The sequence below is a fragment of the Semicossyphus pulcher genome, unplaced genomic scaffold (assembly GCF_022749685.1).
Source record: "Semicossyphus pulcher isolate SPU_LCO1_2020_fin unplaced genomic scaffold, fSemPul1.0.p SCAF_10, whole genome shotgun sequence".
In the NCBI taxonomy this organism is placed as follows: Eukaryota; Metazoa; Chordata; class Actinopteri; order Labriformes; family Labridae; genus Semicossyphus; species Semicossyphus pulcher.
The window spans coordinates 14,353,380-14,630,233 of NW_027211604.1; the positions used below are offsets into that span (position 1 = coordinate 14,353,380).

The 276,854-nt window shown below is 42.3% G+C and overlaps 7 protein-coding genes across 7 annotated transcripts; 2 read left to right on the plus strand and 5 right to left on the minus strand.

Annotated features, from left to right (window-relative positions):
* Positions 1–41,165: 41,165 nt before the first annotated feature.
* On the minus strand, positions 41,166–94,758 carry LOC138596894 (stAR-related lipid transfer protein 13-like). Its single transcript, XM_069668354.1, has 17 exons — positions 94,051–94,758; positions 89,915–90,049; positions 86,594–86,737; positions 83,603–83,633; positions 55,889–55,960; positions 54,993–55,074; positions 51,742–51,805; positions 48,855–50,137; positions 47,785–47,955; positions 47,054–47,213; positions 46,781–46,979; positions 46,349–46,562; positions 45,323–45,437; positions 44,588–44,839; positions 44,261–44,478; positions 43,937–44,113; positions 41,166–43,853 (listed from the first exon to the last, which is right to left on the minus strand). The coding sequence occupies exons 1-17, from the start codon at positions 94,756–94,758 to the stop codon at positions 43,748–43,750; spliced, it is 4,131 nt and encodes a 1,376-aa protein (XP_069524455.1). The 3' UTR covers positions 41,166–43,747.
* Positions 94,759–98,242: 3,484 nt separating this feature from the next.
* rfc3 (replication factor C (activator 1) 3) lies at positions 98,243–101,665 on the plus strand. Its single transcript, XM_069674279.1, has 9 exons — positions 98,243–98,386; positions 98,795–98,932; positions 99,095–99,162; positions 99,355–99,452; positions 99,619–99,800; positions 99,910–100,046; positions 100,158–100,256; positions 100,353–100,422; positions 100,515–101,665. The coding sequence occupies exons 1-9, from the start codon at positions 98,300–98,302 to the stop codon at positions 100,704–100,706; spliced, it is 1,071 nt and encodes a 356-aa protein (XP_069530380.1). The 5' UTR covers positions 98,243–98,299; the 3' UTR covers positions 100,707–101,665.
* A 518-nt stretch (positions 101,666–102,183) lies between these two features.
* kl (klotho) lies at positions 102,184–111,836 on the minus strand. Its single transcript, XM_069674170.1, has 13 exons — positions 111,120–111,836; positions 108,989–109,416; positions 108,825–108,904; positions 108,570–108,732; positions 108,251–108,356; positions 107,534–107,683; positions 107,146–107,381; positions 106,698–106,893; positions 105,495–105,673; positions 104,029–104,136; positions 103,379–103,484; positions 103,098–103,224; positions 102,184–102,518 (listed from the first exon to the last, which is right to left on the minus strand). The coding sequence occupies exons 1-13, from the start codon at positions 111,834–111,836 to the stop codon at positions 102,184–102,186; spliced, it is 2,931 nt and encodes a 976-aa protein (XP_069530271.1).
* A 3,098-nt stretch (positions 111,837–114,934) lies between these two features.
* pds5b (PDS5 cohesin associated factor B) lies at positions 114,935–145,646 on the minus strand. The gene is made up of 35 exons (XM_069668825.1): positions 145,581–145,646; positions 138,903–139,030; positions 138,363–138,566; positions 138,053–138,139; positions 135,257–135,354; positions 134,257–134,383; positions 133,790–133,870; positions 132,614–132,754; positions 131,741–131,856; positions 130,645–130,739; positions 130,279–130,424; positions 128,375–128,526; positions 127,029–127,142; positions 126,822–126,903; positions 126,689–126,737; positions 126,361–126,500; positions 124,656–124,771; positions 124,462–124,567; positions 123,815–123,975; positions 123,577–123,700; positions 123,246–123,404; positions 122,424–122,492; positions 122,188–122,324; positions 121,871–121,994; positions 121,439–121,643; positions 121,021–121,135; positions 120,763–120,895; positions 120,563–120,682; positions 120,187–120,249; positions 119,947–120,092; positions 119,602–119,674; positions 117,668–118,080; positions 117,453–117,533; positions 115,874–115,970; positions 114,935–115,750 (listed from the first exon to the last, which is right to left on the minus strand). Exons 2-35 carry the CDS (start codon positions 139,008–139,010, stop codon positions 115,718–115,720), a joined length of 4,215 nt encoding a protein of 1,404 aa, XP_069524926.1. The 5' UTR covers positions 139,011–139,030; positions 145,581–145,646; the 3' UTR covers positions 114,935–115,717.
* Positions 145,647–146,833: 1,187 nt separating this feature from the next.
* Positions 146,834–148,462, plus strand: zar1l (zygote arrest 1-like). The gene is made up of 4 exons (XM_069677704.1): positions 146,834–147,489; positions 147,657–147,749; positions 147,866–147,940; positions 148,074–148,462. Exons 1-4 carry the CDS (start codon positions 146,917–146,919, stop codon positions 148,215–148,217), a joined length of 885 nt encoding a protein of 294 aa, XP_069533805.1. The 5' UTR covers positions 146,834–146,916; the 3' UTR covers positions 148,218–148,462.
* Positions 148,463–148,656: 194 nt separating this feature from the next.
* fryb (furry homolog b (Drosophila)) lies at positions 148,657–192,581 on the minus strand. Its single transcript, XM_069672152.1, has 66 exons — positions 192,515–192,581; positions 186,285–186,478; positions 185,665–185,718; positions 185,381–185,520; positions 185,162–185,252; positions 184,752–184,831; positions 184,542–184,622; positions 182,041–182,209; positions 181,620–181,712; positions 180,669–180,767; positions 178,226–178,327; positions 177,634–177,737; positions 177,288–177,396; positions 176,557–176,643; positions 175,160–175,331; positions 174,939–175,071; positions 174,497–174,604; positions 174,046–174,172; positions 173,542–173,655; positions 173,099–173,263; positions 172,771–172,857; positions 172,416–172,675; positions 172,111–172,300; positions 170,744–170,868; positions 169,929–169,986; positions 169,429–169,520; positions 169,019–169,191; positions 168,709–168,869; positions 168,484–168,594; positions 168,108–168,262; positions 167,730–167,829; positions 167,472–167,643; positions 166,666–166,922; positions 166,431–166,577; positions 166,140–166,308; positions 165,936–166,026; positions 165,749–165,822; positions 163,654–163,804; positions 163,235–163,338; positions 161,631–161,722; positions 161,405–161,498; positions 161,068–161,287; positions 160,746–160,867; positions 160,314–160,501; positions 160,101–160,195; positions 159,789–159,987; positions 159,477–159,698; positions 159,117–159,315; positions 158,937–159,034; positions 158,663–158,833; positions 158,370–158,510; positions 158,092–158,277; positions 157,804–157,968; positions 157,455–157,529; positions 157,034–157,204; positions 156,816–156,824; positions 156,221–156,415; positions 155,944–156,081; positions 155,655–155,869; positions 154,954–155,158; positions 154,713–154,862; positions 154,482–154,580; positions 154,306–154,389; positions 153,622–153,732; positions 151,647–151,882; positions 148,657–151,450 (listed from the first exon to the last, which is right to left on the minus strand). The coding sequence occupies exons 2-66, from the start codon at positions 186,402–186,404 to the stop codon at positions 151,192–151,194; spliced, it is 8,964 nt and encodes a 2,987-aa protein (XP_069528253.1). The 5' UTR covers positions 186,405–186,478; positions 192,515–192,581; the 3' UTR covers positions 148,657–151,191.
* A 20,119-nt stretch (positions 192,582–212,700) lies between these two features.
* Positions 212,701–251,196, minus strand: rxfp2a (relaxin family peptide receptor 2a). Its single transcript, XM_069667941.1, has 20 exons — positions 251,142–251,196; positions 244,975–245,118; positions 240,806–240,889; positions 240,420–240,525; positions 238,034–238,105; positions 237,518–237,589; positions 234,866–234,937; positions 231,453–231,524; positions 228,192–228,266; positions 227,671–227,742; positions 224,342–224,413; positions 223,369–223,443; positions 220,388–220,459; positions 220,242–220,313; positions 219,906–220,135; positions 217,078–217,223; positions 214,882–214,977; positions 214,125–214,293; positions 213,117–213,335; positions 212,701–212,966 (listed from the first exon to the last, which is right to left on the minus strand). Exons 1-20 carry the CDS (start codon positions 251,194–251,196, stop codon positions 212,701–212,703), a joined length of 2,241 nt encoding a protein of 746 aa, XP_069524042.1.
* Positions 251,197–276,854: the final 25,658 nt, after the last annotated feature.

Sequence of the window (276,854 nt, forward strand, 5' to 3'; positions counted from 1 at the left end):
TGGATGCTGATTGTGGTTAGGGAAGCATTTCTTTTGCCCGGGGGCCGCACATACTGCAACAAATAAATGTCCTTCATCTCTGCACACATATACACACACACATACACTCACACAGTGCCATTTCCTCTTCAGCTCTCTCTCTAATGTGAGAAGCGCAGCACTCTCCTCTGTGAACTACAATCGCTCTCAAAATACAGCAGGCACAAAAATGGCCCCTCTGCTGCCTCAGATACACACAAAAAACCCACACAAGCACACACAGACGCGCGCACACACAGACACTGATTAATGCACTTTTCGGTGCCTGTCCTCTCAGATAGCATTAGTCAGAGGACACCATACTTTTAAAATCGAGTGCAAATGTTCTGTGTCCTAATGGCTGCTGCACTATAATTACTTGTGATCGTACAGGCAGCAAATCACTGTGACTCACACACACGCTAACTCACTCATGCACCACACGAACACGAGCATACCCACGCAGTTCATCCTCAGCATACTACTCTATCCAGGAAATGGTAGCCATCGCAACCAAGTAAGCTAAGAGTGCACCATCGAGGTTACTGAATCAGATGGTACAGAAACATGCAAAGGGTTAAAAGAATGCAGCAGATGAAAAGATTACAGGCAGAAGTAAAGACCAAAAAAAGAAACGTAAGTCAAGTGCGGGCAGCGTGTTTCGCACTGAGATGAAGAGGAAAGAGTCGAGTTTGCTGTCTGCGTTGAATGAAGCGGTCGAGAGAATAAGAGGTGTCAGTGCGAGTGAATTAAAGGGCCAGGGCTGAAATCTACCCTGTGTTCAATAGACGATTAATTCTCAATAAGAAACTATTATGAGTACGGCAGGGAATTAATTCTGTATTATTGTCTGTGCATGCACGATCATATCTTGATAAGATGATCGTGCTGTGTTCTCTTATTACACAAACAGTGTGCTAATTGCAGCGGTAATTAAAAAACCAAGACAAGAAACAATAAGAGTTATTATTAGTTTTTTGTTTTGTATGGCAAGCTTTATTTTGAAGTTACTGCGTAATAGTGGAGCACTTTGCTAGCTTAAACCATCAACAAGTGGGCCATCGCCATGACAACTGAGCAAATTATGATGTGATTGAAAGCTCAGAGAAAAGTACTGCTTGTCTTTAGTTGAGATTACTTTTTTCAAATGAGAACATGTGATATTCAAAGTGAGACACATTATATACAAATTACAGGCTTAATTTATGAGCAATATAACACACCCTTAATACATTTAACTCACTCAGGGCTTTGGTGCTACGCCCTCTCTTGGGCTGGTATAACCACAAACATACTGGCTAATCCTACAAGTGTGACTTGAAGCATTATGAGCAGGAATTTGTATTTTTGCACCTTGGTATCCCAGCAATTTTGGAGGCCAAATCAGCCTCTGGCTTCCAACCAAGGGCCTGTAAGAACAGTGCTATTGTCCGGCCTCCTGCTCAGTCACTCTGTCTTTTAAGTTTTCTCCATCAAAGTCCCATTCAGTCTGAGCTGAGAGTCCAGAGCTGAGGCCGGTAGCAGGAAAAGGTTTGCCTTCGTTTCTCACTTGTTTTGGGGAATGTACAGACACAGCCAACAGGCATCCAGGGTGTGCTACACTGAGTTAGACTTTCAAAATAAAGCAGTTACATTAGTGATAAGGAATAAGCTACACTGAGTTGGACTTTCAAAATAAAGCAGTTACATTAGTGATAAGGAATAAGCTACACTGAGTTAGACTTTCAAAATAAAGCAGTTACATTAGTGATAAGGAATAAGCTACACTGAGTTAGACTTTCAAAATAAAGCAGTTACATTAGTGATAAGGAATAAGCTACACTGAGTTAGACTTTCAAAATAAAGCAGTTACATTAGTGATAAGGAATAAGCTACACTGAGTTAGACTTTCAAAATAAAGCAGTTATGTTAGTGATAAGGAATAAGCTACACTTAGTTGGACTTTCAAAATAAAGCAGTTACGTTAGTGATAAGGAATAAGCTACACTGAGTTAGACTTTCAAAATAAAGCAGTTACATTAGTAATAAGGAATAAGCTACACTATGTTAGACTTTCAAAATAAAGCAGTTAGGTTAGTGAAAAGGAATAAGCTACACTAAGTTAGACTTTCAAAATAAAGCAGTTACGTTAGTGATAAGGAATAAGCTACACTGAGTTAGACTTTCAAAATAAAGCAGTTAGGTTAGTGATAAGGAATAAGCTACACTGAGTTAGACTTTCAAAATAAAGCAGTTAGGTTAGTGATAAGGAATAAGCTACACTGAGTTAGACTTTCAAAATAAAGCAGTTAGGTTAGTGATAAGGAATAAGCTACACTGAGTTAGACTTTCAAAATAAAGCAGTTAGGTTAGTGATAAGGAATAAGCTACACCAAGTTAGACTTTCAAAATAAAGCAGTTAGGTTTGTGATAAGGAATAAGCTATCCTAAAATAGACTTTCAAAATAAAGCAGTTAGGTTAGTGATAAGGAATAAGCTACACCAAGTTAGACTTTCAAAATAAAGCAGTTAGGTTTGTGATAAGGAATAAGCTATCCTAAAATAGACTTTCAAAATAAAGCAGTTAGGTTTGTGATAAGGAATAAGCTATCCTAAAATAGACTTTCAAAATAAAGCAGTTACATTAGTAATAAGGAATAAGCTACACTATGTTAGACTTTCAAAATAAAGCAGTTAGGTTAGTGAAAAGGAATAAGCTACACTAAGTTAGACTTTCAAAATAAAGCAGTTACGTTAGTGATAAGGAATAAGCTACACTGAGTTAGACTTTCAAAATAAAGCAGTTAGGTTAGTGATAAGGAATAAGCTACACTAAGTTAGACTTTCAAAATAAAGCAGTTAGGTTAGTGATAAGGAATAAGCTACACCAAGTTAGACTTTCAAAATAAAGCAGTTAGGTTAGTGATAAGGAATAAGCTACCCTAAAATAGACTTTCAAAATAAAGCAGTTAGGTTAGTGATAAGGAATAAGCTACACTAAAATAGACTTTCAAAATAAAGCAGGTAGGTTAGTGATAAGTAATAAGCTACACTAAAATAGACTTTCAAAATAAAGCAGTTATGTTAGTGATAAGGAATAAGCTACACTAAAATAGACTTTCAAAATAAAGCAGTTACGTTAGTGATAAGGAATAAGCTACACTACGTTAGACTTTCAAAATAAAGCTGTTAGGTTAGTGATAAGGAATAAGCTACACTACGTTAGACTTTCAAAATAAAGCAGAGACATTAGTGATAAGGAATAAGCTACACTGAGTTAGACTTTCAAAATAAAGCAGTTACGTTAATGATAAGGAATAAGCTACACTACGTTAGACTTTCAAAATAAAGCAGTTACGTTAGCGATAAGGAATAAGCTACACTGAGTAAATCTGTGAAAGACCCATGTATCGCCCTCATCAGCCACCCCATGCATACTTTTGTGTTCTCCATAGCTCCCAGGTCACCGAAGCAGATGATAATGTCAGCCTGAACCCAACCCCCAACCCTGATGCATGCTGGAGCAGTGAAGCCTCTTGTGAGGAGACAAAGAAGATAAAGGGCAAAGGACGGTCTCCTTGATGGGGCCATGTTTAATATCGATATCAAATGGAACATTAGCTGCAGCAATCATTACTCACATGGGCATTCATTAGCTCATCGATAATTGGTCTCAGCTCCAGTGAGACCGTTGAGATAAAGGGGTTAGGCCTTGAAAGCCGTGGCTCCTTTTGCTGTAAGTTTCACTAATGTCACCTTGTGATTGATCCGGTTTTAGACTTTAGGCCCGTGTCATCAAAGCAACTCCAATACAAGTGTACAACCTCCATGTTGTTCCTCCTGCCTCTAATCCCTATCCCTCTCCTTGGACAGAAGTAACACCGCCTCATTTTTCACTTTCACTCAGTCCCCCTCTCTCTCTCTCAGTGAAGTGAATTGATCCAATGCACTCAGCGAACTTGCAAGCACAGATTAGAGAGGACCTCTGAACAAGGCATGGAATAAAAGGAGGAAGAATTAATTCATCCCACATCGAATTTTCCCCCTCTCCTCTGAGGTTCCCAATTATAGAGCTCGCTGGGGAGCGCTGCGTCCTACAACATCTATATAACCTGCCAGTGTGAAGATGCTCGATACGCCGAGCAGCTGAAGCTTAAGGGGAGACGGCGCAGAGAGTCTTTGTAGAAACTTACTCGCAGATACAACTTGAGCACGGATCCCCGGGGGCATTCACCTACACATGTACAGCACGAGCTTAATCTCTCTATGCTCATACTTCCTACTCGTGTAGAGAACATCACAGCGAGATGAGAGGGTGATGCAAACGATGGCAACAAATTGGGTCTTGTGACCAACAATAGAGAGAATAAGGAGGGTGAGCGCAGGAGAGGGAGGCCGGGGGAGGAAAACCAGGAAGTGGCCGAATAATTAATATCCATCCCCCACCAGAGGCAACATCTGGGAATGCAAATTTAAATCTGCCAGGACCAAAACCCCGAGTTGATATGAAGAAAGAAGATGTGAAAAAAAAGGGTGTGGAAGGAAATTTCTTCAATATTAAAATGTCACATAAGACGTACCTTCTCTATTTCACGTGGCTTCTATAAAAATGATAGATGCTTGAGCATTTCCCTGCCATTATTTGCTCGAGCACGGCTTTTAATTGATGTATAAATAAACATGCTGCCTTGATGGCAATATAAACGAGCAGCTAGAGCACACTTGAGTGCACTCGAGCAGCGTCGTCGTCGCCACCGCGCACACAGACAAAAGATGACTAATTAGTTTTACGAGGAAACATGCTTCCTTTGCATAAACACTCCGTTAACCTCCCGTTTTCCCCGGCGTGTCCAACAATGTCAGATCCCGCCCCTCGCCGAAAAACCTTAGTGAGTAAATTCCCACAAAAGGAGCGAGTTATCACATGAGTGAGCGCCCACAAGAGGCCTTTGCTACCCCGACACATACCCCGGGTGGTTAGAGGACGCCCACTCATAAACAGGGACTCATGTTATGCCACACGCCGCAGGGTAGAGTGGCTTGGCAGTGCCGATCTCCTCTCTGACCTCCAGGTCTTCTTGGCAACCGGTTGGGTATGTTTGGCAGCATTATGACAATGATTGCTCCCCAAGTGCACCACTCATGCTCCATTCACAAAAAAACAGGACCTTCTAGAAACCTCCAATGAAGATTTGACAGGCTCACATGTGAGGCTGCGTTTTATGTATTAACTGTATATAGAAGATGCCGTTGAGCTCAGAGTGGAAATAAACAAAACACACTCAAGACTGCACAATATTGAGATACAATATTCCTGCTGTATGACTAGTAATAAAAGTGTATTTATTTCTTGCCTCAAAGCGTCGAATGTGTTATGTTTAACCTTGAAACACTTTCAGCAACAGCCTGAAGTGTAAGAATATCTCCCACTGGACTCATCACTGATGACTAATCTCCTCGAATGGTGGAGTATTTATGTGTCTGAGAGTCCGTTAGTATGCCAGACACCATTGTATCTCACTTTTTCACACTCAGATTCTCATATTAACCTTTAAATATCATATATGAAGCATTATATCTGTGCTGTGTTACCTTTGGTCCCTGTTCCCACATTTCTAATCCTGCTCCGACCAGTTTAGCAGCGCTGCTCATTCAGCTTCAGAGGAAGCTTGGCATCACTCCGGCCGTGTCGGGGAGGTGGGTGTTAGAGGAGGGTGTGGGGGTCAGTGCCAGGACGGTCTTCACACCACAAAGAGCTTATATGAGCGGGCACCTCGACCAGCCAAAACCTGCTCTCATAAGAGGCTGGTAAAACAAACACTGCCTCTGTCCACCACGCTGACCCTTTCTCACCGGCTCCACTGCTCAGAAATAGTTCTGGGTCCTACGACAGAAATAGGTCGCCAGTCATTGCCTGCAAAAATGACCTATATACTGCAGCTGTTACTAAAATAAGTCATATGTGCGTTTTGTAACCTGCCTCCTCAATTGTGGTTTAAAATGAAACAACTGATGTTGGTGCCAAATTATGTGCAGCATCACTTAATTTGGAAAATTTGTTTGGAAACAGTTGCTGATTTGAAGACCCAGCCGATACAGAGTAATATTAGTCATTTGGAGTCATATTTCTTGCCTAATACAAGTCCAATATTCACTTCCTTTTTGCTCTGTTTTTGGTCTCCACCATCTCCTGAGGGTATTATCCGGCTTAAGTAGCAAAATGCTCCAACATATCCCTGAGCTAACTTCCTCTCAGCTGGCCAGGTAGTGTAAAAATCGGGAGCTGAAACTCTCTGTAAAGCAGAGGGAAGCTGCAGATTAGAGTCCTGGTCCTCTGTAGGCTCACTTAACAATAACTTTTGATACATGTTACTATGAAATATTATTAAAAACTCCTCATTTTTCTCACACTGGTGCTCTGTGCAGGCCCTCACACAGCCTCTGCCTGAAACGACTCAGTCGGCTCGGTCCTTTTAAGAAACCCCGCCCCTACAGGCCCGCTTTCATCTGGTTTGCCAGCTCGCCGAAGCCTGCTCAGGCTGCACTTTGTGACATCACAAAGTGCAGCGTGTAGAAAAACGTGTGTGAAACCTGGCGTTCACAGCAGCCCGCAGACTGAGCTGAGAAGCCTGGTGATTACTCCAACATACTTTTACCTACAGATTTGAAACTTCACTCACATTTAGTCTGGACATCCAACATTGTAACATTACATATACCTCTTAAATGTGAAACAGCTTAATACCCCCTCTTTAAAGTTTGGTTCCAGGCGATTAAAATTATTTGGGAACGACTGGTTGAGGCGAGTTGCAAACTGCTGACTTCATTGTCAGACACTTTGTATAGCTACATTCCCGTCTCGGAGGTTGTGCAGTGCTACAGCAACATCACACGTCCTCTGCATCTGCTGCTATGAGAGGGCAGTGATTATCTTTAGGACCACAGGAAGACACTTGTTCATAAAACGGAAACACCGGCCATGTTTGAGCACTTGAAGAAACATCTATTGCTGACATTTTTCCACCGACTGTGAGTGTCTCTGTTATCCCGTTTGGCTGAAAAAGTAGAGCAATTCACTTGGACTGTTATCAATGAGCGTTTGGTTCCCTCAGGTCTACGCATGCTAAAAATAAAGCCATGCACACTTTATAGTTTTTTCCCCCACATATAATAGTACTATTTTATTTTGTATGAGACACCAGGTAACTTGTCAAGTTGCATTTACACTTTAAACCTTCAAAGGAAAAGGAAAAGCACAGGTGAGTCCCGGTAATTCCTCCTGTTGAAAAGGCCTTTTTCTCACACTTAAACAGGGATTATCTCCTGCGTGAGAGACAATTTTCAATATGCTAAAATATGTACAATGTATGAGCTCTAATATGTCAAAATGACTCCCCTGTATCTGTTATTTAAACAGCTGAAAGTCCGGCCTTTAACACCACTTTCTCCACTGTATTCTGAAAGGTACTGCATAAACTACAGTTATTATTATTTAACTGAAAATGATCTCTCGCAGTCCCGAAGTCCATTATGTAGTGCTGCGATGGCACATCAAACAGGCCATTACGCCGGCTGATTACTACGACTGACTGTTAAATATTGCATGACTGTCAGGGCCAAAGCTGGCGAAAAGAGGCACCTGTTGCTCATTACGGCCGTCAGAGATGACAGGTCAGAGCGGCGAGTGGACGGTCAATAGCCACCTCCTCTGCTTCTGCACATTCAATTGAGCCTTTGGAGCTGGCATCATCAATATGCAACTTCAAAGCCCCTGGGAGTGCGCTGGAGAGGTGCGAGCATGTGTGTTTGCTGTGTGTATGTGTGTGGCTCATTACTCATTTGTGTCCCCTGAGTGAGCAGCGGCCATTCAGTCCCTTTGTGCGCCGAGCGAGAGGGGAGACGAGAGGCCCATCTAGACATGAGATCACAGATTATACACTTAACGCTTTGCCAAGAGGGCTCGACGCGGCGCAGGAAGAGCAAAATTGGAGGAGAGTGAGGGAGGGAGGAAAAAAAAGAGGGGAATCAGAGAGAGAGAGTCGAAAGGGAGAAAAACAAACAAGAGGATGAGCTGCGAAAAGGGGAGGAGAAAACAGCAAAGAGAAAGTGTGTGTGTGTGTTTGAGAGCAAAGAGGAGAGATGGAAAAAGAAAATGAGGGCGAGACAGCGGCTAAATGCTATTGTGCTTTCTTATCAGGACGGACGAGTGATTTTATTGCCCACGGCTGTACAATGTGCGGCGGAGGGTTTAGTGCTTCGATGATGACCATAGCAAATCTCTAAAAAGATATGGATTACACTGGGGCTAAACTGGCCACTAAACACTCAATAATCCACATTCTGTTTTCTGCGTGACCTCATTTTTTTTTTGTCAACAGCATCGATAAGAGCAGCGGTTAATTTTATCACTGGCTCCGATTCACATGCGGGATAAACTTCTCATAATCTTGGTTTTTCCGAGGCTTTCTGTTGAGGATCTGTGAGGGCTTTAAAAACACGGGGGACAGAGATATTAAGAGCAAAAATTTCATATATTCATCTGTGACTGCGAGAGTCATCGAGGCAGAGTAAGCATAAGATGTTTAATCGATCACCCACAGGAGGATTAATCACCAACAGCTTTAATATTCTAATAATGGTTTTAGGTCATTTGACGTGGAGAGCAGCCAAACATTCGGGTCCAGCTTCTTGGAAGTGAGGATTTTCTACTTTGCATTGCATCACATGATACTAATCTGAATATATTTGCGACTTTTGGGTCAGACAAACAAGCATTTTGAGAATGGCATCTCAGGCTTTACAGCTTCTCAAATGTGAGGATCTTTGCTTTTCTTTGTGTAATATAATTGTTAATTGAATGTGATCGCATTTTAGTCGAACAAAACATCATGATAAAGAGCTCCTCTTGGGCTCTGAGGCTTCGCGATGGCATTTTCTGATGATTCAATGATTCGTTGAATAACAATCCCCCTAAAAATAGATGAATGGATGATGACAAAAAAGGATTACTTGGAGCCCTTGTAAAATAACTTTGCATAAATGTTGTAGTTTCTTAAAATAAGTGGCAAAGCAGTAGAGAAAAAAGAAAACGGCTGTATTGTTAAAGTGCATTGTGCGTCTGTGCCTCTCCCTCTGTGATCGTGATCAACACTGACATGTTGACTGACTGTAGCCTCCAGACACACTGGAAGGAGGGAGGGGGCGTCCCCTGGACTGCATTTCCCATGGGCCTTTGTACCAGCATCTGCACAGATGGCAGATGATGGGAAGAGACACAATTACACAGTCAACACACACACACACACACACACACACACACACGAGTCAGCAAAATAAACATGATCAGCCACGGGTGTGTGCAACATCTAGGAGCTGCTTTGCTTCAAGTGTCAGGCTTTTACTTCACAGGTTACAGGAGAGAGAGAGAGAGAGAGAGAGAGAGAGAGAGAGAGAGAGAGAGAGAGAGAGAGAGAGAAGTCAAGTACTGCAGAAATCTCAGCAGAGCAGCTTCAGGAAGCTTCACACAGAGAAATACAAGATTTCAACACAGCGCAGAAATACACAGGTGATTACGTAAATCCACACTGGGGATATAAGGGTGGTTTGGTGGAGGTGAGGGCCGATGATGAAATACAATGTCGAACAATCTAAACTCCATGAGAAATGTTTGACGTACACCAGCAAAGGTTTTCCTACTGGCATGAATATTGTAAAAGTAGACACAGTAGAATTTCCATGATACATATTGTATGCTAAGCTACATTATGGATGAGTGTTGAAACAATTTTCTACAGAATGTTAAATGTTTATTAATGAATATATTGTAAATGTTATGTCCTAACATTTTATTTATTTATTCATTTACAACTTTAAAGTCTGCAACAAAAACTACATTTAGATACAGATTCCACTACAGCTGTAAATAAAGTCTCTTCAGTGACTTTAAAGCTTTTTGGTTGAGGAAAATTTTACAATATGCAAGGGGCTTTGTAGGAAGTCTACCTTTATTATGACTGGTATTGCAAATGTACAGTATAGCCTTTTTTCCACTGCGGGCCTCAATATCGTAACGAAGCTCCGTCCTTATGCTACCTAAAGCTTCCCCAGCGTATGTTTTTAAATAGTGTTCCGGGGTTGTGGAAGCAAAACGTGTGCGAGGTGTAGTCATACAGTGCATGCTTCAAATACACACACACACACTGCGCTGTTCCGCCCTGCCGGCTCTGCAGTTTACGCCTCTGTTACTACCTCCGATGCTGGCTCAGAGGCGGAACGTCTTCGCCCCACCATTCCGCCTTCGTGCGTTTTTCATAGAAGACGGAACCTAACAGAGACGTAATAATCCCGCCCTGAACTGGCAGTGTAAAAAGCATATCAGCATATCAGCCACGCTAATTGAAGGGCTGTGTGATGGCATTGGCAGTCTAACACCAGATTAAATCATTTAAACTGTTTGATGAATTGAGGTGAAATTTGGTACAGCCATTCATGATCCCAAGAGTAGCAATCCTGCAAAGTTTCGTGATGTTTTGAAAAGGGCTGGACAGACTGCCTTGAAATTTAGCAATTCATGTTCCCCTCAGGATGAACAGTTATATCCTGGCCGAGCCTGGTTCTGCTCAAGGTTTCTGCCTGTTAAAGGGTCTAGATGTAAGATTTTACATGTATTCATCAATCAAATATAATTTTTTATTGCCTTCCTCTATTGGCCCTAACAACCTGTCAGCTGATTTTCACGTAAAGCACTCGGGACGCAAGCTGTGAAATGGAGATGGATAATGCCAACAAACGACCGCCACCCACAACAACACCAACACAAACTACACACAAGAATAAAAACAAAAAAAAAATGTATCTAGTGAAGCCCGTCTGGCCAAACAGGAATGTGATCGACTTCAGGGGGAAAACTAGAGTCCATATCAGCAGGGCATGTGAAGCATGGCGACCTTCGATTGCTTTTGGGGATCAAAACAGACCCACAACTTATTGTTGTCATAGAAACAAAACCCGTGTGCAGCGTTCTCTCACCTAGTGCAGCGTTTTTTCTCCCACCTGCCCCGCCTGGCTAATGTTTGCTAATGCTTGTGACAAGATGCTGGTTCACATGGCGTAATTTGCCGTTTGGTTACGAAGCACAATGCCGGAGTCATGCAGTGTAGTTATGTTAGAGCTAGTTGGCTAACCTTAGCATGCTCGCTAACGTTATGACAACCAAAATACTATTCCAAGACTGAGCATGCTCAGTTTTGTGTGTCTTCAGCAAACACCCCGGATGCTCGTTCATGCGTGCGAGTGTAGAAGAAGAAGGTTGGCTGCATTTCCCTCAACGGCCGAACGTGTTGCTAGGAATGAGGATTTTCTGAAAGTTACATATAGCACCTTAAAAAGAAAGTTTTTCTTTGCAGCTGTTGCCAAATGTTGCCCAGTACTGCTCATGGTGGATTCATGTTGGGTCTTTCTCTTAATAATATAATAAAGAGTTCGGTCTAGACCTGCTCTTCTCTCAAGTGTCTTGACATAACTTCGATTATAACTTGGCGCTATACAAATAAAATTGGATTGATAGAGGCACTGCACCATTTATGTAGCTCAGTCACAAGGTCGCAATCTCAATAGTCTAACATGAAAGTTTATGACCAAATATATTGCAAAGTTATAACATTTCCATCAACCTCTTCTGTACTTAGTTTTAAGAGCTAATTAGCGTATTTTAGCATGCTAACATGCTAAACTAAGACGGTGGTGGACACGTCAAAAAAGACTTCTAAACATGAGAGTGTTAGAATCGTCATTGGGAGAATGTTAGCATGGTGACATTAGCATTTACCTCATAGCAATTCTTTGCATGAATATAGCCTGACAAAGCTGCTAGCTTGGCTAGCACTCTTAGATTCTCAGTCTTATTTTCTTCATACTTTATGTTCAAAATATATTTTGAGTTTATCTTTTTAAAAAAAAAAAAAAAAAAAGTATTACACCAATAATAAAACACCTTTCAGGTGACGTGTAGCTCCCCAGCTCTAGTGTGCAGCATGTGTAAGAAAAAGCAAATGGATCATGGAGATCTTTATCCAACCACTCTCAGTGATTGGACTGAGACTGACATGTCTGCAGCACCTCCTTTCATCTTCCCCTTACACGATGCTGTGGGTATACTAGACCTTTATTATCCACAGAAAGATGACAAAAACCCTCAAAAGGAGGTTCAAACAGCCAATACAAACTAGAGCCAGACACATTCATGTGGATGTGGACATTTTCTCCATCACGAATGTGCACATGGTAGTTTATTCATTACAAGCTGAAACAGCAGCTCTCTGCAGCAACCATACTTCCTTCTTTGCCATGAACACGGTTTTCTCATCGCTCTCTCTTCTCTCTGACATAAGCCATGCAATCACAGAGCCAATACAGAGGAAATAAGCTGGGCTCAAGGTTTGGTTTAGCGTGTTTATCGGCTCTACTCTTGAGTCGGGATTTGCATTTTTTTCCCCCCATTTGATTTTGTTTGTTTGTTCTCTTAATAAACATTTTATAAAAGCTCAAGGGGAAAGTTTAGAAAACAAACAGCATCGGTGGAAAAAAATCTGAACTGATGCAGAATTGTATGAGTCGATGTGCTTAAATATATTCTATGTATGAGCTGTAATGCACTGAATGAAAATTAGCTATTCAGGCCTGTACCATGTCATGGCTTAATTTGGTATATGGGGAAAGTCATGTATGCATAAACATTGACATCCAAGGCACAAAGAAGGCTTGTTTCCAATCAATTAGTGTGATCCTGGGGACAAATTCCAATCAAGCAACTGCTACCTTCAATTTAGCAAATAAAGTGTTGGCTTTATAGCTGCGTTAGATTACACATACAGACGTTTGTGATGTCGGTGCCAAGAGCTGTACCCTGGGCACGTTTTCCATAAAAATAACCGTGATTGTGCCTCTGTACATACATCAAAGAAAAGCAAAAGCTATTGAGCGTTCCCATGTATTGGCTTGTCAGTTTCTATTAAAGCTGCCAGAAAACCAAAGAGGGAGAGCAGCATAAAAGAGGAGCGAGCGAGGCCGAGATAACACAGTAATACCTGCTGAGATGTGTCTTCATAAAAGCCTCTAAAGTCTCTAGTTCACTGCAGACCAGTTCAGTGTGCCTTTTCCCGCCTCCAACATCTGACTCAAAGCTTGTCATGTGCAAGCTTAAAACATACTGTACGCACACACATGCACACACTCGACGAACTGGAGCCGAATCGCACACATACTCAGCGTTCAAAGGGCAACAGCCTCTTAAACAATTCATTGCTAAAAGTCTTGTAGGGCTTAGTCATTCGAACAAACACTCTCACTCTTTTCAGCACTAACACACTTGTGCGCGCTGATGACAGCTGCAGCAGCGATTCACAAGAATGACAGCATGAGTGCACAAAAAAGGAGAGAGGAAAGGGGGGATAGAGGAAGAGCATGCAACTGGAGGGATACAGAGAAACCTCCCAAAATAATCCAACAATAATGAGGTGCCATTTCATTAGCATACGTGCAGCCCGCATGAAAAAAAAATCTAATTTTCAAAAGTCTGTTTACTGGAGTGGGAGGCGAAGGAGCTTTAAAGAGAGCAGAGGAGAAGAAGAGAACAGAGGAGCGGCAAAGAGGAAGAGATTAAGAGAGGAGAAGAGAGAGAGATGAGAGCGAGAGAGTGAGGTCAGACGTCTAAAACGGGGCAGGGAGGAAATGCGCAGCAACAGAAATGGTGCGAACATGTGCTTGGGAAAGCACAGAGAGAAATGACAGATTAACAGGGCAGACAGACAATCTAGCAGCCTCCTTTCAGCACCGAGGACAGCTCCTGCTCCCTCTGCTGACAGATACACTACTGGAGAAATCCTCCACTAACACTGCTTAATTCACTGACACACAGCTGAAACTGCAACCGTGCTAATAGCTGTATTAATAGCACGATGTTTTCAATAACTTAAAGTGTGTGACAGTGTAATATGACTCTGACGTCAAATCCAAAGCTCAACCGCAGGAAAGCAGAACCAAACTGTTCACAGCTGATTTTCTCAGAGACAAATCCAGGTCAGAAACACACACACACACACACACACACACACACACACACACACACACTGGAGACGATCGTAGCCAAGTGATCATAACTCTGACTTCATCCAAATGCAGTTTAAAATGTCTGCCACCTGATTGGCCAAAGCGGCTTAGTAACGGATCTAGCAATAAGCCTTGTCACATGCTATAGGGCAAAAAATAATAATAATAAAATCCTTTCTGCTTTACAAAACAAAGTTGTACGCTCAAACACACACACACACACGTTCTTACACAGGATTCAAATTGCTTTTAGAATAGACGATGAGCATGACAATAGCTGGTTAACTTTGACGGACAGACAGACAGTGAGCCAATAAACAATATATTTGATTTTGTTGAGCTAGATTTGGATTTTCTACCATTAAAATCCATCGACGTCCATTATTTGAGCATGCTGGGGTTGGAGATTTGAGTATAAATTATTTCTATATTTCCTTTAAAATGAAAAAAAACAACAATTTAGCTTTTCGTTTTAATAACAGAGAGTATGTGCTTGAGACTAACAGTGCTGGAGAATAGCTCAGAATCATGCCTCCCGGCTAAAATAATAATCCAGTACACTTTCTCATGAATAAATTTACATCCTGCTTTCTACAACACAGGAAAGACTCACGCTGTAACCTTTTCAAATATTTTTTTGCAGTTCATGTGGTGTCATGCGGTGTTAGTTGTAGCTTCCAAGGAAATAAGACAGTAGTCGGGAATAAAGAGGACTTGAAAGAACATCAATAGTAAGCGTGGGGCACTTAGAATCAGCAGTGGTAGCCGATATGAAATCAGATAACATGGAAAACACTGGAATCTGCAGAAATACTACTTGCTGTGGACGACATCAACATGCAGATTAAGACATTGTTAGGTTAAATAATTCTCTCAATAATCTCCCTTTGTAGGAATAACTGGATCAGCAGAGACCGATCATCTTTATAGCTTCAACATAACAAAGCAGAGAAAAGCTAGCAAGCGCTGACCCTCTTCCATGGCCTTACCAGACCAGAAACTGCATTTCGAGGTTTCTTTTAAGACCTTGAGTCTTATGGCTTAATAGCAAAAGACCAAAGGCAAGTTCTCTCGCCAGGGGACAGGGAGGTCTAGAGGAGAGCAACAGAAAAAAAACATCTAAAGTGCTACGGCACTGAGAGAGAAGAAGAAAGAGCGGACAGAAAAACTAAGAGGGAGGAAAAAATAGCATCAGGGAGCGGCGGTGATTGAGAGGGCACCACTGAAAGGACAGCATGAAACAAATGAGACGTGCTACTGAATTCTGCCTGACACGGAGCGAGCAAAAAGAAGGCATAAGGTGAGCTGTAGGAGGCTGGTGATTTTTTTTGCCCACTTCTACTCGGAAAAAGCGGATTCTGTCGAGCACAAGAGGCAACTCAATTTCCCTCCTATTTCTTTATTTTTCCTCGAGACAGGCAGTAACGAGGGCATCCTTGTGTGTTATGTCACGGGAGGAAGGACTGAAGGCTGAGATGCTGTTCTTTAACAAGGCCTTCGTTCGCACCTTTGTCTCCTGACTCGACTCACATAATGCTCGTTTCAGAGGCGCTGACAGGAAGTGAAGTCCTACAGGGCATCCTGCATGCTGCTTACACCTCACTGAGTTTATCAGGGAGGAAAATACAGAGACAAGAGAGGGTAACTGAGAAGTGCCGTTTCACTGAATGCGTGCAAGCGTCTGCCTGTGAAACGAGGCAGGTGTAGACTAGCTGATGCTAAGTTCAAAGGTCAGCAGATAAGCCCTGCAGACCTGACTCAGGCCAGGCTGGTGGCAATTCAGGATCACTAATCTGTTTGTTTGGCCTGCTTTAGAGTGTGTGCAGGAGCAGATAGAACGCATGCATGTGTGTGAGTACATGCGCGCACACACACACACACACACACAGGATTGTGCACGCGTTAGACAGCCGCTGAAACAATGGAGAGCACTGTTCCTTTGAGCCACAGCTGATGGAGGATAAGAGAGGCAGCAAGCAGCTCCAATGAGTCCCAGTAATCCATCATCATAAGACAGCCTCGGGAATGACACATACACACACATGCACACACACGCACACACACACACAAAGTAGGGTTGGAAGGGTTAGTGGAGCATGATGTATGGCATTTTATAGTGCAACAAAAAAGAGCAAATCGATGCACACACACACACACACACACACACACACACACACACACACACACACACACAGATTTAAAAAGTCAAGTAAGACAACTAGACAAGGGCTATAAATAAAGATGATCTACTATTATCTATTTTCTTTATTAACCTGTTAGCTGTTTGGTCTATGATAATCTTATTGTTATTTTAGAGACCTGGATCATTTTATAGGAAGGTTTGGCCCAAAGACTCTGCACTAACTTCAGCTGCTTCTCCGTGGAGGTGTCTCTGTGCTACAGGCCTGTCAGTACATCAGCTCTACTTCAGACTTGTCCTCCACAGTGGACGCTGGTGCAGACGTGTGTTTGAAGCTCGTGTTGTTTGAAGTCAAGCAGACACAGCAGTACGAGAGCAGCATGTGTCAGAAGCTCGTGCTTTGGAGGAACGAGCTTTAAAGGGAAACGTTTTTAAGATCGCACTCGTGGTGATCGACTAAGAGTTAAATCTTAATGCTACATTTCCACGTGAACTGTGTTTTTTCTGTTTCTAAATAGGGAAGATTGGCTTATTTGCATGATGCCCTGAGGGGACCTGATAAATTAACACTTTATCTCACAGCTTCTATTGACATGGAATTATTTACAAACAGTGGCATCATCATGGAGGAGATTTCCATGGATATTAATAGACAACTAATAGATATGTGTAAGATGACTTAGGCTTCACATGTATTGTTCAAAAGATTCATTACAGACTTCTGATCACAGGATGGTTTGTTTTCATTGGTTAACAGGGCATGTGATGTCATCAAAAGTTATAGGTCCAATGGAGCTAGAATGCATTTTATTGGCCAGTATGGTCGGCCAACTCCAGCTCCAGTCTACATCTTGTAAAATACTAGATGTAGACTGGAGCTGTTAAAGATAATGTACTGTTATAACTAGGGGTGGGAATCGGAGGGTAACGATACGATACATTACGATGCGATATGATACGCGGTCCACGATATATCGCGATACAGCTGCAATAATTTATATATTGCAAGGGGTCATATAATCACAATATTTTATCTTCTTCTTTGGCCAATTAATTTCGTTCATGTTTCCCTCTTTCATGCCAGTAAGAGCCACCGTGAGGAGTCACAAAGAAGTGACGCTGTTAAGTCAAAATCACAGGGAAATCTTTTTAGAGCGCCACGTATTTGTAAGTTAAAACATTAATATTTGGTGTATCGATATTTTGTCCCACCCCTAATTATAACATACTTCTATAAACACAGTTTAGGTGAAAAATGCTTCTTTTTTAAGATTATTTTATTGGACCAATTTTGCCTTTATTGATAGGACAGCTGAAGAGAGACAGGAAACATAGTGAGAAGTGAGAGGGGGATGACATGCAGTAAAGGGCTGACGATGGGAGTCCAGCCTGCGGCTGCTGTGGCTGCAGCGTCGAGGACCTCCGCCTCAGTAAATGGGGCACCTGCTCTACACACTGACCTAAACTGGCGCCCAGGTGCTGAATTTTATCAAGACACTTCCTCAGACTGCCCACATGACCGTGTCAAATGTCAAATTCACTCACAAAAAAACAATTTCCTATCAAAAGGTCATATCAACACAAAATCCGTTCTCAAATATCACAGCCCATAGCCAGCATCCACTCGTGGCCTTGTGAGCTCACGCTCGCTCGAGAAGGCCAAACACTTGGAAACAAAAATAAACATTTGGTTTCAAGCAGGTTGCAAGATAAAGACTTAAAAATAAGAAACCTCAAGTGGAAAGGCAAATTCGAAAATAATATCAGGGGGAGGAAAAGCTCTGGGGATGAGGTAGGAGGGTGAGTGACTTCTGAAAATCACAAGCAGGCAGTTCATAAATCATAAATAGTAAGTTTGGAGGATAAAATCCCTGAGGCAAGCAGCTCAAAAATGTCTACAGACATCTGCAAAAAGCACAACAAACACATATAATAAATGTGCATGATTCATAACAGCAATGACAAATTAGCCATTGTGTAACTGCAAAACATTCCTTACGTGATCACTGTGGTGACACGAACAAACAGAGTCCAAGCAGCACCCGCTGGATCCATACATTAGCGTGATTATGAGAGTGTGCTTCCCTGCATTCAATTTCTGTATTCCCGGCTAATAGTTTTCCTGGAACCAGCGCCTGAACGCAGCTCAGCAGGGCAGGGCGAGGGTCGAGGAAGGGAGGGGGAGATGGATGGGAGGCAGGAGGGTATTACAGTGAGTCATCACTGCCAGGTATTGGCTGCAGAAAGCCTCGTCCTCCACCTCCACCTAACAGCATTCCTGAGTGTGAAAGTGATCGCAGGAGGGGTGAGGCTGAACCTGGGCTGGTGCTGAATGAGTAGTGCTAGTGGTGCTAGTATCAGTGCAGTGATACTAGCATCCAGGGATGGTGCAAATCTATGTTATATTTGTTTTTCTGCTTTTATATTAGTTTTTTCCATTATTCATTTATTCCTCTACTAATCATTCAAACAGAAACTACAAAAACATCAGTTCACCTCACAACTTCAATCACAGAACAATCTTTAGTGGTCTGTATACAAGAAAAACTCTTACGTAATACAATAGGACTGAACTGTAGACCTATTATTTCACTGGTTGATGATAAATTAAAACATACAGATAAATGTACATGATAAAAAACAGCTGATCTGTGGTAACCTGTAGACACCAGCTGTGTCCCAATCCAGGGGCTGCAGCCTTCGAAGGAGGCGATCCACGGAGGATGCTCCATTCATAAACTGTGTAGATTGTTAAAGCCGAACTGAAACGAGAGAGTCTGGTCTACCCTTGCGTCACCAAACGCCGCTCCTGTCGCCTAGCAACAAGTAGCTAGCGGGCTAACTAGCTAGCATAACTTACGTCGAGAAAGTTAACCTATTACTTTAAATATAATTTGTCTCGAGGTCGCTTTCGTTTTCTTAAAGATGTGTTACTCTAGCTATTCAATTGAGTTGAAACCAAAAACTTTTAAAGTGTATTCCTCGGCCGAGTAAAAGTGGACATTTCGTTTGAATTGGTGCGCAATGCATCTCTGGATACCGCATGCCACGAAGGATGCACCCAATGGATCCTTCGCTGCCCGGGAAACGGAGGACGCATTTGTCGGCTGCATCTGAAGGAGCCTTCGAAGCGCTTCTGTGACGCAATCAGCCTTCAAATACAGCCTTAGAAGGCTGCAGCCCCTGGACTGGGGCACAGCTACAGAGTGCAAGAGTATGTTTGTGTTGCTTGGCAACAAAAGTCCAGTTTCAAGTTATTGAACTAGCTGAGTTGGTGGAGTCTGCTGTTTTTACCACCATTTGCCGCTTGTGTAACTGTTGTATAAAAGCAATAACACACTCAAGGCCGTGATGTTGTACTGAATATCAGCACGGCTGTGATTATCTGCGACCAAATCACAGCCATGATGATATTCAGTACAACATCGCTCCCTCTCATGATGTGATATTGCTTAACTGGCATGAATCTGGCCATATGATATGAATCACGATACAGGGTTATCAATTCGATATATCGCGATATATTGTGATACTTTAAACAAGGCGATATACATGTAATGACTGTTTTTTTGTGCTAACGCTTACAGTATGTTCTTAATACTTACTGTCTCAGTGTATGTTTAAGATTGGTAGGAGGAGTAAAATAGATTTCTACACTGCTACCTTTTGGTCGGGGCTTTAAACAAAACACAAAATGACACCAATGTAAAGAATCTTTGCACGTGAACTAGTAAACAAAAACCACAAAACATGATGTCCTGTTACTTATTGACACCCCTATGTTACAATGGCAGTATGAATTTTTAAGTGTTGTTGTTTAATATTTTTTAACTTGAAAGCAGCATCAAAGTGGCCTTCTTCAATCAAAATGTTCTGAACTGCTTTTTTAATCTTTTTTCCCCCTTTGTAGCTGATTGGCTCTGGGCCGTTGACAGTCTGTCAGCGTGTTGATCGGTCCACAGCTTTGGTCCAGACTGAAATATCGTAAGTGTTTGATGATAGCCATGAAATTTAATTCAGATTGATGTTGACATTAGCATTTAGCTCAAAGCTAAGTAAAGCCTCACAAAGACACTAGCATGGATGTAGAATCTTGTTGATATTTAATCTGGGCAGCTTTTTTCCCTCCCATGAACAAATTAATCACGCTTGTCACGAGCGTCGCTCTGCATGCTGTCACGATCACTTTCGTTTGGTTTGACTTGTTTGTCCCTAAACTCGGCGAGACTCTTTCATGTGCGGCAGCTTGTGAACATGTACGTTTCAGTCGTCCAAAAAAGCCGAGCCCTCATATAGAATGTTATTACTGAATAAAGCCACAGCGCTGCAGATTAGGACACTGCTCCTCTTATTTCCCTCGCTGACACGGCCCAGAGCTCACACACCTGACTTTATTGTGTGTGCTGGCCCGGCAGTATCCCATCCACATAAAAAAGGAAAGGAACACAATAAAAGGAGCATATTTCGCTCTGTCTACTCTATTTAACTAGTTCTCTTTGGAGTGTACAAAATATTACCGAGGCCTTTCTCTCATCAAGATGTGCTGTCTTACGAAACCTCATCCTGAAACCCTCTTTAAGCCTCCTCTTCATCTGCGGCTGTGTCATAACTGAATTGGATTTATTAGATGACATTAGATGAATTGAAGCTGTCGTCTGTATTCACGAGTTAAAGTCTATTTCGCGGGGAGAACATGCAGTGCTGATACTCTTCCCTCCGCCAGAATACGAATTGAGGGATAAGAAACTAGAGTAGAATTTGTTTTAGACTAACCAGTCAAATTTTGTGTTAAATAACTTGCTGCTGGATGGTTTTCACGCTGGAGGGGATGTACGGGCGTAGCAGGGAGATGCTACATGTCCAAGGTATGAAGTAACATTAGGAGTTCTTGAATACACACACACACACACACACATACTACAAAGTTTGTTATAATCAACCTTCGGCCACTGCAGTATTCAGCATGATGAATAGCTACACAGTTAGCCATACTTCACAGTAAAGCAGATGTGTTTGTGTGTGTGTGCGTGGGTGGGTGTGTATGTGTGTGTGTGTGTGTGTGTGTGTGTGTGTGTGTGTGTGTGTGTGTGTGTGTGTGAGGAGCCAAGGGAGAAAGAGCGAAGTAGGCCAGCATGAATATAAAATCACCCCTGCCAGGCAGTGATGTGGGCTACAAGAAGGAAGGCAGCAGAGTGTGTGTGTGTGTGTGTGTGTGTGTGTGTGTAGATGAAGGTGTAGGAGACTAAAGCAAAGGTTTGCAGGAACACTCGTTTATCATCTCTCTGGGATGTAGAGGGTGCGCACACACTCAGCAGCACACAAACACACAGGTAATTCTAACAAAGCAGCTTGTTATAATGTGAAGATCAGTGCGGCGTCGGGGTGCCAGAGCGACACGCTAACGGAGACACACACACGCGCAGCAACGAGAAGCTTGTTTCAACTGTGTGTTTGATCCATATGTGCTGTATGACGACTCTGCAGAAATGACATCCCCCATCCCCAACCCCACCCTGCAGACGTTCCCCACATTTACAAAGGAAAAACATACAAAAGAGCCAGACACAATAGCATGAAGCAGGCAGACACAATAGTGTGGAAACAAGGGGAACAGAGGGACAAAACAAGAGTCCAAACACAAGCTTCCTGCAGCCTTAATAAGAATAACAGTGTAGAAATTAATCATTTATAAGAGCTGAGGAAAATAACAGAATTATATTTATTTATAGTTTTGTGTTGACTAAAACTAACAATGACCAGCTGTTTTCAAATTTAAAGAGAAAATTGGTTCATATAACTACTTTGAGTATTCACAGTGAGACTTCGTAAACACTTTCCACACAGACATTATTTAGGAGACATTTTATGTCTATATATATTTATATAAGTGAAATGTTTTAGGCTTAATATTTTAGGTTTATGTTTAAGGATCTGAGAGTTTATTCTCATAGATTTAGGAGATGTAAACACCGGCAAGTAAGAGCACCAATTGCACAATTACTTAATGGCTCTTATCAGCTTTTAAATAGTTGGAGGTTTTTATATGTAAGCATGTGCAAACTAACAATGAAGACAATAAATAAGAGTTCTTTATTCAAAAATGTGTCTTTTTATAGACTTTTCTGCTGATTTGGTTACTGCTGATAAAAAAGGATAAATAAAAAATCCAATATCAGGGCACTGGTTTAGCTCAGTTGCTAGAGCAGGCAACCAACGTGCACTGATTACAGGTATGACTCCTGGTTTGCTGATCTCTTGGTGCAACGCATCCCCCCACTCTCTACTCCCCACATTTCCTGTCTCTCTTCAGCTGTCCTATCTAACAAAGGCAAAAAGCCCAAAAATAATAATAATAATAAAAATCCAATATCAAGTTTTTGCCTGATACAAAAAATATATATAATCAAGTACACAAGTCCAACGCCTCCTTTTCTTCAAATGCTCGCACGTTACCGACGTGCTCCCATGATGAGCAAGGTCCGCTTTACAGATCTTGCAGGCGATACTTTTCTTTACAGCGTTGAGGGTGAAAAGCTCCCAGACTTTACAAGTTTTAGGACGCGATGGTGTTGCATCTGCAGCCGCCATGTTGCCATGTTTTTGTTTACCTGTCGCTTCCCAGACGCCGTTTTGCAGGCGCAACTCTCAGCAGAGATAGTAAAAGGACGCGAGATGGCTCACCCCTCAGCAAACTCAGCAACGGGAAACTATGTCATGTCTGCGCACAGCGTAACACACACGCAACCGACTAATTAGCGACAATTTAATTCGTTTGCAGCTAATTTTGTTGTCGATTTTTGTCGACAATGTTGAATAATGGTTACGCCCCTATCCAGGTTAAGATCACCTGCAGGTTAAATATCGTTTTTATTCACGACATGAAAGCCGTGTCATCATTTTAAACTTATCTTCACTCTTATAACAATAATAAAGATATTTTTAGTCAAAAAACAACAACAAAACTCAACCATTAAAAACGATTGTAACATTGTTAATTTAAATAATTAAGATAAAGCCGTAAAGAAAATGGCACACAGGAGTGTGAATGTTTGCTTTAGCAGTGATTCATTTGCAGTTCTGTAGTTAGCAGTGAGCACACGCTCTGCATGTGAAATTCATGTTTAATTCATAACAGCCACTCTGCAGAAGATCAATGCAATTTATTTATGATAGATTTCTGACGTCTGGTGACTTTTTCTGCGTCAATGCAAACTCAATTGTTGAAGCACTCGAGTTTCAAAAAGACATTTCAGCTCTACGATTCATTTCTATCACTATCTGAAGAAAATAACACAAATAAATCTTGGAAATAAAATAGTGAAATAGTAAAATCTCCCCTCCTCTTTTGTCATCTCCCTCCGTCCTTCTCTTCAGCTCTACTCCACGCTTACAAAAGTACAGCGTAGTAGGTAAGACATGTGGTTACCAGCACGTAGTCCCCCTCCAGGATTTCTTTCCCTGAATTGTGTCAAAGACGAGTGGAAGGAAACAACCGGAGAGGAATGGCAGCGCAGACAGCTCCATTACCTCCGCACAAAAGGGATCATCCACATTCATCCACCAGCCGCTTCATCCAACCGGGGAGTCAGGGAGCGAGGGGCGAGATTACACCGAGGGGTTAGGGAGATGGATGTTCTTAGAAGGAGATCAAGAATGTGGAGATAAAGGAAGCGATGGAGATGTAACAAAAGGTGTCGTTAAGCAAAGGATGGGACATTTTTTATTCGCTGTTCTTCACAATCCCAGAAGGTGCCCTCACCAAAAATCTGACACGGCTTATCCTCAGAGCGTTTTTGGAAATAGCAGCCGAGAGAGGATGAGGAGGAATTTAGAGAAGAGGTGCAGAACTGAGGCGCTGCAAGACATGGAGAGGTGAGCGGTTTGAGCCTGGAAGCTTTACACCTCCTACAGCATGAAACTGTGCGCTAATTTAAGCAGAGGAGACGGAAAAAAACTTTTAAAAAAAGAGACCAGGAAGAACCACGTTCCACCTTAAAAAAAGATTCATTTAGCTCTGAGGATAAATGTGGAGAGGCTTGCTAGAAAGAGGCATGCCTCAGAGAGCTGCGGCCCTCGCTTCCACAGAGGGACGCTAACCTCGCTAACAAGCTAGCAGAGACTATTCCCTCAATGTGACAAGTGATTGATGATGAAAAATGGCCAATTAAAACTCAAAATGTCAAGGTATCTCTAACAGGCTAAAGTGCTTCAGTCGCTCAGGTCCGTGGATCTCCTAACTCTATCCCCAGGAGCAGAGGAGAGGGGAGCAGAGCAAGGATACACACAGCGTGATGAGGCTCCGCAGGGGGGCCGGAACTCATCAGACCCCCACAGGACACCGCCCAGCCAGACCTGCGTTACTCCCGAGCAGAAAAAAAGCACCTGAAGGACAATCATAGACTTTTCAATTTCTCCCTCTGAAACTCTCTGAGCCCTTTCATCATTTCCCCTCCTTTAGTTTTTTCTCCTCTTTCACTCTTCCTCCTGTAAAGATGAGCATCCTCCCCTCATCATCCTCATCCTGTCTCTCTCCGGCTCACGCAGGGGTCGGGACAACCCAGCTGTGTGATAGATAGCAAAGTCATTCATGACCTTGCAGTGGAAGCCACACCCTCAGTCCTCAACCTGTGTGTGAGTGTGCGTGTGTGTGTGTGTTCACGTGGCAAAGAGGGAGAAACAGGCGTGGACTCTGTGTGTTCATGTTACCACATATAAAAACATCTGACTTGCTTTTTGTTCCTTGGGTTAGCACCAGCACAGTTGTCACCGTTAGCTAACTCTGCTAACTGGCTGTAGCCTCGAGGCACAAACTGACTCACTGCAGCATTATGGCGGCTAATCTTTCCCAAAAATAACCCCCAGCATCATCTCGCAGAGGCCACAAAAACACTTGCTAGGGACAAACAAAATGTACATCCTGTTTCTGAGACATTTGGGGTAGAAATTTAGGTTTTTTTTAAACTGTTATTTTTGCTGCAGCGTTAGCCTGAGGCTAATGTTCCTGCTAATGTTCCCTTCATGTAGACTTTTGCTTTTTTCTGTGTCTGATGTGACACTTTGGGTTTCAGCCTGTTCGTAGGACAGAACGGGACTGCTGTCACATTAGGATTCAGGACTTTAACAACTTTACAATTAAGCGAGACAGTAGTTTGAAGAGTAATCAATATGGAAATAATCGTTAGGCAGCCTTAATTACAGAGTTTTCTGACTTCTTTTAGGCTTCTTTTATTCACTGCTTTTCCAGTCCAATGGCTATATTGCGAGAACTGCTCAAAGGTTGTCTATGTGGTTACAGTAAAATAGCTTATATGAAGCGTTTAGCATAAAATTACTACAATATCTGTCAATACATATCATGTTAAATCGGTTAAGAAGGCATTATTGCTAGGACAAAAAAACAGGATGAAAGCCACTGCAGCTCTATCACAAAAAGAGACGAAGCAACAAAAAAAGAAAAGCCTCATAGTAACACAAATATTTAAAGGAGCAGTTTGCCCCTATAAAAAGCCACTGTCAGTCAAAGCTGGTGTTATCTATAATCGATAGAAGCAACAATATTTGAAATTAGCGCCATAGCTGTGGAGACAGTTGTACAAACAACTCGTGGTTTCGCCCATTCTACATTCCTACAACACCCAGCGTGCATTGCGCCTCTCCCTCTGAAAGGAACGGCCCAGCAAGAGACGCTAGACAGAGCGGGACAGAATCCGAAATAGGACGAGAATATACCGGTGGATTCTCTAAAAAATCTTCAGGTCTGCTGTCATTACAACTGCACTACATTTCAAACCTGACGATTTTGAACGAGACATGACATCAGAGGTGGGCGTCCTAGATTGAGGAAGTGTAGTTTAGCGAGCTCCCTGGCCTCTGCCAGATGATGCGTTTTACGTAGTCTGGCGGAGGTTTTCCAGGGCCCATTGGAGAAGTGGCTAGCGTCCTCCAAAGGCACAGAGCCATTTTTTTCCTACCATAATAGCATTAGCTCCCCATAATAGCATGATAGGACTGAGGTTGAAAATCGGCGAACTGGCCCTTTAAGTCCATAAAAGCACATGTATGATGACGGCACCATCCTCTTTGAGTAATAGCTGTTATTGTAGAAGTGGCTCTAGTTTCTGTTGTTGCCAGAGCTGGTATTACAGTACATACTGTAGAGCCTGTCATCTTGACCATTACTTATTAGTCAATGGCAATAATACAAAGCCAATAACAGAGTAGAACCTTTAAATTATGTGCTTACGCTACAGTACAAACCCAGTGCAAAAGGTGCTGATACATGAAACACTGCTCGATGTCTTACAACTGCAAACCTGAAGAGAATACGCTCATTTTCATATAAACATATACAGTAATCAAGGTTATCTTGTCCACAAAATATTCAAGTCTTAAAGTGTGATATTTGTTCTAAGAGTCATGGCTCTGTGAGGACACAGTGACGCATTGTTATTCCTCTGCGTGGCCGTGCGAGCAGATTACAGAGCTGCAGGCCAACAGTTAGCCTCTGCCCCGAGTCTGCAGCCACAGGGCAAACCTCGACAACAGTTCAATTATACTGAATTTTTTACTGGCATTTAAAAAACCACCACAGGGCAAAACAGCATGCCACATAATATGCTCTGAAATTGGGTGACCTCGTCCTTTAAAATCAGCGCACAATAAATTAGCTCACCAATGTCAATACACTCCAGACGGAGGGTCAAGCAGTGCTGAACACATGACAAAGCATAGAAACGTTTGTTTTGTGATGCTGCTCTCATTTTTCTTTCATTACTTTTTCATTATTTTTACTTTTTGTTTGGTTCTTTATCCGTCAGCAAAAAGAATCACCAGTGAGATGCTTCTGCCGCGTGTCTGTTTTTGTGCCTGGCTCATGTAACATGTGCTCATGTAAATCTTTGGTGCTTTTTCTGCTTACTCTGACTCTGCTGCCTGTGCGCTCGGTATCAGGTGACCTTGGTGATTGTGGAGAGTGTGGACGAGAATAATGAGGATTTTGCAAACAGAGACTCAGCAGGAGAACTAAAGGGGCTCAGGTAGGGGATTGACACTGCCAGAAGATATTGCTTCCCACCATGAAGGTAGGTAAAGGTGAGAATAAAAAGCAAAGAACCAGCGTGTCACCCAGACTCTTTCCATCAAGACAAACGCGCCGTTTTGATCCCAAAAAAAGCAGCATTACAACTGGATGAAGCGGTCTATAAATAAGCACAGCTGGTGCGAGAGTGACAGCACTGTCTGTATTTGAAATATACCTCTCCATTCTTCAAATAGAGAACAGATACGACAGTACAGTTCAGATGGATAGATCACATGTCACAGCTCTTCTTCCTGTCAACAAACATTCCTCCTCACCTGGCTTCCAGGTATATCCAACATCACAACATGTCAGAACAAATAACCACAGCCTCGGGTAAAGAGTGGCTGAACTGTTAACTAGATACAATATGACATTTCGGGGTGTCGGTTAAGCTAAGCAGTTAAAATCGCGCATCCCATATGCAGAGGATACAGTCCTCGATGCAGCAGCCCCGGGTTCGACTCCCACCCTCGGCCCTTTGCGGCGTGTTGTCCCCACTCTCTTGTCCCCTGTTTCCAAAACTATCCACTGTCCTCTCTCTCATTAAAAGACCAAAAAGTACATTTATATATAAAAAAATATGTAGGTTTTAATACACAGAAAAACCAATGCAGTGAGAGGGGGAAAAAGCACTGTCCTGTAGGGATGACACAGCACACTTTAAAGCAAACCTATCCAACTGTCAAACCATGGGCCCAATCAGGCTGGTTTTGGTCTGGTTTTTCAGACCAAGAAGACCCGCTAATAAATGCAGATCGTCTCTTTTCCCATTGCCCGTGGAGTATACGCCTGTCTGTCTCTTTTTTGCTGCGTCACCGTCTGACTTCACAAACGCACCCGACACAGGGTTAGTAAACAGTAGAGATGTTATGGTGGTTAGGTCTTTATTGTATCTATTACTCATTCAGTCTGTTTATCAAACACGGTTCAGACAAATTTGGATTGATGTTCGAGCGCTGCTTGGACGGAGATAGACGGAATTTGTAGCTGAGACGACGAGGAGTCGCAGAACTTACCGACGGAGGCGGCAAGCTTTCATTACCTCTGTGAAGGCTACTCTTGAGAGTGGGGCCCCGACCAGTCGTCGCATGTGGGTACATGAACTAATGACGATGACCAATGGAAAGCTCACTTTTGGATGTCACAGGGAACATTTGACTACTTGGTCGAACTCCTTACTCTGGCTCTAACACGGCAAACAACAAACTTTCTGAGTCCTATAGAACCATGCCGGAGACCCGCCGTTGTTTTGTGGTGGTTTGCAACCCCGGGAGAACACCGCACGAGTCATACGTTAGAACAGCATTTGTGAATTAAGAGGAGGAACTCCTGTTCCATGTATCATCTCATGACCCCTCAGACTGATCTCACAACCTCTACATCTTGATGTGCATCCATACTCGCTGTGGCCTGCACCGCCACCAAATTTCAATACAACTGAGAGATTTGGGAGCGATGCGTCCAATGCCGCTCTCCAACACCACCATCAAAACACTAAATGACGGAATATATTCTGTAAATATGGTGTTCATCCCATCTCCCAGCAGGGATCAAGAGATGTGTACAATCTCAAGCAGTAAGGATCATTGAAACAGGCCTGATGAGTCATGTTGGCTCATCATAAACAAGTCTTATTCACTGTACTACTGTGCATTTTTCTCAGTTACTTCAAAGCTTGTTGTACTGAACAAGCCTTCAAAATATCAGCAAATAACAGAGAGATGGACGGACGGACAAAGAAAGAGTATGAGAGAGATATAGAGCAGAGCCGTGGCTGAAGTCCGGAAGTGGAAAGCAACACCAGGTGGTCGAGCGTCTGGAGGCAGGCAGTCAAAGAGCAGTGTTGCCTTGACAACTGTGATGCCTTGTTGATGATAATAGCCGAGCACCTCGCCGCCAGCAGCACACATACACAATGTACGTGTGGATGTGTGTGTGTATTGTTCCTGCATGTGTTTAAAACAGTTTTATGACATTTTAGAAGCCGGAACAAAGCAGAAAAAAGTGATTCTGCTCTGTTTTTGTCTGCCTCTGTATCAGCATCAGTACAGCCGGCCTCCTGGCCTAACTTGATTTTTTATTGTCTACTCTCTCCCTTTCTTCTCTTTCTTTCTAGAGACACTACAGTTCATCACTCGCCAAAGGCCCGCGTCACGCCGTATACGACAGGGAGCATATCTGATCCAGCCGACAAGCCATCTGTTCACCCAAGCCGCAGTGGGATCCGATCAATACGGCCACGGTGGACGGAGAAATGTGGCCACTGTGGTCTCCCACATTGACTGGAATAATGGATCAGCTTTTGGGTCACAGTGGACTCATTGTACCAGCAGCATGACCGCTGAGGTTCCTGCCTCCACACCTCTTTGTTTCAACTCTTTTAATTAAGGAGCTGGGCAGCAGAATTCCCTAACAGGCTTAGCTATTGGCAGCCTCGCAACCAGAACTGATTGTTCAATTCAGGATTTAGCGAGTAAAGCTCTGTATGGCTAACACATACTGCTGTAATTTGTAAGGGTGGCAGGCCTTTGTGTGTTAATGCATCAGAGCAACATTAACAAACACAGAGCGGGGGTCTAAAAGCAGGTACTTATGTAAAAAAAAAATAGAGTCCATTTCAGTTGGACGCTCTGATGAGCTTTCACTGATCTGATGTGGAGTCCTTTCCTCTTCCGCTGCATCAGCTGGTGATTTCTGAGCACATAGCCACTGCAGCATCCTACCACCTCATCCTCCTCCACTCTCTCTCTCTCTCTTCTCCTCCCCCACCCTCCCTCAACCCCCCTCTCCTCCTCCTCCTCCTCCTCCTCTCCACCTGCTTTTAAATGCATGGCGTTGCCCTGCCAGGCCGGTCTATGCAGGCAGCATCGCTCCCCTCAGCCCCTCCAGAGTGAAGGAGGAGGCCTAGGAGCAGGATGGATGGTTATAAGCCTGTGCAGCCAAAGAGGGGGGTGTTAGAAAGGGAAGGAGACAAGGTCGGAGTAAGCCAACAAATGCCCCCCCCCTGTTCTTCCCTGTAGTACCAATAATCGATTGGGAGATGAGAGGAGACCTGAATCGGGACGGCTCACTAGTCTGACTGAGAGGAGAATGGTTTAGCCCGGCTGTAGGCTGTCCTGCAAGCATCCACAGAGTAAATAGGCCACTTGGGACATGAAACCCTGAAATAAATCAACATTCAGAGACCACTGCACTATAATCTGGTTATCTATATACAATATTCTAGTTGTTCCTCAAGATGATGATCAGAGCCCCCCTTTACATGGCAGATATCATGCAGCACACGCCATCGGCCTGATGCATGAAGGAGGGAAAATAGCCTGCATGGCAGCAACCAACACACACACACACACACACACACACACACACACACACGTCCTATATTTCTACTAACGCATTAGTCCTCCAGACCCACGTCTGCTGTACATTTTGCTCATCTGTTTCGTAACGGTAAACACCAGTCATGTCACCCCCCCTCCCCTCCCCAGCTGGATTAAATCCTCGGATGTGTTGGGTAGGCCAAGCATCGCCAGCACAAGCTCCGGTATGACGGGTAAAGATGGAAGGAAGGGGGGAGTCAACATATATGTGATTCATAATTAAAATAATCACAGCAATATAAACCAGCAGGCTAACCGGGCCACAGTTACCTATACATCACTGCTTTGCGCACAGGATGCAGGGCCCTGCCTCCAACAATAGGCCTATGCATAATTTTGAGCCATTCTCATACACACACATATGTCGATGGATAGCATAATGCTAGTCGGCCTTTGTCCGGGTTGGACTCATTTTGTTTCAGGGTTTGATAGGTGTGCATTCCTGCAGGATTTGGCTCTTTAGGAAAATGAAGAAATGCATTTTGGGTCTCGGTGTTTGTTGTGCGCAACATTGTGGCTTATCGCCGTTTGTACCAAGCTGCCTCTGCATCACTTCAGGGTACATATCGGGGTCAGGAGAATATCCTGCAAACACTTTTCCCCCTACCCACTAGCATACGGTTTGACTGCAAACGTCTTCTCCTTGTTGCACCGCAAACGGGTCATTTAGTCAACAATGGCTGGTGATTAAAGCCTCCATGCCTCGATGGGGTCACATGCTTCATTCAGCTCCTCTAGGCTTTACAATAATACAGCCTCAGCCTATTTATTCCTCAACATACAGTCTAATCTTTGGTCATTTTATCTGCAGAAAAGAAAAGCTCCACATCCATCCAGCGAACAAACAAATGACATCATCCTCTGAAAGCCACACAACCATGGGAGAGAAGCATCGTAAATAAAACATAGCGGGTTTAAGGCTCTGTGATTCTATGGCTGCCTTTCTGTTTTTCTTGATCCTTCTTCCACTCACCAGGTTCAGCACGGTCTCCACGATGTCCCGGTTGCTAACCTCCCCGACCTGGATCAGGCCCACCAACACGGCGAATTTCATCTGGATATTCCGTATCGGGACAGCGGGGTTGATCACCCCGGCCGGGAGGACCATAGAGCCGGCTGCAGACACCATCCTTTCCCCGGTGGCGCCGGAGCCAGCGCCCGCGGCGACCTGCTGCTGCTGCGGCGTCGGCGGCTGCTGCACGGAGGAGCCCTGCGGGGGATGGGAGTCTGTGTCCGTGAGCGAAGAAGCAGAGCCCGGTGGTGCTGAAACCGGCTTCTCGCTCGACATTTCCCTTGGAAACAGGGAGGAGAGGAGCGGTCGCCGCTGTCTCTCACACCTGCTCTACAAGCTGCGTCTTCTGCTGCACAAATACCATCCACTGCGCAGGAAAAACAAGCGAGAGCGACGTTTTAAAATCCTCTGAATTCGCCCTATCCTCCTGAAAATGTGTAGGGATTCATAAGGCTGGCGAAAAGGGATGGAGGCTTGACAGAATGGTAGCCTACGCTTCTCTCTCTCTCTCTCCTCTCTTTCTGTCCCTCTCTCTTTCTCATTGGCAGGTTGCAGTCAGTGCGGTCGTGGAGGAGAGAACGCCATGTTGACGCCCCCTGTCTGCGGCAGCGCGCTCTAGCCACGCATGCGCACTGGAGGGGCTTTCTGGTAGGGTGCTGAAGCAGAAAAACATGAAGCCATCCATGCATGGGTTCATACAGAGCACAGCACCACCTTAACAACTGGGTGTTTTTGTTTTGTTTTGGGTGTGTTTTTAATATCTGGAAATGCAAATGTGGATCACTGAAAAAGAGGAGTTGAGATTTGAGAAAAGAGAAAAAGCTGAATTAAATAATTGTTGTGGAACCACTTAAGGGGGAATTAGATAGAGTTGGTGCAGTTTAAAGAGTCTGGCTTCCAGACGGAGGCTGTTTATATATTCAGAAGCCATCCATCTGTCCCACTTATCGCTGTCCCTTGTTAAGTCAGGTACTGTTGTTCCCTCGTTAAGCATCACTCGATTGCTCTCTTGACACACGTCTCTTCCCGTCAGCTATGATTTTCTCACTTTTCCATCTCTCTCCAATGTCCCCACCTCCAATTTCCTTTCCTGCTGTCATTTTTACTTTTTCACACATCTTCTTACCTCATCACCTCTCTGATTCATCCTCCTTGTACCTCAGTTTCATGATAAACTATTCCTGTTTCTTACGGGCCCTGATGTAGAATGAATTACATTAAATTAGGCTGTAGCCTGTATACTTGTATGGCAGGGATAAGGGCGACGCTTGGCACACATTCACATACAGTGTGCATGCATAGTGTATATTAACATATAGTATACGTTTAAGAGTACCTTTCTTATATTTAGCCTGAACGGTGCTACAAATGACCATACATGGTGGCCATTTTCCTCTGATATCACACTTAGGGTGGGAAGCTCAAATGCTGTCATAATGTTGTAATGCTGTTTTGCTGTGTTTGCAGATTGTAAACTTTGCAGTTGATCAGCAGCTAAAAGACGATGACTGTGACAATCTGGAAGGACACCTGGAAGGAGCCCTTTTTCAAATTAAAACATGTGGTAACCCTTTAGCTACTGCTAGACTACAGCTAACGTTAGCATTTAACTACTTCTAAAGTAACTTTACCGTTTCATAGTGTTAACGGTACAGGTGTAGAGGACAGGTGTAAAATTCTTGCTCATGGTAACGTTAGTACGCTCACTGTAATGTTACCTAGGAATTTATTGAATGCTTTCCTAAGCTGTCAAGTATTTGCTGTCTGTATCGTGTGAGTTATTAATGATGTTTCAACTGGAAATATAGCCCAACTGCCCTCCAGATTTTCCCCTTAATAACAGGGAAGAGAGGAGTGGTCGCTGCTGTCTCAATTTCTCTTCAAGCTGCGTCTTCTGCCGCCCAAAACCCATCCACCGTTCAGCAAAAACAAGCGAGAATAAGAGCCATATTTTAAGTTCAAACTGGATTTTTTGACAAGCCTTTAGCTACCACTAGAATATAGCTAACATTAGCATTTAACAACTTCCAAGAAAACATTGTCATTGCTAAATGGGACAATTGGAAATCCTTGCTAACAGTAATGTTAGCTAGAAATTTGTTGAATGCTAACTTAGCTGTTTAGTATTTGCTGTAAATAGTTTTGAAAACTGTTGTTTTAAAATTGAAATATGGCCCTGTTTCCCACCAGATGTTCACTCTTCATTGTGTTTTAGTAGCTCACTGATTAAGAAGTGGTGAAAGGATAACATTTTGTCAGATTCCCTTAATTGGAAGCTTAAACCAAAAGGCAACTGGACTTGGTTGAAGTTCTGGAAGACGATTCAACTTAATCGAAAGGCTTCTTCAGTTTTGAACTCTCAGATTCCCCACATTTACATGATTTACAAACCTGAAAAACAGCAGTACAACAATGTAACAGCATTGAGCCTGCCATCCTGAGCGTGACGTCAGAGAAAAATGGCCGCTGTGTGAACATGGTGACTGCGTTCTGCATTCTTTACTGTATCTGGAAGTTTTTCTTTAATATTTTTTAATGTCATGCTCTGAATTAAGTCTAGTAGAGCGCTGCCTCACAGGTCCAGTCTGTGTTTCTCATACACATACAGTCTCCCCCGGTGACTACTGGTCCACTACCTGTGAGCATACATAAGCCTGTTTCACACTCCATGTGTTCTTCCAACAGGGCACATCTGCTGGGGAGGATTTCCATTAGCAAGGCTGCTATAGAAGCTGATTCGTCACTGTCGTGTGTGCGTGTGTGTCTGAGTGTATTCTCATATAGGCAGTGACGGCAGTCTCTTCGATGTCACGCATCTCATTTTTCTCTGGCTGCTGACCGTTGACAGGGGTGACAAGGTGTGGGTGACATGGGAGTGACATTTTCTGGCAGTGTGTGCGTGCGCGTGGGAGTGTGATGCACGTGCATGTGCGCACGTGATATCATTAGAGAATTTTACAGATGAGCAGAGGCCATCTCGTTTTTTCCCCCCTCAGCCTAATCTTCAACACAAGGGAAATGAAGGAGACAATCACACACACACACACACACACTGTCAAATGCACACAACAGTCGCATCTGGGACACACTTCCCTCACACTCAGAGAAGCAATTTCTCAAACGAACACATGCTATCTTGCTCTCAATTGTGCACACACACATACACAACAATAGCAGGCCCTCTCGCACAAACACACTCCTCTTTGTTTTCAGACAAAGGCTTGCTTCTGCAGCTTTGTCATGATTCTACAAAAGATTTCTTTAGCAGAGAGAGAGGTCTTAACAGGGATCTGGTTGGTGATTGGGTAAAAAGCACTCACATTGTTCTCTCTTTCTCTCCTCCACCTCATCATCTCTTTTTCCCTCTTCCTTCACCTCCAGTAGAGGAGCATTACTTGCGGGGAGGCAGTCATTTAGCTCTCTGTTCCGGTGCACCTTTGTAGCGATGTGTGGAGGTAGTGCCAGTGTCTTGTGTGGGCCGATGATCAGAGCGCTGGAGCTCCAGAGGGGGAGCGCGGCTCAGGGAGGATCAGGCAGCCAGAGAGCAGCAGAGGTGACGTCTGTCAGAAAGGGTTTGATCACTGCCTACCGGAGAAAATGCAGTTTGTTTCGTGGCAAATTTTTGTCTGGTTGTGGTTAGATTTGGTTTGACAAGTAGAAGCCGTTATCATTTAAATGAGCGATTATTGAGTGGAGGCCGGGGAAAGAAATGATGCAGGAATGGTGAGATGTTAAAACACCAAAATAGAGGTTTGAATTTAAGATGCTATTTTGTCTTCGTCCCAATCTCTCACCGCTCTTAGAAACAACTGAAAAACAGCTTGTTCATGTCTAAAAAGGCTGACCTCAGACAGTGATAGAAGCACAGGTAATAACATCCTGTTGTCAAAGACGGATGTGACGGTGAGTCATCATCAAGATGTGTGTGGGTGTTCGTCCACATGCACGTCCACGTTTGTGTGTGTGGGTGTGTGTAATAAAGATGGGAGATGGAAAGATTACAGAGCTGGCACAACACAGCAACTTCCTGTCTCTTCCCATCCAATTTGACAATAAATCAATTTCAAATTACTTCAGTGAACAGATCAACAGATCATTTCCGCCAACATTTACTGGGAATAAACTTTTGATTAAAACATCAAAGGGCTTAATTAGGTTGAATAAAATGCTTTTCTTTCTGCAGTTCACTTTCTAAATGTTTTATCTGTTTGCTTTCTTAAACTAAAACAGTAGTTCAGATATAATAACATAAGAAAGTAATACATTAGTTTCAGCCATATGTCCTGCGTTTGTGCATTGTTCTCCTTACTTTAATACCATGCTAAAAAATCCATCTCTAAAAAGTTCTTAGTGTCATTTTGCCAATGAAAACCTGTATTTTAAAAACATTATGCAAATGGGCTCCCAGTGTAGTTTTCTTTTTTTTGAGAATAACTAAACATTACAGTCTGTATTTGAAAGTATAGCAGAATTAAACAATCCATCAGGCAGATGTCAAGAAAAATTACTTAATAACACGATTACTTACTGCTTAGGAGGTCTGTTTTTACAACAGAACTATGGAATAACAAGTAGCCTTATTTATAACTTGGGGAAAGGTTATAGCCAGAGCCGAGGAAGAACCCTTTAAGTTTTGGAGCAGATCCTGATCCAACTTACTTACTTATCCAGACATCATATTGACCAAACTGAATTCTTATAGTTTTGTAAATACCCAGGCACATAGCCTATAGTGGACTTTCCACCTTGGGGGTGTCTGCACTCTCATACTGCCATTCTAGTTTCTATCAAAACAGGTGTAAACATCTCTCCCTAATGGCAGTTCTCTTCACTTGCTTGTTGAAAATGAGTCTTATTAATAGACTAAAAGTCTTCAAATCTATACTCCGAGGGCATTAGACAAGATTTTTTTATTGGCTCCTTTCTGCAATCTTGGGACTAAACACTTCCAGCAAGCAGGTCATATTCCCTCTCGTATTCACTCAGTTACTCTAAAGCTGGTGGAATTGCAAAGGACAATCGTCAAAGGACGCCACAAAGTAGCTTACTAAAGTTTTACAGATAAAAAGAGTGCCTATGCAATTTGAAGGTAAGAGTCATTGTGAAAAAAGATCATCCTACTAAAATCTCATAACCTAAAAACTAGTGATTGTCAGTTTTAAGGATTAAGGTTAAGAAGATTAGACCATCTCTGCTCTTATGAACGCCCTGTGGATGAACTGCAAAGTCTGGTTGATAAAGGTTTAAACAAGCTTGTCTTAATAAAAGGAGAACATTTTCAGATATTAAGTATTTTTAAATGTAATTTTCTGTGGAAGCTTTGTCTCATTTCTTCATTTTAATTATCCAAATAACAAATGGCCCTGGTTTGTGGTAACACTCCCTTTGGTCTGGAAACCTGTCATCAGGGATGAAGGATCCAGTTCTTTGACAGGGGTCACAACCCGGGATCAAGGTCTCGGGTCGTTGACTGGACTGGAACATGGAGCTCCTGAACTGCGATAGTGGCCATGAATAAGCCAGCGGAGATGAAACAGGCTCTAATAGAAAAGCCTACGTACACTCCGTGGCCCCTGAAGGCTATCGAGTGAGCAAGGCCAACTGAGTCCCCATACACCAGAGAACAGTGAACAATGCCCCAACACATGGGCTTGTTAGCAGCTATGCACTTCTGTTTCTCAGCATACGTGACAATGATCCAGTACGGCTCAATCTCTCCAACCCTAAGGACCCTCAAACCCCCGATGAGTCAATTATTATGCGGCCAAGCATCATTCAAACCCTCCGAACTTTATTAAAAATTCTACTTGAGATCTCCAGATTTCCAAAGATATCAAATCTGTCAAGTTGAATTACTGAGCATAAGAAGAAACACAACACAACCAGAATATACAATGTGAAGCTTCAGCCTTTAAATGAAAGCAGTGACTTTTTAATCAATACCATAGTGTGATATATCTTTAAAGATCGCGGAATAAAATCAGATTTAATAGTTAGCATTGTTAAGCAGTGTGAAAAAATGTGTTCTCTATATGAAGATATATAAGTGAGTGAATTTAAAGGAAACATTTTAAGTCTCTACACAAAATGGCACAACCACACAGGTGACCTTCTGCATTTTTGGACCAAAGCAACTTTTTCATAGTTAAAACAACAGGGGGATTTTTTTCTTAACACAACAAGCAAGTATCCTTTCCAAAACATTATTTTCATAAAACCCTGAGAACAAAACAAGCTCACAGCTCTGACCACAGTGACCAGCTGCTTGTGTTGTTGCATGTAGCTAGCAGGTAGCCGCCATCCGGCTGACCTCACTTTAGCATTCAGTGTGAAAATAAACAGAAGAAAAGCATCTCAAGGTATTTAGTTATGAGAGAGGTGGATAGTTTCTCTCAGGGAGAACTGTTTTACCTAAATACGCCTATTTTTCAAAGAACAATGTAAACAGGCTGGTAAAAGTAAATCACCTACTAGCTAGCTAGCTGGTAACATTTTTTCAGATTTTTTCAATATGTTTCATCCAAGTTGTTTAATGTGTCTTTCAGAATTCTAGAGAAAAAGGATAATTTTACAGAAATAATTGATTGAGTTCTGTGACTCCATTTTAAAAGAAATATGTGAGAGGCAAAAACTGGGGCTAACACTGTTAGCTACTAACGAGCTTGTTTGCAGGTCGGACCAACAAGCCTGAGAAATACTGTAAACCTGCGGAAGTGTATGTACATTTATTGTCACCCATTTTTCATTCTTGTATTTTCTGTGGAATTCATCTCCAACCAAAAGAACAAATAGAGCAGTAATTTACTAAACTAACTAAGTGTACTATTGGCAACTCTGCTCTGTTAAAGATTTCAATACTGATGCACTGATGGGTATTTGAACCTTTCATGGCACAAAATATTGTCTGTTTTTTTTATCTCAGCATCTCTGCACCAGTGTTGAACTCCAATTACTTGAAAACAGATTTAATTGCAAGAACAAGCTTCCACAAAAATTAAGTGACATTTTTTTTTATTATTGTCTCTTTTGAAGCGTTAAACACTTGCTTCGTTAATTCTTCTCATTAATTGTACATAGTTTTGTATGCCAATACTGGGGCACAAACTCAAGGATACTGTACACATCACTGCCAACATATTCTCATCAATAATTCATTCATAGGATAATTTATTCATTAATGACCTTATCATGGAAGTCTGGGAGAAGACAGTGGATTAGCTCGTCTCAGAGGAGATACATCTGTTTTCCCCTGACTTTCTCCCTCCCTGCGCCGCTTTCATTATGTGAACGTGGTGCAGATAAAGAGCAACAACATTAAACAGCATCCAGAGTCTATAGCTACAAACATCCACTGACATCTGCAGACAGTGTGAATTATGTTTGTCTCTTTTATGACTGGAGAGTCTTTTGAAATCTGGCTATTTTGGTCTGTTAATTTGAGAGTTACATAAGATCAGCCAGCACTCCTACAGTCGTTTTCTTATATCTGTGATGGAGGAGAGATCAGAGGGGAAATAAAAGCAAGACAAAAGCTGGTTACTTTTGTTTCATCTAATGTGATATCATCAACAATTTTAAGGCTTAATTTGATCTCATTAGGAGTTTTACAAAGTAAGTGTAAGTATTTTCTGAAAGAATACTTTAATAGGCTACCTTTAGGTAGGCTACCTAAACTATTAAATTGAAAACTGAAACATTAAAAGATGTTAAACTCAAATAACAATATCAGTAGGCCTAATGACCGATTAAGGTCACAATGAGGCCTCAACTGCAATTTGCGTTCGAGGACCCAAAGCTAGCCTTTTAAATCTTGGTCTCAGAAGCCATTTAAGTCTGAAAACACAGACATTACACACATATTTATAGATTTAGCGTGATTTACACTTACCGATGACGGATCTCCGATGTCTTTTTTTTTAAATTAACGTCCATAAATCCGCCTGGAAATCATCAAAGAAGACGCTTCTTGCACAGCAGGCTAACACCAGACCTAGCCCTACAATCGTCACATTTTACGTTTTCTTCAGTATGAAAGTACTCCAGCGATAGCTTTCCGTAAATCTATAGGTAAATTGCAAACAGGAACTACCAATAGCTTATTCGGCATGACTTTAATGGTGCCAATTTGATTTTAAAAAGTCGTACAAATATAGGTCAAAAATGGGGCTGAAGTTTTAGGCCACATGTGTGTTGATCCCCAACACCCTGAAATTAAGGGTATTGTCGTTCAAAAACTTTAATGACAATTCCCCAAATTGAAGGGTTACAAAAGCCAATAACACTATTTTTTGGACTTAGGCTATATAGCTATTTGTGTGGTGTAGGAGGTAAAGGTTTGTTGGACAGGGGAAGTAGATGGACATGTACTTTCGGTATTTGTCCAGAAGAGGTCAGCCTGAAAACCTGTGAAAAAAAACCATTTGGGGTCTTTTAAATCCTTCTGCAATTGTGCCTTTATGCTTAACAGTAAGCATTACTATACCACATTGCACTTTCTTCAGCTCAGTCCATAATTTCAGCAAGATGCAGCTATTAAACATCTAATTTACCCCTCTGGAATAAAGTGGATTCTAGTTGTGAAAATCAATACTTGAGTCCCCTTGTCAGAAATGGTTTTTTTTTTTCAAAGTGTAATTTCCAACATGATGTCTCTAATTTGTCAGAGCCCCTGGAGAAGTGGCGCTGAGGTACACCCACGGTGCAGGCAATCATTGACATTCAGGAGATGTAACCGTGTGCCCTACTTTCTAGATAAAATCACTGACATGTTAAATGAGCTACAAGTTAATGAAGCAATGTTTCACTCATTTCTCTGCCGGTACAAAACTAACACACAGGCAGTATCTCTGTGTTCAAACACCTTCATCGTCCTCTGAGAGAGTCCCTATCCAACACGGCTAAGTAGGTAAATGTGATTGAGTATTGATCTGTGCTGTGCAGGTTCAGGCTCCTACATCCACCCCCTCAGAGGACAGAGGGAGAGAACAGTGGGAATGTCCTCTGGGAGAAGAAACCCCCTGATGCTTTGATGACTCTTCATTCACTGTTATCTAAAAAGCATTTTGCATGGCATACTTTCTAAGATTCATTCATGACCTTCAGACTCCAGCGAGGCAACAGCACCACCCAGAGGACACAGGGACACATAACATGTGTGATATACACTCAGAAAGATTAAAGGAACTTTTTTTTTTAATGGCAAATCATGTCTACCATAAAAGTTAGATATTGTAAAGTAAGTTAATGTTTTCTGCAAGACTTTAACAGCTGAATGTCACCTGTTTTACATTAAAGCCATGCTCTGTTATTTTGGTCATTTTAGTTATAAAAACATTACAATTGAATCTGTTCCTTTAATTTTTTGAGAAAAGTAGACATTTACTTGATTTTAGTGACTGATATTTACAAAAGAGAATGTTTTTGTTGAGTTTTTATATTCTTTTATTCTCATGTTTAGAAACAAAGGTCTCTTTCTGTCACTTTGTCAGAAATAACCAAGCAGAAATCACCCTGGTCTCAGATTCTCAGCTAGGTTTGGAGCCGTCCCAACACCGCCGCCGCCGAGGGCTCACGTCACAGTCACACACTCACTCTTTGTCTATCTTTTTTACTCTCTCATACACACATACATACACACATTTGCCACACTGTTCACAGCCTCCACGCAGGATATTGGTGGCACTGTAGAGATATTGTATCATAGCAACACTATAGCAATGCTGCCTACAGCTGGAACATAAATAAAGCCAAGGCAGCGCCATGGCGGAGCAAGCTTTTTCTGCTATTGCTTTAGTCGGATGGTGTGTGGAAAAAAAGTTCACATTTCAGCTTATCAATATGATAGGAAGACCCTGAAAAAGCTATGATGTTTGATCTGCTGGCACAGAAAGCGTCGATACTGTATATATTTACAATACAGGCTGTACGTATATCTAAAATGCAGATACACGGGCACATCCATGCACACACACACAATTTCAAACATGCTTCCCAGAAGCAGTGAAATGGTCACATGTCTTAGACATTGTATAACATGACGGCAAAAAAAATGCATCAGTAATACCATACACATCAATATAATGGCAATAATAACTTTAAAATAACATTACGATAAGATTAACACTGAAAAGAGTGACAGAGAACTAAACAGTGATTTCCAACACGACAGGGTTTGAGCACATTAATGGACCCGATGAGTGTTTCCTCTTCCTGTGATCCAGATCCCTCATGTACTTGTTGTAACTGATCAAGTGCACTTTTCACAATGTAATGCTGACACGTTCCCATATTGTACTGGTCCTGGTCGTTCCTATTTACAGGTAGCACTGGGATTTCGACATCTTCACCTGCAGAAGGCTTGATCATTATTAAGTGCATTTTAAAAAGTTTGATAAGTCAACAGGTTTGTAGGAGGGGTGAAAACGCTGATTTAGTTCAGAAAACTCCATATTATGACAGTTAGATGGAAAAAAGGCACCCATTACTTTACAATGTATTAAAACCCTCAAACTTCAATATACTAAATAAAGCAACAAAACAGTGGAACTTTTGAATGAGCTTCTCAATTATTTTTGCTTGTGACTTTCCAACTGTATATTGATGTAGTTTGTTGTCCCAAGTTTGTCTTTGTCATATTTTAAAGAGGGGGTATTATGCTGTTTCACATTTTAAGATATATATATATAATGTTACAATGTTGGATGTCCAGACTAAACGTGGGTGAAGTTTCAAATCTGTAGGTAAAAGTATGTTGGAGTAATCCCCAGGCTTCTCAGCTCAGTCTGCAGGCTGCTGTGAACGCCAGGTTTCACACAGTTTTTTTACACGCTGCACTTTGTGACATCACAAAGCAGGCTTCGCAGAGCTGGCCAATCAGAAGAAAGCAGGGTTTCTTAAAGGGACAGTGTTGACATTTCAGGCAGAGGCTGTATGAGGGTCTGCACAGAGCACCAGTGTGAGAAAAATTAGTTTTTTAACCGTAGATTGTGCTAAGCTACTCCACAGGTATCACAGAGTGAAATATGAAGCTTTAAATTAGCATTATACCCCACCTTTAAACATTTTTTTCGGTAAAGTCATATCATCATTTCCGTTATTTATATTTATGTCGAGCTCAATGTTTGTGTATTGACATATTTTTTCAATATAGTTGGGAAAAAAAGTTTATAAATGGCCAAATTAATTGAAAATTGTGGCTATTAAAAGCATATGACGTCAATATCAGATATTTTTTGCATTGTCTATGTAATTTCCTCTCTGATTAACTGTAATAAAATCAGCTGAAGAATGAATGTGTACTGCTCTTTCAAGTATTCAATAACACGTGGGGGGGAAATTGTTTCAATCAAATGAGTCATGTATATTTCACCGGCAGGCCTGTGATATTTTAAGCCATGGAGTTAGGATAGATTTTTCAAAAACAATCAATAAAAATACGGGTATTTTACTTTACATATGAGTGACATTTCTGCCACTTCTAATCATGAAAACTGTACCACAAAATCAGTTAAAGTTAGGGCGAGCTTGAGGCAGATAACGATAACTATTCCAGTGAAATGAAATACCCAGTAACCCACGATTGCATGCGGGAGCTTGCCGTTGGATTACGTCATCTGTGTTCCAAGATATTGAATTAGTAGATGACGATTTGGAAGAATGAACCAAACCAATAAATACTGAAGACACTCTGTCAACATAACACAGAAAATAACAAGTTCATATCTTAAAGTTGAAACCAAAGTTTGTGTCATGGTTCAAAAATGGCTTTGAAAAACATAATTTATGAGATAAATAAGAAGTAATGTGTTGTTAAAAGATGCAAACAAAGAATGAATAGAATACATGATAAAAAACACTTTCCCATCTCTGTGTGAATGACATGACTCAGTACAGTACGGTACTCAGCAGCGTGAAAAAACACTCCTAGTCCACTTCCAGGATGATTCCCCTCCTGGGTCTCTGGCTCTCAGGGCCAGCCGATCAGGCAGTTTGACCCAACATAAAGCTTAGTTTCTGGGATTCAGATCCTGGCCTCAGTGCTCGTCTGATCCAGCGGGTTGAAACGAGGAGCGGATCCTCTGAGCTTCATTAACACACAGGTGACCAAACGCCTTGTTGTACCATTCTGGAGATCTTCCCCTGTAACAAGCAGAGCGTGCACGTTAGATACTGCAGTGCAGGTTAAAAGCTTGACTATGAGAGCGCTTGAAATCTGCCCACACCTGAGGTCCACTCTGGAGATGTGTGTGAGCCTGGTCCTCCCGGTTCCACAGGGTTCGAGGAGGTACTGTGACTCCAGCACCACCCCTCTCACTGCTCCCATGCGTGGGCTGTCTTCATGTTCGACAGACACGCAGACCAGTGCGCAGGAGCCTTTACACAGGTCTGTACGCCAGGATCTGAGGCGTCAGAAGGATGAAATGAAAGAAAAGGAGCGAGTTTAGTCAGGGTTTTAATTTGGGAATGAAAACATTTGGAGTAATTCCCTCAATCACTAATTCCAAATCACACAAGGCATGCAGATATATAAAGTCATTCATCCTGACCTCAGTACCACATAGTCACAGCTGGGGTGAGGTGCCATGTTGCAGCAGGAGTACTGATAAACGTCTGTCTGTTTATCCAGCGTCTCCAGAACCTTCTCCTGCTGTAGTTCACTCTGCCACAGGGGGCGCTCTCTCAGCAGCCGCTGCAGCACCTCACTGGGTGTTGCTGACACTTCAACACAAGCTCGCCACCGCCTTAGAGGATTACCGTCTCCCACCTGAAACACAAACACATCACGACTGTTAGATACAAAAGAGCTTTCCTTTAATTTCCTTTTGTTTTAGCTCATTAAAATGTATTTCCTGCATCTTGTAATGACCTCACACCTTTTTAAAAGCCAGCTCTGTGTGGTCACTAGTTGAGCGAGACACCCAGCCTTTGCTCTTATCTTTGGCCTCTTCCAGCAGGTTCTGGACCAGCCGTTCTAGATGTGTGTGATAGGACCCCTCCTCATCGTCCTCTTCCACGTCTTCCATCACTTCCTCCTCATTAGCCTTGCACAGCTCGTCCAGCGGGGGCACCATCAGCTCGGCCTCCATGTAGGAGTTGCGAGACTGGGTCACCATCTCCTCTGGGATCTGAGGGAAAAAAATAACACACCGAATCAACTATGTCCTGATTAATACCACGTTGAAAGCAGAAAATAGACCTTGATACAAAAACCTATAAACTCCGATACTGGTCTCTCTTTTTAAACCTAAAAAGATCTAACCATTATCCTCTAATGAAAACTCTTAAACCACATTAAACTCAAAAATGCATCAAAATCAAGCCTGATTTTGTTCTCTGTCTCTGTGTAAGGGTGTTTACACACAGCAGCAGTAAACACACTGCGCACTCTGAAAGCCCTGAGGTAATGATGATATACAGTTTTAGAAAGGAGCTCATTACACACAGTTAGACTGTGGCCTTGGATAATAACAACTCAGCGGGGAAAAGCACCACTCCACTTTACATATTCTGTTATTTTCGTCTGTTAATTTAGTAAATAGAAACTTGCATTATTTCTTCATCAATACAGTGAATTATACGACTTCCGTCGGCCCTCCATAAATCCTGACCTGAAAGAGGTGCTGGCACTCTGTGATCATGTGAGACAGGCCCTGGGTGGCGGCCAGGTTCTCACTCAGGTCTTTCTGATCGGGGCGGCCCGTGGTGTACTTCCTCTGGATTGATCTAGAGGAGTAGACACAGAATACAGAGAATATAAATCATGGCAGCATTTACACAAAGGGAGAGAAGAAGGCACTTCAACTCTGTATGTAAGCTGACTGATGTCTACAGCAGCAACGAACGTTACATCAAAATAACAGAAGAAACTTGGTTTTTCATCACATAGCTGCTCAACTATTAATATCAGTCTTCCCCATTATCATTATTCTGTGTCTTTTATCATTACTATGCTGTTCTTGCTACACATTTATACTTTTATTGACATTGTAACCCTGAGTCTGTGTGTGTCTGTTGTTGTAGCTGATGTAACAAGAACATATGTTGTTGTTGTTGCTCTCTTCGCCTGTCTCTATCCTCTATTTCCTTCTATCCCACATTCGGCCCATCCAGTCGAGGCAGATGGCTGTTCAACATGAGCCTGGCTCTGCTCGAGGTTCCTGCCTGTTAAAAGGAAGTTCTTTCTTGCCACTGTGCCGAATGTTGCGAAGTGCGGCTCATGATGGGTCTCTCTAAATAACATAACAAAGAGTACAGGCTGCTCTTTTTGTCAAGGGTCTTGAGATAACTTTGGTTATGATTTGCCGCCATACAAATTAAATTTGATTGATTTATTGACTGACATAGAGAGAAACAGGAGACCATGATAGTAATAACATAACATATCCTACTGCTACTGCAGATAGTGCAAACCTATAATAAAAATGCAATTAAAACAAGTACAAGACAATAAAATAAGACGTAAAAAGTTCTTGCAGGATGCTGTATTTCAATCTCTATATTTAATGATACTGAACACTGTGTATTTTAATTATACTGTACATGTAAGGCCTAACTAGGGTTGAGAGTTAGCAATAGCTACAACTCTCTCTGCAGCACAGCATCAGTTTCGTGCTTTGCATTAGATCTATACCCACCTCGGCGACAGCGTCTCATTCTTCAGGATGCTCAGGTGGAAGAGAGACGGTCCCAGACAAACAGCCAGGTTCATCGGAGTCATCTGGTTCTCTTCTACCAAGGAAGTGACATCACGCAGGAAGTAGAGCAACGTCTGCAGAACCTCCCTGTTTTCATCTGGCATCAGTAAAATGGCCGCTCTGACGGCCTGCAACCTCTGCTCCTTTGGGACATCTGAAGACAAACGAAAACAGGAAATGAGGATGAGTCGAAGAAGAGGTCTCTGTTCCTAGCATACAATCTTTGTCAATTTTTCTTGTGAGCATGCTTGGATGAAGCAATCCACATTTTAATTCTCAAATTTTCAAACCATTTACAGTCACTTCCTCGGAGGCAGATGACCTCTAATGCTAACACCTGTAACAGCGTTCATAGCTCCTGGGTCGACTTACATTGGTAAATGTGCAGGAAGGTTTCCCCCAGCTTGCTTGTTAGCAGCGGCTCTGGCAGATCTCTGAAGAACTGTTTGACCATGTCGGCCACGTCGTAAGCTGACTGGTCCTCGTAGCTCACATTGTCAGGCGACAGCTCGCACTGCTGCCTCAGAGCCTGGATTCGAGACTTCACGCCGGACTTACGGAACAATCCCACCTGAGACAGAAACACAAAGACCAGTTAGACGTTAAGCACTACAGTCAGAGGATATTCAGTCTTCTCTCTCTAACCTGGTCCAGACAGTGTGTTCGGAGGTGGCTGAGGGCCTGCTGTAAACACAGAGGGAGCGGAAAGCCACAGCGCTGGACGTGGATGATGAGGGGAACACCAAACACACTCTTCTCTTTGTAGTCTGGCACCTTCATGCGCTTCATAAACTTGGGCACAGACCTGGAAGCGACAGACAGAAAACAATTAGGGAAGTGTCGGGGAGCAACGCTTTCATTATCTCCCTCTTCATGTAGATGCCGGTCAACAGAATTCCCCTCTCGGGGATAATAAAAGTGAGCAGGACAGATCGTTAAGAACACAGGATGTGCTTGTGTTAGCGGGTCACTGGGTCTGGTGGCTTGTGGTGCGCTGCTGAGAATCTAAAGCTGGTTTTGACAACACTAGTGCCTTTGACAACCTAATACAGCCAGTACCAGGGTAGCAAGTGAAGTAGGTGTTGTGGTTTTTATCTGTGAAGGTGCTATGTGTATAGTCCTGTTGTTTCAGCTCTGATTGATGTTGATGGAAATCGCTTAAAATGTCTCAAATTTACAAGAATATGTTCGTCTCTGTTGGCATGGAGATATAAAGAAATCCAATACACAACTAAAAAAGTACTGGTATATACACATTTTTGTTTAAAAACATGAGATGGATCTAAAAAAGAAGGTTTATAGCCACACTGTGCAGAAGAGGGGAGAAACACGTGGACTCTAATTGCATTTACGTATGGGTCAGTGTGTGTACCCACCACGTCCAGCCGTGTTTGTTAGACATTGAGTATTTCTCCATGATGGCGGTGAGGCGGAGCAGAGAGAACTTCTGCAGCAGGCTGAGCTGGCCGGCTGATTGGCTGCCGACCTGCAGCGAAGAAGCCGGCTGGTTGAGATGATCAGAGGTTCTGAAACTGGGCCATCGTAGACTGGGAGGAGGAAAAAACAAAAAAAAGGAGGTTGTTATTTTTAGGAGCGACACAGAGTGATTCGGTCAATGTTAAGGCCTTACCACTAGAATTTCTAAAAAGCAAAAAACACAACAATCATACTGGTTTTAAACAAACATTCAGAAGAGAGAAAACAAAGGCAAACTATATATTATTAAAAAGGTTCACTGGTAAAATCCACGATAGTTTACAGACCAACTTGCTGGTTCACCTGTGACCTTTATAACCATATTTTCTCTATGCAATGTAGGACAATTTGGGTGCCTTCACTTTGGGTTTTTACCATACACTCTATAAAGGAAGTGAGCATAGCCACCACGACATTACCCATTGGTTTGCAGACAACCGCCTCAAATCTGAGATATTGTCCTGCATCATTTTTTTTTTTGGAGCCGGACCATGTTTGGACGAAAGGGTGGGTATGCTTTGCTACGTCTCTATCTTGGCTGACAGGTCACCTTGGTAGCTACTCGTCAATCACAGGTAGCCACACTCTAAAGCATCTATTTTAGGACAATGATTTACAAATTCAACCCTGTGCTGTATTTAAGGAGACGTGAAACTAGTAATTGAGAGTATAAACTCATTAGGATGACGTTTACTGAGGTGATAAATCAGCTGAGAAGCTTTCAGGTCGCCCCCTGCTGGCCATTAGAAAGAATGCAGGTGAAAAGCACTTGCACACTTTTGAAACCAAGAGAGTATTTCCACTTCTTGTAACCTAATTCATTGCTCCATTCTTGCCTTGTTGGACTTTATTGTATCATAGATCTTTGCAAATACTCCGGTCAAAATAAAGTTGAATTAGCAAATAAAATTAAGGGACAAAAAATCTACAAGTTTTACTAAATCTTTTAAATGCCTGAACAGATCCTCACCGTGGTCTTGTCAGCGAGGCTCCGACTCCGGAGTCCCGCCTCTCCCGACTGGTCCCTGTGGAGTCTGTGTCATTCAAGGAGACCCCATCTCTCTCGCCTTCGCTAGGGCTGGTCCTGCCCTCCCCTTCCTCCTCCCCCTCTGGAAGCACACTGCGGCTCCAGTGATCCACGATCTGCTGTAATCCGCTGACGTGCTGGATGATGTCGTCTAGGTGAGGGAACAGATTGTCTTCTTTCTCTAAGTCCAGCAGGTCTCCCGTGCTGGCGTAAAGGTGCGAGCCCGGCACGTTGTCGTAAACGCTCACCCTGCTGCCCCGCGGAGCTCTGGGACAGGGGGGCTTGGACAAAGGTTTACCGGACCAGGGCTCATGGAGGCCGTTACTGGGCGGAGAAGTTTTGGAGTGTTTCTGGGGATTCCCGTCACCTGGGGAAGGTGCCAGGCTCTCTATGGACAGGGCTTTTGGGAAGGTGCCGGGTTTATGGTCTTTGGGGATGGTAATGAGGAGGTTTTCATAAGAGCGAAACTGGTTTCTGCTAAACTGGCTCTGTCCTTCAGTCCTCTTACCCTGAGAAGGCAGCTCCATGTCCTCCAGATACATGCTGCTCCTCTTGTTGGCAGTGCGAGGTTTCGTACTCATGGTCGTCTTCACACTGGGTGTTTCTGTCTCACTGCTCGGGCTCACACTCACCGTGGATTGATCTTTACAGTCATTGGTGAGGGAGACAGAGGACATGTCACCATCAGTTTGGTTTTGTTCTAATTGGCTGATGGGCGTACATGTGAGCATCTGCAAAGCATGAGGCTCCTCCCCCTGTAACACCGGCCCACTGATGACCAGCGGCGGCCTCCGACTTGAGCTTTTCCGCCTTGACGACGGCCCCCACGTGCGCATCAGCTCCATACGACGCAGAAACTCTTTGGCTTTGCTCCGCCCGCCTTGCCCGTGGCGGCTGCTCTTGATCGGCAGGGAGTTGTAGTGCGGAAGATCTCGGGGCGGTTGGTAGGAGGCAGAGAGAGATGCCATGGATAAAGAGTCAGGCATGGCGGAGGCGGAGTCCTCGCTGTGCAGAGAGGAGATCTCTGTGATCTCCTGCTCGCTCAGGTCCGTCAGCATGCTCTCGCTGCTCACCGTGCTGTGCAGACCTTCTACATGACCCGTCGGGCTGCTGTCATTGGTGCTGTCCAACAGGAAGTCCTGTAGGCGAGACCAACGCCGGCTGCTCCACTCGAACGTCCACCGTTTACTGATGGCCAACGGGTCATCTTCATCTGAGTCCTCACCCTGAGGAAGGATAGAAGAGGAATTAGGTATTTCTTATTTCCTATTTTTTCCTATATTTCCTATACTTAATGTCACTATAGACACTGACAGCAAAGTTAAACATCTCATTATCTCTGGAGCCCAGAAAGAGCGAACGCAGAAACACCTGAACCCTCACCATGATGGGGAAAACATACGCCATGATCAGTAGACAGGCTTTTACATTCACACATGGCATGTATCCCTTTCACACCTTTTATCTGTGCTGGGTTCAGTGTGAGCAAATGGAGTCGTCAGCACACGCACACGAGTGTCTTAATGATGCAGAACAGCAGGAGGAAACAGAAGCGTTTCAGCTCTGGGCCTTCCTCAGCGTTTTGGAAACATTTGTGGATGTGACTCGTGTTCGAGGAGAGTTCCTCTGGAAGCACCAAGACTCATATTTACTATTAAAAATGTCTTGTATAATTAGACTTATTAATGTAGATATATTTTGGTTATTGCTTCTGTTTGACGGCTGTAGTCTTGATGATACAAACTGTACATTAATGTTTGTTAATAGAGGAAAGGGAAGGCAGTTTTATTCATACACGAAGGTAGATTCAAAGGGCTGTACAGAGTTTAACAAAGTTAGAAATACTCGTGCTACCTATTAAAATAAGATAAAATAATTAAACTGAAATATTAAAATAATGTTAAAAAAACACAATGGGTTTTAAAATATTTGCTTAAAATGCCTGGAGAGAATCAGGTATTCAGTCTGCTTGTAAAAGCTGCAGAGGGTGCAGACCGTGAACACCATCGGGCCGCTGGTTCCAGCGTTGTGTTGAATAATATTTTTTTAATTTTTTTTAATTTTTATATGTTTATTTTAACATTTGAAATTTGCTTATTTACTGTTTATAAAATGTGCTATATAAATAAAGTGGATTGGATTGGATTGAATAAATGAAAGCAGATCGGCCTTGTTTAGATTTCGCCCTGGACCCCTCTAGCTGTCCTCAGAGGACTAACTCTATGTAGAGATTTATAAATATGTAAAATCTGAATTAGATGCCTGATGGACTTTTAAGGACGTACTGTCAGGAGTCTGTCGGAGTAATCAATATGACTGGGCATTAAAGAATAAAATAAGGATTCCAAATGTTCGTTTGTCGTAAGGTCATGACATTAGTTGTGTTTTTAAGGCCATAAAATACTATTTTTATATAAATGTCATAGATAGATGTACTTTATTGATCCCAAACAGGGGAATTGTGGGATATTCATATGTACGAATGGAGATTTATTACTGTTATGTTTCATTTAATGTCAATCTGAGATATTTGTTAAGCGCTTGATAAATGGCACTGTATTATCGTCTCTCTACTCTCACTATTTTGCACTAAGTTAAGATTTTATTGTGTATTTCTGTAACAGCTAATTGTTTTGAGGGAGTCAATGGTTAACCACATGTAACCACGTGTGCCATCAGCCTATTAGTATAGACTCTTAATACTTTAGACCTGAGGAGATCAAAACGTCAATGTGTGGCGTAGAGGTGGTTTAAATGACAGATATACACCGACCACACAAATCAGCATAACAACAGTTTCTCTAGATGAAGTTGGAAAAGCGTGTCTTACTTTCTTCTTGGGGTGGCTGACGTCCAGTTTCATGGAGGAGCACTTGTTCAGAGTATTCAGGCGCCTGCGACACAAACACACAGTCAGTCAGACGAACATGCTGGAGCCGGTAGGTTAGATATGTACCACAGCTCTCACTTTCACTCTCTTATCTCTCCCTCCTCACTGCCACCGTCCCTCTCTCCTTCTCATCACCCCCTCTCTGTCATGCCTCTTCATTTCATTTCACCCTCTTTGATCTCCTCCTCTGACTCCATCCTTCTCATTACACTCAGTCCTTCCCTTTCTCCTCCCTCCCTCCCTTCCCTCTCTGGCATCTCTCTGTTGGGACTGATCCTCACCCTCACCCTTAAAGAGCGTATCTCCCCCTGAAACCCAGCCGGCTCCTCCCCTCCCCTCCACTTCCCTCCCTCTTTCATTCTCCTTCATCTCTCACACATCCCCAATTCACTTCTACTTCTTCACTCTGAACAGCGGCTGGTTAGGAGGGTGGTGCCCGTGTTGGTGTTTACAAAGAGATCATTAAAAGCATGTTTCAGGGCTTGTGACCTCTGTGATTTGAAAGACAGAGAAATCCTTCTTTCTTCCCTGTTTACTCTCTTTTTGTTCTCTCATACAAACAAGCAAACCAGGGGGGCTGCTCGTTGCTACGTTTGAACCAAAAATACCATTAAAAAGCAGCAAGCAATCAAGCCTCTCTTGGTCAAAGTAAACATTCAAGTAGAAAAATATACAGAGAGCTCATGTTGTATCCACACCCTGTATTTCTGCTGCTGCAGGACGGTTAAATGTGATTCTTCCTGCTTAAATTAGAATATATTTAGAGAAAGTTGAAATTGTGTGCTTCATATATTATGTATGGGAGGCCAGGGGGCTTGTTACAGCCCAGTTCACCAGACTGATATCAAATATTAGACATATTTTCATGCGGATCTCTATCTGGATATTTTGTGTGAGTAATGATTGGGCATTTCATAATCAAAATTAACAAAATCTAAATTAATAATCTCAAGGATTTTCATTTAAATAAATGTCTGTTAAGTCACTATCTATCGCCGCATGAGGTAACACAATGGTGACTGAGCCTATGGCCCACTGATGAAAGCCTTTGCATTTGCGGTATATAGTATTATTATGGACTGGGTGTCTGTGGCGACTTTCACAGGAAAAATCACAAGTTAGTGACCCAGTTAGTGACGCGTTTTCCATCGCCCAGCAGTGGTTGGTCCGCCAGAGAGGGTAGGCGGAGCTAAGCGGCTGCTTTTCTGGTCTCTGCAAACGTTGCGAGTAAACAGTAATCTACTATGGCTGAACAAACAAAGAAAAGATCGATGACTACAGATTCAAAAATAAGTGAAAATCCAAAGAAAAAGAAACAAATTTCGACGCTCAGATGAAGGCAAACAGTCTAAAAAGGAAAGCGACCGTCAGTGAGGAAAATCAAGAGTTACAACTGGAGCCAACCGTGGACGTCACACATGCAACACTGTCTGGATATCTGGGAAGTGTGCTCCCACAATTATCGTTTATCACCATAGGTGCTGCCTCATGATGGGGCAGTTTGTCACAATGTGTCAGAGTGTGTTTGATTGTTAGTAACTTGGTGCAAAAATGAGTTAAAAGAATAAAACTGTCACACATTTATCCAAAGAATTTAAGCTTCCCTTTAAGAATGACGATCGTCAGATGTGTCGACAATTCATGTGAGAGTTAAAAGTGTGACAACCGACCCCGGTCTCCCCTTCTCTTACCAACATCCCTGATGTAATCTAAAATTTAAACAGCTCTGAGAAAAAAAAATGTGAAGAGAGATGTGTGAACAAGATCGAGCTCATTACGAGTGTGTTTTACAGCTCCTGAAGCAGTTCTCAGGGGTTTGATGTGTAGTCTCTCGCAATATAGCTGTCAGGAATCACTAATGCTATAATTACCACGCCCTCCTCCACCATAGACTTCAGAGAGGTGGGGGTGAGCGGAGAGGAGAGAAAGAGATAAGAGAGGGAGAGAAAATATGGCAGAGAAACTTCAATGAGAAGAGGAGAAGAGGAGATGTGAAACAGAGAGATCATAGAGGTATGCAGAGGGACTTAAAACACACACACTCAAAGCCAGCTGGGAGAATATACTGGCATCCCCTCACTCCTTCCCTGTTACCCCCACCCTCCACCCTCCTTCCAATGTGCCCCCTGAGGGTCTCTGCCCTTTGAATGGGAGATCAGAGAGTGGCAGAGGGGAGGGGAGGTGACCAGATCAAAACCCGGGTGTCTGAGCAGGAGACAGGGATGGGGACTTCATTAAGGGTCGGGGTCAGACAGCTAATGATTAGCGGTTAGCACCAGGCCGCGGGGACACGCAGGGTACAGAGTGAGGAGGGGGCTTTTACTGGTGTTACATTTGATTTAAGTGTGGCCTTCTACGGGGAGCGTTCATACACTGCATGTGGGAATGTGACAAGATAAGAGCCTTTTGGTGTGAAGCGATAAGTATGATTGTCTATAAAGGTGCCCCTAGGCTTTTATTTTAGCATTAAATTTAATGTGGAACCAATAAACATAACGTTGAAAGAATGACGTCATGACGTCCAGGAACTTTTAGTTCAAGAAACTTCTTTTCAAGGAACTAAATGGTTCGTGTGCCCCACTGTTGTCTGCGTTTCCATAGCAGCCTAAAGTCACGGGAAGACTATGCAAATCAGGCCAATGACGTCTGGAGAAGCAATAAAAGTGACTGCACTACACCGCCTGTCCAGTAGGTGGCGGTAAGAAGAAGTTGAAGGCTATGCAACAGATATAACGCCATAAAGCGCGATGAACGGGCCGGTATCATCATTTGTGCAACACTACAGTTAGCCTGTTAGCATGGAGGAGATTCAGCTTGTGCTGTTTTTGATCGTGCTTTATCGCTTTCTTCTTTGACTCCATCTCAAAGCACGGTGATAGACAATCTCCAAGCAGGATGATAACAGTGAGCTTGCAGCTACAGGCTTTTAAACATGGCGGGTGAAATAAAACGCTGTGAGTACTCAGCCAATCAGAAACGATCAGCACTGCAGGCCCCGCCCTGAAAGTTCTTGGACCTTTGGAAAGTACTACCCACTGAGCAGGGAATTTCAAGAGGTGAAACAATCACCCTGTAACTAAATTTAGACCCTGGTTCCTCCTATCGAGTTCCTCAAAAGGTTCCTAGTTCCTGAGGAAAGTTCCTGCAGTCGAAAAGCACCTTAAGTGTGTATTATTTACATGTGTTCTTACCGACATAGTGGCTCCACAAGATCCCGGTCCAAAAAGTCGTGGTCCCTTTTCACTGAGGAAATATCGATCGGAAACTGAGAATCTGCGAGAGAAACAAGAAGAAAAGAGAGTTCATGATTGACAGGAGACAGCAGTTTAAGGAGTCTGTGTAATAGGAAACAACTGTCACCGCCTCTGGTAACGCCTGTCATCAGCATCTGAGGGTTTACAGAACACGTTGGCAGACACTAAAATAACTTGCATTCCGCACAACGGTGATGCCAGAATGACTCAAGACTTTTATTTTGGCGATTCGCTGTGTGCGGCGGCAGACTGCAGGCATCACGAGCGTCAGGAAGCAGCCACAGAGTCCCAGAGGCCGGCGGCTGTAACCCCACATTACTGGAGCTCACGGCAGTTCTCAGAGAGGCTCAGCGTGTGTGTGTGTGTGTTGCTGGAATTTAAGAGCTACGTCTCAGGCCATTTCCTGTTTGTGCCTTAACTGTATGTGACTCAATTATCATCGCATGAATGAACGGCTAGGTTTTCCAGAAAGATGGAAAGAAGGAAGGAAGGAGTAAAGCGGGAAAGAGATAGTATTAAAAGTGAAAGAAAAGGGGGCTGAGGATGGGGGAGAAGAAGAAAGGTGGGAGGAAGAAGAGAGAGAGAGAGAAGCTCACGAGGGTCCCAGCAGTGATAACAAGGCCTTTCCCATGACCCCTCCCTCTGGACAGGAACTGAGGCCTGGAAATAGAACAAGCGGCCCAGAAGACGGGGATACGAGGACGGAGGGATGGCAGGAAAAAAGAGAGATGGAAAAATAAGAGAGAGAGATTTGAAGGGGGATTCTGCGTAAAACAAGGCAGCTGGACTTTGGATACTCTGTGTGTGTGTGCACGTCTCTGTGTGTGTGTTACCTTCATAGAGCTGGGCGTACTGTGGAAATCCCGCCGCTCGGAGCCAATCACAGGCCTCCTTTGCCTCGATCTCTGTAAAGAAAAAAGAAGCACACACATCAACACACTGATCACATGCATGAATTTTATGTCCCGTTATGTTCTACGAGTTATAGAACACATCACGTTTAAATAGGACTTACAACTACAGCATATTTGATGTGCAATGTTTACAATTAACTCACTCACACAGCGCTGTGTTGTCTGTTTTCCCTATCCCGGCATTTCTGGCAAACACTGCACCAACATGTCAGAGAATTAAACTTTCCTCTGGGAGCTCACTGGAAGCGAGCCACATTATCTTCACTTTTTAAGCAGCAGTCAGGTTTTTAATGCATGATTTTAACAGGCCTTACACACGGCACCGCACCCCCATTAGGTGCTGCTGCCGCCAGCACCACGAGACGTTTTACAGGCGTTTGTTTTACAGCTTTTTTCCGCAAGCATATGTATCGCTCACACTGCTGAAATGTGCGTGTACATGTGTGTCTGTGTGTGTATATAGGCTTTCTTTATGAGCAGACATGCTTAGCAGAGCTTGGTGCTGACAAAGACGTTTGAATGAGCTTATAAATAGAGAAATATTAAAGCTGTGCAAGGGAGAGAAAGGGTTATTGTCATGTCAAAGAAAGAACGACAAACACCTTGAATTCTAAATAATAAATGATGGATAAAGGAGAAAATAAGAACACAGGAAGTGGCTAAATGATTCAAGCTTTTACACAGATTTTAAATCGACCAAAATAACGTCCCTCTTATCAAAAAGAACCCATAATAGAGCCATCATTCTGCAGCCGCTGCCCCTATCTCACACCTATTCCAAAAGCCTCCTCTCTTTGTCCCATTCAGACGCACAGGGTACAAAGTTCAGCAGGGCAATAAAAAGCCTCCGTCTCCACCATCAGAGATGAGAACGGTCAGAGGAAACGATCCTCTCGCCGCAATCCGGCAATTACATCCCTTCTCCCAGCATTCTCGGCATAACTCCTCTCTCTAAATCACATGTGAGGCAACACCGAGAGAAAAATAGTTTTGGGATCAAAAATAGACCAGAGAGAGAGAGAGAGAGAGACGGAGGAATTCTGGTGGGAAGCATTTCACCAGAAAGAGATACATGAACTTACTTGAAGCCCTCATGTTGCAGGTGATGACATGCTTCTCTATCTTTGCTCACACTGAAGTTTCTCCTCATCCCATGGCACATTCACTCACTGCTTTCCAGCTTCTCCATCAAGCGGCGATGATTCTGTACTTTCCTCCTCTCTGCCTCTCCAGCGCTTGTGTTTACAACTCTGCCTCCCTCTCGCAGCCTGCCCCATGCAGCTTTTCTCTGCCCTCTAATTTTCTCCTCAGCGTCCTCTCGCACTTTCTGCTTTGTTAGGATCCACATGCAAATATCTCTCTATATTTACCTCTCTTCCTGCCTTAGGCTGCACTAGCTTCCTACTGTTTTCCTTTTCAGTAATTCTTCTTTTATACACTTTTCTTTTTCTTTTGTTTCCTTTCCCAAACAAATGTCCCCTTTCTTTACACTTCCTGTATCTTCCCTGCTCCTTACTTTGTCACATTCCCTCACAAAAATACTCCGCTGCACGATCCACCCTCCATCCTTTCCCTCTCCTTTTTTCACTGATCCTTCCTCATCCTTCTTCGTCTTCGCCCCAACAAGAAGCTATCCGACACCGCCGACTTCACATCCTCTTTGTCATCACCAGAGCTGCTGTCATCCCATCATCTCCATGCTGGAAACGCCAAACCCCCCCGAGGTCACAGACGGACGACCGGTGGACGCTAACCTCACATGTCAGCTGAACCTACAGGCAGGCCGTCAAGGAGACTCTGACCTCGGCCTCTTTCTTTTTGGTTAACGGTGCAATACTGCACAGCGGAACAATGTGTGACAGAGTGCAGCGTGTACGCACACACATACATCACACACAGCAGCAGAGCGGACGTTTAGCGCGGTCCAGATGTTGCCCCCAGTGAGTCACAGAATGTAAGAAGGATGAGACAGGCAGACAGCTGGGTTGGGACAGACCGTGTGGGAAACCCACAGGAAGGAAGACGCACCAAGCGAGACACTTATTTACTGAACGTGAAATTTAAAGCATCATTGACACTTTAGATGTAATGAAAAGGAAAAACAGGGAACTTTATAGTTTCACACTGTCAACAAACCTTATGAAAAAGGAAAATCTAACTGATTCAACAAAGTTTTAGCTGCATATAAAGCCTAATAATTCCTCCTGTTGTCCATTAAAAACACATCAGATCAATGATGTTCGGTCTTTAAAAGGAAACATGGGTACTGTAGTTTATTTTAAATCCTTTAGTCTTATGAGGTTATGGTGTCATAAATCCTTGCTGGTGACCAAAATCTTGCAAACGTGCATTTTTCTCCTGTTTGAGAAACGTTTGGTCTCAATGAACTTAATTACAGTAATAATTATAGAATAAATTCTGTAAATACATAAAGAACTTAATCTTCCATTTACACGTTGCACTGACACTGACTTCTCTAGTGTTGTGTTAGAAAGTGATCAGTGGTTATGGGGTTATGAATGGGGGTCGGAATCGCATGGTAACTCGATGCGATAAGTGTCCGATGATAATGAAGATAATATCACGATACATCAATTCTACGATAATTATAATATATTTATTATAAATTGCACGACAATCATATAATGACACATCAAGATATCTGATTAACTTCTTTTTCGGCCAATTAATTCCCGTTCACGTTACCCTCATGTCATGTCTCATTCAGGAGTCATGAAGTAGTGACAGATTGCGTCAAAAAGATATGTAATGATAATTTAAAGATATAATCTATCGCCGAATGAGGTAACACAATGGTGATTGAGCCTACGGCCCACTGATTGAGCCTTGCATTGGCAGTATTACGGACTGGGTGTCTGGTGCGAAAAAATCACAATCATTGCTTGTGAGAAGGTAGGCGGAGCTAAGTGGCTGCTTTTCTGCTCTCTGCAAGTGTTGGCTGAACAAACAGAGAAAAGATGGATGACTACAGATACAACTTCTAACATAAGTCAAAATCCAAAGAGAAAGAAACAAATTCGACGCTCAGATGAAGGCAAACAGTTTAAAAAGGAAAGCGACCGTCAGCGAGGAAAATCAAGAGTTACAACTGTTACAAAGGGAGCCAACCGAGGACGTCACACATGCAACACTGCCTGGATATATGTGAAGTATGCTCCCGCAATTACAGTTTACCACCACAGGTGTCACCAAAGAGAACGAAACTGAGATCTTCGGGCTCCAACTTTAATCTTCAATTTACAAGTTGTATTGATTTTGACTTCTCTAGTCTTTAGTTCAAAAGTAATCAATGGTTATGAATAGGGATCTGATTAGCTTCTTCTTTAGCCAATGAATTTCCATTCACGTTACCCTCATTCACGTCATAAGCGCCACCGTGAGGAGTCATGAAGTAGCGACAGATTGAGTCAAAATTGCAGGAAAATCTGTTTAGAGAGTGAGATATATGTAAATATTTGACACCAGCATATCGGTTATTGTACTGCACAAGTCAGGACGACAATATATTTAAACTATGTCCCACCCCTAATAATGAAGTCGCTGTAGTCCCCATGTAGAGTTTTTTAAAGCACTGAACAGCACGCTTCCTTGTAGTGTTTGTGCATGTGGTATTGGCAACGTCTCTTTGTGTTTGCGCACAAAGGTGCCAAGTGGCACAGCTCCTGTCAGCGTGGACACAAAGCTCTGATATTCCTCTGTGCAGGATTTAATCAATGAATCTAATTAGAGCACAAACATGATATCAGCGGGCCACAAACGCACAATCAGACCGAGTTAATCCGAGCTTCAAACCGAGCTTTCCCCTTCCATGTCGCAGCGCTCCTGCTGTGGAGAATATGACGGCAGAACAGCAGCAGGGAGGGCACACAGATGGTGTGTGTGTGTGACTGTGTGTGGGTGTGTGTGAGTCTGGGTGACCATGTGTGGGACAAAGGGGTGTAAGATGATTTCTTACATAACAAGGGTGCCAGCTTTGTTACACAATAAAAGCACCCCAGCCTTTTCTCTTAAAGTGTGCCTCAGACTTTTTGTCCTCTACCTCTCATTTCCTGCCTTTTATCCAGCACCAGTAACCTTGACTTTCTGACAGCTTTTCTCAGCGTTGTGTCTGCCTTGCACCGGGTCTCAAGGACCCTGAAGTACCCTGCATGACATCATTTCCTGCTTTGAAATTCCCAGGCATCCAGAGCGGCATGTGAGCTAAGAACGGCAACAGGAAGTTCCCGGACTGGACATGTCAGCGGGATAATAGTTAAACGTGATAGACAGCAGAGAAGAGGGAGTATGTGTTTTTTATATATGTAGTCTTTTTAAATGAGGCCTTTTCGGGAAAATTAATAACTATTAGTAACTATTAAAGATAACAGTAGTGACAAGGCACAAAGAGAAACATAAGTTGTTAAAGAGGTATAAGCAGGAATTGAGTAGTCCTTCTACAAGACTACGCACACACACACACACACACACACACACATTCAGGAAGCCTGGAAAGCAGCCATATTCCCACATAAGCTAAAGCACTTAGTCCTTCGTGTTTAAAGGTCACAAATAAAAAATAAAAAAGTAGCAAAGAAGGAGGAGTGTTGGGAGAGAGGGAGGAAGAAAGGAAGAGAGGGAGGGACGTTAGAGAGGAGTATGTCCGTCCCGTCCCGGTTCATCTGCGATGATGTCGAGTCCTCAGGAATGCACTGCAAAACTGTAAAGCTGCATCAACAGTGGCATGAAATCAGCAGCAGGTTCAGGAGTCTCCTGGGCATCCCCAAGAGAGGACTACAGCCCCCATACACGACATGTTACTGGGGTTATTGTAGGAGAGAACAGACTGGGATGGGACAAGAAGATTGAGGGTGATGATGTCGGGTTTTTGGTTATGCCCCCTTTTCTCCAGCAGAGGGAGTTCAAACATTTACATTTTGCTCTGTTTTAAAGCATCTGTGATTTTGTACCTTATCCAGTTTGCTATTTAGTGATCATTTATAGTCAGCTGGTTGTAAGGAAACAGTTTAGGGCTCAGCTTGGATAGTTTGGCAGAGCAACAGTGATTAATTTGTCATATAAGAATATAAGATTATGAGACATGAAATAGTGCAGAAGTTAAAAATAGGAATACATACCATACGTACTGTAACTGTAATGTAGACAGGTTGTAAGTAATGTAGTAAATGTATATGAGAACTGGTGCCACAGATAGGATGTAAACAGGTAAATGAATGTACCTTTGTGAAGATTAAACAGCTTGTAACAGGTAAACAAGTATTTCTACCATCAGCTTTTATCTTAGTAGAACCCAGAGTAAATGAGAGGACAAACAGCAGCGCAGACGTTCATGCAGGGGACGCAGTGTCACTTAATGCTTTGATGAGGATTAAGATGTTGTAAAGTCACATGTTATGGCCTTGCAGGGAGTTTCGCAAATAATTCAACATACTTACACCTTCACTGGCGGGAAATGATATGAAACGATAAGCACACGCATGTCAGTCACACTGTCAATCTAACTTCACAAACATACCTTCAAATGTTTCCAGTTGTTTTCACAGCAGTGAGCAGACGTGTAATTTCCTTTGTGCGTCGCATTGTGCGCTCTGTTTGTTTTTCATTTTGAGCATCCTGTCACAAACCTGAACAGCCTGCAGGATGAAAACCTGCTTGGACCTGGGACACAGCTTCTATGTTATTCTGTGGTTTGTGGGAGCTTGAACAGTTGAAACAAGCAATGACTTATACTCACATACTAACTAAGTTAGATTTGAAGTTGTTACCAAATCGGACAGAGCAACATTTACATTCATGTGTTTCTGGCCACCTGATGGATGTGAGCCAGACATCCACTTTTCTTTTATCGCTCTGTTTTGGTCTCCTCCACCTCCAGAGGGAAATATTTGGCTCTTTAGCATTTGAGAAGGACGTGTACACAATGTGATATGTAACCTTGTTAAAAAAGGTAATCGTTATCATATTGATTACAGTGCTTTATAGTGTCACACATCTGGATATAGTACAAGTCCATGTATAGAGTAAATGTGAATCTAAGTGTTGGTTTTGAGAAGTCTCAGATGTAGCTTTAGCTGGGTCACTGAGTTCTTTTTAGAAGTTTGTCAGACAGTCGACCAGCTGCTGAGGACAGGAATGCAACTGGGGAGTGTGTGTGTGTGTGTGTGTGTCAGAGGGAGAGAGTTAAATTGCAAAAGAAGAGAAGAACGGTGTGTATTGGTGCAAAAGGCCGTGAGTGAAAGTTCAATTAGTCATACCATATCGCCCAAAAGCAGCGCAGGCATAAACTTGCTTCTTCATTCCTCACCTCCTGCCACAGCTGTCATCTCTCTCTCTGTCTCCGTCAAACACATTGGTTTTTTTTAAGGTGCTTCATACAAGATTTGACCCGCTGAAACTAAATTCATCAGCAGGGGATATGAACACCCAACACAAGAGCGGACACGTGTCTGTGAGCTGCAATCTAACCGTAAATCAGACAAGAAACAAACACACAGTCTGTGTTGCACCAACGTGGCACCCTCACAACCACAGCATCTCATCTTCCACAATAAACTCAACTCACTGAAGAGTATCCAACAGAGCAGCCCAAAGCTTCATACTGAGCACCAGGATGTTCTGTTTACTCCCCGGGAAACATGAGTCATGTGACAGGAAGTTGAGGAAGTAAGCATGGAATACAAAGCTGACGAGCTGTGCACCGGGGACACAGACACAAACAACAACACCGCAGTCCGTCAGGGGTTTGTTATGTCTTCTTTGGGATATTCTAAAGACGTGTTTGGAGGAGAAGTGGCTCCATATGTCCGACTGATTGCAAACCAGAACGTATTAAAAGCGTGATGAAACACAAGATAGATGAAGAAGTCGGGTCTATTCATTGCTGTTGTGTAAAAATCTGTGGAATAGGTCAAAGATTGAGAAATTCCTGAATGGTGAAGACGCAATCTCACATGAAAAGGCTGCTTTCAGACTCCCTTTATATGTCTTAATCGCTTTCTTTATCAAAGCTGACATTGTATGAAGCTGCACACGGCTCTCTTTCCTGCCTCTGAATGGAGCGAAAGACGAGCGGTTCATTCACAGGAGAAAAGAAAACCAAACACTAAAGAGGTTCACAAATACAGGCAGTGTCAAATCTATTCATATTCCATCTTTGCCATAACTCTCTACATCTCTATTTCTACCTCGTGCCAGCTTCCGGAGCAGCTGCTTGCGTGCGATGATGCGAGAGAGGCGCAGGGCCGAGCGTCGTCGGGGGGTGTCTCCCAGCCTCAGGTAGTGCTGCTGGCAGTAGGGTGTCATGGCCTCCAGGCAAGTCCCCTCGCTGCTGCTGTCCCCGTCGCTCTCGCAGCCATTACTGTCGTCCTTGGCGCTTTGATCCCCGCTGTCACCGATGTCCAAACTCCTGCTGTCTGCACTGTCCTCAGCAGTGTCTGAGTCAGCGCTCTGTGCACTGTTTTCTATCTCATCAGTCCCTGCAGCTTTTTCTCTGTATGCTGAAAAAGCCAGATTTGTCATATTTACTGCAGCGTCCACATCATCCATACTGTCGTCCACAGCCTCCAAAACGCAACAATCAAATCCTCACAAACACACAAGTCCTCCTCTCCCCCTGATGACTTGTTGTGTGAGCACTCCCTCTGAATTCCTGCCTCTAACAAGCCCTCACTGGAAGCCGAATCAGCTCCCCGCCCGCCTGCCTCCTCCCTCCAACAAACACACAAACCTCATCGTACCTGAGTCAGATGATAGGACCTTTTTCTCCCCCTACACACACTCCCAAACACACATGCTGACTTCTCAGCTGGGATGGGAAGAAGACTCTTAAACTCTTTGCTGCCACAAGGTTTTTCCTTTGGTCACATGAGGATAGAGCAGCCAATGGTGTGAGAGCTGGGGGAACACTGCCCGGCTTCCTGACGCAGCGCCAAAGACACAATTTGGTACAAGCCTGGGGCAAATGTGTGTGTGTGTGTGTGTGTGTGTGTGTGAGAGAGTGGATTTTGTGTGGGATGGGAGATGTGATACAAGTGGGGATAGGCCTGGAAAAAAAAAAACATGATCCTAGAGGCCGTATGCCAGTGTGAAAAGGGAAAGGCAGAACAATAGAGAGCATGTGGGCGTGTGAGACTGTGTAGAGGAATGTATGTAGGAGAACTTTTGTTGACTGTAACGCCATTAAGAAAAGTTCTCTGAATCCATCAAGTTCATACTCCATGATGTTATACACGACTTATCTCAGTGGTGTTGGAAGTACTCCGGTCCATTACTTTAGGGAAGAGACGATATCTTAATGTGGAAACACTGTGATACAAGTAAAAGTTTTGCATCCGAAATCCATGAAAAGTACCAAAAAAACAACTTAAAGTATCAAAAGTCAAAGTACTTTATCTGCAAAATTGTTCCCCCTGAAACTGATACATCTTTATGAGGTTGTTTATACTGATGTATCAAGTAGCATATTTAACGGGTTGTGGTTGAAGTACAAATGGTTTAGTCTCTTCCCTGCTAAGAGACGCTAGATTAATCTGACAAATTAAAAGAAAAATGGGAGATGAAGGAAGAAAAAAAAAGTAGTTTGTATCTGTTGTCTGGACTTTTTTCTAATGTTTGCATTTAAATGTGAAATACTGGATACTTTCACCTCAGTGAGCTTCAAAGTAACTCAATTTGTGCTGTTAGTCAACCAAGTCACTTAAGAGAATGCAAGAAATCATGAAGGGAAGGGCACTGCTAACAACTCAGTTATCTGAAACATGATTAAAGACCCCAATCAGACTCTTTTTTTGTTAGGGAACCAATGTTAAATATATATCTGCAACGTAAAGACGGATTTGTACTTCTGCATTGTCATACCCTAGGCGCGCTGAAGCCTACGATGTGGCCTGACGTGCACCTCCCCAGAAATGTAAGCTAGCATAATAATAGCATCAAGGACACTGTGCTTCACTAGTGTGAAGCTAGCTTCTACAGCCGGGTGACATCAACATGAAGCTAAAACCCTCATAGTACTTGCTGGTACCAATGTTTTTTAACTAGTGTTATGGTGGCATAACTGCTGAGCTGTACAGACACACTAGCACACAAATATTAATGCTCACAACAGCGTAGGCCCTCTATGAAGGCTGTAGTGTCGGCTCTGAATAGATCCAACACACAATCTATCAGGCTTAAATGTAACTGATAAATGTAGCACAGTAAAAGTGCAGTTGTTCTCTCTAAGATGAAGTAAAGAAGTATAAAGAAGCATAAAAAGAAATACTCAAGTAAAGGAATTCAAACTGTACCTCAGGATCTCGTGATCACAATACAACCACCAACAATCTGTTCATCAGTAGCAGGGAGTACGGTCTGAAACATGTGACTGATTGTTGCCAAACAGAAACCGCGTTGGCGAATAAATGTATGGAATGCAGTGAAGGAGGCGGGACGTTCATACTTTGACCTAGTTTGGCAGAATGGTGATCTGCCAGGACTACGGGATTACAGGAGGGGGTCCTTTTAATTCATTTTAAGGAGGTAATAAGCAGGGGGTAAGAGCAGGGATGGGGGGGGGGGGGGGCGCACATGAAAAGTAGGTCATAGCAAAGTCAATCTCGGGTCAGCTGTCTCACACACGCACCTGATCTCACAGCAGAGGAGAATTACAGCTGAGCTTTGTGTCTTCGGAGGCTGTCAGAGAGGAGCGGGGAAACAGTCTGGATTATGACATATTAAACTCTGATTCGATTTGATTACACTGCCCTCTTGAGGAACTCTGGGAGAAAATATAAGCAGATATCTTTAAGACTAAGTGACTCCGGTTAATTACTTCTCAACTGACGCCGAGCTCCAAGCAAACTCTCCACCGTGCTGCAGTGCACAGCAGGACGTCTCAGTAACGCGATAGCGAGCGACATACTGTAGATGTGTGTAAATGGACTGGCACAGGGCAGGGCTGTAGTGAGTATCAGTAACATAATATCCATCATGCTGACTCAGATACAGACAGCAATGGGAGCAAAGAAACCGAAGAGATTAACAGACTGAAGACCGGCAACATAAGATGGATCAAAAATGCACGTGTGTTAAAGTTGTGATCATCAATTAAATGACCTCACACTTATAATCATGACTCGAACCTTCCATTTGAAAACATCATTTCTAATACAACCTGTATTCTTGAATTTTAGAGAATGCATTCATTTCCTACTCTGCAATCTTAACATTTCCAAAGTCTTTTATTTTGAAATATCTGCAGAACACTTCCTCATTTTGTATTTCAGATGTCATCATGTGACTCAATTTAACTTGCACATCTTTTGGAGAATGAATTAAGTTCCAAATATAATTATACAGAAATTGCTCTTATCATGTAATGATTTTAAATGAGCGACTGTACTAAAAATTAAAGGTATAATAAGATTTTCCTAGAAAAATAAAACACAGACCTTTACAAATATAATATAATATAAATCATCACTTATGGGCCTCTATACATGTGTGTTGGTGAGTGTGTGTGCAGACCCTTTGTGAGACCCTTCCTTCTGCATCTCTTCTGTTGTTTTGCTTTGCATGGGACATTTTCATGAGGGGCACTGTTGTGGCTCCCTGAGCCAATCACAGCGTAGAGGTGAGTGTGGGAGTGGTTCAAACTAGCAACTGGGCCCCATTCAGACCAGCTAACATGGCGAAAGAGCGATGCAGAGTTAGCATGCTAACGCAACGGTAACCGCCAGTTAGCATGCTAGCGCAAAGGTAACCATGATGCTGTCGGTGTTAGCTCGGCGGGGTGGGCGTGTTCTCGAACGAGAGAGTGAGAGTGAGCTTCTGGTGACGAAGAGCCCAGCAGGAGGAGCCCAGTTGGAATGTGTTGTTGACAAAATATAAGGAAAAATCCTACTTATTATACCTTTAATGCGACACGGTAGATATCAATTAATGAAACCCATCCCAAAGTTATACTGCTGATATCAAGTGGGGAAAAGTTTAAAGTAGGAAAAGCTGCATGTCTCATTATAAAGCCCTTTAGGAGCATTTTAGTGATCTACAGGATGACACTAATGCAACCAGTTTGAGCTCCACAGTCAGAGTATTTCAAAGCTTCAAAGCCTGCTCACCTTTAATCTTTAACCTGCAGCCTTCGAGACAGCGAGGGAGCCCTTTCCTGAGCGTCTAAGGCAGCACAATTCCAAAACCGACTCTAAATCCTTTACAAAATACATGAGGGAGCAACTTGCATACCTTTCAAAGCAAAATGAGGCTGCTGAATCTGTCTACAAATACATTCAAAGGCCTCTAATAAGACACTATTCAATCACTTGATTTGACTCAAAGCTAGCTGAGTATATTTACTGTATTATAGCAGTGACAGCTCGAGGTAGGCGAGGTTTCAAACTAACTGATAATGAGAAAGGTGACAAGCGGGAAAGAGATGATTCAAGGTAAAGGTTTATACACACACACACTGAAGCAACTAAGACTCACAAATCCCGCACGCAAAGAGAGATCCGACCCCCACTGCTAACCTAAAAATCTGTGGGATTACAGCTAAATCCAGGTGCTATTATGTACTCTGTTTTCACACACGCACACAAACGCACGGATGATTGAATGGAAGTAAACACAATCAAATTCACCTCATTTGATCTTATTCAGTGTCACGTGTCTTTGCTAATTCAAAGGTACATTGTATTTGATTGCATGATGTTGCAGCGATTTCAAAATAAAAGCAGTAGTTTTTTCTATCGTTAAAATGGCCACTGTCCTGCACAAGTACACACAAACACACGCTTTCAGATTGAAAACATTTGACCAACTTCCAGCAGGAACTTCCCTATACAACTGCTCTACAGTGGAGAATGCACTGCTGAATGCCAGCATAACGGAGAGGCCAGATGTGCACATTTTAAGGATCTCCAAATCTGATCCAGACAGATGTGAACTTAGTGCCTTATGGGCTGATGGGTTAAGCAGTGGGGGGAGGGGGGGAGTGAAGGAGGAGGAGGGGCTGTGGGTTTTGGGGCTCTAGCTTAAGGATGAAGGGGTGAGAAATTAAGAGAAAGAGGATCACAGCAGGTGTCATCACCAAAGTAATATTCATCATAGTAGGCCGAAGTAATTATCCGCCATGCATAAGTAGCCTATTGGTTGCTGCACATGCGATTTATCACTGTTAGGCTCTTGAATGCGCCTGACAGGCACAGTAGCCTTGATTGATAACGAGGCTTGTGGAGGTTTGCGGGGTTTTGGATGTGGGAATGTTCGTCGTTTAATTTGCTTAAGAGGCAGACATCTCGGTAATTACATCAAACCGAGGAGACACATGCAGCCCTCTGCATCTCTCTCTCCCTCCCTTTCCTCCCTCTCTGACGCACAGTTCACAGAGAGAGAGACATCCAACTCTGCGCATCCAGGCTACTGTAAATATAGAGCAAACCGACTGACCCTCAAAACTTGCTGCATTGGCGCGCATATAGAATATTTTGCTCCAAGCAGTATGAAATTCGAAATATAATACATTTAATCCCTATTGTTAACAAAATAAACGATTGTTCTGATTAAAACAACAACAAATGCTGCAGGGAGTCTGGCATCCGAACCCCCGGCTGGACGCCTGTCCTCAGCACATGCCTGCGCTGTTTTGAGCTCTATATTTGACAATGACCTTCCCAAAATATCAGGGAGCGCGCTGCGTGCGCGTGACGCTACAGGCATAATACAGAAGCTTCATGTGATCAACTTTTATTCTTCTACTATAACTCAGCAAAGTTGTGTTAAATGTAATAGTCGTGGGGGATACACTGAGGGGAAATTGTTGACTCCAACGTTTAAAAGCGAATTAAAACTATTTCAGACCAAAATATACCTCTGTTTAATATTTAAAACGCTATGGGGTGCTTTAAGGTTGCAGCTCACGAATCATGCTGCTGCCTGTTATATTTATTTGACAGACTCATGTCAGTCAAAATAGAGATAGAGAACTGTATTCCGCATGTTAACATCAGTATAACTTCCTCTGGTTTTGGCTCTCTGACCTGCCAGTCGTCTCTCCCGGACATTCCTCCACAGCAGATCCCAAGCCTTGGACGTGGAGTCCCGCAGCTGCTCGCTGATGGACCGCCGCAGCTGTAGCTTGGCAGACCTTCGCTGGGTCGTCATTGCGGTGCAGCCCGGCGCATATTCCCTGACTTTTAAGAGCAGCACTCCCCGGTATTCCTCAGTCCCTTTTTATTCCACCGTGAACAGCCCCCCCAGCCGGCGGGGACAGTGCGTCCCGAGCTGCTGCGTCCGGCTGCCGCAATGGTCGTCACCGCTTCACCTGGTATAAAGCAAAGCTCCTCTCGCGCTGCGTCACCTTCCTGCACCAGCGGAGGCGGACGGGGACTTATTCACAGGATTTGGACCCACTGAAGATACACTAGTTTAATTCATCCAGCATTTCTGCCCTCCTCAGCCCCCCGCGCGACTCAGGGCGAAGGAGCAGCGTCTCAACACAACTTCTGCATGTGAGTCTGGACCGCTGACATGGAGAGCCAGATGTGAGAGGCGGGTTCCCCCCTCCCTATGTGTAAGACTCACTCTCTCTCTCTCTCGCTCGCTCGCTCGCTCTCAATCATACACACACACACACACACACACCAAATGTATGTTCTCCACGACCCAAACCCACCCACTCACCCAAACAAGGATCTCTTTCAATCCCCCTGATGCACACTAATAACACACAGTAATGCCACACACACAAGTAGCAACTGTCACAGATCTGACCTTACAAGGCATTTCTATGGTTTGTGACAGACTTAATGATTATCCCTATTTTCTCTATCACTTCCCATAATGCCCAAATTATTTCAAAGTAAAGACAGAATGATGAAGCTTAAAATGTAGATACAATGTCAAACTGTTGTATTTCAGGTTGTATGTCATACAGGATTGACAAATCATTATCATCTTACTGCTTATCGATTAATCAGCAACTATTAGTATTTAGCCCCTTTCTAGCTAAAAATATCGTTAGCTTAGAAGTTGGCCTAGCATAAACTAAGCTAATATTACATCAGTGCTACACGATACAGTAGGAAAGGCGTAAATTATAACGTAATATAGGAATTTACTTTGTAGCTAGCATAATCTAGGAATTTGGAATTAGAAAGGAATTTAAGCAATAGCCTACGTAGGAAATGGTTTAATTCTAGCATTAGCTAACCGTAGCTAATGGGCTTATATATTGTTTTATTTTGAAATATGCCTCTAATTTTTCACTCATTAGTCGGAGGAAAATGGCCGCCGCACGAAAATGGTTCTCTACAGATATAAGTGAAAGACATAAACATGGAAAAAGAAATCCAGGGCATTTTTTGAAAGTCCTTCACATTCTTTTTCCCTTTAACTTCTCAAGTGGTGTTTTACCTCAGAAAATCAGTACCAGAATAAAAAAGTGCTTTTAACCGAGACAAACAACAATCGTGCTTCAGCCAGCCCGACAATCTGAAGTGAAAGAGCACAAACATAAACTGTCCGAGCTGTCTTCTCTTTGTGAGTCGCGTTTACCCCTCTGACAGGTCAAGACTTTTGGGATTTTCATCCTGAGCTCTGCGTTACACTCATGTTATCCCAGGAATGCTAGACAGAGCGATCAGACTGGTCAGGACACTCCTCAGCTGCCGTCTGCTTGACACCATCGGATGTCCTGTTTGTGGTGTTGAGTTCCAGGTCAGCAGGGATCCACTAGAAGGGACTTGATGGGACGTTTGACCTGTCGAAACACGCTTGACATCTCGAGTAGTCAGCACAATCCTGCGTTTATTTGGACACCAAATAACTCTTTACCGGTAATGTTATTAATGGGGCTATGAAAAACCGCTTGAGGATTTAGTCTGTTCCCAAAATGTAGTTGGTTTGGTTTCCCATTAAAACAAACATGTTGAAAAGCAGGGGTACTAAGGCTGGAGTTCATGGCCTTACTTTCTCTGCCTCACCCTGCTATGAGCCTGGTGTCCAATGACAGTGAGGCAGTAGAGAGAAAGCCGGTGATTTATATTCCTGCGCTGCACTGCTGAGATTCCTGGCTGGCACTGGCAGTCAGCAGGGATGAGAGGGAAAGTGGTTAAAAGGGAAATCAACCACATTCACACCACAGTCATTTTCCTGTGATGTCATTTTCAGGATAGGAAGCTCAAATGCTGTTACAATTTTGTGCCACTGTAGTTCAGGTTTCAAAACATAAATGTAGGAAATCTGACACATTGTATAATTTCATCACAATTGTTCAGCAACAGAAAAGAGAAATAGCATAATAGGGAAAGTCCAGAGGGATATCGTTCCATATTGGGAATTAAAACATTTGAAAACTCACGACATCTCACGTTAGCATTTCAACCAATTGTTAGCAAACATAACCGCAAGCTAGCTATCATGACTGTTAGCTAGCTTACTCAAAAGGAACTAGGAGCTAAGTCACGGCGGCTAACTAATTAAACTAATTGCTGAATACAAAAAGTAAGCTAGCTATTATGCCCATTAGCTAGCTTACATGACTCTTAGCTAGTCATTGTTGCCTTTCCTTTCATATGGTTTGACACTACCAAACAGTAAAATTAGCTGTACGTATTAGTTACCGGGAGCTTAGGATTGAACTGATTGCTAGGTAACATGATGGTAAGGCTAGCAATTATGACTGTTTGCTAGCTTATATGGGTGTTAGCTAGTAAGTCTTTCTTATCATATGGTTTAACGGTATTAAACAGTTATATTAGCAAGTAAGAGGTTGAATGCTAATGTTAACTGTTGTCTAATGGAAGTAATTTAGTCATCAAATATGTTATGGTTAGATGCTCTCTGGATTTCCCCTATTCATCGTCTTTTCAGCTGCTATACAAGAGGAAAAATGGCTGCAGTGTGAAAATAGTGAATGGTGAACAATGAGAAGCTGAATGGACAACGGATAAAAGAAGGAAGGAACTGTGGGAGGTGAGGGGAGACTAAAGCAGAGTCGATTGACAAGACCACCAACGTGTAGAAGATCTGATGTGGAACAAGAGGAAGTGAGAACACAAGTGAATTAAAACACTTCATGGAATAAAGCTTCGGATGAAATGCCCTCTGCAAGCAACGGGGATTCCCAAGCATTGTATTTCCAAATAGAGGATATTTCACAAAGTCACACGGCATGTTTCTTTCACATATAATTATATTCAAATAGTAAAAATGAAAGGGCGTACACTGGGAATAATGGGACAGAATTTTCGTCTCCCTAATGAACGAGAGGGAAGCTGGAGTCAGGTAATCTTTACATTTAAAAGGGAATGAATTAATCGCTTTGTTAATCACATTTTCTGTCATGTGACTTATCAATTAAATGATTGTTGTGGTTTCATCTGTGGTCAAATATAAGACATTTCAAATCATTGTTCAAGGGAATTGGAGGATTATAATAAATGCAGGCCTCTGAAACCGTTGAATCAGCTCTATGTGAGGATCCCATGCTGGCAAGAGACCACAGAAAATGTAACGGTTTGTGAGCAATGATGCCAAAGGATCCCTTAAAAGAAGATGCTGTTCTTGGATGCTGTCATGCAGGCATTTTGAGTGGGAGAGGAATAATCTTGCTGAGCTGAACTGAACAAGCAGACAGAAGAGGTGGTGAAGCCGTGTGTTCTAACGATTTGAGGGGGAAAAATGATGATGGTGAGAGCACTTGAGGGGACCAAAGCATGTTCTCTATGTATTTTTAAAACAAATGTCTTGTAGAGACTCACGTAAGACACTAACAAGGTCCTTATTTCAGACAGCAGACACCAGACCTCTGTCTGTGAGCCTCCTGCAGATTGCTGCAAAACCAAAGGATGTAAGAAGACAGACATTACCCTCGTGTCTCAGAGATTAAGGGAGAAGACAACTCTAACCTCTTTATCAATCTTTCTGCCACACAGAGGCGGGTGACAAATTCAAAGAACAGTCTGCACAGAGAGGAGGAATGAACAGATGCTGATAAATCCATTCAAGACACAGTCAAGGACCACTGAATTTGAAGTATGAATACTGTATGAATGTGCTGGTGCTTTGACCTTTACGTTCACAGGATCTCAGATCTAACCTTTATTGCTTTCTCTCCACTGTTTTTGTCTCTTTTCTTTTTTTCCCTCAGTAAACAAACCAATGTCAAATTTACTTCTTTCAGCAGATTGATATGATTACAGTTAGTCCCCGGATTGTGCGGTTAGAGCCGCATCCCTAGCAATGGTCTGTTCTTCATAACAACGGAATGAACCAATCAGAATCAAGTATTTAACACAGCCGTGTAATAATAATCAATATCAGTCATAGAAATAGAAACCCAAACACGACTGCACGTACATCCTGTTGGTGGTGTAACATTAAACTTGAAGAATCATTCAGCTTTCTCAACACTAAGAGACATGAATATAAAACCTGATGTACAAACATAAAAAGTAAATGCATGTAAATAAAGCTAAACCCACACACATTAAAAAAGCATGCATAAACTAATGTATAAATTCATGCATACTGTATGTCCTTCCTTTCATATACACTCACACATACACGCACAAACGTGTGACTTGTGTCCCCTGTGCAAATGTGTGTGGGCTGTGGGATTAAGGGATTTTAGCACATTATCACAGACACATACAGTACAGGCACAACTGGTGGAGAACACTGACATAAGAAGATTAAGTCGCACTGACATTTTATGTGTTTTTTTAAACCCTTTTAAACCGTTTCTACTGATGTATGGTATACTTGTATGGTATTCACAAAACATTGGTGTGCAAAGCTACAGCAAAATCTTGTAATAAGTAGACGTAGAAAGTGAATCACTGATGACAGATGGTTTTCTTTGTCTCAGTTTCACAGAGACCTTCCTGTTGTTTAAAGGTAAACTCAGCTGATGTATGCTCAGCCTGTGAAAACAGTTGTGTAGTGTCTTTTGACGTTCTGCTGCTTCAAGGAAATACTGGTAATGTGGGATTACACAACCTCTACCAGAAGAAATCAAAGGACAACAGTGACCTGTAACACAAACATTTAGTCAAAAAGACAGCTAAGTAAAGTGCTAATCTCGAAGATCTCCGATTTGTTTAATTTAGTGGCACCTTATGGTATTAAACGACAATTGGGGGAGCACACTTCCCAGATAACCAGACAAATACTGTTGGCTCCCTTTGTTATGGTTGTAACTCTTGATTTTCCTCGCTGACGGTCACTTTCCTTTTTAGACTGTTAGACTTCATCTGAGCGTCAAATTAGTTTCTTTTTCTTCGGATTTTCACTTATTGTTGAAGTTGTATCTGTAGTCATCGATCTTTTCTTTGTTTGTTCAGCCATAGTAGATTACTGTTTACTCGCAACACTTGCAGAGAGCGGAAAAGCAGCCGCTTAGCTCCGCCTACCCTCTCTGGCAGACCAACCACTGCTGGGTGATGGAAAACGCGACACTAACTGGGTGTCGCTTGTGATTTTTTCCACGAATGTCGCAACGGAAACCCAGTCCGTAATAATACTGCAAATACAAAGGCTTTCATCAGTGGGCCATAGGCTCAATCACCATTGTGTTACCTCATTCGGCGATATATGGTGACTTAACAGACATTTATTAAAATTAAAATCTTAGGTAAAAAAAATTGAGATTATCCCTTTAAAGCAACTTTTTTTGATTGCCACACCTTTTCCATTTGCTTCAGGGAGATTAATATGCCTTATAGCAAAACTGTATCTTTTAATACGCAGTTGGAAATAATTTGACAGTGTGGCAGAGTATGAAATTTTAACCGAGTGCATTGTGGGTTGAAGTTGAGAGACAGAAAGAGGCCAAAGGTCAGAAATGAAACCTAGAAAACTTCCAGTGACTCTGATCCCGGGTCAGTTTGGTGTTTGTGCTCTGTGATGTCTCAGGCTGTGATATATGTACGGCTTACAGGTCCTTGTGTCAAACTCTGAGCAAACTCCACAGGAACACTGTCTCACAGCAGCTGCCAATCAAAACAGCAACCTCTCCCACATTCCAGGTCTCAAGCAGCCAATCACAGCAGCACAGTGGACATGCTCCGGACAGACGAGGGATCTGACTTTCAGAACAAATACACAGCCGAGCATGGGCGTCTCCACAGGGAGAGAAATCAGATCTGCGGTGGTCACAGAAGTGGACGGGGCCGGTTCGGAGGAGGCTGCTGAGGAAGGAAAAAGAAGGAGGAGAAGGTGGAGGAGGAGTTTCTCCTTCTTCATCCTTTCAGGTCATATGAGGTCGGATACAGTGTCAAACGCACGCAGCGTGATGAGTCAGTAATTCTGCACAGTAGTCGCCTCTGTTTAATGGCTGGAGATGATTTTATAAAACCTAGTGAGGCCGCAGCCACAAACGTATCTCTAGTCACAATTACAAATTAGACTAAATGCATGCAGAATAATGTCTAATTGTCTAATTTATCATGTTAACCCTTTCCAGGGTTTTCTGCCACTGAGACTCCCCTGCACTGTGATGATATTACAGCAAAAGTCAATAGCTGCATATGCACACAGATTCTGGGTTAGCGAGTTCAGTCCGATCAATATTTTAACAGATCATGTGATCAAAGACTGTGACAAAAGCATCTCATCCAACCATCTCCTCTCTCCAGCTTCCCTAATTTTACATGTCTGCTCCTCTTCCATCTTTCCCTCCTCCCCCTCCTCCTCTTCCTGCTCATTTCTTCATCCCTCTTCTCTCCGTCGTCTATTTTCTGCAACACTCAGTCATTCAGGTCGAGCTGTTCAGCACATTCAGACTGAAACAACCAGCCTCCCTGTACTTATATGCCTCAGTTTGTCACCTCAACAGCTGCTTGCTTGAAATCTTGAGGTGCACTGCGATCAAAACTAAACAAACGCTGTCGCAGAATTATCTTCACACAACAGAAGAAGAATCCAGAAGCTATTTTCATCCACTAAAACAAACTCTCTGCAGCTTGTTCAGCCACCAGTCTGCTTAAAGTGGGAAACCTCCAGATTAAAACAAAACCATTGAACAGATGGCACAGTGTGACCTTGACCTAAATTCCAAGACCATACTATCTGTTTTGAGTGATCCCTGAGAGCACGCACGCACACACACACACACACACACATCTAATCTTCCTATGAATCACATAGTAATTCCATATGTTGCTCACTTCCTCTGAACGCTCTCTGAAGAGCAGCGCTGCAGGATGCACATCACAACATCTGTTTATGTGTTCACTCCTGATTTTGTTTTTTACCTTCAGCAACCTTAAACTGTAAATTTAGCAAAACAATACACACATTTGCATTAAAGAGCAGCTCCAGTCATGTTTTAAGACATATAAAATGGTCTTCTTGAAATAATAAATTGTGTCTGATATGTTTTTTCTGCAAATTGCCTTGTCCCTCCTTCACCCTCATTCCCTGAATCTGCATTGGCCCTGCCCACTATGCCCATTTCCAACCGCCCCCTCCGTCGCGAAAACAAAACACATCTTTGCCATCATTTTGTGGCAACTTGTTGAAACTTAGCTAGCTTGAAATGTAGTAATTATTAGTAGTTACGTTAATGTTAGTAGTCAGTAGTGAGTTACAACGACTGTTACAGCTGGCTCGCCCAAGTGGTTGCACATAATGATATGCATAGCGTGACCCCATCCATTAACGGGATTGGCTCCTTAGGTTTGTGACCTCTCAAACCTGCCAACCTGAAAACGTGTTGTTCAGCCTGTCCTTGGTACACTGCAGTTTAAAAGCAGACAGGCCCAGCCGTGGAGATGACTGCTGATGTTGTCCCTGATGTGTCTTGTAGCACATGAAAGACACCACATGGAGATGTTTACAAGGTTAAAAACTTGATTTTCACTGGAGGGGGGCTTTGAATTTGACAGAGAGGTACAAACAATCTAAAAGAAGTCAATGATTTGATCTTTGTCTCTCATAGATAAATGCTTCAACATGAAACTTAAAAAAAAAAAAGGTTGTTTAGTATTCAGAGGTGATTTTGTTAACTCGACCTTTGACCCTGGTACATCAGAGAGACGCTGTGATGGACGGCTGCTCTCTGCAAAAGCAAAGGCATTGAAGACTCAGCAAGAGGAAAAAGAGCAGGGGAAGACAGACGATGGTGGCACCAGAGGGTAGAAGAGAGATGATTCAAATTAAGGGAAGAAGTAAATAATTTAAGATGGAATCTCTGATGTGTTTGTTTAAAGATTGAAGACAGAAGATTTTCCACTGAAAGGGGGAGATTTTCTGAGCTCCACTAAAATACAGCGCAGTAGAGGGAAGAAATAATTATCATGTGTCAGCGTAAAAGAGCCAACATGATACCCATCCACATGTGCTTGAATCAACAGTATCAGCGTGTCTCTGTCAATATTTCTGCACCAGCCGTCGAGGAATGCCGCTCTGGTCAGTTCCTCCAGAAAAATGGGCCAGGAGGAAAGTGGGTCAGGAGCTAATTCAGAGTTTCTATCCCCCACACTCTCCAGTAACAACAACAACAACAACTTCCCTTGTCCAGCCAGCTAAGATAAAGTCTGCCGACATCGTCCGCCTCTCATTCTGCAGACTGGATCGACCTAGAGGAGTAGATGGCTATCCCTCGGGCAGGGGGACACAAAGCAAAGGTCTCAGCCTGAGGATCGAGCAGGAGAGATGATACAGATGGGAAATAGGGGAGCTGATATATGGTAGGCAGACTCGGCCTGAGGAAGTATGGAGCTGGACGACGTCGTATTTTGAGACAGACTCTGGGGTTTGAAAGCTGAGCGCAGAGGGCTACGGGGTGCAGACTGAGGTATGGCGCGAGCAGGACCTGGGGCAGGACCGGGGAGGGGGAAACAATAGCTAATGGACATGGAGGAAACTCCACAGGTCACAGGAGTGCAGATCACATGCTGATAGGAGGCCGTGTCGCTGAGAGTCTCATTTTAAAGGCACTTAGGAGCGATACACATATTGTGAAGTTTTGAGCTGTTAAAATAAGCATTCAAGCAGGAAAATCCTCAAGGGCCAACTTCCTTCCTCCAGCATTTTTCTCTGTGCTCGTATAGGATATCAGGACCACACACAAACACACAAGTGTGTACATACGATACACGAATATGCACTCTTACATGTGCCACCAAACACACACACACATACACATGTAGTAAAGTTTCATGAGCACATAAGTGGCCCCACCATAATGCTCACATGCACTGATTAACTAAACATGGCAACAATTACCACAGCAATTATGATGTTTAATAATAGTACAACATTAAACCTAAAGAGAAAGAAAGGTTTTGTACATTTGTTGGAGTCTGAACAGACAAAATGAGTTCATGTGTTTTGTCATCCTCTGCAGGTGTGTGTTGTCAAAAACTAAACCACATTTGTAAGAAAAGACCAGTGAGATTTAGGGGGAACACATGGAATATAATCCTTATAAGTATGCTTTCATTAGTGTAAAATCATGTGAACACAGGAAGTATTGTGTTTTCTCTACCTGAAAACTTTATATCTACAGAGGGAGCTGGTCTCCGTTATGTTTTATTCCCAATCAAGGTTCCATAATCCCTCCCTCTTTCGTATCCTTTGATTGGCAAGTAAAACTGTGTGGTGTTTGGCTCGGAAATCTAATCGATCAAATACAGGACTGTAACCCAGAAGAATGCTTTTGAGTCTTGTTGACGTTGACTTCAAATTTTAACCCAATTTCCTCAACTTGTCACGGTTCAGGAAAAACACATCAATAGAGGACCCAGATGCAGATTAAAAATGTTTATTTGAACCAATGGCTGAATGGACGATGCGTCTCCATCTGCTCTCATTCTACAAAATTAAAGCCAAAATATGAGCCCCCGTGACGAGCGCTGTCATCTTGCGATGGTGACCTCATTTGGAGCCAGAGCTGCGCAGTAGAGATCAGCCGGTGGAGCCGCCGTAGCCACTTCCGCTAACCAAAACACACACTTAAATTACCACAAAAAAGGGCAAAGATATCGCATGTCGGTGTATTTAACAGCAGAACAGCTTCTTGTGTTGGTCTGAAGCAGACGTTCACAGATATGTAAACTCCAATGACTGTTGTGATTGTTTTAGTTACGTCTCCTCTCGCCGTTCCTCCTCTACTCTGCTAATCCGGAACAAATCGGCTGCAGGAGGCGTATTTGTCAACAGAGCTGTCAATCATCCTTTTGACAGCATCAAATAACTAATTAAAAATAAACTTGTCAGAAAAATGAACACTTGGACGTAAATCAGCATGATAAGAACTAACTATGATGACAGAAACCATGTTTAAGAAACATTTATCTGGCGTGTATTTTGATTTTATAGTTTGACTCATGTCCCATCTGTTAACATGGAGGAGGCGGGCTTTATGACCTATACTGCAGCCAGTCAGCAGGGGGCGATAGAGAGGGTTTGGCTTCACTTTTAGGGCGCTGTCATGTCTTTTTAAACACTCTATGGTCTGAAAAGGCAACCCTTCTCGAGCACTTTCACCATAACAGATGTGTAAGTTGATAATATGTCTGAGTTGTGTTTACTCTTCCATTTGCTCAAAATTCAAGAGTTAAAGCAGGTTTAAAAAATGAAAGGACCTTTGTGTACAGTTACAACTAATATGGGAAATAATCAAGTTTATACAGTATAAGGGTTTTAAGATAATAACAATACAGTTTGAATGGTCAGGAAAGACAGCAGAGGGCAGAGAGACAGCAGAAAAACGAAAGGAAGAAACAGAGGAAGGAACTGGGACTGCAGCCAAATCCACTTCCAGACTTGTTAAAGCAAACGTGCACACTGCTGCAATATTCAACACACACACTCACACACAGGCTTACTTAGTAAGCACTGAGTTAATAAGGGACCTCCTTGCATCACCTTTACTGCATGCATTCTGGTGGGTCTACATCACAGCTACCTAAACACACATGCACACACACACACATTAGCACCACAACAAGACGCTGTCATTAACTTATTAAGGTTTATTGCCAGTTAATTGCTGAGCCGACTGCTTTTCCGTGTGAGGTATATTATGCATAACACAAAGGGGCAGTAGACCTTCCACATCCACCCACAGCCTTCCTACACACATGGACACACTGAACCCTGTGACACTTCTCAGACTTTTGAAAGTAATAACTAAAATGAGACAAAACATTTGGGTTAAACGTCAGCACGCCATCCCCTCTGGAAATGTGTGTCAGAAGTCTGCAGGAGCCATAGATCAGCTGAATCCCTCCAGTCAGACTTACTAAAAACACTTACAGACATGCAAAGGACACTCTAAAAGGATTCACGGGCCATAGGTCGAGATTACCAACAGCTCCCCGAGCGCCGTCTAATAATATGAAAACTCTGAAGGATTATATGTTTTTTATAATCCTGGACGGCAGTGAAAGGGCAGAGAATGTGTGTCAGTGGTTCAGGCCAAGGTCATTCATAGCTTATCATCAACTACTCTAAAATATAGCAGCACTTTTTTTTAACCAGAGGAGCAGTGGTAGTGTTTCTCACGAAGGCTGAGAGCATGTGGAGCTGGATGAAAAGCTGCAATAAAACACCATGCAGAGACTCCCAATCTGGGAACCCATCTGCTATCATCTGACGACGATATCGCCTCTGGGAGCAACATTTTGGGAATTCCGGTGTAGCCAGCGTTCAGCGATGAAGACTTCCAGCCTTCCAGACTTCCTTTTCTGTGCGCTGCTTTGTTTACAGTCAAGTTAGCAACTTGAGAAGCGACTGTGCATTCAGATCAAAAGTGAAGCGAACTTCGTCCCTCCAGATATGTCTCCAAAATAAACGCCATCATTTTGCGGTTCATTAAATCCCCCGGAGGAGCGCCCGTTCATCGTTCGTGAATAGTAAGTTACACGGAGGCTGCACTCCGGCATCGTGATGCAGATATGTAAGAAGTTTTGTCAGGTCTGTCCTCAAGACGAGAATCGTGGTCAGATGGGAGCCGGCATAACGTTACAGTGGACTGGGTTCTGCAGGTCCTGCATACGCTGCAGCCTGCTGATACGTGATTGGTCAATACTACAAAAGGAAACCAGAACACTTCTTAAAATCCGGGCACGCACCTAGAGAATTTACGTTTTTATGTAAAATCTGTAAATAGAGATTATTAGACTAAAAATAATAATAATTTAATAATAATAATAATAATAATACGTTTCCACGAGAAAAGCACATTTGATGAAAATGTAGGGTATACTGTACATATACAGTTATTAATGGTACATGTTTTTGTATATTTTGTATTATGTATTATAGTATTCTGCCACAAAATCATTCATTTTTGATAAACTGTAATTCACAAGTTTTTGTAATCTAAAGTGCACCAAAGCCAATGAATGACTGAATGCATGACAATGAAGCCCCCTAGCCAGAGTCCTTAACTCTGAGTTTTAAGTCCTAAACAAGTCTTGTAGTTGTGCATCGGCTGGTCGGCGCTGCCAAATACATCTTTTCCTTTCGTGTTTTTGAGTCTGAGTCATCTGAGGCCGAACCACTGGTTGAAATGATCTCTTGTTATTTGATTGGACGTTTCACGCTCTTTGGTCACTCATCAAGTGTACTACTGTACAATCACAGTGCCCAGAAATAGCGTGTGCATGAGTTTGGAAACCTGTTTCATACACAGTATTACAATACTGCAGAGCCAGACTTCTGGAGGATGCTGCTACATTCATACAACTGGAGGTATGAAAGGAGAACTGAAGGTTGTATAATGAGATTAAGTCATCACTTGTTTGCTGCCTTACATGTTAATCCAGGATATTTCAGCTGCGTATATACACACTAGTGATTATCTTCTTAACAATAAAATGATGACAACTTCAGACCCGTAGCCACGACACAAGTCCAGATATTTTAAGCTTTTATTCTTCCTGGCAGAGAGGTAAATATAATGAGTGAAGCACACTCTCCGTACACTTTCTTTTCTTAAACGGTTATTTTCGTGGCATTTTGCTTTTCTTGACAGAACAGCTAAAGAGAGTCGGGAACATGGGGAAGAGAGAGTGGGGATGAAATGCAGCAAAGGGCCATGGGTTGGAGCCAAACCCGAGGCCGACGCAGCGAGGACTTTGCCTCTGTATTTGGGGTGCCTAAACTCAACCTGACTGAATGCTGAATTGGTCACTATTTGACCACTCAAATAACAAACAATGACATAAAGCAGTCAAACTTGAAGCTCAAAGCTTAAGAAAACATTGAAGTGCAAACTTACTTGAGATTAAATAAAGCACTTAAGCATCTATACAAAATGCTCCACTGTTATTGCATATTAATTCTTCTAAAAAGAACTACTGAGAATAAATCCTTTCATCCTTGCAGGATTAAAACATGTCCCTCTGTGGCTTGAGGGCAGATTTGATTTAAAGCACACACATCATGGCATGTATCCTCCCTCACACAGACGTAAAGGGAAAAATAAATCAAAGACACATGCTGGGGATGATTACAAAAATCTACAATTGATAAGGAGACCCCCGGCAGAGAACAAACCTACTTGTGGTAAAAAACTCCTGAGTGGATTTCCCTGTTTATCTGGCAGAGCGCGGAGTGAATGTCAGCTATGTGGGCAGAGATATGTGCGTATCATATCCTGTCCCTTCCCAGCTGAGCCGGAGCCCACACAGGCCGACAAACTCTGATTGATTAGACAGGATTTCTGTCAAAAAGCCAAAGTGTTTCCTCATATCAGAGGGGGAAATAAACACCCTCAAGTGAGAAAACAAACCTGAAGAACAAAACCCCAAACAATGAAACTAATCTGCACTCTTCTCTCAGCGCCGCCATGTTTGTATGAAATGTTTCTGCCTCTTTTACACACAAACACACACACCCACGACGTATGCCACTGACGCCATCACCTCTGACCTCCCTGCAGCCTCCGGGGCCTCATTACCCACAATGCACCACTCCTCCACGGACTATCACTGACAGTAATGCGACCCCTGCCGATGCTGGAGACACCCCAACTGTTACAGCACGCACACACAAGCGTCAGGAGGAGCGAGCATGCACACACATACAGACAAAACACACAAAAATAAACAAACCCGAATGCGAGACATCTCACCGGGTTTCACTTAACTACAGTCGCCATGACGCCTGTGCCTGTCAATCAAAGGGGACGCACTCTGAGGATAAGAGATATGGACAGGGGTCAGAGCTGGACTCATTAATCATCTCCTCTGACTCTTGTAACCGTGGAAACTCGAGTGCAAGAGGTGAAAGAGCGAAACATTTGAGACCAAAGAGAAAAAAATATTAATATTCTTTTTAAGAGATTTTTTCAATTAAAACATCTTTAGAAGTTTTTGTTACGCTAAAGGGAGTGACAATTCTCCACAGATCTAAACTTTCAAGCACAAAGTGTTTGAGTTTTTATCTGTTTGTGCACCTTTGCTTGTGTCGTGTGTGTAGGTGTGTGTGTAGGTGTGTTATAGTAGAAACAGTATATCATTACTTCTGGGTGGTTGAGGTTTGACATACTGGCTGGGAATCCTGTGGGAGACATTCCCAGAAGTCCAGTTTTATCCCAAAGCGGGAATGCAAACAAGCAGACTGAATGGATACTGAACGCGCACACACACACACACACACACACTCTCGCTCTTATCGTACCTGCTGATCCACTGGTCATCCTCGCAGCAGCCTGACATGGAAAAAAAGAGGAAAAATACACAATGAATACCAAAACAAAAGCAAGAAAATATACAAACACTTAGTGGATTCACATGAGCACTCTGAAGCTTTGGGGAATGTAAACGTAATCTCAGCCAGATGCAGTGACTCAGTTTCCCTGATGCACACTCTGCTTCAACAGAAGCAGCTGGGAAAAAGCTGTACGATCAGATGTTGACCCACCAATCAATAACAGATTATTTGTTTGAATACTAACCAGAGATTGATTGGAATTAAACAATTAAAGAACCTGTAAATGGGTGACATCCGAAGCCCATTCATAAAAACTACTTAAATCATAATAAATGATGCAATTAAATTAGAAGATATTGGACAGGATGTTGCTGCATGTGTGTGTGTGTGTGTGTGTGTGTGTGTGTGTGTGTGTGTGTGTGTGCGTGCGTGTGTGTGTGTGTGTCCTCTTGAGAGTCTGTGAGCTGATTTGGAGGGAAGAAAAGGAGGAAAATAGGACATGACAGAAGAGAGAATCAAAATAGATGACCTGATGTGGAAAAAGGACAGTAGCAGAAAACTCCACCATCATGACTCAAAAATGTACCAGTTCAAATACAAAGACAGGAAATCAAATCTTAGACGCTGATGAAGGGGACTTCATGAAGTCCCAGAAGTTACTGGAATTGACACACTATAAGGTCAGGAAAGTTATTGGTCAGTGTTTGAGACGTGATCCCAGCACAGACAGTTTGTCATGAATGTGGCAACTGTGATAGGAAAACCCCACATCCCTACGAAAGGTCTTCAGGAGCCGGGATTTACCAAATGATGCACCTGGAGTTTTGCAATTAAACAGGAAATGATGTATAACATCAGAGTGTTCTCCTGATATTAATTTTAATGTACTTATCAATCACGGCATCATCTCAGGTTTCAACTCAAAGTAAAAAACAGACAGGTTTACTTTATTTGGAATTTCATAGAAGAAGAAGAAGAAGAAGAAGAGGAAGAAGAGATTCAATGTTTTCACTCTGCTATTAAAAACATGCTACACACACACACACACACATACAAAAACAGGACACTATGGACATGCATTTAATGAGAGATCAAAGTGAGGGGGCTGCACATGGACATGTGCCCCAAGCAGAAGGGGGATTCAGTGCCTTGCTCAAGTGAACTGGCACCTCTCTGGCTACCAGTCCCAATTTCCATGTTTGGGCCATTCTGGGACTTAAACAGGCAACCCTCCGGATCCCAAGGCAAGCCCCTACAGACTGAGCTACTGTCTTGTACATAATACATAATGAATGATTATGTATTTTTTCACGTCTGTTACATAGACTCGATAGAAGAGGGGTCGTTTTACTGTAATGCAGCTAACAGATTTAGGCTAGCAGATTTATGCTTCCTAAAAAATGTGAAACAATGACAACAACTTATCCAAACGTGTCTAAATTACTGAAACTCTTCTACAAATGTGCACGATATGCTCTCAATTTGAGGCTGAGAAGCACAACATGCATCTGGACATTTGTGTGTGTGTGTGTGTGTGTGTGTCCATGTCAGTTTGGACAGCTGTACTTTATCAGTCACGGTTAGGGGAAAATAAACCCAGTCCTTAGCATCAGTCTGATCCCACGGCCCCTGCTGCTCCCTACACATCCAAACACACACACACACACACACACACACACACATGCACACAAACACACACACACACACAGGCAGACTTTTACAACTACTAATCCTGGTAGTTCTGGATAAACTGCACCCTGGTTATCACTGTATTCTGCAGAGGCATGCTGTCTCACATTCATCCCCCCAGCGTCAAAGAAGTGAAATTCTGTGTGAGCACTTAGATAATGATTTGCACGTCAAAACCCAGTTGATTTCTTTTTATAGATATACAGACATCTAGGTTAAAACTTGGATATTCTTTTGGTGGAAACGTGAAAAAAGTTTTCCTTGGAATATTTAACGGATGGCATTCTTTCAAAGTATAATGAGTTAAATGCTACTCATATAAAACAAATAAAATAATATTCAGCCCAATTTCTCCTCCTGTCCACCTCCCTCATCTGTCTAACAGTTGTACCCGTGGAGCAGTGCTGTATTTGTGTTAGTTCTTGTTTCTTGCTGCAGTGCTGACACAGAGAAAAAAAGATGACCTTGCATTCTGCTGGATGGAGCAGGGCTGTCTCATCCTTTTACTTTCACCTTATTTACACAACAGCAGGGGACATGTAGTCTGGACGGAGGCCCAGAGAGAGAGGGAGGAGGGAGAAGGGATGATAAAAGACAAGGAGGGAGTTAATTTAGGTTTTTTAAGGAAATACACAAAGAGAAAGTCAGAAAAACTGAGAGGTTTTGTGAGAAAATCCCAGTTTAAGACTTAATATATTACAATAGGGGGATCAATGTCTTTGCAAAGTGGGTAATGCCACTGCTCTCTCTCTCTAATAAACCCGTCACCAAAAAGGTCTGAGCCTGAAGATTTCACTAAAAAGATGATACAAATTAAGTTTAAAACTAGCTTAACTAATCAACTAATATCCATCAGACTTGTATCTGACGCTCCTGTCAGCACAGCCAGCTGCAAAGTGTTAGCTTTAGCCTCCTTTAGCATGGACTACAGCAGATTTGAACCTAGTTTGTCAACTGATCAAACTGAGGGTAAATCACAGACACGTCATCTGCTTGTTAGCGGTAACCTGATGTAATAATCAGTAGACAAACACTGGGCAAAAGTGAGTCCACCTTGTGATTAAATAAAGTAATTATGAGATGATTCAGGTGGATATAAAGCTGTACTTTTTCCTAATAGCTTTCTATCACATGATGTGTTGTGAGTAGTAAACAGGAAGTAGCATACACAAACACACTGTAGTTACTTCTTTTGACTGTTACATTTAACACAAAGTCACTTTAAGCACTTAATATGGCAGATAGACAAAGAAACTCAGTCTGGCTCACCCTGGCCCGTCGAGCATGGAGATGTGCAGGGGATGAGAGGGACGAGCGGGTCAGTGGTCTGCTGCGGGTCAAAGGTCGAGACGGGCGCCTTGTCAGTTGGTCTAGTTTGTCTTGGTTTGTTTGTCTGGCTGCAGACAGGGCACCCTGAGGAAACAAGACAGTAGGAAGTCAAATGGGTGCAGAAAAGGTTGTTCTGTAGCTCAACTCAAGCACAACTTGAAACTCTGCTATTGGTGGGGAGTGTTTGAAGATATAAGACACTGCTGATGATGTGTCTGCCCTTTTGACATTATGAAAAATTCCCGCTCCCTTATCCAGCCCACCCTCACCTCCTCTGTATCTCCGCTCAGTAACAAATCTGGAAAGTCCATCCTAGCTTGACCTCATGACTCAACTACTGTACCCACTTCAGTGGGAAGGCCCGTCGATGTGCTTCCCGCTCTCCCCTCCCGTCGCACTCTGAACTGATAACATGGATGTGTGTGTAGAGGCGAGTGTGTGTAACTGAAAGTGAAGAAGGAATGGCAAGAATTTTGGTAAACAGTATGTTTTTTTTCTCCGAGAATCCAAGTCTCAAATGCCGACACATAAAGACACATTTCCCTTCATGACAACACACAATGAGTGTCTGTGTAGAAAATTCCCCTTCTGACCCCGTAGATCATTTCCATCACAGAGATGGCATGATACTGTAGCTAATTTCCTAACTATGTGGTCACAGTTAGATAACAACATCAAGGACACTGTGTCCCCAAAACAAAGTACAGTTCTCACTCAAAGTCTGGAAATGTTCTTTTCTAAATTTCTTAATTTGGCTTTAATGCATTACCACATTTCTTGGCTACTCTCAAATAAAGTGGATTGTTTATTTGCAGTTTTTTTCTTTCCTATTTTTCTCATTGAACAACCAGGAATATAACAGTTCAAAGTCCATCAATCTGTAGAGTCTACAGCTGTGGTCATCTCTTTGTTCCCAGGGTCCATTGTTCACTAACATTGTAAAACAAAACAGGACTTTGTTCAAAGTTTAATTTAAAAAAGACAAAGGGAGTCGAATGTTTCAAATGCAGGTAAAAATACATTCAGGCACTGTGGAGCTATCAATGTCTAAATCAAGCCCGCAGATTTGAGGGTGTAGGTTTCAAGGAGTATAAATAAGCTAAACATGTGAAGTACAAAAATAAACATTACTTAGAACATACAACCATTTGTAAGGTCTCCATAGGACATTAGCACCCTGCCAACATGGATAAACTCCCCTCCTGCTAGCTTCTTTGTAAAGCTGTGAGCTAGTTTGTTGTTTCTTTGAGCTGAATGCTTATGTTCGCATGCTAACATGGATAAACTCCCCTCCTGCTAGCTTCTTTGTAAAGCTGTGGGCTAGTTTGTTGTTGCTTTGAGCTGAATGCTTATGTTCGCATGCCAACATGGATAAACTCCCCTCCTGCTAGCTTCTTTGTAAAGCTGTGAGCTAGTTTGTTGTTTCTTTGAGCTGAATGCTTATGTTCGCATGCTAACATGGATAAACTCCCCTTCTACTAGCTTCTTTGTAAAGCTGTGAGCTAGTTTGTTGTTTCTTTGAGCTGAATGCTTATGTTCGCATGCTAACATGGATAAATTCCCCTTCTACTAGCTTCTTTGTAAAGCTGTGAGCTAGTTTGTTGTTGCTTTGAGCTGAATGCTAATGTTTGCATGCTAACAGGCAAACAAAAACATTGCTAACATGCTGATGTTTCACAAGTGTAACTTCTGCTGTGTTCATATCTTAGTATTAGCGTGTCAGCATGCTAACATTAGCTAACCATTACCTAACTACCACTAAACAAACATTAAAGTTGAGGCTAGCAGGAATGCTAATACTTGTTGTAAACGGAAGTATCGGGCACAACAAAATTTTTACTTCATGATGGCATTAAATGACAGGAATGTCTGTAGGCTACAAAATTCCTTCTAATTGTTGTTGAGAATTGAGCTATGATGCCAGCATTGCTATAAAAGACATTAATCATTAATCAAGGGGCTTTTTTCATGTAGAATAAGAGAGGGAGGGGTCGGTTGATATTGTCTTATTAGAAGATAGTGAGAGAGGAATTTAGAAAATATTTTTTTCTGCATTTTCCATATTAAGGCCAACGACAAAAAGTTTATTGTTAAAGCAGCAGGATAGATAAAGAGGCTGTGTTGCTTAGAGGAATACCTTTAGGGTATTTAGGAGGAAGTTCTGATATCAAACCACTGAATTCAAAGTCAAACAATTCCTCCTCGGCCCTGCACCCAACCCTGAATGCCTTTTACCATCCCAAAAAAGAGAAACAGTCACGCTTTACTGTGCTAGGCTAAGGTCATTTCATCTTCATTACCCTATAAATATCTGACATTTTTGGAATAAATGGCGCCTTTTGCTCCTCCTTCACTATACAAAAGCAACTAGACTGAACATTAGTAGTGAATTACATGTCTTTTATTGATCACCATGGTGTTTCACTGCACAAAAATCTGTCCTCAGGGCAAATAAAATGGACTTTAGTTTAACATAAAAATACATGACACTGAATGTGATGCACAGAGCATGAAGTGTCTGTTCTGCTGCGGTTTTACAGGCTTGCCAGGCAGTTTGATTAAGATTATCTTTAACAGCCTTTTTATAAGAATTCCTAAAGTTCTGTGCTGTTGGTTTAAGAGCTATTTGAGGTTTCCAGATTTACACTTGCGAAGCATAATGAGGCAGCTGGAACGCCATCTGAGAGCAGGGCAGCACAGGAGCTATTTACACACCTCATTCTTCTTGCAGAAATTATGTTAAATAATCCTTTAAAATAACAGTATAGACTGGAGTGAGCTCAGCTCATACTATCTGTGGTTTCAGGAGGATAAATGCAGTTTCCAGATGGATGCCATATGAGTCTGAAACATACTGATTTATAAAAGGCTTTAATGGTGGAAAAACAACAGGCTTGGAGACCATCCAAACTATTATTTTTAATTAATCTGCCCCATATTGAACAGGAGGAGAGACTGCAAGCGTGGCAACCTATTCCCCTGAGTAGGCTCTCTGTCTAACGTGTGTGGTACGCTGCATGATGACTCAATGGTAAATTCTGCATGAGAGCGTCTGGCCATAAACTGTATGGGTGTAAAGTATTGTTTAAAAAGGATTTGTTAAGCTGCTGTGATGTCAGAGAAGACTTTTAAAACTGCACATTTCCCGGATTCTTTACGATTAAAAGAAGTCTGCTCTTGCTAAAGCACTTAGGGTCAAGCCTTCTTAAAGCACTACATGGATGAATGCGACCTGACTTGATGTAAATGTACTCGACTCACATTGGCGCTCTGCTGCTCCTCATCAGCAATGGCCTGGTCTGATTGCAAGGAATTAGCGCTTTGGACTTCCTGATTCCCCTCATTGAGGTGATCCAACTTCTTCATCAGCAGGGTCATGGAATCACACGCAGCAGCCTGAAAGACACACACAAACACACGTGTAAATATGGCTCAATAAGAGCAAACTCTTGGTCTAGCCTCACACTGAGGCCTGTCAGGTATGTTGGAGAAATCTGCTCTTCCTCATCCACCTACACCGTCCTTCACTGCCTCGAGGCTCCTTGCATATATTTATTGAGCTTTTCAGCCCGGCACACAGCGTCCCCCGCACTGTGGAGGAGGTGACACCTTCTTGGTGAGACTATCAAAGAGCGAGGATGACATAAGCTTTCAATAGAAGAGAAGTACTGAAGTTAAAGATAAAGACAGATGCTACTGATGAATAAACTGTAGACAAACAGCAAAGTGGCCAAGTTATGTAAGCGTGTTTTTATTATCAGTCCATTCCATACAGCGCACATGCACATAACTCTCTTTCCCTCTCTTTCCCTCTCCACCCATTGGTCACGGGCTCTGACTGAGACACTTGTTCACTCTCCTTCCAGGAAATGAACAAACTGCTTTGTTTCTGAGCTCCACTGCCAATCCCAGAGTCCCAGAGGCTGATAGCAGCACATAGGGCCCCTTTGAGGAGCTTGAAGTCCAAAAACAGCCCCCTCACTCACACACATATATGCATGGACACAAGTATGCCCACGCCTACCCACTCATCCACCCAGGCACACACACACAAACACACCCTTCTGTCCACTCCCATTCCCAAAGCCATCATGTTGACCAGTTCAAAAAATATCTGCAGTAACAGCTCTGGCATTAAAGCCGTTTCCTGTGTGTTGCAGCCCCCACATCTCCAGATTCCTACACACAGGAACACAGAGGGCTGTCTATGTGCAGCAGGGTGCTATTTTTACCCTCACTGTGGGGGACAGAGTCAGGGTGAGGGGAGAACACAGGGAGTGGAGGCTTTTCAGTGGCATGACTGACTGCAAACATGAACATACTCTTATGCACACGATCACGTACACACGCTGGCACTCACTTACTCTTGCCAGCAGAGCGTTCCCAAAGTTCATGAAATGTTAATGGGCTTCTGTCAGAGTATTTACGGAGGATGGAGCTCTTAATGCATCACTATATCTCTGCTACAAGACCATTTCATTAGCCTACTGCTCTGAACTGTCTCTGAGAGGCTAAAACCCCTATTATAGTGATATGTAAGTCTAAGCATTAATAACTTAAGAAGTGTGTAAGAGTGCTCTGATTCAATACCTTTCACTTCATGTCAGCACTTTCACTGTAGCTAATAATTATGCTGACAACTTCTATGGAGGGAAGTAGAGTACTGTGAAATTATGTGTTCATTTTCTTCACCTAAATCTTGATTAAATCATTAACAATGTATTTTAATCTTTCTTTACTCAAAGACAAGATACACTTGCAATAGCAGATTGTTTTTTGGTCACTCGATATGAACTCTGGCCTGGCATACCATAGATCACTTTGAGGGGACTTGCTAGCATACAACTGCTAATACACACATCTAGCAGAAACTGAGCAACATATAATTAATTTGAAGTTGTGTTTCAGATAACATGATAAATGTAAGCCCAATATTCACTCTCTTTTAGCTCTGTTTTGGTCTACACCAACTCGAGAAATATCTGTCTTTAGCTAGCTATTTAGCTACTATGTTCATTAGCTAGGTGCTAACTGTGTCTGTCTGCAGTTTGGTGCTGAGCAGGGAGCGCACAGTGGGGTTTATCTTCAAAGCTATAAGAGCAGCCTGGATCAAAACACTTAATTCTTGAGTATTTTCTGTGGGTGTATCACTATGTACACGTTTTTACATGTATTTGAATGTCTTGGTATTGTGAATTATTGGTTATAGATGCAAAGACTAAGTGCGTTCTGGAACTGAAACAAACCATCAACCAAGAACCATGACCAAAATAGCGTTTAAGGAGCTCAACATTTAATACTGAGGAGTGAGGAATGTTATCTGCCTCCATCATTATAAACACAACAATCAACTGGATCTGAATATAGCAGGAACAGGAAATCTCTGGTGCAGTTGTCCTGTATGAAGTAGTGGACATGTGCTGTGCTAGCAATTTGGTCGAAGCGAGCAGAAGTAGCTTCACTTTGGTTATCCTCAAGATAATAAAAAAAAAGCATGCAGCGTAAATATAAACTCTGGAAATTACAGTAATTAAATATCATATTTTACTTTATGTCTCCTGGACTGAAAAATGTATCTTTATTTTACTCGAGTTGGTAAGAAAGGCTTAATTGGTTGAGACAGTGTCCGCCCAAGGGCCAAATAACCCATGACTGAGTCAAAACACAGACAGAACTTTGACAAAAAAAAAAAGGTGTCGCGATACAGGCTTTGAGTGTTACAGCCAAGTTTGTAAGACCAAAACTTGGCTTTAAATGCAGCAATTTGTGTAAATTCCTCAAATAATTTAATTTGGCAGAGTTGTAACCCACATTGTGGAGTGTGACGAAACAGTCTGAACCAAGATATTCCAAGAATGCGGAGCCACAATGGGGCCTCTTTGACTTAACAGGTATTCAAATGAGCTCTGGCCTGAGCCTGTCAATAAGTGACTTTAAAAGCTCCTCGGTCAAAACTCTACGCCACAGAAAGAACGCGGGGCGAGTAAATCCTTTCATTTCAGTCCAGGAGGGCAGAACAGTGCGGTGTGCCAGAGCGCCGTTATGAGAACGTGCCAGAGACCGAGGGCTGCTCTGACAGGTGTGAGAACACAGTCAGGGGCACGCTCTCACTGAAGGATGCCCGCTGGTGCAATGCATGCTGGGAGACGGAGATGCCAGACCGGGGCAAGGGGAAAATGGAGGAATTTATGATTGAAGATATGGCTGCCATAATATTCCTTTTTCATATTCATTTGTTGACAGAAAAGACAAACATGAACGATTCAAAAGGAGGAGAGGACGCTGACATGTGACAGAGATGCCGGGCCTGACGCACAATGTGACTGATGCCCTCGGTTATATTTTTCATGGTCGGTAATGAAGCATTTGTAAATTCTAATGAATTCAAATTGCTACTATTTACACTGGACCGCCAACTTAACAAAATCTAATGGCAACAAAGTGTAGTCAAGCGCAAACAGGCTCACGCTGTACAGGTAAAAACCTTCTAACAACAACTTGCTGCCCTCTAGTGGTGGAGGTTCGCTGTTTCAAAACACTTACTGAGGGCAGTTTGCAATGGTGGGAGGAGTATTATCAGATCATTTACAAATACCTCAAGTCCTACATTTAAAATCCTTGAGTAAAATTACTGATGAATTCTCATTAAAGTTTACTAAATGTATCATAGTTAAATTACTTAATCTGTAGTAAAATATCCCCTGTGACTAATGTGTTATTACTATATATGACATTAAGAGTTAATGCAGTAATAATGATAATGCAGGGTTATTTTTAATCAACAATACACTACAAGAAATGTTCGTGTTCTAGCTGGTCAACGTTGTTTTTACTATGTCATACATTAGACTGGAGCTGAATGGCTGCCAACCTACACAGTCACAGGGTGCATTTGAGAGGTTTTAAGATGATAGAGGGGAGAGAAAAAGACGATAAAAACAAATGTCTTTAGACGTTTTGTAAGATCCAAAGCCAAAAAGGTTTTGAAGCACCAGCAGCATCGTGCCATCTTAAACTGCTAGGAACTAGATAGATAGACAGACAGACAGATAAATAGATAGATAGATAGGTAGATAGATAGATAGATAGATAGACAGATAGATAGATAGATAGATAGACAGATAGATAGATAGATAGATAGATAGATAGATAGATAGATCTAGATGAGCTAATGTACTTAGTTACCTTTCACTGCTGAGAGTTTGACATGTCAAAGCAGGTGAATATAATAAAAATAGAACAGAGCCATCGTTAGCGTTATTACTAACAGCTGTGCTTTTCCATTAAACAATAAAAGTGCCTGCAGTTCATTTTAACAGAAACATTTAGCAAGTGAAGGGTTTTCTGTCTCAGTTCTACACACTTCGTTGACGCTCATGCTGTTGTGCTTTTCCTACCTGCTGTCCATTGTTCTGCCCAGCTTCCTCTTCCTCCTGGCTACCTGTGAACTCAGGTTTTTCCTTCTTGGTTGGCTTTTGCCCCCTCGATGCAGCGCTGCTAGGCTGGGCATCCTGTCTCTTCCTCGAGCACTTCCTGTTCCTGCTCAAGTTTCTACGGCGACGACTGACCAGGAATTCCTTATATTGTGATGTCTCAGGAAAGTCATCGTCGTCGTCATCGTCACCCTCTCCCTCTTCGGCTGTGGATGAGGAGGACTCACAACTATCAGAGCTGTAGTTATCATTAGTCAAGAGTCTGCAATCATAGTCACGGAACACAATGGCACTTGGCTTGTGTTTCACTATTCTTAGCTGGTCCGATGAGGAGTCCTCTACTGCATTAACACATGCTGGAAGATGGTTGCAGCTACTTTCATCCAGGGCTTGGGAAATGGCAGAATGAGGCTCATCTTCTTCCTGCTGAGGTAATTTAGCTCCACAAGGCTTAAAACACTCTCCCTCATTCTGAGAGTCGCTCTGAATATCAGCTTGACAGCCCGTGTCTGTGTCTGAACTCTGGCTGCGCTCACAGTGTCCATTCTGCTGTAAATCCAGCGTAGCTGTATCACAGGGTGAACTGATGTCCATCTTCAGCTGCTTCCATCTCTGAGCATGACTGACCGCAGGATTCAGAGCACAGTGTAGCAGAGGTACAGGTTCAGACATGGCTCTCAGGTAAGGCCAGGAGGGGAACTTGACCATGCAGGTCATGCAAAGAAACACCCACAGCCTGGAGGTGAATGTGCCTGTTAGGCTGCTGCTGAACAGGCAAAGCAGCTACCGGACCTTCATGCATTACTAGGGATCCTGTCGTCTTCACTACAGTCTTTTATATTAAGTACAATAGTGGGTGATTTAGTCTGATGAACAATCAGTTAACGTAGAGCTGCTACAGTGAGAGGATGAATGTCCCAGGAAATTCCTTTGATACCTGCGCTAGAGAGAGACAAATAGATTCATGTTCACACATCTGCATAATAAAGAATACATGCACGTACAATCCAGTGTAATTTGCTTCTGTCAATGGATGAATATGTCTGGATTTAAGTTTGGATGTGCTTACAGGCTGCTGCTGCTGCTTAGACAGGTTTATCTTCAATATCAGTCAATCAGTCATTTTCCTCTTACACATTAGAAAACGTCATTTATTTTTTTTGCAAACTGCTTTCAGTGTAATTTCCTCCCCTGAAAACACTGACATTAGTGCTAGATGTTTTTTAAATGTGATTTATAGGGCCAAAACATCACAAATGGGTCACCAAAGTCTCTCTTCACAAAATCCTCACACCGTTCTCAAACTCTCAGACTTTTTTTCTGCATTTTTGCTCAAACACTGTTTTTTCCTGGTGGATATTTTTGGCTGCAGCCAACACACCCTTTCCTTGCCGGGCATGGCTTCTTTGTCTTTCAAACACAAAGTGCCCTTTAAAATTTGGTTTAAATCCCAAAACTGTATAAAACAGGCAGTATGTGCGTGTAAAACACACTATTTATTTCCATTAAGAGTTTAATTCTGCTCACTTGCAAACAAAGAGTCATATTTCCCATTGTGTAAAGGTCATGTGACAACTTGTAACACAGAACTTCATAACATCTATAGGTCAAAAAAATATTCAGTATTTCCACATAGAAGCTTTTGTAAGTCTGACGTCTTTTTAACAAGATATTTTAGGCAATAGCCGGTGCATTATAAAGATGATAAAGATATATTCATATTTCAACATACCGGACATTTTTGTGTCATCCAAGAAGTTGTGTCATCCACGAGTACATCAGAAGAAGCATTATGACAGACCGGGAGGTAACTCAGGTGTCCGGCTCCGTTCCTCCACGCTGCACATTGCTGACAGAACAGAACGAGTGGGTTTACTTCTGGAAAGATATGAAATGCTGTGAGGGGAGGAGAGAGAAGGAAAGGGGTGAGGAATTATTTTCCCTCCTACATTACCTCAGCAAGAAGACAGAGAGGTCCACAGGCAGGTGTTTGAGCTGTGTGTGTGTGTGTGTGTGTGTGTGTGTGTGTGTGTGTCAAAGGAGTGTGACTGTTGTTTTCCATGTGAATGTAAGCATGTGCAAGACAGTAAAAGGATTTGCAATCAAAGCTCATTTAATAAAAAGCTGTGTGATCTAACTGATTAATAGGCTATTAGTACTTTAGACTAGACTTTGATTTAGAGGCTTGGGGTCTGTAGTGCACCTTCCTCCCCCTCCCTGTTCCTCTCTTTGACTCATTGCTGTATAATATGTCTCCAGGCGAAGGATTTTTCACTTCAGAAGCACATTCCTCGACTACACATGAGGTAATGCTTTAAACGTGTTCTTATCCTCTCCAAATCTCCCTTAGTTCATTTATAACAACAGCAAAGCTGTAAGCCTCGATCAACAAGAATGGAGTTAAGGTCCTCAGAAAGCTGTCAGTGAGCTGAGGAATTCCTCAGGTTCGCCAGCAAACACTGAATTCTATGTTTTTGTCGGGAATGTCTTTGGTCAGGAGTGAAGACATGCAATTTGTATGTTAGCTTTGAGGCTGGCTCTGCTTGTTGAGGCCTGTTTGACCCTCAAGGTCCTGGGGAGAAGAGATCTGGTCAAGGTGGAGGGCGAACGAAGAGTTCAGAGTTAGTCGTAGTGTTTTTCAATAACATTTGAAAAACTGAGCAACTTTTAGTTTTCTCAAATCAAAAGATCCTCATGATAAACTCACCACTTATCTTGTTATGACTTGCATTCTTCGTCTGCTTGGGGACGAACAGCTGATGGTTTTCACAACAAGGTACTCGGTCTATAACTGTGAAAAGAGAGCCAAACTCCATTGAAAGTTTTTTGGGGGATAAATGATCCATTAAATACCTTTACTCCCTGTTATGTAAAATAGAACGCAGAGCATCAGCACAAGTTGATCTGTCAGGTGACTGATAAAAAACACACTTATTCATGAGTGCAATTTAATCTTATGAATGAACTTGATAAGTTCTCTCGCTTGAATGGATTTGAAAAATCACCCCCACCTGTCCCAGATGTTACACCGATGTTCCACATTGCTGCCATGATGGATGCATATCAATTTAGCTCAAACCCATATTTCAACACAAGCTACGCCAACCTGCAGAGACACGCTCCTCCATATATAACATTCCTGTCATGGAGAGGTATAGTTACCTGGGTCGGGCTGAAGAGAAGCAGGGTGAAGGAAAAGGAAGACACGGTGAGATTTGACAGGTTGATACAGTATACTCACAATAAAACAATTAGAGAAATGAAAAAGGAAGATAGCTTAGGTTTGTTAACATTGTCTTTTTAACTCATTAAAGAGGAAAGCACATACAAAGTTAAACAACTATAATAATGGAATATGTTAAATTCCTGTTTGTTGTTAGGGTGTGAAGGTGAATGCATTATGTGTGAAGTTAGTTTTCTGCATTGGCATAAATCAGAAAGTTGGATTGTCATATTAGAGAGGCCATTTAAAAAGACCCCCTGTACAAAAACTACACCTTTTTTTGTTATGCCATAGCGTGAGAGCAATAGTGACATGTTGAGCCTTTGTTTTGGGAGCATGGGATTAACTATGCAACATTCTTTGGTTGTACCAGACTGTTTCTATATAGCCTTGCTGTCTTCAGTGTAAACAACTGTAAAAGATGCAATCCACTCAACGTATTACATATATGATGCAGCCATATAACCCTGCAGAAAAAAATAGCTGTTATGTTCCTTTTAGTCCCTTGTGCTTTATGTCAACTGGACAAGTTATCTGGAACAGGTCTGTCCTTGTTTGTTGACGCACAAATCTCTACAATACTTTCACATTACAGCAGAAATCATGTAAGAGCGTCACTTCGGCAGATCAATTCCTGAGGCACATGTTCAAGCACAAAGATTTGGGACAAGCTAAACCCCACAAGGATAATATACAAGAAATTAAATATATTTAAAAAAAACATTTAAATACATACCTCAGCTACTTTAAAACGTCACTGTCCAGATGTTATCACATAAGAGACCATATTTAAATGAATATATTCACAGTGTTCTTGGTTTTCACGATGAAAAGTAGGATTTAACACTCGCCTTTTGCAGTTTTGACCGTTTCCACTTACCGTAGAAAAACCGGAAACAGAAGCGCGGAATGATATTTCGCGGGAGAATCGCTGGTGAAAGGCTGTGTGCTGTCAACATTGACGATAACAGTTTCTAAAATCATAAAACAATGAGTTTGTGGGTGGACAAATATCGACCGACTTCCCTCGGGAAACTGGACTATCATAAAGATCAAGCGACTCAGCTGAAAAACCTGGTATGAGAGTGAAATTCATGCACGCTAACTGTGTATTCAAACTATAGTTAGCATTAGCATAATACTTAATAGCTGTATATTATTAGCTATTAGTACTTAAAGATATTTTTAGTGTTAATATCATTTGAGAAGCAACCTGAGGTAAGGTAGCCTGTCTGTGGTAGCATTGTCCAACATATTCAACCTGCTTTGGGGTATTTTAATGTTACCCAATATGATGCCCAATACGTTGTCATTTAAGTGCCTTAATTTCAAGGTAAATCTAACATTGCACTTCCGTTTTCGTAGGGTTTACTTTCATATAATGTGGCTTATGGGCAAACAAAGGGAAATAATGACGTTTGGATCTTATACAGGTTATGAGGTTTAAGCAAATTAAGTCAACGCCACTATTAATTTTTGTTCCAGGTTCAATGTGGCGACTTCCCTCACCTGTTGGTGTACGGTCCGTCCGGTGCGGGGAAGAAGACCCGCATCATGTGTCTGCTGAGGGAGCTGTATGGAGCCGGGGTGGAGAAGCTTCGTATAGAGCATCAGACCATCGTGGTGAGAGGGGAATTATTGAAAGACCCCATAAACAAGCATATAACTGCCTTACATTATACAGTACATCACCAACGTGCCGTTTCTCTATTTCTTTATGAGTTCATAATTAAAATGTGATATTAAGGCTGAGTTGCATCTTTAATTTGTGTTTCTCTTCTCCAGGCTCCCTCAAAGAAGAAAATTGAAATCAACACAATAGCCAGCAACTACCACTTGGAAGTCAACCCAAGGTAACTACTACTGTACTGTTATACTGCACTTTCATACAGTTTGGAAGTACTTGTGCTGAGTATTCCACGTCGTATCAGAATAACTTGTACCTTTTATTTGACAGCTACAGCAGTAGCAGCAGTTTCTGTAGCAGAAAAAAATGCTATTTTAATTACAGTTGGACTTGAGTATTTCTGTTGTTTATCATACAGTGATGCTGGAAACCAGGACCGTGTGGTGATTCAAGAGCTGATTAAAACTGTGGCTCAGTCTCAGCAGATCCAGACGAGCACCCAGAGAGAGTTCAAAGGTAAGAAATACAAACATCCCTTTGTGACTGTTTGTCATATCAATGCTGGTCCATGTTAAGAGCTATGGTCTTTGTTATTTTCTTTCACTGATGCCACCCTTTTGCCCTGTGCATCCATTAAATCACACTGTCACGCTTGTATTAATTTGTACACTTTATCTCCCAGTCGTGTTGCTAACAGAGGTGGACAGACTCACAAAGGACGCTCAGCACGCTCTGCGTCGCACAATGGAAAAGTACATGGCAACGTGTCGTCTTATCCTCTGCTCTACCTCTACCTCCAAAGTCATCGGGCCAATCAGGAGCCGTTGTCTAGCTATCAGAGTTCCTCTGCCGAGCACAGAAGAGGCAAGAAGGATGACATTGTTCAGGGCATATTAGAATGCTTCAGATTTGCTGCGAACACTAAATCACATTCGCCTCTTTTTTCTTGTCTGTGTGTTTTCCTGTTTGCCAGGTCTGTACTGTTCTGACGTCGGTCTGTAAAAAGGAGGGTCTGCTCCTCCCACCTGAACTCGCCAAGCTAATCACTGAGAAGTCTGGTCGCAACCTTCGCAAAGCCCTGTTGATGTGCGAGGCCTGCAGAGTGCAGCAGTAAGTTGTCCCAAAACATGTTATCATTCCGCCACAGCATTATCTGTGGATTAGCATGGTATATAAACAAATGAGTATCTGCTTATTCAGCCTCTGCTAATCTCTTTCTAGGTATCCATTCTCATCGGACCAAGATGTCCCGGAGACGGACTGGGAGGTGTACGTCAGAGAAACGGCTAACGCTATTGTCAGCCAGCAGAGCCCTCAGAGGTAGGGGAGGCCGAAAGAGGAGGTTTAGCTGCTTCTGTTAGCAACTAAAGAAAACAAATCAGACAAAGGATAAATCAATGTCCGTCTTTGATCCAGGTTGTTGGAGGTTCGGGCCAGGCTGTACGAACTGCTGACTCACTGCATCCCTCCTGACATCATCATGAAGGTACCGTTTGCTTCACCTCATCTCAGAGACAGTTTGCAGTGATCCCTTTTAAAGTATGAAGTTGTAATTTTCCTCATCTATTCCTCCAACAGGGTCTGGTTACAGAGTTGTTGAGTAACTGCGATGGGCAGCTGAAGACAGAGGTGGCCCACATGGCAGCCTACTACGAACACAGACTGCAGCTGGGCAGCAAAGCTATCTACCACCTGGAGGCCTTTGTGGCCAAGTTCATGGCCATCTACAAGAAGTTCATGGAGGACGGTCTGGATGCCATGATGTTTTAAAGCTAGATGGACTTCATACAGATTTACTCCTGTTAGGCATGGTGGTCACACTGACCCAGCAAAGCCCACAATGACTATTGATCACCTTGCAGTTTGTGGCTTCATGGATTATTGCCCAAAACGTTAGCACTGCACCCATTTTCAATCCTTGAACTGTCACTCTAGTGGTGTTAAATACTGAATCCAAACAGAGGAATTGTGATGTTAGCAGGCAATGATTAGTATTCAAGCACGAGATATGCCTTCCTAAAAAAATCGACATAATAAATATCTTTGTTTGCAGCATTCGTCTGGTGTTGCTTTTCAGACATATGTATTTGGATTTTATCACCACGAACAGACAACAGTCCTTGCTTTATCCTTTCCTCCTGAAACCATGATGAGGAGCTTGACAAGAGCGGAAGGGTATTACATAACACAACGCTGCCTACAGCTCTATCTAATGTGTGTAAGAGCCTGAAAACAAGGGGGCAGGATTAATGCAACAAAGGTTTCAAGCCTGAATCTAACCAGGGGTGATAATTGGGTTTAATACACGTGAAAAAAAAAAGTGTAGGCGTTTGTTTTTGTCGGTCTCTTGTTTAAAAAATGTATTGTGCATTAAGGACAGAAACAAACAGGCACGAACAGTTGCTGAAAGAAAAGAACAAAAGGTCGGCGGTTTAGCTAGCCATGTGTCCTTCCCCCTTTCAAACGCTATCCACTGTCCTTTCACTTAATAAAGGCCAAAAAAAATATATAGAAGAATAAGCATTTGCCCTTTGATATGACGTGTCAAACCATCCAGGCAGATGCGAACATGATGTCAGCTGTAAAATGTACTTTCCTTAGGCGTCCTTCTCTGGATTACCTCCCTTGGTTCTATGGGGGAAATTGCCTTGGTGGCATGTTGTAGTGCAGGAGGACTCGAATACAAACTAATGACGAGTCTTAACTGATCATATGCAGCATTTGTGAAATAATTTCAAAAATAAAGTGTTTTTCTAAAGTGGATTGTCCAGTTTCTTCCTTCACTGTTTTATATTTTTATGTATTTGATGCATCCAACCTAAACTGGGACTATTTTATGAGTGGGCAATGTGCTTAACTGAGGTTAGCTGTGTGCATACAGCTAACTTAACATGTAAATAGTCTGGGGTGCTTCCTTTGTGATTCGGGTACTTCATAAACCCTTTACTTTTATTAACCTCATTCTTTCTGAAAGAGGTGTTACACCTGGACATGTTGTCATTTATAAAATAGCTATTACATACAAATCATTCCACAACATTCAAATGCAAATGAGTCGACAGTCTGTGCAACAGTTAGAGTCTTGTGACATGTACGGGTTTATCAACTATAAAATCTACACCAACTTAACATAACATTTATAACAGAAATAATTTTACAACTGTTATTATTCTATATATCGACTCATTTAATATAAAGGTCAGAGAAGTGTCATAATTTAAGGCTGTAAAGTCCTAAAGTCACATCCTCAGTAACACTCCTTGTGTCTCTTGGCTGTGTAGTAGATAATAAGGCCCAGGGTGATCAGCACCCCTGAGCCCACCAGAGTCAGGAAGCCCACCACGGGCCTTTTGACCAGCACGTGGCAGCCTGGGCTGGGCTGAGGCATGCTGGGACACTGCTGCGGCTCGGCTCCGATAATGGGGAAGCCGTTGTGCTGGATGATGTTGCGATAGTTCGACAGCGATGCCTTGACGATGACTTCTTCGTGCACCTGGCCGTACAAACCGAACCCCGGGTCCCTTTGGTCGCTCAGAGCGTAGGCAAAGTAACCCTTCAGGTTCACACCGTCCAGAGTGTACGCTGAGGAGGGAAGAGGACTCAGCCTTTTGTATGTCTAGCTGTCCTGAAAGCTTTGTTTTCATCTGTCTATAAATATACAATACTAATGTCCAACAATTCATGTGTATAAATAACCCCCATATATGTCATGCTTGTTGTATTTTAGCCTTCTGTTTGAGAGTAAACTTCCCTCTACACAAATATCTACAGGCTGTTTCCTGTGGATGGATGCCACCTAGTGGTGATAGAGAGCACTACAGCACACAACAACAACACGATACTATGTGCACATCAAAGCGTGACGCTAAAGTGTAACACAATAAACCTTACAAGGACAGGTTAGCGGAGAGTGTGTAGCCTTGGCTCATCTCAGTGCATCAGTGTGTATCTGTGTTGATATTTTTGTGTGTATTCAGCTGACTATTCAGAGGTCAGTGACCCAAATACCTGTCTAATAATTAAGCTCCACTGAGGCCAGTCAGGAGGAAAACTTCAATCACGTCTGAGGGAGTGATCACTCGGCACACACATGCAGCAATAACTATATTCAACTTATAAATAAACACATAAATCCTATAAAACTAATGTGTGCAGTCTCACCTTTCAGCGCCTCGTTGATGTAGTTGTACAGGTAGTAGACTCTGAGGCTGTCTTTGAAGCGGGCCGGGTCTTCCTGGACCCCGTTAGCCATCACGTAGACCGGTACATCAGAGTAGTGCTCCTTCACCTGACACAGCAGAAGAGAGATATCAGTAACATGTTCATCTAGCTATAATATTATCATCATTTGGCCAACATCCACCAGGCTGGAAAAACCAGACGGGATGACTCATATCTGCAGCCCCCTAAAGACACAGTGACTCAGACCTCTCCTGTCTTACCCAGTTGAGGGCTTTCCTCAGACCCCAGGGCACAACAGGCCTCGGGGACATGATCCACGTGGTGTCTACCATGTGTTGGACCTCTAACCTTGTTGAGTAGGTGTACCTGCAGACATGGAGATGATACAGAAGCTGTGTATTATTAAATAAAGACAGAAAACACAATCTCATTGTGGGTTTAAGTTTCATGCCTTTTAAAGTCGAGCTGAATCGGCATTTCGAGGGTATCTAGCTTCCCTATCGTGACGTATTTCCGAGTGAAACAGGACGTGCAGGCGGGACATATCATTAGAGGGATTTGATTTGATCGTTGAGAAGTGGGCGTAGACAGACGTTCTCCACAGCGCAGTAGCTAGCTAACTGACCGAGCGCTCTTGGTGCTCTGCGGCTAAATGTTGCAGATTGATTGGTTGAAATTGTTTGGTGCTAACTTACGTAAGCACGCGTGAAATTTAGTTTTAAGAAATGGATTTTCTGTATTTATTTTTTTTGGCCTATATTGTCAAATAGATGCACATTATTACCGGGGATGTGATCTAAAAGGAATAAAATGACATTTTTCATTTCACCTCGACTTTAAATTTGTCTTGGAACTGTTAAGAGATCCTAAAGGCGATTGGTTTTATCAAAGCAAAATGATTTTATCTTACGAGTTCTCCTTGGGGTGCGTCACCAGCTTGGTACTGAAGTGACTGATGGCAAAGAAGTCATATGTGCCTTTAACCAGCTGTCTGTCCTCCTCATTGAACACCGGCAGGCTGTGGAAACACACACAGAGAAGGAGATTATGTAACAGTTTTGTTTTAGAAGTAAGAAGTTTTGGCTTCACACTATTAACTATTGATTGAGCATACTTTATATCAGTGGTTCTCAACTGGTCTAGCCTCAGGACCCAACCACCTCCTTAATCACTAATCGTGACCCAATATTTTTCAACTTATTTAATGTAAAATGGTGCAGTTTGGACCTGAGACAGAACACAACATCACAGTATGTCACCATCACAAAACACAACCGTATAATAGTCGAGCAAAATCACCAGCAGTGCATAAGAGGAAAATATTCATATGTTTCAGCAGAATAAACTCAAAAAGTGCAACATAAAGGCAACTACTGTCGGGCTCATCAAGTTTCAAGAATGTATCTGTAGCTGGGATTAACCGATCAGTGGATACATGGAGTGTGAATAAGCTACACTACTACTGCACTCACGTCATAGGAAAGCCATGTCCTTCAAAATAAAAGCACAGCATAGACTTTTTTTTTTCGAGCACACATCCATGACCCACTGAAAACAGCTCCGCGACCCACTTTTGGGTCCCGACCCACCAGTTGAGAACCACGGCTTTATATTGATGACCAGACATTCAATTAAACAGCAATAAAACCGAAATCCTTCTTATCGGCACCAAATCCACCTTATCTAAAGTTGACAGTTTCTCACTCTCCATTGACGACACCCCTGTTTCCCCCTCCCCTCAGGTTAAGAGTCTGGGTGTCATCCTCGACAGTACTCTATCTTTCCAATCACACATCAATAACGTCACCCGGTCCGCTTACTTTCACTTACGTAATATCAACTGTCTCAAATCTCAAAACCCATCTGTTCCGCCTCACCTACTCTCCCCAAATCTAAGCACTGTCCCTCACCCACTCCTAATGTATTTTATCTGGTCTGTTTTACCCTTGTTGGTGTTTTTACTCTTGTTTGTGTTTTTTTGTACAGCGACCTTGAGTGTCCTGAAAGGCGCTTATAAATAAAATGTATTATTATTATTATTCTATAACATTTAAAACTGATTTCCAACCAAGCTGACCAAGAAGACCAAGAAACTGTGGTTATTAATGCCAACCAATAAAAATAGATTACAACATTTAATTATATAAATAACAAATTAACAGATATTCCCACAGTCCCATCCATCATCTGTACTGATATCACACCATCGTACACCTTAAAAAAATCCCAGTTTAAATCCTTTTAATCCTGTTACAACCCCAGAACTACAGCAATACATCAAATTACAAAGGCTATCAGTTAGCATTTCTTCATTGTGACTGTAAAAGCAATGCCTATTCTAGAGCTAACAAAGTGACTGTATTTAAGTATTTGTACTCAAGTGAGTTGAGCTGACGCAGCCAGCTCCTCATCCCCAGAGGATAGTCCCCGATGCCAAAGATCGGCTCTGCAAACCAGCCGACGCAGAAATCTAAAATCCTTTTGGCTGGTTCCACGTCTTCACGGCTGAATGAAAACGCCGGTTCCACCCAGTCCATGTGCAGAGCCAGAGACACCTGAGACACAACACAAGGTATACCTGTGATATTGTTTATTCTGTTATTGACTAAAGTGAATCAACCCTTACCTTATTCATGACAGCTTAAAAGTTTAAAACACATTGTCAAGTCCTCTGGTGCTCAAGGAAGCGTTGCATCAGAGGATGGTTCATTTGGAATAAACAGAAGTAGCACATGCAGCAAGAGAAATAACAGGTATACACATAACAACGTAAACCTTGGCACAAATTTCAGCAACAGAAAATCCAATAAAAGTGTCTATGTGATTGGAAATGATCTATGAAAACTAGGGATGCACGATATTGGATTTTTTGCCGATATCGGATATGCCGATATTTTACAACTCTTTTAGCCGATTACCGATACTGATATTTTTTTCCCACACACCTAATAGCAGAGATCATCAACTCTCTTCTGTATTGGAATTAGCGTACAGTATAATGGTGATACTCTTATCACATTTGTTACAACGGTCGGGGTGACGGGTCTTGAGATGGTTGATCAAGTTTGTAGTGTTGAAAGACTTTGCCTTGGCTCCTCCTCGCATCGCCGAAGCTGAGCCGTCATTGCAAATAGCAGTTTTGCTTTCTATTTCGGACACTTTGAAAAACTTCCACACCACGGACATTTTGGCTTCTAACTCCCTCATGCTGCAGGTAGACACACGTGATGTCATCACGCTGCGCCGCGCAGGTCTTCTTCGGGCCGGGGACATTGCGCCGAGGTCGGGCATTAAATCAAGTATGCAGCAGCCCATTATTTTATCGGTTAATTATATCGGCGGATATCGGCGTGTTGGCCGATATCTGATAGTTCATTTTTAAGCCGATATCGGCCGATACCGATAATGTGCCGATAATATCGTGCATCCCTAATGAAAACATTTGCTGATGACTTATATGGTTGTAACATTCAGACGGACATGTATGAACCCATAAACATGAAGAAATACGACTTGATTTAAATGACAAATGTCCTCTGAGACATTATCAATCAATCCCAGCACTGCAGTAGTACTCACCTGTCCTCTCTGAGCGTGTCTGAAGTCGTGGTCGTAAGCGTGCCAGGCCATAGCGTGCGCCCGCAGCATCTGATGCCCCTCCTGGTAGCTCACCACCTCATCGTTGGGCTCATTCAGGGTGATCCACATCTTCACATAGGCGCCGAGTTCTCTGTAACAAAGTCGGGCATATTCTGCGAACGCCTCCGGAGTATCCCTGAGAATAACAAGTCACATAAGCACATTTAAAATACACACAAAGATTGATCCTGTTTACTTCCTGTTTCACTTTACTTTTACATCAGACTAGTCTATAAATGATCGTCAATTGTGATTCCTACAAGTCCTGGAAACGGTTCAGCGTTCATGTAAATACTTCAAATTCAATTCAATTGGATTTTTAGGAGTAGAAGAAGAAAGAGCCACAAGTCGCTCACTAAAAAACCCCACAATCATCTCTGTATCCGACCTGTTCAGCCACTTGTTGGCGGCGTCCAGCGGGGCCGGCAGGCTGCTGCGCTGACGCGTGTGGTGCCACAGAGTGACCACAGGCGTGACGTTGTTCTGCAGCAGCTGACGGGTGAAGCAGCGGTAGTAGCCCAGCAGGGTGGTGTTGGGATGGGCGACGTCGCCTGAAGGCACCACGGCCGACCAGTTGAGGGAGAAGTGGAAGTGATTTACGCCAACCTGCCGGATTTCATCCACCTGAAGAGAGGGAGGAATGGGTTGTCATGGGTTACGAGGACACTTGAATAGAGCGGGGCCATCTTTAAAGTTTACTCTATTGAACTTATACTCATCTTCCAGTTTAAATGATCAGAGTGTAAAGCTATTAAAGAGATAAATGGATGATGGACCTGCTGTCGGATGGTGGCGTAGTCAGCACAGTGTGTGTTTCGGCGTAAAGGTGGAGCACTGAAGCCCTCCAGCCTCATCAGCTCTCCGTTATTAGAAATATTCCACAGGTAAACACTGGGGTCTGCAAACTGGCTGGGTGCAGTCTCCACCTTTGATGAGCCGAGAAACAGAAGACCATTGTCAACTCGCACTCACACACATTTGAGTTTACCTAAAACAGCACAAAGCAAACAGAGGCAAAGTGGGGCAAAGTGATAAGGAGAGTTGGTGCTGTGCTGCTGAGCTCAGCTGGCAGGCCGTGGGAGGTTTTGTGGTTTATGATTAAGAGAGGATTCATCATTGAGCTGGACTTTCACCATGAAAAGTGCAAGTTGGTAATAATATGATACACTTGATGTAACTCACACTTAGAGGAGAGGAGGAGCAGGTAATAAAATACAAATAATGTGACTATTAAAATGTCTAATAACAAGTGGAATTAATGTAAGATATAGAATATTTTCTTTTTGCAAAGTCGACAAAACCTCACGCTTCACTGGCTTATACTGAATCTCTGAACTAAAGTTAATACTCTGTTAATGTTTACTCTAGTCCTCTTTTTCCTCTACTTTTCTTGTTTCATTCAATATCAGACCACTCTGGCACATCCACCATCCACTCCCCCCCTTTACATACACTCCACACACACTCACACAGGCAAACACACACAGATATACCTGTATGGAGTTGGCAGAAACCCCCCAGGCAAAATCGCACGGGAAGGTTCCTTGTGCAGGTGTGTTCTCCGGCAGCTCTGGGAATCCGTTTTTCTGGATGACGTTTCTTTAGGAATAATGAAAAATCATCGCTTTAGTTGGAGCTGTGCTGAGAGTTAAAGCTACCTCTGCAGACAGGCTTGCAAAAAGCCATAAAAGCCATAATTTAATGTTTAAATTAAAATGAGAATTTGAGAGTCAGTATCTAAAAAAGCTTGTAAGTTGAAGTAGTTTGTACTCAGGATCATACATCTTTTTCCCCCTGCATAGTTACGTCTACCTGTAAAAGGTGGCAGATGTCTTCGGCTCCCTCTTCACGTCAGGAGTGTTGAAGTCAACATAGTAAAGTCCTCGTCGTATCCCATATTCTCTGTGCCACTCGAAGCCGTCGATCAGAGACCAGGCTGTGTATCCGATCACATTCACTTTGTCGATGACGATAGCTGTCAGGCGAACACAGACAGACCGACAGCCCAGATTTAAGCCACTACATTTCCTAACATGAGATGAAAAATTAGGCTGAGTCATTACTTACATTTTAGAGCTTCTGCGATGAACGTCTTGAGGTAGTACATGTGTTTTGGGTCTTTTGTCTTGGTGTTGCCAAGGACGTGCCTGTGTGGAGCAGCAGTGAAAACAAGATACAGCAAATACTACAACAACACATAAACATCTCAGACAAATCAACACTGAACCTACCATCCACTCTGCACTACAAATATGGGCGGCTTGTTGTACTCGGCGTTGACCCAGTAGAGCAGCATCCTCAGGTCCAGATCCTCCTGCTGCCCAAACTTGAAGCTCTCAATGAGCTGGAAGCTGAGGGTCGCTCCGTGAGAGAGGGCGAAGAAGTCAGCCGTCCCCCTCACATGCTCCCTCTCCTCCTCGGTGAAGGAGGGCAGCCGTGAGCCCAGCCTGGCCTTCATGCAGGGAGGGTAGTCTCCGTCTATGAAGAGGGGCCGGGCGAACCAGCCTAGGACGTGGTCCAGGGAGCACTGGCACTCTCGTAGGCTCTCCAGGCGGGTGCGGCTGGGTTTGATCCAGTGAGAGGCCAGCGCCATGGACAGCTTGCCCTGCTGACGGGGGCGGTAGTGGCGGTCGTAGTGATGCCATACAGCTGCATGAGCCTGGGGGAGATACAGTCAACTTTAACTTTGTGGCTTTAAACACATCATGTATTATGTGTATATTTTATTCTTTCGAGGGATTTTTACAGTGTGGTATTTCTACTTTCACTTAAATCATCTAGGAACACACTCCCACCGCAGAATAATACAAAACAACTGTAAAACCTAACAGTCTATCTTAATAAAAGAAGTAAGTAATTAAAGGTAATTTTTTTCGACAACTTTGAAAATGTTAAAGTCAGGGAAAAATGTGAATTAAGCTACGGGTGCTGTAGCTAGAGGTAGCTGCCAGCCTACGGTATTACGTTGATTGTTGTAAGGGTGGCGACAACAATGGCGATCATGGCGGTGCATGTCCGGTGAAAAAATTTTAGAAAAATCCAATAAATCATGAGGTGTTATTATTAAATCATAAATTAATAATGAGGTGTGTCTTGTCCAAGTCAGTGTTAACATCTGACATTGATTTGTGGACACTGAGTCACATAACATGGAAGCTATTGGAAAAAAACATATTTTTTTTACATACAAATATTAATCGACAATAGAAAAAGCAATGTAATCTAATGTCATGAGGTGTGTCTCATTTGTCCAAGAGAGTATTAACATCTGACATTGATTTGAGGACACTGGGTCACATGACATGGAAGCTATTGAAAAATAACATAAAAAATTTACATGAAAATATTAATAGAAAATTTTAGCAGCAATTAAATCCAATGTAATGAGGTGTGTCTTAGTTGTCCAAGTGACTGTTACCATCTGGCATTAATGTGAGGACACTGGGTCACATGACAAAGAAGCTATTTTTAAAAAACTATAAAAAACATTAAAAGTGTGTCTTACACACCAAATTTTACTTGTTTTATGTTAATGCAACTTTTAAGGTTTAAGGTAATTGATTTCCACGAATGACACAGATGGGTTGAGATAAACTACTTCATTAAGTTCATCTTACTTAAGTGATATGTTCAAAATACTCATTTTAAGTTCAAAACACTGAATGGAATGGGTACTTAGTTACCTTAAAGCTCCTGTGAGGAACTTTCAGTTTGTATTGATTTTGGCGCCCCCTGTGGACAAAGTCGTACCACTCATCTCTTTGCTGATTTTGTCCTGTACATGCTTTAGTGGTGTTTTTTAACAAAAAATCTCATCCTGCTTTCTTCAACTGTCATATGTATCACTCACTTTAAATTTTTGCCCTGGAAAATGTAAACAAAGACAGCTTGCAGTTAAGTGCTTCATCTGACACCTACCCACCTACTACACCTATATAGAAATAATCAATCTTGTCACTGATGGTCTGGTTTGCTTTTGTAGGTCATAAAAATGCAGCTGTATTAATTTCAGTCTGTTTCATAACCAGATAAAAACTCCTCACAGGAACTTTAAAAAGTTTCCTCAAATGGTTTGAGTTGAACTAACTTATCAGGTTTTACAGTGTTCGGTGATACGTCAAGTGCTCACATCTATAAAAAAACAAAAAAGCACAGCTTATTCAAATAACTATGTTCATTCTAAACACAACCATTTCACATGACTTGACACAGTTAACTTATTAAACTTATTTTCCCCAAGGTAATCGGTTTTTAAGTAAACTTAACTTGTTAGAGTTCATAGTGTAGGCTAACAGCTAACATTAGTACACATTTGGGTAATAAAAAAAACAACATCGTGTTCAACTTTACTCCTCCACTCACCTTGAGTAGATTATGTCCCACCCGGAACGGAAGATCCGGATCGTTCTTTATCCCGGGAGCGACCACTCCGGTGCCGTACCCGTGCCACGCCTCCACAAACGGGTTATCGATGGTGATCCAGTACTTCACATCATCCCCGAAAGTCCGGAAACAGAAATCCGCGTAATCCTTGAAAATTCCCACCAGCTCCGGGTTGCTCCAGCCGCCGAGGGTCTGCTGCAGGTGGTCGGGCAGGTCCCAGTGGTAGAGCGTGACCACCGGCTGCACGCGAAACTCCTTCAGCTTCTTGATGAGGCTCCGGTAGTAGTTGGTGCCAATTTCGTTGTAGCTCCCGCGGGTGCCGTTGGGAAATATCCGCGACCAGGACAGGGAGAACCTGTAGTGGCTGACCCCGAGCTGCTTGATGGCTCGAGTGTCGGCTTGGATGTTGTGATAGCTGTCGCTGCCTACGTCCCCGGTGGCCTTGCGGCTCCCCCCGCGCGTGAAAGTGTCCCAAATGGAGAGCCCCTTGCCGTCCTTCTCAAACGCGCCCTCCACCTGGTACGCCGCCGTGCCCACCGCCCATATGAAGTCTTTGGGGAAGGTGTCATAAAGGAAAGCCTTATCTCCTGGATAGGGCAGCTTGCTGAAACGCCCCCACGTTTTTAAACCAGCGTTGGGTTTAGAGGCCGCAGAAGTGAAGGCGAGAAATGTGACAAGGGCGAGCAAAGCACCCATGGTGCCTGTCAGTACACTGTGGCTCCAGTTATTGACTCTGATCCTCACTTTACCATGCTTAGAGGCGACTAAACAGCGGGCCAGTCATCTGTGAACCCACTACAAGCCGCCTCTCATAATCTATCAATTATTAGCCAAAGCACCTGACGCACGAAGGTCTCCAGGCACAACATGATGTTCAAAGCCCCAATGATCCATCTTATCCAAAGCAGGGGCGCATTAGTCTGGATTTCAAAGAGGCCTACTGATGATAAATTCAGAATGGGAGAGTGACCCAGGTGCAAAAGTGTTAATATAATCGCAATAACATCCTCCTCTGGAAGATAATCTAATAACCCAATTTAAATGTCACGTGTCAAGAGCACAAAACAACTCATCTGCATTTCTCACTGGATCAGTGAGTCAGGAGCGCGTGCAGGCAGAGGTGATGGGGGAGAGAGGTGCGAGGTGCAAACAGCAGAGCACCCTGATGCTACAGCATGGACACATACTTCCTGCTTTCATCTCGGTTGCTTGGAAACTCACTGCTGGTCATCATTTTGTGGACGCGTAGCTTTGACTTTGAGTAGTTAACATCCATATGTTTCATAAATAAAGTTTAGAATTGAATGGTCGAATAATCGATTAACAGACACCAAAACTAGTTTTTGATAATCGAGAGTCAAGCAAAATTGCCAAACACTTAGCACTTCGGGTTTCTCCAGTGTGTGAATTTTCTACTTCTTTGATTTATATCATTGTAAACCTTATGTAATGTGTACTGACTGTTAGTCGGACAAAAGGAGACATCTGAAGACGTCAGCTGGGGCTTTCTGATACTGGTTGCAGTCCTGAAATTGTGAATCCGGTCAAGAAAATCATTATCTGCTTAATTAAGAAAAAAAGTGAACACATTGTCCAACATCCAACATCCGTCATCCAAGTGCATTGGAACAAAAATGACAACAAATAAACATACATAAAAAAACGTTTTTCATGCAAGGGAGAGGTTGCCTTTAGGGTAGATGTTTTGGTTATGTTTACTTCTGGGGGAATTTAATTTTGATGTAATAAACTACATCCTGCCCATGTTTTGTATCCCTTCAATTGTTCAGTTACACAATAAATTCAATATTCAATCAGTATTTGTCTGTACAAATCAAAATGTAAAGCCCCTAAACGACGTGTAAAACCAGAAGGATTTAGTTTTTCAGGATTAAGCTGTTTGGAAAAGCTTTTTCTCTTGCTGAAAGCCAGATTAATGACCTACGGCAAAGTCTTTTCAAATAATAATAAAATCTTTATTGTTCTATTAAATGTGTAGCGCAGATGCTTTTACAGACTGTTGTTCTCGTTGTTCCTCAGTTCAGTAAATTTGAAGAGGAGCATTACACACACACACACAGACGCTGCTTGTCAGCTCAGCAGGTGATAGAGGAGAAAAATGTCTCTGAAGGCAGGTGGTTTATCAGTGTAGGAAGCAGACTCACCTGGCAGCCGGGCAGCTTGTGATTACGGCCCGTCATGGATCATAACCAGGAGCAGAGCGTGGTGTGTGTGTGTGTGGGTGTTTTTCCACCAAGCTGAGCTGCACTGGAAAGTTCCCATCTCAAGTGTACATGCATAAGCAATGCAGAGCGCTGCTGCTGTCTATATATAACACAGGAAGAACACCATGGAGGGATGCTCGGCAGCCCGAGAGCACAAACTGTTTGTGCTGGGACTGAGAGTGTGGGTAAACACAAGGCTGAACACACTGCAAATATAGGAATCAGAGCCAATTCAAATACAGGGATTGCAGTTTGAGGAGAAATTTACACAACAAAATCTGAAACCAAAGACGACTTATGTTCTAAGAGTTTTAGTTCAGTGGCAGTGATTGCTGCTTTATGGAAGCATCTGCACACTTCTGTAGAAATCCAGACCTATAAGTTGGAAAAAATAATTCTTAAAATTACAGGAGGAGCCAATCAATCCGTTTTCATCCACATCAGAGTGTGAGCTGGGTTACATGAAGCAAAACCTTCATTCAGTAACCAAAACCGTTAGATAGCTTACATTTTTGTTCCATTTTTGTCCTGTCACAACTACATACTTCATTTTTAAAGTTTAAAGTTTTAAATGTGTTTATGCTTAAGAATTAAAAATATGGATTAATAAGGATTTTTACCATTACATGTAGGACAGTCAACATTTTTAAACTTATTAAACAGCTCTGTTCAATACTTGAATGCTACTGATTGGTTATTTAGGCATTCCGAGGTCTGTTATTTCTCAATAACAGACCGTTGCTATGAAGAATAGACCGTTGCTAGGCTTTAATCACAGAATCTGGAGGACTAACTGTAATCGTATCAATCCGCCGAAAGAAGTCTGATAAATTTGACGTTGATTTGTTTACAGAGGGAAAAAACAGAAGAGACGAAAACAGCGGAGAGAAAGCAATAAAGGTTAAACGATGCAAAAACTGTAAGACGACAAATGAAGTAAACATTAAGGTGGCTGCACACTGCCCAGACAAACGGCAACCAACTGTCGGACAGTTGGTGCCAGTTGGAGTTGTTCGAGTTTGACATGACAAGTCGGGTTTAGGTGGAGTCGTGGAAAGTCTGACCAATGAGCGCCTTTTCCCAACAAACTGCAACATTCTGAGAGTGCGTCCCCTTGACAACTAGCCTAGAACATCAGTATGCACGACCTTCATCCATTCAAAATAAACCAAAAACATCATGGCATCAAAAGTCAGTCCTGTCAGCTGGTGTCTGGGTGGTGTGGAGCTGGCAGTTGGTTTTTGGAACCGTCTAAAGATGGCAACCAACAGCTGCCAACTTTAGAATGTTGGGGTGAGTTGGGCGTTGTCTGGGCCGTGTGCAGCCACCTTTAAACCAAAGAACCCCTTCAGGGTGAGACAAGTCCAGCTCACCCTGTCGGGGTTCCATTCTACGATAACCTGCTCACATTATCCCTTACTTTATGATACTTAATAAGGGCAGTTTCAACCAAGTCGTTCTGTTCCTCTGCATGATTTCCATTGCACCTGAAGGCATCACAGCTGATCATCTCATCAGTGCTGCGCAAACTGCATCATCCAAGTGTTCGAAGTGAAATAAAGAGAGAAGGAGCATGTCAGGTTTTATAGAGAATTATATTGATACAACGGAGGATCTGACTGGGTGGATGTGAGGCCAAGTTAATCAGCAGTGACAAACACTACAACCACAGCGGCTCAGGACTTCCATATACCAGTAAGTACAAACCTAAAAATGAGACGCACACTACAATCTTCTCCAGAGGCAACTCTACATTTGAACAGGGTTCGGACATTGTTTTAATATTTCAATACACGGTAAAAAAGGTATTAATATACAGAACTGTAAACAAAAACGCATGTTGTCTTTAGAAGTAAAATGAAACAATTAAGGTCACAAAAAAAAAGATAATGGTTAATCTCTTTCAGTTTTTAAAAGTGTGACACGGAGGGAATGATTCATAAGCAATATTGCTTTATGGGAGCACTTTAATAATAATAATAATTATAATAATTATATTGGTGGATCGTGGCTTCACAGCATCCCCCCAGTCAGCATCAAACACAACAACAGAACAAGAAACAGACATAAGAGACTATTTACACGAGTGATCTTTTTTTGTTTTTCTGTTAAAATTATTTCTACCTAATGTGGCGAACATCATCACAATGCAACAACCCACAGCTGATGATACGATGTACTGGATGTAGTGTGCATGTGGTATATGCAAGTGTGTGAATTTGTGTAACAGTAGGAGCGTCGGCATATGAAAAGTTTAAAAAGTTCAATGTCCATTTCTTCTTTCCTACGTCATCCCTCCACAACTTTAAGAGTAGACGCGCCGCTTTCATTCGTCCTCCATCGCTTTGCAGCTCATCTTCTCCGTCCCGCTGCCTTCTTGCGCCCCTTGAGGAGAGGAGAGGAAAACAAAGTGTGAAGAATACAGAAAAGAAACTGAGCTGATAAATTCTTACTAACTAAGTCTATACCCAGAACTCCCAGATAGGATTCATGTAACACTTTCAGTACCTTAGGTGTTGGCTCGTCCTCCTGCTCCTCCTCCTCTTCTTCATCTTCCTCCTCAGACTCGTCTTTCGCAGCGGCTGCCTTCGATCGCCCAGCGCGCCTGGAGACGACAGAGGGGATACACAGTGAATCAGACTGCTGCAAAACTTAGCAAGGAGACAACAGTAGATGTAGAAATGTGACGACAACACATCACCACCGACTGCAGCACAGAGCTGCTGCCTGGCTCAGCACAGAAGGTCTCTGAATTTTCTTGCTTTGATTATCTCAAAGTAGCAACCACCAAGTGCCAAATGTTGGTAGGAAGCATTTCTGGCAGATAAATTAGTAAGTCACGCACACACACAACACACCAGCCAGTGAGTTACAGTAATGCTCCATTGTAATCTAGACTCAGTTGCTCTTCTAATCAATTGCACAACTGTATCCTGTGCACAAAGGATGGGCGAGCACTGTCAGTCAAAGCTGGTGTTCTCTGTAATCGATAGAAGCAATAATATCTAAAATTGGCGCCATAGCTGTGGAGAAAGTTGTACAAACAGCTCGTGGTCTCGCCCATTCTACATTCCTACAACACCCAGCGTGCATTGCGCCCCTCCTTCTGAAAGGAACGGCCCAGCGAGAGACTCTGGAATGAAATACTACCGTTTTCGCTGCAGGCAACGGCTCAGAGCGGTACAGAATCCGAAATACGACAAGAATATACCGGTGGATCGTCTAAAAACTCTTCAGGTCTGCAGTCTACATTTCAAACCTGACGATTTTGAACGAGACATTGGAGGCGGGCGTCCTAGATTGAGAAAGTGTAGTTTAGCAAACTCCTTGGCCTCCGCCAGATGACGCATTTTACAGTCTGTCGGGGGTTTTCCAGGGTCCATTGGAGAAGCGGATAGCGTTCTCCAAAGGCACAGAGAAAAATTGCATTTTTTTCCTACCATAATGGCATTAGCTCCCCATAATAGCATGATAGGACTGAGGTTGAAAATTGGTGAACTGGCCCTTTAAGTGTGACTTCACAGCTTATTTCAAATCATTTGAACAAAAAGGAGAGTCCATGAAGTGAATAATATGAAAAGTGACCAGACCCATACCTCAGGCGGAACACTAAAATGACACCAAGTATTTGAACAATTAAACACCAAATCAAACGCATAAATAAATGTACAAGTCTGTAGATGTGTGACAAAAGAACTGTCTCTAAAACAGTTACTTGACAACAAGTTTGTGCTTTCTTTCATGACAATATGTTTTATAAGAAAAATGTACTTTGCTTAGTAAATTATGTTGCATTGGAAGATATGTTTGGTGTAATAAAGAAGTAGTTTGCACATAAGTCGGACTTAGTAGGAACTTCCTGGAGCCTTCAGGCACATTTGGGGGGCATTTTTGGGAAAATCCTGTTAACATAACTTGTGCAAAGAACTTTTCCTTACAATAACATCTGGTCGACTGGTCCATTGTAATAACTTAACAAAAAGTGGTGCATAAAGGACTCACTAACAATATTACAAAGCCTACTAAGATAAGAAAAAAAACAGGATGGAGTTGCTGTAAAATCTCACAGAGCTCGAGTGCGTCTTACGTTGGTTTCTTTGCAGCTGGCTGAGCTGATTTCGGGGGACGTCCTCTTCTCTTCTGCGGTGTCGTCTCTGTTGACTCCACGCTGTTGAGCAGACAAAGGACGCAATAATTACAGTCAAAAATGTATTTCTCAGTGAACATGATTTTTAGTGAAGCTGATCCAAAGTCTCTGTTGGTGTTATAGCTGCACACAGGGAGGTTTTTTCTGTGTCTCACCCTTGTGATCGCCGCGGCGTCCTGGCCTGCCTTCCTCCCTTGGGCTTCAACTCCACATTTTCACTGCTCTTGTCATCCTCTTCCTCCTCGTCCTCTGCTTCCTCCTCCACCCTCTCCTCTTCCTCCTCCTCCTCCTCGTCCTCTGGTGGAGGAGCCGCCTTCTTTCGCCCCCTCTTCCCCTTGGCAGGCGTGTCCTGGCTGGGAGTAGCGGACTTCGGAGGCCGGCCCCTGCGTCCTTTTTTCGGCGGGCTGTTCTGCTCGTCCTCGGGCCGGTTGTCCTCGTCCCACTGGTCCTCTGACTCGGCCGCTGCGGTCGTGTTGGCTGAGGCCTTCTTGCGTCCACGCTTTGGCTTGCTGTCCTGGTCGTCACTGGAGGGCACGACACGTTTGCGGCCACGGGGCTTTTCAATATCCTGTAAAAGAAAGAGCTGACGGTTGACAAGGGCTGACCGGTTTCTGGTGTGAGCGATGAGCAAGGTTTTTTTTTAACCCCCTGTGTTTCCTCACCTGAAGATAAACCGGAAATCTACTAAAATAAATGTGGGAAACTAGTAAAAACTGTTAAACCGGATTGATTCAGAACATAACAGAGATAAAACGCAGCAGGTCTGGAGGACCTTATAAATGATAGTTTATGACGTCTACTCACTAATCTTATCCTGACTGGTGTTTGCACAGTGGGATCAAAACACGGAGGCAAAAGGGTTTATGACCAGCAACACTTCACTGGATCGCAGCAACACACCTGTTTCCACGTGTCCTGAGATACTGAGTCATTTCATACATGTGAACAATTCTTGTTTATTTGTGCAGAACAGATGTTCAGTACAGAAGTTTGTCGAACTCATTGTTGTGATCATTTACCCATGTCTAGTGTGGATCTGATGACCAAACAGATGCTCACACTCTGGCTTTCATTGTTTTAAGCTGCTTGGTATTATGATTTAAAAAAGGGGTACTATGCTGTTTCACATTTTAAGACATTTTAAGTCACACTGTTGTTTCTACACACTTTGTGTCACAAAGTGCAGCCTCAGCTGGCCAATCAGAAGACAGTGGGCTTGTAGGGCCGGGTTTCCTTAACACTCGAACTACCAAGGCAGTCATTTTGACGGCTTTCAAAATTTGCAACATCATAACTTTGTTTAAATAAAACCTATGCACCAATAGGACCCTGACTTTTCCTAAATGTGTGTATATTTTATTCTAACATTGTTTTATCATTACAATTTCAAAACACAAAAGAGATCTGAGTATTACTACCTCGAATGACCATAGCAGTCAAATTAACTGCATGCTTTTTACAAGGGGTGTCATATTTCACTATTTGCTACATTGTCCCGCTCTTTCGTTTGTTTTGTTTTTTATGCTCTGTGAAGCTAAAATCTAGCTATAGCTTCACTCAAAACCCAAGAGAGGCAAAAATGACAACTACTGACAACATCCTGTTCAAGAAACGCACCAATGAGATGATGTCACGGAGGAGCTTCATAATGCGACTCGCAAATGAATTTCGATCCAGACACATGACAGCAAAAGCCAGACAAATAATGGTGATCATTTTCATTTTGTGTCCTGATGTGTTTTTTTACCTCTTCCATCAATTTATTCTTAGATCTTTTTATTGATTATCCAAATTATATGCAAATAATGTCTGAGCAGTCAAAATGACTGCTGTGGTCATTCTAGTAGTTACAGAATTCTGGTAGACCGAGTGTTAAAGGGACAGAGCTGACTGAGTCTGAGTCTTGATGATGCTAAGCTACTCCACAGGTATCAGAGTGAAATATGAAGCTTGAAATTAGCATAATAACCCCCTTTAAAGTCATGTGTGCGTTCTTATCAGTCAAATAGTGAAGCTTTGTTAAATCATTGTAATGACCCTCCTTGTTTCACAGTAGATGTTACACCAGTACATAAAGAGGCTTTCATACCTTGTCCGTGCTGTCTGCTCTCTTTAGGGTGAAGTCCTCGTTCTCACTGTGATCCATTTCTGTGCTGTCGTGCCTGAAACAAAGCAAATAATAAAATTAATTAAATAAAAACAGTTTCTTTTTTTATAAACAAACTAGGAAGAAAAAGTCCTCTCTTTCTGTGGTTCTTTGTCGTCTGCGAGCGTTTCTTTATTTTGTGTTAGAGTAATAAGATCCTGAGTATTTTCTACGTAGGCTCAGAGATCAGACCAGCTGAAAGTCCTGAACCAGATGGGTTTAGTTTTAAACTCTTCAGTGGATGCTGTAGCACCAAAGAGTGTGTAAAGTGCATGACATGTGTTGTACCTAGTCTTGCCGCGTTGCGGGGAGCCCGGGTTGGACGAGGAGTCGTCGTTGCTGGCGGTTTCCATTCGAGAAGCTTTACTCTGGAGCTGTTTCCCAGCTGTCGACAGCGGCTTGTTTACAGCCCCCAGAACATTAGCCGACTTGGGCTTGAGAGGTGAGAGAAGACGAGTTATATTTGGATGTGTGTTTAATCAAACACAGCGCAGAAATATTATGATTGGGAGGTTTGAACCGGCTTACCTTTCCTGGTGTGAAGAACGCCTTCATCTCTGGTGGGAGATAATTTTTTGTGTTGCTGAAATTCTGTAACAGAGTAATGTTATGTCAGAGGGCTTGTTCGTGCAGAGAGAACAACAATTGCCTAAAAGCTGGAGACTGTGTTTTGTTTTTGTTCCCGCGGGACAATCGGGATAATTGCTCTTGAAACAAACACAAAAACACAAGCTGTGGCGTTTTAAACGAGGTTACTACGAGCGACAGAAAACGACATTGTCCATATTAATTTAATCTTTAAGGTTCTTGAACCGTTGATTTACAAAGTCAAATAAAATAACAGCCTTGGCATATCTCATTAGCAGCTAAGCTCTTCTATTAACACACATATTTAAGCACCAACCTTGTCGGGTTTGGTGAAGAAGCTTGAGGGCAGTGTGGGGTCTTTAGGGGACTCCAGGCTGTAGGTGGTGCTCTTTGACATGATAATGTGCATGGCTACATCACACACCGTGTAGAGTTTCTGTAGAGCAGAGACAAAGTGAATAGATATGTGCTGATATCTTTAGTGTACATGAAGTTGCAGACGAGATGTGTATGTACCTCGTTGGTTTTGGAATCCGTGGGGGACTGGGCATCTTTTGTTTGTTTGATATTTTCCACCATTTTCCTGATGAAGGCGTGGCTGTTGTTCTCGTTCTTGGCCATGATGATCTCGAGGACAAACCACAGAGCCCTGATTAGGAGGGAGAGTGTGTTTTATAGCCGACCTACTGTAGCTACATGTCCCCTGAATCATGACACCGGGTTGTAATATCCCACACGTAACTATTATTTCATCATCAGTGTACAATTACTTACTCTTTAATTTCTTTGAGCTGCTCGATGTCCTGCACTTTGACGTAGTCTGGGTCGTGTGCCAGCAGGTGGATGGTGTAGGGCACCACGTACTCCGGCAGCAGAGAGAACAGCTTGTCTGTCGGCACACGAGGTACATATTCAATTATCACTGCCTCATGCTAACAGTGCTAATAGATGCTATATTATACGCTTTAAGGAGAGCAGAAAATCATATTAATTCTTTTTCCCCTGGCCACTTGTGTATTCATTTCCTCTTTACAGTTATTCATTATTTATTTCCCTACCTTTCAAATATTCTGGTTTAAATTATACATAATGTAGAAGCTATAATATAAAGGTCATGTTTTACAGACTTTCTGCAGCTGCTTTAAACAGAATCTACAAATAAAATTTGATTTGATATTGTTCAGATTCTCACCACTGATGGCGGCGTGCTGTTTGAGGTACTCTCTGCGTATGTTGACGTTCTTCACCAGGCACTGGCGAGCGTGAGCCCTCCTCTCTTTAACGGGGTCCTTGGCGCACAGAGCGAACACCGCCATGTATTCAAGAGGCAGACGGAGGCGGCACAGGCCTCGGTGGAGCTTCTGGGAGAAACACTGTCGCACCTGGTAGCACTCGTCCTGGAGAGCGGAGAGAAAGTGACGCAAAGTGACAATGATTAGGAGGAGGAGAAGACGGATGATGAAACGGCTCAGAAACATGGGGAGGCAGCGCCGAGGTGAAGTGGGGATGAGTGTTGGAGATAAATCGTCCTCATTGGGAATGCAAACAATATCAAATCAGAACCATAAAAACAAATAATGAGATGCAGAGCCCCGAAGTGAGCCGAGGTTGTTTATGGTCTTACATTGATGACGAGAGCACACAGCTGATACTGCTCCAGAGTGATGATTTCGTGATAGCAGGGCTCCTGTGCCAGTTTCAGCAGGGCGCACGCTGCCGCCAGCCGCAGCCTCGACATGTCTGGTTTACTGAGGGAAGAGACAACGAGGAATTCTTAAGATATCTTTGAAGTGTTGAAGCAGAAGGAGTCCCTCAGGTCTACAACACCATCTCACTGAGAATTACATGATTATAATCTTAAAACAAAGTGCTCCCTATTCTGTTTAACAGCACAGAGGTTAACCTTAGCTTTGTTTATAAAGGAGAAGAAGCCTTGTTTACCCCATCCGGCCCTGCTCGGTTAGGTCTCCATCACTGTGCAGAATCGCAGTCAGCATCCTCAGGGTGGAGTTGCCTGATTTGCTCTGGTTGTTCTTCACTCCTAGTAACCACCTCACCATCAGCTTTATCCCCTGGATCTGAAGAGAAGAAGGTGAAAGGTTAAAAAAACAAACATTTTTTTGGGCAGAAGCGAAATTGTGATGATAAGCAGAGGACTGAACAGACTGGCTGCTGACCTTAGCCATAGTCTCTGGGGACACTTCATCATCAGGAACCCAGAGTTTGGTCGTCTTCTTTCCTGGGATCTACAGAGAAAACAAACAATACTGTGAGACAGGCCTATTGGACTAGCGGCACACGGGCCAGATACGGCCCGTTTAAATGTTTCTCTGGCCCACAAGCAGCTGCCTACACATCCAGCCGCTGTCTGCAATATGATAAATATTACTGAGGTGATGAACATCCAGTGTTTCCCACGCAGTCTTTACCGAGATGGTCCACCCAGGTACATTAACAGCTGCCAAGTGTTTTTGACGACCCATTTTAGCTGTTTTGTTTTTCGAGAGAAGACGCCAACCGCGATTGAATTATAAGTGGACACTCCTGTTCATTGTGACAGACACACGCGCTCTGCTGCTCTTATTACGCACGCACAGGAGAGGATTGTTTTGGGACCTCATCTGCCGACTAATGCCGTTGTTTTCTGAGTGCAGCTGGTTGTACCCGATGTCATTCTGTAACACTACCACGTTGGTTCCGCTCGTTTCGATACGCCAGGTAATTATCAACAAACGTCCTCCACCACTAGCAAGTCACCTGCTGTTGCGAAACAGACTGCGGGTGGAAAAAAGACTTGAGTTGTGTTTGTAAGCGACTTCATGAAACGTGCAGCTGATGGAGAAAGTCATCAGAGCGGACACACACACGGGGAGAAACAGAGAGAGGCAAGAGAGAGTAAGAAACTGGGAAATATTTTGCATACATTTATGGTAATTTGCACACTACTAAAAAGGATCCCAGGATACAGTAGAACGTGTTTATATATCTGATGAGTTTACCCTGTCGTTCATGAGCAGGTCCTTCACAATGAAGTTGGCGACTAGAGATTTGAGCGGCGCAGCAAACTGTTCCGGGGCCAGCTGAGCCAGGTGACCCAGCGTGGTCAGAGGAGTGATGAGCTGCTCCAGGTTAGCGGGGTCCAGGCCTTTGTGCAGAGGCTGGAGACACGCAACATTTGACGTCACATGATGGTCAGGGTTTTAAAGAACAGGCATGTCAAGTTCAACTGAAATATTCAAACCAGGAAATACGCACAATGTATGTCTGGATTCACAAGCTTTTAATTCTACGTGTAAAAAGTACAGAACAAAAGAGACGGGACTGACTGACCTCAAAGATCTGGGCGAAGTGCGTGTCTCTGTTGGTGAACATGGCGTTGATGCAGTGGATGGCATACTTGGCCTGGCGAGGGGGGCCTCTCTTAGCTTTGGCCTGCAGTACCGGCAGCAAAACACTTGGGGGAGCAAGCAGGACAACACCATTACAAGCTATACAAAGTATTTCCACAGTCATAAAGATCCCAGGATGTTTTAATCGAGCTGGATGAATGCAGTTCAATCAAACGTACGATTTGATGTGGGGGAAACTCTCCTCCATCTTGCTGCCTGTGTTCTTGAAGATCTGCAGAGCGGCCTCGGCCACCTTCTCGTCGTCCATCTTCAGACAGCCCAGCAGGGACTCGAAGGTCTCTGCAGAGTGGAACGACACCGGGTGTGTGAACGACAGCACCTGTGTGGGACCACAACAAAAATAAAAAAGGTCAAACAGCTGAAAGCCTTTTGAAATCATCACAGGAAGTGTTTTTTCTCCAAAGTGGTGACACACAGACTCTGTGCAAAGATATGAGGTGTTTTTGTCATCATTATTTAGTGTGTTGTGTTTGTATCATTGTAATGAATGCTTCCTCCAGGGGGGAAACTGCAGGAGGGGTTTTTATCAATCATTGTTTGTTCTCTCCCCCTCCCCCTTTTCCTTCCTCCATCATTCAGTCAACAAGACGAGAGTAAAAAGTAGATTTATTTTCTGATTACTCGAGTTGCAGGCGGCAATTTACAGTCACCCCTGCAGCACAACTGATACGAGTGTGGAGGCAATCACTTACCGGTAGATTGTTTCCCTGCACAAACATTGTATCTTTCAAAATGGAGCAGCAGCACGAGATAATAACATGACAACCTAGTATTTATCATCACATTCTGCAAAGTGATGTTTTACCTTCAGCAGCTCCAGTCCGGCTCTGATGGCCTCCTCGGTGGGGACGCCCTCCTCCTCATCATCAGCCGTTCCATCTATAGATTTGTTCACCTGTTTTATCAAAGCGCTGAAAGATAAGAGAGAGAAAAAGGGTCAAACACTGCACAAATAGGTCAGAAATCTCAGCCTTTTGATCAAATGCAATGTGATTGTACCTGATGGACTCTGTGTCGATGTGTACGGGAGCGATTCTCTCCAGCAGGAACTTGACCATCTCCAGGAAAGGATTGCTGGGCTGTTTCGGGCTGCCGAGCTTCTTAGTGATGTCACGCTGAAAAAGTAAAAGTAACTTATAAATAAAAAAATATCAAAATAATAATAATGAGTGCAATATTACAAGGTCAGACCACAGACTGTATAAAAAGATGGTCGACATGACAGCTCCCTAAAAGTGAAGCCAACACATGTCGAGCGCCCCCTGCTGACTGGCTGCAGTATAGCTCATAAAGCCCGCCTCCTTCATGTTCACAGATGGGACATGAGTCAAACTATAAAATCAAAACACACTTCAAATACATTTTTCTCAAACATGGTTTCTGTCATTATAGTTAGTTCTTATCGTGCTGATTTACGTCCAATTGTTCATTTTTCTGACAAGTTTATTTTTAATTAGTTATTTGATGCTGTAAAAAGGATGATTGACAGCTCTGTTGACAAATACGGCTCCAGCAGCCGATCTGTTGCTAATAAGCAGAGTAGAGGAGGAACAGCGAGAGGAGACGTAACTAAAACAATCACTACAGTCATTGAAGTTTACATATCTGTGAACATGTGCTTCAGACCAACACAAGAAGCTGTTCTGCTGTTAAATACATCGAAGTGCGGGATCCTTGCGTTTTTTTGTGGTAAGTTAAGTGTGTGTTTTGGTTAGCGGAAGTGGCTACGGCGGCTCCACCCGTCGATCCCTAATGCGCAGCTCTGGCTCCAAATGAGGTCACCATCGCCTGATGGCAGCGCCTATCAGCTTCAATTTCTTAGGAAAAGAACAGATGGAGACGCGTCGTCCATCTATATAGACAGTCGTTGAGTCAGACCTTGCTTTATTTCTGTTTCACTTTAACATTTAGATTTAATGGTAACATATGAAAGGAAATGCTGCAGCACAACAAGAAACACTGCAACAAAGAAAGGGAGAGGGATGGTCTTCTTTTGTCATCCAATACTGTAATAAAGGTTTTATATATATATATATATATATATATATATATATATATATATATATATATATCTCTCTCTCTCTCAACCATCACTTATGCACAAAAATCTATGTAAGAACCGAGGAATGAACGAAACAGTTTTATGGCGTTGAGGAGAAAGAACTTAATACATCAGATGAGTCTATAAGAAATGTTTACCCCTCATGGAGGCATCAGGGCAAAGGTTACAATAATAATCTGAGCAACAGATTCTGTATGTACGTATGTGTGTTTTCACTCACGCCAGCTGATGCGAGCTAAAAGGAACTAAACAAAAGCCCCCATTTAAAGTTGCTCTGTTGGACATTACAAAACATAAAGCAACGATCGCTATGAAAAAACATTAAATGGTGAAAGTGAACAAAAGAAGTTTGAGTTGATTCACTGTGAGAAGTGGGGACAAGCATCCTGTGAAGCTTATTAGAGGCTCCACAGCAAAGTAAGGTTTTAAAAATCTATTATTGATGCAGCCTGAGAGAGAACAGCAAACACTCCCCGTTATCTCGCTCAGCTTTGGAACTAAAAACACTGAATGAAAACAAATGTAAGGTTGCGATAACAGTAAGGGTATGAATTAAAACAAAAACAAAGCCAGTGGAGGGATGGCAGCTTTTAAATCAGAAGGCTCTACGCTGTGATCTCTGGCAGAAACGTCAATACTCACCACGCAGACTTCAGCCTGCTTGCAGGAGCAGGAGGGGCTGACCAAGGTCTCCAACTGATCTCTGATCCGCTCGTCATCGTCCAGGACCTGAGCCAGCTTCTTCACAAAGTCCTGGGCCTTGCCCGGGTCTGGCAGGTTCCCTGTAGACACACAAAATGAAAAGCTGATGTCTACAAAGAATAGATTTGAAACAAAGGGGGGGTTAGGTCACCCTGTTTCTGCAGTTTCTTTTCTACTCGGGCTTTGCCAAGTCGAAAGATCTGTGAGGGAGTAGGAATCAGTATTCAATACACGAGATGTAAGAAGAATTATGTGGAAGATCCCTTACTTGTGATCACCATGACTTTGGCGAATACGGCCTTGCTCGATGCCTCAGACTGCAGAACAGAAAAAAATACTTGAGATGAGACGAGGGTTCATTTTATCAGCTCTGTAGTGTGTCGTGCTTCAGTCAGTGATACCTTGGGTTTTTTGACCAAGTCCAGCAGGTCTTTGACGTGGTGTCGCAGCAGATTCTGGCACTTCCACATCTCATTCAAAGCTCTGGAGAAAAATAAAAGCCTTCCTTTGTAACATTTCTTCCAGACAGTTCAAAACTTTTATACGTTTAAAAAATGAAGTCGTGTTTTGCCACTGGTCTCAAACTTGTATCCGTGAGAAAGACTTACTTGACAGCATTCGTGTCCAGGGTGGCGTACAGGTAGTACAGACACTTCATCCTCTCAGATGTCTCCAGGTTGTGAGGAACCATGTACTGGGCAAAGACCCGCTCCACCAGCAACCTGATCGGGACAGGGAGGGAAGCATTAAAAGGAGAACCTCGGATTCAAACGTAGAGTATCCTCTGGAAGTAACACGGTTTGTTTTCCCTCTTTAAGGGTTTGAGCTGTTAGGCCTGACAGGCCTTAAGCCCACATTAGATTTGTTTAACAGGATTATCCACACCAGGGTCAGGAATTAAGACGGAGTGGGACAAAGAGCTGCTGAAAATCTGGGAATGCCGCTGAAGAAATGGAAAGAGGGGAAAATAGTAGCTATAAATATATTATATTATATATTTATTAAAGTTATCATGAGAAAGATTACAACCCCTCACCAGCATGTTCAAACTAAATATGTAGGAAACGATTTAATTAATTTTTATCTCTCGAAGTAAAGAACACTTGTTTGCTCGGTCAAATTTGCTGAGCGTGCACAATCATTTCAACGCTTCCCGCTTCACTGCGACACGTTCACACTCAGGAACTGCCTGTCACAATACAGACTTTTCCTGTTGGCAGCCGAGCGGCTCCACTGCAGCAGACAGATTCAAAAGGACAACTGCACCCTCAGAACTACTTTCTGCAATCAGATCTGAGCCCGTGGTGTTTCGTGGAGTTGTTGTGTGTTTAGGCTTCCTCCCCCCCCCCCCCCCTCCCCAGAAGTGCTACTTCAGCTGCTGACATTCTGCAGAGTGACTTTCAACAACCACCAGAGAGCCACTTTAGGCTCTCGTTGTTGTGTGTGTAGGTGGAGACACAAAACAAATCAACGTTTGCAGTGCAAAGTGATGCTGCAGCGGATTGTCTTGCTGCTCTAACGACTCAAAAAACAAGTCCGTCATATTTCACGTAACTGAAAACAGTTGCTTTGCGGTCAAATGGGTAGCTCTTCTTCATTTTTCGCTGCATGTCAATGTCAGAATGCAGTGACAAAAAGCTACCTCTAGAAAGAAGCCTTTAAATGTGATGTAATCGTCTACATTTAAATGGTTATCCACGCCACAAGACAAATTCAGCAGGTATTAAGTGCACAAATCCAAGGTACAATGCTGATAGCCCAAAGAAATCGCACTCTAAAGCTGTGGCTGAGATAATGAAAAGCAATTAACTGAAGGAACTCACAGTGTGTCTAATCAGCGTCTTCTCAGATTTGAATGTTCTACCTTTTTTAAAACACTTTCCCGCAGGTATAAAATGCTTTATTGAAATTAATGACGGTGTTTCGATTTCCGGCGGCGGCCGGGAGCACAAACCTGTCGTCGATGCTGTTCTGGTAGTAGATATGGAGCAGCTTGTCTTTGATCCAGGAAATCTGTTTAGAGGCCTCCCTCCCTCCTTCTCCCTGCAGCGAGTACTTTCTGTAGATCGACGCCAAGCCCATCATGGCCTCCTTACGTACACGCCACTGATAAAGAAGGATAGGAAGAGAACAGCGTGACAAAACTTAAAGGAGAATTTCATGTTAAAGCCCTGAGGAGTCAAACTGTCATACAGCTAGATAAGTCAAGTCAATTTATTTATAAAGCACATTTAAATACAGCAGCAGCTGACCAAAGTGCTGTACAAAGCATTAAAGAAGCAATACATAGAAACAAATAAAACAACAACAACAACTTAAGCACAACAGGCGGCCTATTCAGGACCAGGGGATTCAAAAGCTGGTATATACATGTATGTTTGGAGGCGAGCCTTAAAAGACAGAGGGGGCAGACATGACTGAGGCCTTGACTGAGAATGCGCAGTCAACTCTAAATTTAAAATTAGAAGGGGGGGCCGCCAGGAGACCTGTGTCAGAAGATCTGAGGGGCCTGGAGGTTTTGTAAGGGCTGAGGAGGTCTGTTATATAGGAGGGGCCAGGTCGTTGAGGGCTTTAAAAACAAACAGCGCAACCTTCCTGAAGCGGATTGGAAGCCAGTGAAGAGAGGCTAAAATGGGACTAATGTGCTCCCTCTTCCTGGAACCAGTCAGCTGCCCGGCTGCAGCATTTTGGACCAGTTGCAGGCGGGACAGGGAGGACCGGCTGACGCCAGTATACAGGGAGTTGCAATAATCGAGTCGGGAAGAGATGAAAGGATTGGAAGTGGATTACCTTTCTTAGTCACTGAAGGAGAGAATGGTTTTAAACTTTGAAATGGTTCTGAGTGAAAAGAAACAACTGCTTTTACCTGGGGGTCAAATGTAAAAGCAGTGTTGAAAATAATTCCAGGGTTTTTAGCTTGGGGTTTGATGTAAGAGGACGGGTGACCTAAGTTATTGGAGAGCAGTTTGATGGCATCTTGGGGGCTAAATAGCACAGAGCTGAAATGTTCTCTGTAAGAAAAGTAGAAAGCCTCATAGACAGACTTAAAGTGAGATTGCTTTACGATGTAAAAAGAAAATCACAGAAACAAAGATTTCACTCGCTAAAAAATATCTTAAAAGTAGGTACAGCGGGGCTGACACGGTGCTTAGTGTGCTTAACACAACACATACTGTTTTAACTTTAAATCCATGAAAGTTACAGAGAGACAAAAGCTTCCTCAGAGGAAATGACAACATGAAACATCAAGAGCTGTTGAGGATAATGAGCTTAAAAGACCTTGATGGTGTTGAGATACTTTGGCCACTTAAAGCCCTGTTTAGCCACAAAGTGGAGGAGGCATTCCTACATGTGGCTAGGCTAATGCACCCCTGAAAAACACTGATGATTTCTAAAGTTATGCAAGCCGAAATCATGTGCCACAAAGACAGGGAAACTACGTGCATCATCATCGTCTACTAAAGCATGTACTCATACACTCTCAGCAGCAGATATACCCATCCCCTGGAACAAACCGCAAACTCTCAGAGAGGCAGCTTCAGGGAAATGCTGATTTAACTTTCACCAGTTAATAGACACACAATAGTCAATGCACTATTTCTATTAACAATGATAAGCATGGCGCTTACAGGTACCATCAAAAATGAGGGGTTTTAACATTTTGCACTGTTGGCTTCATCAGCATTTAGAACCACAGGTTTGAAGGTTTTTGTATAACTAATTCATTTTTAACTAATGTCTGTATTTCTAAAGTTCATGAACATTATACAACATGCAGAAATAAAAGCATGACGATCAGACGGCCTCCTGAGTCCTGAAATTAAAACACTTCCAAACATATAAAAATGTTCCACTTACTCTTTTGTCCAAGGTCCTCTCTTTTACAAAATTGAGCAATGCATCATTGACTAGAGACAGGTCTTTCTTGGCAGCGGTTACTATAGAGACAATGACATCATGGCGGATGGCCTCCTCTGGGTCATGTGATCTGACCCTCAAGAATTCTGGGAAAGAAAACAGGAACAGACGAGTGGGATGAGCGATAACAGGCCACCTCAGAGAATAAGAGAGAGAATTTTTTCTACATTTTAAAGTAACAATAAAGCTTGTTACACAATATCAGGAGCTTGTAAGTGGTATCACCTCCAAATATCAACACTAAAGCAAATTGGTTCATGTTGATACATCTCTCATCACACTATTGGAGCATTTCGGCTGGTTTACCTGTGAGGTCTTTAGCCAGGTCTGGGTGGTTCATGAGACAATGACTGGCGAACTTCACACACTCCAGTCTGATAGGCACATGGATGTCATTAAACCTGTTGGGAAGAGAACATGACTGTTAGTTTAAGCTTCTCTGCAAAGCGATGCCCAAACAACACAAACATCCAGGCAATGTGTGCATTTGCAGAGAGTCTTTGGATTTAGGATGGTTGGTTGGACAGTAGAGGAAATGTGAAGGTTTATCTCCGGGTTCAGAGAAAATGTGATGTACATTTTTTGACATTTATTAATTTAATGAATTAATGAATTAATGTTTTTTGAAAAAAATCAGTAGATAATAAGTAATATCAAAGCAATAGGCTATCACATGAGAGGGAGTGATGTGATTCGTTCACAGGCACGAGGTCGCAGGCAACAACATCACGACCCCGAGTGTGATATTGCTTTTATACAACAGCTATACAAGCGATAAATAGTGGTAAAAAGTAACAATCAACAAACAGATTATTATTTTTTGTTCCACCAACTCAACTGGTTCCCCAACTTAACTGAAACTGGACTTTTGTTGCCAAGCAACCCAAACATTCTCAACCAGTGAAATAAGAGTCTGCTGTGTGATTCAGAGGTACCAGCTTGATTCATGTAGACACACACGGTCGGCTGTGATGTTAATTAACAGGATTCAGAACACCTGGCTGAGGCGGAGCGATACACAGAGTGAAAAGTGCCAGTGATGTTGTTCTGTCCGTCAGCACTCATGGAATGCCTCTTGTCCAATCAGATTACTTGGTTAGAACTAACTGTTGTATAATAGATAATAGTTGCAGTCCTACCTAGGTGTGTATTTAATATGTGCACATACTTTGTCTCAACAAGCCAAATTTAAGACTCTGTAATGCAACAAAAGTAACAAACTATCAAATGTGTGTGTTTGAATAATTAAGATAATTGATAAACCCTAATGTGATAATGGTGTGAGACTGAATCAAAGAGTGACACACCAAATTGTTTCAAAAAATGGGTGAAAGTAATAAATGTGGGGGTTTTAAGGAGTTTAAGAAGGTATGGATGCCACAGTCACAAAACTATATCCCACCTGCCCAGGTAACACTGCCAGAGGGGTTTGTTCTGCGCAGCCAACTCAGAGTCCTTGGCTCCGAACATCTTCGCCAGCAGCTTCACCACCTGCAGCCTCTCATCATTATCATTACTCTGCAGAGACACAGGGAGGGAGGGGAGACAAGAGAGAGAAATGATGCACCGAGTTTGGCTTAGTTCAACAGAAAGACACGCCAAGCCATTTACATTGGCTACACGGGCAACAGCACTTCCCTAACACATAAAAGGCTGCAGTTTGTTTTGGATTAATCTTGTTTTAGAAAGTGGCTGTGAGGAACAGGAAACAGCAGAGACAAGGAGAGGTAAAGACAAAGGAAGAATACAAAAAGGTAGCAAGAGGAAGGTGGTGAGGAGGAGAGGAGGAGAGGAGTAGGGAGAGAAAACAAGCGATAACGACGAAAAGAGAAGAGAAATACAGAGAGAGAGCGAGGGAGGTCTGTGGGGGAGAGATTTTATCGCAGCTATTATTTGGAGGAGACAGCAGTGATCTACACTCCCTCTGAACAGTTAATGAGCGTTATCCATCAGCAGGATGCCTTTATGAGACACTGCGGAGGCAACGTTATGCTGACTGGTGGATTGCTTTATTTTTCTAATATGAATCAACAAACCTGCAGAGAAAGTGAAAATGTGCAATTCTGTGGGTAACAGGTCAGCATTCAGGTTTTAAGCCTTGTGTGAACACATAAACCCAAACCCTGCTGCTGCTTCAACGACTCTTAATATCACATCAAAATCTAATCATCATTATCATTGCTATATCTGTCATGAGCCCTGTAACGCTGTAGTACATTACACTGCTGTAATAACAACATAATAAAGGCTTGTGATGCATGACTCATGTTGTTACCTTGAGCTTAAACTCCAGCTGCGGCAGCACTGAAAGCAGCAGGTGGCTGTCTATGTTGTAGAGCTCCAAGATGAGGTCAAAAACGTGTTCGGACAGATCGCTGACTGACGTCTTTCCCAGCATCAGCACCTGGTTAAAGAACTGATGAAGAAGACGGAGAGGGAGGAATCATGGTTATGAAACTTCTTACAACTCAAACTGTGACATTCATGAACTCCTTTTCATGACAAGTATCTGCGTACAATTCCACATAACACAGATACAAAGGCGCACGCTCAGATTAGGTTAGCTGTCGGGAGTTATTTTGATCTTAGTGAAGATGTTCCCTTGTTTCTTGTTCCGCCTCTATGATTGGGTCAAAGGTCAGGTAGAGAGCAGCATCTCTGGAGCAAGTAGGGATTCAGCGTTTTACTGTTGAACACATCTACTCTGCATGAACTTAGCTACTCCATCTGTGGGACTATCTCGAATTTAGCGACATATATTGTCATATTTCCCAGCCCTATCTCGAAACACATGAATTGATTTTACTTTAGGCTTCTTAAATAGTGATGACACTTAAGCTGTGCTATGTCTTAACAGCTGAGTCATTACAAAAGCTTCGTTTGCTCGAATATCAACATCTATCAATAGCATCAGTATCATTAAGTGCAGAGGTGTTCATGGATAAGCTGTGTCTTTAGCTGTCTGTGGACCGCATGGAGTTTGGTCACTCATTCAACCACCGGGGGACTACTGAGGAGAAGATGGGAGTGATGGGAGTACCAGGCACCTTTCATTGGCAGAGTGTAGTGGGCGGGAGGGTGTGTAGACCTGGTCGGGGGCGTTCAGGTAGGTGCCGTTTTTGTTGCAGTTTGTAAGCGAGCAACAGGGTTTGGAATTGTGCGAGCGGCAACTGGGGGTCAGTGGAAGGAAATGAACAGTGGAGTGACGTGTGCTGTTTTGAGTTGATTGTTAGCTTTTTCCAGTAGACCAAACAGGACAAGCTTGGAAGTTACAGTATGCACAGTTTCACTTATAACCACACACAGCTTTAAGAAGGACAACTACCCGGTTTTGACAGGATGTAACTAACTGCAAGTTGTCTTGTGTTTAATGCAAAATAAATAAACAATATTCTAAATAACAACATTCTTAATATACAATTAAAAGAGTGTGTCTAATGTTAACTCTTACATTGGTGATGTAGGGTTCAATAGCCTGAGCGGTCCTCTTCAGCAGAGCTTTGGCCAGGTCGTACGCTTGTTTGTTCAAATTCTAAAAGAGCAAAACAAGTGAGTAAAACAGCAGGTCAGAGAACATGTTTGGGAAGATGTCTGAGCAACAACAACTGCATTTAATGTGGAACATGAGGGTGTAGTCCACCATTTCAGTCTGATCCCAAGCACCACATTAGGATGCTTGGAACAGGCACAGACGTTCACAGATGTTTGTGCACAAACTCTTAAGCTGCACTACTTCTCCTCACCTGCAGGGGTCTCACTGAATTACAGGGTATAGAAATTGATACTGGCCTCAGCCTATTGACAATATCAGCTCAGCTCAGGCAGTTAGTGAGCTGCTTCTACGTGTATCAACATTCATGGTGGGTATTGTCAGCTGTGTGTTTCTTTGAGTGATGCATGTAGACGTTGTGGACACACCTTGTGAGCTGGCACCAAGTTAACCAACACAGTGTCTAACAGCTCCTGGGATACCGTGTCTCCCTCGCAGATGATGGAGCTCATCAGGTCCACCATGTGCATGTGCACCTTCTGGTTGTGGCCGTTGCTAAAGAAAGAAGGCAGGAAGGGTCAAAGGTCAAAAAACATTTTACACCACACTGAATCTTACTGAGGCAGCACATTAAAATGGACTGGGTTTAAATCTAAATGTTAAATATCGCTCGGTAGTCTCCAGAGTGTGTGCATCGTCCATTCAGCTTATGAAGCTGTCAGTTTGCAGGGATGAGATTTACTTTGCTGGCAGCATTTTGTAGCGAATATAATTTTTCAGTTGATGTATGTCTTATTATAAAAACAAACTGGAACCACACAAGCAGACAGCGGTGCACTGATTATGCAGAAGGTGGGTGTACTGCTCGTAATGATCTGCGTGACTGCGGGAGGTAAAGCTTATTACCTAGATTTGTATCTCAGCGACTGCCGTCCTCACTGCTGCCAGGCATTACAAGTCTCATTACATCCCATTCACTGATAGTGCAACATACACACAAACAAGAGGGCTACATTCCCCTACACCTTCTAGCTCACTGCAAGTATTTCCAATGGAAAGCAGAGCTCTTTAGATTCCTCCTTTACAATAAAACAAGCATTGTGCTAGCACAACCTTGACACACAGAACTGCTATTTTGTTCCGGTGGCAAAGAGCCAAACTCTGTGCTGCAGAATTCAACCCTCAAGGTTGTGTTGAGCAGAGTGAAATTGAGAGCGGGGCGAGGAGGAGAGAGAGGGGGGAGGGGAGGGAGGGCAATCAAAGGGAAACAACTGGACTGCTACTGTGCTGTTTCAGGATGTAGCAGCAGAGACAAACTGAGGTGTTAGAGACTGTCGCTACAGACTGTTATTGCAAAATAAGTGGAGAAATCAAAGCAGGGCGAGAATGTAAAGGATCAAAACGTACACATTCATAAATAGGACTTACTTGATGACCTGGAAGAGCGTCCTGTAAAGCTGGGTGAAAATCTCATTGCTGTCTTCAAGCTCAAAGCAAATGTTGTAGGACTTCACCCACGCTATGTTCTGGACAAAAAGAGAGCAGCCAGGAGGTTAGCAACAATGTGGAGCTCATTGGTTGACTGTCAATAATAATGTTTCCAAACAAAGTGAAAACACAACACTAACTTATTTGTCATTTTTGATTTTAAATGGCGACTGAGCAAAAAGTTAGCAACATTAGCATTTATTTGGAGGTGTGTTTGTGTCCACCTGACAAAATTAAATCCAGTATTTTAGCCTTGTTTTTGGTCTCCACTGACTCATGAGGGTCATATCTGTTCACCTAGTCGCCAACTGTATCTGACTGCTGCTTGGTGCTGAGCAGGATGTGCACAGTTTGCATTCAGAGCTTCATCACATTTAGAGTAAGAGTAAGAGTGATGCCTCTCTCGCTACACACCGTCATTTGATACATAGATGCAATTAAAAAAAAGCCAATTAAAGCTGCTTATAATGAACTAGAGTAAATAAAACCTGTTTGCACTCATTATGCAGCCTGTGATGGGTGAGCGTAATTGTTGCAAAAAGTGTAAAGCAATTCATATAATTAAAACTGCAAGTTGGATTTCCTCCATCTGAAAATCGCTTTAGATGATCCAATTACGCCTCTTTTATAACACCGGCTTTTTAATCAAGATCTGAGTGACAAAGAAGATGCAGACTTACAATCATTACTTCCAATTAGCCTCAACTTGCCCTTTGATTTCATCAGGAAACAGCTTCTTGGTGCAAACTCTCATAAACAAATTAAAAGCACTCTGAAAGCAAGAGGACTTTTTTTTAAAAGGCATAAAACATTGCTTTTAAATCCATTTTTACTTGGTGTGTAAAAGGCAGTTCAGACAGAGAGTCTGCTGCAGCCAGGCAGAGATGAAAAACAAAAGTGCCAGATTGCATTCAGATAGAGATAAACGCGTTTCAGGGAAGCTTCTGTTGCACAGCAGGAGAGAGCGCACATCTTTTTATCACCACTGCTTCCTCTTCCGAGTCTCTACACTCACCTCAAACGTACTTTACTGATTACTACGAGGTTACATAAGATGTTGAATACAGACAGGCATCAGTAAATGTGTTCAGAAGATCACTGAGATTAAATAAAACAAATGTCAATGCCAAAAGTGTACGCAGACACGAAGCCACAAGAAGAGCAAGCAGAAAACCAACTGAAGCCAGTAAGATTGTTCAAAGTGACCTTGTGAGTAAGTAGCACTGAAGCCGTTTATAAACTACTCAATTAAACATATATTTTAAGCAGCACAAAAACAGGATCAAAGAGCTGATACACATGGGGACACAGTCTAATACAAAAGGACAATAGCACTGAAGACAATCAGAATTTGAATTAACAGTGCAAATGTTTTGAGAAGCTCACGCAGACAAATATTTACATACCATGGTAGCCTGTCAGTGTTGCATTCAGCCCAAAAAGTAGTGGCTGAGCCAGACTGATTTTCCTATATGAGGTTTGTCTGGCTTAAGTTTTAATGGAAAATCATCCTTTTTATATATATATATATTTCAGGCTCGACCTCATAGTAAAGATCCATTAGTTTTGGTTTAAAGAGCCAGTTCCTAGTACAATATTTGTTGTTTTTTTCACTGGTAACAAATCTCTAATTGAACCCTTTGTCATCAATGTGAGTTGTATTTTATGTTTATAGTGCAGGATTCTCATTTAGGTTTGTGCTTACTGTCACTTTCAGCAGATACAGAGCAGATTGTATCGGCCGTCACTAAAAAATGCTTTGGCTTTGTTTTCTGCAAGGAGGCGTCTTTACTTAGTCAAAGACTGTACTGAGGAGAAAGAAAACAAACATCCTCTATGACAGCAAATTCAGTTTTGTAGCTTAAAGATATAATCTCAACAAGATACAATCTCTATCACTGGATGAGGTGACAAAAATGTGGTGATTGAGCCTATGGCCCACTGATGAAAGCCTTTGCATTTGCAGAATTGTTATGGACTGGGTGTCTGTGGCGACATTTGCTGAAAAAAATAAATCACAAGCGTCGCCCAGTTAGTGACACGTTTCCATCAGCCAGCAGTGGTTGGTCTGCCAGAGAGGATAGGCGGAGCTAAGCGGCTGCTTTTCCGGTCTCTGCAAATGTTGCGAAGTAAACAGTAATCTACTATGGCTGAACTAACAAAGAAAAGATCGATGACTACAGATACAACTTCAAAAATAAGTGAAAACACTAAGAAAAAGTAACAAACTCGACGCTCAGATGAAGGCAAACAGTCTAAAAAGGAAAGCGACCGTCAGCGAGGAAAGTCAAGAGTTACAATCGTTACAAAGGGAGCCAACTGTGGACGTGTTCTCCCACAATTACTGTTTATCGCCATTAGAGGCATCAAAGAGAATGAAACTGAAGAGCATTAGAGGAGCAATCCCTAGAGAAGTTAGCTATCGCATCACATCACAGTAGGATTTTTACGAAAGACATATCAGCATTTTAAGACTTTAGTTCCTAATCAGAGCCCTAAGTAAGGTGCGCAAAGTACCAACGCTACACCTGTTCAAATGTGCCAGCTTTTGAGTATTAATCAGGCTGCCACTTGCAAGAAGCGTCTTCTTCATTAATAAACTAAAGGTGACTTAAGTGTTGAAAGACAAACAGAATAAGATTTGATCAAATATTTTAAAGGATTAAGAATAAACAAAAGCAAAGGTGTCGTCCAACTCTAATCCTTCCACTGATGCAAACACACACAGTCACTCACCTCAAGCAGGTAGAAGTATCTGTTGAACTGTGCGCTTTTAGTGTCCTCCAGTCCTTTGAGCTGTCGTGTGATGAACATGAAAATGTCCTAGGGACAAGACAGAAACACACTGTAAACACCCAACACACATGAGCAGTCATCAGCAATACGCAGGTGTGATTCAGGCAAAATACAACGATTACCAGCCATGATACAACAAAACTAAAAATGTTTTGTTTTAACCAAAAGTTGTGTCAGATTTCCAGCCAAGTGCTGCAAAACTTTCAGCAAACTTCTTAAAAAGTTGGTAACCAAAATCACAAATCATTACCTTGAGCTTATCTGGGGAGGTGTATGGCGCCTCTGGGGCGTAAATTCTGAATATGTCTGCCAGGCAGCAGGCCACCAGCAGACGCACGTCCTTGTCTGGGTGTTTGAGGAAGAAGTCTGAGGCCAGGTGGAGCGCCAGGTTCAGGTACAGCTCCTTCTCTTCCTCAGAGTCCTGGTCCATGTCCATGAACGTCTTCACAACCATCTGGAGGACAGTTTAAAGTAAAGTGTGCCATCAGTCAAAGACAATGAGGTTAGAAGACCCTCTGTAGCCTATAATAGGTCTACTTTCACCATGATAAGTCAAATCTCTAACTTTTAATAAGGCATCTGTAATAACAAAAACTGGCAAAATATGGATCCGTTAAAAACATTTCTCAATTTCTAAATCGTACAATAACAAACAAAAAGGGAAGGAAAAAACGACACCATGTCTTAAATGATGTGACCATATTATCCTGAGAAGCCTGACAGTGCCTAATCTCTGCGAGTGCTCGGCAAACAGACGAGATGCATCTGCAGCAAAGAGGGAAAAACTGACCTTGAGCCTGCGAACCATTTCCTCTTTGGAGATTTTGTCAGAGATCTCCTTGACCCCCGGGGGGTAGGTCACCTTCCCATCTGTGACTCGAGCTTTAGAGTGAGCCATCCTCTTTAGCTCTTCACTTCCTGAGGAGGAGAGAGGAGAACGAATGTTATATATTAGAGAGGAGTGAGACAGAAGGTGAGACAGGAAGAGGGAGCAATAAAAGTTGGAAGAATTGCTGAAGCTCAACAAAAACAACAACTTTAAAGAACCAAAAGAAAATTTGTTCAATACTTCAAAGCTGCAACAGAGAGCTCTGAAATATTCAGCGAGGTATCCACAGCACATTGATAGCTTTGTACAAGCTGAATGAATGATAAAACTGCTGTATTAAGATTGTAGGCTGACTTTGAACGACGAGCTGCTGCTCCCATTGTGCTCCACATTTCATTACTGCGGCCACAGGCCTCTCACGGATTACAGACAGTTCATGTTTGGGGCATTTACATGACGTAAAAAAGGGCTCTGGCTTTCCTTTTAGAGCTCTGTTCATGGCTGGATCAGTCGTTCTGCACTTTACGCCACTCTTTGGCAACATCTACTAACCTGACCCGTCTCCGCTTTTGGTCCATTAAAGACATAAATGAGTCTATGTAGAATATGACCTCACTGTCCCTCCCGTGTTTTACCTTCATCCTCTCTGTGCGACAAACTGAAGCCTGACTCATAGCTCATGAATACACAGAGTCTGCACGGTGAAACGGGTCAGCAATTTTCTAAATAAACTCATGGTTTGATACTTTGCAGTGGGGGTTCATAAATTATCTAAAGAAACATTGAATACAGGAGCGCATGAGTCACAGGAACAAGGCTGGAAGTGAAGGGCTCTTCCCAGGAGGGTTGAGTGTAACAGAGGGAAGTAGGCCTGCTGAACAGAGTGAGGTTTTTCTAACCACAAATCAGAAGTCTACATTTTGCATGACTGCCTCAGAAATTGTGGTATCAATCAAAACAGTCCTTTCTGCAGCCTTGTGTCTTTTTTCATCCTCGCTCCCTCAACTACTCAAAGAGCAAAAAAGATCATTATTCACCTAACTCACGGACAATAAATGTTTTATACATGATGAAATAACTCACATTTACTACTGCTTGAAAGAAACTTTTGTCTGTTGTGAGTTTGATGCGTCTCAGCCAATGATTGTGTGAGTGAAATAAGACACTCTGTAACACCACTCTACAGCCACAATGAGACTGTGTTTTTATGATTTAACCAGACTATCAGTCTGGGAAGTCTTCTCGGGCGAAAAAAAGGGGTTCGAAACGTATTTATAATGTCCGCTTTATACACTGCTTTTATCTCACATGCTTTACAATTTGCCTTCTGTTCTTAAAGCACACATGGTGGCAGTAGGTTACAATGCAAGGTGCTTGTCTGGCCACCGGGAGCATGTGGAAATTCAGTGTCTTGCAACAACCATCAGTGATTGTTATTAGGCCTTTTAACACTGCCGTAACGACGCTCCGCTGTCATGCCGCCTTTGCCATTTTTACATCGGGCCAAGCAACGCCAGCGTAAAGCCGCCCCAGTGTTTTTACATAGCGTTCCGGTGTTGCGGAAGCATAACGTGTGCGAGGTGTAAACAAACCGCGCGTGCTTCAGATACACACAGACAGCGTACCGCCCGAGAGACTAAAGCACCTAACCGGAAGTATCTACCCGCTTTTATTTTGTAATTTCTTGCGTGTATTTCCGGGCCTGACGGTGGAGAAGGCCTGACTGTGGAGGCTGCAACGGAACCACCCCGAGAGTGCAGGTCTGCAGCCAGACTATCTTGTTCCGTGCTGCCGGTACACCGGCTCCACTACTTACACAGACGCTGTTTCGCCTCTGTTACTACCACCGATGCCGGCTCAAAAGGCTCGTACTTCGCCCCATCATTGCGCCTCCATGTCTTTACATAGAAGATGAAACGTAACAGAAGCGTAATAATCCCGCCTTTAACTGGCAGGGTATAAGGGGCTATAGATAATCTGACGTTCTTCATTAAACGATAAATGGTTTAGTTATCAAATGTCTGGAAAAAAGCAACTTTTAAGACAATCGGTCAATTAAAAAAGTGAGGACTTGCTGCTTGTCTGTGAGAAATATGACGTTAAACTCAATGTTGTTTGGTTTTGGTCCATTGGTCAGAAACAGGTATGTTGAGTCAAAGAAAATCTGATAAGAAGTTTAAAATGTAAAGTTTTTATTAGAGCTGCATAATATGTGAACAAATGATGTTGCTGTTATCTTGACAGATATGATGATGAGCCAGGCCATCTCTGCAGCACTCCAGCACCAACTCATGTGGTGCTTTATCACATATTTTAGCTCTATCATAAACATTACAGCGTCTGCTATTGCCATTTTGCAAGTTTTATTATCTTTAGATATATTATGAAGCCCAAAACAATATTATTACTAATACTAAACATTATTTATCTTATAAAAACCACCAGATACTCAACAGCATCAGTAGAGAAATCAGACGGGTCATTAATCAATGTATCACAGCCAAACATTTGCGTTGTAAATGAAGATTTTATGTGAAGCATAAACAGAAACTTCATTGTTAAAGTTTTTACATTGAAAAACTAATGTGACACGGACAGCCAGGGTTTCCCCACAGGACAGTTAGCTGAGGTGTTGAGCATCAGCCTCCCCGAACATGAGCCTGTACAGCCTGTCTTTGTGAGGCTGATGAAGGTTCAGCGCACAGATAAACAACATGAGCATGTGCCGTTTACTATTCAGGAATTGGAAACTTTTTGGGTCAAAATGGGTTAAAATGAATTTATTAGTTTTGGCTGGTCACCGCTGAGAGCTAAAAAACAGCACCCAGCGAATCCCAACCACATAACATTTATTAGTTTTTTATTTTTACACGGATATTTGTGTACCGTTCCTCTCCTTTTCCAGATTGTTGAACAGCCCTGTTTCTGTCCCAATATAATGAGTTTTTCCTGTTAAACAATATAGTGTGAAAATATGTAGACTCATTGAACTGTTTTTTTAACTGTTTAAATTGGGTTTAATTATATCAGAGACAACCTTCTGCAAATATTTGATTAACTGTTCAACTAGTTAATCTGCAAGTATTTTGATAACTGAAAAACCTTTCCGTCATTTTTAGGCAAAAATTGTTGCTTTCACTGACGTACAGGACAAAAACTGTGAAGTGAAGGTGTCACCTCGGACTGTGGGGAATTATAAAGAGCATTTCCCACCGTTTTCTTTCATTTTACTGACCAATGATTGACAAAACAACCAGAAGATTAAATCAATAATGAAAATATCTTCAGATGCGGTTCTTCATTGCTCTACTTACTTTTGAGGTTTTTTAATCTTTCTACCCAGGGCTGGGCAATATGACAATATTGTTAAAATGTCTATCGTTTGTGTTTTTCTATAACGTCTCTGTATGAGGAGATTAATTGCTTTATGTCATTTTGACAACGCTTGACGTTCTAATCCTTCCACGTGGGAGTGAACCTGGAGCGAAGCACAGAGGGAGACGCTGTTTATCAACATGGACATTAACGTGCAGAGAAGGGCTCGGTAATTTTTATTTGTCAAGTATTTCATTCACACAGGATTGTCCAAAAAGAGGCTGTACCATGAGGTTATTTTATATAGACTGATTATTTGTTAAATTACCAGAAAACATGATATATTGTGATATTGTTATCAAGATATTAAAAAAAAATCACCCTAATTCTACCGTAACACTGTGATGGTCAGTCAAATTTGAGCATAAAAACTTCGGCAACCTTGTTTATACAAAAATGTGCAGTTTATGTGTAATTAGCGTCTATATCAAATCCCTCCAGTACCACAAACAACAAGATCATTAATTAAAAAACAAATGGAAAAACAGATGCTGGATATATTGAGCAATAATCAGTCGTCCTTCATAAAAATATGAAGCCGTTCTCCAACATCTGATTTTATAACAACCCTCTCTCCCGGAGGACTCGGCAGGTTTACAAACAAATCACAGCATAAATACTCTAATGGAAAATTGTATTTTATTGGTATTAAGAATTTATCTAACCAGGTGAGTCATGTTGAGACTTAAGGGAGCCCTGACTAGGAGAGCAGCAATAATGAATAATAAACAAACTCGGGAAACAGTAACAACACAACACATACAGCAGCAACTCTCTCCCAACCCTACAGACGAACAAGGGGAAACGGATTGAGTTTCTGTCTTGTTTATTGCTTTTAGCGTTTACAGAGAATTGACTATTATGAAGCAGTCTGGTCAATAGGTCTGCTGTCTGACAAAAGCACTTGCTGGGCTTGATTTAGAGGCCAGAATTCAAAACTATATTTCGAATAACAACCAAACAATTTTTCTGCAGCTGTACTTCAGCTTTTATAAAACACACAAACAGGGCCAAACGCACACACTGTCCAGAGCTGGCAGGCTGCCAAATCGCTCAGTTCTGACCTTCTTTTCCACCCCACAGCTGCTGCCAAATTTGAGTCAGTCTCTCTCTCTCGGTTGGTCTACCACTCTCTCTCTCTCTCTATCTCTCACACACACACACACACACACACAGCTCTGGCAGCCAATCACAGCGGAGTATTTCTCGACCTGGGGGGCCTGTCTGGGTACCATGCACCAGGGAATCTTTCACTTTAAATAAGAAGCGGCAGTAAATATTAACACATGGGCAAGCTTTACCCCACACTAAACCTCTTGAACACGGGCTACTTTCAACCCATCAGTGGTTTATCACTGTAAAACACATTTAGCCCCCCCATTAAGGGATTCCTATCTGTCTGCTGCTCCTGCTCTCCTGATTTCAGCCTTTTAAAGCAGCTGCCAGCAGAAATATTAAGACCCAGAGCAGTCCTCCTAACCTAATCTGAACCTTGACACAGACATCCTTTGTTTTAACCCTGCGGGTGATCACAGGGAAGAGAGCGACTGTCAGGCAACACAGGGAGGACTGGACACCAGTTGGCTGCAAGGGCGAACTCAACGACCTCCACACGGGCACTCCAACAAACACAAAGTGGGGGATATAGACCAAACAGGGAAGGACTGTCAAAGAGTTTAGAGTAATAAAAGACATTTTCTGAACGGAGGATGTCTCAGTGCTAAATCTGACCCAGTGAAGGACAGTCACAAACAACAATGAAACACAGAAGAAGGGATTGAGAGTGGTCCAAAGGTTATGAGAACGAGACATCAAGGGGGGGAGCAGAGCCACACTGCAGGAGGGACAACAAACACTGCAGAAACGCATGGCAGTTCAGCCAATTTTCATCCTCTGTAACACTACAACAAAAGCAAACCATCACAGAGAAAAAAGACTAGCATTGTGGCAAGAACTTACAAAACATCATTTTAGTCTGTTTTCTTTTGTCAGAAATAGAGTTGAAGGGCTGCAGTCTGTTTTATATCTACAAAGAGGGCAAACAAACGGAATAACACAAAAATAGAAGGGGTTCCTGCCTGGTTAAGCTCTAGTTCATGTTGGACTGTGCAAATCTGTTGAAATTATATTAAGCAATTATATGTGTATAAGCTAAAACACAATATAAGTTCATGCTACTATAAATAAATACATTCAATTCCAACCAAGCCTTTTTATGAAAGTAATCTAGATCAGTGCTCTGATCTGAAGCGTTATATAGCTCAAATACCAATGAAACTACCTACCTCTAATAACCAATCATTATCATATGGCTATATAATCCAGAGACTCATTACTACCTGTGATTAGTTGACCAATCCGCAGTGTTGATGGTGACACACGACTCAATAATCACAGCCGATAGCTGTCAAAACAAAAGCACTGCAGCACCCTCACTCAGTTTACACAATAAACATGCACTATCCTATTTTATAAATAACTCTCTGTCTTTGAGGTCCCTACAACCGTTGCAACTTATTATCTCAAAGCCTTGTATTTAGCTGACGTAATATTGATAACAATAAGCTTGCACGAGACCAGGTGAGCTGCTTTTAATACACGAGAGTCCTCATCCGACACCGTAAGATATCCCTTTGATATGTAATAAATATATAATGATGAAAATTATGTCCACACTTTATTTAATGTGCGTTAACGTTAGTTAGTGGATGAAGAGGGGAATAGGCTGTATATATAGATGCTTATTGTTATGCTTCAGCGGCATGTCAAGGCCAGGCACTACGGTAGAGCCAGGCTGCCTTGCTGCTGTAGTGTTGACCATGGCTAATCTAGTTAGCCGCCGCTAGCTAGCTGTTAGCACTCCTCGCTAGCATAACCGAGCTAACGTTCTGAGCAGCTCCTCAGTGACAGAGGGCGGACAGTGAACACAACACCCCGGCTCACCACCGTTATACCGTTACGGATGAGCCCACTAGATTCTCACAGGCAATCCGAGTCATTGTTTGCTCACTGACCCTCGCACACGGGGTAGCATTTCACTAGCTAACCATTTAGCGCCGCAGGACCAGGTCAACCAGCGCTGTGAATCGGACACGGCAGCCGAGAACAGAGGCGAGCAAGGCGGGCTGCGCTCCACCTCTCAGCGCTGGAAAACATGGCCACTCCGCGGATACATCCTGGGTTAAACACCGTTTTCCGCTGCAGTAGCTGTATATTTCACCACATTTCAATCAAAAGGATTTGCTTATTTGTGAATATCCTTACCTGTTACGATGAATTGTGATCAATCGTGTCCTCCTCTGCAGCTCTCTTCCCCCTCCTAGCTCCAAAATGGCGCCAATATGTACAGATTCAGAGCCCATGGGTGCAAACTATCAGTGAGTGTGTAGCGCCACCTATAGAGCGAGTCCATGTATGACTGCTGGGTCCTTAAAAAGATGCTCGTTTTTTTCTGCCACTAAATTGTAAATTATGACAAATTCCCCATTTTCAATATTTATTTAAATAATGTGTAACTTTTTTGTGTAGATTGACAGCAGCTATATTGTATAACAAATGTTTCCCTTAAAAACTATTCCAATTCTAAAAATATTTCCTGAGATTATCATGCCAGAGATTTGTTGTTTTATAGCATATAAAGTGTTTTTCCCTAAATATTGCCTTGGATGTGGATCTTTGCATGTGCAAAAGTTTAATTCTGTTAGTAAAATAGCCAATAAGGAGAAGACAAAGTCTTTTGATAAATGTTTTGAATATTCATGTAAATCAGACTGATGTACATCAGTCACAATATACCTTACAAGATTCATGATTCAAGACGTTTATTGTCACTCCGGTAATACAAGTACAGCTGTGTGAAATTCTTATGCTGGGAGCTCCAATTAAAAGGGTTAATATTAGATATAAGGGACATATAAGATAAAATAAAATATTTTAACCAAAAATGGTGCAGTAATCAAACAAAATAATAATAATAAAAGCATATTTGAGAAATATGTACATGTTTCTAAATATATACAACGTAGGCGAATACACATTTAAGGCAGAGGAGAAATATACATTCATTGGTACACGTCAAACAGACACTGAAAGGACATTATAGTGTTTACAGATGATGCCAAACAAGCATATCTAGCTTTTTTAAAATTTATTTTCCTTGTATGGGTTTGCTCTCTCGTCCTTTAATTAAAACCCCAATGTTCCGATAGACATGAACGCACCGACTTTCTTATGCAAAAAGTATCTCGAAAATGAGACTGCACGGTCAAAATAAACACGACGCTCGGGTCTCTGACCAATATGAGCTATAGGGGGAGCTCCAATTTCATGTTTCAGATTTGCAATCCTGAAAAATCTGAAGCACTATAGTACTGAGCAATACAAAAAACAGTAATTTTACATTATATCAGAATAATAGCTTTAAAATGTTAGTTTCAATAATATATATAGTTACTGTCGTTAAATATTTTTTAAATCGTTTTGTGTATGGCAGCTCAATCAGAGCCTGCACGCCCCTGTTCTCAATCAGACAATCAGTGCTGCAAGATGCAGCTGTTTAAATCCCAGCAGGAGGGACTTGGACTGGTTTCATGGCTCCAGGATGGAGGGGTTCCTGTCCACGTTTCCACCGTACCTTGCCTCAGGACCAGCTCTGGACAGCGGCTGGGGCAAGAGAGAGGGCCGCTTCATGACCCCCCAAGGCCTCAACTACCTGGAGCTCTGCAAAGCCATCCTGTCGCAGGTCAACCCGAGCTTACCTCCTCCTCTAAAGAGAGCAAACACCAAAGAGTGCGGCGTGCAAGTCAACGCAAAGGTAGACAAAATCGTGCAGTGCTCGTTGGGCCCCAAAACGCTGTTCTGCTTGGAGGTAGACCAACATGTGCCCTCGAAGTCCCCGAAAAGTCCGAATGTGTTCAAACCGGACATAAAGACACTGTGCATGACTCCGCCCGTCAGCAACCTGCGCTTCCTGAGGCCCGTTTCCATCTACTCACCCGTGTTTGACCGCAGGATCCTCCTGAAGAAGCTCTGCGATGAAGACGAAAGTGAAGGAGAGGCTGAAGCCGCCGAACTAGAGTCTGACAAGGATGCAGAGACGGATCACAGCTGCGAGGACACGGTGAAGGACTTCAAAACGGCTTTCAACCGGTCCTCAAAGGGGTCAAACTTTCAGGTGGGTCTCCCGGTCAGTTGTGGTTACAGACTTGGTTCAGACTCCGAAAGTTTGGGATTCTCAGCCCTAATCATGCAGTATGCCATTTAGATAAACCTAGCTTCACCAGGACATAACTGTGTAATGTCATTGTGCACAAACGATGCTGTCAATGTTTGCTGTTTTAGTTCCTGGAGCAGAGGTACGGCTTTTTCCACTGCAAGAAGTGTAACATCCGGTGGGAGAGTGCTTATGTATGGTGCATCTCTGGAACCAGTAAGGTAAGTGATCTGTTGTTAATGCTACAACCTACTGAATGGATTAGCATACAAATTATGTTTGGCAAAATCTGCTTCATTGAAAGAATTCAGAATGTTTTTTTTCCTGTTCCTGTCAGGTGTACTACAAGCAGCTCTGCCGGAAGTGTCAGGTGGGGTTTAACCCCTACAGGGTGGAGTCAATCCTGTGCAAGGTGCATTCACCTGACCTATATGAGACACAGCACAATGACTGAACAATAGGTTTGATTTATAACTCTAACCTGTAGACTGTGCGCCAATATTTTTCAACAGCAGTGTGATGTTTGTCCGCTTTTCCTGTCTCAGGGTTGCTCTCAGACTTGCTGCAGCTGTGAGAAGAGGCAGAGGCACATTAACATGAAGAGGCCTCACCGTCAGGACCTGTGCTGTCGCTGCAAGGGCATGAGGCTGTCCTGTGACGCCACCTACAGCTTCAAATACATCGTCTGAGCTGACCTACAAACATTTCTCCTACATGAGAAATCTGATAAACAGAAGTTGCCTCCAGGAACAGACTTGATGAGATAAATTTATTCTCCTCCCGGCGAGTAGATGAATCTCTGCCTCGGTTGTTTAAAGCAACTTCTAAATAAACGGCTGCCTTTGTTTCCATTCATGAATCTTGGTGTTAAACATGAAAACTGTTTTTGTAATAACAAATGAAGCTTAGGAAATAAACATGTTGCATCCCAAAAACTGAAATCACATTGTCAATTATATTCAATTTGCATTCATTCATTTAAAACCTCGTTCTTTATAACTTCACACGATTTCTAAGAGCCTAGCAGCTCCGTTTAGTTTGACTTGTGCTGCTTAACTTCACGCAACTTTCAATGTCCTTATCACAACCAATACAAAATGGTCTTTAGAGGGAGTGAAATACACAAGCTATAATTTTCATGTCTTTTACTTTGACACTGACTTGTACAGAGCATCAACTCAAAACAACTTCACAAAGGCTGTAAAAGTATTTACAAGGTGAAAAAAACGACTACGGTCTGAATCTAAAAAGCTTTAAAAATGTGCAATTTCTTGTTTGGCATGCACACACACGTTCTCCCACACACAGGAAAAAAAACACATACCCGCATGAGCTTAAAGCTCCCTTTTGTACCTCATACAAACATATCTTTCAGATAAAATATGATTTTTGTTAATAAATATTTCAAACACTCCATACAGTACGGACGATGCATGCATGGCAGTTTGATTTGAGAGAACAAACATCGATATAAAACCTAAGTCGAATGAGTGATTCGTAGCTGATCGGATATAAATAGGAAAAGGAGATTTGTACAGCGAATAACTTTGAGAGGGGAAACAGTCACAAAAAGGGCCGACGACAGGAAGTGTTGGACTTCAGTAGTAGCACAGGTTTTGTTTTGAACATCAACAATGAGTGCTGAATGTCAGCATTTCCCTTACGTGTAAGGTAACTACATACCACACACAAACATATGCTACAACGATAGTGTGCCTATTATTAGAAACAGCAGACAGACAAAACATTTGAGTGTATACATGCACCATTTGTTTGGCATGTGAACACATAAGGTCAGCTTGATACAGTGTGGGACAGTGAGGAATATACAGTGTGTACACTCACTAATGACGCTACAGCTAGCCACAGAGGAGTGCACAGGTAATGGCATGATTATTCTACCAATGATTACAACAGTGTTCAGAAGACGAAGCTGCTTCACTGATACAGAATATAAACAGAGCCGGGGGCAGCACGAGGAATAACGCTTGAATATTCTGCAGCCGCTCTTTGTCGATCAGTCTTTCAGTCAGTCCGAAGAGGTCAGACTTTTTAGGGAGCAAAAGGGACGCGAGTACAGTAGGGAGCATTCAACTGGGTCATGCATTGCACAATGTCTTCCAGAGGAGTGGACACAACAGGAGAGAAAAGTTCATCCAGCTTTGGGCTTCTCCTTCTCAGTGAAAGTTTCAGCCGTCTCTCCCTCACAGTAACAAAACAAACAGTAACACGACCTCCCTTTTGTTTTTAAAAACGAATACCAAAATTCCATTTAGTGCAAAAACTGTACCAGTGATGTCACGTAGTGTCAGGGGGTAGTTTCCTCGCTGATACTACCAGCAAACTACGTCCTTCCTGATGGAGGCAGCAACGAGTCAATCAAGTTCAATCAGGTCGTGAGTTTCCTCTGGGAAGCAGGTCCGAAATCCAAGCTAAAGCCTTCACAGGTCCTCGAGTGCAGAGCAGATTATACGCTGGATGATGACCATCAAGCAGGACTTAAACCAGGAGCACAGCAAGTTTACAACATGTAGCCGTAAAGCAAAGCTGGCGCTCAAAAAGAATCACATCAGGTCATCGTAATCAGCAGGCAGCGGTCTGTTACATCTAGTTGGTTCAGTCATATATCCCATAAAGTGTCAAATCTGTGTGTCTGGGATTTTGTCTCTCCATCTCAGATACAAATATCAGAGGGGATACTTGGTTTCAGGCATTTGGATTCATTGAAAGCTAAGCTTATAGGTCATTGTAAGTTTGCATTTCAGGTCTGGACGTCTGACGGTTCAGCATTCAGGAGCCCCCCTGCTTTCAACATGGGCAGAGCTGCGTGCCCCACCTTGCCCAGGTAGCGGGATAGGGGCGTAGTGGCACCCCCGAAGGAGCAGCAACAACCCCACGCTGCAGCCTCTCCCGGGACGGTGGGACAGGGAGGAGGAGGAGGAGGAGGCGGGGGAGGGAGGAGAAGGGATGAAGTCGGGGCAGGGCCGTGCGTTAAGACTGCATCGTGGCCCGGGTGTAGCATGGGGGATGGGGTTTGGTGTTTGTACGGAGAGCAGGGGAAATGGGGGAGATGTGAGCCTCGAGGGGGAAGGGGTGATGTGTTCTTGTCGGACTGTGTGAGCAGGGTTGGTTCTGAGGCTACGGTCGATAAGATGTTAGATGAGAGGGAGGATTTCAGGTGCTTGCTGCTGTGTAAATTGAAGAGGGGTGAGCTGTGAGATGAATGTCCTCTGAAAGGATTGTAAAGCTCAGAGTTCTCATCCAGATAACTCCTCCTTGGCTCTTGTGTGTGCGGCAGTGTGAAGTCTCGCTTGGCTGTTCTTTTGGAGCAGATATGCGATGAGAACAGGTCTGGAGGTTTGGGAAAATCAAGCAAAGGGGAATCAGAGTGTTCTGTGGATGAGCACGACGAGAGCAGAGAAATGTTTGGGTCTAAATATGGTTCTGGTCTTGGGCGGGGCGGTAAGCAGGGATCTGTCTGGAGCTGTGCAGCCGGGGCAGCAGACACACAGGAGGAGGGAGGGGCCAGGTATGTGGGTGCTGCGCCTCCTCTGTAAGAGCAGTCTGAGACAGATGTGAGGATGCTTTTGGAAGTGTCAATGGATGCAGTGATGGGGGAGGTAAGGGTGGCAAAGGTGGGGGCGGGGGGCTCCTGAGGTCCTGTCAGAGGCTGGTCCCGGAGGCGCTGGAGTCGGGGAGGTAGGTTGTGACGACCCGGTAACCCTGCGCGCGGCGGATCATGTCACGGATCTCCCCGTTGAGCTCGAGCAGCTTGGAGCAGATCAGGCTGAGGTCCTGGCGGGAACCGACCAGGGCGATGGTGCCGGTCTGTCCCAGCGTCTGGTGCCGGAAGTAGACGTTGAGCAGAGTCTGGACCTCGCTCTCCGAGCTGCCCCCGAACACTCCGCTGGGCCACTGCCTCCTGAAACAGATACAGAAGAAGATATGTCAGTTTGAAAGGGTAGACATACATTTCTTATTAAATACATCGTATATGTGATGCGCTGACATGAAAATAAACATTCTAAGGATATTATTTGGCACAAACTACTGGATTCTGATGTCATGTGGAAATCATTATCTAGTGTAGCTGTTTTGTAGATGGAGTCGTTACTCACCTGCACTCCTGGATGTAGCGCACAGCTTTGGTGAACTCGTGGTTCTTAAGGCACTCCAGTATGGCCTGCACGGCTGCCTCTGAGGTGGGGAAGCTAGGCACGACCATGGCTGCCACCTGGGTGGCATGTGCGTGAGTGTGGGCCAGGAGTTTGTGTTCCAGGTCGCTGGCTACGGCAGCCTCTGCCGCCTGGAGGCTCGTCCTCAGATCAGTGAGCTCTCGAGACATGTTCAGCAGCTATGAGGTGGGAGGGAAACAGACAGTAGTTGAGTGTGTGCGTGTGTATTTGAAGTCATCACAAAAGGAAAGAATATATCATCTGATTCAATACTCAAGATACTCAGATTGTTACTTTGTCAGTCTTTTTTTTCTGGGCTGCACACACTGTGTAGCCTGTCGAACACGCAGCTAATGAAAGTGAAGTGGGTTTAGCTGTGTGCGTGTCAAGGACACAGTTTTGTGTGGCACTAGAAGGAAACCTGATATTTGAATTTGTTTGCAGGAGAGCTCAGTCTCTGCTTGGCATCTATCTTTAAGCGATGTGTGCAAATGTACTGGCTTTGAGGGGAGTTGGGTAATCTGACAGGTGGGTTTTGAGTCTATTGTATTTTTGGTAAGTTTTAGTTGTGTAGGATGCTTGTTTGGGGTTATCTATGTTTGTTTAAATGCTTGTTGCTTGTTTTTAGACGGTAGCTCAGTCTGAAGGGACTTGGCTTGGGAACTGGAGAAGTGCCAGCTCCTTCCTGGGGTCAAGGTGTCCCGACCGAATCCCCCAACCGCTTGGGGCGCATGCCCATGTGCAGCCCCCTCACTCTGACATCTCTCCATTAGTGCATGTCCATAGAGTCCTGTTTGTCCATGTCTGTATTTCAGGCCTATGTGTGTGTAGCATTAATGAAAAAATTTAATTTCCCCTTGGCGATTAATAAAGAATGTCTTCTTTTTCTTTTCTTTTTGTGCTTCGAGTTTTTTATAATCCAAAATTTATAATTTATCATATAGTGAAGATTGCTATTTAACATGATATAACACTGTCATAATTTTGCTTAGCCCAACAGTGTTTGGCCCTGCTGTCTGTGTTTGACATTCATGGCCAAACTGGTACACGTGCAACAAGTCCTGATATTACACACACACACATACAGTATGTCACAGCTTAACACAGCATATCACAGACATTTCATTTTTCAGTATGGTGGCTGTTTCTTTTTTTAGGAAAATGTCCCACTGAGTTAAATGTATTGGTCAGAATTCTTAAATGATCTAATTTTGAGGATTCTCGTCTTCTAAAAATGTGAATGTTACGCATTTAAAAAGAAGTCTTTAGAATTAGGGATAGACCAATTATCGGCCGGGCCGATTATCTTTGTTTAATAATAATAATAATAAACTTTGTTTTATTTACTTTATAAAACTATTTATTTATTTATTTAAATTTTCAGTTAACTTTATAAGAGATGCTGCTGACCCTGGGAACTCCCTGCGCTTTTTGTTTGTTTGTTTAATAAACATATGCTTAAAGGCATTTAAACAAAGTTAAGTGTTGAAGTTTGTATTATTCAAAGTTTTGACGCCAATATTTTCACTTTTACTGCAAATGAGTATCGGCTCCAAATATCGGTTATCGGCCTCCTTGACTACTAATAATCGGTATCGGTATTGGCCCTGAAAAAAACATATCGGTCTATCTCTATTTAGAATCAGAAAATCCCTAATATCAGTATTAAACAAAAAAATCTGTTGAGCTTTTTACATTCAGCTGATAATTATGGAACACATACTGCATCTTTTGATACCCGAAGGTCAAGTAAAAATCAACCAGATTAGTGCACAGCTGACTAAAGATTCTGACAAAAGATCACCTACACCTTTCCTCTCTCTCAGACTTACTTATTACACATTATCTTCTCATGTAGGAAAAAACAAGACTATTAAAGAGCTTGCTGTTAAAGACTGTAAATGATGACTGGGCTCACCTCGGGCACAGAGCTGATGGCATGAACTTGACCAATGAGCGAGCAGTAGGACTGGAAGAGTAGGAGAAGCTGGAAATGCAGCTTGTAGAGCCTCTGACAAAGCTCCAGTTGCTAGAAGACATTAAACAAAGAAACAGGGTTCAGATTCATCATCAGCAGAGAACACACAGGCACAAAAACACAGTGACACGTTGTCAAAAGTACACACCCCTTACAGTATATACACCCATGCAAAAGGGATACACACAGATAATAACAGCTAGTCTGTTGAGTAAATTAAGCAGTTTAAGAATCTGAGGCAGTGAAGGGAGGAAACTTGTAAGAGAACTTACTGCAAGAGACTCCATTTGCTAGACAGCGAGAGAGCATGTTAGGGCGTCAGAGTGAGGTGAGAGGAAGACAGAGCGTCAATCAAACACATGCACAGCACATTGTAAACCAGGTCTATTCACAGTCAAACTACAAAGAATTAGTCAAACTTTAACTTCAAATCCTGCTGGAAAAACAGTCAGAAAGGCATAACGGAGAACACGCTGCAAACATGCAGAAACACTTGAGTGTGACAGAAGAGCCAGGAGAGATAGAAAAGCAAAGCACTGATGAAGAAGTCACCCGTATGTTCAGCGTTTTAACTCTTCGTAACGGCGTATTGAAGGAAATAACTCGCAGAGAAATCGTCCGTACCTTCTCCTCCGAGTCTCCGGGTTGGCAGGTAACCACACTGTCACCGGGGCACCTGGGAAATGTGTCCTTACAGTTTCTCAGCCACTGAAACATGAAAAGACGACACAATGGTGTTTTGTTTGCTATGTCAGCATGAGAAAACCAGATTTATCAATAATGTGTAGAGGTGGATTTACCGATACTGCAGAATCCTCTTTGGTGTTGTAGGTGTCCAGATACTCCTGGAGCTCCAGCGCACTGAACTTCATCTTTTCAAGGAGACCATAGGACATGATCTGGAAAGAAGAAGTCACAGGGAGGTGAAAATTAGATCCGCGCTTAAACACAAATCACTTTTCCCTCTGTTGGCAGGTTAACATCCAACAAACACGCTTTAAAAGACGCAATGGCCATTATGTCTTACTTACCGTTTCGGCATCAATGTAGATCGTTGGACAGTCCGAGCATGTGGTTAACATCTGCGAGGACCGGAGGAACTTTGATCCGATGCCCCTTAAGCCCTCTCCGAGGTAAGTAGCGACATCAGTAGTCAGGAGGCAGAATTTACCCTGGATGTTCTGAGGAAGACAGAAAGAACAGAAGGTTTATTTACACAGTATGGTGATTTATATGTGATTAAGATTTCAGCTATTCTTTCCTGAAATTTACCTTGAAGAGCGATGAGAAGACTTGAAAGGTGTGGACGGCACACGACCCGTCCGAGTCGGTCACGAGCTGGTTGATGTGACATCGCCACGCGTCCTCAGCGTCATCGCACACGGTGGGCTGGAAGGCTGCCAAGATGGCGGAGAAAAATGGAGAAGGGGGAGGAGGAAAACCAAGGTCCTCCAAGTCATCTACATCATCACGTAAGCTGTCGCCATGGAGAGGGAAAAGAAACGGGGGCACAGAAAATAAAAGGGTTGGATAACTTAATGAAAAAGTAGATGAGAATCAAGTGAACGGCTACCTCATGGGATTATATGAGCTGGGTAATGTGATTGCCCCTGTGCATTTAGATCTGGTACAAGTAGTACAGGTTACAAGGGGCAGAAAATTACACACATAGAAGTCATTGGCAAAGTTTGATGGGTATTTTAAAGTGGATTTTTTTAATATTTCAAATAATAATTTGTGGAAAATGAACACAAACTAGGTCAACAACAGTCACACAATGAATCAGTCTAACAGGGAGAATACATATAAAGCATGCAGGTTTTGCAACCTACGTGATCAATGTATGGAATAAGCAGGATAAGCGACAGAATAAGCGTTCAGACTGCAGCTTTGTTCCATCATTGATTAAATGTTCCAGTGACACATTTTTCCATATTGTTTCCTTTTCTTTCACTCCTCTCTGTCACATTCACCTGGGCAGACAGTTGGGATCTAGAAAGTCCAACGGTGGTTGGCAGTAGTCCGGGTTGAGGCCATGGTCAAGATTAAGCGCCTGATCCTGAGGCTGCCCCGGCAACTCCAGGGTGAAGCTCTCGCCGCCGTCGGAGCCTTGAGGGAGCTCGTTGGTGCTCAGTGACAGCTCGTCATCCTGAGCCTGAGTGTCCTCGTCATCGCCACACACCCTCCCCTGAGGAGACAAAGATGTGAATATTTCCTATAGGATAATGTTTCAAAAGTATGTTAAAGAAGTTTATTCCTCACATGTAGGCCTCTGAGGTCTTCATGGAGCGCTCCCTGGCCCGGAGTGGTGGCGTTGAAGGACTGTGGGTCGGCGGATGTGTCGTAAGAAGTCGACAGAGAATCAGTGTGATTGGTTTCCTCTGATGGAGAAGGGTTAGTCTGGAACAGGAAGGCAGAGCAGGAATATCCATAAATTTGATTGACTTGTGCTGTCAAAGGGGGTCGTTACAATAACAGACAATAACATTTTTCAGGCTTCAGTGGACGTTAATGTGTTATTGATCCAACAGTTACGCACAAGCTGAGAGTGGGAGAGGCTCTGGCTTGTTGAAGACTCCTCTTCCTCTGAGGACTCGTCCGAGTCGTGGGGGTCCTCGTGTCCCAGACTGGGGGTGCTGCCCGAGTGCTGGCTCTCCTCCAGCAGGTCGCCCAGCTCGGTGCTGTCCAGCGATCGCCGACGCACGCCCCAATTAAAGTTATCGACAGTCTCGCCCTAGATAACACACACACGTACGCATTGGCAGACAAGGACAGAGGCGATAGTAGAAGTGAGAACAATATTTACATGTTAACGTTCAAGATAATAAGCAGCTGCTGTCTGAGAGCGCCTGACGACAAGCACAAGATGCAAAATGAACTGTTATTCACGGCATGAAAATATGCTGGAAAGGCAGTTTGCATTCAATACGATCATCTTTTTTCCCCGCTTTGCAGTATCGTTTAACTTCGTTATTCAATAGAGCAATATAGTCAGAAATGTAGTTCTGCAACCAAGCTGTGAGAGCAAAATGAAGCACAATCATCCTTTGTTTTTCTCAGGGGGAAACAAAGGAGCCAGCAACACCACAGCGCTGATAAAAGCCAATGTAAGTGCTCAGTGTGAGAGACCTTACCTGGAGCTCCTAGGCAGCGAGGGGAAGAGAGAGAGACACAGAGTTAGACAGAAAGAGAGACACGGACGAGGGACAGAGAAATACATTTCAAATATATTGCAGTTACAGAAAGACAGGCGGAAAATTAAACGCACATTTAAAGATGAAAGGGAGGAAAGAGACAGAAACTTTAATATCAAAGTGTTTGTGACTGAAATACAGTGAAATATGAAGCTTACCTCTCCGTCCTCCAGCTCCACGTCCAGGAAGTCAAAGTCTCTGAAGACCCGGAACTGCTGCTCGCTGGCCGTGTCGTCCAGCGTGTCCTCTCTGGTCCCGCCCTCCTCTGATGACACACCACTCTCCCGCACCTCCATCATATCCAAGTCGCCACATGATGAGAAAATCACCTGAAACAAAAAAGGGGGTGAAGCTTACATAAAATTCCTTACAAACTACAGAGGCACTTTTTCTCCATAAATATCTAGCAAGGTTGGAAGACTTTTCAACAGCTATAAACAAAAAGCTTTCTGGGTTCATTTTACACAATTTGCCCAAACCAAACGTGACTTCTTCATTTTTTTATTACACATCTGTTGGCTGTAAACAAGCTTAAAGTGTAGGTAGAGTATTGTAAGAAAGGGACAAGGAGTAGCTTACAGATGGGTTCTTGGTGAGTCCAACTTCTTGTCCACATAGAGACAAGACGTTCACCAGCTTCTCTCTGGTTCTTTTCTACATATGGGACAAAGACAGCAAGAAATAACAGAATTAATCAAAGCAAACATAAGTTTCATTACTTCTGATTGTTCCTTCCAGTTTCTTGGCTTGTACATTTTCAACTGCTTTAGATTCAATAATCAACAAATCAGTAAGCTGACATGAATTAAGCATTTACATACATAAGAATTTGGCAGCGTTTCGGTTTGTGCCATTTAGGGCTGTCAACGAATATTCTAAAGTATACATGCATACATGCAGCTACTTTAATGGTAAGGTGTTAATATACCTGAGAGGACTGTGGTCGCCTCCAGCTGACTGGCACCAGGATGGTGTTGGAGTTGGATCCAGAGGAGGTGGAGGAAGTACTGCGGGTTACAGCCATGGCTCTGGCCTTCCCCTCTCTACCTCCTGAACCCTGGAGCTCGTCAAACCTACGCCCAATCACTGGAGTCTGCAAAGCAAACAGGGATTATATTTAGGACATGTAGTCCTACTTTTCCTAGAAAACTGCTGAAAAAATGCGAGCGGATGGTGGGAAGAACATAAGGGCAATTGTATGTTGTTGCTTCCTCACCTCAGAGATGTCAAAGGTGAAGTCCAGTGTTTTTCCAGGCAGGGCTTTGGACGACCCGTCCCACACCCTGCTGACCTCCAGGTTGGACAGGTCACCCTGCGAGTGGCCGTACACTGGATGAACTAGGCTGGCGGAGCGTGACACCACCAGTTTCAAGATGTTTAAGGCATCCTTCCAGTGAACAGTCTATTGAATCACAAACAGAGTGTACAATATAAGTTGAATAGAAGTGCATATGTTATGTCTCAAACTAACACAAAGCACTGGCAGACAGTTACCTGCACAAACTTCTCAATGGTCTTTGTGACATCAGCGTTAAACTGTTTGACTTGTACAGCTGTCAGGTCCATGTGGCTGAGCAGGCAGTAGATTATCTGGAGGAGAGACTGCTGCATGCTGGGAAGGCCCTTATCCAGCAGCTGAGAGACAGAGAGACATTGAGTGAGTGCCTGAACGGCAACATGAACCCAGAAATGGACTGTTTACTAGCTGTCCTTACTTCACAAACACTGGGAACTTTCAACAAAACTATTGTAAACAGGGTATGTAATGCATATAAATCAGCAATTACCTCAGCCATATAGGTGACCATGTTGAGGGTGATGTCAGAGAAAGCCTCATGGAGGTAACGGCAAACCACACTGACCCAGGAGAACGGGTCCCGTGTGTAGGAGCGTGACTTGTAGAGATTCATCACATGGGCCAAATGGGACAGCTTCGTGTGCTTCTCCACCAAACACACCTGAGAGAGGAAAACACACAGCATGAGAGGAAGCAGGCTGTTTTTCAGCTGATAAACTTAAAGTGTAAACTAGACTAAACTCTTAAAAAGAATCACACAGTACCTGTGCGATCCTCTCAGCGCTCTCCTTACAAAACTGATTCGGGTGGCCAAAGTGCTGCACCAGGTGAGGCAGCAGACACAGCACATTCAGAGGGAAACCTGCAGAGAGGAGAGATTGAACTTCAACACCATGCACTGAAGACAAGGATGAGATAAGATGAAAAAGATCCCGAGTACCTACCGATAGACTGCGAGCTGTCGACAACAGGGACGCGGGAGACGGGCGTGAGCTGGCAGAAGAGCTGTAAGGTGAGGTCAGACGTGGCCTGGGAGGTGAAACCCTTCAACAAAAGCTGCTGGATCCCAGAGAACCCGCTCCACCTCAGCTGAGCCTGCAGCTTCTCGAGGCGTTCACGGTTCTCTGCTCGGTCTAAGGGCACCTGGGAAAAAAGAGATTTTTGGATTCAACTGAAACTAAGTTTTATTTAGCGTCTTCCTGAAAGTCTTTCTGACAAATTGAAGTGACTTTTTGGCCAGTTGCTCATGTTTCTGGAGTGCTGAAAATGTACCCTCTAGGATCAGAGAGTTCTATCTTGTTTACCTTAGACAGCAACTTGTGAACGAGCCGAAGTGACATCTGATATTCAAACTCAAAGTCGGACTCCATGAGTGAAACTGCAACCCAGAACACTGTGGCCAGTATTGATGACGGGTGGGAAACGTGAGCAGGATCAGATAGAACGCTAGGATCAATACGATTGGTCGATGATGTGCAGGACCCGGGGGTTCTTCCTGTTCGGGCGAGGCCGTGACTGTTGCAAGCCTGTAGATTGAACATTACATATAAGATTGAATTAGTGAGTTGTATTGGGTTCAACAAGTCTGCTAGCATTAAGGTGTCTTCCTTTCTTGCCTGTATGCGATCCAGAGTTGCACTGCGAGGAGGATCACTCGCATGGTGGCCGCATTCCCCAAACTTCTTGGGGACCGAGTAGGAGCGCTGGTGCCGTTGTGACGACAGACCGACAAATCCAGGACCGGGGAAGTTCAGCTGACCTGTGCTCTTCCTGTTCATCAGTTTGTCACTCGTCACAAAGTCTGGTGAGGACGTCCTGTTAATCAAGCGTACTAAGAATGAATACACTTTTATACGGTGTCCTTGGATCAAATCGTTGTTATGTCTGGGTACATTCAGATTTTTCACACATAAACAGCAAAGGCCCACCTGGTTAGAGCTGCCATAAGGTCGCTGTTTTTCAGACATTCTGCAAGATTCACCACAACTGACTCCAGCGTCAACAGCACCTCCATCACGTAGCCCTAAACACACACACACGTTGAATTAAAAAAGCACATATCAGCACCAAATTGCATTCTAATCTGCCAAGTAAAAGGGATGTTAAAGGTGGTAATCTTTAAGTCTTCTGCATGTTCTCACCTGCACCTCGTCTCCGTGTTCTCCCACCACCTCAACGAGGCGCGAGACCAGGTCGGCGACAGCGTGGTTGTTGATTGGCTGTTTGAGGGCTCTGAAGATCTGGAAAGAGCGTCCCGCGTAGTGACGTGAGGAGCTGCACAGAGCCGTCTGTAAAGCCACATCGCTCAGCTGCTGCTCCAGGTGGAAGTCTGTGGAAACAGATGGGTACAAAAACACATTAAGGTCAACACAAACACACATGCAGGTTTTTTTTTTATGAATCTGTAATATCTCCTTTAGTGGAGGTTTGATTTTTTGGTGGATTTGTAGTATTTTGCATTAGTTCTGGTGGATTGCCTCGTGGTAGAACAGAGAAGAAGGCAGAGAAGAAACACATACGACACTTCTGTTATTCACTGCATGCCATTTGGCAATAACTGAGCTGTTTCTCACCCGTCTTGGACTCCTTGAAGACAGAGACGACGTGACGCAGGAAGTTGGACAGCTGCTCCGTGCTCTTTGAGTTGGGGTTCTTTGGTGTGATGTCCTCGTGCACCCACAGCGGCCCAAACGCTCTGAGCAATGACAACACAGTACTCCAGGCACTGTATACCCACCACCAGTAGCACCACATACATGTTACACAAGCACTTAAACATGTGCACCATGCACACAGTGTGCCGCACACACTTCGCAAACACACCGGCTTGGACATTTTACCCCTTCAATAGCATAAAACATAACGGGAGGTGTGTGTGTGTGTGTGTGTGTGTACCTTGTGGAGAGAAACTCGATGAGTTTGTTCGTCTTCTCGTCTGTCTCATTGGGCGTATCTTCAAGGTCCTCCAGGTCATCGGGCGTCACAAGGGGCAAATTTCCAACACTGCCTGCAGTGCTGCCGCCACCCAGGCTGGCAGAGGAGGAGTTTGAAGTGGAGCTGAGGCCGGAGTCAACCACTGGAGACGTCTGCCACTCTCGCAGGAAGTCAGGTGCGTCTAAGGGAACAAGTTTTTAGATTTAAGTGTGCTAATTATACATTGCCCCATAGGCTTGATCATATTTTTACTGTTTTTAATAAATGTGTGCATGCCTGTTGAGTTTTCACTACTTACGTGACTGCTGGTACTCTGTGTGGTAGCTGGACTTGATGGTGAGGGTTTTATTGTCACTGATCTCTCTCGTCAGCATCAGAACTGACGCTATGACCTGGAAACACAACATGGAGGGAGTAGGAATTTGATATTGACTGAATAATTTTCCAATGCCATTATATAATGAAATGTGTTCATTCAGGTTAAGATGGCACAATAACAACAGGCATAAGGATCCCACTCTGACCTGGAAGTTGTTGTTGCAGGAGAGGGCAATGAGGAGGTGGAGTAAGAGACGTTTGCTGTGTTCATAGACCTCTGGTCTGTAGTGGTCAAGACCTGACAAAGAAAATACAAATCCAGTGAGACAACAGGATACAGGTGGGTACAGATACATAGAAAGAAGGGATAAAACTGCAAAATAATGCAGTACCTTTTTTACATTTTTAATTTGGTTATAACAGATTTTGATTAGGCTTAAATATTTCTAATTCTTAAAGGAGCAGTTCGGCCCTGGAAAAAGTCACTCTCAGTCAAAGCTGGTGTTCTCTGTAATCAATAGAAGCAATAATATTTGAAATTGGCACCATAGCTGTGGAGAAAGTTGTACAAACAGCTACATTCCTACAAAACCCAGGGTGCATTGCGCCCATCCCTCTGAAAGGAACGGCCCAGCGGCAGACGCTGGAGTGAGATACTACCGTTTCGTAGCAGGCGATGGCTCAGAGCGGTACAGAATCCGAAATACAACGAAAATAAACCGGTGGATCGTCTAAAGAATCTTCAGATCTGCAGTCTAAATTTCAAACCTGACGATTTTGAACCAGACATGACATCGGAGGCGGGCATCCTAGATTGAGGAAGTGTGGTTTAGCAAGCTCCCACGCTACGTAAAATGCATGATCTGAAAGAGGTTTTCCATGGCCCACTGGAGAAGCAGATAGCGTCCTCCAAAGGCACAGAGACAAATTGCATTTTTTCCCTACCATAATGGCATTAGCTCCCCATAATAGCATGATAGAACTGAGGTTGAAAATCAGTGAACTGGCCCTTTAAAATGTACCAGCTTCTAAGGAAGTAATGTATTAAGAGCTGAAATATTGCTAGCTGCTGTGCCCACAAATGTGGGTGTACAGTTTCTAAAATGCCCACTTGTACAGGGGCTTGTTGTGCTTCACTGGTTGCTATGAAAACTCCCAAACAGGAACAAGCATCTCCTGTTTCTTATGTACAGCCTGTACATTGCTATAAATAAACGTTTCTCCCAATACAGCAAGGAATTCAAGAAACAGAACAACACTGTGCACACTGTATAACAGATTATCATTAACACCATTGTGTTAGTATGCAGAATATGCAGGTACATAACACTACTTCTCAGCTGACAGGGTAGGTAAGCCTCCACATGTTAAAAAAACATTGTCTTGGTGAGAAACTCGGGCCCTGGGGGAATGTGTCTGCTGACACATGAGGACGGTCTGTCCTGAAATGCACGTCTGTGTGGGATGAAGATAAAACCTCACACTGTCATGCTATGAGCCTAAAGGACGTCACAGAAAATACCTACACACCTCAAGGTTCTTATTGTGTGTTGGTATGTAAACAAATTGTTTGGAAGGGCAGTGTGTGATGATTTTCGTACAAGCTTCTTTTAAGTCCGCGTCATGTTTGTTAAGAGTAAGATTGGCTAGAGAACTTCTCTTAGTCTATATATGAAAGGTTTTATTCTTTATTTTCTTTAAATTATGCTTTTCTTTGGCATTTATCTTTCCCGTATCAATCAGCTAAGACTTAAATCAAGTCAAAGGTCGACTTAAGTTGAGTTTTAATCTGTGTGTTGTGTTCACCTACCCAAGAACAGGGCATGTAGAAGCAGGGGCAGGTGTAAAGCCCAGTCTTCTCTCACGCTGTGGTCCACCACCATTTCAGTCATGAAGATCACTGCTATGTTACACCTGAAGAACAACACGTTAGAATTAGTGAGAGCACAAAATATCAGCAATTCTTGCTACTTCCACAGGCTGACCATCATTCATCACATGTAGTGTGAAAGATCCAGCTCTGAACACAATTATCTTTTGTTGATCAGTATAAAGGGACAATAAGAAAACAATAATCAAAAAGGGGGAGGGGGAGGGAGTACCTTGCTTTGCTGACTCTGCTGATATGTGCCCTGATAGTAACAACACTTTACCAACAAGTCTGTTGATCTGTTATTTCAGAGACGGTTGTCTGTACAGTGTGTGTCCGTGTTTGTATGCATACTGTACCTATGCAGCGGTCCTCTAGGTGTGATGGTTTCTGGGAGGTAGTCGACCAGAGGAGCCCAGCAGCCTCCATTGACAGGCATAGGTAACGGCTGAGGATGATTGGTCTCCAGAACACCCAGCAGCCAACCAGCATACGGCGGGAGCGGGTCAGCTACGAAAACATCAGACTTAGTGAACAAAATATACTTAAAGAATACATACTATTACCACAGGGCATGCTCTCTATGAACTGATGACCATTGATTGTAAAGCACAAAAGAAAACTCATACAGGAACATAGAGGCAAAGCAGAGACAAACAGCTGGTGTCACGGGTCATTCACAAACCATTAAAACATGTGGTATTTCTAACACACTCCAGGTGTTTTACAACTACCTGTTTAATACGCACATAGACCAAAGAGTCAAAACAGAGTAAAAACAACCAATCACTGTTTGACCAGCAGACGCCAGGCAGACAGTTGATACTTAATCACTGGTCCAACCAAAAAATAGTTGGGCACATAACCTGGCTGGCTGGTTTTTTTTTTACCCGTAGCAAACTGATTAAACAAACAAGATAAAATGTGTTACTATTGAGCTCAAAAGGTGCTGGTAGGTGGATTTTGTTACATTGTTTAGAGAAAGAAACAGAAGCGAGTTTGCCCTGTTTCTGGTCTTTATGCTAAGCTAAGTTAGCTTGGTGGCAGCAGCAGCAAATAAATTCAGCCTTCAGGTACAGTACATTTGTCAAGAAAGCAAATGAGCATATTTAAGGTCTAATTATAAGCATTTTGGATCAATGTAAAATTATTAAATAAATAATGACATTTTTATATTTTTAAGAATTAAACTAAAACCCATCTATTCGTTCTGGTTTTTATGTCATGTTTCATACCTTGATTATCATCCTTATAGATATTATTGTACTTGTTAAACAACATTCTGATGATTTTCATTAGAATATATTTTACATTATTTAATGAACATTTAACTCTTTTATTAAAGCATTTAATTTACTTTTAATGGTTGCATTATCTTTTAATTACTCATCTTTTTACTATCTTAACTACCCATCTTTTTTTGTTGTCTTCCATCCATCCATTATCTATACTGCTTATTCTGTTTAGGGTCGCTGGAGCCAATTCCGGCTGTCATTGGGGGAGAGGCTGATCACCAGTCAAATCACAGGGCTGACACACAGACAGACAACCTTCCACGCTCACATTCACACCTACGGGCAATTTAGAGTCACCAATGACGAGCATGTCTTTGGACTGTTGGAGGAAGCCGTGGTAATCGGAAGTAAGCCATGAATGCACATGGAGAACATGCAAACTCCACACAGAAAGGTCCACTTCGTCCAAACCGGGGTTTGAACTAGTAATCTTCTAGCTGTGAGGTAACAGCGCTAACCACTGCACCACCACGCCGCCTTTATCAATGTCTTTTTCAATTCAATGTATTTATGTCGTTTGTGTTAATTAGTCTCAACATCCATTTTATCATTGATTGTGAAGCACTTTGTATTGCATTTTGTTTGTTTGAAAGGCTCTATATAAATTAAGTTTGATTGATTGATTGTTTTGAAACGACGGCTCGGTGAAGTGTCCCCAGATAAGTGTTTGAAAATCGGACCCCGCCTGGTCCTTGGCCGGTTACGGCTCTGCTTAGTCACGAGGACGGCAGCATCAGACTCACAGCCTCCCAACACAGACGCCTGCTAAAGATAGACTGGATACCATCAGTGTGGTGGAGGTTAAATCTGGATCTGTGTCATGGGGGACAGTGGTGGCTCTTGGCTCATGTCCAAATAACATGTTTGATTTACAGCTACAACATAAGCAACACCAGTATGACACCAGTATGATTATGTTTGTATGGGTAATATTTCATCGAGCACAGTCCCTACAAAAACAATCCACTGTCAGTCTGTAAATTTATGTCTGTATGGAGGGAATTGTTGACAACTGGCATAGGGCTTAGATTTAAGTGGAGAACATTATAGACTGACATGAAGAATCTCTGTCCTGGAGCGCTTTCTGAATCGCAGAAAGCTGCGTGCGTGCGTGTGCGAGTACACATCATACATTTATTCTCATGAGAACCAAACTTACTCTTCTCGTCCTCGTAGGAGCCTCCGGAGCTGTTGCTGTAGCGAGACTCCAGTCTGTTGTGAGCTCTGGCCCTTCTGAGACAAGAGCATGACACGCAAAGTTAAATCTCCATATTTGAGAGACTGTTTACCTTTGAATGAGTCCGAGCATATTCAGCTACCTTTTAATACATTGTGTTAATACTGACCGCTCTTCACTCTCTCTGACCAGCTTGCTCTCATCTGTGTCTGGCAGATTGTCCTGACCTGCTACCACGGTGTTGCTGCTGGAGGTGGTGCCTACACATAAACATCATAAAAATACAGCACTGTCAACAACATAAAAAGCCAACAGTGAAAGTCAGTGTTGTATGATTTGACATTGCAGAATATTTAGGAACACCTGCTCTGACCTGTCTGTGAGGTGGAGGCCTTGTTGCTGGCGGCAAAGCGGTAGAAGGGAGGGTTGTCGCAGTGCAAGACCACAGGGTTGACCGGGTCAGTCTGCTGCAGCTCAAACAGGAGCTCCTCCATCGTCTGGATGGTGTTGTTGCGACACAGGTAGATCACCACCTTCTTGATCTAAAAGAGATACAAACATGTACATTTTAGAATTATTTACATTATTTAACCAATAAATCACTTTGAAAATCTGGAGATATTTTAGTGTAGAGCAGTGTGGGTTGTGTACAGACTACACTTACATAAGGCAACAGTGTTGTATCACTGCTGACTCCACACAGGCTGATAAGGAACTGCAGAGTGATCCGCAAGTTGTTGCTCCACCTCTCATTGGAGACCAGAGCGTTCCAGGCATTCTCAATCTCTTGGCCAGGAACCTCGTCACCATACTGATAATGTAAAGAATAAACATTCAGTTAAAAAGCAGGAGATTTCCCAGGAGAAGGGACAGTAACTTCACAAACCATGGCCTCCTACCTTTGCAGTCATGAACATGAGGTTGTTGAGCACGAGAGAAGTAGCCTGCAGGGAGCCCCAGCCGTTACCTCTCAGACTGGGAGACAGACCCACGCCCTGCCCCTGACCGTGAGGCTCTTCCTCGGGTGTGCAGGGACTTGAGGCAGGCGGTAGGAGCCCTGTGTCCACTAGCTCGATGTTGCTAAGCCAGGGTAGCAGGTAGGAGAGCATGATCTGTCTGCCGTTAGGATGGGTGGTTGGGAAACGCTGGCTTACCTCTGCACGGGGGGAAAAAAGTGTCAGGGGAATTAAGGTTGTCTTGAGAAAGCTGAGCATTATTTAAAGGTGTTTAACAACAGAAACAAAAACACATTAAAGGGAGGGTCTTATGCTAATTTCAAGCTTCATATTTCACTCTGTGATACCTGTGGAGTAGCTTAGCATAATTTACAGTTAAAAAAACTCATGTGCCCTCATACAGCCTCTGACTGAAACGACTCGGGCAGCACTGTCCCTTTTAGAAACCCCGCCCCTACAAGGCCGCTGTCTTCTGATTGGCCAGCTCTCAGAAGCCTGCTGAGGCTGCACTTTGTGAGGTGTAGAAAAAACTGTGTGAAACCTGGCGTTCACAGCAGCCTGCAGGCTGAGCTGAGAAGCCTGAGGATTACTCCAACATACTTTTACATACAGATTTGAAACTTCACCCAGGTTAGTCTGGACATCCAACATTGTAACATTATATATATGTCTTAAAATGTGAAACAGCATAATACCCCCTCTTTAACAACTCAGTCTTAACAACTTTATAACTGTAAACTGTAATGTACCTGAGAAAAGAGGCAGCGTGAGCTCGGGGTACATGCTGGCCAGCTGGATGGAGAGTTGAGACAGGTTGACGCTGTACAGGGGGGGCAGAGGGCCGTGTGTCCCGTACAAAATATTACCAGGCTTCTGCTCCACCATCCGCTTAGAGTATGCACACAGCTTAGACTCCAGCACCTGCAGACATTATACTTTTCATTCAGTGTGCATTGTTAGGTTACAATAAATTAACTGTGTTCTTCTCTCCTGTACGCCGTATGTACCTGCATCAGCTGCATGGAGATCTCATATATTTCCCTGCTGGTGTCTGAGGCCTTGAATAGCACGAGGTTGAGCAAGGTCACAAGGTCACATGGGTAATTCCTGGCAAAGTAAAGAGAAAGACTCATTAGATGCTGCTTACAAGGAAAACAATATATGTAAACAAGACGGATGTAGGCTCAGCTGTACATACATCATACACAATGCAATGTGTGGATGAAGTGTGATGTCTCCAAGATGGGAGGAACTGGCCTTTGTTGTGTTGTTTTTTATCCTTTTTAAGTACAATAATAAAAAATTCAAGTTTCAAGCTCTTAAAAAGCTGGTGGACATTCAGTGTCTTGATTTTAACATAAGGAAACCATTGCATTATTCCTCACCTGTTACCACAGACAGTGGCGATGGCCTTGAAGCAGCCAGATGCTAGCTGGTAAGATCCAGTGAAGCAGCGGTCCACGGCCCAGTTGAACAGATTGATTTGGTCTGGGTTCAGTTCTAAGAGCAGGATGACGACCTCACAACCCAGACGGTGCACCTAGGGGAAACAGATGATGTTATGTAGACAGAAAAACGTACACTTCAATAATTATTTCCTTATAAAAGCTAAGGTGTTTACATTTCTTAATATGTTTGTTCATGATAGAATTATTCAAACGTCATGAGGTGTATTCACCAGGATATATTTTCAGGAAAAACAACATAGAAAGTTTTTGTTCAATAAGTTAAAGGCAAAAGTTGACCCCGGGGTTGACCTACCCGCAGGTCGTGACAGGCCAAGATGTTATCAAGCCATTTGTAGAGATAGCCATCAGTAGAGAGACCCACATTGTCAAACACTGGACCGCAACATAGAACTGCTGACATGGCCTGGGTGACAAAAGTTGACATAATGCTTAAGTTTCTGTTGAATGTGAAGATAGTAATACATGACACAGTGACTCTTGCTGTGCAGTGAGGTGTAGGAGTGTTGGTGTTTTGTACCTTGAGAGCGCAGTATTGGTAGCGAGTGATCTGGTGGTTGCGGTCGCTGTAACGATCGAGGGGAGTGAACATGACACTGAAGGGTCCGGCCCACTGGCTGAAGAGGATGAAGAGATGGTGTCTGAGAGACTGCTGAGGGAAGAGGAAGCGCCTGTGGTGGACTGGACACAGAGGGAGAGAGAGAGAGAGACATGGAGGGTCAAAATAGGAGACAAGCTAATTTATGAGCATTTTTACCAACTGGTATGGCTGCAGAAGAGTAAAATACAAATGTATTATGATATATAATCAATAAAAAATCATTATTTACCAGGAACGCATTGGATGAGATTAGCCACCATCCCGCTAAAATGTGCTCTGATGTCTTTAAGCACGTCCAGCTCCTTCTCATTCTCAGCCTCCAGAAGCATCCGGGTCAGATCCACATACTCGAGGAACAAAGCCCCCAGCGCCAGAGAGTCGCGCTCCAGCGCCCCATTGGTGCTAAAACGGAGGAGATCGTAACATAATGTAAGTAATCAGAGAGAATCATCTTAGATGTTAGAAAACGTCATGTGCATCAGCAGGCTACAGAAGGAAGAAAGTGTGAAACAGATTTGCATATTGACAAGTGCAATAAAGTAAAGCAAGAACGATTGCACAAAAGATACATGAGGCCACATTGCATAACGCAATATCAAAACAGCTGGAGGGCACTCGGGGGATAAATGTGGGTGGTACCTGTCGCTGATGACTCCCGCGTTAGCCAACAGTTCAAAGATCCGGAGCAGCTGCAGCCGGAGAAGATCCCTCCTCTCTCTGCGCTTCTTGTTCTGAAAGCACACACAGGTTTCAGTTTAGGAACTAAAGTGGTGGAAATGTTAGTGTGTTATTTTATTTATAATGAGATAATTAGTATCGGAAAGAAAAGTGACTTAACATAATCAATATGTTCTATTGTCATTAATAATTAATTGACTTACGGAAAGCATCTCTAATAGCTATGAGTATACACTTTAGATAACATGAAAGATATACAGTCATTAACAGCTGTATATATATTATATATAATGTATATCATATGCACTACCAGTCAAAAGTTTGGACACATTTTCTCATACAAGTGAATGGGACAGACTTTTGACTGGTGGTGTATGTTTTGCAATGTTCTGTCTGGGATCAAACAGTTTATCTGATTCAGTGTGTTTCTCTCTCTGTCTGTCTGTGTTTGTGTGTGTTACCTCAGGCCTACGTTCCAGTGCTTCCTTCATCAGTGGATGGAGCTCTTCAACCAGCTCCCTTCAAACACACAGGATCAGAGAGGGAAATAAATCATTTGATTGCCTAAGCGACACTGATCAAATCTGCCCGCCTTGTAAAGGAGGATGTTCTGGTCGAAGGAGACAGAAGGGTTTGTATCAGATATCTATCTTGTGCAACCAAAATGTCAAATGCCCTAAAAACCACTAATCCGCAGACATGGGTAACGTCAGACGAATTTGTCTGTGGAGACGTTAATCTCTTTCATAACAATGGGCGCCCTTTTGTAAAAAAAAAACCATTACAGGTTAAAAATAGATGATCTCTTCAAATGAAATACCTCCCCTTCACAAAGGATCGTCTGTCCATTGAAAATATGCGATTGTCTCAGTCCCTGTGAGAATTCTCTTCTACATCAGTGACAAAGGTATTTTTTTTCCTTCCCTGAGTGTCAGAGCGGCATGCAGCTCATCTCAGTTATGAAGTGAATGCTAAGGCTGATGGGAATAACTAGAAAGAGGAAGACAGCGTAAAGAGGCGGATTGATCACGCCTTTCTTATGTAAGAGATTAGGAAGAAGTCTAGCGGATCACCCGTTCCCTTTTCTGATCTAAATGTGACAGGTTATTCTCTGCAAAAGTAAAAGCTCACACCAAACAACAACAGGACAACAACAAACAGCAGTTTAATTATTCATAAACACTTAAGCATCAAATCAGAAATGTGTTTTTGTTATAGACAAATTATCAGCACTGAATCCTTGTCTGGTTTTGTGTCGGTGTTGATGTTTAAGTACCTGAAGACCAGAGCGTTTGTGCATCCGAACCCCAGCACCAGAGACTCTGTGATCTCCAAACTCTCAGCCCTCATCAGCGGGACGAGCTGTTTTAAAAGCCAGGCTACCGAGGGAGTGCCGATCACCTGAGTGACAAAACAAACACACAAACATGGATCAGGAAGTCTTGTAAGAATATAAACTTTAGTATCATTAATAATGAGCTATTTTTCCAGTTTTAAACCATTTTAAAAAAGAAAAAAAAGCAGATTTTTACAGTCTAAGACATTAAAAGCTAAATCTTAATGTTATTCTTCACAATAAAAGCAAAGCTCTTGGAGTCAGAGAAACTAAATATTAAGTATTTCCCTTGAAATTAAAACAATGCATCGCTAAGTCGATTAAAGAAAATTAGTAGTGAGATTAGTGAAATTAGTTTTTCAATGAAAAATACCATCATTCTGTGTTTCCAGCTTCTTTAATGTGAGGTCTTGTTGCTGTTTATATCATTACAAATTAGGGCTGTCAGTGAATATCCTACAGTTGAATACATCACAGAAGTCTAACAAAAAACGGATATTCGGTTTTTAACATTAATATACAATGTGAAAAAATAAAGACTTCAGCAGCTGTGAACTCTCGTGTGTTCTCGTATGTCCTCACGCGCACACTCTCATGGTTGAGGAGCATACTTTAAACATAGCTTTGAAAGCACACGTTACTTTATACGTCAATAATTAACTTTAGTCTAGCTGAAACGAGCTAAAACAACAACGGTGTGGTAATGATTCAAATCCTAGCTTGGACGGAAAGAGAGAGAGAGATTCTCTCCCAGCATGACAGACAGGTATAGGTATGTTGAATTTTTATGTTAATGAATATACATGTCACACATATAAATATACCTGTCACAGCACAGCTCGTTCAGAGCGCTGAATGTCTGTCTTACGGTAACTTAATTATTTTAATTGTTTACTTTGCAAGGTGTAGGAAGCCTATGATGATCTTTTAAAAGGCATGTTTATGTTTAAACAAATATATCTTTGCACATAAGTTCGTCTCCCGTTGTATTGGTATGCCCTGTTGTGGACATATTGCGCAAAAATAGATATTCGAATAGTTCAAACCTTTGTGTTTTTTAGAAGGAATAATCGAGTGTCATTTTTTGCCAATTTTGACAGCACTACTACGAATTGGACTTTTTCATTTTGGAACGCTGTTTAAACAAAACAAGACATTTTCAGTCATCACCTGGGGTTTTGGGAATCAAAAAATGTCAACAGACTATTTAATAATGACTATAAAGTTTAGATGCAGGCAACTCCAAAGCCTGTCATAACCTGTAAATCAGTTAAGATTCCCAAATTTGTTGTTTGTTTTGCACTCACCTTGTTGTCGTAGGTGACGCTGCCATCGGGCGTGGTGGCAGTGATCTCCGGTGTGGAAGCTCTGAGGTGACCGGGAGACATGATGCTCGGCTTAGCCACGCCCAGACACAGTATCAGGTAGTTACGCCACAGAGAGATGTAGTTGTCGCTGGAGCCTGCCGTGCTGGTCTTCTTAGCATTCACTGGACTGCTGCAGGAAGACAACAGGGGAACAGGCAGGAGGTCAGGTACTTTAATCTTAAATAGTGGTCTGTGAGAAACGTAAAAGTTTAACGCTAAGATATAATTAATGAGGGTTCTTGTACTTGGGGTCAACCAGTGGCAGAAGCAGCTGTAGCCGTGTGAAAACGTAAGGCCAGGCATATCCCAGGGCGGTGGGGCAGTGTTTGGGCAGGTGCTCCTGCCGCAAGAAGATGTGCAGACAGAGAACCCACGGGTCCTTCATGCACTGGGCGAAGATCCAGACATGGCTGGGGCTCTTCACGTCGTAGGAGCTGCTCACAAGTCGAGCCGTCCACTCCACCAGCCACTGGAGGTCAACGTGGTGGTTGAGAGGCAGGGTGGACTGACGGAGGGGGAGGGAGACAATTATTAATGATACAAAGCGGTAAAGGAAGTCATTTGGAAGATGAATGTAGCTGCTGTTACGAACACACTTACTGAGTCAGAGACAGCCACGTGAACAAAGCTGTCCATTACAGCTGGGCTCAGCTGGTCCATGACCTCTATCATGGGTTTGTCATCGTCCTGGAGGGGAGGACGGTAATAGAATGAGCTATTTTTATAACAGCGTCATACAATGTGAGAGAATTCACGGGCTGCATATGCTGCATATCTAATCACAGCTACAGTCAGACGGCTCTCCTTCTAACCAGCTGCCTGATACATGTTGATATTTTAATCTTTGGACTGTATATTTATCTATCTCCTAAAATAAAAGACAAAAGCTTTGTTTGTTTCCTGAAGATAGGAGTTTCCTGTACTGTACCTCAGCATGTCCCAGAGCAGTGAAGAGGCAGCGTATTTCTCTCAACACGCCGACCGCCAGCTTCCTCGTGCTGATCTGACACGAGCAGAGCAGCAGCAGAGCCAGGCCCTCCACCGCATGGAGCACTGAGCAGTGAGGGCTGCGCTCTGGCAGTCTGGGGCTGGACTGATGGAGAAGGAGGACAAAAAGGGAGGGGAGTTAGTAAGGAGCAACAATTACAGCTGTTAGCTTGTTTGACCAGAAATTAAACCATAAGTCAAACACACTTTCAGCTCATCCCTCTCATTTTAGTGGCAAGATCTCACTGGACCAACATAAGGACATTACAACAACCAGTGATGTCTGACACATTGCAGGCATAGTGTGGAAAAATAAAAAAGGATACACTGAATTGTGAAATTATAACTGGTGTAAAAGGGGAAACATTTTGACGCTGTACAAACCTCAACTCCACCTCGCGTCTTCCCCTGGAGCTGCAGAGCTAACCTCCACTGTGTGAGCAGCTGGAGGAGGAGTTTCACTGACGCATCCTGCAGACCCTGATGGGTGTCTTGGACCTGGAATAATTTGGAGAGAGACGTTTATAGGCCTCCTGTGGCACGGAGGCTAATTTTGGCAGGGTAAGTAATACTTTGGAGCGTCAACTTAAATCAAGGTGACAGAAGACTAAGGGCAATGTTTTATGAGTTTTGATTTTAAACTACTTACATATACATTATTATACTGTGTTAAATACAGTAATAATGTATGATTTTTAATGACATAATGTAAATAAATATGCCAATTATCATGTTCAGTTGACAAACAGTAAAAAAACAATGAAGACTCCAAAGGATAACAAGCCTATTAACCACAACAGTGCACAATAAACATAGCCTTAACCCACATTTAAAGATGTGTAACCACTGTAAATGCAGGATATAATCTTTAATCGTTTTCAGTCGTACCTCGCGCAAAAGGAAATGTGTGTAACCAAACAGGACGTCTTCCCTCCAGTCTGAGAAATCCAGCAACAGGCTCTGCAGGGAGTTCTGGGAAATGAGACGAAGCTCGTCGTCCATGTGCACCGTAAGTCTGCGGGAAACATGACATAGGAACAAAGTTGAATGAGCAAGAGTATTTTTTGGCTTTTGCCTTTATTGGACAGGACAGCTGAAGAGAGACAGGGAATGTTGGGAGGAGAGAGTGGGGGATGACATGCACCAGAGGAACCGGGATCAGTGCGTCGAGGACTATAGCCTCTGTATACGGGGCACCTGCCCTACCAGCTGAGCTAAACCAGCTCCCCTATAGTGAACAAATGAATGGATATAGTTGTGTGACCTCACTTACAAAAAAATAAATCTCTTTATGCGGGCTCCAACACAAATTACTTCGAAATAATGGTCTTCAACTCACCGTGAGAGCAGGTCAATGAGCTCGGGTTTGGACATGGCATCAGGAAGGATACGAGGAATGGCTGCCACACACGTCCTGAACAGGTCGATTTTAGGCTTCCTTTCACCCCTGTCAAATGTAAAAGGTGGGATGTTAGGCACGCTGAAGGCAGTGAAAATTCACTATTAAATAGAGGTAGTTCTTTGGGGCACTGGGGGAGGACAGTGACCCTTTCAGCACACGGAATTCTTATATGCGAATCAAATTTGTTCTGCAACACACTGAACTGGTAACTCTGCTTTACTTTACGAGGTTTCATTGAGAAATTGCATAAGACTTGGCAGCCCTTCATTGATTATGTAGAGGCTGGGCAATAAATATCCTGTTAACTCTTTGCAACAACTATGTTGTGCCTGATGGGAGATATATTATGGTATGTGAAATTGGTATGTGAAAAACTTACGTGATCATGTCCTCTGGTTCTTTGTTGAGCATCTGGACGCTGGTGAGCATCATACAACGTCCGACCTCCTTGTCCAAGTGCCTCAGGATGTTGTCCAGAGACTTTCGCACCTGGGAGTAGTACAGTGACATGCCTGTGGAGAACAGAAAGAGACATTAAACAGAGTTAGAGACTACATTCACACTATACGGGCTGGACCACCTCTCCAGACACACACAGACCTATTAGTTTGGCTTCCTCTTCAGTGAGCGTCTTGCTGAGATAAGTTTTCTTCTTCTTTAACGAGTTTCCAGAGGGCAGAGTGGCTCCTGTGTTGGGCATAGGAGGCTCTCCGTCCTTCTGTTGCAGAGCGTCCGCTATCACCAGGAACGCCCGCAGACCTATGTTCATACGCTGGAACACAGACAAAGCACAGCATCCTCACTATATGCCAGAGAGTCTGCTTATCAGGAGCAATGTTAAATTTGTGGCAGTGATTGAGTAAACACACAGGAAAGGTTTACACTTTGAAGAAAACAATTGAATATGACCTAACTGAATCTTTATTGCTGGATATAAATGTTTATTTGTGATGATTATCCCTAAAACGTATACAATAATCAAGTGGTACTCAAGAAGAGGTTAGCTTTACTGATTAGAAGTGATCATACAATATCTGCAATTTACTAGAACATACATACGATTATAGGTTTATATATAGAACATTGTTACGCAGCTGTGTTAAGTACTTGATTCTGATTGGTTAATTACGGCAGAGGTCTGCTATTCTAGCTAATAGACCATTGCTATGAAGAACAGAGCGTTGCTAGGGATTCGGCTCTAATCACGCAATCCGGAGGACTAACTGTATCATATAAATCCGTCGAAAGAAGTCCGGTAACTTTGGCGTTGTTCTATTCACAAAGGGAAGAAAAAGAAAGAGAGAAAGCAATAAAGTTTAAAAGACGAAAAAACGATAAGCTGTTAATATTTTAGAATTATCCAAATCGTGCTGAACCCATTTGTGAGTTTATAAAATGTCTTTAGCTGAGCCAGAGATACCGTCTTTACTATTCTTCCTTGTGGAAGCCTGGTGCCTACATTACCCACAATGCAGCTTGACGGCCAAGAGTTCGGCAGGAGATATGGCTCTGTTACGCTGGCATGAGCTAATGTAGTCTCGATTTGCTAGTCTCGTGCAGAGATGAGAAGCAGCCTACATGTTGTAATCCTCGAGTCACATTTTAAATTTCACAAAGTTCAACCTGGAGCCACGAAAGGCCGAATAAAAAATGTCCCATATGCAGCAGTCCTACCTAAGATCTGTAAACAGACTTTGATGTGTGAAATCACTGGAGTTCCCCTTTAGGCTGCGGTAACTTCAATGACTTGTTTCTGTTGTTATGAATAGAATCCTGTAATCACAATGTATATGATCAGCCCCCGGGTTGCTTAGTCATTGTGGTGACGCATTTCATGTCAGAGCTCCAACAGCGAGCATATTGTTCTTCACCTTCCACCTGATAAACTGAAACTACAAATAAAAGAAGGAATGCTGGTCCTGGTGACGTGGCCCGGGGGACGCGCGGTTGATGTGTGTGCGACTGTGTGATTGAGTGTCTGTGTCAGGTCTCTTTACCTCTGGGTTGAGACTGAAGGCTTTGGCAGGTTTCCCGACGCTCAGCAGGTCAAATATGATCTCCTTCATGGCGAAATCCAGTCTCTCCTGAACAGAGGACAAACACACCGGTGTTACAGGAGAGTTAATGTGGTGTGAGGCTAAGTGCATCTGCGTTATGTCACTGATGGTGCACAGATGGGACATTTGTTATTACATAACTGACTGTATAGAGCAACAACACATGCTTAAAGATCAAACAAAAGATGTGAGGGCATATGAATGTACAGAGATAAAAAGACTTATGTATCTTTAATATACAGTATGTCATAAATGGTGCTTTGTTACAGCAGCATCAATGAGTGCAAGCACCTTGAGGATGTTTCAGCGAGCGGCAAAAGCCATTAAATGACTATTTTTAATATTGATAATGGATTCTGGTGAAATATAAAAAAGATTTGATCCTTGGTAATCCTGCGTTATTAGAGCACATGTGGGGGCAGGTACTGAAATTTTTTGCCTTTGACCTGTTTCTGAAACTCTGTCGAAAATACTGTTTGGATTAACCCGTGTTTGAGTCTCTTGGCGATGGTGAAGAAAAACAGAATCAATCCTGGAAAATGTCAGATTGTTGGCTCCACAGAAAACACAACAAACCCAGCTTCACTTCTCATGTGCTTTGACCTTCAGCAGAAGAGTTTCTTCATCTAAGACTTCATGTGAGTTTGTACATAAACGCGTCACACACACACCTGTGCAATAAACTGGATAATCTTGACAAAAATGTTAAGAGGCATGTCTCTGGGCACGACGCTACGACTCCCTTTGGGAAACAGAGTGGATGTGATGGACGTCAGACGACTGGGGAAGAAGAGGGGGAAAAGAGGCACAAGTTTAATTTATCCTGATACTTTAAAATATCACGTGAATTTCAAGACACAACAAAAACAAATAATATCAAAAAAGTGACAACCTCTGCTCTGCACGAGGGCTTTTTACTGAGTTTAAAACTGGCTTGTATTTTGAAGGAGAGGTATGACTTTACAATAGAAGAAGCTGAAACAAAAGCAATAAGTAATATCTACATGTGGTTGTTACCTCTGTGTCCCCGTGTTGCTCTCGCACTTGATGCGGATCATGTAGACCCACAGCAGGCGGTAGAGTGATTCCAGAGCCACACGTGCCATCTTGGGGTCTTTATTCTGCATTCATAAACATGCACACATTTATTATCTTTCACCAGGTACAAAAATAAAACACGATTTCCTCTCAACTATAAGGACAAACAGAGACATTTGATAGTACCCTGACAGACATTGCTAACATACTGTACTCTGTACGGACACGTGAGAATGTACTGCGCGTGCTACACACTCTGCTTTCTCAGCATTAACAGCGTGATCATGAATCTAACTTGTACTAAAGTCTAAATGAGCCTCCGTCAATCACTAAACCTGCTGTGTTTCCCTGAAGGCAACGCATACTGATGGATGTTTTTATAGCATGGCAGCAGCTCAAGGGTGACGTTCACTGTTGTGTGCATTTACTGTTTGTCACAAACTTGTACCCTATGGGCAGACATTTATTGCACAGACTCTTTGTTTGAGAGTGTAAAACTGTTTGCGATCAGTACATATTACCCCTGCGATGGTTATTTTTGCACATGCATGCTACGGAAAGAAGGGCTGACCTTGAGATTTGAGAGGCAGTTGTTGAGGAAAATGTGCCAGCGGCTGAGGAAGAACTGCTTCTGACTGACACACAGCAGGCAGGTCACCAGAGGATACAGAGCCTGTTGGGGAGAGACGACAGATGGGACACATTTGTAGCTGGCATTTCAGATGATAGGCAGTGAAGTATCCAAGTTCAACACTCATTGACTGTAAATGGAATATTAGCAATCCAAATTGTCTTTGGACGCATAATCTCTTAATGAGCTCAGTCAACAAAAGGTCTGGGAATCATTCATTTCAAGCTCAAATCTCATTTAGGAGACATTTCATTTATTTTTAGATTAAACATTTTTCTCAATCATGTTCACATATTTCAGGCCTTAAAAAAAATCCCTTATTTTCTCAATTAGCTTCGTCCCCCTCTCTGGAATTGAGCCTATATAACAAAACAACACACTTCTATCTGTATGCTTTCTCTTGCCTGAAGCATGGACAAAACAGTTACAAGTTTATAGACGAGACCACTACATTATAAAGTTCACACACAGGAATGTGAACTTGGTGTCTGGTCTGTTCAATCTCCTGGTAAGTCTGCATACAGATCATTCTTTGACATGAATGCCTCGCTAAAGACCGCTGTGGGTCCAGTTACACCCTTGTCATGAACTTAAGCTTTGAGGAGCGCATCGTTTACCTGTCACTCCTTATCAAGGTGGGTGTTTGTTATCTCCCATGTCAGTGTCTCTCAGGCGCTCGGAATAACAATTAAGGAAACACACCACATTTCTGCCATTCCGGTCATATCTGTCTCTGACACGGCAGGCTATTGTTTGTTTGTTTGTGCGCATGCCTGCGCAATGTTCATGTGCGAAAAGTGAAAAGTCAGACAGTGTGTGTGGAGAGAGGTGTGTCAGGTCAAGAACGCATGAGTTGCTTTGAGTATTTGGAGAATCTATGGAAGGACACATGCATACTGGGCGAGTGACATGTCTGCAGCTCAGCGGAGGGCCGAGTCACAGCACAAGGAGCGCATGCACGTATCACAAATAGAGCATCAACAGCAGACTGTTGCCATGTGTTGTTATCCAATTTGTCTATCAGATAGGTGTGGAATCAAAGGTAGGGTAGGAGTAAGAGGAAACAAAAGGCAAACATTTCCTTGTTAATGAAAAAATCTGCCTTGCCAAATCTTTTTTTTAACCTGTTTTCAAAGTTGATCAAATTGTTGAAAAAATCCAGAAAGAAAATGCTTCGTCTTGGGCGGGTTACAGCACTAAATCATGCAATTTAAGTTTTGGAAGTAGATGAATGAGGTCAGTTAATGGTGGACAGATCTTACTGAAGACGGCAGATTTTTCAGCTGTTCCAAGAAAATAAGACTTTGAAGTGGCAGGAAGCAACATGAACAATCCCATGGAAACAAACTTCCGCTTCTCTGAATTACTCTGCTACACCAAACACAAACACATGCAAAGAGCGCAAAGAGAGAGATACTACTAAAGTTATCATTATAGTTACGATCTTTGGTGTGGACCACCTATTTACCTCTAGGAAGGAACAGGGCAACCTCTACATCACTCTTCAGCCCCTTACACTTGTCTGATCCCTCTTTTTATTCAGCGCTCTCTTTGTAGCTTTTGTCTCCTCCAAGCTCTTCCTTCTTTTTGCTTTTTGAGCAGTTTATGACGTTGTCAGCAAAGGACGTACAGGAAATTTACCGCAAGTTGCCATTGCTCCTGACTGACACAGCCTCTGCGTGCGCGCTGCCGACACAAGTCACGTGGAAGTTTGATGACAGTAGTTTGTACAGAGTCGCTGTGATTGGCTAGTTACGTGAAAAGCTAACCCTGATTGGTTGTTAGATTCAGACCGGACACATTTTTTAACAAACTAAGTACAAAGGGGCAGGCGCTCACAGTTCAGCAATAAACATCACTTCAATTTAATATTGTTAATGGAAATGCAACGATCAAAATGTATTATTTTAACCAAATTCTTATGAAATAATGTTGCCTACTGTAGCTAAAAAATGATTTTATAGGAACCATCTGTATCTATTTTTCTGTAATCCTGGGTCACAGAATGATCTGTTCTCTAATTTCCTCCACATTCATGGTTTAAACTTTTAGGCAGTCTCAAAGGGAATATTCATACCAGTTAATCATTGGTGTTTTATGGCGTGCTTGTTCCTGTTAGACCGCTATCTTAATAAGGGATATTTACTGCATCTAATTTGCTGATTCTCATGTCTGTTCCCCTGCTGTGAGCAAATGTTACCCATCTGGCACCGCTTCAAAAAACACAAGCACATGTACTGCATACTGCACTCGTCTCTCCTTCCCACTGAGGGATAAAAGCCCACATGTTGGAAGGGGTACAGTAAGTGCTTCCACCGATTGCTGTTAATGGAGAGGAAATGGAGAGCGATGAGCATTGATAAAAGAGAATATAGAAACTTACCAGAGAGTGTTTCTTCCGAGAGGAAAGGTCCAGTGTGGTATCGTACAAACTCTCTACGAAGTTACGTAGACACGGCACGTTTACCTCATTCTTCACAGTCTGGGGGGAAAAGCAATGATGCAGAGGTTAAGTACGACGCACCTAATATTCATGACTGTAAGATTCTTGTTATTCCCTTAAGATATAAACACTATTAATACAACAGTTAGTTCTGATCAAGTAATCTGATTGGATAACAGGCATTCCATGAGTGCGGACTTTTTGCTCTGTATCCCTCCGCCTCAGCCAGGTGTTCTGAATACTGTTAATTAACATTATAGCAGACTGTGTATGTCTACATTGATCAAGCTGGTACCTGTGAATCACACAGCAGACTCTCATTTCACTGGTTGATGATAAGTTAAAACAAATAGAAAAATCCACATGATAAAAACCAGCTGATCTGTGGTCACCTGTAGACACAGAGTGCAGGAGAATGTTTGGGTTGCTTGGCAACAAAAGTCCAGTTTCAGTTAAGCTGTGGAACTAGTTGACTTGGTGGAGCAAAAAGTTATCTGTTGTTTGCTACTATTTGTCGCTTGTGTAACTGTTGTATAAAAGCAATATTGCACTCGTGGTTGTGATGTTATACTGAATATCAGCGCGGCTGTGATTATCTGCGGAACTGGGCCTGTAGGACAACATAACTCCCTCTGATGTGATATTGCTTAAATATTCAGACTAGCAGACTTACTATACCATACAATGAAATATATTTTAATAAGTTCAAATAGGCTAGCATGGAACAATTTACAAGTGCTGTTTCTGCATATTTATATGCCTTTTAAAACATCGAAGTATTTCATGGGAACTTTAAAGACAAACAATAACTCCGATCTGACTCTGGCTTAAAACGAATTGAATAAAAACACACACAGTCATACTTTGAGCCATTAAATTAAGTGCACTTACAGCAGCAACAGGTACAAGTATTTCCACAAAGAGTCCGGCTAATGAGTGCTTAATGTCTTTATCCTTCACTTCCAAGAAGTACTGCGCACACTCCTAAACACATAAAGAGACAGAGAGTGAGAGACATAGAGAGAAAAACAATGTACGGACAGGGTTAATTAAGTTCACTTGTAAAAAAAATAAAAAAAATATCTGTTTTTTTTTCGGGGGAAGGACATGAGAAACATTCTTAAATGCAATTACCATCAAAGGGCTAATAAACCAGGCGGTTAACACCTTCTTACTTCATTGGGACTAAGTTAGCAGCAACTGCTTTATGACAGCACTGAAGATTACCTTGTAAACACTCCCCGAGCGTCTTAACAAGTTGTCGACATGTTAATAACAGGTGGGTTTACAGAATGATCTCTGCTCGGTCTACCTGCATGAACTGGAATGAGGCTTCAAAGTCTTCCACCGGGTACATTTTGATGCGGAAGAACTTGAGCCCCATGATGAGGCTGATGGTGGACTGGATGACGTAGGGGCTCTGCTCCTTCTGCCGCAGCTCCTTCAGCTCGGAGATGAACTTCTTCCTCACTCCTGGGAACCTGCGGAGGAAACAGAGACGTGGTGTGAATGTCTATTCGCTTAAGGTTTCGTTCATGTTTACATATGCTGAGTAGTACTGTGAATTAAATAAGTACAAGCAACAAGACTGTTTTTGCCTATATAGTGTTAAAGCATGCAAAGATAACTCCTCTATGCACCTGTTTACATGTACACATGGGTGTGTGCGCTTGTGTATGTACCCACTATCCAGATAGATCTTACCATCAGCGCTCTGCATGCCTATATTTAGAAAGGCATCTGGAGGGGTGATGTGGAGGGAATGTGAATGTGTGTGTGTGCACTTTGGGCGTCTACACATGCTTTTGCATGCTGCACGAGGGTTGCCACAGCAGTGAAGCAAGTGGAACAGCCATTAGATTTATGTTTAGTACTGAGTGTTTAAAGGAGATACACATAAACACTGTGATCCATAAACCAAGCAGGAAAAACAACACGGATATTGTCAAGAATAAAGTATGCGATCAGATTGTTTGTGTCTGTGTGTGATCGACCTTTTCATAGGCCTGTGTGTAAATAATGAAGAGCAAATAAATAACACTGAGAGGGGTGTTAGAAATCAACGAAGGAGCTTAATCAAGTGGAAAACCAATCATCCACATAAAGGAGGGTTTATGTTTGCTCCACTAGATCTCCAAGTATTGACTCTGATCCATTATTAGATCGATGACTGCGTTAAATGCTGGTGTTGCTCAGATAGCGTGTGTGTGTGTGCAGTGACTGAGCTATCCCCTGCACTTCCTCCATCACAGTAATAACCTCCTGGAAAACGGGAACAGTTCTCATCTCTCATCACCCACAACATTAAACAGACGGACGACCATCATCCAGATAGTCATTATCCTCAGTCGCGTCATCACACACTCACACACACACGTGCACACACACACACACACACACACACACACACACACACAGACTGTGAGTACACACGGCATGGCAGGCATTTGTTCCCGTTACTCCTTCGTACCCAAGACAAACGGATGCTGTTTGTAATTGTGTTTCTACTGGAAATGAGGTCAAGAGGAGGACAGGTAGCTACTGTAACTACAAATGTAATGTTCCAGCACGTTACAAATCCGCCCACAGCTGCAACATGACCTGGATTAGGAAATTCAATTAACCTGAATAACATGAGGGATTTTACTCTAAACTGCAGCCATAAATAAATTATTATTATTTCACATTTAAAATTGAATACTAGATATTTAAGCGATTGCCATTCCCGCCTTGTGAATAGCAGCACAAGAACAAGGGCAGTTATCGCATTGTGAATGACACTATATCTTTAATGTAACAGACAGAGATTTAATGGGCTTTTCACTTGTGTGGGTATGTGGGAATAGTAGATTATCTCTTCAATACAAGAAATGTATACAAGAAACAATCCACACTGGTTGATAAATGTAGGGGGGACTTCACTAAGGATTGCGCAGCTTTTGCGCTCACGAAACCTGCTTCATTCTTGAAGCACACGCAGAGGGTTGAATGCACCCCAAAGTGCGCTGCAGAGCAAACAGCGTCTCTGTGCTCCGGTGCCATTTGTACATTATTATGCAATTGGCGCAAATAGCGCAGTATTATAAGGGCTGTCACGCTCTGAGTTTCCACTGATCATGACAACAATTCCACTTTTTGTGTGATCAAAAAATGTGTTTGTCTGTTAATATAATCTGTTAATAACATATTGTCATTATTATCATAATTGGGAGAACAATCAGTCTGGGGCTGTGCGAGGCTCAAACCCGGCACATGGGTACACTCTGACGACATGTGTGACGGGGATTATTATATGGACGAGCTGCTGTTGCGCCCTGTTTATAAATGCTGCGTTACAGTTAAATAGCAAACACCTGTCGAGTCTGGACTTTACAATAAACTGTTAAAAGAGCTGCCCTCTCCTCTCCCTGCTCATCATCGATCTGTGCTTGGAGTTGAGATCTGTCACTGTGCGCTCGACTACTGCCTGAGAGCGCAGCACCGCGCAGCAGAGAGTGGAGGTGCAGAGAGCTTCTCTACACAATCAGACACAAAACAAGAGCAAACTGCACGGATCTGCAAAGCTTTATGGGCGTGTTTGCGCTTGAACATCATCAGTGCAATTTGCTTTGTGAATCGGACCTTGAGACGGAGCAGATAGCGAGTGCAAATGATGCCCAACTTATGGTGCTACCAGCGGCTGCCATTCATTCTTAGTGAATTCCCCCCTTAATGTCCACAAACACAATTAACTCCCTGTCGATATACAAACACATGTGTATGCGTACACAAATAGTATAAACATTAATTTGCTCAATGAGTATAAGTCGGTACCTGGACTGAGCTACGACTCCCACTACTTCAGCATAGAGGTCGGCCACTATGTGCATGTTTCCAGTGTTGGGTCCCAGATACCTGCACAGAAAACACAAACATTATAACAAACAATGTAAAGTTCTAAAACACACATTTGTTAGAGCTGCACTTGCATACATGGATCTCATATGTGGATTTAAATATTTTACAGTTAAAGTTTGTGCATACCCCTCCTTGTATTTGAAGTGTTTGAAAGCCAGGTTGATAACTTCTTGGATGAGTCCATCCAGGAGAGGATGGAGGGGGATCTGGATGAAAAGAAAGAGTTGTCATTCTATTAGAGAGCTTGGTGTGCATTATTTGCTTGAATCCCTGACATCAATACTATGCAAATCAACCTTTGTGTTTGTTTAATTTAGTCACGATTTCACATCACTGAATAGGGAAAGAATGCATCTGACATCTAACATCAGGTAGTTCTAATCAAAGCAGAACAGGTTGAATATGCATGTGATTGTTGAACCCTGTTACAGTAATATGCAGAGATAAAGATAAACAGGACTTTCAAAGTGTCTCTGTTTACAGGGATGGATTATAAATCTAACTGAAGAAGAAGAATTGATCACACTGAGACTCACCTGCTTTAAAACTTCGATAAGCACAAGAGAAAAGATGAAGTCTATGGCCAGATCCCTCCGCTCCAATAAGTAGTCCTTCTGTTGCTCGTCACTGAGATGGACAAACAGTCATAGAGGAACAAAGACAGAGACATTTTTTGTCACATTCAATGTAACCAAACAACACGCTCCTGTTCATCCCAGTTTACAATTGTTTGTGCGCTGTTGGTGTCGTCTCACTTTTTCGACTTGGTGTTGGCCCTGGGTCGATACTCGTGGGACTCGTCCTCCAGGCCGTTCTGCCTCTTGTACCAGTCGAACAGTGTTTTCAGGATGGAGGGCAGGCAGTACTCTGCTAGAGAACTCATAGAGCTGATCAACTGAAGGCGAGCAGAGAGAGAGGAGAGGGAAAGGTTAATCCCTTCCCCAAAATAAGGCAATGTTACAGCACAATTTGGATGTTTTAGAAAAAAAGGGGGGCCAGCTCATATTGTTAATGATGTGTCCATGTCAGGTACACATACCTGGTCGAACTGTGGGTCCTCTCCTCGCTGCAGAGATTTGTTAAGTGGCTTCTCCTGAGAGATAAGAACAGACAGAGGGGAAACAGTTATGTCAGGGAGAAGATGAAACTTTGATACAGGAAAGTTAAAATGCCTAAAAAGTGTAACAAAAACTCAGACAGACCACTGTTGTTGTAGCTGTAGCTGCCCCTTAGACGCTTCAGAGGTTAACACAATAGAAGTGTGGTCTAATATACTGTAGCTCTGTGCAGTGCCTGCAAAGCCAATAGGCCTTAACAGTTGAAAAATGAGCAATGGCTGCAAAGAGGCTACACAGCGAGAAGCAATCTATAAAAACGAGTTAGTTCTAAAAAATATATGAGGTGCAAACATTCAGGGTTCAAATTTAGGGCAGAAGAGTCTGTCTGGTTTGCACCATGTTATTATAACAAAACAAGGCCTGCATGCACTGTTAACACAGAAATTAAATATATTGTACGTCCATTAGGACTTCTATAAATAAGGGTATATCATACTGTATATAAGCCAGGATGCTGAGGATATACTGTTGAATAGCCTGCACCTGATCGAGGTGGGCTGAGACAAAGAGACACACCAGATATCGATGCAAAGTCACTTACCAGTGGTTCAGCCATGATGATGCGAATCTTGCGTTCAGAGAGCAACGTGAAGTTGGCAAACAGGCTTTTGAGGACGAACTCGCCCGGCTTACTCTCGGGGTCCACGTTGACAGGCGCCATGACGACAGGACCCTTCCTCTCTCCCAAGGTTCCTGTGACTGGCGGGAGGGGGGGCTTCAGTCCCACTGGAGAGGCTGCGGAGAGGCAGGACAGAAGCCGGTCAGATACTGTAGCCTTATCTCAGACAAAATCGACCGTGCACCCCAAAATTCCCCGAAGTCAATCCTTTTGTTCTTCTGTAGGTCTTAAATCTATTTAGGGGATAATCATGCGTTATGTTTTGGAACTACAGATCCCATAATTTGGGATTCTGGGGGATGTAAACATGAAGTGTAATGTTGGTATGAACTCAAAGCCTTGCAAACTGGCACTTTTAAAGTATGCCAGATTATCTATCAGTGTTTCTGTTTGCGGTGTATGCACGGACGTACAGACAACACTCACAGGATTACGCTGGCACTGACAAAAGTTAAAACATGACGGTTCTCGTGCAAGTTCTAGGTTCATGAGAGAATCGATCATTTCTAATCGGAATAATGATTTTTATTTAAAATCCGAGTCCCCAGAAAGTGTAAGTCACACCCTTTGCATGTGGCTACAGTTAGGACTTCAAGAAGGACGAAGATTTTTGAAGCAATTTGCAGCAATCAGGTGCTCGCGTTCTGAATAACCTTGATTGCCTCCATGAACTACAGCCACTGCTGCAGCACAAACTGACCGTGATGCTAAGCAGACAAATGAACAGGCCAATCCACAGTTTGAAAACCTTAAGTCCGAGGTCATGCGCTGACACTTCCTATACTTTTCTCACAAACAGTCTTCAACTAGTTCTACAACCATGTTATCTCCATGCATGTAGGGAAACAGCTGAGACACAAACACTCATAAACCTCATGTCTGAATGACATCACTACATTATGTATTTTTTTAAAGATCTCCTCAGCCCAGACTCCATAACTCATTTATGTGAAAGGTAGACTTTCTAGGCACACACAGGCTGGGCCGACCATGTTTTCATTTCTCCCCTCTGATTACATCATAAGGGGAAACGGTACTATTAAATCTTGTAAGACGTAATGATAAACAGACAGGGGAGAAGATAGACAGGGAGTGGATGGGTTTTAGAAGGGGGTTTGAGTGAGTGTTGTCTGACAGACAGATACATGTAAGGAGGGAGATGGCATTTCCTGTCCCGTGTCTCAAAGAATAAAGCACATTTCCACAGAGTCAGTGACCAATTTAAGAGCTTGTGGAAAACAGAAAAGCAACATACTCTTGCACTATGGTCTTTTGTTACTTACAGTGAATCATAGGTCAACCAAAGCAGGCGCAGAAACAACCCAAACACACCGAAACACGCTCTAAGTCGAGTATTAGCGACGAACATCCTGAGTAACACAAGGTCCGTAAATTATTTTTTCCCACAAGGTGAAACAAAGCAATAATTCACTTCGAGCTTTCCCCAGAAGTGGCTGGTCTGTGCGAGCCAACAACCCCGTCAAGTCTGGCTGACCTTTCCTGACCAGGTGACCTGACCTCACTGGAGGGGTGAGATGTAAATACTAATTCCCCGACCGGACAGGCCTCCAGGCCTCGTCAACAGCAACCTGTTTGTGTGAAACCCGAGCACTCAAATGATGCAAACATGGCGTGCACATGAACACACACCCCTGCACGCTTACCCAGGCCCTTGATGAAGCTGATGACACTAGCCCTGCTCCATTTAGTTGGCACTTCCATGGTGCAGACAGGCACACAGAGGGACAAGGATACAGAGGGCAGAAGTGGGTAATAAGGGCAAAAACAGAGGGATGGAGGATGGTTGGGACACTAGGAGAGGGTAGGAGGGGTGGCTACAAAGTTTGAAATTTAGCTCCCATGATTGACAAGTAAAAGCAATTCCCTTGCAGGAGATTAGCGGCACAGAAGTTTGTCTTTAATATCCAACCATTTCACCATGACTGTAACAACAGACATCTGAGTAATGTCTGGCTGAGGCACGGGGTTTTAACCGAAGCTAAAAGTGTGAAGCTCCATCCTTCAGAAAATGATTGGCAGGTAAAGTGAAAGGAGTGTGCCTGGGGCGAGAAAGAAAACTCTCATGACAGCTGTATCCCACATTTAATCCAAAAGAAAGAGGAAGAATATGCCGTTTCCACAGACCGGAGGAGCCATAGCCGGGGTAAAGCTGCCCGAGTGAAGACGCCTCAGAGCTGCGAGTGCTTCAATCACAGAGGAAGAGATGCTGTCAAAGTGTCTCCTCAAAGTAACAGAAGAGGGAAAAGTGAAGTCTACAAAAAGGGGGTGAGAAATATTCCACTGCACGGCTCCAGCAGAGGTTTATGTGGCTCAGACGCAGCATAGGGCCCCATGCTTGCAAGCTATATGAGCCCTTAGACCAACTATCGGTTTCTACTTCAGCTTCTGCTCCGCCTCCGGTCTGCCATCACTTCTCCGTCCTGCAGCTTCTTGGATTCCTTGCATTTGGAAGTTGCATGGAGATGAAGTGATTCTCTCAGTGGCGGTTTTTGCGGCTTGTCCTTTAGTTGTCAGAAGCAGTTAAGTAAAGTCTGCTCCTTGTGGAGATCTGACCAGAGGAGTTGGGTTTGGAATTTCAACACTGCCCCGAGAGAGAGGCGAGGGGAGGAGGGAGGCGCTATATATAGACCACTGGAGGTCACTCTCTTACATACCCACCACTCCCACTGACCCCTACTCACACACAAGTGCACACACATTCAAACGCAGACACAAACACGCGCACAAAAACGCACACATGTACGCGAGCAAGTTTTCCTGGGAGGAATAACGTGGTTAAACTACAAAGCAAATTGCCTTGATTCAATTAAGCAAAGGCTCACTGTAAACAGAGATATGTTACAGCTTCTCAGCGACATGAATTAAACGTGTGTGAGAGAATGTGTACATGCATGTGTGTGTGTGTGAGCCTTAAGCATGTCTGTAAGGGAGAGAGGGAGACGAGAGAAGGAAGACATAACGACGTGCAATAGAGCTGTCGATAAAGCGCACCAGAGCGCTTCCTTGGACCCCGTGCGACGTTTGCATGACTCAGCATTGTAAGTGATGAGTCAGCAGAAATCGGTCACGTCTAGTCAATAGATGTATACCTTGGTTTAATCACATCGAGCCTTAAAAGGCTTAGTTAATATACTGTGTGAGTAAGACTGAGACACAGAAAGAAAGAAGCACGGAGAGGCGGAAGACAATATGTTGAGGAGACTGAGATATAAAAGAGGCAGCAGAGTTAGTGAGAGGAGAACATACAGAATAAAGTGTAAATGATCAGTCGACAAATTGATTGGTTGACAGAAAATGAATCAGCAAAATTTGATACATTTTTGACTGCAAAAAAGAGCTTCTAAAATGTGCGGATTTGATCATTAAACATGATACAAAACTAGCAATAGTTAGATCTGGCTGATTGAGGCATTATTGCACTACTTCTTCGACAAATCAATTAAAGGAGCAATCCGCCCCTGGTAAAAGCCACTGTCAGTCAAAGCTGGTGTTCTCTGTAATCGATAGAAGCAAAAATATTTGAAATTGGCGCCATAGCTGTGGAGAAAGTTGTACAAACAGCTCGTCGTTTTTCCCATTCTACATTCCTACAACACCCAGCATGCATTGGGGCCCTCCCTCTGAACGGAACGGCCCAGCGAGAGACACCGGAGTGAAATACTACTATCGCTCAGGCAATGGCTCAGAGCGGTGCAGAATCTGATATATGACGAGAATATACCGGTGGATCGTCTACAAAATCTTGGTGTCTGAAGTCAAACCTGACAAAAGATTAACATCGTAGGCGGGCGTCCTAGATTAAGGAAGTGTAGTTTAGCAAGCTCCCTGGCCTCCGCCAGATGACGCGTTTTACGTCGTCTGGCGGGGGTTTTCCAGAGCCCATTGGAGAAGTGGATAGCGTCCTCCAAAGGCACAGAGTGAAATTGCATTTTTTCCCCTACCATAATGGCATCAGCTCCCTAAAATAGCATGATAGGACTGAGGTGGAAACTGACCCTTTAAAGGACAAGTCATAATTCGTTGCAGGACTAGTAAAGACACACCTTTGAACTAGTTTCAGGTTAACCTTCATCCATCACATTAACAAACGAGCATAGTGAAGCCATGAATCATGTGTTTTAAAGCAGAGTGAATAACACACGTGCACACTCTGTGATGCATCCAGACCGCAGCTATCAAACACAAGTCCTTATTTAGAGGTCAAATCAAAGGCCAATATCTTAACTTGGACTTGTTCGCAACAAATTTCCTCGGCTTGTAAAAAAGATAATTACCTCCAGTTCTGCTTGTACATTTTGTTGGCTGTGTTCGAGTGGATTGCGATGAGTCACTTTTAAGAGCACAGACAATTACCAAACCGACTGCTTTCGACAAGACCTAGCAGAACCAAACCTGTATGCTTTTCAGAGGAGGCAGCTGACTAACTCGCAACGCATGTGATTAATGTATTCTGTCTTTTTCGCTGTGTTGCTGATGGTTGTTGATTTTAGCTCGCTGGTCTTTTTGTCGGTTACTTATGAGAGCTTTAAGTGCAACAAAGGCAAAGCTGTGTGATCGCAAACACAAGTGGAGAGTTTGACATAAAGCTGAAGATATTTTTCATCAATTATTATACATAACATTTACAGGCCTCTTCTTCACATGTGCTTTCAGGTGTCAACAAACCATTTAGAGCGTAATGAGAGTATAATAACTTGGAATTAGCTAGCAGGTTACTTTACTGTGCTAACATTGTAAAAGTGTGGTAATCCCTTTGTTTACATTTGGATTCAGGACTGTTCTGTTAAACATGAGTGTGTTGTTACAGTTGATACAGGCCTGCACACGATTGATTCAGTCACGCTGGTATGAGATGGAACAAGTTCAACCTGATGAGGTCACTTATTTCTCTATTTATCTAACCTCATTGTCGACTTTTAGCCTCCTGACTGCCGTCTTTATTTATGACCTTGAAGCAGACAAACCTACACGGCTGTCCTATAGTGTGGAAACACATACCCCATCTCATCATGGTACTGGGGTGGTTTTTATTACCTTATCATAAACGGCAGAGGAAGAACCATCAACACATCCGTCCTCTGTAGCTTTTATATCATCATAACCCCTGCTGACAGTAACCTTCAGCTCATACCCAACATATGAGCTCCACACAGCTGCCCTCCACACACCTAATAGTTGCTATATATCTAATTAAAAGGGCACGCACAACACCAACACTTTTTAGCAATAGAGTGCATAGCAAGGCTTTTGTTTAACGCTTTACATCCATGCATACCTGCACAAAACGAGAGCTAACACAGGCAGCGCTCAGTCAATAAATGAAAGCACAGAGGTTTAACAACAAGAGATTCTGCTGGCTCATCTCGGCATCCTCTACTGTATATCAATAAGAAAAACATTGATGCTACAGTAAGCTATATGGTGCATTTTGATGGCTATGTTACAGTCCCCAGTGGTGAAATAAAGACGGATGTGGACGTCTCAGTTTACAGAGCCCGTTGCTGAATGTGGGGGAAAGTACAGTTTGTCCAGCTGGTGATGGTCGGTTGATGCTGCTCCTGGACGTTCATCCCAGACTTCCTCTGAGTGACTTACAGTAGCTCTACCTTCTGTTTGGTAAACACTGACTCACCGGTTGAGCAGCTGATTTGATTCTTTCAGACTGTAAACAGCACAAGGTAGAGTTGAAGGGTGATAACAAATCTAAACACGCAGACCTCGAATGTTAAGTTTCAGCGCTGGGTGCAAAGATTGTAAGAGAAGTAAAAGAGCGACTTTTTGTCTTGCTGAGTAATGTTCTGTATTATTCATATAGAAAACTGCTGAGGAAGCAGATTTACCCTCATCTAACCCCTGAAGCAGGTCTCTCTCCCTCCATCTCAACCCCTGGTCTTCCATTATTCCATTACGTAACATCGCCAAATATTGACAGTGAGGATCATGCTGCATGCTGCCTGATTTTCAGCCTTCTGCACTCCCAACACACACACATACACACAGAAACAAAATACGGGCAGTCTTCACATCACAGGTTCTACTGGCGACTAGTTGGTCTGTTAGGAAGGCACACAGCGTCACGCATTTGTTTGGCATACCGGCGACAACCATCGTGATGTGTTAGCTGTACTCACTCCCTCCTAAGGACTTGAGCAGAGACTTGATGCTGATGTCAAAGAAGCCCGAATCCTGCTGGCTGGTCGCCATGGCTGCAGAGGCTATGTCGCCACGGTGACAGACAGCAGAGGGGGGACAGGACGGCAGGATGAGGCGTTGCGGACAGAGCAAGTGAGAGAAAGAGCGGCGCGCGAGCGGTCCGAGAGAGAGAGAGAGAGAGAGAAGGACTGGGAGAGAAGGAGAGAGGGATGCGGGTGGGCAGCCAGCGATGCGGATGTTGCGGCTGTCTGCTGCTGAGTGTGTGTTTGTTTGTGTGAGCGCGCGTGCACAAGGAAGAATGTGTGAGTGTTAAAGAGAAAGGAAAAGAGAGCGGTAGTCAGCCTTGCCTGCGCGCTGTGTTGCTATCTTGCTGGCTAACACCCCCCATCCCCTCTCTGTTTTGCTCTCTCAGGACAGTGATACACAGATGTTGGTAGACGCAAGCAGCCAATCCTCTTAGAGGAAAGACAGAGAGAGAGAGAGGGGGGAGGAGAGAGAGGGAGGGAGAGAGAGAGAGAAAAACATACAGTAGATAGCACCGCACGGGAGGATAGCAGAATACAGAGGGAGGGTAGATTGGTTAAATGAAGAGACATTAGAAGGAGGGAGACATTAAGATGAAAGAGACAAAGAGCGGTGATGGTGTTGTTCTGTCTCGCAATAAGTGCTGAGCGAGCATGTTGTGAGCCCGCCTCTCCAATGAGAGCGAAGAGATGCACCGATAGGCAGTCAGCACTAATGAATAGCCGAGAATAACAACTGGTCAATGGCATCGCGTGTCCAGTTCTATACTGCACATGTACTACCAACAGAGATGTGAGGACTCAGTGTGGGAGGCATGTTCACTATTAGAAGGTTGGTTTGAGTGGCGGTTGTCCTTCCACGCAATGCACAACACACATCCTCCCTATCTACTATGAAGTGCACAATAATAAGTGTTCAGTGTCTCAGTGTGAAATTTAAGCATTTAATTTCAGTATTTAGTCCACATGCTAAAATTCAGCGGTAAAATGCTCATCTAAGTGGACTTCAGTTATTACGGCAATAAATCACAGCGACACAGCCCGACAAGCAGCTGCCTTGTTTTTGCCTCCTAGGCTAAACACAAATTGTCCTTCCTTCTTAAGGAAGATTATCAAGGCCATATGCAGCTTGTGAAGAAGACCTGCAGACACTACTCAAGGCTAAAAAAAACCGCTGGACTCTTTTGCATAGTCCGGTAAAAAATATCAGTTAGCTGCATTTATTTTTTACGTTTAATTCTTCTAAAAAAGATCATCAATCAGAAATAATGCAGCTTAAAAAATGCTCCTTGTGGATAGGAAATCAGTATTGTTTTTTATTAAGAGGATTTAATAAGTTGTAGTTCATTATGTGCTTGCAGATATGAATCTATACAAATAAAGAAAACAATATTTATATAAGATGTATATATAGGTTCTTCAGAAGACTTTAACATTCCCATAACACAATGTGCCATGGTTTATAGATGTAATATTGTAATATTGTGTAACTCCACACCTGCCAATTATGACACAAAATTACTATGATTGATCATTATACAGTTAGCTATTAAGCCTTTGTAATAAAGGGAGCAGGGGTCTCAGGCACAGCCATTTTTGCAGCTCGAAAAAACAAACACAAAACAAACAAAAGAGTTTCATGTGAAAAATGGAGACAAAAAGCTAAGAGAGAGCAACAGTGGATCCCAGGACAGACATGAAACCTTGTGTACGTAAAAGACTGACATATGATAACAGTATGTCCAAATTAGGCAGCAGCAATTACACATACATGTACTTTAGATTCTAAAGTACAAGAATCAAAGACTGTTTGATCCTGTGCCAAAGGCAGTCCATCCAAGATAATCAGCAGGCAGTTTGGAGACATGAGAGCGCTTGACGCTCTCGTACACAGAGAACGACCGTAACAAACTGACAGGAACCAAAAGCTTCCACCTGGTTTGTGTCTGTTGTACCAACCTGCTACTTTTTAAGTGTGAGAGGTTGAATCTGGCAGAGAAAACCTGAGCAGTGTCGGAGAATGGAAACCTTGTCCATTTTATTTAAGTGTCTTTCATGCACTACTACTACTGCTTTCTATGAACTAAGTATTAAAGATAAATATTTCTAGACCTACTTAAGGATGCACGATATTATCGGCACGTTATCGGTATCGGCCGATATCGGCTTAAAAATGACATACACCAACACGCCGATATAACTAACCGATAAAATAATGGGCTGCTGCATACTTGATTAAATGCCCGACCTCGGCGCAATGTCCACGGCGCGAAGAAGACCTGCGCGGCGCAGCGTGATGACGTCACGTGTGTCTCCCTGCAGCATGAGAGAGTTAGAAGCCAAAATGTCCGTGGTGTGGAAGTTTTTCAAAGTGTCTGAAATAGATCGCAAAACTGCTGTTTGCACTGACTGCTCAGCTTCGGATGCGAGGAGGAGCCAAGGCAAAGTCTTTCAACACTACAAGTTGATTAACCATCTCAAGACCCGTCACCCCGACCGTTGTAACAAATGTGATAAGAGTATCACCATCATACTGTACGCTAATTCCAATACAGAAGAGAGTTGATGATCTCTGCAATTAGGTGTGCGGGAAAAAAATATCGGTATCGGTAATCGGCTAAATGAGTTGTAAAATATCGGCATATCGGATTACGTGCATCCCTAGAAAGGATGTTTAAAACAACTGAATATAAAAACACAAACACACTGTGTACTATAAACACACTGATATAATTTCCAATATCGGGTTTTATTATGTTCATTATCATGTGCAAAACTACCCTTTATTATTAGTACCATGTGCAATATTACTTTAACTAATCTTGTGCAATATTACTTTTTTTAAAATGATCATGTTTCTTTATATTCATCATCTTGTGCAATATTTTGAATACTACTGTCTCCACTGGCCTGGATAATTGATCAGTCTAGCTTTTGCCAGTACATAGACGCTGATGATTCAGGTGATGTCCTGACATCATTCACACATTGTACAGTGATGCTGCCCGACCAATTAACTTGTTTGTATCACTTACAGTAATTCCTGTACAATGGTAATCTTCTGGCAGCCTGCTCGGCTAAATTAGCTGCTCACCAATTAAACACGTGGTTTGTATTCATCTCAGGCGTTGGATGTACGACGCTGGATGTTTTGCAGATATACTTTTCAAGCAATTGAAAATTAATGCTGCCACATGAATTTCAGTGAAATATAGGGAGCATAATTCTCTGTGTCTTTACAGCAGGCCATCTGCTGTCTTGAGTTGTGTAAAGTCAAAGAGTAGATAGTTACTGGGTTTGCTTGATGAAATATCCCTTTTCAACCCAACCCAGTTTAAATTGTTTCTTCCCCTCTTAAGTAACTCAATAAAGCGCTTTCCTAGCGGCGGATATTTACCTTTATCCCTGCTGCAGTTTTTTTCTTAATAAATCCATTTAAAGAATTAGAGCACAGTTTCTGAATATTCTTTGGTCTGTCCGAGCACAGAGGTATGATGGCCATCGCGGCAATGACGCTACGGTTCGATGAGTTAGAGTGGAAGTACAAGTGGATAATTAGGGTCATCATGTAATTCCCTGGATGGACTGCGGAAGTGCCACAGGACATGGGAACGGGCGAGGGAGGGAGAGCTCAGGCTGTAGAGGGGGAGGGTGTGGGGGGGAAACAAGGTGCATAAGATACAGTATCATGCAAAAAAGCTGCAGCTCACAGGAGAGCTGCCGAGCACAGGATGGCCTGGTTCACATTAACAGACAATTACAGTTTAATCTCAGAGGAGGAGAAATATAGCAGAGAACCTCTGCAGGCCTATTCTTGTCTGCAACTTCTGCTTATTTCATTAACGGTCCGAGGAAAAACAGCACCTGCAAATAACAATAACATGCCTTTGTGTTAACCTGCTAACTGAATCTGGACTATATGAGAAGTATATTATATAAACTTCAAATGTTCTAATATGATCGTACACTTGAGCGAGGTCTGGTCTTTGTGATCTTAACCCTCCTCTCTGTGTCACTCTTCTTACACAGGAGAAAGTATCCAGGATGACTGTTTGTTGACCCTGTTTCTCATGTTTCTCACCAGGTTCAAAGTTCACATGCCCCTGCTGTGGGACTATATGAGGATTTAGTTTAGTTATGTACGTCAAACTGAACTTTTTTTTAAATTAAAAAACAAATAACTTGTAAGATTAAACAGCAAAGAAATAAGAATTGTTCAAATTAAGATGCAGTTTGTGTCTTTAGAAAACGATCGTCAGCTTCTCCAGATGTTAATGAGATGTTTTTTGATGTGTCGTGTGCAACTCGTGTTCAAAATATGGAAATATATTCAAATTCATGACCTAGAATAAGAATAGGGACATTTTGACACACATTAATTCAGCTTACGAGTAAAAAAATCATGGACACAATCACACACACACACACCCATGTGGAGCTCCGAGGATTCCTCACATTCTGAGCAGGACCCCAGCTGTTGGAATGTGACTCCTCCACACACACATACATACATACATACACATATTCATACATGCGCCAAGACAAATGCACAAGTCATGAATTTCTATTCCATTAAACTAATCTCTGTTTGACAGATTCTACATAGAAATGTAGAATCTGTAGGCAGGGACGTGGATTTCCGGGACGGCAAGTGTTCGGGTTTCCGCTTGTAGTACGCTTGTAGTCCGAGTAATATTGACCAATCACGTATCAGCAGGCTGCGGCGTATGCAGGAAAAACAGTCCGTGTGGAGAGCAAAAGCAGGCGGAACATAATGCGCTGTAATGACATCCCGGCTCCCACCAGCGGCTATCTGCCGATGACTTAGCTTCTTATTAATCTCTATAAAACAGACATCTACATGCTAACCGCTAACAATCTGCTCTAGATCTAAAATTCAACTTGAGATAAATTCCCTGACGCTGTGTCACGAAAGCCGCTCAGCGTTCAGATTTCCCGACTTCCTCGAATGCATCAGAAATGATCGATCGGACCTCCGTTCAACAAACGAGCATTTTAAAAGTAGTTTTCTTCTCCTCTTGAGGACAGACCTGACAAAGCTTCATTTTGACTTTTTACTAACCTGCATCATGACGCTGAAATTTGAGACAAGTTAATTAAAGTAAATCACAGGAAAAACAGGTTCTTTTTCTGTAAACGATGCAGCACGCAGAAAAGGAAGGCGTCTATCGCTAACCGTTGGCTACATGCCCCGGCATGTTCACAGGGGACCCCAGAGGCTATATCGTCGTCAGATCATAACCGATGGGATCCGTGATTGCATTTAACCTAATCAATTAATAGACTCAATTATTGAGCTCTAAATCAAAAGAAATGTTTGGAAACTGCATCGAACAGGTCTGTTTTTTTATACAAGCATACCACTACTGAGGTAAATAGCTTCAAATTTACTCTGACGGCACATTGACTTGTAAGAGGGAGAATGGCACTACTTTATCTCCATTCTGCACCCATCTGCTTTGGAGCTTTACTACTTGAGTTGAGCAGGTACAATCTCCGGTGCAGGGTCTCAGATCTGTTTTCTGTGAATACAGACTGATTAAAGAGGATGTTTACGGAGGATGCTCTCAAGAGAGGGTTTTCAAGCAAGAGCCCAGACAAGAGTAAATCGTCTATAATGTCGCCCTAATCAAATGGAAAACTTACAAGAGCAATGATTTAATCTTTCAGGAACTGTAACAGACAAAGGTGAGGAGTGTGTGTCTTTGCAGGAGAAGATCTTTGAATTAGGAGCCCATATAACCAAAAAGCGTGCTGATACTCTAAATCTAAGTTTTAAAGCACTTCTTTGATTCAGAATGGGTCATTTATATGGATCAAGATGTTAACATGTGGTACTTTATTTTGATAGTGAGAATTTGAATCTTATTAAGACAGCGACTAATGATTATTTTTTGATTAAGCTTCTGATCCTTTTCTTGATTACTTTATTCGTTTGGTCAGAAAATAGTGCTAATCATTATATTTATGCGATATGTATTAGGGATAGACCGATTATCGGCCAGGCTGATTTTTTTTTTTTTTTTTAATCTGACGGCCGATAAGAGATCAATTTAAAACTGGGTTATTTTGGCGGTGATGCATATGCTTAAAGACATTTAAACAAAGTTAAGTGTTGGAGTTTGTATTATTCAAAATTTTGACGCCAATATTTTCACTTTAACTGCAAATGAATATCGGCTTCAAATATCAGTTATCGGCCTCCTTGACTACTAATAATCGGTATCGGTATCGGCCCTGAAAAAACCATATCGGTCTATCTCTAATATGTATACGATCTATCTCTTTAAAATATCATATAAAACTGATTTATCAACCAGCAGCTTAAAACTCTAAAAACCATTTACAATCATGCACGACAAAGCAAAGCAGCAAACCCCTGAAACAGGAGAAGCTGGAGCTCGTAAATGTTTTTGCTTAAAAATGACAGAAACATTCAATGATTCTTATGTGAGAAGTTTCAAATAAACTGTCAAATCAATCGATTAAAAGATGAAGTAAGTAGTCGTTTAACGTGCCACTCATCTGTCTCTCATACTGTCTGCTCACTGTTGTGGGTGTTAACTGCTCCATCACAACACAGCAGACACAAACACATAAGCAGACACACACACACAGGGGCTGTTTGAGGCTCACAGTTCACACCGTGGTGTCTCCTTGACTCAGCTGGCTTGATCAAATAGATAACTCGAGCGAAGAATGTGCATGTGTGTCAGTAGTTTTCATACCAGGCATACTTGCCTCCCCAAACATCAAAGCCACAGTCGTGAACATTATCACGGCAGAGACATCCCGCAATATTCAATTTCGTCACATTTCCTGTGTCGGCAATTCGACCTTTGTGATCCGTGCGCGCGTTCAACGGAGACGTCTCTGTTCATTTCTCCTGAAAGACGTGTTTGTGCAGGTGGTACAGGCGCTACCTCACTCGAGCTCTCTGTGTGTGAACGCCCACTTATCTGTGTCCCTGTGAAGTTCAGCCAAATACAGCAGAAAAATGTATAGTCACATACAAAACGGCCAAACCCTTCCTGCTCTACTTACTGTCTTAGACTTTAAGTCTCCTAACTTGTCCCGACAGGTCTCGACACGCCTTATTGTAAAGACACTACAACTGTAACATCGGGTCAATCTGGATACAAGAAACAGCTATGTCAATAACATGAAAAATAACGACAGTGTAGAGGCTCATTTTGATTTCCATGGTGAGCTCAATGGATACTATTGTAATTTATAACAGCGAAGACAAGGACGGAGGGCAGATAAACACATCACCCCGCAACTAAAAGGTTACAAGTTCAGGCCCAGATGGACCACCATTTCCAATGCGATAAGCTTGGGAACTAAAGTTAGGGATGAATTAAAGGCAGACCCTGCAGCTGTGCCTGGAAAAATGTAGGTATTTAAAATGTCCAATCAGTATTATGACCACTGAATACACCCAGTTCTGTTAGACTGAATAAGGTCTTGGCGTTCTTCCACTGTTTTAGGTGTTTCCCCATGATTTCCAAGAATTTAAGGTAAGTTAAAAAAGGGTAAGTGATCTGCACTCACATCCAAAACCGGGACTTTTCCCCATTCATTGGAAAAAGGATTAGTGGAAAAGCCCAATCTTGTGCTTTTTTTTCTTTGAACACAGAAGGTATCACTTTTCACAGGGTCCTACAAAAGCCACAACAAAGACGATTGTCAGGTCAAGTCGTCAAGTCGCAGCAGAGAGGGAGCCTTGTTATGGAAGACAGAGAGCGAGGGTCACACAGGTAGGAAGAGATCTCACACTATATCAAATCCCAGGTTGGATGAAAACCCAGCCCACATTCCTGTTGGGAAGTTGAGGATCATTCTTTCAGCTGGATGTTCCAGCCCTCAGGGAGAGAACCCTCAGGTCATAATAAATCAGCACTCGCATTCAAACTGAGGAGGATTACTATGAAACCAAATTGTTCCAGGACGTTCAATCAAATCTCTCCTCTAAAAATAAAACCAGAAATCCTGCTCTCCTCTTACCTCTGATGATCCTCGTCCTCTTCCTGGACCTAGACTGGATCTTAGTGAACCTCCCGGTGAAGTCGCTGGGGTCAAACATGTCCAACGACAGCAAGGCGATACGCTCCAAAACGATCCCATCCTGGCCTTGGCTCTGGCTCTCTGGATCCTGGTTCTGACCTCGGCTCAGAGAGTGGCCGTCGCAGTGGTCCGAGGCGCCGCTTTCAGCTCCGAGGCTGGTGGTGCTTCTTACATCTTCTAGAGACATGTCTCCGCTATGGGCTCCAACACACTCCTGGTAGTTTAGTGTCCAAACCTGGCCCTCCTTGGAGCTAGCAAGGGGGCACTACATGATGATTTGACATGAGACTCAGCAACAAAAAAGAAGAAAAACATTGGTATAAAAAAAAAAGGTTTCAAACAGACTGTTCAGGCAGTCTTAAAATCCCTGCTTTCCTTCTCTTCATCTCCTTTTTGTCCACATTGTGGTATCCAATTTCTTCTCACAAGGTTTCTTCTCTTTATGTTGAGTTCATTCAATCCAGAGAAGGTGAGCTCATTGCTTTGTTGTTACAGATCCACAGCTCTCCTCTCCAGAGCCTCTTTGCCACTCACCTGCTTCAGATTTAAAAGAAAAACAATCTCTGTCTCTTCTTCTGCTTGAGAGGCACTTTTTTGTTTCTGTAAAAGTTCGGCTGTTTTTCGCTCTCACCTGTGCTTTGTTTCTGCCTCTCTCTCTGTGTTTCTCGCTCCTCTGAGCCTCTGAGGCACGTCTCTGTTTCTCCGCTCTCAGGTGGTGAACAAGGGAGGGATCCAATTCCAGGAACGCAGCTTGATTGGGTGGTTTGGGAAGTTTGGGTGGTTCTCTTATCTCCTCTCCCTCTAAACGTCTCCTTTTTTCTCTCTCTCTGGTTGTTTTTTTTTTCCAATGAGAACATAACTTCTGTTTTGCGCACACCTGTTTTTCTTCTCTTTTTCTGTCTCACATTAGTAGTAAAGCACAACAGAACGGCATGCGTGCGCTTGATTCAGACAGCCAACACATGGCATGTGGGTGTGAGTAAGACTTTCAGAGTCCCTGCACTCACTGGTCGAGGCTGTTTAGCCAGTTACAGTAACCTCAATGTGTTAACGGTGTAGGATTACTGAGGGCGGACACACCCCTTTACAGAAGGGGGAAACAAAGCCAAACACAAACAGGAAGAACACGGGAACAGACAGAGAGGGTTTGAGCAGAAATCTCTCCCTGCAGATACACCTTTTAAATCTTAAATTACTGACTGAGGAGCTACTTTTTTTTCAAAAACTTAAGCTGAAGTCACTCTTGATGGCAGCAATTTCCTGAAAAGCGACCAGGAACTAGCCTAGACTCAGTCAAAACCCGTATGACCTCCCGGGCCCTTATCTACAGACACAAATCTCACAGGAAGTACAGTGTGCTGTTTGGTCTAACCATAATTACACGTGTTACTGTAATGCTTCATCTTCAATCTTCACTGTTAATGCTAAAATAAGACCCCACTTCCCCCCACTCCCTCAACACTTTAACTGCTTAAACAAACACTTCAGTTTACACTCTTTTTCGTCCTGTATCTGACTCTCTGTTCCTGTAGGCAGAGCAGGTAGTATTTCTCGGGAGATACCCACCCTGAGGTGACTTCCTGCTGTTTACGCCACTATTGTCATGACATCAGCTCCATTGAGTGTCGCACCAGAGAGCTCATAGGTGTGAAAACAACTCGACTTTCATATCCTCTTTTATAAAGACAGCCGCACATGTTATGTAGATAAGACGATGGCAGTGTGTGAGCCCTGTAGTCTTTTGCATGTGTTGGGGCTACTTTACAGCACAGACAATTATATCTTTATCTGTGTTGTTCGTATATAAACTGAAAATAATTTCACTTACTGACTGCGGTTTCACATATCTAGAGGAAATAGCCCTTAACTTGAATTCCTTGACGCGCATGAGACATAATCAATTTCTTCTGAGTTGTTAATATTGATTTTTTTTTAACAGTAAGCCACAGCTTCTCTAAATGTGTTTCATCATCAACCGTGCGGGAAGGAAATGGTTAAAGGTGGCAAACAAGAGCAGGGAGGCACGGTGCCAAAGTCAGTTAGAGAGGCGTGCCATCCCCTTGGGGAGCGCAACAGCCAAATATCAAGTCTGACACACACACACACACACACACACACAGGCGCGCACACACGAGCAAACGCAAACAGGAGATTGTTTTTATCCTGTCATTAACTGACAAATCTGGCTAACCAATCAAGACAAACACTCAGGTTAACCAATCATCTTTAGGACTGGGTTGGCAAGAGAAGTAGGGCGCAGGGTTGGTGTTGACAAATCTATTTATATATCCATCTACAATGTTCGGATTGAAAACACACATTGAGCTCCACTGTGGTTGATGGATGATAACCGGCTCCACTGGGGTTCCCTGACAAGCTACTAAGGTTTGTCGCTCCCTTGTTTGCTTGACATGATCAGTCAGTTGTGTTTATGCTGAGTAGGTCAAACACAGTCAATAATCCCATCTATGCCTCTGTTAACACTGTTTTAAACTCTGTGATGTAAATAAGTCTCTGGGTTGTTTTCAACATGGGTTCAAAAGTGTCTGCGTAGAAGGTTGATAACACTGATGTGAGATAAAGGTAAGCCCTTTCTAGAGATAGACCAATATGTTTTTTTCAAGGCCGATACCGATACCGATTATTAGTAGTCAAGGAGGCCGATAACCGATATTTGGAGCCGATATTCATTCGCAGTAAAAGTGAAAATATTGGCTTCAAAATTTTGAATAATACAAACTCCAACACTTAACTTTGTTTAAATGCCTTTAAGCATATGTTTATAAAACAAACAAACAAAAATCGCAGGGAGTTCCCAGGGTCAGCAGCATCTCTTATAAAGTTAACTGAAAATGTAAATAAATGAATAAATAACTTCCTGAAGTTTTATTAAGTAAATAAAACAAAGTTAAATAAAATTTGCAAAGAAATGAACTCTTATCGGCCGTCAGATTTAAAAAAAAAAAATAAAAAAAAAAGGCCGATGCCGATATCAGCAAAATGCCGAATATCGGCGCTGATAATCGGCCCGGCCGATAATCGGTCTATCCCTGGCCCTTTCCCACTGGTCAAAAAACCTGCGAACACTCTGCTTTTTTGCTTAGTGGGAAAGGCCCGGGTCAAATCACTCTGCAGTAGACCCGGGTAATTATCGAATCAGCATTGATGGGAACACCAAACCTGTGTTGACACGCTAATCTCTGCCCGCTTTCCGGTGCGATGCTATGCTCCGTCGGTAACTTCTGCGACTCCTCGTCATCTCAGCTACAAATTCTGCCCGTCTCCGTCCGAGCAGCGCTCGAACATCGTTCCAAATTTGTCGCCACCAAGTTTGATTAACAGACTGAATGAGTAATAGATACAATAAAGACCTAACCATCGGAACAGCTTCACTTTATGCTAACCCTGTCTCCGGCGCGTTTGTGACGTCAGACGGTGACGCAGCAGAAAAGAAACAGACAGGAGCATACTCCACTGGCAATGGGAAAGGGGTATTAGTGTCTTTCTGTTGTGACCGAACAGGAAGTCCCCTTTCAAAAATGCACTCATTATTAGAATATGCCATATTCTGTGGAAGTAAATTCTCATGCCACTGCCACAGCCATCACTAATGCTCATAATTATTTCCTATTCATAATCTAAACCTAATTTTTCTTGGGTTTGTAAGCAGATGTTTCATGTAAATCAGCCTTAATATGAATTATAAGCTAAGCATCACTTGTAACCCACTGACTGAGACAACAAAACACACCCAAACAGACACACTAGGAAGAACTAGGAGAAGTGCAACCTCACAACTGTCAAAGCAGTGCCAACCAGCTTTACATGCCGTCTGAAATATGAAACTATTTCCTCTCCAACGCAAAAATGTCAGAGCAGAAAAAAGCCACAAGGAATGTGCCACGATCACTCTTTGGGGCTTATTATGATCATTAACAATCTCCTCTGCTTCTTTACTTCCTCGTCTGAACTTCACTTCTTCATCATCACCCACTGACTTCAATGATTTAGTAATAATAGCAAATATTTGTGTATTAACTGGCCTTATTTAAAAAAGACAGTATTTACAGGCCCTAGATTTGGGTGATGGTTTACTCACTGCAGACACCTTTTTTATCTTCCACTTACATCGCCTCCTCCCCTGAACCACCTCTCCCCTGATTATCAACCCTCCACTTATCGTTTAAATTGCACCCCCCGAGAGCTCTGCCACAGCGGAAAAAAACTTTTATTTCTCCTGCCACTCAAATATGTTGTCTCGTTAACAGTCGCCCAGATCGCCCCGGATGCTCGGCAACCCGGTCCGACAGGAGAAATGAGGGCATAAACAAGTTTACTTTTGGCTTACAGACTTCAGCAGTTCAGGGGTTCAGCAGCATGAAGGGTAGAATTAATGATAGGAGTGACTCACCGCGAGGATCAACCTCTTTGTGACAAACAATGCAGCTGTGCATCGCAGACATTTTTCTGTTCCCACAGATTTATGCAGAGGACATATGATCAAGTATACAAGATATAAACGTACTACTACTTTCAGTGGGATGTACTGTGGTTTTAATGGTTACAGCAGCGCAGCGAGTAACATCCTGAGCTGCCATTATTTTACATCCTGTTGTGACATATTATTTTCAATGCTTTTGACATTTTAAATTATTGATCTGGTATTTGTTTGTTGTCATTATGCATTCCAAAATTGGGTTTGCAAACGCCCAGTCAGTGATAGATGATACTGTTTGTGTACTGCATGTGTGTAGTCGCATTATGCTGCATTAAAGCAGCACTAGGCAGGTGATGTCCTTTACTTCTTGCAACATCTTTCCTAACACATTTTGGAACATTATCCTCGTATGTGCAAGCATGGAGGCAGCAGCAGCCTGTTTATGTGACCGAATTCAGCCGTCATTCAGTGGTTTAAAACCAGGATAGGGCACCAGAATCGGACAAGACGAGAGCCAGTCTACAGTAAATTTAACAGACAATATTTCAAATGTGGTTCCTCATTAGAAATGCATCAGGTTTGATTATATAAAACACAAACACTGCCATAACCTGTAGTCATAGTATGACAGCTGGAACTATGATTACTGCCACTGCTGATACGACAATAATAACATTGAGATGTCCTTCACCTCTCCTGTCATCATCAAGCCGACACACATCGCCTCTACAATGGCGCCCCCTTCAGCCCAGCACAGGAATAATTATTCTGCTTACAGTAAGTCACATATCTGATTCAAGGGGCATTTTTCTTTTCTTTGTTTCATTTCAGGCATCTACTGTTCCTTTGTAAAGACTAAAAAATATGTTAAGACGCCCTCTGAGCAGAGACAGTTTAACCTTCGTTGCAGCAAGCAGTATTGCTTCTCTGGAAGACGGGAAAAAAAGACTTAAAATACGCTTAAATTTCTGATTAAATTAAGTTAGATTAGGTTAATGTTCTGTCAATTCATTCATCTGTGAAGGAGACATTGCATGGGTGAAAAATTAAACGTATGAAAAAATGTAAAATCCAACTGCCCTTCAAAAAACATTTTCCAATGTGACTTATATTCTGGATTTTACGCTATATTTTGTCAGAATCAGAAATACTTCTTACAGCTGCTCTGATACAGAGAAGCATGGAGAAATATATGGCATGAAATAGAAGTATGAAAAATATGTGCATTATATACAATAAGACAAAGATAAAGACTAAATGCTGAATAAAGTTAAATTCAATATGAAAGTATGATGCATATGCATAAGAGTTATTTACAAATGAACGGTGTTATGTCAACATATTGCACAGTTGAATTGAAGAGTTCATTCAGTTCATTACATTAAGAGTTCACCCATGTGATGACTCCTTCACACATGAATTAAGCACAGAGAACCTTAAGTGTCCAAAGAGCGCATGCATATTATTACTATAAAGACCGAGCAGCACTTCTAAAATCTGTCTATAGTTATGAACTCTGTAAAGAAGGAGGGAGAAAACATGCAACCACATTCATTAATTAATGCACAAATACTAGCCATAAGTGCAAAAACATACAAACATGCAGCTCTGTATGCGCCCTGCGTATGGAGCTGTGTTATGCAACACTATCTCTGGGGGTCTCTAATGTGCAGACTAATGCAAACAGCCTCAGAGCTCCATCAAATCTAAGAGCAGGAAAATAACACTCCCCAACCAATTATCTGAAACTGAACACAACACACACAAGTCTGATTAATTAACTCTCTATACCTATAATTATGTCAACACGTGGCTCAAACAGGCTTATCAGATAGTTCGGAGTGCTCTTTAAGCAATATTCAGCAGAAGGGCTCGCCCATGAAATCATCTCCAACAGCACCTGAGGCAAAGAAAAAAAGGGAGTGTGATGCTAAGGAATGTGATTGAGGTGTGTGTGCCAAAGTTTCTGAGTATGTGTGGACTTGTGTGTGTCTGGCAGAAGCACCAGGTTACGTAAGCCAGTGGGAGTGAGGTGCAGGGTGGTATCTCTGGAAACGATGACAGCGAGGAAAGATAAGCTGACTGAGGCTGACCAGTCAGGAGTGTGGGAGGTCACAGACGGTTTGTTTCTGCCGCTCTGCCGCATGCGGATGCAGCTCACTGACATCTTCACAGCGAGCTGAGCAATCAGTGGCCTCCTGCACACGAGCTAAAATAGAGCACTGTGTCACTGGGTAAAAAAACAACCGACCGTGAACTTGTACTGTGACACACACAAATTAAACCACAGCATAGCTGCCTTGAGCTAAAGATGTTTGTCACGTTATACCCCCTCCTCCTACTCTCCCCCGGTTTCCTGTCACTAACTACTAACTACTGCCACACTTATATAAAGCATAAATAGACTCATATAGGCCTTATGGTAGTTTCATCCCTTATTAGATGCTTTAACTCTTTGTTTCTTGCACCTTAGCTCCATGACACTACAGTATTCAGAGGACACACTGGAGGTCAATACATTTGTGTAGATTAATAAGTCTATAGATGTCAAGCATTTGCATGTAAAACAATCCACTGTACTTGTCACTGTTAAAGGAGACATTTTTTAAATGTATCTAGGCCTAGAAGTTCTACTCAAATCTGATGTCTGATGTCCACAATCAGACACACATGTGGGATTAAACAACATCTCAACATATGTATGGTACAGCATGCGGAAGCTCAATAATTTCTACACTTAAAACGGACATATGGTCAGAACCAGACATTAAGAAGGCCCTTTCTGTACAACTGGAACAACTCTTAATGCTTATTTAGTGCCAGGGATTTTTCACTTAAAGGATTATATGGGAAAGGAAAAGCCTCTGACCCTTTAAAATCCTTCTTTAAATGAACTATAAAATGCACGCTGGTTGATAGGAAAAAAAAGCAAGGTTGTTCTCCAGTCGGAGTGGACTACACTGAACTGCACGACTATCAATGAGGTCAATTTGTTTCTGACAACATAAAAACAACAAATGAATACATTTCGTGGCCAATCGTGGCCCACTAGCCTGCTGAGTTTATCCTCATACATCTCCACATTAAAGGTGCACAATTAAATGTTAAAATGGCAGAATGTGAAATCAAAATTGCAGAAGACCCATTTTTCCATACAGATAAGATGTGTGAAAAAACAGCATTATAATGAAGAAAACACCTGCTTTATACAGACCCCAACATCACGATTTTTAGAGTTTTTCAGAGAAAATAATAATGCCGATGCCAAAAATCCTCATCCTACTTATTATAATACAATCACTACATCTGCTGAAATAATTGCAATGCAATTTGATCCATATCGAGCAGGCCTACTCCACATGCATACCAACATACATACATGTGATTAGAAAAGATTACTATGTTTAAGTCAGGAGAAAATCCTAATTTCCTCACATTCTTGGAAAAGCTTTTGCATAATGTGTCTACACTGAATTCATGCTGTAGTTGTCCCTTCTCCTGAAATCAACCAGTCACTTCTTATTGTATATGTATTGGAAATACCTTAACTTGAAGTTAAGGGGGGAAAAAGGCTACATAACATCAGCCCTAGATTTGAATTAGGTATGTAGTAAGTGGGGGGAGCATCATATATGCACAGCTCTTTGACACACATGACATGCTGTCTGTGTGTGTTACTTGTAGCGTATAAGTCCAGACACAGAACAATGGAGTTAACTGGGTCGCCGCTGTCGACTGGCTGTGCCAAACAGCTGGAGAGATGGAGAGGGACGATGATTGAGTCATGAGGAAGGAGGGGAGGGAGGGTGAGGAATAAAGAGGAGTGGGTAGACCGGGCTGCGGGAGATGAACTAGTCACAGGGAAAATGGGAGTATGATCATCCTGATGCTAATTAACAACAAATTGCAACAGTATGTCAACACAATCAAAAGATATACATCAAGATAACAAGAAATGAGGGACCCCCGCAAGGGTGGATCTGGCTGTACACTGTATGAGTGTGTGAATAATACATGCTGTAATACTGGCTTTCTAATACAAAACGTGCAAGCTGACTCTTGAGCATCTCAGCAGAAGAATAATAAAGTGCACAGCTACTCAGGCGGGAAGATGCACGCCACTGGACCAAAACCAATTTAAGTTTCACAATTGGAAGGCTGTGTTTTTAATCCACAACACATAATTACCCTCACAATGAGGAAAAACATCAGTGAGGGGTCCAATTACTCAGACACTATATCAGACAGGACCAGCCAGACATTCATGTTACACTACGAGATGCTACATGTTTTATTTATGCCCCCATCGTTAGCAGCTAGCATTGGTGACTTGGCTGGTGTGTCATTAATGTAAGCAACCTAGCTGTTAGCTAACAAGCAGTGAAAATCATCAGCGTTCACCGCCATCACGAAGTGTGTATTTACATCAACATAAAGACTGTTGCTCAGCCAATGTGCCTCACAAAGAAACGCGGCATTGTTCGTTGTCTGACTACTATCAAGGAAACGTGGACGCGTGTTTAGGGTAGACACATTTTCTTTCATTGAACGGTAGTCGACCAGTATAACCAGCTACGCCTGTGGCTAACTCGGTAGCCAACCAGCTAGTAGGAGCCCCTGTGGTAGTTATATCGATGTTACATCAAGACATCGCTCGGCTGCCTTTGTAGTCAACAGTGGACCGTTACACACAAACAGAAACGAAGCTAATGCGACATTAAACTGAACGGTACCTTTTCCGCGTCGACCGTGGCGACTACAGGATCATTTCCAGGCTCGGGTTCTTTGTTTTTGTGATTTTGTGGCTTGTTTTCATCAATCCGTCTCGTCTCTCTCCTCCAGTAGTCGTGCCGCCCCGGCTGACAGCACTACTGCTTGGGATGACAGCGCCCCGCCCTTAGCAACCAATCAGATGACAACGTTCTGGAAACTGAGGCAAGTAACGTGTCCTATTGGTAGGTGGCCGTGTCCATCATCGTGTCGCTAGGGGCGCACCTTGGTCCAAGGGCAGGACACCCGCTGTGGAAGGATGCTGAGCGGCGCAGGTGCGGTCAAATCAAGTGATGAAGGAGCTGTGGAAGAAAATTAAAAAGACGTGTTGCAGCAGGACAATAGACGCGTTTATCACAGGCAGCTGCACAGACAGTCAGCTTTTCTTCTTGCACACATAACTAATGAATACATTACATGGCTGAGTAACCAGGGCCGGTCCCAAACTATAACTGTTGTGCCATGTTTTACCCCCTGTTCTGTATGCCTCTAATTGTGAACTGTCAGATAGAGGTGAAAATAACAAATAATAGTTTTAAAGAGGCCCAATTAGTTACAGATGTTCCTCACAAAACCTTGGAACTCAGCGATCCTAACTCATTGCACTGTACTTCATTCATGTTTTTCTATTTACCATGTTCACATCTACACATTGAGGATTAAACTGGCTTCTGAGGTTTTAATAGCTAAAAAATGTAGTGTGTAGCTGTAGTGTTGAATGATAAAAGTCTTATCTGGAATAAGATAAAATGCTACTGTTCCCAATGCAAGATGTCCTTTTTCCCGGAATATAAATAGAAAACTCAGCTAGCAAAAAAAATAGATGAAGGAAACCAGAAAGTGGGGCAGTGCTTGACTCCTTAATTTGGCGCATTTATGTAGCTTTGAATTATTTTAGGAACAGAAATGCTTACTCAGCAGATTGTGTATGTCTGTGTGTGCGTATGTTTTGCTCACACAAAATGGGTAAAATGTATTTCAAGTTTGTTCCTTTTTTATTATTTCCGTTTAAGCGCAATCACTGTGGATAAACCAATAAACACAAAACTCAACCTGACTCCAACAAACATACCATTATATACACATTATGTCCACAGTAAAGACGGTCTGCGTTACCAAATATTATTTTTTAAAAACAAACAAATGCACATCTGCAAAGTAAATATAGGAAATGATAGTCCTTTTTTCATCCTCAGGGAGTTTTGTTGCCTGGTATGCTTGAAAAATTGTAAATTCACCTGAAAACTTTCCTTATTTTGTTCCTTTTTCATCATTACGCAGTTGTTCATGATTGTCTTTCAATGAAATTTTAAAGGCAGCAAAATCAAATGCATATCATATTTCAGTATCAAAAAGTATAAATAGAAACAGTCCTGTTGACATCTGCGAATACAGCCTCAACAAACTGTATTAAGCAAATGTCTCATATTAAGGACTTAAATGTGGCATTTTAAAAGGGTTTGATTCAACGAGCTGCACCATACTGGTAGTGGGAGCACATACTGTACATGCAGAAAGGTTGTACAAACTGGCTTCTAGTAAACAAGTAAACTTTTAGATGACCCCCATTAAATCAGAACAACTTATATGGCACAAATTGGCCTCAGTTTAAAGTCACACAATACTGATGCACGACATTCAGTGATTGTCTATGGTCAAGTCTCTTTCTCCCATGCTTGCCTCCCATTGGTTGACTGGTTTCTCCCATATGTAAAGTGCCTTGTACATGTTATCATAACACCTTAATAACCTTAATTCATTAAAAATAACATTTTGCAGTTGGACTTAATTTCAACATTTCAAGATAATCCAAATGCAACTGCCCAGTTTATGTCGTCATGGTAACCTTAAGCTCACGACATTTTATGCGGTAGTTAACTGTCAGTTCCTTCAATAGCTATAACATGATTAGCTTAAAAATGGATCATTTCAATGCCATTAACATTTTTTCACATTTGTTTAATGAATGGCTTTTGTATCATTTTGAATGATAACACATTGTGCTAAAATGTAAATGTAATCCTTCCTGTGATCATCATTTACATTTCTGTGTGTGGGATGCTCATGAGAAGGAGTATTACAGAGGAAAATATAATCAGGCCAGTCGTTTTAACAACCGATAGTGGAAGAAAAACTGACACAAAGAGAAGACAATAAAAAACAGAAATACTGCAGGATGAGTATCAGAAATAAGCTATTTGGAAAGCATAATAAATGTTTGTTATAAACAGGCTTGGTAATTTGAATTGTGCCATATAGGCATTAATATAAAAAAACGACTTTGTGTTTTTATTGTTGGATGACATCAAAAGCATGAGCAGGATTTTGGCATTTGAGTTTTAAATATGTATAGTTTTTTATTTTGTTTTTTGTATTTATTTCAACTGACTTGCTTTGTAATTTTTGATATGCATTATAAATCCATAAACCATGTATGGGTGCGGCATTTTTTGGAGTCCAAGACTCATTTGTTGTTTTATGTAAACAATTCATCCTTGCACCTATTCCTCTGCTCAGTGTCTGATGGGCGTCACATTGAGGGAGACTGTAGTTCAAGTGGTGCAGAAAGTCATCCACCAATCAGAAGCCTGGTGGTTTGATACGGTGCTCCTCGTGTCCACAGGTCACAAAGTGCTCCCTTTGGGAGGACAAAAGTGTAAACTGCTTCACACATAAGTCTATTTTTTTGTCAAATGTTTAGCACCTCAGAGCGCAATGAGACAGCTCAGTGCTTGTTCAGCTTCTTCCACTTGCAAGCTCACTCATTACAACACGCGAGGAGCCTAAAGATATAACCCGCTTTAGGCCCTCGACCAGTAGTTTGCAGGTGAAGTTCCTTCCTGCCTCAAGCGTAGCGAGGGTCTGCTCCAGCCAGCGACAGCTGCTGGAGGTAGGCTGACGGCTGGAAGGAAGGAGCCCGTGGCGTCTCCATGAAGATCGTGGAGGAGGTGAGGCTTTTGCGGTCCTTTTTCAAGATGTGTCTCCTCTGCCAACGACAGAGTAAAACTTCCACCTGCTCTCTGAAGAAGCTGGTGGTCAAGGTGTACAGGATGGGGTTCAGGGCGCTGTTGATGGGAAGGATGAAGATGACTACCCAGCTGGATATGGTGCCTGAAGGACGACCAGAGAAAAATTTTAAGTCGCTGTGGAGGCTTTTTATTTTGTTATTCCATGAGTAAAAGATTCAGACAGTACATTGATGTGTTGCAGAGACATCTAGTAATTGGTGAGGATTAAGAGTATTTCTGTGTCTTTTCTTACCAGGTATTTCCACCTCCAACAGTGAGAGGACTTTCACCAAGAATATGGGAATCCAGCAGAGGGCGTCAGAGAACACTATGAAGAAAAACCTGTTGGCCACGGCCACGTCTCTGTGCAGCCTGCTCCTCAGGTCTTTCGCGTTGATGCCGGTTTTATAGATGGAGTAAAACATGCTGGAGTAGGAGAAGACGATCACCAGGAAAGCCACCAGGTTTAGACCTAAAGAAATGCAAATGCTATTCTAATCAGGTATTAAAAAAACTCCTTCTCACTTAAAAGAACAAGTATTATCAGAAAAATGTTCTTTAAAGTGTCAAAGGTAAAATAACTAGTTCTGTTTTCTGCAGAAAACTAAGTTGCAAACCATGAAAATATTGAAGTTGAGAAAATCCCTAAAACTGTACTAAAGGTAAGACCTGAGTTAATCTGCTCAGTAACCTCCCACCACTGCCAACACAGTTACAGTATGTACAGTACACTTTCTCAAACATATATACAGTTCCAGTTTTAGTTCCCCTGGGGATTTTAACCCCCTAAAAGTTCTTGCACTTTTCGGGACCAAATAATAAAGCTGCATTATATTCATCTGTAAATCCTTCTACCTTCAGGTAGTTTGATAAAGAAAGTTTGGTCTCAAAAGTAAGTAACAGAAAGGCTTATTGGATTTGCAGCTCAGTATCAAATCTCAGTGTGCAGTGCATTTATCATTTTACACTGCTTGTACCATCTGTAGAGGATTTCAGTGTCTCTCGTTGGACCAAAGAGGATTTCCTCTTTTCAGAGCTGTCCTTTCGTTTTAGTATGTGTGCACATTTTTGCATATTAATACATATTCATATAAAACACATATTAGGCACTCCCAAGAGCTTAAATGTAGATGAATTTATATTTCTGGAGGTGCCCTCAGGAGCTAAAAGTAAATATATGATAAAAATATTCATCTCTAAAAACAGTTTTCACTGTAAAATGCCTTCAGGTGAAACAAATCTGTATTTTCCTTTAATTTACCCAGAAAAATCCCAGTGGAATATCCTTTGGCGGTAGCTTTTTCTTGCCTGTCAGAGTGCAGTGGGAAGCAAACCCCATTACAGCCGTAGTAGTTTCCAAACAGGTCTTCATTCATGAGGGGCACAGCAGCAATAATGAACCCCAGCAGCCAGATGGAGGCCAAGACCACCTTGCAGCAGGACGACAAACACGCTGTGAGGATTTCTGACAGTGAAAATAATTAAGCATATCGTTGACACACTGGATTTCCACATTTTGACCGCCTTTTTAATGACTAAATCCTGCAACAAATGTTTAGTTAAGTAGCAAGGAGGATTCAGGTTATCATGGCTACAGTCTAGACCTACATAAATATGATTGGACGTTTGTAGTCTATAGATGCAGCAGTGATTGTGAAGCATGAATGCAACAGCAGTTCTGCAACATGAATTAATACTGTGCTGGTTATATAATGTTTTAACACAGCTTTGTTGAGCTTCTCTAAAGGAAACAGGAAGTTCTGTGTTGTTTGTTTCCTTCCTCAGCTGCTTTGCTAAGTCGTCTACATCAGAAGAGCAGATCAAATGTTTTCACACTGTGAGGTTGTATGATTGTTTTACACAACAGACAACTGAAGTGAGCAGTACAATTTGGGATTGCTTCTTCATAGATGTAAATATGTAAAACCCCACAAACAAGAAAAAATGATCTATTTTCATTATGTTGAGATTAGGCATTCAGCAGGCACTCTCTTTCCTGGATTAGCAGTATAGCTCACCCCAGTCTGAAGTTTGCCAGGACGCAGATTGCTGAAGGGGAAGACAATGACCAGGAACTTCTCCAGAGTCAGGTAGGTCAGCAGGAGGACAGACACCTGATGAATAATACAACTTTGACAACCATTTTTAAAAGCACATCATTATATTCTATTACTTTTTTTCCCCTTACTAAAGTGTGTGGGGTAATCCTCGAGCCAATACAAAAGCAGAATCAACTTGCAGAAGCTTGAAACTTGCTGCAGAAAAATGCTGACTGTTGACTATAACTATCTCTTAGTGTTGTCACAGATTTTCAGTGTGTACTAATGCAGTTGGGAGGAAAGACTTATTGAAAGTTATTGGTGGTACATTTAACAGCTTTTGTTAAAGCCATTTAAGACTTGACAGTAAGCTATGAAAATAAATCCTTTTATAAATTATAAACTTTCAAAAATATTGTAATTTTGTAGTAATGGAAAGCATAAGTAATAAAAAAGTAAGTTAAAATACCCATTAGTAAAGTTCATTAATTTCTGCTCAGTAGCAATGACTGTATATAAAGCTGGACGACGTGTCTCCATCTGCTCTCATTGTACGAAATTGAAGCAAAAATACCCCCATGACGGGCGCTGCCATCTTGCGATGGTGATTATTTGGAGCCAGAACTGCACAGTAGAGATCGGCAAGTGGAGCCACCGTAGCCACTTCCACTAACCCAAACACACACTTAACTTACTGAAACAAACAGCAAGGATCCCGCATGTCGGCGTGTTTAACAGCAGAGCAGCTTCTTGTGTTGGTCTGAAGCAGACGTTCACAGATATGTAAACTTCAATGACTGTAGTGATTGTCTTAGTTATGTCTCCTCTCACCATTCCTCCTCTACTCTGCTAATCAGGAACAGATCGGCTGCAGGAGCCGTATTTGTCAACAGAGCTGTCAATCATCCTTTTTACAGCATCAAATAACTAATTAAAAATAAACTTGTCAGAAAAATGAACACTTGGACGTAAATCAGCATAAGAACTAACTATAATGACAGAAACCATGTTTGAGAAACATTTATTTGACGTGTATTTTGATTTTATAGTTTGACTCATGTCCCATCTGTTAATATGGAGGAGGCGGGCTTTATGACCTATACTGCAGCCAGTCAGCAGGGGGCGCTCAAAATGTTTTGGCTTCACTTTTAGGGAGCTGTCATGTCGTCCATCATTTTATACAGTCTATGCTGAGTAGAAAAAAATATACATAGATGTTCATAAATTCCATTATTTGTTTTAGTGCACTGATGCTTTAAAAAGTCTGACATCAGACGTCAGTTAATGATCTGATCCAGTAGTGAATAAACCCACATTAAAAGGTCCCCTTCACTGTTCTTGTAAACAAACAATTCTAGTTTTCATTCATTGTTTCCATTAAAACTCATTAAGTGTCTGTGCATTTCCTTCTGCATCAAACATTTGCAAACAAAGTAATAAGTGTGCAGTGTTTACATCCTTGTATGCGTGCCAGCATTCTTCTTCACTGCTTGTTGGCACATTAATACAGGTTTTTGCTCTTTACGTCCGCCAACTGTCCAAGCAGAATGATTTGAAACAGGAGGCAGGAATGTTGAACCTCCTGTTTGTGCACTATAGACTTAAAACACAGAGCCATTCATTCATAGTTTAGAGTACGACTAGCAACTTGAGAAGCAAAAGTGGAGTTAGGGTTAAGAAGCAGGATCTGAGAGCGGACTGTTAGCTGGTCTTGCATGCAGATGTCCATTTATAGTGTTTGAAAAAAATGATGACAGATGACCGCCAGAGGGATCCTGGATTGAATTACAGTGGTGGATTGCACTCTGCATTATTATGCGGAATCTGTGAATAGAGATTAAGCATGTATAGACTGTTAAAGTTTCACTCCCTGAAGGCTTACAACAAAGCATTAAAAGCAGAAACAGATAACAAAATTCTCCCTTGAGATAAGTACTATAAAAGGCCTACAGAGTAAATGGAAAGGGGGCTGAAGAAATGCTGGAAGCAGCTGCGTCTGATATGGGATCATTGAAAAAGCAGCTCCAGCAGAATACGAGCCTGTAATCTTAAAAAGACCAGATACACTGTACAATATTTATTGTGTTTGACAGTTTCCGTTGCAGACAGCAGATTCGCATGGGTCTCTGTCTGCATAAATATTAATGTGTGGTGATGTTAATCTATGTTAATTACCTCCGAGGAGAGCATGGCCAGGAATCCAATGGTGCGACACTCCACGCTCTCCATCCAGAGCAGAGCGTTACGATTGTACTGCCCGCGGAACTTCACATCAAACACCCCGACGAAAAACAGGTACACGCCCATGAGGCAGTCTGCACCTGAACGATAAGAGAGAGGTGCTCAGTGAGGAGTTCATCTGTCAGCTGCTAGTAGCCCAGATGTATCTTTAAGTCTCATTAAGAATGTCTACTTTTCGAGAGTGCCCTGGCAAAGACAAGGCAGCAGCACACTAAGACTCTTGTGGACAGAAAAGAAAAGAAACATACACACAACTTACGGCTGAATGTTCTTGCAAAGTGATTTAGAATCGCTGTAAATGTGTCCAGTGTAAGAGGGAATAGCATAACTAGACACCCTTTTTCCAATTTCAGTGCCACTGTGTGCAGGTGTGTGTGTAGGAGGGTGCGCAAATAGGTGATTCATCAGGTTAATATAAGACTCGAGGAAGCCACTTGACTCAACTTTAAAGCTTCAGCATCATTTCAGTTTTCATGTGGCAATAAAATTTACATAAGAATGAGGAAATTAGAGGATAAGATTAAACTTTTATTCCAGGCTTTGACGCTACAGCAGTTGTTGGAAAGATTTATCCTGAACACAGGAGAGAGCAGAACAAAGCCTCGAGGATGAATAAGAAGGAGGGATGAGGACGAGGGGCACAGAGAGGACAGTCGGAGAGGGACGGGGGTAATTCAAGTTAAGCTTTCAAAGAGAATGAAAGAAAAGTGTAATGGATAATGCGAGACAAAAGTAGAGAAGAAACAAAAGGTGAACCAGGAAGGAGATGTAACAAATTGTCTATTAAAGGCAGAGAGGAATCTTAAATGTACTTCCGTCCCTTTGGAAAATGTTCTGTCTTTTGAAGTGCTTGCCTTTGAGTTTTAATATGCATCACTGGTTGCTTTAAAATCAGTCATGATAACTAGACGTTCTTTGCAAAGAATTTTAAGATATTTTATGGGATTATTTTACCAAAAAAATGTAATGTGCTCATCTATCTCACTTAGGGTCTTTGTGTTAGCAAAAAATGCTGCAGGGCAAAAATAAAACCGTCTATTTGGTCTGGAAGCTTCTCTGACTGTAGCCAAGTTGAATGAACCGCTAAAGCCACAAAATGCTCTTTAAAAGTCGGCCGCTGCATGCTGTTCTTTCAACACTGCAATTTATTTTACTGTAGTCTATAAAACTAAGATGAGTCATAATGATAAAAGATATAAAATATAGAGCATAAAACATGAACTACGGGAAGAGGAAGGTCAATTCAACTGCCGTCATCTGAAGGAGTTCGTGCCAATACTGCTGGTAAAGATAGGAGAGCATTATTCATTCTCGGTCAGTCACTCACAACGTCTGAATTTTGTTTAAGCTAAAAAACTTCTCCTTCGAGCTACATCTTGTAATGTGAGATTTTTTTCTCTTACGATTCCACAGGCCCTTGTGATTGGAAGTATTTCCCACATCTATATTTTAGTTCACTGTTTCACTGCAGACTATTTTAGATACAGTATCACACGTGAAATCTTGCCCAAGAAAAGGAAACCACTGGCCTCTATTTACTGCATACTACGAGCAGCTCTACAATCTCTCTGTGTGATAAATTATTCAAGTGTGACAACTTCCCACAAAGCATTAGACCTATCCCTTATTTCCAGGCTTATTGTAATGTCACAGTAAACCGATCTTGTATATATATATATAGAGGAGATATAAGATCTCTATAATAGTGCAGTTTTGCTCCACCTAGTGCCTCATTTTACAATTGATTCCAATATGTTTAATTATGACATTTAATTTCAGACATGTAAAGTTAATCTTCACAACAGCAATTGTATTCCTTAAAACCCCATTAGATCTCTGCGTCTCTTTTAGCTTGTGTAAATGTAGTTACCTTTTAATACTCAAGAACAACCATCCCTTTAATGTCAAAGTATTCTCCTCCTGGCCTACAAACAGACTGAAAGGCAATTACTATTATTTGTGAGCAGTGAGCAGTGAAATAGAGGTCCTGTAGCTAAGAGACTACATTATGTTATTAAAAAAAGTTTGATGAGTCATTTGCATATGTACTGTTTATTTAATGCTCCTTTTGGTTTCCTTTTAAAGGAGCAACTCGCCTCTGGAAAAAGCCACCGTCAGTCAAAGCTGGTGTTCTCTGTAATCGATGGAAGCAATAATATTTGAAATTGGCGCCATTGCTGTGGAGAAAGTTGTACAAACAGCTCAAGGTTTCGCCCATTCTACATTCCTACAACACCCAGCGTGCATTGTGCCCCTCCCTCTGAAAGGAACGGCCCAGCGAGAGACGCTGGAGTGAAATACTACTGTTTTCACTGCAGGCAATGGCTAAGAGCGGAACACAATCTGAAATATGACGAGAATATACCGGTGGATTGCTTAAAAAATCATCAGGTCTGCAGTCTACATTTCAAACCTGACGATTTTGAACGAGACACGACATCGGAGGCGGGCGTCCTAGATTGAGGAAGTGTAGCTTAGCGAGCTCCCTGGCCTCAACCAGATAGTCTGGCGGAGGTTTCCCAGGGCCCATTGGAGAAGCGGATAGCGTCCTCAGGCACACAGCGAAACTGCATTTTTTTTCCTTCCATAATGGCATTAGCTCCCCATGATAGAATGATAGGACTGAGGTTGAAAATTGGCGACTGGCCCTTTAAGAACAGTTGTTTTTAGGGTGATGTTTATCAGTGCCCTTACATGCTACATTTATTCAAGTATCTCATACACATAGCAGACTTACATTTTGAAAGTGTGTGGTTACTCACAGCAGAGGACTTTGATGCAGACAGCATGCAGGTTGTTCTCAGCTCGTATCAGTGACCTCATGCCGATGACTAAGAGGTTACCAAAGCAGGTAATGAATGCCATGACCCAGACAGATACCCGGAGCACCATGTTCGCCAGCAGGTCCTCAAAGGATGAGATGCCGTCTGTGTTCGGCTTACACGACCTGACGTGAGGAGCATAGGAGCAGTACTGGAACTTCTTGAAGTAGCTGGCAGAGACAGAGAGAAATAATAAAAAATAGATATGTGATAGCAGAAGAAAGAAGTGAGAAATCATGGTTAAGGCCTGTCATGCTTGTGGAGGATTGTACGTACATGTGGGAGAGGTTCTTCATAGGCAGGAACATTTTGGTCTGAATATCGGGGATCTCTATCCCCTCCAGCGCCCTGCAGAAAACAGAGCATTTCAGCAGCGCACAGGCTGCAGCAAGCAGCTCCTTTGCGTGTGTGCGTTTACTCACAGTGACTTAAGATGTGTCAGGTGGTTGAAGTGGCTGGGGTGAATGTGGAGAAAGGGATTGTGGGAAATATTCCTGCAACAAGAAACAGACAAAAAGTCGGCCTCTGTAAAATGTAACAAACTGATATCCAGATGTTTTTGTCATGAAGAAAATTTAGGCATACGACTTTTGCACTTCATACTGGAGACAGAATACTTTATATATGTGTTCAGTCGTGACATCACATTAGGTTGAGTTATACCTGCAAACCTGTTTAACAGCTACAATATACCCAGGTACAGTTTAGCCATTGACCTACGACCCCTAACATCGTTAAAATTACAATTAATGCAGACCTGTAGTACATTACACACTGCATTAAGGCATTGAACAGAACATGTAAAAGTTGCAACAATAGAGTAACATAGCAAACAAGAAGGCGATGAATTCAAAGATGAGGGTTAAAACATGCAGTTAGTTAAACGCAGTGAAAATGTGAGCTTTTGAAATTTGTCCTCGCTATCATACTGTCTGTTGTTTGCAGCACCTCTCTCTTCACATTGCATATCCTTCTTCCATATTTATCTACATCCAATTATATTTCAAGTCAGAGCGTTTGTCTGTACTTTATTATTATGTGGTGCATGTACTTCAATAGATAACCCCCAAGCTGTTAAGCAGAGTTTGTCTCAGTTCGGTTTGACTCTATGATGGCGTTAAACAATCAGCAACAAAAAGGTGGAACAACAGAGACTGCACCAGCCAAAGTATTTCTAAGACAGAGCCTAAAGCATGGCTAAAGGCAAAGCAGTCATGTGATCACGGATTTTAACCTCAGTATAGAACCGTCCTCCAACATGCAGAGAAGGAAATGTAGCTTGTTTTTAAGTGAATCACTGTTTGTGAAACTTGTTAATTTGTCTTGTTTCTCTTGTTTGTATTATAATGTGTATTTTTTAGATCTACCTGTCCAGGGACCACAGGTGTAAACTGTAGCCCAGCAGTTGTGTTGTGCACGGCCCATGTCAAATAAACTAATAAACTAAAGTATGATTTGTTGAAGTTTTTTTTTAAATATATAAATCAAACGCCCATGCCATCAATGTGTCAGCCTGTGAACTCTCACCCTGTTTTGATAACATCACATCAAATCAAATTTGTAACCCAACAAATCTTTTTGGGCAGGTTTTAAATATTGTCTTGCAACATGGAAAACATGATTTTATAAAAGACTCTGAGATTGAGAGAGACTTTACTTTACTTGGGCCTCAAATCAAACCACTAATAACTGTTAAACCTCATGTACCAGCGGGACAGACCACACACAAACACATGATGACAAACTGTCTATCAGGCTACTTCAAAAGTTGCTTCTGGCTGAGCTAACAAGTCCCTGCACAAATGAAAGGTTTAAATATACTAATGATTAGTATTAGTATTATTTAGTAATAAACACTGATTATACAAAGAGTAATTTGCCAATATTCGTATTACTCAGTAAACTCTATTGTTTTCATACAGTGGTTTCCATGGTGATGGTTGTGTATTCAGATTGTAATGGTTGCAGTTTTGACTTTAGTAAGCACCAAACTTGCTTACATTTGTAAGGCCAACAGGAAACAAGCCATCATTATGTTTTTAGAAGAAGAAGATATATTTTATTAATCGATGGCTTGCTCAAGGCACGTCAACAGTGCCCAGCAACTGAACTGAAACCTCTCCAGCTACCAATTTCCATGTTTGGTCCACACCAGGACTTGAACCGGCCACCCTCCAGTCCCCAAGCAAAGTCCCTACAGACTGAATTTAAAATGTCCCCTTGAATGCAAACATGTCTTTGTGCTACAGCTGTTAGATTTTTCCAAAGAAACAAACGAGTGAAACAGCAGCAATGGAAAGTTGTTTTTGTTGACAGAAACAATTTTCCTATGACAGTGATTTATACGAGCTTGTTTTTTCCACCACAGACAGCCCATTCATCTTATATATTGCAGATATTTATATTGTTTTGAACACAATGAAAAGAATCACAGCAAAGTTTTCATCGTGTGTGAACCATCTTCTCCATTTTTACTCTTTCTGCTCATACACATCCCCAAGTGATTAAATATAATTTAGATCCTACAAGTCAACTTCTTGCTTTAAAAATGTCACTTAAGTAAGAGTTACAGCTGTATGTTTCCCTTGTCCCCTTCTGTTGTCTCAACTCTGTAGGTGAATCTGTTTGTCAACGCGGTGCACCCGGCCTTGGAGCAGTGTTTAAAACTGAAGCGCTGACATCAGAGGACAGGGGAAAGAGGCCTTTGGAGTGGGGACTGCTTTCTTGGCGGACTTTTTGTTGCTTTTATCCTCAGTTAGTCTATATTTAATGATTTGGTTCTTAAAGTGTCAGATAATAAATCCCATAGATTTTGATCATCTTCAGGTGTTTCATATGGTTTATTTTGGGCCCGTTTGTGGGTTGTTGTTAGCCCCATAGTGCCACCTTAGGGTGAGTGTAACAGTTAGAAAATAGACTTAAATTGTCAAAAGTATAAGTACTTTTTATGCTGAAAACTGAACCCTCTGAGTGCTGTAACATTATTTATGATATTATTGTCTTATTATTACTGATCCAATAATGTATAAGCAGCATTGTGCTGTTGTGGTTGGAGCTTATCTTCACTACTTTATATACTGCTTGTGAGTTTAATAACAATGCAACATATTTTATAATCTGTAAATTCAATCTTAATTTGTAGGGTACCAGTCTGCTACTGTCTGACAAATACAATAAAGTATATGGAACTGTCCTCTCAGTACAAAGTAGCATCAAAGGGAATAGTAAAAGGCGACACTAACATCTCTAATAAAGCTAGAGTTCTGCTGTGTTCACTTAACCCAACCTTAAAATCCCATGAGCTACTTTCACACTAGTATACTCCACTTCACCCTGATCCGCTGCTCTAATCCTCACATGAGGAAGCACATCGCTCCTCGCTGCCAGACTTTCAGCTACTCACAGTTTAAGGAGCGACTTCGAGAGGCTCTTAAAGGTGTTTTTCGGCAGCTCCCTGATCCTGTTGCTGGACAGATTCCTGAACACGAAAGAAATGCAGACAATAGAGAGGGAGGAAGAAAGAAATTATTATTCCAGACAAAAGCCAAATGAGAAACATACGTAACAAATCTTTAAACCAAAGCATTGATACTGAATCTTTTCATACACTTCACAAAAGTTCTGAGTCTTTCTTGAATTTTAAAATGAGCGAAACATCATTATTATTCATACTGACCAAAAGGAAAACATTTGAGCATCTCTTTCCAAACTGTTCATTTGTTTTTATGTGAATTCTTACATACTTGCTAATTCATTTCTAATTTCAAATGTCATATTTATTTGGGGGTGGCACGGTGGTGCAGCGGTTAGCACTGTCACCTAAGAGCAGAAAGGTTCCAGTTGCAAATCCCGGTTCGGACAAAGTGGGCCTTCCTGTGTGTTGGCATATTCTCCCTGTGCATGCGTGGGTTCCCTGCTGGTTATCAGGCTTCCTCCCACAGTCCAAGGACATGCTCGTTAGGTTCATTGGTGACTCTATAATCGCCTGTAGATGTGAGTGTGAGCGTGAAAGGTTGTCTGTCTCTATGTGTCAGCCCTGTGATTGACTGGCGATCAGTCCAGGGTGTACCCCGCCTCTCGCCCTAGACAGCTGCATATTGGTAAGATTGGAGGATTGCTCCAGTCTTACCAACCACTAAGTGACAATAAATAATTATCATTGTTTAATTAATCTAATTTAAACACATTTATCACTGTATTATTCTGTCATGATTTTAATTTAGAAATTAAATATATTTAAATGAGGCTGTGAAAAATCAATCACCACCACAAGAGCAGGAAAGTTTCCACTGAAGCCCGGTGATTGATCACACCAACCACCTCTTAGATGAGTTAAAGTGAATCGATTACGTGAACAGAATGATAGAGACACTCACAGTTCAGCCAGTTTCCACAGAGACTGGAAGGTGTTTTCAGGAACTTGTCTGATCCTGTTGTCCATCAGTAACCTGGAGAGGAAAGAGCTTCTGTCAGAAACCATTTGACAGATGCTGTTCAGTCCCCTGTGATGGATCCCAGCTGGGACTGGATGCAAGAATCTGTACGATCACTAAGAGAAAACGGGGTCTTTGCAGAGTGGGTTTCTCTTTGGCTGGATCCAAACATCCCTCCTTGCAGACAGAGCCCTCCGGGACCTCAGTGGGTAATTTAATGTAGTGAAGTCTGTTCAAGTCTGCACAACAAGCGGACTCTCTAGAAGCTGGCAAAGGTCTGGTTAAAGGTTGTCTCTTAGACTGGATGGATTGTGGGTTTGGACAACTCTCTGCACTAAGACTTGCTGGTGAGGCTCCCGCAAAGTCCGCAAATCTTCTGATCCAGGTCTGACTTTAGGATTCAGCCCGCATCTGAAGAGTGGTAAAAACTTTCTCCACAAAGGTTTTAGTGTACTTATCTGCTCTCTAGACATTAAGCAGAGACAGGCCCGGATAAATTGTGTCCTCTTCCATGTCATTCAGACACAAAGAGCGTGTGTGTCCTTCAGGTGAAAAAAGCTGAATCTGAAGCTCTTTGTTCCTCATCAAACCATCTCTGGTCTTTTCTGGTTACCTTTTCCTTGGTTAATGGCTGCAATATAGGTAGAGTTTCAATTCTTCTGATATTCACTGTGTCAAGGTTTTACAGTCAAGTTGAAGATTAGTGTTTAAAGCACCTTCTTTTGTCATTTGAGGAATTTAAACCCATTTCTCACACATTTGGAACAAACTTTGATTACCATACTTTCCCTGTCTTTGGAAAAATATCTCTGCCTGCAAAAGTACAAAATCTGCTGCCAATAGTTGCTACCGTTCTCCGCACTACCGTACTACCTGTGACTTTAATTAAAATCATTTTACTTGTTTAAATTGTTTAAGTCAGAGTTTGCGTCTGTCCTCACAGAGCAAGAAAACTTTTGTCCCATAATGTTATTTAATGCATATTATCACATAAGATGTTGGTGCGTGCTGAAAGAGAAATGTATACGTTAACCTGTTTTAAGTGATAATCTGCAAGATTTTCATGTAAATGTCTGTTAAGTCCCCATCTATCGAAGAGGAAACAGAATGGTGACTGAGCCTATGGCCCGCTGATGAAAGCTTTTGCATTTGCAGTATATATTATTATTACAGACTGGGTGTCTGTGGCGCCTTTCGCAGAAAAAAATCACAAGCGGCGCTCAGTTAGTGACGCGTTTTCCATCACCCAGCTGTGGTTGGTCTGCCAGAGAGGGTAGGCGGAGCTAAGCAGCTGCTTTTCCGCTCTCTGCAAGTGTTGCGAGTAAACAGTAATCTACTATGGCTGAACAAACAAAGAAAAGATGGATGACTACAGATACAACTTCAAACATAAGTGAAAATCCAAAGAACAAGAAGCAAATTCGACGCTCAGATGAAGGCAAACAGTCTAAAAAGGAAAGCGACCGTCAGCGAGGAAAATCAAGAGTTACACCCGGAGCCAACCGTGGACGTCACACATGCAACACTGTCTGGATATCTGTGAAGTCCCACATTGGCGCCCCATGGTTAGAGGCCACAGGTTCGACTCCCGCCCTCGGCCCTTTGCTGCCTGTCATCCCCTACTCTCTTCTCCCAATGTTTCCTGTCTCTCTTCACCTGTCCTTTAATGGCCAAACAAATAATCTTAAAAAAAAATATATATACAGTATATATCATTCATCAAGATGTTAACCTCTGTGGAAGGGGCGATTCTTCGTCAGTCTTGATCGAACTCTGTGTGAGATACATTGCTGACCCCTTTGCAAAGGTTTTCATGATAAAACATTGAAAGACATCTTTGGGATTCAAACTCATTATTTCAGTTTTCCACTACACATTAAAAAGACAGCAGGTCCCTTCACGTCTCAAGTTATTTGAAGTCAACACATTGGGAAGAGGTGCGGTTACGTGTGTCCTTGTACGCACTTCTTAGTAATGTGATAGAACAGGTAACGCTCCGGACAACTGGGAACTTGAGAACTTCCCAGTAGAAATGTCCGACTTCTGAATTCGACAACTCCAAACCTAAATAAAAAAACATGACGTGACGAAGTGATGTTTCTTTGGCAAGTCCTTAGCAAATTTAGTCAGCAGTTCATGCTTACTTGCCTCACTTAACTTTAGAGGAGGGAAAATAACTTTCAGAGATTATTTACAGTAACTAGCTACCTTATCACATCAATGTTTTCATGCAGAACATGTGTTACTATATGATAGCAGTTGTTATTTCAATTAAATGCAGGCAAATATGCTGTATATTATGTTGCTTTTCAGTTGATAGTTGACATTAACGATTTCCCTCTCCATGTGTGCAGCCATTGTTGTTTGACGTTAGAAATCCGATTCTCTGTGAAGTCGGGGTAAATGAATCTGCCCCGAGTAGGAACTCTGACTTTGAATGACGTTCCAGAGCAATTTTTCTAGGCGGAGGTCGGAAAAACTCCCAGTTGCCAGTTCTATGGAACGCAGCATTAGCTTCTTAATGAAATCATTAAAGTGGACAAGAGTGTCTCGCTGTGTGGGAGACAGAGAGAGGGGCTGTGTTCGGGGCAAAACCTGAGCTGAACTTTCTGATCTTCACAGTTCAAATTCCTCCAATTGTCAGTAATTCCTCAAACTTTGAGCAGACTAAACTCTGCACGATGAAGTAAAGTTGATACCACATAATCCTTCATCTTTAATCTTTCTCTTGGTGTCAGAGATGAACCAGAGCAGGAACACGAGGAACATTTCTCAGGGTTAGAACAAAACTTTCATTACTTCATAGACTTTAATACTTGCACAAGCGTGGCTCAAACATGCAATGGTTTTGTTACTGAAGCCAACACAGAGATGGTCTGAAGGAGGTCTGTCTGTCATATCCAATTTTTAAACTCATTATCTGAGTTTAAATGGAAAAGTAAACAAATATACTGCCTTTAAAAACACACGGAGAAGCGAATAAACTGAATTAATTTGAAATGGAACATTTTTACTAAAACTATTTTCATGTTCACAGATTGTTCATGAAGACCACATGGCATGAGTCAAGGGTTGAGTGAGTATGAATTTCCGATGCAGCTACACTCTGGAAACCGACTCTTTTGAGCCATTCAAACTGACAGGAATGAAGCTTTTTGTGTTTTCTCTCATGGGAAGCCTCCCTCAGTGGAGTGGAAACATGCCTTATGCCTCAGGATGGCCCTGCAAGAGATTGACCTGGCTTTTATTAAATTTCGAAGTTGGATACTCACAGAACTTCAAGCTTGCTGCAGGTCTTCAAGATCGAGAAGTTGAGTGTTTGAATCTGGTTTCCCTCAAGATCCCTAAGAGCAGCAAGAGAGGGGAGGGGGAGCAGAGTTTGTATGACCTTAACAAGACACTAAAACACATGTGGCGTTCGCACATTTGGTTTGCTTTGGAATATACATAGGTGGAGTGGGTATGAGAGCTAAACAGCAGCACGCAGCTAACAGTCATGAAAGCTGAAGATAAAATGAGGTCATTATGAAGCACAAGCTCTCCACTCGACTCGACTAAAAATAGTTGATCAATCTGACCGCCCAGGGTGACATCGGCTTCACCTCTCGTGTGATGAGGAGAGGAGGACCACTCATGTCCGTCAATCTACCTGCCTCATTTGTTTCCATGTGCAAACAACCAAATCCCCCACATTCGTCTGTCCTGTAACTCTTTAGAGCAAAGTCATGTTCTGAATCACACGCATGCACCACACACCTGCACACACACAAGTACACTGTCAGAGCAGACTCACAGCCAGTCCAAGGCAGGCATGTGTTGGCAGAAGCTCGGGTGAGGAAGCTGTTGCAGTGAGGCGTCCACCATGGATCTAATGAGAGGAAGAAAATACATGTTATTGAAAAGAGATTAAAACTCCACGCAGCAGGAGTTTTCATTGTCACAGGGCAAAAGAGAAAGAGAGCTGGGAAAGGATTTAAAAAAGGGAGAAACAATAGATGAAACCAAATTAGAAATCTCCAGCTACAGAAATGCAACAACTAACTGTCAATGAACAACTTAAACTGATGTCTGATTATATTAAAGACCCTCTCCAGTGAAAATCCAGAGTTTAACCTTGTAAACATCCTCATGTGGTGTTCTTCATGTGCTACAAGACACATCAGGGACAACAGACGCAGTCATCTCCATGGCTGGGCCTGTCTGCTTTTAAACTGCAGTGCACCAAGGACAGGCTGAACAACATGTTTTCAGATTGGCAGGTTTGAGACGTCACAAACCTAAGGAGCCAATCCCGTTAATAGACGGGGGGACGCTATGCATATCATTATGTGTAACCTATGGCAACCACTTCGGCGATGCGCAAGCCAGCTGTAACCGTCATCGTCATTTTTGCAAAGTCACCACTGACTACTAACGTTAACTTTACTACGACTAATTACTACATTTCAAGCTAGCTAAGTTTCAACAAGTTGGCACAACACGATGAAAGAGATGTGTTTTGTTTTCGGCTGTAATTTTACAAAAGGAGAAATGTAGCACATAGTGGGCGGGGCCTATGCAGATTCAGGAATTCTTAATGAGGGAGAAGTAGGAGATGCCATGGGAGGATTTTTACAAGGTAATTAAACGTATTTTGCAGAAAAACATATCAGACACAATTTATTATTTCAAGCAGAGCATTTTATATGTCTTAAACTAGCATGACTGCAGCTGGTCTTTAAGCTCATTCTGTTGGGCTGTTAGACGCTGAGAACATGAATATACAAATGTCATTCAACCATTGTGCTGTAAAAATCAGGGAAAGGATTTCTAGTCTGCAAATGTTATTAGAACAGCAAGATGAAAGCACCAAACATGATTTAAAATCTGCTTTGAGAGACTGAAAACATGCTTTAGATCAGGTGTGGCCAACCCTGCTCCAGGAGAGCTACCTTCCTGCATGTTTTAGGTTCCCCGGTACTCTCACACACCTGCTAAGAATGTTTTGCTCATTATCGATCCCCTGAGACGCTTCAGTTGGTTGATAACAAGCAGATCATTCAAATCAGGTGTGTTAGAGTGTGGAGAAACCTAAAACATGCAGGAAGGTAGCTCTCCTGGAGCAGGGTTGGCCACCCCTGCTTTAGATTAAAGGACCCATTACATTCTGTTACTTAATTTCACATCACTGACAGCATATTATTTTGGCATGATGCAGCTACGCAGCAGAGACGGGTTTGAAAACTGATGCAGTAGATTTTTTACACCATCGCTGACTTCATTTTTGTTTCGGTCATAAATTGAATATACCCTTTCTGTGTCCAGCTCCACGTCTTCCCTCTACTGCATGCGATAGTGTTCATGAACGCACTTCCAGAATGTCTGCTCACAGCTGCTTTACCAAATGATACTGGATTAGACAAATACCAAATTCACAACTTTACCTGTCACAAGTTTCTGCAAGTACTGACATGAATAAAAAGGTTTGCCAGGGAAAAAGTCTCAAAGCTTTCTCTTTGAAAAATGGTTGGCAATAAAAACAAGTGTTTTATGGGGTAAAACATGAAACCTCTCTGATATGTCCTCTAACCAAACGGAGTGAAATCTACTGAGACGTTTAGAAGTTACAGAACAGGCAGCACATCTCGGCTCCTGCTGAGTTCAGACTAAAACAGACATTCTGGGTGGCAACACTTCAGACGGATGTGAGGGGAAACGAAGCAGAGACCGGAGACAGGGTACCGTCCTCCGATTGCACAGATGAAAGGAGGAACCAAAGGAGAGACAGTCCCTCCTGGGACGTACACTTTTTTAAAGAGGCAGAATGAGCGCAGATTTAAAGGGCTATAACTATAAATGCATCAACATTAATGAAATTTAAATGGATATCTGTTGTGGACGGAGTTGAGATAAGGGACATTGAGTGGAATGGAGGAATGACGTGGAAGAACAAGTAAAGAAGCATGTTTTTATTATTCTGAGACCTGACTTGCTGGTTCATGAAAGACAAAATCCCAGGAGAGACGTTCAGACATCCAATCTGAGACTCCTTCATAGATCCCTCAACACTTGATTACAGTCGTCGTAACACGAAGACGTGGCTGTGCATGAAATGAGGAGTGAAATTTAGCAATATCAACTCTCAGAGAGCGACTAATCAAATGTTTGATAAGTATGGAAGCTCATGACGTCCTCAGAGGAAAATGTCACAGTCCCTCCTCCAAGACATCTGTTTGTAAGTGTGTGTTTTTTATTACTTTCAGAGTTTTTAGTGGGAGTGAGGAGTGCTTGGTGTGTTTTTGTTCTCCCCTCTCCCTGGCTCTCTGTCTCTTTCACTCTCCACACACCTGCTCTGGATCTCCAAGCAGCACTCCTGCCAGCCATCAAGCAATCACCACCTCCTGCACTGACAGTCAGTCCCTGCCGGATCGTTGTGCCATACGGTTTTGATTATGTGCCACAAGTCTAGCTCAACTATAGCCTTTAGCCTGTCTGCCATATCTTGCTTGTTTGAGATCTTGCTTGCCTGCAACTTACCAAGCTCGCCCGCCAGCCAGCCTCTCTCTGGATCACTCCTCCACTCCCCAGCCAAGGACCCCTACTAGCAACTCCTTCACCATCCTCTGCCTCAGACTTCCAAATAAACCTCCATTGTGAAACCTGACCTGTTGTCAGTCTGCATCTGGGTTCAACCTTGATTCGTGACAGAAAATGAATGGAAGAAAACCGAGCAAAAGCACGGCAGATCATTCAGTCTACCAACGCAGTACAGCATTAAGGCCAGCCAGTTTGTTCCTTGTGCTTTTCTTATTGCTTCCTCTGGGGATTGCCTTCTGCTAACCGATTTCTCCTGTGCTCCAGGATGCCCCTCCGTCACCAGTCTGCCATCTTCACTGCCTGCCCACCTCTCATCCCCTACTCAACCTCCATCTCAGTATTACTTCACACAAAAGAAAACTGCTTTCCCCATGACAACACATTGATTTATCCACGACTGAAATCTCATTCATTGCTGAAAAATGTCGGACTCAGTTTAATTCAAGACTTTAAGAAGAAGAAAAACGCTGAAACTCACAGGTACATGAGAGACTGGAGCCCGATGAAGGAGTCCTGGGACAAGATGCTGAGTGGGTTATGATCCAACACCCTGGAACAAAAAACAAACAACCTCTTAAATGAAGATATCATCTGACCAAACTGTATTTGTTTGCTTTTGATGTTATTTAAAGATTTTGGGAGACAAGGCTTAATTGTGTTCTAAGCATCTCTACATGGATCTCATTTGTGTTATCTCAAAACAAGAGACTGCCTTGATTTGCAGGTCATTATACTGTAACATCACTTCTTGGAGTCTTTAACAGTTGCCTTACCACTTCATGATTACAGAGAGACTCTAAGCTATTGAGAAATTAAATGTTAATAAGTAAAATAACAGGGGCTAGCTTCCTCCCCACTCTTCCAGTCACGAGGCTTAGCTAACTAAGCTAACTGTCTTCGGCTATCGCTAACTGTAGCATAAAACACATGAGGCTGGTATCGGGCTCACCAAGAAAGAAAATAAAAACATTTCCCTATTCCTTTTTTAATAGTACACTTAATTTGAGTTGTTCATTATATAATCCATAATTGTCCATAAACCTATAATAATAAACCAGATGGTGAAGTTGCCTGACAACATCAAGCACAAACAATATAGACCCACACACACACACACACACACACACACACACACACACACACACACACACACACACACACACACACACACACACACACACACACACACACACACACACACACACACACACACACTCTGCTTGTCTGGCTGGACCTTCAATTCACTAAATAAACCTTGAAAATGTCATTCAGTCGTTGCTCTTCTATTCTTCCATCCAGACACCACGAGCCACAAACACCAAGCTTACAGCAAAACCAACGAGCTGCTTTATATACCCTCCCTGCTGCTGGTTATATGGTGGACCAGACCATCTGTACACAGTATGAAATAATAAACAGTTACACATAACCAACACCTTTCATAAATAAGATACAAACAAAGAATGAATATTTACAGAGAAACAAAACTTATATCAATCAATTAATAACACATACACTAAATAATCGTATGAATCAGCTGTATTAGCGCATCTACTCCCCCCTCATCTTAATGGTTTACTCCTGGAGCCCTTAAGCAGGTGCTCCTCCCTCTTCTCTCTCGTTTGGCACCGCCCCCTTCTGAGGAGGCAACCAGGAAGAGGTGAGTACTAAAGTGTCTGAATTAGGTGTACGAGTTAGCATGATAACTGTACATGAAACATAGTTTGAAAAGTATGCCCTGAACTACAAATGGTAAAATGAAACCTCATGAAGCTTTGGGACATTTTTCTGTTTATACTCAACAAGAAGAATTGAAACTTAATTGTTTCAAACTCAGCAGACTCAGTGATATCTGGTAGCTGCTATAAACTTCCAGCAACTGTTTATGACTGGCGCCAGAGTGACACCACACCTCGCTGTTATTAACTGTTTTAGCAGTAAAGGACCAAGGTGTCTGCAGATTATTATTAAATTAAATGCTTTTGTTCAGAGGTGCTGCAATGAATATAGATGTGGTGTGTAATATGTTGCAGTTAAATGATAATGCTGAATAATAATAATAACTGACACAACTCCATTGTAGTTTTTCTGAGTGCTACTGTGAAAATTGGTTCATGTTTGTTTTTTTATAGTTGCGATGTGATGTTTTTAATGTTATATCCATTGAAAGAACGGATAACTTTTATTACATTATTACTTGGTGACAGGTGGCAATGGTCGTATGCTTACGATTATGTCTTTCCAAGGTAAATTCCTGCATTTCTTAGTTATTCTCTTTTCTTTTATTTGAACTAATGTGCCGAGTAAAGCTGTAAAATTGTCACAAACTGCTCTGGACGTCCCGTCATCAGTCTCAAAAGTATTTTTCATTTGACAAAAGCTCTGGCACGATGTATCAAACGGTTTGTTTCACAGGACTGTAACAGGCTTTGTATGTTTAGTATCATCCGTCGATCTTCACCCTTATATATACAAAACCAGGATGGCCAGTTGCCCTTTGCTTTAAAACAACCATCTGGACCTACTTAAAGGGCCAGTTTGCCAATTTTCAACCTCAGTCCTGAAATGCTTTTATTGGGAGTTGATGCCGTTATGATGTGGCCAAATTTGTTCTGTGCCTTCGGGGGACGCTGTCCGCTTCTCCAATGGATCCTGGAAAACCTCGGCCAGACTACATTAAAAGCATCATCTGGCGGAGGCCAGGGAGCTCGCTAAACTACACTTCCTCAATATAGGACGCCCGCCTCTGATGTCATGTCTCGTTCAAAATCGTCAGGTTTGAAATGTAGACTGCAGATTTGTTAGACGATCCACCGGTATATTCTCGTCGTATTTCGGATTCTGTGCCGCTCTGAGCCATAGCCTGCAGGGAAACAGTAGTATTTCACTCCAATGGGCCGTTTCTTTCAGTGGGAGGGGCGCAATGCACTCTGGGTGTTGTAGGAATGTAGAATGGGCAAAACCTCGAGCTGTTTGTACAACTTTCTCCACAGCTATGGCGCCAATTTAAAATATTATTGCTTCTATGGATTACAGAGAACACCAGCTTTGACTGACAGTGGCTTTTTCCAGGGGCGATGTGCTTCTACCTCTTCCTGTAACCTTAACTTCATTAGGATTTTAAAGTCATGATTTTTCACTTGTAATGGAATACTTCTATTGTGATATAAATACTTTTACTTATAACAAATGTAATTCCACCACTGTGAGTTATATACTTATACCATTAACTTTACTGGTTTGCAGCTGGATGATACATTTTGCTGCAGGGTAAAGGAAGCCAGTAGCATCAGGTTGTCTTTGTTCTTCACATTGGTAGTAAGAACAGACACAGCAATAACAAAATATTACACTTCTCAAAGCTCTCGACCTCCTGAGATGAACAGATTCATTTTTGTTCACGGGTACCCTTCACTCACTTTTGATTTCACGCTGAAAATAAGACAATCCAAACAGTTCTAGGCTGATATTTATGATTCGTCATGGGCAAGTAAATACCACTCTGCCAGTTCTCCAGACTTCTGCTGACTCAGGAGATTTTAAGCCCGTTATAGAGATTTGTTTCTCAGGAAGGAACCCCAAACCACTAATCGGATCCTGAAAAAGAACTTCCAGATGTCTATAAGGACGTGCGTGTGGGGATAAGACATATCTCAAACATTAGGATAAAAACAGATAACACAAAGAAGAGAGGGGCATCCCAAACAGACACATACGGACTAACAACAACTTTTTGTTTGGTCTATGAATACTTAAACAGTCACAAAGTCCTCTCCTAACAAACATAAAATGATACAACCACAGTGGAGTACGCCACACATATACAGTACATCCATGCATGTCTAGGTATGTGTGCGTGTGCGTGTGCGTGTGCGTGTGCGTGTTACTCACAGCCACTCCAACTGATGCAGATCCCTGAACACACCAGGACTAAGGGAGGAAATCAAGTTCTCACTGAGAAACCTGAGAGAGAGAGAGAGAGAGAGAGAGAGAGAGAGAGAGAAACAGAGAGAGGAAGAGATGAAGAAGATCATTTCAGAGCAGAAACAAACCTTCACTCCTTATATTTTAAAATGTCATACCAAACACGGGTGGGCTTAAATTACAAGGTGATTGTTGTAAGTATTTTGACAATCCAAATATCACCTCGCTAACTTCCGTCCACTTTGATGAGAATTTGTATCAGTTGTTTCTATAACTTAAAGACTTGATTAAAGGAGAAGTTCGGTGTTTTTAAACCTGGGCACTATTCTTTACAAATGTGGGTGTCGAAATGACTCACAGGAACAAAAGCGTTTGGAACTGGTCCAGTAGATGGGCTCCGCTGTAGTTGCGTTACGGCCGCAATGGCTGCAACATAATCCCCTGGGGCAACTGCTCCCGATCAAAGTACGTCTACTGAAAGAGCTTGTTACTGACAGGCTCAGATTGTTACTCCAGATGTCTGACAAAATTACGGAAACGATCCCTACAAAGAACGTCCTTTTGTTAAAGAATATGATTCTTTTACAGGGTTCCCACTCTTTTCAAGAAATAATTTTCCAGGACATTTTCCAGGAGTTTTTCTTACAGGACAGCACCTGCTCTCAAACGGTCACATAATTTACCAGTAGGCCTAGTACTAACACATTTAACCCCAATTTTATTCCTCCTTTTTTAATGATGCAGGGTTCATGATGAGGTGTCTCAAGCCCCTTTTACACTGCCAGTTCAAGGCGGGATTATTTCCCCTCTGTTATGTTGGGACGAAGTCGTTCATTAAGCCTACATTACCCAAGTTACACCTGTAAGAACATAGCAATATATATTAAAAAAAAGAAGAAGAAGATTGTAATACTCAAGTGTCATACTTTTCTATCATCTTTCAGTTGCTTAGAAAGTGTCTCAAGGCGGCAATCTTACATCACTCGCAGGACTCGATTGCGAATGTGACAGCTGTGGGAGCCGCGACTGGAGCTGAGGCAGCAAACTTGTGCTACCGGCTAGCTGACATTAGAATACGTCATCAAGGGGCGCTGGTTTAGCTCAGTCGGTAGAGCAGGCGCCCCATATACAGAGGCTACAGTCCTCGTCGCACTGATCGCAGGTTCGACTCCCGGTCTGCCGATCATTTGTGCATGTCAGCCCCCACGCTCTACTCCCCACATTTCCTGTCTCTCTTCAGCTTTCCTATCGAATAAAGGCAAAAAGCCAAAAAAATAATCTTAAAAAAGAAAAGAAAAAAAAGAATACGTCATCAAGTAATTTCATGTTAAAAGATCCGGTGTTTTAGTTGCGCGCTAACGGTAATTAGCATCGCGATCACAATAATATTATCTAAACAAACAATCCATTTTACTTTACATGCTAAACATAAAATGACGTGTGCTCATACTTAAAGGAATATTACAAGCTATTAGTGCAGACTTCACATTGCTAACAATCTGCTGCTTCAATACTGCACACTAACCATGTACAACAACCTCAAAGGGTCAAAATTCAGAAACGCAATGGGTTTAAAAATACAGCCAGTCAAGTCAACAGTAAAGTTTCAAACAAAAATACGCACCTGGGTTTACGTAGGTGATCTGAGTGAGGGGCTAAAATACAGTTAAAATTTTCCAGGACAACATCAATTATTTCCAGGATATTTGGTCATTTTAATCAATTTCCAGGTGTTTCCATGACTGGAAAACTAGTCTCTAAATTTGGTGAGATGTTACCGGAATAAGAATGGAATGGTGGAAACGTGAGTTAAAGTTGGAGAGAGGATTTGTTTGCGTAGAGGACTGCCAGCAGGAATACATTTCAAAAGCCATTGCTGAATATTTACCTGATTTCGACGATGAAGATGAGGCATTCGAACCGCCGTCCTGTAACTCGTGAGGTAACACCTCACCAACTGCGAAATTTCAGAGCGAGACTTCTTGAGTGAGACTTCTGTTTCTGGTTACACAAAAAGGATCTTACTCTTTAAAAAAAGGACGATCTTTGCAGGGATCATTTCCGTAATGTTGCCTGACACCTGGAGTAACAATCTGAGCCTGTCAGTGGCAAAAACAAGAACTTTTATTGGACATACTTTGATCGGGGGCAGTTGCCCCAGGGGATTATGATGCAGTCATTGAGGCCGTATCGCGGCCATGGCATAGCCCATCTACTAAAAAGTTTTTGTTTCTATGAATCATTTTGACTCGACACCCAAATTTGTAGAAAAAATAGGGCCCAGGTTTAAAAATAACCTTCTCCTTTAATGGATTCATCGTGAAAATAATAGGCACATTAATTGATAATGAAATGAACTGCGATACTTGTTGGCAATCAACTATTATAACTCTCGAGAGCATTTTGCAAAGCTTCCACTATTCAGATCACTATTATGCACTATGTAAACAGAATGACCAAGATCTGCTCAGAGGAAGATGGTGGCTCTATGAACATTTAAACATAATAATTCCTGCAAGAGCTGACATCAGAGAGACAAGCGGTATGTAAATGAAGGTGAGAGAAACACAAAGTGGAGGAAAATAAAATCCTATCAGACGAGGTGAGCGGCGTACTTACAACCTCTTCAAGTTGTGCAGGCCGCTGAAGGCATGTTTGGATATAAACTTCAGACTGTTGTTTTGCAGAAATCTGGGAACAGAGAAGAAGAATTATAATTCAACTCTAGCGCTGGCTTATCTCTCTCATTCACATCGCACACATACGCAGCAAAGTGATTAAAACGCTCTCACGAGAGAAATATCATCATTACCCTTCCCTGCACGTTTCTTCATCACGTCTTTCTCTTTTCACACTTCAAAGAGAGCTACAGGATAATACACTCAGCATGCAAACTACTGCACGTGTAGAAATGTGTGCTTATGAAGTTTGAAGACACTTAAGAGTGTTTGTGAATGTGTGCTCCTATTAATAAGAGGTAACTATTACCATTCATTCTTTTAATCAAATGTCATGGTAAATGTTGTTGGTGCTGGTGCTCAACTGTGCCTCCTTGCTTTTTGGCTGTTACAGTTTTACATTTGGTTTATATATGTAGTATTGACACTGAAGAGAAAGCAGCATAAAGATACTCACAGTCTCTCCAGGGCGGAGTATTCAGAGAAAACAAAATCACGTAACACTCGGATCTCATTGCTCCTCAGCGACCTGTAACACAAGCCATGAAAGAACACAGTTAAAAAATGCAACAAATGTTCTGCATAAACACACAAACCAGAGTGTAGACGCAGTCAGTCAGAGACAAACAGAGAGAGGGATTAAACGTCTGAGGCGTTATTCACAATAGTCACACAAAACATCTTACCTGCAGCTATTTAATTCAGAACAAGAAACAAGAGCTCCTGGTGATACATTTCCCAATAACAGAAGCACCATCTGTCAGAGTCTAGGTTTAAACTTTTAGAATTATCTGAAACAGTTGCAAGGACAGGAAGAGAAGTAGCCGAGCAATTAAATACACCTTTCCCATCCGCACACTCAGACACACGCACACTGGCTGGCAGCAGACATTTAAAAAACAGATAAATGTTTTGGCAGATGAGTCCAAACATTAGCAGCAAAAAGAGGGGTAAAAGCTGCTACACTCTTATTCAACAAAATATATCGCAACTATACACACATTATAGGTACACACCCACACACAAGATGAACAATAAAACAGAGTGGTAATAAAATCTAAACCACTGCTCATTGTGAGCAAAGCAGATGAAGAGGGCTACAAATCTCCAGCAGATAGACGACAAGGACATGAATACAGCAGCAATCTTCTTTGTTGCCCACAATGAGCTTTCACATCAGATACCTATAAATGCAAATATAAAAATCAAAACCTTTTAAATTAATCAAAACATATTAAATCAACAGAAAGAAACAACTGATATTATTATATTCTCTTCTGTAAAACAACATACCCAGCTCAAATGGTACAGATAAGGTCAAATGAGCTGGGGATAAAGATACAACATTATTAATGAGAAAAATGTTTAATGATTAAGCATGTAGTTGGAATTAATTACAATGTGTTCAGATTACGATCATCATCTCACTATCTACTGTCATCCTAGTTTGATATTTCAGCTGCCTTTTTGCCTTCTCAAAGAGAAGAGAAGAGGAGTTAATCAGACTCCCAGAGGGGGAGTTATATGCTTCTGATGTTTCCAGAAAACTAGATGTTTAGACTGTGTCAAGATCAGGGTCAGATTGAGTTCATGCTAATGATGCAAAAGCCATTAAGGCATTAAAGGGTCGTCTAACAAAAAAGACTCAAGGCCAAAGTCAGCCAGTAATCCATGTGTTTTCTTTTTAAGATGTGATGTTAATGTTGGAAAAAGGCCTGAACTTGTTATTTACTAATGCAGATTTTTATGTGCGGTCCAGGCCGATGACTCAGGCGAAAAGAAGTCCGACAAGAACAAAGACAGCTCATTTTTTCATCCACTGTTATGAATTATAATTTATATCTTAAATACCTTCACAGCTAATATTCAGAAATAATGTAACTGCTGACTGGCCTCCAGAGATTCAATATTGCACTTACAAAAGTAAGGAGGCTTGTGAGACATAATCTAAAAAAAGGAATTATTAAAATCAGTGCAGTAAGGGCAAAGCATTTCTTGAAGTTTCTTATTGAGCAGAGAATATGGATGTTTTATTAAGGCTGGCATAACAGACTCAAAGATGGCGCCTATTTAGTTCAACACAAAACAGACTGTAGTCTCAGGTTTTACTTCCGGTACATGAGACCCACTGAGCTTAAAGCCCCTGGAAACTCAGCTTGGACTAGCAAAAATGCATATATGATATCAGTTGTGAGTGTGTCATAAAGCATCCACAAAAATCTGAGTGAAAATAAACATTCAGAACCACTAGAAAATCTGAGTGAAAAACAGCTTGTTTGGCTGTGCAGACAATTTCTCAGGACTGTGTAGGCGTGGCAGCTCCCGTGTTGACTGACACCTGTCGGGGTCCGCCTGTCTGAGTTCTCATGGCAACTGTCAACACAACAATGGCGCACGGGAAAGCAGTGTTTCCTCTAGGATTTTTTCCAGCAGCAGGGTAGAGGGTTTGTTGTACCACCCAGGTATGTGCGCATGTGAACATCATATCAAAACTATTGCTGTCAGGTGATTAAAAAAACAATCTAATTAATTACAGGCTTTGTAATTAATTGATTTAAATTAATCTCATATATCAATGATTTCTGTGAGAAGCACATAACATGTAGACTTACCCTCTTTCTAGATGGTTATTTATTACATCCACACTTTAATTGTACTTTCTTCTTCACCTCATTAAGTTTTAATTCACAAACTACTTTAATCTGATCACTTTGCTTCAGTCCCCCAACACACCTGCACCGCTGCTCCCTGCACCACTACTGGCCCCGCTCAAATTGAAATTGAAATTGATGGTCACAGATGGAAAAACACACACACACACTGTCATTACAGTCGTCACTTACAGCCAGGTAACATTTGGAGAGAGTGAAGGGACATCCTGCAGGTTGACCTCCACACACTCAACTTCTGTCTGGATGCAGTCACAACTCTCTGGATACTCCGGCAACACTACACACACACACACACACACACACACTTTTTATCAGTGTACTGTAAATTATACTTTAATGAGTGCAAACTGATTGTTGTTTTTACGTGTTTTTTATAGACTAAACAGTTTAGCTTAAGTTTCCAATAACTTATAACTCCACTTGTGTCGTCTCATATTGCTCACATTATGTAACAAAACTGACAATGTTTTGAACACAAAAAACATTAACACATGCTGAGAGTAAATACTATCACACATTCAAGCAAATACAAATACTTTACGTAAACACACACTTACAGCACTCATTCAGGAAGTGCTGCTCCACAGGATTAGCATTCTGTAGTGTTTCGTCAAATAAGTCTGCCCATCCGATGTTGTCCCCTGCAAAGCCAAAGAAGAAGCGATGATTAACCGTGCACCACAGACAGATAAAACTCAGTAAAAAACGGCTGGGGAACAAACGATTGGCTGAGGAGCAGGACTCCCTTGAGAAATTATCATTGCGGCGTTGAGGCATTCTCTGTTGTTGAATCATTGCAGTGGTGGGAGCTTCTGTAAATCATTTGATGTCTTCCTCAAGGTCGTGGACTTATAATTACAGAGTCAAGTGTGCCACAGACGAGGAGCTGAAAGCAGCAGTTGTTCTTTCATGACTTCCTGACATTTTCACAGTTGTTTTTAAAACCGATGAGATTCGACAGGGACAACAAAACATGACTTTGCTCCAGTCTATCAACACAAACATTTGACACCGACAAAATTTGGTTTCAGCAACTGTGATACACAACACCTGTTATTCTAATGAGAGTCAAATTTAAAGCAGTCCCAATTCAACAGTTTGAGCATCACTGTATCATTTACCATTTTATGCCCTTCTACATATAAGCCTACAGTATATCTACAATAGACTATGCCTGACACTCATGTGTACCAATTTTGATAGGCTTTAAATATCCAGAGCTGTCAAACATGTCGCTGAAAAGAAGCCTGATATGTGTGCACAAAAACCACACCGTACAGTCAGCTAGCATTCAAAGTAGGGATAGACCGATTATCGGCCGGGCCGATTATCGGCGCCGATATTCGGCATTTTGACGCATATCGGCATCGGCTTTTTTTTTTTTTTTTTTTTAAATCCGACGGCCGATAAGAGTTAATTTCTTTGCAAATTTTATTTAACTTTGTTTTATTTACTTTATAAAACTTCAGGAAGTTATTTATTTATTCATTTAAATTTTCAGTTAACTTTATAAGAGATGCTGCTGACCCTGGGAACTCCCTGCGCTTTTTGTTTGTTTGTTTAATAAACATATGCTTAAAGGCATTTACACAAAGTTAAGTGTTGGAGTTTGTATTATTCAAAATTTTGACGCCAATATTTTCACTTTTACTGCAAATGAATATCGGCTCCAAATATCGGTTATAGGCCTCCTTGACTACTACTAATAATAATAATCTATCTCTAATTCAAAGCCTCCCTGATGCTGCATTCAGGGAACACAATTAGCAGCATCAGGTACAAATTTGAGGCCACCTTTCACCAATAAGATGGTTTTCTTCTATTAATAAAAACTATTCTTATAAAGCGCCTCTCAACTTAAACAGAGGCTGTAAGTCAACACAGAAAGAAGCCGCTTTCAAGAGTCTCTGAGGATGAGATGAACTACATGCTGCACAATATGGCTGTGAGGTAAATGGTAAATTGCGACCACTCAAAGCTGCTTTTACACTGCATGTCACATTCACTCATTCACACACTGATGGCAAAGGCCCAAGCACCAATCTCCAATCAGAACTAGGCCCATTCACACCCGATGGCTACACCTTCTGACAGAGAGACGACCGACTCTACCTCAGTGGTGAGGGAAAGCTGTCTGTATGCTGATTTACTTCTCCCCCATCCCATCCTCTCTATCAATGAGCTTCTGGTTATTGGAAGGAAGGCTATGTCCAAAACTAATCTGTGCTTCTTCTTGATGTAGCAGTAATTCAAATATGTGCCTGCAGGAAATACTGTAAATGAATACAAATGTTTTTATCATAGAGAGATGAACATGGACCCTATCTATGTGTTACATAGAAAGAGACATCTCATGACTTAACTCTGTGTAAACTTAATGAGTATCCTGGCAATAAGTGCAGTCAGCATAAAAATAATAATTAGCATATTAAATCAACACCTGTCGGGTTATGGCCTCCAGTTATGCATAAAGAAACACGTGGCCTAAGCTGTTAAGTAAACTGAAAATGACCCTTTCTCCTAATGCATTATTATGAAGCTAAAAGACCATTCTTCTCATAAAAGTCATTACATCGTTAAGCTTAATTGATGCTTCAACACTAGAACAGATAGACAAGGAGCCTGGTCATGAATGATAATGTCAAACAGAAAAGTTTTCAACCTGGCTCTAGCGTTATCCATCTATTTGGGATGCTGAACAGGCTCTCAGTGTTACTCAGTGTCTTCTTCAGTTCAGTCAGATCGCAGATTGTACAAAATGTAATAAGTGGAGAGGTTTTTTCCGTTTTCAATTCATGACACGGATGGCCAAGAAAGTACGGTGGCCGACAAGGGCAAACACGCTGCAACAGCCCAAACGATTTCCATTAGAATAAACAGGCTGCAGATTCACGTGCAAAAGTCCAAAACAAATACGATGGAAATGCGCTGCAAATGAAAAAACGAGCTGCAAAAGGCCAAAACAAATACGCTAACATCAAACGTGTTGCAAATACAGACACGACGCAAAGTCAAAAACACACAAACCCAGAAAACACACGCAGAAGAAAAACGCTGCAAATACAGCCCTCACAACAGAAGTGCTCCAGACCTGTAGAGGGCGCTCGGTGTCGGCCGTTTCTTCTAATGGAATTCGTTTGGGTTGTTGCAGTGCGTTTGCCCTTGTCAGCGAGGGTTCAAGGCATCTGGAGGACTTGGTCTGGTGTTTTCACAGTGATACAAGAACTGTGTTTGCTCTCAAAAAAATGTTTGCCAATGTGTCATATTGCGTTTTGCTCAATTAAACTCTCAAAATGTGGTTTTATCAAAGCAGCGTGTAGTGCTCTGGCTGAAATGATTCAATGAAAATGTGAAGTATTCAAACAAACACAGTGAAAAGTGATCTGGCGTTTCTCTACTTCGCCAACCGAAAATCTTTTCCTTTCCTCTTTTGCTAAATCTATCAAAACACAAGGACTGCTGTGAGCACCTGCATACTGTATCATCGTCACAAGCAAGTCATCATCAAATCTTAAACTTGTTAAACATTCAAGTTGCAGTGCTGCAATGGCTCAGAAGCCAGCTACACACTTATATGCATTGCTAATAGAAATTGACTCCTTCTCTGCTGCATCTTGACATTCATTTGAGTGCACAGTGGACATGAATGACCCCAGTAGCACGTCAGAAATGTTATAATTGTGTGATGTCTCCCTGGGAGTTTGTTCAGGTTATTGGCTGAGAGCTGAGCTTTGTTGTCAGTGAAGGACTTGCTAATGTACTGAGAGCAGCCTGTCCCTCTATGAATGGAGGAAAGGGGAACAGCTGTCACATCCCTGCAGCATCTATGAAAGGTGTAAGTCTGCCTGCATGACTGAGAAATACACAATGTGCAGAATTTTGATGCGAGTACAGCATTTTAGTTTGTAAAAATAATGCTCAGTCAAAACTTTTCACAGAAGTATACATCTTGAGGTGCAGTGTTCCTTCACTACTTTACAGAATAAATAAACCTGAGTTTTAGGTTCAAGCTTTGACAAAGTTACTATATTCACAGCTGTATTGAAAGCTTTATGTAGGCTGGGTTCCAACAGCAGCAATTATCTCTCCTCAAAGATGCCAAGTCACTTGCATAGAAAGATTTCCAAAATCTTTTAGTTTCTCCTTTGACATTCTTCAGCATATCTTGGCGGAAGGGGACATAAACTGAAAATTTAAAAATAATTATTTGATGATTTTACCCCCTCTCGCCAGCTCACTAACACAGGACATGATCAACTGTCTGCCAGTGCACGGCTTTTCTTGGCCTTTTCTCTGCCTGCTGATCACAAGAAGACAGTCTGATGCATGTTCTGGACGGCTCAGAAACCACAATGTGGTTGAACTGAGTCTCTGCTTTTAGGAAAAAGTCTGAGATAATATTTGAGGTAACAATTATATTCATAATTTTCATCCTTTCTCAGGCAGTGTTGCATGAGGATCTCTACTTTAGTTGCCAGTTCCATAATGATGTTAGTGGACCATTTGTACTTTTGGTGAAGTGCTGTCTGACTTGCAGGATGATCTATCTGTCTTTCCCTTGTGTGTGGATGCACAGAATCAAAGTAGCTTGTTGTTTATTTTGCTGGGATTGGACTTACATCTGGTCTGAGTAATCATGAGAGCTGGCACTAGAGTGTTTGTGCACCAGAGGGGAGGAACATATTGAGCTCTTTAAGTCAAATATTGCTGTCAGTCTTTCACTTACCACAGCGCTGCTCATCAGCTCCATTGGGACAGTCTTTGTGTCCGTTACACTGCAAAGCCTGTGGGAGGCACTCGCTCATGTTCCCACATGGGAACTGGCCGACGGGGCATCCAGCCCCTGCTACCATCCTGCTGGCGAGCAGCGCTGAGGGAGAGATGCAGAAAAGAGAGTGAGATTTCACAGACCAATTTGAGTATTCAAGTTTTCCTTGCTTAGCGTTATTAAATGTGTGATCCCGTAACAGGTCAAGGCCTCGACTGGCTCATCGAGTGATTCTCGCCAGATTCCACAAAAGAAGAGGGGCGAGAGCTGCTGCCGCCCAGCAGGTGATACAGTTAGTGACTGTTATCAGAGCTGGTGGAGATCTCAGTGCAGTGTGTTCTATTAATGATCTGTCAGCTGTAATGTAGTCAACCTGAGCGTCAAGTCCTTTGTAGTTAGATAGAGAGGAATTTATTCAGTTGAAGTCGTTTAGGCTCTTGTTACTCTAGGCTAGTTTTAATCCTGAATCTGCTGTTGATGCAAATTGTTTGTATTTGCAATGTACTGGTAAGTGCTGCTGATTATGTATAATTTCCTTCTTCACGTTCTTCTACAAAATTTTAAAAACAGTTTACATGGTGGGTGGTGGTCTCGATCACCTGATCCTGTCTTTGTGTCAGGATAATTCACCTGGATATTTAATCAGAAGATCTGCTGCATATTTATTTATTTTCTTAAATCTCGTTTTCTGCTGTTTCTTTTTGTCTTCTATGTTGCATACTTCAGAGCTGTTATCTCTGAATCAAAAGTACCTGACAGTTGAAATAATATAATAAAATGGACTCATATAGCCTTAACCCCCTATTATTCTTAGCTTAAGAATTGCTTTTAAAATCATTTTTAAAATCTAAACCCATGGTGGCCAGTGATCTGAGATTTTCACCAGCCACAGATGTACCTTGTATTTGTCTGTTGACAGTTTCCTAATACATTCCCTGTCATTTCAGTGGCAACATGGGACATTATTGCTGAGGCATAATAATGTAACCTGTTGCAGACACATTTTAAGAGAACATACATCAACAGGAGCCACACAAACTTTGTCTTTTACTTACTCTGTGAACTTTACAGACAGTATTTTTGTTGAATTGTGGAGGGGAAAAAAGTGTGAAACTTGGAACCTTGTTGGTAGTTTTCTCTTTTAATTCCATTGAACAGTTTGCTATAGCACAACACAATAAAAACAACATTTAAAGATATAACATCACTGTCCTTATTTTCACTGCAAGTACAGGTAACCTATATGTACAGTATATTGACAGCAACATGTCTGTTAAGCATAGCTTCTAAGTAATTTTGCTAGCAACAAACTATTCAGTAGGCTTGTTAAACAGCTAAGTAAGCTACTTAGCTAAGCTAGCTAGCTAGCTTAGTTAACTTTCCCGCACTTTGACTCTCTTCATTTACTCTTAAAACAATAGTACACTATTATAATGACTGTATTCTTACTTACCTGTAACGAAACACAAAACAGTAAGTTGTTTCTACATTTCTGTCCATCTTGTCATTTCAGGTCTGCAACCGTGTTTCATACAGAAGACCTTCCAAAGCGTAATACGCCATCTTGTGGCCAAAGTTAGAACAACATTAAGTGTTTGAAAACGTAACAATTGCGACATAAAAATGGTTTTAAATTAAAGTGTGACTTGGATTTTTGCACTTGTACATTAAACTCTATTTCCTGTTCTAAAAACCAAAAACTCCAAGGTGTTATAATATACAATATAATACAATATAACAATGTGAAAGTGTGCATTATTTTCGAGAATGTTACTTCCTGAACTTACTGACCTTAAAATTACATCTTTTTTTTTTTACCGCAGATATTATGGGATGTCACAGCAGTAGAAAAGCACTGGTGTAAACAATCAAATTAATGATTAGTTCCAGTAAGCAGCTTCAGTATGAAGGGCGTTGCATTGTGTATACTGGCTCATTGTCACACTGTCATTACTTTCTGAGAGACTTGGAAAAAGCTGCATCACTGCAACATTATTACCTAGAACAAAATGTACATTAGGGATGCTACTTAAGATTTATTTCACTATAATGAATTGATAAGGATATTGATTGGAAAATAGTTTTATGTCATGCAGTACATTAATGACAGCTCCACCTGCTTTTTTATGTGCTGTGAATCAGTCAAAGCAGAGGGAGAGGAAAAGGATGGAAAGAACAAGCCTTAACATCAATACTGCATTATCAAAACAGGTTGGCAATTCCCAGTTCCATCCATAAACAAACACAGCAGGTTTACAGAAATATTGTAGCTCAGTGAAATCAGGCATGGCATGGCAAGCTCAGTATAAAGATAGAACACACTGCCCTGAGATGAAGCTAAAGGGACAGTACGCGGAGCACTGATGCTCTACAGAACAGAGACACAGTGTGGTGTCTGGTCAATCTGAACTGTTTCCATCATCAGAAACATGAAAGAGCACAAAGAAATGACAGTTTAAATGTCCAACTTTTCCACTGAAGTGTCTATTTTCAGTTTTCATCGTTAGATGTCAGAATGCGATTAAGAGTTGATCAGCTTTTTCTGTAATCATAGTCATAAATGTCTGAAGTGTCGGGGAAAAAAACAGCATTTAAGTAGTTCTTATCTCCATTTATCCCCTTTACGCGAGTTTCTTGCCATAAGTCTTAAATTAACTGATTTGTGAGCAACTAAAAACCCATACTATAAATGTTATTAACTTTTAGAATAAAAAATATTTTAATTTTCTATGTTGTAACACCAGCAAAATCATCAGCCTCTAAGTTAAAAGATGCAAGAAACAAACTAAATTAAACTAAACTAAATAAACCTACTTACTTTAGCATGTCCACACTGTGTAGGTGTAACTGAAAGTACCATGTGATCTTGAGTGTTTGGACAGTGACACATTTTTATTTTGCCCCATACTCTAACAGACTGGATCTCAACACACGGAGAGCTTACGTTCAGAGTGACTGACAGAGCTGAAATTCCCACACTGTTCCCCTAACAAGAATATAGAAAAACACTGAGAGTCAGCACTAAACCCCATAGTCAAAGTTTTATTTCAAACCCAAAACAACAGAGTCACTTTGTGAGCAAACACTCAAATGTGTTTGTTATAATGAGATGTCTGCAGGGGTGATCAAGCAAAGAACAAACAAAGAAAAGCACTGTGCTCATAAAAATGTCAAAATTCATGGGCACATAAATTGGCAGTTACTCTAGGCCCACATAAAGTTAAAGAGCAAACATGTAAACAAAATAAACCTCTGTGACTCACTGTGTTGATGAAAAGTTTAAACAGAGTGAGACCAGATCCACATCATCACCTAATTAAACTTTATATAGCAGCTAATGATTAGTTAATTAGGAGCCGAGTGAGGTGCTAATAGAGAAAAATTATAATTCCTAATGGGGGACCGTACAATAGAGTATGAGATCCTACTGTAATGCATTATCAGGTGATAATTAGTTCTTCATTATCTGCAAATTAACCTTAAGACCCATATAAATAAGTCAATCCTCATTAGCTCTGAACCCTGCCAGTGAACGTGCTGGACTTTAAAATATTCATTGGTTACTAAAAAACATGGGGCGGCTGTGGCTCAGGGCAAAGAGCGGGTCATCCACTTATTGTAAGATTGGCTTAATTGGTTCAATCAATGTCTTAAGTCTGCATGTCAAACTGAATGTGTGTAAATGTGAATTTAATTTAGATCCTGATCCAACTGTGTCCAGATTTATGTGTGTGATTGGGTGAATGAGGCATGAAATGTCTTGCACCTCGAGTAGTGATATGTAACTCTGAGTAGTTAAGCAATATCACACTCAAGGTCGTGTTGTTGTACTGAATTTCATCGCGGCTGTGATTCGGTCATAGGCAGACAATCACAGCCGTTATGTCAACAACAACAGATTGTATTATGCTCCACAAACTCAACTAGTTACATAACTTAACCGAACCTGGACTTTTGTTGCCAAGCAACCCTGCACTTTTGTGTCTACAGGTGGCCACAGATCAGCTGTTTTTTTATCATGTTAATTTATCTGTAGGTTTTAGTTTATTATGCAGCCAGTGAAATGAGAGTCTGCTGTGTGATTCAGAGGTACCAGCTTGATCAATGTAGACATACACAGTCTGCTGTGATGTTTATTAACAGTATTCCGAACACCTGGCTGAGGCGGAGTGATACACAGAGTGAAAAGCCCCAGTGAAGTTGTACTCTCATGGAATGCTACTTGGTCGGAACCAACTGTTGTATAATGAGCAGTCCCTTATTACTTCATCAGTACCTGTCCATTCGTTACCCTTAAGTCCCCTTAAGTGGTGCAAATTCAATTATTGAGCCCATCTTCTCTGGTCTAGCGTCCACCTACACTTAGACAACAATAATAATCAGTCTGCCAGCATCTCAAGAGTCTTCCTACCTATAAAGAGCAGATCTCACAGAGTCAGAAAACCTTCACATGAGGAGGCTGAAACCAATAAACAAAGCAAACTGACACTGTGCCAGTCTCTGAGGTACCTCTGCCCGGTACAGAGCCCCTCTTACCTAAGGGCTCTGTATCACCAAAGCCCATGATACACTGATGGACCATTATCATAATAATTTAATCGTGATTAAAATTACAGCCCCTGATGTAATTTGATTCAACCTCTCCTCCTTGAAATGACAACACCATAACAGGACAATCTGACATGAACTACAGTATCACCAGCTCAAAGTCCTGCATCTTTTTGCAGACTACCAGTCTCCAGTGAGACCAAAACTCTTAAAATCTTTGAATGATCTTGATGGTTGAGTGGATCCTGATCTGAGCTGCACTGGAAACTTCCTGTTTGTGAGCCAACTTTTCCGTCTCTCTAAACATGTAAAGGACTCTATCTGAGAGATCACAGGGATCCTCTGCGTGCCTTGTGCTACTTGTTACCTGACCTGCTTGAATATTTGTGGAAAGGACTGAACTCGATACTTAGTGCCGGAGCATTTGTGACTGTTTGTCTGCGACTTATTCAGATTAATAATCTGAACTCCTCTGATAACCTTGATGGAAAGGATCTAATTCATCGCGAAGAGCTCTTGAAAATCATTCAGAAAAAGATAGTGTTGAGATACAGTTTGGACAGTCTGCAGAGTGGGTGTTGTGTAGCCTCTTTTCTATTCTGATGTTTGCTGTTTCTTTAAGTTTCCTTTTTGTTGATTTGTCTGGTTTTTACTTTTTTCAGTTACCGTCTTCGTTATTTTTTAGCCTAATCAATGCTGAAGAATCATTTTAACTCTTTAATGGTGTTATAAGCAATAAACGAGGAGAAACAATACAATGTTTATCACCAAACTGAACTAAATCAAAGACCTGTCTTTCAGTGTGTTTGTTACTTCATCAGGAGGTGTGATCATATTTTTCCAATGTGATTTACACTGAGATTTAGCACATCTGTGCAGTCAGTCTCCAAACTCTGCGTCTGTGTTTTTGTGTGTAAAAGATGTTACATTCACCCAACATTTAGATACAATAGTAGATGTGATGATGAGTCACAGACTGGGAGGTAGAGGACGTGTGAGTGGGCATGAATGAAAAAGACTAGAATTGAATTTTGTAATATTTATCACCATAACCCCTTACAGATTAGAAAGAGTATAATGTTCCATTTATTATACATCCTATTGAAAATGAGTATTTAACACTGATGGAAATCATTCCCTGATTAAATCTTAACACTCCCCTTTTTTAAGCGTCTTATACATCTATTTATCTCTTTAAAAGGGGCTTCTTTATTGTTTGTTATGCCTCGTGAGGGCAGTGGTCATACAGAGTTCAACAATATTGCAGCCTATTTCATGCCTTTCCACCTCCATCTGACCGCAGCGCAGACAATTCCCAAAAGCAATAGGATTTCTGTCAAACTCAAACAGACCATATTAAGTTTTTAGAAATGGGTTTCCTGTCCACAGGGCCAAATGAGATTAGCATAAATAACCCTCTTCTACTGTTTATTGATTCATTACAACAGTTTTAATGTTCTGCAGAACTGTCTTGGGAAAATTGGGAATATTGCTTACAACACCTTGCTCCAACCTGTTAATATTAGACAGCAATATTTTCTGTAGGTGTCATCATGCAACCTTCTTCTTTAGCCTACCTTTGGTTTCAATATGGGTCAGGTGGATGAGCAAAAAGATGACAGGTACGTCCATCCTGAGGCTCGGACGTTTCCCTGCGCCAATGTCGATCCGGCTGTAATGTCTCGGACTAATCCACTGTAGGTTTTAAGTCAGCAGAAGTCCAGTTTAGTCCGAGATGCATTTGTGCATGCCCTACGATTTAAATAGTTAGAAAGGCGAGGGAAGCAATCGGATGCATCAGCTGAGGTAGGAGCATGGAAAGTGTAAACTAAGTTGGTGCGTAAAAACAGCGGCATACCCTCCACTCTGTCCTTCCCGGAGCTCTCTCGGAAGCCTCTGCAGAAACCCAGCGTCTATCCCTTCATTCCCCCCCTCTCTCTCCTCTCTCTCTCTGTCAGACACACAAGCACAAATACTGGCACAGTCATACACACACGCACTGTCTCAAGGTGCGTAAACTCATCCACCCTCCTCACTCCCAGTGAAATACGCGTCCAATGTTGGTGCTCCTTTTCGTAGTTTTCACACATTCTTTCTGCTGTGACACACCTGCACATTGCAGAGGCTCAGTCTCTTGCTTCAGTATGCGTAAATCAAACGGTGGAATAAAATAAAGTTATCCACCCATGTCACTCACCTGTGCACAGGATTTACAGAGAGCAAAGCAGTTATGTATGTTGTGGACAATAGGGTTATTACTGTCGTATAGGCTGCCGTTTAAATACATTTTAATTTTGGGAAATAGGACTACACTCACATGCTCATTTGAAAGTGAAATGACGTTACCCCACACTTTTTTAGGTCTGTTTCCATGAATATGAAGCTAAAGCTAGGTAGGCAACTGTTAGTTGGCCGTTACAGCTAGCTCACCTAGCTTAACTCAAAGTCCGTAATTTACTCTGGCCAACAATATAAGGTTAATGCAAGGTCATAGGTTTTGTTTTAACGCAGTATTCTTGTGATTTAAAATGACTGGTACTGGTAGCAAGATTACACTGTCATTATTCATATGGTATAATGAGTACAAGCCCACTATGAGCGCCTGTCCAAGGCAAAAAAAAAAAAAGTCCACCTACCTCTAACCTGAAGCTAAGCTAGCTTAACAGCTAACTAGCATAGCTTAACTAAAAGACTGAAGACTGTTTGTGCTACATTATTGCGTCATTTTACAGTGGAGAACCTAGCTCTTTTGCATATTGCCTTTAGATACTTATCCCATTATACACTAAATCTTGTTGACACTTTAAATAAACAAAGACATTTTCATTCAACTATTATTTATAGTATTAAAGACTTAATTTTAATCACTTGTCTAACCATGTCTATTTTGGATCCAAAGAAAACATTTTAAAGTGAGAGCTGCGCGAGCCAAGGAGTTTTGAACAGATAATCAGGACTTCTTTTCACTGTTTAACAAGGCCACATTACATACAATCTTTTCTTACAGTTCAGGCTGTATCATTAAAGATAGAGCATAAAGAACATGCAGGCCCAAAACAACTCACAAACACACACATACAAACAAGACTAGGTCAAAGCCTAGTATGTGGCTGACCACATCAGGTCAATGTGCGCTTTTGTGGGCAATGTGTTACAAGGACTGTCCTTATGAGTCCGATGACATGTGGATGTTGACAACAGCGGAGGAGCAGCCCTGCCTACTCCCCGAACAAAGTATCCAGAGCCGTATAGACAGAGAGTCGCGTCAGTCGAGGTCCATAATCTGCCATTGCGAATGTTGCAACTCTCTCTCTCTACAGCTGTGAAAGTACCGTCACTCACTCAGTCAGTCAGTCAGTTACTCAGTCAGTCACATACAGACCCATGTGTAGGTCTGACCCTGGCGCTCAGCTAAAAATACTGCTTAAGTTTTTGTGACACAGTAATTTCATCAGAAACAGCACAGGATAAGGCTTTGATTTTCCAGGACACATTAGTGTCATTAGATAACAAGGTCGACTTTAAACTCATAAGGTGACATCAAATTTGATTCTCATTGTCAATTCACTTATCTGATTTACAGCTGTTATTTTGATGCAAATATACACAGCAAAACTAGTATTCTTAGCAGAAAGGATGTGTCTGCATGTGAGTTATCTTCTCTGGAATGTGAGAAGGGTCGTAAACTTGGGGGATGGTTGGTACCTACATTGACCATTTGTACCAGCTTTCTTCGTACAGACTCTGCATGTGTCTGTTCCAATGATCAGAATACTTTGTAATAAGATGCTGAATTATAGTCAAGGCGATTCACGCTACACTAGTCAAAGAATATGTTGGCACCATGCAGCATTTCCTCCATTTCCTTCATCCTTGCATGTTCCTTGTGAGTTGACTCTGTGTAGCCGCAGTTGTCTTGTCTTGCGCCCGCCAAGAGGCCCGGAGAGACAAAAGAACCCTGTGGCTTCTGTGTGTTCCCCTAAAAGCACATCTAGCCAAAGATCAAATGAATCCATGTTTTTTTTTATCTTGAGATTCAAAAGCTGATTGCTTTGAGACTTAAACCTGCATGACGTTGTCTCTTGTCTCATGGGTGCTCTGAACACAACGTGGACTTAAGAAAACCTTTTTAGTTTAATAGGGTGGTCATGTTTACCAGGAGCTGCCTGTTTACACGTCCAGCAGACAAAGTGCAGTATTCATTTGGAGACACGTGTCTTGATGCCCAAAGAATTTATCATTTTGCCCACTTTAGCTCAGTATTCAGGCAACTCCTTTTGTGGCCAAATGCTCCACCATGTTCCCCGGGTAGTTGCCTACTTTGTTCACTTCTGTTGTTATGGAAGTTTGCCATCAGGCCTTCCTGCGAGTGGAAAGGGTTCACGTTGGGAGCAAGCTGTGATGGATAAATGAAAACCCAAACCTCGATCTTCTTCTAAATCTGTCCAAGTAGTTTTGGTGCCTAGACCTAACCAAGACGTGCGTGAAATCATCCTCTGAAGACCACGATTTAGCATCTGACAACAAGCTGCTCAGTAGTCTTTAGGACCTATTGTCCCCTTGACATTAAGATTAGGCTATAATGACAGATGTAACCAGGTCATTGTGATTCTAAAAGGATAGCATCTACGCATTTACAGGAGGAGGAAGATATTGTATGGATAAGAATTTGACCTATTATGTTAGATTTCCTAGACTATCACCTGAATTTGATAAAAGAAGCACACCACAAACAAGGTCCTATGACATTCGCTAACCAAGGCAAACAAGAAATACCTTCTTTGTTCAGTCTTCACATGAATAAGCCAGTTACTGAAGAGAAGTACAACACAGACACAGAATAAACTCTGGGTAAATCTTTTTTTTTTATGTGATAATGTGACGTACATTAAGGATAAAGCCAAACAAGCAGTTGTAATGTAATTCAAATGAGCTCCTCCTGTATCAGCTGCAATATTAAAGTGATGTACACATACGTACACATCCCCAACCAATCATATATTTTATGGAACAGTTTTAGTTCTTTATTCAATATAATTGTGTTTTTAAATACTGTTATGTAAGTAATATTTAGAATGCAGGACTTTTACATAGGCTGCACGGTGGTGCAGTGGAAGAAGTTTTCTGGTTGCGACGTAGGGGGCCTTTCTGTGTGGAGTTTGCATGTTCTCCCCGTGCATGCATTGGTTCCCTCCGGGTACTCCGGCTTCATCCCACAGTCCAAAGACATGCTCGTTAGCTTCATTGGTGACTCTAAAACTGCCCGTGTGATCTATGTGTCAGATCTGTGATTGACTGGCGATCAGTCCAGGGTGTACCCCACCTCACGCCCAATGGCAGCTGGGATAGGCTGCAGCCTGTGACCCTGAACAGGATTAGAGGTATAGTTTATGGATAGATGAACTTCTACTTGTAACAGAGTATTTTTCTATTGTGGTAGTGTTATTTTTTTTACTTAGGTAAAAGCTCCTTTAAACAGCTACACAGTTGGGCTTTAATATCCTGTTAGTCACAAAACATGGTTAAGCTGCAAGTTGGAGATGTTGATTTTGAATTGTGAAGCATATTTAAGCTAATATTTAAAAATACAATACTAATCTCACTTAAACAATTCTCATGTATGCTTTCATCCTTTGGGCAAAGCAAGAATTAAATCCAAATGGAGCTTCAGCTTCCCCCCCAGAGCAAACTCAATATGCAGTTTGTTACACATTGCATGACATCAGTTTGGTGTCCCTGTGGTCGTAGCTAGAGTAAAGCCTGTGAGTGAAAAAAACTGTTGGAGTTCGTACATTAGGAAGCATTTACATTTGATCATTACCAGTGAAAGCATCAGATGGCTCAGAAGCACTAAAGAGGCCAGACAAACTACAAAGGCCCCCGGCTGTCCGCTCCCAATTATCAGAGAGAGAACCAGCCAAATGAGCTTTTACCAGGGATCAACCCTCACCATCTGTAATGGAGCAAATTTAGACGGACAAACACACACACACACAAACAGAAAGAAGAAGTGGTTCATTGCTCTCAGAGACTCAGAGGTGTAAAACTTGTGGTACTTTTTAGATAAAAAGTACAAACAGAATGATCAGCATTTGGAAAACCCTTTTTTTCTATCCATGGAAGTAAAACTGGATTGGATCAACCTGATCCAGATACAAACTTTATTACCAAATCCTGATACAGTGCTCTGAATGTGCCGGCATTCACTACTGGGTTAGGGTGCTCTTTTAATGTCTAGTTTTGTGTGTAATCTCGTGTGTGTTTGAGGAATGGGGTTCTCTTTTAATGTCTAGTCTTCTTATAATGTCTTCCTACTATTTTATTATTTTACTTTCCTGCCAAGGGACTATGGGCGGAAAATAGCCGTTTGCTAAAACCTGGTGCAATACATCTCTCCTTGTTTTATACACTGCCTGGCCCCAAAAAAGTTGTACATCCTAATATTTTGTTGGTCCGGCTTTAGCTTTGATTACAGCACACATTTACCATGGCATTGTTTTGAAAAGCTTATGCAATGTCACAACAACATTTATTTCCATCCAAAGTTGCATTCCTTTTCTGCCAAGATCTTGTTATGATGATGGGAGAGCCATCTGATCCAACTCACCACCAGGTGGTGATCAGTTGACAGCTCTGCTTCTCTCCTTCACTCGAGTGTCCAAAACATGCCGCCGCAGGTCTGATGAAACTGCCGGAAAATGGACTATTATTATAAGTTATCTACAAAACAGGAAGCAATTTGTGAAAATGGGAGATTACCAGTCGAGATGCTTGGACATTGTGTGTGGTGTTCCACAGGGATCAGTGTTGGGTCCTAAACTATTCATCATCTACATCAATGACCTATGTAATATATCACAGACACTCAAATTCATCTTATTTGCTGATGATACAAACATATTTGGTTCAGGTGAGAATTTCCAGCAACTTTTGAACCATATCACTTCAGAATTCATCAAAATAAAATATTGGTTTGACAAGAACAAGCTATCACTTAATCTGGGCAAGACAAAAATTATGATATTTGGTAACAGAAAGATAAATCATCAAGCACAGGTACAGATAGAGGGGGTGACATAGAAAGAGTAAACAAAATTAAATTTCTTGGGGTGATTATAAACGACAAAGTTTGCTGGAAGTCTCACATTAAATACATCTGCACTAAAATATCTAGAAGCATTTCTGTAATGGCTAAAGCAAGGCACTTTTTAGATAACCAATCTTTCCACATACTGTTCTGTTCACTGGTCTTACCGTACTTAAATTATTGCACAGAGATGTGGGGCAATACATATAAAAGTTCATTGGAGCCACTATTCATACTGCAAAAAAGAGTAATCAGAATCATTCTTAATGCCAGTTATCTTGTCCTATGGGCCTCACATATTGTTTATTTACTTGTTTATTTATTCTATTTATCTTCTATTGTTAGCACAGACAAATATGGTTAGTTAGTGTGTTTGTGAGTTTTTTGATAGGGGTACAGAGTAAACTAATTACTAATTAGTTACGAAGTGGAGAAGGGGTAGATTTAAATAAGCTGATGCTTCTTCCTACTCCTTTTCGAACATGTTAATATTGTTCAATTGTTTTTAAGTATTTTCTTTTGTTCTTTTTTGTTGCTCTTCTTTTTTTTCTTTTTGTATTATTCTCTCGTGTTCGAAATAAAGCCTTCATTCATTCATTCATTCATTCATTCATTCATTCATTCAAACGACCACAAAGACAATCATTGATCTACGGCCTAGGGTGCTCTGTTCGAACATGGTGTTTGTTATGGCCAATCCATGACGAGCACAGAAGTCCAATAACAAGACACCACTTGAGTTCGGATCGGGCAGGCCGTTCCACCCAATCACCCATCTCCAGGTTTCTCCATCATTGCCCAAATGAGCGTTAAATTAGAACTATGGAGTCCCCAGATGGGACCCCTTCCAGTACCCCACCCAGTGACTCCAAGAAGGCTGTGTACTCTGAACTGCTGTTTGGTGCATAGGCACAAAAAACAGTAAGAGCCTTCCTCTCCACAACTTGCAGTCGCAGAGAGGTGACCCTCTCGTTCACCGGGGAAAACTCCAACACAGCGGCGCAAAGCCACGGGCTTGTGAGTATCCCCACACCTGCCCAACGCCTCTCACCCTGGGCAACTCCGGAAAAGGCGAGAGTCCAGCCCCTCTCCAGGTTATTGGTTCCAGAGCCAGAGCTGTGCGTGGAGGTGATCCCAACCATCTCTAGTTGGTAACGCTCCACCTCCCGCACCAGCTTCGGTTCCTTCCCCACCGGAGAGGTGACATTTCACGTGCCAACAACCAGTCTACACTGCCAGGGATCAGCACGCCAAGGCCCCCGCCTTTTCCTGCGGCCTGGTTTGCAATGCACCCGACCCCTATGCCTATCCTTGCAGCTGGTGGACACACATTGCTCATTCGGGCTGAGCCCTGTCCCTGCTCAAATAAAGAAACATAACTTTGTCCACAGGGGGCGACAAAATGAACCAAAAAAAGTTCCTCACTGTAGCTTTAATTATAATATTTTATGATTGATATGGATGCTATTTGGTATATACTTGTTAGGAATAGTTATTGAAGTATTCAGTCATATTTTTGATCTTCTCTGGTAGCCTTTTTCAGTCACAGGGCTTCCTGGTGAAGCAGCCCGGGCATCCTACCACTTCTTAACAGATGGTCTAATAGAGAGTAAATAGTTGAAGTAGTATTTAATTTGTATTTTGTCTTTAAATGTTATTACTTTTGCAAGACTGGTTTTAGTTTGACTTCCTTTCAGTAAAAAGTGTGTGTAAAACTGCCAAACCCCCTAAAATAAAAGCTAACTCGTGAGGAGCTGAGAGGCCTGCACTCAGAGAACAGTCTGTTCTTCTCTTTCATCTGGTTTGAAACAACCTGCCTCCCCTTGTGACTTTCAGGTTTCTATGTTTGCTTTGCTATGTGAACAAAGCTTCAGAAGTGAATTCTGAGACTGACTGTTTCACTTGTTTGTAAAGTAAGGAGACAAATGCATTACGCCTTCATCCTCATTTCATCTCATGGGAGACGTGGTAAAATTGTGGCCATGTCACGCACGTTTTTTAACGGCCTTTTCTGAGGGCTGGCTGTTTTTAAATCTCGCCTTGCTCATCAGAAATTACATATGTCTTATTTCCTCTACCCCTGCCTGTTTTCCTCCTGTGTGATTGCCCTAATTGGTGTCAGCCACATGTGATTTGTCTCATCTCACACAGTTTGTCTTTGTCCCAGCAGTTTCTCCTCGTCTACTTGTTTTTTGGCCTTGCCTTTGCCTTCTCCCCACAGGTATTTTGAGCTAGTTACCTGATTTTCACAGCTACTTAAACTCCAAAAGGGTTGTCATCAGATGGCCTTTTATACAAAAGGGCTTGTTTGTGCCATTTATAGAGTGGTGGCGCTCATTTCTTGTGACTCTCTGCCCCGCTCCTCTTTCAAAACATAAATTGGGGACATTTAACCTGCATGGGGAGCATGTGCGGCTGTGATGTAATAAGCAGAAAGGTAAAGCGAAAACACCGACCATTAATCATAACAGAACTTGCCATTCCACTGCCTCTGAACTGAGCTTATTTTAGTTCTTGAAATACAATATCCACCTGTAGCAACCAAAGCTCACTTTATCTTTTGTAGTTATGTTGAGGCACAAGGTCAGAGGGAATTCATTCCGATCTTTTATGTGGATTCCCAATTAGTGTTGATAGTAATTAAAAATTGAGGTTTTTGCAGAAGGTGAATTAAACTCTGGGAATCCAAATAACAGCAGCAGCAGTTCGCCATAGCTGAAAAACAGAAAGAAACAAATTCGGGAAGAAAACTCAAAACAAAACAAAGACAATGCCTTATGGGGCCTTTTCCAGACGTTCAGCAGCACTGGTGTCTTCAATTTTGAGAGGTTTGCAAAGTTCAGGTCATGTAAAGGCAGAACTGACAGTCAAGTTAAACTCGTAGACCTCTAAGAACTAAAACATCAGCTAAATCTAAAGTTCAGGATTTGTGTTACCTGGACTAGAAACAAACTCAGTCTACTCTCAGGGTCAGGGCAGGTCTTTGGAATGTCTTTGCAGGTTTCAGCACAAAATTACCTGAAGACAAGAAACTGCCAGTTACTACTTAATCTCTGCCAAGGTACCTACTGCTCAGACATAATAAAGATAGACTTCCCGTTCTGATTCCCATTCAAAGGGGAAAGGAAGTTTAAGCCAACTCTGTGTGTTGTGGTGTTGCAGCTGCACATCAACGGCCAATATGCTTTCCAGTCGCTCATAATAATAATAATGATCACCCTCATCCTCTGACGAGCATCCCTTTCTTGTTTCTTGGGGTTTTTTTATAAGCGAGGGAAAGATGCAAGAATGAGATGTTTGATCAAAGTGACGTTAATTTCTTACAAAATGTTGTGCAGCTGTGTCACCTCTGACTCGGCTTACGAGAGAAACTTTTTACTTGTTGTATGCTTTTGTGTTCAACAATCACAGTTGATTTATCTAGCCAGTTTCCAATGCACTTTCTCAAAATGTATACACCTTTGACCAGGGACTTCCTCCAAAATTTCCCATTTTCCATTTCATTCCTTCAATGCACAAAATGTAAAAAAAAAATGGTGGGGTAGTGTGAGAGGTCAGTCTTATTCCTCCTGCAGCACCCGGAGACCTCACGTCCTCCTGCATTCAGGCGGGCAGTCTTATCACACAGGTGACTTTAACTAGAGTCAGGCTTCAGTGCTGACAAATTGGAGCAACTTTGGAACTGGGCCAAAGACTGCAGCAACATTCAACAAGAATGAGTCATCTTCTATAAAGAACAAAAACGTATGTCCACGTAACATCACAAATCATCTAGAAAAACGAACTATAAATATCTTAGTTTCATTTATTATCCATGTTTGACTTTGTCTAATGTACCTGCTATTTGTTAGAGGCCGTGATTTGTAGCCAGATTGGGACTGAAATAATAAATCACTTTGGAAAGCAAGTCTTTCATCACATCTGGCTGAAAACATGCCTCCTTACTTTGTGATAATGTTTGTCGATTCTTGTAACATTCATTTAATCAAACATTTTCATGCATAGTAAAATTCTGCATGACTGATGCAGCCAAATGTAAAAAGGTAGGCTGGAGCAAGTGAACTGTGTCGCACAGGTCACGGTGGTGATCAGAACTACATGAATTATTAACCATCCACCTGCATCACACCTGTAATTATTGATCAAATGACTTCCACTATAGCACCAATATCAGGTCAAAGTTTCAATTTGGCCAATCATTTAGTTTATGGTCAAACACTAAAATGACAGCTATTTGTTCGGTGATGATTAGCAACTGTAAACATGCTAACACACCGAACATCAGTATGTTAGCATGTTGACATAATCATTAGCTTGTTTGGCTGCAGCCAAACAAGCTAATAAGCTAAACATGCTCTAAAGCCTTTTTTACATGACACGAAGCTCTGCCATCTTTTGCCGTTTTAGGGCCCGATCAGACAAAGCGCGTTTTAGCAGCTGGGACGGCTTTTTTGTCTTTGTTTTCAATGAGAGCGCCGCTTTTGGCACGCTGCTTTTGCGCTACAGAGTGCCTCGCATTTTTGGGGAAACGCTCCGAGCGCCTCAAGTTGAAAAAACTTAAACTCAAAGCAGAAAAGCGCCCAACGTCATGGGCGTTTTTTCTCATTGTCCAATCAGATGAATGTAGAGGCAGGCCTTCTGTCAGCAATATAACAGTTAGTTTAATGACAGCTAATGATTCAGTGGTTGCCGTAACAACAGTTAAAAAAAAAAAAAAAATTGCAGCGAGCTTCTCTTTTGTTTTTTAAACAAAAAATGCAGTGCGGTGCGCCTCGGGTTTTACAGCCTGCAAAATGCGCTCTGTCTGAAGGGGCCCTTACATTGCACCAAGCGTAACTCTGCCAGCATTCTGGCGTTGTGAAAGCAAAATGTTGCCAAGGTGTAAACAGCAGGTGCCTCACATACACATCCCTGCTGGCTCCGCTGTTTACACTGATGGCGTTTCGCCTCAGCTGCTCCTCTGTGATTACCATTGATGCCGCTTTTACATCAGACGGACGTAACAGAGGTGTTATAATCCTGCCTTGAACTGGCAGTGTAAACAGGCTCAATAAAAAGGCGCAATGCGGCACCAAAGGTTGCGTCATTACATTAAAAAATGTAAGAATTTCACATGTGCAAAACACAAGATTACATGCGACACTAGTTAACACGTGATTTACACGTGAAATGTGATTTGTTGATGTCATGTGTGAAGGCCTTAAGAATTCCAGTTTTCCACCTGCTGTGATCTCATGTGGTTTTTAACTGTTTCTGCTGGATTTAGACACAGTTGACATTTTCACTCAACTGTTCGTTCCTAAGTTGGTGGAAAAGTGGTCATAAGATACATGGATATACATGGAATTTTCAACCATTGACTGACCTTACCGCAGACATACAGCTGTTTCTCATATTTTGGCTCACTCGCAGTAACAAGATAATGCAGTAACATTTGAGAACAAGCAGCACTGCAGTGTGCAATAAAGAAGTGCCTCGCACATGCACTTAATACAAGCTGCTGTGTATGTGTTAACTGGGGTTAGACCTAATGATCGAGGTTTATATATTTCACTTAACATTCATCACTCCCACTCAAAACCATTCCGTCCTTTCCCAGGCGTGTGCACGTGCAGTTGGAGGCAGTTTAATACCAAACTTGGAGAACAGCTGTGAGATGGAGACACGGTGGGAGAGAAGAAGAGATGCTTCAGTCTGCCTTTTTATCAGGAACTCCTGGTTCTCTCTCGTCCACATCACAGCATGGATTATTAATACAAGGGGGGCTAAAATCTCTGACCCAAAGATAAATGTCACAGGGAGGTCGTTTTTCTTTCCATCAAACTTCACATTAATATGCCACACCGAGCAGCAGGAACCAGCAGAGTTCAGTGCAGCATGAGGTGCAAAGATTTGTTTGTCCAAGCTTCTTTGTCACACATGATAGTTAACTGAATGTTTTCTTTTTGACTGTTAGCTGTGAATTCGGCCAACTGGTCTACGGGACATGACAAGGGACACTTTTATCCCTTTTTAAAGAGTGCAATGCTAAGTTGATGGCATACTCTTTCATCAAAAAAAAGAGGACCATGGAGCAAGAGTTGATTCGATCTGACTCATTAAACAGTCAGGAGAGCAACACTGTGAGGAGTTAGTGCAGTGACAGTGGAAAGTTAGATCATCGGGGTGTTAAAGTAAGGCCTCCAGGGTATGATGTTTGTCTCTGATACTGTACAGCAAAAAGGCTTAGAGTTAATTTAATCCCACTTGACCAAACAAGTCATTTTACCAGTAGTACCTAAAATCTATGTGGTATGTGTGCTCTGACAAATCCTGCTCAATATTGATTTAATCTCCAAGGCTGAGACAGTTGATCACTGCTTCACTATTCCTCGATCCAAATCTACCTCATTCTGAGACTAATGGGCCAATTACATGCTGACAAAAGGGATTCTTAGCGCTTATAATGAGATCAAAATGAGTGCATGTGGGATATGCAGTTCACAGGTGTTGTTCCAAAGGGTTCAGGCTGATAGATCCATCTATATGTCCATTTTAGGATAAGTTGTAGACATCCCTCTTTTCTGCAGCCCCAGTTGGGAGATCCCAAGGGGTCCCCGAGCCAGATGAGACCCCAAGAAACTTGAACACCTTCACTGGGGGCAGAAACTCACTCCAAACTCAGAATCAACAGATGCAACATTGAACAAAACCCGAGGTTAAAGCAAGAAACAATATGGAATTCAAAATAAGTGAGAAACATAAAGCAAAAAGACTTTTCAATTACCTTACGCATTATGTATAAACAGAGATTATATATTATAATCACTGAGAATTATCACCCAACTTTGCAGTTCTTGTCAGCTCTAAAGACCATATCAAATGTATTTCATGGTCACAAATGTGCAGCAATAAACTGCTCTGGGAAGTCTCTATATTCATCAGTTGTTTCCAGCCACAGAAGAGACAATCTGTCAAATCCCCTCAGACTGAAAACACAGTTATATCTTACTGCAGCTTTAAAAGGATCGTACATATGAAAAAACAAACAAGATGGCAACTGTATGCTTCACACAATTGCAGCCCATCACACAATCATTCCCTCCGTTATTACTACACTGGTTGTTGAAGAAAAGCCTCATGTACCACTGTCTGCACATTCCCTCGACAACTTGGTGCAGAGGGAGCCAGCGGGTCTGTGGTGGCTTAAGAAGTTTATGAGGCTCAACATGACAGAACTCCTGAAACCGTTTTAGCTGTGCCGCCCGCTTGGTGCTGTTTTTGAAATGGCCATACATATCCCTGCATAAATCCTCGCACATTCGGGGAAGCTGCTTGCAAGCTGCGCTCGCGCTAGAGCTTCCATGAGTGACAGATGCATCGCTGAACTGTTATTGTGGGTTTCTTCGTAAGGGCAAAATTATCGTACATTTGGCTTTTTTTCGGCATTATTGATGGGAAAATTATCGTACAAATACGATAGTTATCGTACATCTGGCAATACTGAATCCCCTGCACACAGCCTGCCAGCAGCAAAAGGCAGAAAGATGAAGTGATGGACGGGTGAACATATGGAGCATTCAGCAGCTGAAGAACAAGATTTGTCCTGAGGAGTAACTGGAGACCAAAGCAGAGCTTAAAGAGCAGAACATATCAGACCTATACATTCAACAGAACCCCAGAAACAAGGCTCTTAATAAGTGCTAAATGGTGAGCTTTGACTGATCAATGATAGTATTAAAAGAAGTTCCAATCATATGCTCTCAGAAAGTATTATTGTGCTACCAAAAAGCAAGCTGTTTTGTAGCTGCAGATATCTGTGCTTGTTTTCACATTGGGTTCTTTGATTATTCATGTGACGAAATGGCTCAAATATGCCGACAAAGTAGTTTAACAGTTTAAAGTGTTTCTTCATTACTTTGCCTGTATTCAGTGTTGGCTTTGAATGCGCTCTTATGTGCTCATGTTTTTGGTCAACGGTGAACTGAACAAATCAGTTTGCAACTCGTGAATGTGAGCGTGGTTCACTCTGGAGACGATGAGCAACAGCTCCGAGAGTTGCTGAGCGCTGTGTTTTACGGCAGCCAAAGTTGGAATTACGGCACTCGGCATGCATCTGGCATGACAATAGCTGTGTCTCAAGGATGCGGTTTACGGAGGCTGCGTCATTTGTAGCCTGTGTAGACCGCTACGGCCGAACTAAAATAAGACGGTCTGGTCTACGGAGGATTTTCTGTTTGCGTCACCAGCTGTTCCCGCCCTTCTGTCGCCTAGCAACAGGTAGCTAGTTGGCTAATTAGCTAACATAACTATTGTTTTAAAAATAACTTGTTTCAATATTTCAGAAAAAACATGTTTTAATATTTGTATTGCTAGCTATACGACTAAGTTGAAACCAAAAACTTTTACATCTAAAAGTGTATTCCTCCGCAGCTTGAGAGTCTGCCACTGGCGCGCAATGATTCTCGGGATGTGAAGGATCCTCCCGATGAGTCCTTCGTGGCCCAGGAAAAGGAGGACGCATTTGTCTGACGTATCTGAAGAAGCCTTAAAATGGGACGACCTTCTATGTGCCGCTGTGACGCAATCGGCCTTGAACATACGGCCTGATTCAGCCCGAGTTGGGACAAAGCTTATGCAGCGACAGGTACTGCTGAAGCCAGATCTTATGAACATTTGAAAGAGTTTTATGAACAAGTTAGTACAAATTCCGATGGGAAAAATCTAATATTGTTAATATGCAAATTAAGCCTGCCGTGTCTGAAAAACAAGCCCGAATGTCACGTCATAATTGAAACGACACATCGAGTTGATGCATCCATCCAGTCTTTGGAAATATCAGAGAGTAGCTCTGTGCTGCCAAAAAAAACAGGACAAAAAGATGATCGAGAACGACTTCATTTTTGGGACCATGAACTTAAAATCTGTTTTGCCACTGCTTCATTAATTGTGTAGACTGCTTTGTATTGAGTCTGCAGGGGATTTCTAACGGTTGTAAACTACAGGAAAACTGCTTCCTCTATGACTCACCAACAAATCATTCATAAACTCGCTGTCCTGTGTCACGTCTGCGAGGATGCAGGAACAGGAGTACGTACTACACCGGTGTAGTAAAAGGCACTACATGTCAGTCCACATGACACTACAGTACGAGTGCTCGCACGGCTCAAATTTGTGACCTAGTTTCAGCAAACTGTTGGCTCACTGTCTGCGTGATGGCATCCGAACATCCCGTGTGAACTTTTATGAGACCTATTTCCTGTGATCCAGCTACATTATAGCTTTTGTTAATCATCGACCACACTGCTAAAAGCGGTAGCAACTAACATCACAGGACGTTCACAAATCAGGAATGCGGGACAGGCTGCAGCGTGCTGCGATGATGAGCATGGTGGCTACATGAGAGCTGAGCAGAGCCAGCTGTGACACACGATGCTGCTCCGACTCTAGGGAACAGGAGGTACGATGTGAGCTTAAGAGAGGAGCAAAGGTCAGAACAATCTAAGTTTACTACCTTCTCAGATACAATCTGATCTTTATCTTCAATAATTAATATTTGTTCTTTCTTGGTTTTATTTGAATCCCTAACCAGCCTGTAACTCTTTAAACCATTTTATTCTTCAAGTGGCTTTGTAATCAAAGGGGTAGCTTGTTTGTATGAGGTACTTGTCAATAGTAGATGTCGGTCAGCACGGCCTCTGTTTGGAGCAGAAAAAGACCTACCTATAAAAAAAAGTGTGTATTATATTTAAACATATATTTTTATACTTTTCAATATTTTCACTGCTTCACCTTGACGTCAAACCGCCCTTTGCTTTTGCACCATGTCTTTATCCGTACAACACCTGTAATTCTACGTATGCACTCCATCAGATCAGCCGTTCAGTTCAGTGGTTTATAGAAGAGACAACAAATACAAGAAAATTAAATTATGAAATGGATGAAATGGAATAACTTTTGTAGAGCTCGACGAGCCAAAAACAAGAGCGAAAACTTTTGTGATTGTTCACTAAGTGTAAAAAACAACAGCATAGGACAAAGGACAAAGGAAAGGGCTGTCTAAAGGTGAAGGTGTGAAATTATTCATAAATATAACGTAAGTAAACAGTGGTTTTTAAGTGGCTAAATTATGTTTGCTACAACCCAGTAGCCCTTACCATAGCTTCTCCCAGCCGGCTTCTCCGTGCTAACCGTCATCTACTGTATGAAGCACATAGTTAAAGAATTCCTCACTGATTGTAGAAGAAAATATTGAAAAGGTTGAAACTTTGTTTGGATATATTTATGTTAGGGCTGTGGATTGTTTAAAAAAAATTAACTAATTAATAGCACATTGCTGCGGCGAGCGGGCTGTCCGATTGGCCGCTGTCCTCTTCCTGCCCGCTGCCCCAGGCCAGCCCTGCCCAGCTAATTGATTACTATTATGTTGTCTGTTTACTGTTCTAGTCAAGTGGAGGAATTTTGTAGGCAATTAAGGAAGGAAGGGAAAGCATTAAACAGGTAGTGCTGTTACCTACTTCACAATTTGAACTTAAGTATTAATGGTTCAGGAAAAGTCAGACACATGTTCTTTCTTCCTTTCAGTCTCTGTGTCTTTGTCTCTCTGCCTGTTTGTTGGGGTGACAGAGGAGAATACCGGATGTCTTCAGTGACAACCTGTAATGCTCAGTGTGTATTTTATGATGTTTGATTTTTCTGTTCAGAAAAATGGTTTTCATTGTTTGTTCTGTTTTTGTACTTTAAAATTCTATTTCGATATCTCAAGAATCTGTGAATGTTACATTTACATTTAAACAAAAAATATATATTTGGGTGTAATAAACCTTTAAACTGTTGTTAGAATTAGTATGTTGGTGTAATAAACCTTTGAACTGTTGTTAGAATTAGTATTTGGGTGTAATAAACCTTTAAAACTATAAGTTGTTCAACAAAAAAGTGGTATTTGGGCAGATAACGGCATTAGTTGCTTTTCACAGTCGTCCAATAGGTGGCACTGTCGCAAAAACACAAGGGTCCCAGAATTGCGGTCCTGACTCTGCAGCCTCCGGCTCTGCAGACACAGAGGGAGAGAGCACTGGTCTGAAAAAGTCACAAAATTTGTCGCTGGTCGTCTTTAAGGAAACACTCGCGATGGTCTGAAAAGTAGCGAGAAAGTCACTAAATTGGCAACACTCACAGGGATTGCCAGAGGAAGTAAACACAGCTATGTTAACAACCCGTTAAATATTTTAAATTTACGCGTTAATTTTGCACTCATTTAAAGTGTCTAAGCTTCATTTCTTGTTGTTAAGACAAGACGTTTTTTCCCTTTGTTCACCAAACCTAAAGAGTGTTGGTTATAAACCAGTGATTTAACCCTATTAATCATTCAGGAGAGAAAACATGATTGTATTTCACTCTGGATGTGAAAGCTTCTTAGCATAGCACGCCGACGTTACCACTGAGCATTATAGTAATAATCCTTATTTGTAGAGCACTCCTCAAAATCCACATTGCAAGAAGTGTTCCTCAGCAAAATGGGGGGAAAAGGAAGAAATGGGCAAAGAAAAACATTTTTAAAGGAAATAAAAGATGATTCAAGAAAATTAAAAATCACTCCGAGCTACAAACACTCTGTGCTCTTTATTTTCAAGCTGGGCCGCTGCACCAGAGAAAAGACTTCTGCCTGAGGATCTCAAAATACAAGACGCTTACAATACTAAGTGATCAAATTACTTCACCACTAGACATGGCTGAGTCATGTGCAGCTCCCACACAGTGTCTGTCCTGCTTTTGCTTTTTAATGGGTTCAGTCTGTCAAAACTCATTGTAACAACTCGATGCTTCATCCCTCCACACGCTGCCCTCAGACTCTACAGAGTCAGCAGGAACATGTGAGAGCAGAAATCACAGCTGGGATTCAGCAACGGTTATTAACTTTGGCCCTATGACTGGTTAACTGCCTCTGTGGATGTTAGAACAATAGTGATATGTCAACCATTTTTAAACAATGGCACACACACATTTCTGCACCAGTGAAGTACTGGTTATGACTTTGCGAGTTGATCAATGAAGCCAAAGTGCAGTTCCTCCAGTGACCACTTGAGGCTGGATTCGTCCAGTTTGTGGTGAGTTAAATGCAAGTATTATTGAATTGATATAGTTTTAGCACTAAGTGTGCTCACTATAGCTGGCTTGTTCAGTGTTTATCAAACATTTATTTAATTGTCAGCCAGTAAATAACAGTCAGAAGTTTCCCTTTCACCCGGCGCTATCTCAGCGAGTGAGCGAACGAGCAGCGAGTCCGCTACTTGTTTATAAATAAACAGCTGCTGTCAGTCACCGTCAAACAGAATCTCCTCTGTGGAGATGGGGCTGTCCATTCAAGTTACGCCCCCCCCTGCTACAAGATTTGCCCCCTGTTACAAGAAACGCCCCCTTCTTTGAAGTTAATCAAAACACATAACCGCGCGAGATGTCAGAGCGGAAAGGCGGAGCAGCAGGCTGGCAGCGTGGACGGAGGATTGAGAGAATTTGCTTTAAGGTTGGTTCGTTTCTGACTATTAATTCATAAAACACACACGTTGTGTTGCACCTACCATGGAGACCGGAGGAGACAGGAGGAGAAAGAGCGAGAGCAATTTGTCGCAGGAGTCACGCGAAGGGAAGAAGCAGCAGGGATTCAAAGATGATGAGGATGGAAGGGAACCAGCCAGAGGAGTTTAAAGTTATTTTCAAACTGAAGGCAGGTGTCAGCTTCATTAACCCGATTCGGTTGGCTAGGGCACTGAGGCAAGAGCTGGGTGAAATCCTTAATGCAAGGATCCTGGCCGATCTGTTAACATGGAGGAGGCCGGCTTTATGACATATACTGCAGCCAGTCAGCAGGGGGCGATAGAGATGTTTTGGACTTCACTTTAAAGGAGCCGTCGTGTCGTCCATCTCTTACACAGTCTAGGTTATATATTGCTGCAGGACTGTGATGCCCGTTAGCTTGGGCGTCATGGTTGCATTACAACAGTTCAACATATAACGTGAGGTAAATGAAGACAAGGTTAGTCCGTGCTGAACGTGCAACCGAGTCCCACGTGTGGTGTGGCGTAGTGGTACGCCAGTTGCTTCCGGCACTGCTCGGCTACATTAGCTCAAGGCTACATCAGCTGCATAAAATTGTGGGTAGTGTAGGCGCCAGGATTCGACAAGGAAGAGTCCTGCAATGGTATCAAAGTGTAAAGCTGAGTAACTCTTTCGACGGTAAGCAGTCAGATCACTTCTCTGCTCCTCGGTCTGTAACTCAGGATTGATCTCGACACCGACCATCGAGCCGTCAGTGGATGGATCATCAGTAGGTTCTTAAAAAGAGACAATCTCCAGGAAATATTTCACTTTATACCTGGACTAAAGTGGTGCTGACTGTGAATGACTGGCGATCAGTCTAGGGTGTACCCCTCTCGCCCAATGACAGCTGGGATCGGCTGAGAGTGAAATACTGAGGCTGTTTAGGGTCATTAGATCAGATGGGACATTAGCTGAGCTCCAGATATTTTGTGTAACAGCAGAAAAACCTTCAAATATAAGAACATCTTGATCCTTTTTCTCCTCTCGTTCCATTCACACCGCTCCTCTATTTCCCCTGCCTCACACGTCTTTCAAATCACCTGCTGCTCTCAGGCCAATGTCATTCTGTCTCCACGTCTAAAAATGTGCTATCCCCATACGTTTCCTTCGATTCTCTCCCTGTTTTTTGTCTGATTTGCTCACAGACCAAGTCCAGCCTTGGTCAGTCCATGTTCAGGTCTGTCATGTTCCTGTCTAGAATCCTCCGTATTTGTTGATCTCTTGGCCCAAACTTATCCATGTTGATGACGTTAACTTTGCTGCTACTTCTCTTGTCTCAAAGCGATATATGAAAGCCATCAGAGCCTCAGCCAAGAGGGCAGACGCATCAGTGAGACACCGAGAGGTTGACGCAGAAAACTTAGAATCGTAGTTCACATCCATCTGTTCTCCCTCGTTTCAGCAGACATCAAGGAAACAACAGAAAAAAGCCCACATAGTGGCTTCTTTAAAACAGGGCCATTTGATCTGAAAGAGTGTAGTCACACAGAAAGAGCACAACAGCACAACCTGGAGAAGACTGCGGTGGATGCAGGTCAGCGGCTATAGCGCATGAAAGGAAATACCCACTCTTTGATACCCTGAGGGTTCTTCAACAACTTGTCTCATTTGGTCCTTTCCCATAATGCCCCTTGGACAGCCGATACAGAACAAAGCATAGCATTTTAGGTTTTCGGTCATTTGTCATCGTTTTAGTTCTGCACCCCATTAGTTATTTGGAGTTATTTTTGTTTGTGAAATCCAGCTGAAAGCACATTTAATCAGTGTTTCGCTCAAGGCCTGTGTGAGTTGTGCAACAGGAAAGGGACGAAGTTACAGACAACGCAGGCAGAATGATGTTGTCACGTCTAGGACTAGTTATGTTCCCTTTGTCACCAGAATATGACGCGTCTTGTGTTTCTTGTTTTAGTTTGATACTAACTTTCGCTGTGTCCCAATCCAGGGGCTGCAGCCTTTGAAGGAGGCAGTCCATGGAGGATGCTCCATTCATAGCGTAGGCCGTTAAAGCCGAACTGAAATGAGACGGTCTGGTCTACCCTTGCGTCATCAAACGCCGCTCCTGTCGCCTAGCAACAGCTAGCTATCGGGAAACCTAGCTAGCATAACTAACGTAGAGTAAGTTAACCTATTATTTTAAAGATAAAGGGCCCTTTCATTTTCTTAAACATGTGTAACGCTAGCTATTCAACCGAGTTGAAACCAAAAACTTTTACATTTTAAAGTCCTTGGCCATTTAAAAGTCCGCCATTTTGTTTGAATTGCCGTACGATGCATCTCGGGATATGGTGGTCGGCCGCATCTGAAGGAGCCTTCGAATTGTGACTGCGCTTCTGTGACGCAATCGGCCTTCAGATACGGCTTTCGAAGGCTGCAGACCCTGGATAGGGTCACAGCCCAGGTCTCATTTCATATCCTCCACTTCCTGCCCTCCTGTGTTTCCTGCCATTACCTGCCCTGCTGAAAATGTGTTTCACCTGCGTCTAATTGTCTCTGCTCCCCATGAGTATATGAGTTGTGTCCCAATTCAGGTGCTGTATCCTTCGAAAGGACGTATTTGAAGGCCGATTGCGTCATCGAAGTCTGTCCCTTTTCGAAGGCTCCTTCAGATGAGGCCGACAAATGTGTCCTCCTTTTCCTGGGCCACGAAGGATGCATCGTGTGCATCTTTCGTGGCTCAACGAGATGGTGTACTCTCAAGCAAGGAATAAACACTTTGAGGCCTTACCCAGCAGTGGCAAAAAATATGTATTCTTTTTTATTAGTTAATAATAGATATGGAGGATAGAAAAAGCAGCCAGCCAGGAGCTGCTGTGCTTTGCAGTCATTAAAGTGAGAGAGGACATGAGTGGTTCACTGGTAGCAGTCAGACAGTGGGTTCTAGGATCAGTGTGTGCTTTGAGAGAAATACATTATTCCCTTAGTTTAGTCAAAGCTTTCAGCACTGTAAAAAGTGTCTTTTCAGAAGTGTCTTCATGTGTTCTCATTTCTCTTTGAAGCAGAGTCTGTATGTTTGACCCTCATCGCTTCTGTTCCCAAAATTCGTCAAATAAGTGGCTGCTTGGTTGTAATACAGACAGACAGCTCCCTCTTAGAAAAGTGAGACAAATCCACTTCTTTTAATACATTTTGCACAGAATATAAATACACTATTTACTAGTATATTATAGTATATATACAATAATTAGAAAAAGGACTATTTTGTGTTTTGTCCCCGTCTACAGATGTGCTCTGCTCTGGATGACAAACTGAAAAAAATCCTTCTGGTCAGTTGATTGTTTTCAGGTAGAATGGAGCCTGGTGCACGTCCAGTTTAGCTACACCTGGGTGATTAACAAACAGGTGGCTGGTTTAACCAGACAAATAAAATGCATCACGCTCCACTAAACCTCACAAACTCACAGACCGGCTGGTGAAAAGAGAAGAGAGCAAACAAAAGCTGCGTTTGAATGCCTTGGAAACAACAAGAGAACATCATGAAACATGTTTGGAGCAAGGATTATATGATGACCAAGGTGATTGTTTGTGCAGCCATTTTTGATTATGATAAGTGCTGGTTAATTTTACCACCGTATATGAAATTGGTGGTGTGTTTTGTGTGGCTTTTCAAGAACAAAAAAACAAACCAAGTGTGAATTTAACATCGGGCTAATTTGTATTCTCTGCAGTAGGTTGTAGCAGAAACCTAGCTAATTGCTTCTTCAAAGAGCAGTGCGTTTTGGCATTCAAACGTCACCATAGCACATTCAGTGTGTCCTGTAATTGAAGCTGGCACAAACTTCAAGCAAGCAAGGGAAAAACTACTCGCATTCTTCAATGCTTGACACATCTGCTGCGTGGAACCACTTAGCCTCTGAATCTGCTCCTCTGGGATCTGATTCCTGAGTCAGAAAATCTAATAACTGAGGTATAACAGACCACAGGGAACTGAGCCCAGCATGCTCTTTTTGGTACGAGGAGGAGCTACAGTGACGTGAAGCCTAGTGCAGCTTCAGAAAAAAACTAACCCTCCAAAAAGTCAGGTTCAAAACATGATGATCAAGGGCCAAAAATATAGATGGCAAGATTTCAACAGCTTGACGTTAAAGAGGGAACACGAAAACTCTTACCTTCTGTGAAGCATGTAGGACTCACTCACCGAGCGCCTCAGCAAGTTCAAAGGTAATCCGGTAAACGCTGCAACACAAGAAAGCATCATTGAGCTGCTTATGATACGTAACATTTACACAAACGCAAGAGAGTTTAAAATGTCTAGCTAACGTTAGCTAACATAGTCAGGAAGTTGGCAGCGCTAGCTAGCTAGCTAACACTGCATTTACAGCCTTCAGTGCAGATCTTGCTGAGTGGAGGCTGGATGAAACCCCCTGTGGTGGACAGACATTTTTTAGGTTAATATATGAAGGGAAATAAGTTTTAATATCAAAATCTAACAAATAATCATTTAATCTAGAAGAGTCTATGATGCCGTGCTGGATAGCTCAAAACGGTAGCTTGGCTGTGAGATAAAAGTAAGCACAAATTTTCAACTGTAATTATTTTCAGATAGCAACAAAGAAAGAGAAATATGTAGCTAGAGGCGACAATTATTAAATCTTTATCAAGGCCCTGCAGTAGTTTCAAAATGTCACGGTTGTGGTTGAAACAAAAAGGGAGAGGACCCAGGTGCAGATAAAAGTTTAATAACAAAAAAGGGAAAAAGGCAACAAAGGTTTACTGTCCACGGGGTACAGGTAAACAAAGTCCCACAGTAAAATGTCCAACAAAACAGGTAACAAAAATCCAGATGAAAAGCTCTACGGAGGGTCAAGAAACACAGGGAGCCACAAGGAGCGAGGACTCTGGTAACACTGAGAAAGATTCAGACAAAAGACGACGACGAACTGACAATTATACAGAGGAGCGAAGAGACTAAATCTACTTAGGAGGTGAGGCTAATCGGACACAGGTGAGAAAACCAGGGCAAGGCACACAATCAAACAAGCGGGAAACACACAAAGGCAGAAAGAGGATAAACATGAGAGACAAGGTGACAAAGTAAAACATGTAGCAGAAATGCACTCATAGTTGTCTAATAAGGTAACCTTTAAAGAAAGAAAAGCCTGGAGCGACAGGAGAACCCCATGAACACGAAGGCCAACAGTGTTAAAAAACATGTGATATATAGTAATCGTCAACCATGACTAAATCCCGTCCGGATTTATGACCTGCTTCAGCCCGACTAATAAAACCCCTCGTGTGGTTACTGAGTAAGTCTGATTTACTGTTTGGGGAAAGTTACAAACTTCAGCTTCTTAGTGCTGATTTAGAGCCTGATTTAAAGACAGCTCGCTCCAATGTGTGTGTGTGTGTGTGTGTGTGTATGTGTGTATGTGTGTATGTGTGTGTGTGTGTGTGTGTGTGTCAAAGGCGGCGGTCACACTGAAAGGCCTGAGTGCTCAACTCAGATTTATTGCTCGAAACTGTTTTTTTATTTTCTGTTCACATTATAATTAAATGTGGCCAATATTCAGATGATTATGATTTATAATGCATCAGTGTGTGAATTACAAACATGAAATTGTTGTACGGAGGCCATGCAGGCCAATGAAGGCCGACATTGAGGTCAGCGGTTATGGTTTCATTCACAATGATTATATGCAGAGATTTCATTGCAAACACCAGACTTCACCTGCTGTAGGACCGCTTCAGAGAGGACTTGTTATCACTGCCAGGCAAAATGTGTCACAGTTTCCATTTAAACAAAAATGTGAGGACCCAGAAGCAGACTTATACGGATTTAATTAAACAAAAAGGCAAAAAACTTACAAACAAAACCGGGAAAAATGTAATCCAAGGGAACATGAGGAGGGATCAGGGGAGGCACGAAGATAATCCAGAGAAAGGTCAGGGACATAGACTCACACACGATGGACGACAATGAACAGGCAATGAGACAGGGGAGCACAAAGACTAAATAAACTTAGGAGGTGAGGCTAATCAGACACAGGTGAGACAATCAAGGGGCAGGTGAAAACAATCAGGGCAGGGCACATAATCAAACAAGCGGGAAACACAAAGGCAGGAAGCGGACCAACACGAGAGACAAGGTGACAAAGTAAAACAGGAAATGATCTAATCAAAGATCTAAGACAAGTGAAATACTTAACTAAACAAGACTAAATACTGATGAGAACACAGAATAAACTAAATACAAAACTAAACGATGAGAACTCATGACAGGGAGACAAAGTGACATGGTAAAACAAGAAATAATAACTGAACACTGAAATACAAGACAAAACCAGAACTAAACCAGAAACTCATGACAAAATGTATTCTTTGGCATATCTACATTTAATTTATGTTGATTTTAGAAAGTATTGACAGCAAAAAGCACATGCAATTCTAATTAGGAAAATTGGACAAAAGCAACAATTGGAGGAGGTTTTAAATGAGAATCTGGGTAGTGCAGGTGCTTCCTGCACGGAGGCAAAGTCATTTCGCCAATTCCATAATACTGTATTTTCTTTTATTTGTTGTCGTTTCTATAAAACGCTCTGCAGAACAGCTGATCCGAAACCTACAACGCCTGCATGTGTAGGTATACAGGGGCGTTGTGAGGAGTAAGACGTAGTGCCAAGGGAAAGGGCTGTCCAACGCCAAGATGTAGCGAAAGCAAAAACCTAAAATATAGCGTACACTTAAACTGAAATGTTTGTTTATATGTAGGACACTTACACGGTGAAAGTACGTAACACTTCTGACCCCGTCTGCAGCGGTGTTTAGCTTAGCTTCCATGTAGGAACTCTGGCCGTCTCCTTCTAACAGGGACTGTGCTGAATGTTATCTACTGTACATAGGACCTCCTCATACAACCCCACTTCACAAAACCCGAACCATGGCTTTAAGCTGTCCTATCAATACTGGAAAAGGGAAAAAAAATCTTTAAAAAAAAAGAAATGAGATTCCATTTGGATTTCTACACATGCATCTCAGTCTGGATCCTCTGGACACTGATTAAGAAGGGTCTGTTACATTGTTAAATCCAGAGTGATGCGAGTGCATCTGAGCGTGAGCAGAATCCACGATGCTGCGTGCACCTGCTCACTTAGTTTGTCTGGTGCGACAGAGGAGTTTGCACCGCAAATTCACGGCGCAAATGCTTGGAGGACGAAATGATTTCGCCACAGCTGCACATGCAGCAGCTGTCGACGTCTGTAAAAGTGGCCCAAATTAGGGTTGAAAAGATCTTATTCAATGTGATTTAAGCTCTAAGTCACACGTGAGAAATATAATCATCTCTGGGCCAGTTTTTTCCTGTAGTCTGAATGTAACCAATAAGAGAGAAGCATTCAGGTGGCAAATCTCACTGCATTGATGATGCCATTGTGTGTACATGTGTCTGTGAATGAAAGAGCAGGAGGAACACAGTGATACATTGTGTCATTTTGACACATGAGAGAGCAACACAATGAGCTGAAGCTGAATCCTGATATGAAATTCAAGGGAACTGTAATTAAACAAAGAACATTTTACTTCTGGTAGTGATGGAGAGTAAAAAAGAGCAGCAGCAAAGAAGGAAAAATAATCATTTTATTGCCAATTAAACAAACAGTAACATAAAAAAGTTATAAGCTGGTGTTTCTAATAA

Bases quoted from the DNA above. Each gene is read 5' to 3' on its own strand.
- LOC138596894 (XM_069668354.1), bottom strand. From the start codon at position 94,758: ATGTCTGAACCTGTACCTCTGCTACACTGTGCTCTGAATCCTGCGGTC. The intron at 55,075-55,888 runs GTAACACACACA...TTTCTCTCGCAG, and splicing joins GTACGCCCAGCTCTATGAAG to ATTCTCAGTTTCCGATCGAT. The intron at 46,563-46,780 runs GTAAGTCGACCC...GTTTGTCTTCAG, and splicing joins CTTCCTGCACATTTACCAAT to ATGTCCCAAAGGAGCAGAGG.
- rfc3 (XM_069674279.1), top strand. From the start codon at position 98,300: ATGAGTTTGTGGGTGGACAAATATCGACCGACTTCCCTCGGGAAACTG. The intron at 100,257-100,352 runs GTAGGGGAGGCC...TCTTTGATCCAG, and splicing joins AGCCAGCAGAGCCCTCAGAG to GTTGTTGGAGGTTCGGGCCA. The intron at 100,423-100,514 runs GTACCGTTTGCT...TTCCTCCAACAG, and splicing joins CTCCTGACATCATCATGAAG to GGTCTGGTTACAGAGTTGTT.
- kl (XM_069674170.1), bottom strand. From the start codon at position 111,836: ATGGGTGCTTTGCTCGCCCTTGTCACATTTCTCGCCTTCACTTCTGCG. The intron at 106,894-107,145 runs GTCGGATACAGA...TGTTATTCTCAG, and splicing joins GCCAACAAGTGGCTGAACAG to GGATACTCCGGAGGCGTTCG. The intron at 104,137-105,494 runs GTACAAATACTT...GTGTTTCCACAG, and splicing joins CGTCAGCTCAACTCACTTGA to CCTGCCGGTGTTCAATGAGG.
- pds5b (XM_069668825.1), bottom strand. From the start codon at position 139,010: ATGGCTCACTCTAAAGCTCGAGTCACAGATGGGAAGGTGACCTACCCC. The intron at 130,740-131,740 runs GTGGGATATAGT...TCTTCCCAACAG, and splicing joins TGGCAGTGTTACCTGGGCAG to GTTTAATGACATCCATGTGC. The intron at 121,995-122,187 runs GTAAACAAGGCT...CTCTTCCCTCAG, and splicing joins ACCGAGCAGGGCCGGATGGG to TAAACCAGACATGTCGAGGC.
- zar1l (XM_069677704.1), top strand. From the start codon at position 146,917: ATGGAGGGGTTCCTGTCCACGTTTCCACCGTACCTTGCCTCAGGACCA. The intron at 147,490-147,656 runs GTGGGTCTCCCG...TTGCTGTTTTAG, and splicing joins CAAAGGGGTCAAACTTTCAG to TTCCTGGAGCAGAGGTACGG. The intron at 147,750-147,865 runs GTAAGTGATCTG...TGTTCCTGTCAG, and splicing joins GCATCTCTGGAACCAGTAAG to GTGTACTACAAGCAGCTCTG.
- fryb (XM_069672152.1), bottom strand. From the start codon at position 186,404: ATGGCGCCTGTCAACGTGGACCCCGAGAGTAAGCCGGGCGAGTTCGTC. The intron at 182,210-184,541 runs GTACCGACTTAT...TTTCCTCCGCAG, and splicing joins GGAGTCGTAGCTCAGTCCAG to GTTCCCAGGAGTGAGGAAGA. The intron at 169,192-169,428 runs GTACCACCCACA...CCTCCGTTTTAG, and splicing joins GCGGGAGTCATCAGCGACAG to CACCAATGGGGCGCTGGAGC.
- rxfp2a (XM_069667941.1), bottom strand. From the start codon at position 251,196: ATGGACGTACCTGTCATCTTTTTGCTCATCCACCTGACCCATATTGAA. The intron at 245,119-251,141 runs GTAGGCTAAAGA...TCTCTCCCTCAG, and splicing joins GACCCATATTGAAACCAAAG to CGCTGCTCGCCAGCAGGATG. The intron at 228,267-231,452 runs GTGAGTTTCAGC...TCCTCTCATTAG, and splicing joins CTCCAGTCTCTCATGTACCT to ATCCATGGTGGACGCCTCAC.